This window comes from Pararge aegeria, chromosome 8, assembly GCF_905163445.1.
Source record: "Pararge aegeria chromosome 8, ilParAegt1.1, whole genome shotgun sequence".
In the NCBI taxonomy this organism is placed as follows: Eukaryota; Metazoa; Arthropoda; class Insecta; order Lepidoptera; family Nymphalidae; genus Pararge; species Pararge aegeria.
In genome coordinates, this window is record NC_053187.1 from 18563269 (window position 1) to 18823804 (window position 260536).

The 260536-nt window shown below is 36.5% G+C and overlaps 16 protein-coding genes across 33 annotated transcripts; 11 read left to right on the forward strand and 5 right to left on the reverse strand.

The window, feature by feature from the left end:
* Positions 1-6082: 6082 nt before the first annotated feature.
* On the forward strand, positions 6083-29518 carry LOC120625864. 3 transcript variants are annotated; one of them, XM_039893111.1, is made up of 8 exons: positions 6083-6152; positions 19786-19871; positions 20563-20728; positions 21122-21201; positions 24801-24874; positions 26176-26341; positions 27636-27748; positions 28855-29518. In XM_039893111.1, exons 1-8 carry the CDS (start codon positions 6138-6140, stop codon positions 28974-28976), a joined length of 822 nt encoding a protein of 273 aa, XP_039749045.1. In that variant the 5' UTR covers positions 6083-6137; the 3' UTR covers positions 28977-29518. The 3 variants fall into 3 exon arrangements, with proteins under 3 accessions (XP_039749045.1, XP_039749046.1, XP_039749047.1); XM_039893112.1 differs by having other exon boundaries at positions 28858-29518; XM_039893113.1 differs by having other exon boundaries at positions 26206-26341.
* Positions 29519-36703: 7185 nt separating this feature from the next.
* On the forward strand, positions 36704-37111 carry LOC120626042. The gene has a single exon (XM_039893323.1). It carries the CDS (start codon positions 36704-36706, stop codon positions 37109-37111), a length of 408 nt encoding a protein of 135 aa, XP_039749257.1.
* A 6858-nt stretch (positions 37112-43969) lies between these two features.
* Positions 43970-45536, forward strand: LOC120626043. The gene is made up of 2 exons (XM_039893324.1): positions 43970-44169; positions 45023-45536. The coding sequence occupies exons 1-2, from the start codon at positions 43970-43972 to the stop codon at positions 45534-45536; spliced, it is 714 nt and encodes a 237-aa protein (XP_039749258.1).
* A 258-nt stretch (positions 45537-45794) lies between these two features.
* On the reverse strand, positions 45795-64636 carry LOC120625914. Its single transcript, XM_039893182.1, has 7 exons — positions 64535-64636; positions 52797-52940; positions 51449-51556; positions 49851-50006; positions 49027-49190; positions 47382-47553; positions 45795-46721 (listed from the first exon to the last, which is right to left on the reverse strand). Exons 1-7 carry the CDS (start codon positions 64565-64567, stop codon positions 46617-46619), a joined length of 882 nt encoding a protein of 293 aa, XP_039749116.1. The 5' UTR covers positions 64568-64636; the 3' UTR covers positions 45795-46616.
* LOC120625915 lies at positions 61276-82913 on the forward strand. Its single transcript, XM_039893183.1, has 5 exons — positions 61276-61410; positions 72281-72402; positions 74132-74268; positions 79788-79951; positions 82473-82913. The coding sequence occupies exons 2-5, from the start codon at positions 72289-72291 to the stop codon at positions 82607-82609; spliced, it is 552 nt and encodes a 183-aa protein (XP_039749117.1). The 5' UTR covers positions 61276-61410; positions 72281-72288; the 3' UTR covers positions 82610-82913.
* Positions 82914-83343: 430 nt separating this feature from the next.
* On the reverse strand, positions 83344-88268 carry LOC120625942 (protein Spindly). Its single transcript, XM_039893215.1, has 6 exons — positions 87617-88268; positions 87338-87506; positions 87144-87235; positions 86474-86588; positions 85866-85998; positions 83344-84253 (listed from the first exon to the last, which is right to left on the reverse strand). The coding sequence occupies exons 1-6, from the start codon at positions 88133-88135 to the stop codon at positions 84019-84021; spliced, it is 1263 nt and encodes a 420-aa protein (XP_039749149.1). The 5' UTR covers positions 88136-88268; the 3' UTR covers positions 83344-84018.
* A 173-nt stretch (positions 88269-88441) lies between these two features.
* LOC120625834 (exocyst complex component 4) lies at positions 88442-109663 on the forward strand. Of its 2 annotated transcripts, none has more exons than XM_039893071.1 (17): positions 88442-88629; positions 88962-89123; positions 89833-90002; positions 90621-90774; positions 91301-91424; positions 92726-92883; positions 93488-93702; positions 94492-94588; positions 96217-96382; positions 97768-97897; positions 99845-99994; positions 102091-102379; positions 103636-103767; positions 104238-104402; positions 105461-105622; positions 107553-107744; positions 108859-109663. In XM_039893071.1, exons 1-17 carry the CDS (start codon positions 88573-88575, stop codon positions 109021-109023), a joined length of 2688 nt encoding a protein of 895 aa, XP_039749005.1. In that variant the 5' UTR covers positions 88442-88572; the 3' UTR covers positions 109024-109663. The 2 variants fall into 2 exon arrangements, with proteins under 2 accessions (XP_039749005.1, XP_039749004.1); XM_039893070.1 differs by having other exon boundaries at positions 88443-88629; positions 97765-97897.
* Positions 109664-110215: 552 nt separating this feature from the next.
* LOC120625720 (E3 SUMO-protein ligase NSE2-like) lies at positions 110216-113826 on the forward strand. Its single transcript, XM_039892884.1, has 5 exons — positions 110216-110627; positions 110839-110992; positions 112185-112234; positions 112915-113035; positions 113224-113826. The coding sequence occupies exons 1-5, from the start codon at positions 110442-110444 to the stop codon at positions 113328-113330; spliced, it is 618 nt and encodes a 205-aa protein (XP_039748818.1). The 5' UTR covers positions 110216-110441; the 3' UTR covers positions 113331-113826.
* A 10752-nt stretch (positions 113827-124578) lies between these two features.
* LOC120626086 (rap1 GTPase-GDP dissociation stimulator 1-B) lies at positions 124579-132627 on the reverse strand. Its single transcript, XM_039893375.1, has 7 exons — positions 132442-132627; positions 131614-132372; positions 130070-130237; positions 129170-129352; positions 128210-128461; positions 126102-126268; positions 124579-125215 (listed from the first exon to the last, which is right to left on the reverse strand). The coding sequence occupies exons 1-7, from the start codon at positions 132458-132460 to the stop codon at positions 124799-124801; spliced, it is 1965 nt and encodes a 654-aa protein (XP_039749309.1). The 5' UTR covers positions 132461-132627; the 3' UTR covers positions 124579-124798.
* Positions 132628-133690: 1063 nt separating this feature from the next.
* LOC120625616 lies at positions 133691-136849 on the forward strand. 3 transcript variants are annotated; one of them, XM_039892698.1, is made up of 3 exons: positions 133691-134070; positions 135009-135204; positions 136610-136849. In XM_039892698.1, the coding sequence occupies exons 1-3, from the start codon at positions 134039-134041 to the stop codon at positions 136805-136807; spliced, it is 426 nt and encodes a 141-aa protein (XP_039748632.1). In that variant the 5' UTR covers positions 133691-134038; the 3' UTR covers positions 136808-136849. The 3 variants fall into 3 exon arrangements, 2 of the variants coding, with proteins under 2 accessions (XP_039748632.1, XP_039748631.1); XM_039892697.1 differs by having other exon boundaries at positions 133954-134066; XR_005658821.1 differs by lacking the exon at positions 133691-134070 and having other exon boundaries at positions 135124-135235; positions 136610-136671.
* A 5708-nt stretch (positions 136850-142557) lies between these two features.
* Positions 142558-218657, forward strand: LOC120625613 (uncharacterized protein ZK1073.1). Of its 10 annotated transcripts, none has more exons than XM_039892689.1 (9): positions 142558-142708; positions 142956-143243; positions 196943-196993; positions 199745-199808; positions 201386-201503; positions 202409-202730; positions 205261-205382; positions 206397-206559; positions 215721-218657. In XM_039892689.1, the coding sequence occupies exons 2-9, from the start codon at positions 143187-143189 to the stop codon at positions 215907-215909; spliced, it is 1086 nt and encodes a 361-aa protein (XP_039748623.1). In that variant the 5' UTR covers positions 142558-142708; positions 142956-143186; the 3' UTR covers positions 215910-218657. The 10 variants fall into 10 exon arrangements, with proteins under 10 accessions (XP_039748623.1, XP_039748625.1, XP_039748624.1 ...); XM_039892691.1 differs by having other exon boundaries at positions 143019-143243; XM_039892690.1 differs by having other exon boundaries at positions 143033-143243.
* LOC120625615 (retinol dehydrogenase 11-like) lies at positions 211668-213290 on the forward strand. Its single transcript, XM_039892695.1, has one exon. It carries the CDS (start codon positions 211857-211859, stop codon positions 212841-212843), a length of 987 nt encoding a protein of 328 aa, XP_039748629.1. The 5' UTR covers positions 211668-211856; the 3' UTR covers positions 212844-213290.
* Positions 218658-226194: 7537 nt separating the features above from the next.
* Positions 226195-227169, forward strand: LOC120625552 (retinol dehydrogenase 11-like). Its single transcript, XM_039892605.1, has one exon. It carries the CDS (start codon positions 226195-226197, stop codon positions 227167-227169), a length of 975 nt encoding a protein of 324 aa, XP_039748539.1.
* Positions 227170-229432: 2263 nt separating this feature from the next.
* LOC120626044 (retinol dehydrogenase 11-like) lies at positions 229433-230431 on the forward strand. The gene has a single exon (XM_039893325.1). It carries the CDS (start codon positions 229433-229435, stop codon positions 230429-230431), a length of 999 nt encoding a protein of 332 aa, XP_039749259.1.
* A 1808-nt stretch (positions 230432-232239) lies between these two features.
* LOC120625686 (tubulin alpha-8 chain-like) lies at positions 232240-248374 on the reverse strand. 4 transcript variants are annotated; one of them, XM_039892812.1, is made up of 9 exons: positions 248244-248374; positions 247455-247680; positions 247060-247232; positions 240410-240538; positions 239227-239397; positions 238544-238684; positions 237514-237729; positions 235471-235634; positions 232240-234026 (listed from the first exon to the last, which is right to left on the reverse strand). In XM_039892812.1, the coding sequence occupies exons 1-9, from the start codon at positions 248244-248246 to the stop codon at positions 233894-233896; spliced, it is 1356 nt and encodes a 451-aa protein (XP_039748746.1). In that variant the 5' UTR covers positions 248247-248374; the 3' UTR covers positions 232240-233893. The 4 variants fall into 4 exon arrangements, with proteins under 4 accessions (XP_039748746.1, XP_039748745.1, XP_039748748.1 ...); XM_039892811.1 differs by having other exon boundaries at positions 238532-238684; XM_039892814.1 differs by having other exon boundaries at positions 238532-238684; positions 247455-247724.
* Positions 244861-246161, reverse strand: LOC120625687. The gene has a single exon (XM_039892815.1). It carries the CDS (start codon positions 245989-245991, stop codon positions 244951-244953), a length of 1041 nt encoding a protein of 346 aa, XP_039748749.1. The 5' UTR covers positions 245992-246161; the 3' UTR covers positions 244861-244950.
* Positions 248375-260536: the final 12162 nt, after the last annotated feature.

The following is a 260536-nucleotide window of genomic DNA, read 5'->3' on the forward strand; positions in this document are numbered from 1 at the left end:
AGCCACGGCCGAAGTCTTCCACCAGACCAGAGCAGAAAAAGTCAGAAATAATAAATTCCCAAATTGTCCCTGCCGGGAATCGAACCCAGGACCTCCTATTTAAATTCGCTCTCACCCTTGCGCCACAGAGGTCGTCAAAAAGTGTATTATTGTGTGTTTGTGTGTGTGTGTGTGTGTGTGTGTACGTGCGTGTGTACGTGTTTGTATGTGGCATCGTATTTCCCGAATGGAGGAAACGATTTTGATTTTTTTTTGTTTTAATGGTGACAGGCGTTTTCTTAGCTCTGTTTCATAAAAATTAATCCAACATGGCCGCGGCCACAAATTTGCGGATTACATATATGTTCACAAATCCCTCGTTAGCGATTACAAATGAAAGGGCTTGACTAGTTTAATACTACACACTCTGACAAATTTCCAATCCAAAATGGCCGCCACCGCAAAATTTCGAATCACTTTTTTTCCACAAGTCCCTCAATGTGAGTATCAAATCAAAAAGGTTGACTATCAGAATAATGTACACTATATTACAAATAGAAATTCCGTTACTATGACTAACACACATACTTAAATCTCGTTGTTTATAAAATGCGTAGGAGGTTTATGTACTCTAGAAAATGGGAATATTAATTGTTATGATACCACGTGTATGTCTGTACCCACACCTTAAATTAACATTATTGTAAATACATCTTTTGCGTCTTTTTCTTAACTACATTGTATGGGTAATCCACATTAATTATTAATAATTGATCATAAAAATTGCAAAAATAAAAAGTAACGCATTACATACATCACTACCGGTACCCCGCAACTTCGTCCATGTGTTGCACGTATGATAAGTTTTTCCATACAAACTTTACATAAGAAACCTATCCTTAACTAATAATAATTGTTTAGGATAGGTGTGTTATTTAAAGTTACAATTATTGATTTTTCTCCCGGTCTCGTCTAGTTCAATTTCTGAAAAGAAAATCCCAAACCTGACTCGGCTCGACTAGTAGAATACTGTACATTATGATAAATTGAAATCCGAGATGCCCGCCACCACAAAATGGCGGATTAAATATTTTTTTACAATTCCCTGTACACTATGATAAAGTTACAATCAAAGATGGCCGCTGCCACAAATGGTGATTCACATTTTCATACAACATTCTTAACATGGGTATCAAATGAAAGGGCTTGACTAGTAGAGTAATAGATAGGTACTATATTATTATTCAGTATCGGAGGTTTTAATTTTTTAAATTTATGTAGTAATTATTTGCGCCATTAGTTGCCTTATAGGGATCGCTCAGTAGCGATGAGGCTACCTAATTTTTTATTCCTTATTACTTTGTTTTTCTACTATTAGTCTACTACTATTCTCTACTCTTTTACTAATCTCAAAAAAAATGCACTCGTGTTAAACGTCACATATACCTAATTCAGATAATGTCAAATAACCCAGTTATTTATAGGGAATATTATGTTTGACGTCATTAGATTAACCAGCTGTATGAGTTGATGTTCAAGGAAGACATCAAATGTTATAGGCGAGGAGTCGTCGGCAGATTTATCTGTATGATTAGTTGGGGGTAGACACTGCAAGAGATTTATCATTTATGCCTCAGATTAAAGCAAGTATTAAAACAAATTAAAATTAATCGTTGTTACTACACAATTGATGAATTTCTTAGTGACAAAGTGGCTTGGAAGCAGTCTTTCATGACAAATTATCACTGAAAAATTATGTTAAAAAAAAGAAACACATTACAGATTTCATAAATAAGCTTGGAGGCGATGAGTATTTTTTTATATATTTCCAGATTTAAAAACAGTTCCAAACCATTTAATATTAATTATATGACATAGAAGTCTAACGAGAATATTTATTTGAGAGACGTAAAAGAAAAGGTAATGGGATAAAGTAAAAAGGGAATTAGCTTACTCAAGACATTTCGAGAAAATCATCTTCTTCTACTTCTGTTCCTGGGCCGTTTTCGCACTTGGTTGGTTGTAACTTTCCGTTGTACGTATGCGGCACTCCAGCCAGCCGAGCTCATTCCAGAAGCTTAACGAGAAAATCATAAAACGCACCTTATTTTTATTTTACTACAGCAATAATTTATAGAAACTTACTCCACTAGTTTTTATTTGTTCACTATTTTCTTCGTCTTAGAATTAAAGATTAAATAAATAAATATTTTTAATAATTATTTAATTTATTAATTAATAAATATTTTCTTCCACTAGCTCCTGTGCTACTAAGCCATACCGGGAAAAGATAAGCGCTGTGCGGTGAAAACTTACCAAGTACACATTATTTTAGTGTTCCAACTTTGTACCTAAGGTATTTTATCCTTTAATTTTAGGTTACTAATCTGTCTCTTTGTCACAGCATATTTTTAACCGCTGACGTAAAAAGACGGGGTGTTTATAAGTTTGACGTGTATGCGTGTGTGTGTGTTTGTGTGTGTGTGTGCGTGTGTGTGTGTGTGTGTGTGTGTGTGTGTGCGGACGTGTGCGTGTGCACTGTGAAATTATGTACACTATATTTTGGGGGTTTTTTTTAAATGCTAATTTGTAGTTACTATTATTGTTATAAAAATTATAATTTGGTACTCTTTATACTACATCATTAGTATATACAAATAAAAACAGAAACATTGAGAAAGAAATACACACAACGGAAAGAATACAAAATGCGGCCTTATCGATTATCTCTGCCAGGAAACCTTTTTTTTTAATCCACTACAAGTTCGCCCTTGACTGCAATCTCACCTGATGGTAAGTGATGATGCAGTCTAAGATGGTAGCGTGCTAACTTGTTAGAGAGTATGGTAGTCGTACCCCTAATCGATTTCTACGCAACAGCGCACTGGAACACTTAATGGCACGTCTTTGTCGGTAGGATGGTTACTAGCCACGGCCAAAGCCTTCCACAAGACCAGACCAAAGAAAAATTAAGAAACGATAAAATCCCAATTGCCCCTGTTGGGAATCGAACCCGGGAGCTCCTACTTAAATTCACAGAGCTTACCGTTACGCCAGGGAGGTGGGTACTTATTTACAACCAATTTGTTATTCCAAATGTAAAAAATTAAATCGGTTTATATGCAAGCGGATGAAAATTTTAGTGTATCTTCTCATTCTTCTTCTGTTCCTGCGCCTGTATTAGTACTTAGTTGATCGGAACCGTCTTTTGTTCAAGTCACTGGTACGGCTCCCCGCTGGGTCCCTCAAACGAGCCCGAAGAAGCTTAGCTGGCCGCTTAGGTCGCCGAGTGCTTCAGAGAGTGATGCTGAGGAGCCAAGGTGTACTGCGCGTTAAACTTTACTCACGCCCTTGCAATCTCTCATACTTAATTAATTTGGATAAATAAATAAATAAATAAATAAATATACTACGACATTACACACATCGCCACCTAGCCCCAAAGTAAGCGTAGTTTGTGCTATGGGTACTAAGATAACTGATTAATATTTTTTATGAATATAATGCACATAATTACTTATAATATACAGATATACACCCAGACACTGACAAACATTCATGTTCATCACACAAACATTTTCCAGTTGTGGGAATCGAAACGGCCACGACTCAGAAAGCAGGTTCGCTGCCCACTGCGCTAGTCGGCCGGCATTTATATTGATGATATTGTCGTCTTAAGACGGTAGCGGGCTAGCTGGTTGGAGGTCATCATCATCATATCAACTCATTACAGGCTCAAAACAGAGCACGAGTCTTCTCCCAAAAAAAGAAGGGTTTGGGCCATAGTTCACCACGCTGGTCCAGTGTGAATTGTTGAATTTAACACGCCTTTGAGAACATTGCGGAGTACTCTCAGGCATGCAGGTTTCCTCACGATGTGTTATCTTGACTGTTTGAAACGCACATAACTTAGAAAAGTTAGAGGTGCGTTAGGATTCAAACTCGCCCCCCCAAAAGTGAAGGAGAAGTCCTACCCACTGCGCTATCCCCGCTTCTAATTAACATATTAAACTACATATTTCAGGATATATAAAATCCATTCTAAGGAATAGATTTAATATGTTGTTATCGTACCTAAACTAACTGTTACAATGGGCTATTTACGAAATGAAAGTTTATTTGTTAGGAAATCTCAGTCCGTTTGTAAAACTAATTTTGCTTTTCGTAGCTCAATAATTGTAGAGGAAGGGACGCACGAGGGGACGCGATGGGTCAGGCCCTCAGTACAGTGTACAGGGTGTATTGTGTAAAATGTAGTGTATACACTACATTTTACACAATACACCCTGTACACCATAATGTATGGTGTATTTATATAACTATTTATTTCTACACCACATCAAGAATATATACTAGAAACCAAAAAAAAAGAAACATGAAGAAAGAAGTAGAATACAAACGACGGCCTTATCGCTCAATAGCGATCTCTGCCGAGTAACCATAGAATTAGGAAAAAAGACTTATCAGAAGTTGTACACGGACGAAATCGCGGGGGCCAGCTAGTTTCTAATAAAATCCTTACTTCCGATTGATTCTTTTGTTTAGTTTAATCACCTGGACTTGAGCCAAATATTGTAATCACATTGTATCTTCCGTCAGATGATGTATCGATCTTCTTTGTATGGTACGGACAAGGTTTTATAGGAATTTCTTCTTTTATTTTATTGCATTTCGTACAAACTACGAGCCATTGTAAGAATGGTAACAAAACTACGGTGTGATTGATAGTGGGAATCAGCCTTCCTTTTGGAAGTCAGAGTTCGATTCCCTGCACTTTTAATATAAATCAAATAAAACGTTACTTGCTATAACAGCGAAGGAAAACACGGTGGGGAAATTTGCATGCCAGAGAGTTCTCGATAACGTTCTCGCAGGTTTGTGAGGTCCACTAATAACTTGGCTAGCGTGGTGGACTGCAGTGACTCTTTCTGAGAGGAGACCCGTGCCTTAGGACGGTAATGTAACGGGACGGTAAGTAACGATGACGATGATGATAAGTACATTGTGGGTTTCTTCTCAATCCTAAGAACATTGCAGCTTCGGCTTTAATAAATGTATTTAAATGAAAATTATTTCGGTAGTTTTGCTTTCCGAGTCCATGGCCGTTGGTTCGATTCCCACTACATTGTGTTTATAAGTATATTCTATTCTAGTATATAAGTATTTATGTATATTATTCATAAAAATATTCATCAGTAATCTTAGTAAACATAACACAACTTACTTTGGGGCTAGATGGCGATGTGTGTATTGTCGTAGTATATTTATCGTAGTATATTTATTTATGGCATAATATAATAGGAAGTGTTATTATCAATAAAAAAACACCGCGTACCTATTCCGACTTTATTCCACGTTTACTTGTAAAGCCCTAAATGTCTTAGGAGTCTGTACGGAAATCTGGGATGGATCCTTTTTGTTCTACTCATCAACAATCTAACTTATGTATTTAACCAATATTTTTGACACATTTAGGGACTGGCTAGAGAAAGACAGCGAATTGATGCGTCCGAAATGTGGTGCTGGAGGCAATGCTTACGCATACCGTGGACTGCCAAGTGCACAAATGTATCAATTCTTTCAAAGCTTAAAATTAAAACACGTCTTTCTACCAGTGGCCTTCAGCGCATCCTTAGCTATTTTTGACATATCACACGACGCGGAAACGAGAGCATTGAAAAGTTGATAGTGGTTGGAAATGTAGAAGGCAAAAGTCCCCATGGCAGACCTCCAACCCGGTGGTCAAATCAACTAAGAGAAACTAGTGCCCGTACCTTCTATAAGACCATACAAAAGGTCCAAAGACAGGACCTGATGGAGAGAGATCATATATAACAAGATTACTCGCCAGAGCAGCGATCACGATCCTCAGTCATGAGGGACCGAATAAAGAGAGAGAGGGATTTACAAATAAAATTGCCATAACGTCGCAATAGTTATCTAGTGTTTTGTCTCATTCCAACTGAGCCCCTTTAAAAATCAACTCATAAATAACACTAGTATTTTGGTTTCAATTTTATTAAAAAGGGGCGTATCAGGAAAAACCAGTGAGGCGTGCCAGCAACCCTAACGCGCCGCTTCATATAAAGCGGAGGCACGCACGGTTAAATGCATTTTCCGAGAGTTGCGCGCGAGAGTGCCTTACCAGTGTAGCAAACATGGCCGTCTTAATAGTGAGTTCAAAGTTTATATTATATTTTTATATTAAAATAGAAATTTATTCGGTAAGAAAAAATAATATTTAATAATAACATATAAATAAAACAATATTGAATGAAGTCGTTAAAATAAACTAAAATAATTAAATAGCCTTTAAAGCAATATTTTTTTAAATTAATTATTAGTTAACATAGCAGTTCTATAACCAGGTTACAAAATAACGCTACAACAAGCACATTTTTAATTCAAATGAATGAATAGATATATACTTTGGATGTACACCCTTGAAATAATTAACATAAAAATAGCGCGATGTTGTAGGAAGTACGGACGCTTTATCCTTATCGCTACATAGCGATCTCTTCCAGGTTTTGAGTTTATCTACTTATATTTTAATCATTAAAAAATAATCGATTACCAACCAATTGCATTGTTTTAATAAAATAATGAATTTATTTAAAAAATATTTTTTTATGTAATGTAATTAGTATAAAAGTAAAATAGAAAAGTAAATAATTCATTAAAATTAAATAAAAGAATTTGGCAAAATAAAATATTTACTTGTTTACCAAAAACATGTCTTTTTGAAAATAATTTAAAGTCTAATCTGCCTACTGATTAAAAAAGTAGATTTTTATGTTAATGCACAATTAAAGTTGAAGTATTTTTTTTATTCTTGGTATGCGATTACGGCGTGTTACGCTAAGTTTTAAAAGGTAGTTAAAAGCTCATAAACTAAAAATAAACAATAAAGACAATTATTTGAAGCCGGTGCTCCGTTGAGCATACTCATAAATGATTCTACAGCGTCGTTTTACAAAAAATACTTTATTAGTATTACGCTAGATGGCAGTAAAAAGTTCAAAAAACTAAAAATAAATTACAACTTTGCAACGAGGTAAGGAAGTGTACAAAAAGCTGGACTTTTGACGTGTATTTTATGACCCACTTTACTACGTACTATTTTTTATTTATTACCATAATATATAATACCAAATTTTAGATCCTGTAGGTACTTCGCACCACCATTAATATATTTGATTGTAATTATTCATAAGCGATTAATTAATTTTATTAGTACGAACGCCAACGATAGTGATTGTAGACGTGAGTTTCATAAGTGCCATCTATGGAACTTCTTGAATAAAGATATTTTTGACTTTGACTTTGATAATAAGTGGCGGCTGTTCCCTTGGATTAAGGCAAATTTTCTCCCAAGTATTTAATCAAACTAACAAGAGAATATATTCAAATCCTTTGAGCTATTTACGAATTTTTAAGACGCATAACGCAATTAAATCGATTTCGATTAGTCATCATCATCATCATACTCGTATCAACCAATTACCGGCCCGCTACAGGGCACGGGTCTCCTCCCACAATTTGAAGGGGTTAAGGCAGTAGTTCACCACGTTGGCCCAGTACGGATTGGTGGACTTCACACGCCTTTGAGAACATTATGGTTAACTGTCAGGCATGCAGGTTTCCTCACGACGTTTTTCTTCACCGTGCAAGTGATATTCTAATTACTTAAAACGCACATTACTTAGAAAAGTTAAAGGTGCGTGCTGGGATTCAAACTCGGCCCCCCGAAAGTGAAGTCGAGCTCCTACCCACTGGGCCATCACCTCGGCTTTAGATTAGTGTTCGCAATTGACACAGATTGACGTATTGTTTGTTTTTTTATATTCTTTAATACTCAAAAAAAAACTAAAAGAAAAAAATAAAAAATAGAGAAACTTAAAAGCTACTTTAGGTGTGCATAGGCGGTCTTATGTCTAAAGCGATCCCTCCCAGAGAAAATTTGCTGAAAGTAATGTCTGTAAAATTTGACAAGTAACCATTGTTCGATTGTTGTTATGTGTGTGTGGGTGTGTGCGTCGGTACTGAACGGATGTACCGATTTTCCCGAATTAGTCAGGAGCGTCCTTAGTTAGAAATCGGTCCAAGATGGCTGCCTTAATATAGAACAATTGTTATATGTAAAAATGAGTAGGTAATATTTAATTTCGTATTTGTCTTATAGATATAAATTACGTAACAACGTTTAAAAGTATCTGTAATTGTGTGAATATGATCTCCTTTATTGCAATAATGCGTAAGAAAGGTGTTTGTCAACTGTATAATTTTCACATACTAGGCTGCCTCCTGGCGTAACACATAATTGTAGAGATTGCTGCGGGAGACTCGCGTCGGTGCACTGCCAACGACCTCCTTAGAGTTTTTGAAATCCATAATGGCAGGCGACGTGTACTTAAGTATGGCTTGAGTATTACCAAAGTTGTATAGCGGAAAATTGGCAGGAAATATGGCTGTTTTTCAATGATATTATACGTGATTGCCAATCTTTTTCATATAAACTTTATTTGATTTGGTCTGGTAGGAGGCTTCGGCTATGGCTAGTTACCACCCTACCGACAAAGAGGTACCGCCGAGCGAGTTAAGCGGAGTGTGGGTTTAATATGGCCCGAGGTTGGCCCGTAAACATCTGAGACTGCATTACTTACTATCAGGTGGGATTGCAATTTAGGGTTAACTAGGATAGAAAAATTTATATAAATATATTTATTAATTTAATAAATAACTAAATAAATAAAATTTACTACGACAATACTCTGACGCCATCTAGCCCCAAAGTAAGCGTTGATTGTATTATGTAATAAGATGACTGATGAATATTTTTATGAATAATTCAAAGTCAAAGTCAAAAATATCTTTATTCAAGTAGGCTCATAGGTGGCACTTTTGATGCGTACATTACATGAGAATTACACGGTAGTGAGATAATAGCGGTAGCGATAATAATATTCGTAAACTTAAAACTAAAGCTACGAGGGTTAATATACATAAATACTTATAATATGCATATAAACACTCAGACACTGGAAAACAATCATGTTCATCACACAAACATTCGAACCCACGGCATTGGACTCAGAAAGCAGGATCGCTGGCCACGGCGCCAATCGGTTGTTTAAATTAAATTAATGTAAAAAAAATATTTGTGAAAAAAAAGTTTTGTAAGATCACGAATCCTTAAGACCAGTGGCGTGAAAAGAGTTTTTGCCGAGGCCTACCCAACCACTAACTAGAGCATGAACATAGAATAATCCTTTTTCTTAGTTATAAAAAAAATAGGATAGCCGTAGGCAGTACTTTGAAATACATAAAGTCCTTTTTAATAATAAATGAAGGGCGCTGCCCAAGAGCGTGTAGCCACGCATAAGAGCACGACTAATGCGAAGGATATTAAAATTCTTCGGTTTATTTTCATACGCGTTGAATCCATTGAATTAAGAACATGTAGCAGTGAAATTTGTCCAAAAACAGTAAAAACGTCCCGCGTACGTCTCACTTAATGTTGCTAGCTCACAAAAGTTTTCCCATTTTATGGTAAACATCTAAAACATTAGAGGATGAAATAAATACTGTCAAGTGCTAAAAAATATGAAGTGACTTACCGTTCGTTCGCGAAACCATTCTAAAGTGGTATTTGATGCTTCAATACACGATATAGTCGTGTACACGGTTTCTGTGTATCCTTAATATAGCGGTCTGCTGTATTTTTGGTGACCAACTAGGTGGTCGAACACCGTTGCCTAAAAACAGAGCAATTTCGCAACATATTGCCCTGTGTCCATCAGCCTGAGTCGTAAGTGTTATTTAGACCGGAGCAAGCCTACTTATTATTATAATAAATAATAAATAAATATACTACGAGAATACACACATCGCCACCTAGCCCCAAAGTAAGCGTAGCTTGTGTTATGGGTACTAAGATAGCTTTTAAATATTTTTATCAATATAATACATATAAATAAACAGATAAACACTCAGACACTGAAAAACAATCATGTTCATCACACAAACATTTTCCAGTTGTGGGATTTGAACCCACGGCCTAGGACTCAGAAATCAGGGTTGCAGTTTTCTGTGTCCTAACTGTGTTTATTATTTGGTAAAGTTGAATGCCCCTATATCATAAAGTTAGTGTTTCTCTCAAGAGACATTACCAGAGGTTAAAGTGTCCTAAAATAGCTTAAAGAACCCGTTATACAGTAATCTTGCACCTACTTAGTATTCCGCGTAAAAACTTTAAAACACTTAAGAAAACAAAGCTTAATCTCAAAATAACTTGAAACGTTCTTTAAAGTTTTCGTTTTTTTTCGAAACTTTTACTTAACCTGGCACAGTGATATTATAAGAATCCTGAGTTTGATTCCCGGCACAATTTGTATATTTTTTTAATTTTCTATGGTCTAGACAGGTTCGGCCGAGGCTATTTACCACCCTACCGACACAGAGGTGTATACGTTACTTTACGCTACGGCTAGCGTTCCGGTATGAACCGATATGAATAGGTTTAAAAATTTAATATAACTGTCATACCTCTAACAGGGTAGCCCGCAACCATCTTTCACTGTGTAATCATTTACCATCAGGAAGGGCTGACTTGTGGTCGTATAAAAAAAACCCATGACCGATCATGGGTTTTCCCACTAAAAGAAACGGGTCTCGTCTCAGAATTAAAAGGGTTAAGGCATTAGACCTAGCTGGCCAAGTGAGTAATGAAACACTTCACGTGCCTTTGAAATCATAACTTTCAGATTATTGTTACTCATGACGTTTTTCCATTCAAGCTAGTGATACTAAGTTGCTTAAAACGCACGCAAAAATCTACATAAAACTGTTCTGCAATATATATTTACATGGTCTTTCAACTGGTTGCCTGGAAGAGATCGCTATGTAACGTCAGGGCCGCAAAATTGTATGCATTATGTTAGCTTGTATATATTTTATTTTCTGTATTTAAAAAAAAAACATAATCTCACGGCACGGGCACGGGTCTCCTCCCACGTAGAGAAGGGTTTAGTAGTCCAACTATACTGGCCAAATGTTGATTGGTAGACTTCACACGCCTTTAAGAAACTTATGCCGAACTCTCAGGTAGGTTTCCTCACTATGTTTTCCTTTACAGTTAAAGCTAGTAATATTTAATTGCTTCGAAACTTCACATAACTTCGAATAGCTACAGGTCTGTGCCGGTGATCGGACTTGGTTTCCGTAGCAAGTATCAGCAACTTATTTTAGTCACGAAGGCGCTCCCATACACAATCTCAGTCAGCCGTTATGTCACTGCCCACGTTAACGAGCCAGTACAAGTGGGTTAAGGTCCCTACCAGCGGTACATGCTAATATCGAAGCATCCATTGCGCCTTCCTCGGCCATTGCCTTTAAACTGGCGCTATACGCGACTGTAGTACTATCAATGCGAATCTGGCGCTCGCCCGGGATTTTGTCTGCGTAGAATACGTGCGATTAAGAAGCTTTTTTAGAACTGTGTTCAGTATACGTTCAATACATACATTTAAAAAATGTGTAAAAACACATCTAATACAGCAAGGTTACTATACATTTGATGAATTCCTTAATGACAAGTTAGTTTGGAAGCAGACAGTCTGCAGTCAGCAGAAAAATTATTGTAAATGTTGATGTTGGAAAAGAGCAACTACTGAGTTTCTTGTCAGCTCTTCTCGGTAGAATTTGCTCTCCGAACCGGTGGTAGAGTCACTACAGACATATATACTTACTTGACGTTTTAGAAGTGCTTATAGGTAAAACTTATAAAGTGCTTGAATTTAGATTTTTTTTTTTAATTTTGTTGAAGGTAATCTTTTATATAGCTAATTGTTATCATTTAAGATAATCCATCATCATCTATCCGTTAGCAGCCTACTACAGAGTACAGATCTCGTTTAGGCCGTCGTCCACAACTCTGTCCAAGTGCGAATGGGTACACCATACGCGCTGTTGAGAACATTATGGAGAACTTTCAGGCATACAGGTTTCCTCACGATGTTTTCCGTCACCGTTTTAAGCAAGTGATATTTAAATTGCTTAAATTAAAACGCACATAACTCCTTAAAAGTCAGTACTGTCTGCCGGGGTGAACTCGATATCCGCGAAAGGAAAGCCGATGCCATACCCACTAGGGAGATTACTATTAATATAATTTATTATTAAAATTTTGCATGTTGATGCTTCAGCAGAATATGTTGGAACTTTGTAACCTCAACACCTATAAATTTAGCAAATATATTTCATTTCATTACATATCATTTCATTTCAATCTTATATCTTTGCCTGACTGCAACTGTTTTTGTAGCTTTTTTTTCCAAGTTACTTGACACGTTGCGTTATATTGTTATTCAGATGTATTTAAGCTACGATTATATAACTGTTCGGTTTTAATAAAATCCATTTATAAGTGTTAAATTGAAAGAGCAACCAAAATTCATATATACATACTGATTGACCTGTTTTGCTTAAAGATGCTATCTACGCTATCTATAACTATGGGATAGCATTCAGTCACTACCTTGTTATCCTTAAATAGCTTAAAGAATTTTGGTGCGATTTAATACTATACTATACTGATAAGTTAGATTTGTTTGTTGTTACTGTTACTAGTGGTAGTACCTACAGCTGGTAGTACCACGAATAACAAATAAACCTAACTTATCAAGTTAACAAAGCTAAATTAGAAGTAAAGTGTCTAAGTTTTTAATTGCTAGGTCGTAAGGGAAGGACCTAGTAAACCACCCTTATTACTCGTATGTTAATTCACTCTGGAATAGCACACGGTAGGAAGTATCAGCAACTTATTTTGGTCACGAAGGCGCTCCCATACACAATCTCAGTCAGCCGTTGTGCCCACGTTAATTACTTCTGGTGCCAACCAATAGTAGCCTACGTTACTCTTCGATCAAACTGACTGTAACTGACTTAGTTTAAGCCAAAAATCAAGGCGATTTGTTGCTAAGTTAGGTCGTAAAGGAAGGACAAACAAACAGACACACGTTCGCATTTATAATATCAGTAAGGATTATAAAAATTTTGACGTTTGTTCTTACATATAAATTACGGATTTACGCTAACGTTGCCAGATAACATGAAACTTAACTCTAAGTCTACGTATGGCTAAATGTCGTATACAGTATCTGCGTGAACTGCAGAAAATTCTTGGGGAACTAAAGTCATAATAATTAAAGCTAATTATAGAACAACAAACAAACCAAACTTATCAAGTTAACAAAGCTAAATTAGAATTAAAGTGTCTAAGTTTTTGATTGAAAAATACGAATGTTCCTGTAATTACACCCTTATTACTGGTGCTTGTACGTTAATCCAGGGTATATTGTGTTGGGGTTACTAACAGCTGTAGGTACTACGACTAGTAGTACGTACAGCTGTTAGTAACCCCGGACGGGGCTCTGAGCGCCTACCGTAAATTAAGGCATGTCTTCCGTAAAGGAAATCACTGTTGTTAGGCACATCCGACTCTGGTGATGCTTTATTATGTGTTGAAATAATAAGTGTAATTCCTCAGCATTTCCACTTCCGCGCTGTTGCGTTGTTTCTATTGTTGTGGTGATTGTAATAACTAATAATAATAGTAGTCTTTAGTTTCGTTGACCTAGAAGGCTGAATGTCCAAGAAAAGAATTGAAAGTCTTTGAACAGTGCGTGTTGCCAGTGATTATATGGTAATAGTTTATGGTAATATGGTAATCAGTAAGTGAAGGTATAAAAAAAAAGGCCCCGAGTCATTAAAGCAATGGAAAGAGAAGCTATTTAGATAGAGATAATGCTTGGAGTTGCTATCTCCGTAAAAGAACGGGAGATCCGTAGAAGAAACAGAGTTACTGACACCACACATATATTATAAACGCATTTTTTTTTGTTGGTTGCTGAATGAAAAATAGATAATCTTTAAGAAACAGACTGACGTGATCGTTACGTAAACTCAAATTCAAATTCAAAAATGTTTTCTTCAAGTAGACCTTATCACAGGCACTTATGAAGCGTTCATACATTTATTCAATGTCTTGCTAAACATTAACTCGTCTGTGAAGTGGTGATCTTAGTTTTTTGTGTGCTCTTATTAGACCAGTTTGCGTTTGGAACCCTCCTAGCTTTAGTTTTAAGTTAACGAATGCACTGGTCACCATCATCTAACATTAGTGTAGTTAAATGTATGAACGCTTAATAAGTGCCTGTGATAAGGTCTACATTTTTGAATTTTGAATTTGAATTTTTGCATTAACCGTTTAATTTAGCTTTATTACACCATAGCATTTCGGTTCGTTCAATCATTTCTACATCTTAGTACTCATAACACAAGCTACGCTTACATTAGGGCTAGATGGCGATGTACGTATTGTTGTATTGTATTTGTTTATTATTTTTATTATTTAACTGTGAAATGCAAAACATTAAAATAAACCGGTTATCCGTTTTTCCGGTAAATTTAAACCGGTTCTGAGCCCTGATTTGGACATAGTGCAACAAAACTAGCTGCATCTGTGCGAAAGACAATATTCAAAACAGCTTGACTTTTATGTAATCATTCCCTTAACATCGTTGATTCATTAGAACGAGACTTCAATGCAAATAAATATAATCTTATTGTAGTCTTTATGGTGTTACCTGTGCAAGAATGTAATGATTAATGAACATCTGTTTTTCCTTCCGCAAAGTTTAAATATGATTATTGCTAAGCGGAATAACCAAATTAACGAAACCCACAAAATATTATTTAATACGTACTAACGGAAAGCGTGCGTTCAAATTCAACGTCACAACTACGTCATAACTATTTCAGTTTTCATAATGATACATTTTCTAGTAATAAATATATCTTTAAACAGCAATTCTTGTATACTTATATATAGTAGTAGATCTAAATAGAAGTAATAACAAGTTTTGTTCCAAGCCAAAACCCAAAGTATGTGTACACAACTTGGAACTAAATTAAACAAAAAAGTAAAGATAAAATTGAAGTAGAAACAAAAAAGAAACACTTAAAAAATAATATATATATATTTAACTAGCGTACCCAGCCCGCTTCGCCGGGCTAGATTTTGCTTTATTTTATTTAAACAATAAACTTACATCATTAAATTTTTAATTTAAGTCTCATCTATATATATAAAAGAAAGTCGTGTTAGTTACTTCACTTATAACTCAAGAACGGCTGAACCGATTTAGCTGAAAATTGGCAGGGAGGTAGTTTAGAGCCAGGAGAAGGACATAGGATACTTTTTATCCCGTTCGACATCATTCCCGTGTGACTTGACATGTAACGTCAGTCACTATAAAACGTGGTATAACAAAAAAGAATCAGACTTGGAATAACAAAATTGACGTATAATGACAGCTATGTAATGACGTATGGATGACTATTTGATATTTGTAAGAAATCAATAATATAACTATTTCTATTAAATAAATAATTAACATTATTGCCCAATTGCCCATTCGTATAAACAGTGAAGTGAACTATAAAACTCGGTATGGTTAAAAATTTAAGTTTTTAGGTGAAGTGAAGTTTAATTAATAATGCCGCGACCAAGACGATCGAATCTTTCCCGACAAAGCCGTGATGCAAGAAGAATACGAAATACTGCAAATGAAAGGACTGAAGAAGAACAAGAAATTGCACGTGAACAGCGCCGCGATAGTATGGCTCGACTTCGTGCTTCTCAATCACGAGAGCAAAGTGAAGCAGCCCGTGAAACAGCTCGGTTGGCAATGCAGAATCGTCGAGCGAACAACAGAGGTCAACAAATAGATAATTTGCGACGCAGAACAAGATATTTATCAAGTGCTGATTTGAATCGAGCAGCGTTTCAATACGATTGCAGCAATGATTACAGCTTGCATCCTAGCGTTTGCATTGGGCAAATGGACGTAGTTTGCGAGTATTGTGGTGCATTAAAGTTTTCCGGAGAAACGCCTGGATTATGCTGCCTTAATGGTAAAGTGAAATTGCCATTGTTGACTCCGCCACCTGAGCCATTGTATTCATTGCTTTGTGGCGAAACACAAGAATCACGCCACTTTCTTGCAAATACTCAAAAATACAATGGTTGTTTCCAGATGACGTCATTTGGGGCAGATATTATCGAAGAACGGGGATTTAATCCGACATTTAAGGTATTTATTTTTGTACTTATATAGAATGTAGTTAAAGAATAACTTACTTTATCTATTGGTACCTATGTAGTATATTTGCTAATTCTGAACTCTACTCTCCCACCGAAAAAAGTGTTTATAACCCAGTTAATACTGTCTGGTTTTTATTTTGTAGATACAAGGACAGATTCATCATCGAATTGGATCATTACTACCTTTCGAAGATACACAGAATAAATTTTTACAAATATATTTCATGGGCAACATGGAAGAACAACTTGATCGACGCCTAGAGATCAATGCAGGAATGAAGCGAGCAATTCTTCAAGACTTGCAGTGTCTGCTTCATGAACATCATGCGTTGGTCAGGTTGTTTAAGAGTGCTTTAGAGCGCATGCCAAGTGATGACTATAAAGTTGTTATCAAAGCAGATAAACGACCATCTGGAACACACGAAAGGACATTTAATGCTCCAACAGTAGACGAAGTTGCCATCCTGATTGTTGGTGAACAATTGGAAAAACGCGATATTGTGCTTACACGTCGCGATACTGGGCAACTGCAACAAATATCTGAAACTCATCGATCATATGACACATTGCAATACCCGCTGATGTTTTGGCAAGGAGAAGATGGATATTATTTTAATATTAAAATGAAAAATCCATTGAATGGTGAGTATCAGTATCATAATTTATTTCATTTATTTGTGAAAGACACTGATTTAAAATAATGCTTATTAAAAAAATGGTTAATGTCTGTATTGTTTGCCTTTAAAATTTGCCTTTGAAATGGTTAATTATCAAATTTTTAATTTCAGGTGAAGAAACTACAAAGAAAGTTAGCTCAATGAATTATTACGCATATCGTTTGATGATTCGTCAAAATGCTGACAACTATTTGCTGCGGTTTCGTCGATTGTTTCAGCAGTATTGCGTTGACATGTATGTAAAAATAGAAACGGAACGTTTAACATTCATTAGGTTGAACCAAGCCAAACTGCGTTCTGAGGAGTACATCCATTTACGTGATGCAGTTAATACTGAAGGAAATGCAGCTAATATTGGTCGATTAACTATTCTGCCGGCGACATACATTGGTAGTCCACGTCATATGCATGAATATGCACAAGATGCAATGACATATGTTCGTCATTACGGTCGGCCCGATCTCTTTATTACTTTTACCTGTAATCCAAAATGGATAGAAATTACTCAATTGCTGCTTCCCGGACAAACATCAAGTGATAGACACGACATCACAGCACGTATATTCAGGCAAAAAATTCGGTCCCTGATGAACTTTATTGTTAAACAACGCGTCTTTGGAGATATTTTCCGATATACGGCCTCCCCGGACCACAGCGAAGGATGTTACTAATGTCTCTAGAATTACAAGCAGGGCAACTCTGCTGGGATGGCACCACGGCCGACTTATTGTTGTTATGTAACTTCAAATAACGTACAGCTACTACAATATTAGTCTTAATATGGATTCATTTATGTATTTTTTATCCAAAATACGTAATGACAGTCAGGCCTGATACAAACCAATAATGACACTTCGTTGTACTTTAGTAGAACTATCTGATGGGTGTTTATATACCCTTATTTTTATTTATTTATTTATACTCTTTATTTGTACACCACTCAAACAAAGAAACAAGACAAAAAAAGAACAAACACATGAAGAATGAAGCAGGATACAAAAGGCGGCCTTATCGCTAAGTAGCGATCTCTGCCAGGCAACCTTAGGATTAGGAAAACTAAAAAGAAAACAAATAGGTGGGGTACACTATTTAGTACATACATACAAATATCTACATACTAATACATAAACCAGACTACACAAATAAAAAAAAATAAAAAATACTATTGATAAATATAAAAAAATAAATATACTAATACATATCTTAATATACCATAAATACTTAAATATGAGTTTGAACCCTTGAAGGTTTTCAGGGAAAAGTCTCGCTGATCCTTGTTGTACCCACTGTTAGAGAGGAACAAGATTGTAAAATTACAGTACATATATCATCTGTGTATGTGGATGCAATTGAAAAGTATATCTTTAGTGGGTAAGGCTTCGGCTATCCGTTCATGGAGACCGAGTTCGAGCCCCGTCACGCACCGCTGACTTTTCGGAGTTATGTGCGTTTTTAATGTAAGCAATTTAACTATCGCTTGCTTTTAACGGTGAAGAGAACATCATGAGGAAACCTTCATGCCTAAGAGTTCTCCATAACGTTCACGAGAGCGTGTGAAGTCTAAGTACCAATTCGCACTTGGCCAGCGTGGTAGACTACGACCGAAACCCTTCTCATTCTGAGAGAAGACCCGTGCCCTGTAGTGGGCCGGTAATGCGTTCATGACGATGACGATGATGATGATTTAAATGAAAGAAGTTATTGTTTATTTATTGTCATTAGGTACACAAAACAGGTAATAACTAAAAGTAGATCTAAATAGAAGTAATAACAAGTTTTGTTCCAAGCCAAAACCCAAAGTATGTGTACACAACTTGGAACTAAATTAAACAAAAAAGTAAAGATAAAATTGAAGTAGAAACAAAAAAGAAACGCTCAAAAAATAATATATATATATTTAACTAGCGTACCCAGCCCGCTTCTGCTTTATTTTTTTTAAACAATAAACTTACATTATTAAATTTTTAATTTAAGTCTCATAATATATTAAATCATTTATTATAGTAAATAACTATGATGATATTCTATTGTTGGGTGTACATGGGTGTAGATAATGATCTTCACCCGCTCGAGAAGAGAATAGAAGATAATGAATACGGAGAGAAATAAATGATTTAATATATTATGAGCTGTATTGGCAATTCAAAAATAGGAGTGCACCGATCGTCACTAAACTTTACAGGATTACTCGCCAGGTCAATCTGAAGATTCCCTGAAAATTTCATTAAAATCGGTCCAGTCGTTTCGGAGCCTATACGGAACATATCCACACACTTTCTCTTTTTTTATATATATAGATAGATTTCCCTAAAGATAACTTGCAATAGTGCCTAATAATTTGATTTAGTTGAGTTATTGACATCACAGATATTTAAATATGTATATGATATGTGATAGCCAGTTGGTTCGCATGTTGGCCTCCCTTTTGGGGGAACCAAGATCTCCAGCTCGTACCTCTTACATTTCGGAGTAGCGTTTTTAATTAAGACAATTATAAATCACTTGCTTAAACGGTGAAGCAAAACATCGTGAGGAATCCTGCATGCCTGAGAGTTCTCCATAATGTTTTGCAAGGTTTTTGGAGTATACCAATCAGTACTTAGCCAGCCTCAACCCTTTCCAATCTGAGAGGAAACCCTGCCTTGTAGTAAGCCAATATTGGTATGATGATAATAAAATCTGAATGAACAAAGGAGTAGAGAAAAACAAGAGAAGTAGGAGAATTGTAAAAGTTTGTGAAATTGAACAGTAAAAACTATGTTTCCTCCAAAATACAATCTAGGGTTATTAAAGGGGTGGATAAACAAATTCTTGAAAGCTGGTTGCCCGCTATTAATTAAAAAAAATTACAATAAATTGCAATAAAATTAATTGCTTTCTCTGCTTCGATCGATTAGCATTTAATTGCTTTTCGGCGATCTTTTGATTAAATTTTGAAGATTCGTTTTTGTTTATTTTCAGTACTTAATAGCGGCTTTATGTGCTGTAAGTGCGGCACCACCTCATCGTCTCTACCAACACCCCACACAGCTTCGACAACTGAACCCGTAAGTTATCAAACTATGAACGTCCACTGCCTGGCAAGACCTGTGACTAATAGTTTCTAAAGGACTTCCACATATCTTGTGCCGCTAGTGACTGTAGTAACGCTGGGTACTCCGAACAGTGGCGTACACTTCATACATGCACAAAAGCACTGCCTACCCAAATTATTTTATAGGAGGGCAATTTTTCCATTTTATGCCAGTTTCCTTCTTTACGCTTACCCTGGTCGAAAACTCTGTACACGCCACTGCCTCGGAACCCCAGCTATCGAGCTGTGCTTTGCCAACTGCCATTATATATATTTCACTTATATTTTCATATAAGGTACCACGTCAGTAGGTAGGTACCTACCTACTGCCATGGTACTGCAGCACAGAGCTCTGAGGAGGCTGAAAAAAACCGGCTGTTTATATTTTGTATTTATTTTTTGGTTCAAAATGTTCGTGTGTATTTACTTAAAGCTAAGTGTGAATTATTTCTGGCATACCATTGGTGAATTTGATCTTGCATGCCATAGTCAAAGTCCGTCAGTCTAGTAAATCAAATATGCACAATTAGGTTAAATACACCCTAATGTGCATTGAACCTCATTTTGAAAGCCCGTAAATAAGCACTTAATAATTGCTGGCATATTATGCCTAGATACTTGAAAACTTTAGATTTTTTTATTATAGTATGTGTTAACTTTTTCAGCTTGGACTATTACTTGGATAATCCAGAAGAGGCGTATTACCAGCATGAACAAAAACGAGCCAATGCATCGCCAAACAACGCCCCAGCCAGGCTAGAGACCTTAGAGCCAGACAGTGAAGTCGAGCTCATTCCCGGAGCTCAACCGCCTCAGCAGCCACCTCAACAGGTAATCACGATCAATCCATAATTGTTATTTATTAAGTAATTGAGTACATACATGAAACGCATGTTAATTTTTATAGCAATTGTTTAGTTTGTAAGTGTTGCTCATAATTCAGAGCAGGCGTCTATTTAAAAACTACAATGCAACACAGCGAACTCGCATTATACTTCGTTAATGTAACAACATTGCAGAGCAATGCAATGCTATGTTTCAGTGTCAATATAACTTGAAGATGCCCTGGTTTCTGACTGAAGCGTGGATAGTGGAGTTTGGGGATCTTCGTAAAGTTGCAATTCCTAAGTAAAAGAAATTATTAAAAATAGAAGTCAGATTTTTTATAAGTACATTTTTCTTATAAATTAAATTACTAACTTAACGATATGCTCTTCTTTTCAGACACCAGTTGCTCCAAATATACCGGGTTTGATTCCCGGTCAACGTGTGTTCATAGTGCATATGCCAATACCTGGAATTAGGTAAGCCCTTTTTTAACTAAATCGTACATTTACAAGTATATTAGTTGTTTCACTATGCACTCCCGCGCGTACACGGTTAAAATTAACATCTTAATTCATCCTAATTAAAAAAAGAACTAATAGTTTATATTAGCTGTAATTCTTGTCAGCAATGTCACAACGCTGTGTAACGCGTTTAAACGCTTATTCAAATAACTACCTCAATAGTATTAAAGTTAATTTGCTACTAAATCACAAAATAAATATGAACAGCGTTTTGATTCCAGAACAACAGTCCATTTTTCTTATTGGATTTCTTAGTATTTGGCATAATCATAAAGGTTATACATATAATTCCACGCGTAGTCAAACAATTCCAATGATGCGCGAAAAAATACCAAACACGAAATTTCATAGCTTTACGATTGTCATTTTTAGATTTGATTTCTATCGTGTTTTTATCCAATTAAGAACTGAATTTCCGAAAAATCCTGTCTTCATACTAACCTACGAGTAGGTTATATGAGAACCTTTGTGCATTATTTCAAGCTTTAACCGAGTTACTTATTCGTAAGCTTCCCTCGGGATGCAGCAGGTATCTATTGGGATAGTTGTTGTTACCCGTCCCCTCATTACCTTTAGTTGGCAGGCTGTCCCGATCCCCTTCTCTTTAGCGCGGGACTCGGGTGTGATGGCTGGTAGACATCTGGGAAATGTACAACGGCGAGGTGATTACGTATTTCGCAACAGGTTTACGATAGGCGAAACTTTTGTTTGTTTATTGTATTGACTTTACTGTATGGGCAGCAGTGATTGCAAGATGTAGGCCTGTCGCAAGCCTGTCGTGAGATATGTTATCACCCTGCGCGGGTGTCTAGCAAAGCTTGCAAACGGGATATGCCAGGGTGGGTCACAGTTCGAGTATACCCTTCAAAACGGTTAACACAGGCAGGTGACAACAATTATATCCAGCGACAAGGAATAAATTTACAATACATATATATGACAAATAATTAAATGGCAAAAATGTAAAATAAAATAATAAAATGCCAATGGGCCGGGCACATAGTTCGGAGAAAGGATGGACGTTGGGGTCCCAAGGTGCTGCAATTGCAACACCGAACTGGTAAGCACAGCGTTGGTCGACCCCCAACGAGGGGGCAGACGACATTAAGCGCGTCGCATTTAGCCGCTGGATCCAAGCGGCACAGAACCGTGGAATTTGGTACTCCCTACAAAATACCTATGTCCATCAATGGACATCATATCGGTTGATATGATGATGATATAATTAAAGCGACTCGATGCCGATAACTATGGGCCTCATAAGAAGGCTCAGGCTCACTCAGCGAGCGATGGAAATAGCTATGTTAGGACTATATCTACATGATCAAATCAGAAATGAGGAGATCCGTAGAAGAACTAGAGTTACCGACATAGCTCAACGACTCGCGAAGCTGAAGTGTCAATGGGCGGGGCACATAGCTCGGAGAACCGATTGAATTGATTGAAGACGGAGGGGTTCCAAGGTGTTGGTGGTCGGCCCCCAACGACAACGAGATCATTCAACTAGTCGCGGGGAGCCGCTGGTGCTTATGCTACCAACGCAGGTAGAGTCCCACAAAACCTCCGTACTGTTCAACGGATAGGGATAGCCAGAAAAATAAATAAGTTAGTACTGCTTTAAGTAGCGCAATGTTGGCGGGTATTAAACATTAAGATTCATGGGAATTTACTAAGTACAGCTTTCCTAAGACGCGTAGCGAAAACTGCAAGCACTAATATTTTCGCCTTCGCTGTAAGAACACAAGTAATTGAACGTAACGGTAATAACAACTACCCATTCGCGGCGAGTTCTTCGCAAAGCAGTAATAAGTAATAGCGTTCCTAATGGTTCCGCAGCGGTTTAATGCCTAACGACAACCTGTCATTACGCTCCATTTTTGTTATAACGCTACTTTGCAATTTATTTATTTACTAGTGTACCCAGGCAGCTTCGCCGGGCTAGATTTTGCTTTATTTTATTTAAACAATAAACTTACATCATTAAATTTTTAATTTAAGTCTCCTAATATATTAAATCATTTATTTCTCTCCGTATTCATTCTCTTCTATTCTCTTCTCGAGCGGGTGAAGATCATTATCTACACCCATGTACACCCAACAATAGAATATCATCATAGTATATAAAAGGTGTCTTTGACAGTTCAAAAATAGGAGTGCTCCGATCGTCACCAAACTTTACAGGATTACTCGCCAGGTCAATCCGGAGATTCTCTGAAAGTTTCATTGAAATCGGTCCGGCCGTTTCGGAGCCTATACGGAACATACCCTTTCACTTTCTCTTTTATATATATAGATTCATTTATAGCCTTTTCAACAATCTTATCTTACTGATTATTTACTTATCAAAACACCGGTTTCGCTTGATTTACTTGCTTTAGTATAGGCCTCCCCCAGGTTTTCCTTGTCCACAGAGGTCCTGCTGTCGCTCTTAAGACACGGTGCTCTGTCGCTCGGAACGGTCTTCCTCTTGTTCTCTTACTGTCTCTAGGAAACTTTTCCCTCTCATGAAATGACTTTGTGCTTTACTTTGCAATGCCTACGTTTATTAACGAGAGATGACTTATGAATTCCTAGTAGTTATGTCAATAGCCTTCATCAGTGAGCACTTCAATGCTGGATTAAAGGCTTCTCCGAACGGTAGGGTTATCACCCTTCATCAGCACGCTGGGCAGAATGGTTGGTGATTGCAGTATATGGCACAGAACGATGGATGATGACCTGCGCTGTCAATTTATTTAGGTCCTGGGGCAGGGTCAGTACCAGGGGCAATTTGGGAATTTATAATTTCTGAATTTTCTCTGGTCTGGTCTGGTGGGAGGCTCTGGCCGTGGCTAGTTACCACCCTACCGACAAGGACGTGCCGCTAAGCGATTTAGCGTTCCGGTGCGATGTCGCGTAGAAACTAATTAGATACTCCATAACAGGTTAACCCGCTACCATCTTAGACTGCATCATCAATTACCACTGAGAGATTGCAGTAAAGGGCTAACTTGTAATGGAATAAAAAAAAGACCTAACTCCCTGTGATGGAGTATGGTTGAATGTAAAATTATCAATAGTTTTATTTAAAGAAAAATTAACCTTAAGCTATGTGTATGTATAAACATAGTACCTACCTATAAATACCTAATAAATATAGTATTTTTTTAAAGATAATTTAAGATGGCCGTCACAGTAATCCCGCCAGGAGGAAATATAAATATATATAAAGAGTTTCGCTGCATTATAAAATGAATACAAATTTAATATTATAAGCACTTTTAAAAGATTTCATGTTTCAAAACGGCTTACAATAGGCCAATTGAGTGGTCCCCGGGTGTCTGAAAAAAGAGGGACATGCCGTGGCGGTTTTCAGTTTGGGTCTACCACCTTTAGAGGGGGAGTCCCACATAAGAGGCAGCAATTAAGCTTTATCAGCAAGCTAATAAAAAAGGCCTATTGAGGATTCAGGATCTTAAGATCCATATTCAAACATGATAACTATAAACTATACTACCTTGATTACAAGCGGATTTTTTTTTTTTTTAATAATATGAACCTACTACCCTTTTCAGGCCTGGAACTGTTGGGGGTTATCAGCCAGTTTACATCGTAGCAGCCGCACCTCAAGCAAATGCCCCATATCCAGGTAATTAACCATTCATTTCCCACCATCACAGTAGGTAGTACACTTACTTGAACATACATTTTGCTGTGAGAAGAAAGAAGGTGGTAATTTTTTTTTTATTTATACACTTTATTCGTACACCACAAAAATAAAAAAATTACAATGGACACAATAAGAGGAAACTTAGAAAGTAGGATACAAAAGGCGGCCTTATCGCTTAGTAACGATCTCTTCCTGGCAACCTTAGGATTAGGAAAACCAAGAGAAACCGATTGCTGGGGTGTATTATTATTAAATACATACATACGAATAATTTCATACTAATACTTATCCAGATAACACACATAAAATAATAATAATAATATTAATAAATATAAAAAATAATAAACTAATATATACTATAACATACGATATATACTTAAATACGCGTAAGAATAAATCACCAAATGTCTTTATTGCTCAAGATCAAGGCAACAGCATGTTTGAATATGTCTAGTGACCTTGACTGTCGTATGCTTATGTCAAAACTAAACACACTAAACACACACAGATCAAGAACATTCAGAAGCAAAACATCTCTTTTCACATTTATTTCTTTATTTTTTTGCATTATTAAATTTGTGTGTAATACGGTCATCAATTTTTGGAACCGAAAGGACTCTCTGGAATCCGTAGCCTGATATTCTTACGTATATGATATAACCTTCAATAGTTAGGTATCTGACTAGTAGTTAAAGAGATTAGCTTGACTAAAAAAAAAGACAATTTTTTCAGCTTAGAAATATATATGTACTTTTTATTTTTGCAATTGATGAATGATGTATGGAATCTCATGACTCCGCTTCAGTGGTTTGAAATGCTCTGAGGGAGGGAGAGTATTCAAGGAAACAAACATTATTTAAGCGGAAGAATTAGTTTTGCAATATTTTCGCTAGTTCTTGTACTTGTTACTTAGCAATTTGGAGTACAGTAAAGTTTTGAGTATAAAATATTACTTGTACGGTGATAGCCGCTTCATCAAAGTTGTTGGGAGTTCGACTTCACTTTCGGGAGGCCGAGTTCGAATCCCAGCACGCACTCTTACAGTATTACGTGCTTCAACAGTGAAGGAAAACATCGTAAAGAACCCTGAGAGTTTTCAACAATGTTCTCAAACGCGTAGCGGAGTCCACCAATCTACACTAGGCCAGCATTGTGGACTACGACCATAATCGCTCCTCATTGTGGGAGGATATTCCTTTATTGGGTCGGTAATGGATTGATTCATGATGATCAGTATACGTATGTAGCAATTATTTCATAACCTTCTTGTACCTAACCAGGTTACCAAAACACAGTTCTCGTGAACCCAGGTTACGGAGCTCAGTCCGTAGCACCGGCTGGTTACCCCATGCAGGGAGTCCAAGGCAACCCAAACCTGGTCTTCAGCGCCAGAGCGTACAACAGACCTTTCGGGCTACACCTTCAAGAACCAGTAGTGAACTACCAGTGAGTAGTAATTATGTTTTCCATCCAACTCCAGACTGGTATAAATTGACAGACAGATAATAAATATCTGTTAATTTTAAACCCAGTCTGGAAATAGAATCCCGAATCTGGAGGATGTATTTAGACGTAAGCTTATATAAAAGTCCTATCATAGTATAAAGGACTACGTAAATATAAGTAGTGGTAGCCCAGTGTGTAGGACTTCGACTTCACTTTCGAGGGGCCGAGTTCGAATCCCAGCACGCCCCTCTATCTGTGCGTTTTAATCAAAAAAATATCACTTTCTTCAACGGTGAAGGAAAACATCGTGAAGAAAACTGCATGTCTGAGAGTTCTCCATAATGTTTTCAAAGGTGTGTGAAGTCCACCAATCCGCAAAGGGCCAGCGTGGTGGACTAGGGCCTCAACCCCTTCTCCGTGGTAATGGGTTGATATGATGATGCTGATGATACGTATCATAAATGCCTTCTATGGGCCTACTTGAATAAAGATATTTTTGACTTTGTTTTTTTGGTTTCCTTTCATAAAGGTACATTGTGAAGCAAATTCGAAACGTAGGTATGTCGTTTCAAGCGAGGAAATTCATTTGCAGAGAAGTTACAAGATGTCAAATGTTAACGGTCATCCATAAAATATTATGACCGTTGGCTCAAAGAGTATTCAGATAAATTCAAAATAATATTTATGAGCATGCATGATGGAAGCGAAATAGCCTGTTTCTGGGAACTCGCCGTATAAGTTATTCTTCTTATTGGTATAAGTTAGGATTTCTGGGGTTCACGAGAAAAGCAAAGCACGAAAACTTTGTTCTTGGCATTTTTTTTTTACATTTAAACCCACGTACTTCTGTCCTTTATTCATTTTTATTATTTTCATGCTGTATAAAACCTTATAATTGCATGCAATGGCATGATAGTCTCGAATAAAATATGTTGTCTACAATACAAATCTTATATCTTTAAACTAGCAATTCTTGTATATATACATAATTGGAATTTCGGAATCGGCTCCAACGTGTTTCATGAAATTTAGTATAAAGGGGGCATTTCGGGCAAAAACCTAAAAAAATATCCTTTTTGAGAGATTCTGATGCGTGCGATGCGTGAACGGTAAACGTTACGCCAAACGACGGAAGTGCTTATGTAGTTAGTATTTCGGAATTGTCGAAATTGTTTTCTCTTTAAAGTTCTATAAAACAGTCCGCGACAACATACCGACCGTCGGCTCATTCGCGGACGAAGTCTCGCGGGTCGGTTAGTATGTATATAATACAAATATTTATTTTGTCATCCAGGCAAATACCAGCTCAACAGTTCTTTCAAGTGCCACCTGGCGCTGTAAACTTCGCACAGCTGGTGTCTTTGCAAGCGCAGCAAGCTCAACCAGCCCAAGAAGCTAGACCTAGTGGTAAGTTGGTAACACATACCTCTCAAATCTTTGAAACCCTAGATGGTAAGGCATATATTATATATATGCCTTACCAACTAGGTTCAACTAATTCCCTTCGATTTTACCGAGTTTGATTCCCGGCATGCATTAAATATCACTGGCTTTAACGGTGAAGGAAAACATCGTGAGGAAACCCGAACGCTTGAGAGTTCTCCACAGTGATCTTAAACTTGGCCAGCTTAAACTCTTCTCATTCTTAGAACCTTGCTCTGTAGTGAGCGGGTAATGGCTTAATTATGGTTAAGCTGATCGACACACAAACTTCCTAAAGCAAACAGAACTCGTCACAGTCAAAAACATTGACACTTGCTTAAGGATAGGTCTTCACATAAGTTGCTTCGAGGCTTCAGCTCCTTAAACCCAGCCTAAGGTTGATAATTTACGTAAAGTAACGCACCTCCAACTTTCTAAGTTATGTGCGTTTTAACAATTTAAATATCAATTGTTTCAACGGTGAAGGAAAAACATCGTGAGGAAACCGGCATTACTCAGAGTTCCCTATATGTTCTCAATGGCATCTGAACTCTATCAATCCGCACTGGGCCAGCGTGGTGGACTAGGGTCTAATTCCTTCTCATTATGTAAGGAACCCGTGCCCCGTAGTGGTGAAGCTGAATCTCTACACATCTCTTCTTCGTCGTTTACTTCATTACTGAAGGTCGTGTCCGGATTCTAGTTCCTTCGTAGCGATTTTTACTACAGCCTTCCATCCTGTTCTATCCTCGGCCTTTTTGATAGCTTCTGTGATAGGGAGGCCTGTAAGCGACTTTACCTGGTCAGACCAGCGACGAGATGATCGGCCCCGTGGTCTTTTACCCTCCACCTTACCTACAAGTATTAACACATATAGATGATCGACTTGCAAACTTCCTAAAGCAAACAATGCTCAACTATGTTGACTCAAGCTTATGGATAGAGCCTAGTCTTCACAGAGGTTGCTTTAAGGCTTAACTGTCTTAAACCCAGCCCCTTTAAAGGTGTTTGGATATTTGTATACATTTTTTTGGCTCTACTTTTACTTTAAATTACTTTATACTATATGAGGAATATTTGTTCTTTCACAGCAGAATCTCGAAACGCCGAGCAGAAAAGTGCACGCCTAGTGACCGTTGACTCAAAGGAAACGGCTGCGGAGACGAACAGAGATGAACAATCTTCAAAAGGACTGACTAGAAACAAGCCTTAAATTTAATTATTAATATTATATTTATCTAGTTAACTAGCCAGATGTGTTATTATTATTTCGTGGTAATCCCGAAAAAAATTAACATCAATAACGCATCTATGTACTACCGAAGAATAGTATGACTTTAGACAATATCTTTAATTAAAGCAAATATTTTATGTTCATATTCTTTTTCTTCTTTCTTTTCTTAGCGCACGTTGGCGACATTTAGGTTCGGAAAATAAGCAAGCGTTTTGGGTAAACACAATATGGATGAGTTTTAATAATTAATCTTTGAAATTAGAAAAAGTGCTGTATCTTTGTGCTTCGCTTCCATTCCAAGTTACCTGAAAGACGTATAGCTTTGGTATATATCACCAAATTGTATACGCCGTATTGTAATTGTTTTTTGTCCTTGCCTTCTCTTGTTGTGGTGTACAATAAAGTAATTTATTCATTCATTCAAGCCCTAAAACCTCACTGTTTTTCTGAACAACGTCTATAGTACATAGAATGTAATCCTCGTACCTGATCGTATCTAAATAAATGTAAATAAAACTTTATCGTTAGTTTTATTTATGAAATATTCCTACTATTAATAAACTTTGTGTCGAACTCCCAGTGGCGTCCACTGTGTCCAGACGGCGTAGCTATCTCCACATTACCTAGATAGCTGGCGCACCAAAATCCTACATCGCGCTATCGAAGTTTTCACAAACGAAAGCCATACCTATATCAACTTCTAAAGTTTTGTTGGTTAGAGCTCGAGGATGTGCTCGGGGCACAAAAATAGCTTATTTTTTGCGCTTGTCCTCAATCTTACCTAATGGAAAGTGCAGATGCCTAGAACATGCCTATTCACTCTTGTTTTAAGAGTTTTTTAAGAGTAGGTTGTAAGAGTTAGGAAACACAGAACTCGGAAGGGTTCCAAATGCCAGCCATGCGTAGAAGGAAGGAAGACGCAAATCGCTTTGTGCGAGTTTTTGCTAGAACGTACGGATGGTAACCCGCCCGGAGTCTAGTTTCCTTTTCACCATTCTACCATCGGAGGTGCGATGGAAGAATGGTGAAAAGGAAACAAGATCGAACAATTTCTGAGCACACTCTTCGAAGTATATCCTATAAAACACCGACAAACTGGCTACCTAACGACGAAGTTGAGACTTAAGAGTTTAGCCAAAAGTGGTGAATCCTCACCTATAAGAAAAAGATTAGTCGCGTTTACAATGTCTATAAATTTTTATGGGTCGTATCACGAAAATATATTTGTTACGACATCGCATTAGAAATCCTTGAATTTCTATGCTTTTCTCTTCTGTATGTTAACTATTTATAAACCTTCCTCTTGAATAACTTGATCTATAGGTTAAACATAAAAATCCGTTGCGTATTTTAAAAGATCCGAGCGTACATACAGCTGGAGCGACTTGTTTTATAGCATGTGAAGAAAAAAGGTATAGGTGTTTAGTACTGCATCGCGGATTTGAGCATACTTAGGATGATAAGCAGTTAAACACGCCGCGGCGTAATGTAGTCTTGCCCGGACTCTATAGCGGGAACGCCTTGCTAGATATAGAGCGATAGCGAGCCCCGCCGGGACCGGAAGGGTCGCTTTCTAGACTAGCCACGATCTAGGTCACGAGCATAACGGGCTAGCTTCCATTTTACCTAAACAGAAGAGTTCTCCCCGAGAGCACAAATATTACCAACTAACGATGAATACCGGTGTACGGATAAACCCGACTGGGTTTTTGTTACGCCGTAACAGATATTGTTATGTTAACATAAACAATGTATATTTTTCATTAAATAAATAAATAATAATAACTCGAATATTGAGTTCTGCTTTATTATTTTTAGTCATGTCTGTCTGCCCTCTGCTTAGCTCAGAAACTGATAGTACTAACACGTTGCACTATGAAATGGCTAACTCACCTGGGTTTGTTTATTTATCCCTCCGTAACGCCTTAACTAAGCAACCAATCGACTTGGTTTTTGGATAGAGGGTAACTTAAACTAATTTTGCGCCTGGATAAACATCAAAGTCTCAGAGGTGGTTTACAGGAACATTCGTACTTTTACCACATATCGCGCTAAAAATAATAATAATATAATAATTTTTATGAATAATATAAACTTATAATATACAGATAAACACCCAGACACTGAAAAACATTCATGTTGTTCACACAAAAAAAAAATCCAGTTGTGGGAATCGAACAAACGGCCTTGCACTCTGAAAGCAAGCCAACCGGCTGTCAAAATTAAAATATAAGTTACGATGCAGTCTTAGATGGAATCCCGCTAATATGAAAGGAATACGGCAGTTTATTTTCCTCCGACATTTCTATATAGAAATTCCCTGTCAAGATAAAGTAGTAATGCCAGTAATAACTTGTTTGAAGCATAAAGTGCTCAGTCAGGAAGAAGTCCCGCGTGTACCCATTTACGAAGAATCCGTATAGCTGTCGCAGAACAACAGGAATATATAAGCTAAGAATAAAACGGTTATTTTTTATTACAAGCTTTTTATTAGCTTCACCTGAATGTTTGGATCCGACTCCTTTGGACTTTATTTTGAGCCTACCAAACGGTCTAATTTCGCTGAAACTTTATAGATATATCGAGGACTGATGACAATAAACTAATTTATCAACGATTAACCTGGTTAAGTTTGTTGTGGGCTTTTCTTAGACCAGGGCGTGTTTGGAACCCTCCTAGCTTTAGTTAACGAATGCAGTTAACACGATCACTTAAAATAAGTGTTAACATGTTAAATTTATAAACGCTTCATAAGTGCCTGTGATAAGGTCTACATGAATAAAAAAAAATTGAATTTGAATTATCCCATTTTTCAAACAGGATATTTGTTAATTAACATAATTCTCATCTAAAATCGATAAGGAAGGAATGATGCTGTGGTACAGAACTCCATAAATTAGAAATATTTTATTTTATAACAAAAATAAAATTATTACAATAAAAAACAAATCAAAAACTCTCGAACGTTCACAAACCTGAAATAATTACCACTTTCTCTCCCCTCTCGGCAATTAAGTAACAATTTGGTAAATTATTGGCAACAATAAAATGTTAACGATTCGCGAGCCATTCACCGATTAGCTGAAAACATACCATTGATGAATAATGTAATGCGCACTAGAGTAGTAGGGTTTAAATATAATAATATATTTAATAGTAATAATATCATTGTGTTTATTAAGTAATTGTTAGACCTGAAGTACACTGCCCTCCAATGCCTTTATCTAGCACCTAGTGACTTCATCCGCGTACAACTTCTGATAAATTTCACAAACTTTCTTTCGCTATCCCACATTATACCATGACCTATCATGTCGCCTCCTGCCTTCCTCAAGTATTGAGCTAACAAATGCTTGAAGTTTGAGCTATTAATTTATTCAATCGGAATGATACTTCCCGAACGAAGCACGTTCTAACAAAAACTTTCATTCCGCAATAAAACCCTTTGGGATAAAATTTTTGTAGATCCTGATACATGTATTTTACTATTTTAATGACCATCGATAGCACTTAATATTGACAAACTTTGATTCCCTAAACCCCATAGGGTTGAAAAATAGTTGATGCATTATGTGAATAAGAAAATGCAACTGAAAGATTGAATAATTAGTAGACGGTCGCAAGTAGATATTAAAAAAAAAGGTTAAGAAGAAAATTTGTAGCCCACTGGACCACAACTTGTACAGCAAAAACTTGCTTTACAGGTACGTAATTTATTATATCTCAATGCTTCAAACAATGTGAAGCCCAGTAACCGCATTTTGTTCCATTTGAATCTGCCATTGACCTTGATACTGCATTATTAAGACGCTTGCACACGAGACTCTCAGAATTCAATTCGATAAATAAAATATAACTTCTTTAACTTAAAAGCTGAGATTTTATCAGTGTAGCCCTCAGCAATCTTCTCTATCTTTTATGGCCCATTCACCTCTATTTTGTCTTACAAATCCAGTCTCATAGTCCTCTTCTTATCCCTCAATTATATTCGTCAAAAATTCATAGTCTTAGTAGGAGACCAATCATTTTCCCTCTTCTGATTCCTATCGTTTTAATAATATTTCTCTTTTCACCAACTGTGGTTAATGCTTTTTTTTCCAATTTTCTTTCTATATTCTTTATAATGAACTCTTGAATAGAACAGAATATGATAGAATAGAGTAGAACAAAACGGAACAGAACAGAATAGAATAGAACAGAACAGAATAGAACAGAATAGAGCAGAGCAGCGCAGAAAGAAACAGACCAGATGAGGAGAGAAGAGAGGAGAAGAGAAGTTAGCGTAAAAAACAGATTTTGGTTAACGACGTTATAGCTTGATTACAATGCTATGCTCAAGATGTATGATTCGATGATACAAACGGTGTAAATAATGCAGGGCTAATAAAGGCATTATTAAAACGCGAAGGTTCTTTTTTCAACTCTCAGTTTTCGATATAAATATTTAAGGAGAGATTGCATCGTAAGGAAGAACATAGGACACTTTTTCTCCTACAAAATTAAAAGTGTCCCCTTTTTTTAAACTCCGGTATTCACGCCTACGGAGATGTACTCGTACCATCGCTTCTGTAGCCTTACGTGCAGCCCACGGGAGAAATCGCGTCCACGAATTTGAATAAATATATGGGTAGTCGCGTCGCGACCTCAATGCCATCTTATTGCTGTATTTATAAATTGAGGAAGATTTCAAGTACAAGTTATTTAAGTTTTTTTTTTGATTTAGGGTAATATTCAACTTTTAAACCATATCAATAATTTTATTAAAATCATAAAAAGTTGTTAATTTCTAATTAAACATTTTTGACATTAATTTTTTTCTTGACGAATCTTTGACAGATTTGTAAATTTGACAGTTTACCTAACGTTATCTTGATAAGTTATACTAGAAGCTTTGAAGGCGAATTATACTGAGCTTATTATTATGAGGGCTTAAATCAGCTTAAAACTAAGCAATTGCAAGAGCTCAAATTTTTTTTACATATAAGGTTTATACTGTCCAATTAAAACTTTATGATGATATACTAAAAAAATAAAAATAAAGTCTTTGGAGGTAGGGAAATTAAAGTAAATATTTTCGTTCTGAAAATGTCCATAGGCAACAAAGACTTTTATAAAATCCAGTGGGAACTCTACCTAGGCTTTTTTGTGACAAAACTATCCAGGATAAATCCAAAAATCGAGATTGGTGAAGTGAGTCAGGTTTTTTTACCTCACTACAGCTCGAAAAAACTTTAGCATTTAAAATTTCAGCATGATTAAGGCGGCGTAATTGTTTGCCTTGAGTGCGAGTGAAAAAGCAGCTTTACGGCTCCATCAATCATCACTAAAGTGGCATCAATGATAGCTGTAAATAATTATTATGTTTATTACGCCAAAGAAAAAAAACGGTCGTAACCGACAAACCGAACGAAAATGAACTGAGTGAGAACGCAATAAGAAATTGTGGAAACAGGCATTGACAAGACGAAAAGAAAGAAACTATTTAATTTATCCACTTCATAAAAATGATTGTTCCTAACACAAACCAGTCGAAGATGATCTCTTGAATGCTTCGCAAAATGGTTTAGGAGCGGTGGTAGCTCAGTGGTTACAACTTCGACTTCACTCTCGGAGGGAAGATTTCGAATCCCAGGGCACACCTATAACTTTTATAAGTTAAGTGTGTTTTAAGCAATTAAAAAATCACTTGCTTCAACGGTGAGGGAAAACATCTTGAAGAAACCTACATGCTTATATATATTTATCATTCTTTTGAAGTCATACTTCTTTTGGCGCGTTAGGGAAAAATTGTGAGGGTAAATTTTTACGATGCGCGCGCACACCGTCACAAAAAACCGACACCGTGAAGTTTGCTAAAGTCAACATTTTAGTTTCTCTAAAAAAGGTTTGACAGTTGACCGCCTAAGGGGGAGGAACTACCGCAGGAGACAGGGCTTAACACGAATGCAATGTATTCAATCAGAAAAACGTATATTATCATTAAATTTTCAACAGTGAAATTATAAAAGAAATATAAAAAACACTATTAAATATTTATAAAAAAAAAAAAACACTCCTCCCCATGCGGGGACCCAAGCAACCGGCGGCGGTCATAATAATAATAATTATTATTATTAGTTATATATTTTATTTTTATATTAGTGCAATGTATATACATATTTCCTATTTATTGTTTATACATATTTACCTACCTCTTTTCAATATTTTTTCCTTTTACTCTTTTGGTAGCCTGGACGAAATCGCTATGTACCGATACGGCCACCAAATCGTACTCTCTCACTCTATGTTTATATCTCAGTAACTACTTTTTTCTTTGGCGTACAATAAAAGTGTATTTATTCACTTATGCCTGAGAGTTCTCCATAGTGTTCTCAAAGGTGTGTGGAGTCCACCAGACCACACTGGGCCAGCGTGGTGGAGGAGACCCGGGTCATGTAGTGGGTCGGTAATGAGTTGATGATGATGGTACGTATTCATAATAATATAATATAATATTTATTAAACAAAACATAAGTAATTATAAACAAAAAGTCGATATAGACAATCGACTTACTGGAAACGGACATAATTAGTGATATCTGCAAATCGTCTGAGAAAAGGACAGAAATCCTTTGTGTATATGCTTTTTTAACATGATACCGAAGGTATTATTAAATCTACCCTTAACTTAGTTTAAACAATATATTAGTCCACATTTAACCAATCGTGGTTACTACACGATTGATGAATTTCTTAACAGAAATTTAGTAACAGTAAGAAATTTTTTAAAGATTGTTAACCTAAAAAATTATTTTGGAAAACAGCAATTTGCTGAGTTTCTTGCCGCCTCTTCTCATTGGAATCTGCCTTCCAAACCGGTGGTAGAGTCACTACAAACAGACTGACTTGACGTTAAAAAAATGCGTACTTGAAATCCGTACATGTGTTAATACTCTTAGCGAAATAGTAGTAAAACCCAAAGTAGAGAAATTCCACCTTAGCTTACAAATCGAAGCAGCTAGATTTATCTACGACAAATGAGTTTTGTTTGAAATAAATTAATAAATAGAAAGTCTTTCAATCAGTTTATCAATTAATTTGTTTTTTTTTGTTTATTTAAAAAAAAAATTTAGATTTTTTTTCTATGTATGTTGTATGTTGTACTGATTGTGTTCGTTTTTGTTTGTTCTTTTTCACATCTTATTTCAATATTTTATTAAAATTTCTAAGTCTCAGTTATAATAATAACGCAACGTGCGGCGCGGTTGTTTGCTTCGCTTGATACTGGAGCAGACTGAAAATCAGCGCTGAGCATTGTTGCCAATGCACAGCATAATGCTGTTGATAATAAATAATTTAGTTCAAGAGCTTGTATTAACAATAGAGTATGGAAATAAAGGGTTATTATTATTAAATAAATGAATTTTGAATTTATGAATTTTTGATGATGATTCTAAGCTGGAAGAAAAAAAGGCGAGACACTTAGGACTGCAGTGGATCACAATAGATTGGGAAACGATAACGATGACTCACGCAAATTGAAGAAGCGCTTTCCAAACGAAAGGTGGCGAGAGATCGCTGCAATTACAGCGGCCGCTCTACCACGGGGCGGTTATGGTCTTTTTGCCGAAGACCCGTTATCTGGGTTTAGATGCGCGGCAAAAACGCAGCGAGCGCAGTGCGGACGCTTATCCCGCGAAGGTCGGACGCTGCCGTCAAACCGGAATATGTCTTCCCAGTGCGTGGTACTCCTGGCCGTTGTAGCCTGCTTGGTACACCATCAGGTAGCGGCCAGGCCCGTTCGCAAAACATTGAATTTCAACATGTTCGTATTAAACCCGCAGCATCAGGGTTCCGCTGATCGAACCATCCTAGCTACCGACGGGGTGTCGAGGTTCGGACCTATTTTGGAGTACTTGGTGCAACGCGTTCAAGGCATGATGTCAGTTCGATTACCAGTGGAGGCAAGTTACCACACGGATGAAAAAGTTCCTGACGTATCAGAAAATGAAGTGGACGGTGTACAAGCGAAGATGCCTGGTGTGGTCGTTCGACCTTCTCGCGCGAAGCCTGGGACATACGATGTGGAAATCGATGTCGTAGTCGATGACGGACAGCCCAACAAAATCGACTGAGCTGTCGATGACTTGCGTATAATTGGCGTTCGATCAGACAATATGCATTTATGAGTGTATTTGGTATCGTACCTACGTGTATTTGTTTATTTAGTCTTGCCATATTGTTGAGTTAAATAAATTATTTTTTTTGTGATAATATAGTTGGTGTAAAATTTTTGTATTATAACTTACCCAACCGATTTGGTGCAGAGTTATGGGATATCATCCCTCTTGTGTAAGAATGAATTAAAATTATTTAAAACATAATTATATAAAAAAACTGACTTAATGTCAAAATGGGGTCAGGTTCTTAGGGATTTTCTTCCGAATAGATCATCTTTGTTATCTTTATCATTATCACCATACTTGTTTCTAAAGTTTATCTTACCTTAAAACAAAATTACAGATATAAATCTTCAAGTTTAATAACTCAACCTGATCACATTGTCAGTTACGATGAGGTGAGAATGCAGCCAAATTATAACCATAAAAAAATGTTTAGACGTTTAAATGTGTTGAGTCTATGTTAGTTATATAAAGGAGTGTAAAACTGGACAATACAATATGCATTTCAGTCCAAGAACTTAATACTACCGTTCAAATAGTGTGTATCGATGTCTCCCACAAATTGCGATTTTCAATAAATATAAGACAGCAATATTTTTTTTGTATTTTAAGGCTTATTTCGAAAGGTAATTGAGTGAGGTAAGGTAGTATTGAGTCCGACCACTGAAAAATAAATATCAATGATTGCTTATACATATAACCTAGTAAATTTGAGGTCAAAACCTACATTTTTCTTTGGGGATAATTTTGGCAACTTAAATATTAGATAGGGATAATAACTCATAATAAATAAATATACTACGACAATACACACATGACCATCTAGCCCCAAAGTAAGCGTAGCTTGTATTATGGGTACTAAGATGACTGATAAATATTTCTGTGAATAATATACATAAATACTTATAATATACAGATAAACAACCAGACACTGAAAAAAATATATGTTCAAAACATGTTCCAGTTGTGGGAATCGAACCCACGGCCATAGACTCAGAAAGCAGGGTCGCTGCCCACTGGGCCAGTCGGCCGTCATAATATATCCCTTAGTGAGTTTTACTTAAGTACTTTTTAAGTGGTTGAGTAGTTGATGTCTTCGTTAGGCAAAAAAACGTCCGTATTTGACGTTAAACTAAGACAGTGAAACGACGCAGAAAAAAAACTTGTTTGACTAAGAAGTTTTTTTTTTTATAGTAATAACTGGTGGTCCAAGCTGTTGGCCCAGCTGATGATAAGTGGAAAACCATAGCCTACCAAAGCAACACTTCACAGGGCATGCAAGGAGCACGTCCTGCTACATGCTTCCCTGTGTCCATCAATTTGAGGCGTAGGTGTTAAGAAGGAGAAAGAAGAAAAAAAAGTCTTTATTGCACATACAAATATAAAGCCAGGTTAACAAAAAAACCGGTAATATACATATGCACAAAGGCGGCCTTATCGCTTGCAGTCTCATGTGCCTGTAATTACTTGTAAGTGGTGCAAAGGTCGTTAGACTAACATCGTTATCAACCCATTACTGACCCACTACAGGTCACGGAACTCCTCTCAGAATGAGGCTAAGCTGGCGAAGGGAGGATTAAAAAAAGAAAGAAAGATTTATTCATGTTAAGTCTTACAAACAGTACATCTTATAATAATACTAGCTGTTGCCCGCGACTTCGTCTGCGGTTGATTTTGTTTTTAAATTATTCAGTATCGCTAAGCCTTAAATGAGTATAGTAGTTATATATATGTATAACATGTGACTGTCAATTAATTATAGACAAATAATTTGCAATAAAATAAAATTGCGACTATAATTAAAGATCTAAGCTATCCTATCTCTTAAGTTGGAGCAGACTGCTCACGGTGTGCCAATTAAATTTAAAATCGGTTAAGTAGTTTAGGAGTCCATCGCGGACAAACATCGTGACAGGAGATTTATATATATTAAGATAGTAACAACATAGTATACAACATACAATGTCTGTGTGTAACACCAGACAGAAAGGGTGTACAGCTCAGCATTTGCCATGCATTGTACCTAAGTACATGCATGCCGCTGATTGTCAGCTGAGACCCGAGTGACGATACGGCAAACTAAATAGATAAATGAGTGAAGAAAAAGAAAAGTGAAGCACAGGTTATTCACATGAAAGTGGGTAATAAAAGTGATAAAAGCAGCAAAATTATGATTATACTAAAAAAATAATAAAAAATCAGAAATACTGTTAATTACATAATAAATAAATAAAATGTTGCAATTATATTTAGACGGCCAAGTGGCGCAGTGGGCAGCGACCCTGCTTTCTGAGTCCAAGGCCGTGGGTTCGATTCCCACAACTGGAGAGTGTTTGTGTGATGAACATGAATGTTTTTCAGTGTCTGGGTGTTTATCTGTATATTTTAAGTATTTATGTGTATTATATTCATAAAAAAAATATTCATCAGCTATCTCAGTATCCATAACACAAGCTACGCTTACTTTGGGGCTAGATGGCGATGTGTGTATTGTCGTAGCATTTTTATTTATTTGATTTATAGACTGCACACGCCTTTGAGAATATTATGGAAGACTCCGAAGCGTGCAGGTTACCTTCACAATTACAGCGAGTGATATTCAATTGCTTAAATTACAAACGCTCATAACTCCCAAATGTTAGAGCTGCTTACTAAAAATGAATGTACTTAATGTACTGAAACTCATAGGGGATATGACTACCATACTCCCGAACAGGTTAGCCCGCAACCATCTTAGACTGTATCATCACTTACCACCAGGTGAAATTGCAGTCAGGGGCTAACTTGTAATTAATTAAAAAATATATAAACACCGGTTTGTATGTTTTTTGAAATGACAATATGTTGAGTACCTCAAATCGGTATTTGACATTATTTATGTATATATTCGAAGCACCACCAACAGAATCACATGTAATACATGACATGGTAACAGTTATTAGAAACACATATGATTTAACTTATAGGTAGCTAAAACATGCTTGATAACCGTTCAAGTCGACTCTAAATGAAAATGGACAATTTAACACGAAGAGAAAATGTAAAAACAGAAAAAAAGTGAAAAGAATAATATATTAAAAAAAAAAATTATTTAATTGTATCTACATATTTTTTTTTGATTCAAAACAATTAGCTCCACTATATTTTCTACATAGTAAGACCACGGAATAGCCATGCAAGCTCGATTACACGTACAGAATACCTACTTTCCAGGGTGGTTACTAACTGCTATCCCGTTACGCACGACTTGGTAAGACTTCATAATGACACCTGTAAAGCCTTGCCCCAACAGTAGGTACGTGCTTACAACGTTCCTATACCATTTCATATAACTTGTATATTCCCAGCTTTGTAAAATGTATGGCACACATTTTAATGTGTTAAAACATCCATAGCACTTATTGAATTATTATGAAGCGAAAATATTATTTTGTTTGTCTGTCTGTTTGTTCCCAAAAGGCCCTGAAAAGGCCTTTATTTTTTACTTTTAAAAGCTATATCATTAATTTCATTTTTTTTAATTTCGATAACGTTGCTTATGGTAGCAAAAAAGAGTATCGGCTTCTTTGTGGCATCGTACCAGAACACTAAAATTACTTGGCGGCACATCTTTGTCGGTAGGAAACTAACTACGGCCGAAGCATCCCACAAGACCAGACCAAAGAAAATACAGTTTCGAATACAGTTCTGTATTCAAAATTTCATTTTTTTATATTATTCATAAAAATATTCATCAGTCATCTAAGTACCCATAACACAAGGTAAGCTTACTTTGGAGCCGGATGGCGAAGTGTCGTAGTATATAATTTATTTATTTATGTTTTCATACTTTTTTACAATTCAATTATAAAGAGGTCAATTGCGGTTGTAGACTACCATCAATCTCGTATATACTGAACCAATTGTTAATACTGTTTTACCAATACACACATTTGTGAGTTTCATAGTTATATATTAACTCGAAAAATGATAAGACTTTTTCGTTAAGGATTTTTAAATTAAGTCGGAAAAAAAACGGGCGAGCAACAACCTTTCTTACGAACGCTGTCTTAATATTGAGATATAACATAACTGTGTTCTGAAAAAAAGTTTTAGAGATTTATAGTGCCTGGAAAAAGGTCAGAAATAGCATATTATTCTGGACAGTCCTGTTCCAGGCAAATGTTATAGGTCTAACTTTAATATAAATGAAGTCTTATATAAAAGTAGTCGATGGGATCGACTGCTTTGGTTTATTTTTTTTATAAATATAAAAAAAACAAATTTATATCGATCCGTGAGAAGCCAGGGCAGGTCGCTAGTGATACAATAAATGACAATGAATTGCTAGATTACTTGTTTACGAAAACACATTACAAGTAATGCACGTCCCAGATACAAAGTTTAGAAAACCTTCATTTCAGTTAACTACGCTCTTAAGCCCACAGCTCATTAACACACAAACACACATTCTGATTGTTAACTTTATCGTTGTCACCTTGTGATTATATTGAGCTGTTTGCTTATGATTTTTTTTAACCAATTTCAATGAGAGGAAGCCGATTATTGCCACCGTAATGTAGACCGCATTTTTTAATCGATTACTGCAAATTTTTGAATTTAAAATCATGAATATTGTGAATATTATATTGCCCAGCAATCCGCACTGGGCCAGCGTGGTTGACAACGGCCTTTTCCCCATCTCGTTGTGGGGGGAGACCCGTGCCCGGTAATCCGGTAATGGGTTGATATGATAATGATAATATATTTATACTCGTTCTTAGTTTTTAGTGTACTGCATACCTGAGAGTTCTCCATAATAAATATAAATATACTACGACAATACACACATCGCCACCTAGCCCCAAAGTAAGCGTAGCTTGTGTTACTAAGATGACTGATGAATATCTTAATGAATAATATACATATATAATTAGAATATACATATAAACACTCAGACACTGGCAAACATTCATGCTCATCACACAAACATTTTCCAGTTGTGGGAATCGAACCCACGGCCTTCGGCTCAGAAAGCAAGGTCGCTGCAAACTGCGCCAATCGGCCGTCAGCCGTCATAATGTTCTCAAAGGTGTGTGAAGTTCATCAATCTGCACTGGGCCAACGTGGTGGCCTACGGCCTTAACCCCTTCACGTAGTGGGAGGAGACCCGTGCCCTGTAGTTGGCCGGTAATGGGTTGGTATAATGATGATGACTTAGTTCAGGCTTCACCTACTTAAAATGTTGTAATATTTATGCAGCAACAAATTATTTTTATATATTTATTATTAATACCAATCCATTAGCAGCCCACTTCAGGGCACGGCACGGTCATTACGTATCTCGCGACAGGCTTGCGACAGGCGAAAAACTTGCAATCACTGCTGTCAAACGGCACTTTTCCATACAATAAATGGACAAAAGTGATGGTTGATCGCAAGATTTATGCCTGTCACAAGCCTGTCGCGAGATGCTTAATCACCCTGCCGGTCTCCTTTATGAATGAGAAGGTTTACGCCGTACGCTGGCCAAGTGCGGATCGGTTGGCTTCACACACCTTTGAGAATTTTATGGAGAACTCCAAGGCATAGGTCTGGGTCCTCATGGGTGCCATGCTTATTTCTGTAGCCAAGTAGCACTTTCACTAAATAACTGTGTTTAGGTATCTACAGAAAAGTGACATAGACCTACTTATTAATGTTTAAAATGTAGTGATAATTGTGTACAGATTGTAAATAAACGAGATAAAGTTTAATTATAAAATCCACATTTGGAACGGTGGAAATTATAGTAACTGACATTTTTTCGAAAAAGCACAGCTCCGAAAAAATGTCAGTGCTACAAGGCTCATACATATTTACGTAACTGTTAAAACAAACATGTACCTAGTACATGAAATATAAATAATAACTAAGATTTTTTTTAATTCGTTGACACGTTTATAATTCCACTTTAATCGTGGGCAGGAATAATATAATTTAAGGAAATAAATTGTACACATAGGACGTCCCTCGCGCAGTATTAAGTTGGATGAGCCGGGTTCTATATCCGGCAGAGGCAATTTAGGATTTTAGTAGCTCTGAGTTTTCTCTAACATTCTTTGTGGGTGGCAGCAGCTAGAACCAAGCCACGAAAACACCGACTTACGAATGTATGTTTCTAATTAAAATAACATACCCTTGAAAGGTTAGCCCGGTAACCTCTCGGGTGAGATTGCAGACAAGGGCTAATATAAAGTGGAATATAAATAATTTTACAATTGAACCCTAAAAAAGAAAGCACAGCTGATGACAAGGTCACACGTCCTGTCAGTGGGCCAGCCGATAGTATCCGACCGTGCATAATAAACACTTTACCCACTCATTCGCTTCCATACTCTCTCACGAACTGTTTCTGCATAGACGAGGTTAACTAAGGTAACCTTTTAAAAATAACGTTTAACTAACAGAGTTAACTAAAAGAAGCAAGGTGAAAACTAAATATTTTTGTAATAAGACGAAATCATACAAATAAAAAGTGCAAAAAAAACAACGGCCTAAAGGATCAACTAAAATAGCGAATAACTAAATGAATAAACCACTAACTTAAACTTTGACATAATAAAAATAAAAAGTTAAACAAAGTTTCAAATAAGTTTAATTTGGCTTAGTGCGGTTTTAAATTGCTGGTCATCAGCAAAAATTAAGGTTTTGACAAAAAAATTATATTTCGGAGTAAAATTTTATAAGTCTGTGCAAAACTCGATGCTAAATCGGTATAAAAACAGGTGCTAATAAACCTGAATGAAATTTTATTAGTGAGTCAAAGCATAAGAAACATTGTCTGTGACCATGAGTGGAAAGCGGAATGTGTTGTGTATATTAATAACAATGATGTGCCTTAATATAACAATGGTGATATCTGCGCCACTACTTCAATTACTGCAACCATACCAGAGAATAGCAATGCAACATTCGCAACAGAATCTACAACAACAGTTAATGGAATTGCAGACAATGCAGCAATTCAATCCAATGCAACAATTCGGACTGTAAGTAATAAAATTAAGGTTCAAACCATTATCTATAACAATCTCTTGAAACCTAGCGATAGTCAACTTTAAAGTTTATTTATAGCACAGTTTGACTGTGTGAGCATCAAAGTAATTTGAATTAAATAACCCAAACTCCAATTAAAAGCCTTTCAACTCGACGAAGCGCCCCCTAAATAAAAAAAATACATCATTATGCCTCGTCACATAAACCCTGTGTAGTTTTGAGAAGACTTGGGTAACGTAGCTGTATTGAAATTGTCGGTCCTAGAACAGTAAAAAATATTTAACAACACCTTAAAACGAGAACAAAATTATATATGAAAGGATAAACTGTATCCAATGTAAAATGTAAATTTTTGATGTTGGAAAAGAGCAACTGCTGAGTTTCTTGCCGGCTTCTTCTCGGTAGAATCTGCCTTCCGAACCGGTTGTAGAGTCACTACACACAGACAGACTTGACGTTTCAAAAGTGCTTATATTAGGCCTACTTGAAATAAATGAATTTTGAATTTTGAACATTGTGTCATTAAAAAAGCAATTTTAACTTATTATAAAGTCAGAAAGTCGTGGTCGTACGGCTATCTCTTTCATAAACACTTATAATTCATCCTCATCGTCACCAATTACCGGCCCACTACGGGGCACGGGTTGTCCTGGAATGAAGGGAAGAAGGGAAGTCGCAGTCTATCATGTTGACCAAGTGCGAATTGGTAGACTTCACACACCTTTGGGAACATTATGGAGAACTCTCAGGTTTCCTCACGATGTTTTATTCAGCGTAAAAGCAAACGATATTTTTATTGCTTAAATCAAATATTTTATTTACTAATCTTAAACCATATCTTTTCAGAAATCAACTTCAACCATTTATTGTTTTACTACCAGACCAGCCAATAAACACAAACTTCAAAATGATACCAAAAATAAGCGATCGTATCGAAAACGAAATTAATTTTAACAACGATAAAACGAAAACAAAAGAAGAAGACGACTCAGTAGTTATTGATGCAGAACCAATGCCTATACTTGAAGAACAAAAAGGGTTTTTAGTAATACCAAATGGGAGGCTTTCAATTGGAGAATTTATATCAGCTATCCCTTTTCTGCCAATAGAAATCAACGTTCCTGACACAATATCTTGGGCCTACAATGGCATATCTAGTGGAATTTCAGGTATAATTTCTATAATAGGCTCAAGGTTTCCTTCTCAAAGGCCGGTAGAAGATGTTTCAACGAAGAATGTGAATTTGAAGTCTATGATTAACGAATTGCAAATGAACAATAGGAATAATATTAGACCCCTTGTAATTATGCCCTTGGGAGGTTTAAGTAGACCGATTTTGCCTTTCCAGCTGATAAGATAAACCTTTGTAACTATTATTTTTTTTTTTTTTTTTTTTTTTTTACTACTTTTTTTTTTTTTTAATACTTTAAAAAAAAAAAAAAAAATATTAACTTACATATTTTTTGTCTTCTAGTTGAGAAAAACCATATTTTAAAATTATTTTTTGAAATACTCAGAGCAACATTATTTTTAAACATGTACAAACTATGTTAAAAAAATGATCTGCGATGGTCTAAGTGATCTAACTTAACTTATAAAAGGAAATAAAATATCGTAATTATTTAAAAATTTCATACTTTATTGTTTCTGTTTATACAAATTTTATTACTGGCTTCGAAGTCTTATGTTATCCTACCAATGATAAAATATTAGGTTTCTAATTCACCAAGACTGGGTTCAAGAGTTTAACTTTTGCAATTTTTTCAAATCTTGAAAGAAAAGTGTTTTAATAAATGTTTAGTAGGTAAATAGAAAGAAATATCTAAAAAAAATATTTAAAATATTATTTCAAAGTTACACTTTTAAACTCCAGTCTGGTTAGAGATGTTAAAAACTAATTACAATTTTTTATCAAAATTTTTTATCACGTGATTTTACAGAATTGTAATTTATTTTCTTAGCTTCTATAAAATAAGAGAAATTTCATAGACTTATTGTTATTAACTTTCATTACGGTACGACAAGCAAAAGTACTCATTAAATAGATTACAAATTGCTAACTTATCCTACTTAACTAAAATGGCAACGGATATTACTACCTTTTATAACATCATTAGAAATCGATAACAATTCCAAATACAGATTCAAACAGCACTTAATTTTATTTCCTTTTATGAACATCAATATAAATATTGCAGAAATAAATAAAAGTTTTCTTTTAACTGTTATTCTATACAACTGAATTTGTCTTGAGTTCACTGTTGAGACATATTTAACATAATATCGACTTAAGGTATGAAATATGTTTCAACTGATCGCTATGCAAATTTTTTAATACTCGAAACCATTGAATCTGTATTTTGTTTGAATACCTTTACTATTTCAAAAATACTTTCTAAATCCAGTTTAACAAAGATGTCGTATAATTTAAATCTAACCTCTAGTAAGGTTTACCATAGTTGCTGGGCTCTTTTTCTTCAGGGTTCTTAGGTACTATAATGGAGACTGGGTAGTCGAACTTGTAGAAGAATCCACGTGGAGGACCCTGCAATTAAGTATGATAATTAAGTTATGTGTAATACGAAAATAAACTCATCTTTTTTTACTTATGCTCTTGCGATAACTAGAAAGTGGTTTATGCATAGATCATGTAGCAATACAAAGTTATATTTTTATTTATTATTATTATACCAACAACTTTTGTGAACCATTCAAACAATAGACTTCCAGTGTTCGAATGATTAATCAATATATACCTACTTTATTTTCCATACCGTTTTTCACTGTAGTTTTATTAAAAACTGGAAAAATACCGTTTAAATTTATAAAAGGTTTGCAATTTTAATTTCTAAAATATTTTTTAATTACTCTATTTGCTTATAGAACGTTTCAAGATAAACAATTAGAACCAGTGGATGTATTGTCGACAGCTTTTCCACAGTGTTACGCATGTAGTCTTAAAAGTAGAGATCAAGGATACGATCTCAGCTAGATAATTTGGTAAATTATAATTTGTGATTTGTCTTGTCGGCTTTGCCAACAAAGAAGTGCTGAAGTGATATAGCGTTCCGTTTATGGATACAGGTTTGTAGGCTATATATACCTCACAGTCCAGCTCTCTATTATTAAGTGAGATTACAGTCAAAGCTTAAGCTATGGTGGAAAAAAAATTGTTCAATGAACTGGTAGCAAATGTTTAACTTACAGTAGGCTCGGGCTCTTCGTATTTCTCAGGTTTGGGTGAGGGTGGGTATGAGGGCAACTGAGCGTTCGGGTTGTACGCCTTGGCCTCACGAGCCTGACCGGGGGCGGCAACGACGGCACCACTCAACTCGGACGCGGCGGGCTGGTAGTCGAATCTGTTGTAGTAATCTCCCCTAAAAATATAAGAATATTTGATTACTATGAATCTGCAAAAAGTGTTTATTATTTAATTATTAAAAATATTTCATTATTTTGACGGCCGATTGGCACATTTTGCAGCGACCCTGCTTCCTGAGTCCTAGGCCGTGAGTTCGATTCCCACAACTGGAAAATGTTTGTGTTATGAGCATGAATGTTTTTCAGCGTCTGGGTGTTAATATGTATATTATAAGTATTTATGTATATTATTCATAAAAATATTCATCAGTCATCTCAGTAACCATAACACAAGCTACTCTTACTTTGTGGCTAGATGGCGATGTGTGCGTTGTCGTAGTATACAAAAAGTATAAAAAAAAAAATAACTTTGAATCTGTAATCAACTATAGACTGACATGCTGGATTAAAGCACTAAAAAGGTTTGCCCATTATCACCACCTTGTGCAGACGGTTTGATGATCGCAGTAGATGATAGTAGTAGCACAGCCACTGCTGTCCGTTCTCTGTTATACTCCCTTAGTCGCCTCGTACAATACCCACGAGAGGTGGTAGTGAAAAATGTTTCCTAATCTGCCATCGTCACACGGCAATTTTAATGTGAATGGTCGTAAAAGATTTAATTAAGGCAACATTGACCGCAATAAGAATTCAACAGCACAAAAATACAGTTAAAATCCAAAAATACAAGACGAATTATCACAGGAACTAGGAATGCGGTAAACCCTAAACTTTACATTAAGTTAAGCTAAACATTATATTAAGAATGCCGATAGTTCTTTTATAACCTATTCATTAGAAAAAAAAATAGTTTTGAATTAATTTGTTAATAAGGATTTCATAAATTGTACAGTAAACCACGATTTGAATAACATAGATATAAATCATGTAGATTTCACGTAGATTTCCAAGTCCACATATTTTTTTAAGCGATATCGTTTCATGTCTCCTTCAAATCTAAACTGTTTACGATGGTGATTTTTTCGTACCGACCAATTATATGACGATCTTGTGAAACAGAGGATATAACTGCTCACAGAACAACAGCAAATATACCTCTTAATAAGTGCTAATTAGTTGCAAGAATAAACTACACCTTCAGCTATTCTAATTTAGTATCTGAACACGCGGAAGTCGAGTTGTACTATGTGATCTTTGATCTTGTTTATAGTAGCTTCGTTTACATGCTTTTATTTTATAATTTTAAGAATTCTGACATTATGATAAAATTATTAAATCAATAAATATAAATATACTACGACAATACACACATCGCCATCTAGCCGCAAAGTAAGCGTAGCTTGTGTTATGGGTACTAAAATAGCTGACATAATAATATACAGATAAACACCCAGACACTGAAACCATTCGTGTTCATCAAGGAAATATTTTCCAGTTGTGGGAATCGAACTCACGGCTTTGGACTCAGAAAACACTGCGCTAATCGGCTGTCAAAACATTTAAATTTTTATAAATCAGCTGTCACTTACTGTGGGTCAGGGTTCTGGCGAGCAGCAGCTGCTGCTTCAGCCCAGGCCTTCTCATGAGCGAGACGAGCTTGTCTGACATCCTCTGCTTCCTCAACTGGCTTCAGAACAACCTTGGGGATGTTGTCTTCTTGGTGGAAACCTTCGCTGTCTGACCAGTAACGTACCTGGGAATATCAAATAATTTAAGCATCCTCAAGCTGTAGTCATTAAGAATGATGAAGATTACGCTATCATGCCACAATATCATGCCACATATGATGTGTGAAATCAAATAGCAGCACCCATTTTTTTCAAATAAGCAAATAAACAGGTTGTTGAAGTCATATTTATTTATAATGTTGCGCTCAATGCAATGACCTTGACTGATTTAAAATCTCTGAATGTACTTTGTTTTAGCTTGTATGCATATGTTAATGGTTTAGTGGTCGTGACATGCGAATTATTGTTATCAGAGTGTGTCCTAAACGACAGATTATTTTACACCTGCAGATGAATCTATAAGCCTATCATATTAACAGATTATCTAGAAATAATAGCAGCCTTATCACTACGTTTGTATCCTAATACATAAACTTTCTGCATTTCCTTTCGGTTGTGGTGCATAAATAATCAAATGGTTGAAAGATATTTTCGAATGACAGTTAATAAAAAAAAAATGTTTTATTTTCCTGTTGTAATGTTCAAATAAAGTGTATAAATAAATTAAATATTAATCAATTGCATAGTACCCCATGTACTACTCAAGCCTACATATAATTTCTGTACTATAATATAGAAAGTGAGTTACACGAAAATAAAACAGATATTTGAAAGAAGAAGTATACCTTGATAAGTTCGTTGTTATCGCCCTTGAAGGTGTAGGAGCCAGTGACGTCACCAGACCGGGCTCTGTTCTCGACCTTGGCAGACTCAGGGGTTTCGTAGCCGTACGCATAAGCGCCTAGGCCATCTTGACCATGGTACTGGTACGCGTTATATACCTTAAATGTAAAACATTAAGTTAAATAACAACTTTTACTAACGTTTTATTCCAAATCATGCTCAAATGAACATTCGGAAGGCTTTTTTTTCTATTGAGGTACCATAAATGGTGCTAATCTAGTTATTCAAAAATCTGGAAATTCAATGATTACGTCAACAAATAGTTGAGAGCCGAGTAATGGGCGGGACAAGTTCAACGCATGGACGGTACGAGAGCCCCAAATAGGTTGATGGAGTGCAAATTGTAAGGACATGTAGGCCGAGGACAACAAAAGATCAACGGAGTGATAGATTTGAAAAGGACTTGAGGGTTGTGGAAGTTCAGGGTTTTAAGGAAGCTGCTTCTGGCCGCCTTCAGTAAAGAAAGATGGTTGACGAAGCGAAGGCTCACCCTCCGCTTTGGTGATAATGACAAATAGTTTTATCTTTTTCCCTTTAAAACATTGCGAAAAGAGTGGTTGCACTCCTCCCAATTCAATTATTACCAGAAATTATTCTTCGTAAATTTATATACAGCCTAATTAGTACCATTTATAGCTACTGATCAACGACTCATCAAAATCATTACATATATCTGAGTATAATGATCATATATGATTCATTAATGATTAATTTAAAAAATGCAAATCTTATTTATTTTATATCTAGTTATGCACGTTAGTAAAACTGAAATATCTTGACTCTAAGAGCATTTCTAAATAAGGATTTTTATTTTAAGAATGGCTCGTCTTCCGACTAATCAAATAGGCCTCGTAATTATCCTCTACCATCTATAGAATGTAATTAATCGCTAAATGCACAATGTTATTGCCATCTACTGGTTCAACAAGTTCATTTTTGTATTATTAGAATAGGCAACAGGTATATTAGAATATTATTAGAATAGGAATATAAACAACTGACGTATGTTCTGTCTTTATTTTTATTTGTTTCTAGTGCAGTTTAGCCACCTCCTCCTCCTCGTTTGTGTAGATACAGAGAGCACATTATGTGGGTACGACTTGTAAAATATACTTGACATTGTATAATATATTACGATTTTCTTCTTATCTTAGCTTGTTCATTAACCAAATGTGTTACAAAAGTAAATGCAGAAGTTTTTGCCGTCATGTTTTACATCAGATACGAATAAAAACGAATCGTTTATTTTAGGCTATTACAGATACATCCATCCTTTTGTGTCATGCTACCAAATTGAAACTTGAAAGTACCGAACTACCGACTAAAATCACTTCCTGGATCAGTTTTTAGTAAGGAATTTAAGAGATCATTAATTATTTATTTACCTTCGCATATGATAATATGACAAAAGCAGATGCAACTTTATGACCATTTGAAACAAATTGTTATCTTAATCATCATTAGCTTCATATTTTAAGTATGCATCAAATTATTCATATCATTGTCCTAAAGTGAATTCAAGTTTTATGTTTTGTCTTACCTCTTCTACGTAGGCGTCTGGGTTTTCGATTTCATGACCATTCCTCCAGTAATGGCCGAGAGTGGGACCTGCATCAGCTGAGCGAAAGCTGGGGTCATCGTACCTAACCTGTAAAAATATTTATCAATCTTCTTTAGCGGTCTTTAACGTTGCTGGATCAAGCGATCTCAATAAGTCAATAGAGGCACTCAAATTTGATATTTTCAAGTCCTCAAACAACCCAATTCGATTCACATTCCAAGTTCATTAACAAGTGTAAAAACACTTGTTAATGAACTTGGAATGTGTTTTTAAAACGAGAAACAAATTACGTCGGTAATTATTAAACCCCAGAAGTTTTCTTTCAAATGACTGGACCATTGTTTGTATATTTGAAAGCATATTTCTTCATTCAACTGCCTGGGAGTATCGGGATTACGGTTCGCCAGCGTTAACATTACACAGATAAGCAATTTTAAAAATGCGAGTCATGCAAGTAAATGATAAAGTTTAGACGAGATTCTTACACACTCATTAGTAACTCATATATATTTAAAAGACCTTTTTTTGTGTGTTCTAAGTACGTTAGTTTAAATCTATATATTATATATATATTTTTATATGTTATATTTTTTATATGTATTTTCTAAGTATTTATGTATATAATTCATAAAAATATTCATCAGGCATCTTAGTACCCATAACACAATCTACGCTTACTTTGGGGCTAGATGGCGCTGTGTGTATTGTCGTAGTAAATTTATTTATTTATTATATATACTCGTATGTAAAGTCAAAGTCATAGTCCAAAATATCTTTATTCAAGTAGGTCCATAGATGATAAGCAAATACAGTGGAAGTTTTAATTAATTAGAATCGAACGAATATCCTAAAACTAGTCCCCCAATCCACCCTGGGCTAGGGTGGTTGACTACGGCCTTAACCCCTTCTCGTTGTGGGAGTAATGGTTTTTATGATGATGATGAATATCCAAACCAAAATTAAATGTGCAGATTACCTATTCGTAATTTTTTTTTAGAACGTTATCTGTTTTAATATTTGCACGGTAAGCATTGACAGAAGATAAAAATAATATCCCCTTTCATGGGATAAAATTAACGTGTCCGCTTGCCAAAGCACGGGAATCACGGGGAATGGGAGAAATTTACCCCCGTCTATTATTACTCTTATATTGTTTGGACATTATTTTTACTGAACGCCAAAACTCTATAAAGCTTTAGGAGACGGTATAATAATATCCTTTCCCCGGTAAGAAAATTGTCTCCTGCCCATGTTAGCTGTGCTGGATATATGCCCAGTGAAAGTACCCAGGCTGGGATATTGATGATGAAGATGGCGAGGTACTTACCAAGTTCTTAGTTGCAACGAGACCGGACAACTTGGGGTCCGAAAAGGGTGGGTTGCTCAGGTACTTCTGTGCCTCTTCGGGAGAGAGGTCCAGCTCCAGAACATTGTCGGAGATACCCTGGGGTGCTGCGGCAGATAGCGCAATCTGTGAAAAGACAACATAAAATGAACGTTACTTTTGTAAAAATTTAAGTGTCACTTCTTCACTTCACACTGTCACAAAAAACATCTAATTGCTTGGAACGCACGAAACTGTGAAAAACACCAAAAAGTGAAAAGTGCCGGGAATCAAAATCTCTCTCCCTCCGAACCACTGAACTGACGCTACTAAAACTAGTATACCTAGTCGAAACACATGAAAGCCCAGTATACAATTTGCGAACCTAATGGTAGTCACTACAAACAGACTGACTTGACGTTTCAAAAGTGCTTATTAATTAGGCCTACTTGAAATAAATGAATTGAAATTTGAATGCTAAACATTATAGTCAAATTTCTACAACATTTTTACGTCTTGACATAAAATAGGATGATTTAATGATAAAAAAAAGTATAAAGTATTGACGACCGGTTGTTCAATTTGCATAAACATTTCTCAGACCTTGGTTTTAAAACAATTCGATGATTTTAATTGGCCACAATTTGCACAAATTAAACGTAGACAGGTATTTACCTACTTCTTTGACGGTTGAAACTACTTTTCTTAGAGTCTCGTATCCTTGTTTAATAACGAAATAACAAAATGTGGCGGTTATATTCTATAAAATTTGAAAACAAAAAGAAAAATAATGGGGAAAATGAAAATGGGCCAAAAATGAATTGTGCCTTTTTATTTATTCTATGAATACTTTATATTTTTTCACACAAAAAGTAGTTTGTAATCAGGTAAACAAATTTAAATGAAACAATAACATTTCAAAAATAAATTAGCTATCTTTTTAAAGTATTTTAAAGGTAGTGGCTTTTTGTATCGTTCAACGTTGTCTTATACTCTTAGTCTAAGCCTCGAACAATAAAATCAGTAAAGACGTAAATATATCTGGTTATAAGAGTGATGTAATACACAGTAGTTATTTATTAATATTAATAATTATTTATATAATAGCATGTAATAATTTTTTATTATATTTATTGTTCGTCTTCACAACGCCACGTGTACGTTACCGGTAATAGTACCGGTTTGTAAATTAACTGCAATAATACACATTCTAACAATAACATAAAATATCGATCGATCAGTGCGCCTTGCAATAATTGTTGACAACATTACTATTCCACATGACGATAATCTGGTGAAAGCTGAAAAGGAAAAAGTATCTAAATACTTGGACCTTGCTCACGAGATTACCGCCATGTGGAATGTTGTGTCGACCGTTATTGTTCCGATCGTCGTGTCAGTCAATGGTCTTCTCGCGAAAAGCATCGACCAACATCTTAAGAAGATTTCGCTTGATTGTTGTATCAAGGGCCGGATACAGAAGGCAGTAGTCCTTGAAACGGCGCGTATTGTGAGGAGGTTCCTCACTCTGGAGCCCTGACCGCCGGTTGCTTGGGCATTCAATAGCCCCGCCAGCAGAGGGTGGATGTTTTTTTTTATAAATTTTTAGTAGTGTTTTTTATTTTATTTTGCATTGTAAACAATTAAAAAAAAATGAAAAATAATAAATGATAGTATAAAAACATAAAATAGCAAATAATTTAGAGGACATATCAAAGTAACATATAATTCCTTAAAGATTTAAGGTTAAAGTTTTATATTTAAGTACAACTGTATAGCATTCAAGAAAATTTGTAGTAGGTTGGGAATTTTCAGATGTAAAAAACAACCGTTTTTAATGTGAGCGCTGATTTTTTTCGTAAAAAAAAAAGATTTCCCTGTGCAAAGTCCTATAGGCATCCTATGCAAGTTTCTTCAGAGTCAATAAAGAACTGCTGAACATTAATCAACATTAACAGACATGAAGACTTCCATTTAATCCCCAGTGACGTAACTCTCAAGCTGAAATGCTAGGCACCAACGAAAGAATTAAAAACATACAGATTCACTTCACTCTAGTAGCGTTTCTCGATTCTGTAGGTTCTTAATTCTGTGGCACCAACTATGATATTTTTATTCGAACGTGGATATTTTAAAAATTATATCAATTTAATAAAATTCCAATATCCCTACTAATATTATAAATGTGAATGTAAGTTGGTTTGTTACGCTTTCACGCGAAAACTACTGAACCGATCTTCATGAAACTTGTTATACACATTCTTGGAGGTGTTATAATATAGTGTACTTGTCATTGAAAAAAAAATTTCGTAACATTATTTTTTTTGTGAAAAAATCTAAAAATCTCATATATGACTATAGGTGTAGACTATGCAGTAGACTATATAGCAGTACGCTGCCTCCAAAAATTACGCGGGCGAAGCCGCAGGGCACATCTAGTTATTTATAACTTTGTTTTAAGTATCTTTTTTGTGTGAGACGAAATCGGTCTCCTAATAAATTACTTTCTTTATTACATTTAAAAATATACCCAGACCTGTTTAAAATTTATGCTCGAAGCTCACGCTTTGCGTGCTTATAAATAATTAACATTTCATAAAAGGCAACGCATTTCTAAAGAACTCGCAAAACAAAGCGTTAAAAAATTAATTCAAAGTTTCTTTAATACATAATATTATTACGCTTTTAAATAGCTTTAAATTGATTAGCGTAAATTAAAAATAGTCATACCTATATTTTTAAATCTATTTTCTTTTCAACTAGTTTTTTTTGTTTGCGACTACTATCTCTGGAACTACCAGTTGGATTAAGAAAAATCTTTTTGCATTTTTAAATCTTATTATTGAAGAAGGCGATAGACTATTTAACATCACGCGACCCCGGCCAGGAAAACGAAGTAACGAAGTACAGGTCTCAACGAAGGAATGGGTCTGAGAAGGTTTTAAGACCGTATCCACCACGCTGGCCTAGTGCGGATTGGTAGACTCCATCACTCCACATACCTTTGAGATCATTATGTAGAACTCTCAAGCATGCAGGTTTCCTCACGATGTTTTCCCTTACCGTCGAAGCAAGTGATATTTTTAATTACCTAAAATCGCACATAACTTAGAAAAGTTAGAGTTGCGTGAGTCGAGCACCTACCCACTGCTGTATTATCAAAATATCAAAATAAGCCCGCCCGCTAGACAAATGCCTTTGATCTCATAGATTGCAATTTCATTGTTTTGGCACCGAACTCAGGACCTTGTGATCCGTCGTGAAAACTAAGCCTGGTGGTGTGTCAGACTAATAAAATACTACCACCCACTGAGAGTCGTCTAACCAAAAATTCGAATATTTGAAAGTCTAATTTTATCTTTTTTGCCAATAAAAGGTTGCCGATAATTTATATGCACGAAGGTAGGATGTAATGTGACACCTTCAAAGGCGGTAATAAACCATCACGCAAGTTTTATTTTATTCGAAATACGTATACTTATTATTTTTTTTCTTACAACTTGGGATTTCCGTCTAAACCTGTGATATATGGATGTTATATAATATTAATGTACCTTTATTGCGAAATTAAAATTTCTAATTCCCGAGGAAGCTTTTAGAAGGCGGTCGTTGTATACGTTTTCAATTCAGGAAAATACATTTTGTTCCAATAACTAAATGATGATAATATAATTCGTACGAAATCATAAGCTATTCATTATTAACGTCTTATATATATCTTATTACTATATTATGTCTACTCACTACTGATCCAGGAAAGACGTCAAGAATCTGTTTTCAATGGTATTTCATTAGGCGCTAATAACTTTAAAAAACATCCTTTCGTTTCCTGCGTCTATGTCGTAAATATCAATGAATGAATCACGTAGGTAGGTATCAAAATTTATCGTATTTGAATTTACACATGATTTCCATAATCGTGTGGAGCGCGGTACGCGAGATTATGTTAAGATCCGCATACAAAAATATCGGTGACAGCGATGAGTCGATTTACATCGTGACCGCGTAATACTAATCCTTTATTAAGTAAACGAAAAAGGTCAAGCAAATACTTAACTACTTTGAATGGGTTCTGTACATAAAGTCAGATATACAACGTTTAACCGAATTACGAAATACTGTTGCATAAATATATTATTACATAAGGAATCACCCCGTAAAAATATTAAATCAAAAGAAGTATATTCATTTTTCCATACAAACTAATCTAAAACATTCTAAGTGACACGTGCATAGTACCTACGCTACGCGACGCGTACCTATAGTGACAGGAGTCACTTGATTTTACTTATGCATGTGATGTTTGGGCTGCATCTGATTTATTTCATTAAGATCTATGGCAGTGGTTTACTCAAAAACTATTAGCTTTTTGGTTACAAAGATAAGTCTCGGTGACCGTAAATAATGTACCTCTAAAGCCACTATAGTAATATTTCGGTTTTAATTTACACGTTGTATAGAGTTGGAGTACAGATACGCAACTCTTCATCATCATCATCATCACCAATAGCTTATAGTCCACTGCTGGAATAAATGTCTTTTCCTAGGGGAGGGTTTGCCCATAATCACCACGCCGCTGGGCAGACCCTAAGTCGCCTCGTATGACATCCACGGGAAGGGGAGGAATGGAGACAACAGTATTCCGATCTTATTCACTACACGGCAAGAGTTACTCTGAAAGTAACTCTAATGATGCTAAATCTGTTGCACGCACAAGGTTCTCGCGACTATTTTGTTGCATCTTATGACAAGCTGAGCCAGATTTCCTCCCTTACAGAATCGAATAAGCCGCTCCAATTCAGGTAATCTGGCTTTAACGTAAAATTGTCAGTGAGTACGTTACTAAATGTATGTGTTATCATCGCTATTAATAAAAAGTTATACCAATCTCTACATGAAGATTTATTTTATAAGATATTCAAATCTCTAAACGAACCTAAATCATAATATGTCATGTCTAAAAAATTATACTTTTTTTCATGGCGTAGTGTGAAAAAAGCACTCCTTTTTGACCCGTCAATTTGGCAGAATTGTCACCAACATTTATATCATCAACGTAAGCATAGTGTGTCATTTTGTGTCTACAAAAAATATGAAAAAATATGCTACCCATTTCCCGGGAATACATTGTGAAAAGTAGCACTACTTGTCAAGTTTTTATAAATTGGTCTTCAATTTAGTATTATAGGAATGAATTTCGTAATCGTGTTCGTTTTGTGGTAATTTTACGGAACTCTACTTCTAAAGCTATGAAAAACAAGAAGGTTGTATTGTAAATTAATTATGGTTTCGCTAACCTTTATAAAAAGCTTCTTACTCTTTGACCCATTGCGGAAATTCCCAACAACTTTGTGTACGTAATTATATAGTAGTTATTCGTGCAGCGCATGTTTTTATTTTTAAAAAAAATCGGCCAAGTGATGGAGAGGGTTTTAATGTAAACCTTAGTGAGCCTAAATTATTACCTATTTAAATTTTAGATAGAAAAATACGTTACTTAATGTACCTAAAAAACAAAGTCTTTTTACTTTAAATATCAGAAGCGATAAACGTACTTATTGGATAATAATTAACAACTTAAGAATTATTTATTTCTTATTAGGTACTATCAAATGGGTATTGTATGTAGAGAATCCAATCTAAATGTACTCGTATGTATTGCTCATTATTTTGGCTATGTCTTCCACAATGAAGATGGATATATGCTATCGCAACTTACATTATTTTGATCTAACGATTTATGCAGCGCACGCCACGATACATCTCAGGTGACAGATTTTTCTCGGACTTACTCGAAACTTATTAAAATGTTTGTGTAAATTTAAACAATATTTTTACATATTTTAAACTATATTATTTTGATGTACAGCCTATATTACTGTAAAGTTTTATCAAAATATTTTTAGTAGTTTTTAGTAACAAACATCCATCCATACGAACTTTATATATTTTTAATAGTAATCATTTATAGTTGTTCATCAATTTGAGGCGTAGGAGTGGCGTGCATAGAGGGTATGCACAGGGTATGAAGATGAAGTGAAATGAAAAAAATCTCCAGTACGTGTTATATAAGGGTAGACTTCTAATAACTCATTCAATGTCTATCCCTAAGTTTTTAACAACTCGCACTGGTGATTTTCTTCATTTTATATCATCTTCATACCCTGTGCATACCCTCTTTGCACGCCACTGAGGCGTAGGTGTAAAGCCTGCCTGTAAACACACCGGCAACCACACCCTTCAGACCGGAACACAGCATTGCAACAATACTGCTGAGCGGCAGAAATAAGCATGTGATAAGCGACTAAGGCACTGGAAGGTATCTTTGCATCGTTCGAGTCCATGTTGGACTGTAGTGCATATAATGCAGTCGTATTTATATTTAAAAAAAAACCCATCAATTCCATGTCATGAAAATTGGTTATTCATCATCATCATCTCAACCACCTTCTTATGGGGCCCATAGTTAGCTAACATTGGTTATTAATCAAATACTATTTTAAATGTTTCATGAAAACTAACTATGAACTAATATTAATAAAAAATCTGCAAAACATGAATTTATAGTTATCAAATGTTTAATTATGTACTCCCTTTATCAAATTACTGTAACACATGATATCAGAATGTTTAGGCTCAATGTTCATTGCTTATTACCTATTTAGCTTTGTATCTGTTTGTAGCTTATATTAGCCTAAACTACCTGCATATAATTGTGAATCCCATCACGCGTGATCCGCGAATGACCGCACCCACATTCGCAAAGTCTTATTCATCCATCTTCACTTATCACCTTGACTCCGATCAGATTCGCACGTCGCGGGTGTCACAGTCGCAAAAAAAAATGTATATTTTATCATTAACAATGAAATATTGATGCCGTAGTCAAGATTTCTGATATGTCCACATTAAAACCAACCGTCACATCGCCTTTTGATTTGTGAGCTAAGCTTTGACGCAATGCCGCGGTGTGTGAGGTCAGATGTTCGTAATAAAACCAATACTTGGCAGAATCAGTACTATTTTCCGATTGGAGGTTTGAGAAGCGGGCTATAAAGAGTTCTTATTTCGCTTAGAACCAAATTGGGGTTATTGCCAAACATTTCCAGATTACCACGCTTCCATTCTCACCTGCAATCTCATCTGGTAAGTGATGATGCAGTCTAAGATGCTAGCGGGCTAGCCTGTGACAGGTACGGCAGGTATATTAAGGCCACACCCTTAATTGTTTTGTACCTAACATCGTGCAGGAACGCTAAATCGCTTCGTGGCTTTGTCGATAGGGTGGTAAATAGCCACACACATAGTCTCAAAAGTGAAAAGTAAGAAATTATACATTCCGAAGTCGTTCTGCCGGGGATTAAATCCGAGACCTACCTTTCACAAGACTGCAGCGCTCACAACTCCACCAGTCGATGAGTACCCTTAGTATACGACTCCCACATTTGCGTTCTTCGGTTCCACGCCTAAGCACGTTAAGCCGTCGTCAACATCTCCTCACAGAATGAGAAGGGTTTAGGTTTTAGTCCACCGCGCATTTGAGCAGAGTAGAGGTTAGACAGATTATAGCCGTTTAAACTACCGAATCTTACCGAGAGAAAACGATCTCCGTTCTGTCTATTTTGTAATAGATAGTCTATCCGGGATGTGCGTTTAACGATCATGGATAAGTGCTATCTATGTGCATCATGGTCAATTCATTACCGGCCCACCACAGAGCACGGTTCTCCTCCTACAATGAGAAGTTGTTAAGGCCGTAGCCCACCACGCTGGCCCACCGTGTGCGCGCGCATCGTAAAAATTTACTCTCATAACGCGCCAAAAGAAGTATAACTGCAAAAAATACTGTGCATAATTCTGAATCGCACTATCTTTCATTTAGAGGAAAATAATACAACTCAATTTGAAATCAACACCAATCTAATAATAATTATAAAGTGTTATTTTGATTGATGTAAAATATTTGGATGTTATTTTTTTACCTCAGCAGACCAAATAGACGTCTTCGGTTAAAATAAACCAACTTTTTTGTTTCTAATACAATTAAAACTATTATTACGGACTGACAGTAGGTATCAATGTGAAGTTTTATTTTATCCTTTAACCTTGATATAACCCGGATAAAGCGTAAATTGGTAATTAATCCTTACTAATATTATTAATTCAAAAGCATGTTTGCCCTTCCTTCTAAGCCCATCCGACTAATACCTAATATAAATAAAAATCATTTATTTGCAAGAACTAAGAACCCAATAATCTTGTTTTTTTTTTCAACTACTAACATGGTACGAACCAGGCTATTCTAGTTTAAAGGATGAAGATTAAATCATCACACATTATGAAACAAAATTCAATCGATGCCAAATGATCAGGTATCGGTTTTTAAACATTTTTTATTTTCCTCAAAGAGGATGTTCAACCTTCCACAAATAATTCTTTACTTTCATAATGACGTTTCCTTGTTTATTCACTTACTGACATTGGGCCAAGTGTTGCAAAAATGTCACAAAACCGGTCAAAATTATTGTGTTGATTTAAATCATCATTTTTCTCAAGAACTTACTCATTGTTCTCCGCAAGGTGGAGGTCAGAACATCGGTATTGTATCCGTGAAAACGTGAGTACAACATTTCACAATGTTTAGCTAACAGTAAATAATTATGAAACATGGTCGCTTACTATGGGCCTCATAAGAAAGCTTTGAGTCACTCAGCCAGCGATGGCGAGTTAGCTACGTTAGGAGTATCTCTACGTGTTCAAATCCAGAAATGAGGAGGTCCGTGGAAGATCTAGAGTTACCGATATATCTCAAAGAGTCGCATTTTTGAATTGGCAATGGAATCGGAACCGATGGACGTTGGGATTCCAAGGTGCCTGAATCGTGACTCTGCAATCGTAAACGCAGCGTTGTCGGCCCCCAACGAGGTGGACGGATGACATCAAGCAAGACGCTGGGAGCCACTTGAAGACCTCTGTCCAGCAATGGTTGAAGTGATGAAAGAATTATATTCAACATAGCCTGTAACAGTTCACTGTCAGATCTCGCTGCTGTTTTGAACTGGCTGTGCTGGACGAAAGCATTTTTTTTCATTTTTGTTTGGCTTATGTGCATTATCTTCTTCTTCTGAAGAAGAAGAAGATGTACATTATTTAAGAGAGCACATACATTTGAACAATCGACTTGTTCCCAGTCCGAGCTCGGGTAGGAGTCAACCGTTGCGATGCGTGTGTTGGGGCTCGCAACTACCATTACTTCAATAAGAGATATTGGTACCATAAAGACTTCTTCCTATACTAAGAGGAAGGAGTGATATATAGTGAATCCACTATGCCGTTTAACGGAGATATGAATGCCTGGAGTAGGGAGATGAAGTTGAATATGCTATGAAGTATTGAATGATGAGGAGATGGAGACATTAAGTTGATAATGGGATCTAGTGGTTATCTAGATTTTATGCCATTTAAGGAAATCTAGTCTTTTGAACTCGTTGCTTCTGACGCTCTAAAAGTCTTGAGTTATTATGGGACAACAAGGTTGGAGTCTTAGCCTCTGGATGATCATGTGCCAGTATTATTTAACAAATTATGAAACCTTACGGAGAGGTCTTTGTTAGGAACCAGTTGGTTTAGTTACAATATACCAAAAATAAAAACCACCACGGCATGTCCCTCTTGTTGGCTTTGTTAGACGCCCGGGGAACCCGTTGAATACCTCCCGGACGTCTACCACCCCAACCGATTACTGGGGCTCCCGCGCTAACGAAGAGGGGATCAGGACAAAAGCTTCCCCCCTCTTATAATTTAATATAAATCTTGAAATACGTCTTCAGACCTGAAAACAGCTGGCCGAAATGAGCCTGGCGGTATTACTGCGGACGAGTTCGGTCACAAAAAACTCTACTCCTAATAAAAGTAGAAACAGCTAAAAATACTTCAAAACAACATCCACATTTTCTTTAATTAGGTCGGACAGGTAAATTGCGTATGTCTAACAGTTTCCGAGGTTCTGCGAAGTTATCGTGACTTCCGATGTTATTATGTTGCAATTGCATAACATATGTTATGTAAATAAGTTAATAGCCTTTTATATTATTGACTTTTTGGCGCAGTGGTTAGTTCTGGATCTTATAGAAGTGGGTTCCATTTCCGGTGAAGGTCGCAGCAGGTTAATTTCGCCAAGTAGATTTAAATAAATTATCATCATCGTCATCATCAACCCTTTACCGGCCCACAGGGCACCAGAATAACAAGGGTGTAGGCCGTAGTCCACCACGCTGGCTAAACGCGGATTGGTAGACTTCACACGCCTATGAGAACATGATGGAGAACTCTCAGGCTTGCAGGTTTCCTCACGATTTCTTCCTTCACAGTGGAAGCAAGTTGTTGTCAATACTGGGATTCAAACTAGGCCCCAGAAAGGGAAGGCGATGCGTATACACACTAGGCTATAACCGCTCTTCAATAAAAAAAACAATTTATGTTATAAGTTAGATACAAGATGATAATAACATAAAAAATCCTCTTCTAACATAAGAACAGTATTGCGCAGTGAACAATATGCTTAATCAAATAATAAAGAGGTATCTAATAATTATATAAACAAATTTTCCTCGTAAAAACGAGTTTTCTTATGTACCTATCAATAACTTCTATTTTATTCTATTTATTAATAAGTTGTTTTCATGTTTGTTTATTTGGTTTTTTTTTTAAACTTTATTGTATATACCTTTATATACCTATATAATTTATACAAAGTAAATATATATAATACAGAAGAAATACAATAGAAAATGGGGCTTCCAAAGGCGGACTTATTGCTAAAGCAATCTCTTCTTGGCAACCTTTGTTAGGAATGACGAAGAAAGGCTTGGTGCAGCAATTTATTTTAAAATATATATAACTTTTAATATATATGTATAGAAATATATATATAATAATAAACTACTTACTCATAATATTTACAAAAGTATATAGATATTTATGCAGTATACTACGTAATATAATATTACATAGATACCTATCAGCCCACTCACTGCACCGATATTGATGAAATTTATCTGAGATAGCATCCGTGAACTTAGCATACGATAGATGTTATGCCGAAAAAGAACCAGGCGAACATTCACGTGATATTACTTTTCACAATCAACAAAAAAAACAGTGCCCGGGCCTATAAAAAAAAACTAAAAAATAAGCGAACGAAGTCACTGACAAAAAATAGTTAAAACCGAGCCGAATAAAACGGGCTCTAGGGCACGAAGGAAAGGTTAAAGAACATAGCAAACCTAAATATGATAAATATATCCAAAAAATAAACAAAAGAAAATCTCCAATCACTGACATCCCTAATAAAAATTTACCACGTTACTGAATCAAAAATATTAGGAGTGTTTTTCATCAATTATAATTAATCTTAACTCCTCGTTTCCAAATAAGCTAAATATTATTTTCTTTATTGTCATTAATCTAACACTTATCGAGTTATTTTACAGTGCAATGAGTAACGCTTCGAATTATGATATTAAAAATATTAATTCAAATATAAAAAAAAACAATTAAACAAAACACTCATGGAAAACTATTATGAAATCATTACCCAAAATTATTTACTCAATTATTTGTTCACTTAATTTTACGAAAATAAAATAAAACTATAAAATATTCCGGGTGTGTAAAACGACAGCTTTTCTCCAAATATTCCAGAAGCCTGTTATCTTATATTAATAAAGAAAATTACTTACAGCTACCGCCAAAAAAGTTCCGAAACGTAGCATCTTCTGAAAACTTCGTATATTTGTCACACAAGTAAGACCTCACAATTCAAAATACAGCGGAAAGATGCGCAGACTCATCTCCTATATACCGGCACAGCCTCCCATGACGTCACGTCCCCCGCGCCCCGCTCGACTCCCTGCCAAACCCGTTCGAAGTCGCATCTTCACTAACATCGAATCCTGTATTACTAAACTTGATTATAACATGACGACCGTTATTATTAGCTGATTGTTTTTTTTTTTCATTCGAATCCGCCTAACATTTATGCTTTTCATTCGGAACTTTTAGACACAACAAATTACTTTTCAACTTTAAGATATTTGTTATATTAACGACTGATTCGGAATCATTCAAAAACTCTTTAAACTAAAAAAAATAATCAGCAGCAGCAATTGATTTAAAAAAATAAAATGTTTCCACGCCAAGCTAAGATTTAATAACAAAGTCATACGTTTAGTATGGTTAGACGTATCGGTTACGCTCACACGCTCTTGAATAGGCAAAAAATCCGACGCATAAATTTAAACGTGTTTAAATACATTTATTTAGTCGAGGTTACTCTACGTTTGATGAATTTCTTAACAACAAAGACACTTGGCTCCACTTTTTTGCACATAAGGTAGAACAATTCATTTAAAATTTAATATAAAGTAGGTCTACTTTATAAGCACTTTTGAAATGTTATATCTATCTGTTTGTAGTGACTCTACTAATGGTACGGAAGGCAGATTTCACCGAGAAGAAGCGTGGAAGAAACTCAGCAGTTGATCTTTTCAAATATTTATCTATTTCAAACTGATCGGAATAGTGATAAAAATTGTTAATGTTGATTTTGAAAGACAGATTGAGAATCAGCCTGTTAAACTTACACAATGGTAGAGTCACTATAAACAGACAGAGTTGACTTTTAAGAAGGGCATATAAAGTAGTCCAATTTCAATAAATAAATTAGTATAAATTGTACCAGAACTATCGGGATTCTTCAACTGGGAATTTCATCCAAAAGGTAAAGCAATATTCTATCTCAACTTGTCTCGTATTGCGATTGCTATGATTGCATCCACAGGTACGTAATACAACGTCTGACCTTTGGATGTTTTACAATGCAGATTTTCAAGCAAGAACTAGAATGGTCCTTTATTTCGAAACGGCAATGGATTATAAATAGTGATGTGTGGTTTAGGTATATTTGTGTTTCCTATTGTCGACGTCGCGTCGTGTCGTCGTTGAGTCGATATTAATACGTCATTGTCCATAAATTGTATCGCATTATTTGTTAAATTTTATAGTAATTTATTAAATCTATCTAATCAAATACTGGGCGATGTCTCGAATTACTCATCAAATACAAAATATTATCTACGCCGATATTATCTCAATGATAAATTATCAAACAAGTTAAAAAAGGTGCTATGTTATTTTTATAAGTAAATCTTAATACGTAATTATTATGAACGATTCGTTGCTCTAAAATAAATCAATGAAGTCAAAATATCTCCATTTTAACTTGTACTATAATTTGACAACAATTATATACATACTGTAAGGCGGAATTTGGCTGTACTTATCAGCGTTTCTTCTTTAATCATCTGTATTCCAACCACCCAAAGTCAAAAATAAGAATTTATAATTTTAATTTGAATTCACATCATTATCATTAATATTTCACCCGCCTAGGACATCCTTTATCGTAATACGCGTATTTTAGAGCAGATTTGAGGCTAGGAATTATTTAAGCCAGTTTTCCATTGACTCAGTTAGTCAGTCAGTCAGATTACAAACATAAAATTATTAAGTAAGACTTCACAATGTCAACATCTCCTGAGGATGCTCCGGAGCGAAAAGTGCATAGACGGTACATTGCCGACGATCTGGTTGGTGTGGAGTATAAGGATTGAAAAAATTATAAATTACACCATACAGATTCTATTGCTTTTCGCGAAGAATAGCAAATTTAGCAAAGTAACGCCTGCTTCTATAAAATACAAACATAAATACAATTGTTTTACCGAATAATTCATTGCTCTCTGAGATTCGCAGTGATAGTTTTTCTGATAAAAACCGAAAAGAAATAAAGTTTTTATCCATCAAGATACGTCCGTATGTTTTTTTTCGATTTTACATTACTTACCATTTTAATGACACGCTAATATATCGAATCTGATGCTGTATTTTTTTTCTTTACATACCATATTTTACCGTAGAGCAGGTCCTTACATAGGACTTAGCTTTACATTATGCAAACAAATTTGAATCTAAGTAGATCATTACATAATATACTATTACCGTTGCATAGTATCTCACTATTTATTTGACGGCCGATTGGCGCAGTGGGTAGCGACCCTGCTTTCTGAGTCCAAGGCCGTGGATTCGAATACCGCAACTTTAAAATGTTTGTGTGATGAACATGAATGTTTTTCAGTGTCTGGATATTTATATTATAAGTATTTATTAATATCATTCATAAAAAAATAATCATCAGTCATTTCAGTATCCATAACACAAGCTACGCTAACTTTGGGGCTAGATGGCGATGTGTCTGTGTGTATTGTCGTAGTATATTTATTTATTTAAGTATTCAGTTATTTTTTTGCATTATATACAAAAGCTCAGGTTTCAAGCATGTAGGTATATTGGCATTGGAAATAAGAGGCTTAATATGGCTTATTATTATAAAACAAGAACATCTCGACACGGGATAAGTAGCGGAAACCAATCGAATTTTTGAGCAGTCGATCCATTATCTCTAATGTGCTACAAAAACCTCGGGGCTTAAACTTGCAAATACAGGTAGACAGGCACGCCAAATATGTTTTTCTACCTATACAAGCGAGGTTACTATACAATTGATGAATTTCTTAATGACAAGGTTGCTTGGAAGCATCCGGCTCCGCTTTCATCTCTCACGAGATAGAAAAATGAATGTTAAAATGTAAAATGTAAATTGTTGATGTTGGAAAGGAGCAACTGCTGAGTTTCTTGCCGGCTTCTTCTCGGTAGAATCTGCCTTCCGAACCGGTGGTAGAGTCACTACAAACAGACAGACTTGACTATTGGTTCGCCCTAAATTTAGATAGTAAGCGGTTATAGACCAATGGGCAGGACATCGACTTCACTTTCGGAAGCACTAACTTTTCTAAGTTACGTGCGTTTTTAAGCAATTAAAATATCACTTGCTTCAACGGTGAAGGAAAATATCGTGAGGTAACCTGCATGCCTGAGAGTTCTCCATAATTTTCCCCGTGTTTGTGGACTCCACCAATCACTGGGCCAGTGTGGTTGACTACGGCCTTAACCCCTTCTCATCGTTTGAGGAGACCAGTTTAACGTATTGCTGTGGCGTGCATAGAGGGTATGCACAGGATATGCAGATGATATAAAATGAAGAAAATCTCCAGTACGAGTTATAACAAATTTAAGGATAGGCATTGTAAGAGTTATAAAAAGCCAACCCTTAAATATTTACGTACTGTGCGTACCCTCTATGCACGCCACTGACGTATTGTTATCTCATAAAAATTTGGTTTGCTAGACTAGCAAGGTAAAATCCCGAACTTTATTTAACTGAGTTTTGTGTAAATAATATGACTGTTTTTTAGATACAAGCCGACGTGCTTTATTGCATAAATTATGTGGCATTTCCAACTACCTCAGTTTAATTACAATTTTTAAGACATTGAATTAAAACTGTAAAATTATTGGTCGGTAAAATGTTTACGAGCACGAACTTATGATTTAGAGTATTGATCGCGTGAATCATTTATGCGTAATGATATTTCACACATTTTATTAAGCAATACCTACCGGTCAAGTGGCAGTAGAATCCTCAAACAAGAGTTCCTTGCATTTAACGAAATGATAAAACACCGTTTTTTCCGCAGCTTCTTCGATTTACGTAGTTTATTTTTTATTTGGCATGCTTTCGAATAGGTCACTTTAATATGTCGTTAACTTTGATTAAGTGTTTCTATAGCTAGGCGTCAATAAAATCAATTAAATTCTAGTATGTTGTATATACATAATTTTAAAGGAAACCGCAGACGTAAATTAACAAAATGACTTTTACTTTGTAGATACCGTAGTAGACACCTCACCCCAAATCGCTAAGAATGGACTGTCCTGTGTTTTTTTATTACGTATCTCATTTGCTTGGCGTCGACTTTCAATACAATCTAATGAGTAGCTACCTTCTTTTCAAATAAATAATTTAATATGAATAAACGAGCCATGGTTTTAATAATAGCTATAATAAACTAAAATGTTAAAAAAAATTACTCATTTTTTACTTAAATGAAAAATCTAATACACTTTAAATATTTTAATTCACTACAGAACTCGATTGCTGCTGATTAAGTTTCTGTTTGACAACTTCGAAGGAGAGGAATTCAACGATCGAGGCAAATCCTCGATCTTTACCTCACCGAATACCAAACATCACCGCCTAATGTCAAATTTATTTATCTCTCCGCCGCATCCGGCAGTGCGGCGCCACGTTTACTATCGAGTTATAGAGAATACGAATTTGCAAACTCATCGCGGATTTAGCTGTCGAGCTACAAAAACGTCCTTCCAAAATAGCCCTGCAGGTTTGAAATATGATTATGTAAAGCGACGAAACATTCTCTGATATATCTCTGATATCTGATAGGTTTAGGTATAATAAAAATTAACTTAATCGCTTTTCAATTATTATTCCATCTGCCACAAGGTAATGGTCAAGTCCAGTCGGCATTTGACATTTCATCAAAGATCTCTGTTGAATTCGGAATCGCATACTAAACTTTTTAATTCACACCAGGACAACAGGAAATCGATGAGTCTTTAACATTTTAATGCGTTTAGTCATCCTGAAACTTTATTTAATGAGACCACAAAATAAATAACGCCACGGAAGATGTCCAAGGCCCCAGCCCTGCGATTTGATATGTTGCTCATATTTCATTGCGACGGCCTTAGCGGCTGTATTTGTAATATTTACCAACCGACTCAGGAGAAGGAAGCTGTGTTTTGAATCAATCTATTGATAATTGCCTATAACAGTCCACCCCTAGTCTAAATGCCTCACCCCTAGATGTTGCCGATAATCATCACGCTGGGCAGACGAATAAGTAATCGCAGTAGACGGTAAAAGTAGCACACAAGACGGTGTTATCCGTTCTCCGTTATATTCCATTAGTTGCCTCGTACGCAGTGGCGTGCATAGAGGGTATGCACAGGGAATGCAGATGATATAAAATGAAGATAATCTCCAGTACGAGATATATAAAACTTAAGGGTAGGTATTGTAAAAAAAGGCCACCCTTATGTATTTAAAACTCGTACTGGACATACCCTCTATGCACTCCACTGCCCGTACGACACCGATGGGAGGAGCAGGGGAGGTGACAACTATACTATAAACTTTTAACAAGACTAAATTCACTTTAGTTCATTCATTCACATTTTTATTTTTATTTTTATTTTTATTATATTGGTCTCCTCTCAGAATGGCAAGGAGCAGGCCGTTAGTTCAGGCCGTTCACCACACTAACCAATTGCGGATAGGTAGACTTCACACGCCTTTGAGAACATTATGGAGAATATAATAACATATAAATAATGAACAGTTTTCTTTCAACCATTTAATTCCTTAAATTAAAACGCTCATAATTAAAAATTTTGTTGTGCCCCGACGTTTCACACGTGTCCTTTAGTAAAAAACATGGATTTTCAGCAGTAAAAAACACATGTGTTAATCCAGGTTATAGTATATCCATTTAAAATTTCAGTCACGCAAAAAAACGAAGGCATGCATATCCTATTGCGTTAATGGTCACATCTCAATCAGTGATGGGCGAACAGTGCCCAGCGGGCTGCCCCGACCACGTCCGGCTGAGGTCAAAGTAAATGCTTCGATAGCATACTATAGTAGTATCAGCGGATATGTTACACGCGAAGAGGCTGCTAGGGCATAGTTAGAGTTGCCTGGGCATTTTTTTTTAACATATCACACATAACATAGATATATAGACACCTGACATTGGCTAATCTGTGTTAAGAAGAAGAACCATAAGGAAAAAAAAACACAGTTCTTCATTTAAATTTGTAAGCATTTAGTAATAACAGCGAATTAAAAGAAAGTAAACAAGAAGGATAACATAGTTTAACAGTGTTTGTAGATATGTCTATGTATGTAGTGATAACCTCTTTGCTCTAGTAGTTAGCATGCTCAACTACGGATCACGAAGTCCTGGGCTCGATTCCCGTGTCGGGCCAAGTGTATAGTTTTTCTAGCAAAAATTCTTAATACTAGTCCGAACTTAAGCCCGCGACGCCTGCGGTAGTCTTTGTATACTCATTGGAGGTCGGCAATGCTTGCGCGCCGGTACCTCCAATGAGTATACAAAGACTTCGATTCACTATATTGTACTCTTACACATAAGGCTTTATCGACTTTGCACTCACTACCGCCTTGGCCTGTAGCAAACGCCGTGATTATTATCAACTTCGCGTAAAGTTCAAGGTGAGCATTGGGAGCCCACGTGGCGCAACTGGCCCCAACGGTCAGAGGCGTGTTAGCTTTACGAACTCGCGCGTAATAGAAAGTTACGGGGACTTGTTTGTAAAGAATAGCGAGTCGTATGCCTTTATGTTATTGTAGACAAGCGGTTCGCGGTCTCAGCCGTGTAAAATTTATTACGAAATACGAACGACATTTTGAATATCCGTATCAATCCTTACTAATATTATAAATGCGAGAGTGTGTTTGTTTATTTATTTGTTTGTTTGTCTCTTCTTTACACCCTAACTAAGCAACCAATTAACTTGATTTTAGGCAAAGAGTTAGTTGAAAGGACGGAGAGTAACACTGACTACATTTTATCCCAGGAAAACAAACGGGATTTGTAAAAACCTTATTAAACACGGACGAAGATCACGGGTAACAGCTTGTACACATAATACAAAATCAGTATCAGCATCTGTATGTTTACCCACTAACTTCTACTACATCACAAAACAACAAATATAATTTGATACAATTAACACCGTCGTAACAAGAAATAAAAACAGTAACTTTGTTCGCGCTTAGGTCGCTAGGCCGACGTATTTTAATCCACACGTTCAACTTCTGATAAGTTTCCCATACAAACTTTCTTCCACTATTCTACATAACCAACATGACCCACCGCATTGACTCTGCCTCCTGCCTCAGCCTGAGTAGGGCTATCAAATGCAAAAGAAACATTAACCGTTATTGTTGTGCATCAGAAATGTGGCTCACAGTGATGACTTTTTTGCCATCAGACGAAATCGAATAGCATCCTTGATGAAAAGAACGTGGGTAAGCAGCAACGGCATTCTGAAAGCACTAATAAATTGATACGACTCTCCAATTTATAAGTTGTATCTTAAACTCCACGTAGGGCTGCCTGGACGCAGATATTTTAATTTGTAATTTTTTTTTTATTATATTGCATATTAATATTTAATGTAAGTTTATTTAGTTTGGTTTTTGATTATTCTATTTATGTTATAGTGTTGTGCGTAGTGATGGGTCATAGATACCAAATAAATAAAATAAATAATTAAATTAAATCGAACAGAAGTAGAATTTAGCGCATCCTGCTTTTAACACTTTTGTGGTGTCATAATCCAACCCTCAACCACTGCACCATTGGATATTTAATCGTATATCAGGCTTTTCGTGATGGTGATGATGGTATTTATTACAGATTAAAAAATGGGCAATAGCGAGTCTGTCAGAGCTACCCATTTTCAGCGCCCTGATGTACCGGCGGACCCCGTGGAAGACGACCTACCTGATGAGCACCACATCAGCATTTCAAACAAAATGGTGATTGATATCCCACAACCCACAGCTAGGCTTACCCTCCTCTCATATCATAGGAGAGAGGGCTTTCGAGCATAGAACCATTACACTGCTCCAATGCGAATTGGTTGGCTTTAAATAAATAGATATACTACGACAATACACACACCGCCATCTAGTCCCAAAGTAAGCGTAGATTGTGTTATGGGTACTAAGATGAATATTTTTATGAATAATATACATAAATACTTATAATATACATATAAACACTCAGACACTGAACAACATTCATGTTCTTCACACAAACATTTTCCAGTTGTGGGAATCGAACCCACGGCCTTGGACTCAGAAAGCAGGGTCGCTGCCCACTGCGCCAATCGGTCGTCTTTAGGGCTTATATTTAAAGCCCATCAACTCTCTCTAGTCATAACTCATGAGTCGTGATCAAATGGTGTCTGGTTCTATAAATTAAATTATACTTTTACTCTAAAGACGTTGTTAATATCAAGACTTATACCGTAGGTGTATTGGTTGTTCTATGCTTAGATAGATTAAGGCTGTAGCTCTGAGGAGGAGTCCACGATAAGCTTGGAGTATAATCTACCTATTTATTAATGCCACACAAGACTAATTAGCATCCATGCTTTTTTATCATTTCATCGTCATTATCATATCAACTAAAGGACGACGGTTCGATATAGTTCTTTTCCAGGGAGCTCCAAGTACCACGGTCTCGTACACCTTGGGCCCAGTGACTCCCTGCGTGCTGTGACGCGCTTGTTGTCATCCGTTCTATAATTTAATCATCAATTATCTTATTTTTAGGTTCCATTGTTCGAATTTTAAAACCAGTTCGAATAACTTTAACTTCGCAATTAAATTAAAAAATAATTCACAGGGCAATAACTTATATTTTCTGTGGCAAAATGATTACCTCACAATAATGGAAACATTTATTGTAAAATGTTTTTAAAGGAAATAAAAATAAATCTAATTCACTAATAATATTTTACTCTATGAATTCGGCCAACATTTGGTCCCTGTGGTTCCGTTGCCCATACCCAAATTGCCCCACTCTCAACTCTCTACCAGTTCACTCTCCAACATTCGCGTTCAAATCCCCCATCACAATACTGTACTAGGTGTTCGAGCCATGTTTGGCTATTAAAATGTCCTTAAAATGTCCTCATTCAAACCACTACATCCTCGTCTGGGTGTGCCAAGGTGGGCGCGTATACCTGTATGACCTTCGACGAATACCGTTTGGTAATTCTGAGTATGAGGTCCGCTACCCCGGACATAGGTCTTAAGTAGGGAGTTCCACAATCCACGGTCCCGGGCCGCTTGTTTCCAGCGGGTCCCAGCGACCCGCCTGATGTTGTCTGTCCACCGGTAAGGTGCTGCGTTTACCGGTGCAGTGTCGCCATTCCAGCCCATAGTTGAAAATTTAGAGAAGCGTGCCGAGAATCGAACTCGGTGCCACCAAAAGGGAAACCGATATCTTACCCACTAAGCTATCACCGCATTCTTATAATCATAAAGGTAGATAAGTGAAGCAAGCGGGAGTAATCTATTCACAGACAAAAAATTATTTCATAGCCTTTTATGGTATAGAATATTCAGATTATAAATCCATCGAGACTTGGCTACTTTTTTACAGAATGTTTTTGGTGGGATACAGATTATAAAACTACTTCTTCTTCTTTTGATTTATGGCTTTTCGTAGTGATAAAACTACTTACTATAATATCAGGTTGAACGTCTCGTCGAAGACGCTACGCTGACAGGTGCAATAGATACAAGCGCTTCCAATCCGAGAGGGGATTTCAAGGAGAAGATGTTCATGGAACAGCTCAAGTCTTTGGACGAAAAACATACCGACAGATTCGGGTAAGTAATTTTTGGCGCAAGATACATTCACATACTTAATCGTAGGGGCTTCTATACAAAGATTATAAATGCTAAAATGTTTCTGTTTGTTAGCTCAACTGTTGCCCCGAATTTACGAATAGAAATTTAGCAGCAATTGCACCTGCGTCCTGGATATGGGCATAGGATACTTTTTATCCCGGGAATACCTGGGAATTGTCTCTAGGGGATTCTATAAAAAGTTTGTTACCTGTATTCGCCTCATCAACATCGATCTTAACACCTTTTTACATAATAGTTAGCTGGAATAGCGTCCTGGAGACGCATTGTATATTATTAGTGCTTTTAAAAACCAAGATTTAATTCGGCCGAAAGTGTATGACAGTGCCTATGTAGCCTTTATAATGGGGAAATATGAAATGTGGGTTAACCTTATTTAAAATAACGTAAACGTTTCTGTGTTATCTCTGTAAATCGTCTACGATTTCGCTGGGTTTTAGTGGGTTACAACTCCACGACTTTAGACCCCAGGCGCCTCTTGTCTGTGAGTCCCAAATACCCTACCGGAAACGGCTAAGAATTTCTTGCCTGTTTCTGGGAGGGATGCGTAAGGGCATTTCCCAGCGTTAAAAAAGATACATTACGGATGTCCACCAACTCGTAGGAGATTTTTTCACTTTACTAGCTTTATCCCAATCGGGTCACTCAAAAACTCTGTGCACAAAACGGTTCGTTGGATTTCAATGTTCAACAAAATTACTTATGTTTAGGAGATATAATGTAGATGCCTATTTAAATTGGAAAAGGATGGCCGAAACAATCCGAAGATTTAAACTCTGCTTTTAAGCTTTAAATAAACTAATTTGCATCGTCGCCTTATCGAGAGCCTAATGTTTTTGAAAACGATTGATTGCCTCGATAACTTGCTCTTTGAAAATAATGGTCCATATTTTTTCTGCGTAGTTTTATCGAAATAAAGTAATTGGTATAAGTCAATTTCTTCTTCCCTATCTCATAATATAAACAATCTTTTTGTTGCGTAACTTTTGTTGTAAAGTTTATTTTCAATTTTTTAAGAAAATAATAAAACACGCCTCTATAAATTAAAACTCGTTTTATTGTTTGGGTTTATTTAATTTATCCCATTTTTTTTATTAAAAAATATACTTTAGGTACACGAAAGAGTAATTAATTTCTCGACTTCACTTTCGGGGGGCCGAGTTCGAATCCCAGCACGCACCTCTAACTTTTCGAAGTTATGTGCGCTTTAAGTAATTAAAATAGCACTTTCTACAACGGTGAAGAAAAACATCGTGAGGAAATCTAGGTACATGCCTGACTTCTACACAATATTGGTGTGTCAAAGGTGTGTGGAGTCCACCAATCCGCACTGGACCAGCGTGGTGGACTACGACCTTAATCCCTTCTCATTGTGGGAGGACACCCGTGCTCTGTAGTGGGCCTGTAATGGGTTGATGTGGTGATGATGATGATGATACCACTACGCGGACGAAGCCGTGGTAAGATTTAATAATTAATAACGAAAGCTTCTTCCATATTCACAAAATGTCGTTTTCCTATCAAGTTATTTCTTTTTTCCAATGAATTTTAATCAAGGTTTTAAACGACGTTGCCTGTGCGACCAATTAGGTAGGCTTATAATATATTGTTGAATTTTTTAAAGGAGATAAATGGCCGATGTCCACGAGTTCAATTGCATGGAATTTCTGTTCTTCACTTCGTGCTAAAACGTAGCCTGCCAGTAGTTTTCTCAAAAAAAAAGTTAAATCAACGCCATGGCCACCTAAAAATTTTCTCCTAAAACTTAATAAAAAAAGATTTTAATCCACGGGGCACGGTGGTTTCCTCCCACAATGAGAAGGGGCTAAGTCCACAACGGTGGCTCAGTGAGGATGGTGCACTCCCCAGGTTTCCTCACGATGTTTTCCTTCTCCGTGATACACAAGTGATATTTTAACTCCTTAAAACGCACATAACTTAAAATAGTTGGAAAATCCAAAAGTGCACGCCTCATAATCTCATGCATTACAATAAAATTGAGATTATTTTTTAAATAACAATTAAACTACATCTAATTATACCGTGAAAAGTAATAGGCTTCTATTAAGGCGACAAGATACGGGATCCGCACATACAGACACACGGACGTCCAAGACAGAACTTTTTTGTCAATTACTCGTAGTTTTAATAATAAAAAGAGATTTAAAAATATCATGACTGTTAAAAATAGTGTTATTTCTCAACATTCGTTTATTTATATTCACTTATAAAAGCAATAAAGAAAAAAAAAGTGACATTTTAAGTTGAAGAATAACTCGGTGTGCGTAAACTGACAGTAATGCCCACTTATGAGGCGTGAAAAAGTTAGAGGTGTGTGCTGGGACCACTGGGCTATCACCGCTACCTAATTTTTATTTATAGGACTAATTTAATCATAACTAGTATAGATATTACTTTAAATTATATACCGTAAGTAGGGAGACTGGTCGTAGCCTGGTGTAGGTACCTACGTCCGAATGCCCATTATTTTTACACCATCCGGGTTCATTGCCGGCGGACGATCTACGCATTATTTGCAGCTATAACAATACCTACCCGCAAATATCTCTCGGGGATTATTATTTTATGGAAATTGAAACAATTGCTTCGAATATAAACACCAGGAACTCCATTATGAATATACCTACCTACTTACTTAAGGAGGCGTTCTCACAAGAGTCATGGTATTTTAGTAGTAGTAGTAGAGATTTTTGTGACAGAGCTCGACCGTGGAAGTTCCGCCATTCTTGTTACCTGCTGCCGCAAAGCAACTTTGCTGTGTTCCGGTACGAAATGTGTGGTTACTAGTGGCTTGTTACCCTATCCACAAACGTGCCACTTAGCGATTTGGCGTTCCGGTACTATAATAAATAAATAAATATACTTCGAAAATATATTATAGCCATCCATCTAGCCCCAAAGTAAGCGTAGCTCTTGTTATGGTTCTAAGTGTGACTGATGATATATTTTTATGAATAATATATTTTTTGGTGAGATTGCAGTCCACTAGTCTTCAGGACTAATTTGTAGGGTAAAAAAATATAAAAAATAACAATCATTATTCTGTCTTGTACTCATAAGATAAAAACGGCTCCGCTTTTATCTTGCCTGCTGCCTGCTTCCAAGCAACCTTGTCATTGATCAATTTTACAGTAGGCACCACTCCTTAATAAACGTTTTAAAACTTATGCATTGGTAGGTTCAAAATTTCCTTATTACTTATTATATTTAATCAGTCGATTATTAAAATCCATTTTTTTATACAACGTAAGAAAATTACGAAATAATATTGAAGGACACATAAGTATATTTTATTAGGAATCACCCTGTAAACATATTAAAAGAAAAAAGTATATATATTTTCATACAAACGAATTCAAAACATTCTAAGTGTTTACTTATGACAACACTATTGAAGATAAAAGACCGACACGCGCATAGAACCTACGCTATGCGACGCGTACCTAATGAAGTGACAGGACAGGAGTCACATGGTTTAAATGTGTGATGAGTTTAAAGGATGTGATATTAGGGCTGTATAAAATTTCTTTCAGTAAAAACTTTGACAGTGGTTTACTCAAAAACTCTTGGTTAGATAAGTTTCAGAGACAGTACCTCTAAGCCTGTGAAGTATTATTTCGGTTTTTATTTACGTTGTAGACTTATGTTACTTATGTACCTACATTAAACGCGGGAACTGAAAAACCGAAATTTGCAGCAGCCGAAGTCGTTCGAAACTGCGAGTATTAAAAAAATAATTATGTACCTACTAATAGGCATCGTTTTGTTTTTAAATAATTACTTTTTTTACTAGTAAAACTTGTATCACTAAGCGTTGACTCACATCTGGTTTTTACTTTTTAAAAGAAATAAAAAGGAGTTTACCTACCTGTCTACTTAAGTACCAACTCAAGTGTTCGTTATAATATAGCCGGCTATTAATAATAAAGACAGGCATCTATAATAGGAGAAGCATACTATAAACAAGCGACGCGACTCTTTAAGTTGAGTTAAATCATGTATCCACTTACTTAGTAATAATTTCCATTGCAAGTATTTTACTACATTTCGGATGCTTTGTCCGCGGGTTACTCTTTTGTAGGTAAAATATCTACTTCAGAGTAGAAAGGTTACCATAGGTCATCATCATATCGACCCATTACCGACCCATTACAGGGCACGGGTCTCCTCCCACAATGAGAAGGGGTTAAGGCCATATGTTAAGACAGTAAGGTTTTTTTCAAATTACACATAGGTTCTTGCATGTTTTTGCATTTAATGTTAAATATCTACTTTTGATAATATGTGTTGTACAATGCGTAAATAAAATTTAATTTATATAAGTAGTAGTTTGAACTCTGGAATAGTTGTACGACAGCTAATCTAAGAACAATGAATAATAAAAGCTAATAGAAGAATGCTTTCAAAAACTTTATGAATAAGCGACAAAATTAAACTGTTTTCCACGTTCTTGATTTGAAGTATCTTAATACGCGTCGCGTGTTTATAGTATATCGAAGCCTTTACTGTGTTCGATCGCTTATTAAATATTCAATCTGCGGCGGCCGACTGGCGCAGTGGGCAGCGAACCTGCTTTCTGAGCCGTGGCCGTGGGTTCGATTCCCACAACTGGAAAATGTTTGTGTGATGAACATGAATGTTTTTCAGTGTCTGGGTGTTTATCTGTATATTATAAGTAATTATGTGTATTATATTTATAGAAATATTCATCAGTCATCTTAGTACCCATAACACAAGCTACGCTTACTTTGGGGCTATGTGGCGATGTGTGTAATGTCGTAGTATATTTATTTATTTATTTATTCAATCTTCTCATAAAAATTCAATGTTTTTAAGCATTTAAGTAGGTGCTAATACCAAAAGACGGGTCGGGACAAAAATTATTAGATAGGATATTAGAAAGTCTCAACACATTAGTCAGGAGTTCGGGAATTATCCTTAGATCTTAAGAGTAAAACCTAATGTGTGTATATAAATGTGTGTGTTTTGCGTGTCTGTGCGTATGCGTGTTTGGCCGCCACGACAAAAAGGCGTACCTATTACATTTTTTTTTCCCAACTCTCATTTACTGTGTATCTTAATTATTTATAGATATATTATGTTTGACGGTCGATTGGCATAGTATTATTGGTAGCGACCCTGCTTTCTGAGTCCAAGGCAGTGGGTTAGATTCCCACAACTGGAAAATGTTTGTGTGGACTCAGAAAGCAGGGTCGCTGCCCACTGCGCCAGTCGGCTGTCAAGTATATTATTTTTCTTTCTTTCATACTGCATCAGCATTTTTTACAAAGTTTAATTTGAATTCTGTCTTATTTACTTATTGCAAGCCCACCAATCTGCACTGGGCCAGCGTGGTGGACCTTAGCCCCTTCTCATTGTGGGAGATGATCCGTGCCCTGTAGCGAGCGAGGTAATGGGTTGATATGGTGATGATGATGATGACTTTTTGCTCTTCACAGCCTGACGGTTAGAGAGCTGAACGCAGTTTTAAAACGCGTGGAATTGCGTACGACCAACATGGTGAATGTGGACCCCGTGTGTGCGGACATCAAGCGCAAGATCATCGACTGCTACGACAGCACCAGCACGCCCGCCCAAGTTGCCCACTGCTGGGATACTATCGGTTAATGTTATTATTTTATGCTAGGCGGCCGAGTGGCGCAGTGGGCAGCGACCCTGCTTTCTGAGTCCAAGGTCGTGGGTTCGATTCCCACAACTGGAAAATGTTTGTGTGATGAACATGATGGTTTTTCAGTGTCTGGGTGTTTATCTGTATATTATAAGCATTTATGTGTATTATATTAATAAAAAAAATATTCATCAGCTATCTCAGTACCCATAACACAAGTTACGCTTACTTTGGGGCTAGATGGCGATGTGTGTATTGTCGTAGTATTTTTATTATTAATTTATTTATTATTATTATTTTATAGTAACACTACGCAGGGCAAGCAAAGAACACGTCTTAAAAATTGCCACTCTGTGTCCGAACACCTGAGGCGTAGATATGAAGCCTCTTGTTCTTAATTAATTGGACGGCCGATTGGCGCAGTGGGTCGCGACCCTGCTTTCTGAGTCCAAGGCCGTGGGTTCGATTCCCACAACTGGAAAATGTGTCTGTGATGCACATTCATATATTTCAGTATCCGGATTTATCTCTATATAACAAGTATTTTATGTATGTTATTCATAAAACTATTCATCAGTTATCTCAGTACCCATAACATTCGAAAATCGGGGGTTTATTTTCCTTTTGAAAGCTTCCGCTGCCTAAACAGTTAAAGTTCCGATAAAATCATGTATGACAAAATTGTTTCCCTTTAAAAGTTCTTAAAAAAAGTCCGCGACTGCATATAAGTATGTCTATATTTTAAGATTGACTTATAAGTCGTGAGGGACTGCTAGAGTACTTATGTATACCATACGTTGAACCGTGTAACTAAGATATACTTAAATGTATTAATTAGGTATACCTAAGTAATATAAATATCTAATCTACATTAATAGGTAATTTATTACCAGCAACTGAAATACCTAATGGCGCGTTTATGATATTTTCGAGTATTTTATAGCCCAAAAAGAAGCAAGCAAATCTTTACAATCATAGGTTAACCAATGTCACACTAATTGATACGGAATGTATCTTTATTGTTGACAAGCTGTTTGCTGCGGTATCACTGATGCTGACTTATTACCGTTATTAAGTTAAATTATAGAGAGTCCGAATCAAACTTTGTCGTTGCGGAAGTTAGCTGCGAACGTAGATTCGCGCAGGTAGGTAATCAACCGTTCCGTCCCCTGATTCGCCGAAACCGAATATTGGCTATTAGTTGTGCCAAATCATATCTAATACTGCGTTATATACAAAAAAAAATAGATATCGACAATTAAACCATTATCTCAAACAAAAACATATAGATGAATCGATATATCGGTAATAATTTGCCCTTTTTTAAATTGAATTCTGCGCATCGAAACGCACAAAAATTTCAATTTCAGTAAGCAACATTGTAATTTTTTTTTTGTAATAAATAAATTGTAATTTTTTTTTTTGTAATAAATAAATTGTAATATTTTTATGCATTCTTAAAAGCTGAAGACTCTCAAAAATGCAAAAAAAATCTTCATTATTAACAAATTTGAAATTTTTATTTGTCTTTTGTCGTGGAAATATCAGTAATATAAGTTTGTTATTTTAAAAAACTAACACATTCATTTCCAGGAGTCTCCGAATATATTAATTAAATATCATAGATTTGAGAACATACAGAAACCGTGTACACGGCTAATATTGAAGCATCAAAACCAAATCCACTTCAGTAGTGTTTCTCGAACAGGCTAGGCGGTGAATAACTTCTTGCCATGTAGCAGTCGACAGTAATTTTTTTACCTATAATGTTCACCATAGAATGGGAAAATTGGAAATAGTGTGCGAGCTAGTAGCATTCCGCTGAAGTGAGACGTGGGCACGACATTTTCATGTTTTGGACACAATGCACTGCAAGCAATAATGGCTGTGTTAAGTAGTAGATATTTTTTATTTTTACCAAAATTCTAATAGAGAAACTTATACAGGTTCTTCACTTTTTTTTTTCTATGGATACGGTAAAAAATAAAAAAAAACTCGACCAACTATGTAAATATTTTTTTTATTGTAGCAAAGTTCATTAAAAACATTCATTCCGAAACCACAGACAAACACTTTTTATTTATTTGTAGGTATGTGTTAATAGATTACCATAAAATAAAGGATAATTATAACATTTTATTATTATATGCTTGTTGATTAATGTGCGCTTTGGATTAGTTTCGTCGTTGTCGTTTAACATTTTATTGGGTCATTTTAATTTTAATGATTGTTTTTAACTTGCACTGCAAGAATGTTTATTATTTATTATTTATTTCTTGAAGAAATCTTATTAAGAGATAAGTTGTCGTAGTGCACGTCTTATTCTTTTTTATGTTAATTTTAATATTTAGTACAAAATAAATAAAACAATAAATACATGTGTTGTAATTATTACTTTTATTAGCTTTTTCTGTATTTATTTAATGAAAGTAACTTCTTCACTCTCTGCAAAGTCGGGGCGGGTTTTAGGTATGCAGTTAACTGCTTACTTGCCAATAAAACTTGTGCGTTTCAGGTGCGTTCACAGAGTGCGTTCAAGAAGCGGGCGCGAAGAGACTGCAAGCGCGCAGCAAACTCGACGCTCTCGAACTTGAACGACGAACACGGCACGTCGCGCATGCTCGCGAACATGCTCTCAAGGACCTTAGCTGACCATCATCTTCTTTATGAATTTATTTAGGACTTAACTTTTTAACGAGTCCAGAACTTTGGAGCAGTAAAGTTCTTATGATACCCCTCCCCAGTAAAAAAACCATGCTAGTCAGAAAAGTGGTTTTATTTTTAGTTTATCATTAATTATTTATAAATATCTATACATATAACATGATAACTTAAACATTATGCCGATTATTCTTACTAATGTAATAGATGTGAAAGTTTGTTTGTATGTTTGATTATCCTTCCTTTACACTCTAACTACTAACTAAGCATAAATCATCTTAATTTTTGGCGTAGAGTTAGTTGAAAGGACTTTAGTTGAAGGAGAACATACGCTACTATTTGTCTGGGGAAAACCAACGGTTCCCAAGGGATTTGTTAAACACAGAACTAGAATTTTAAATTCCGGCAAAAATGGGGCCTGCGTCTTTCATATTTCTTAACTCTAGCATTTATTGAAATATGAATGATTAGAAGAATAGAGAATGAACAAGATCCGCTGCGAATTTAAGTAGGAGGTCCCGACAGGGGCGGTTTTTGGGAATTTCTAATATCTGAATTATCTCTGGTCTGGTCTGGTGGGAGGCTTTGGCCGTGGCTAGTTACCACCCTACCGACAATACGTGCCGCTAAACGATTTAGTGTTCCGGTGCGATGTCGCGTAGAAACATCTACGCGACGCATTTAGGGGTATGACTACTATGCTCCCTAACAGGTTAGCCCATTACCATCTTAGACTGCTTTGTCACTTACCACCTGGTGAGATTGCAGTCAAGGGCTAACTTGTAGTGGAATAAAAAAAAATGTGCCAAGTGTGACATTTTCTACCTACGCTTACTTGAAAGTTAACAACGATTTATATGGTATCGAAGAAGTGCCATGTGGTAATAATATTGCAAAACACTAGAGACACGCCCACACTTGTCGCACTTGTCGCACTTTCGATACCATATAAATCGTAAAGATATGTAGAATATCTCACACTTGCACTCGGACCCTTAGTTTCAAAGACAATTACATTACTTCAACTTTTGTTTTTCTAAAAAGAGAATTCTAGCATCTCAGTCATATACTCATATCATCAGTCCACAAAAAAAATGAGTTTTCTTGAGACGTGAGCTAGGTCGAATAAGTTATATGCTTATACACATAACTGGTTGCGCCACCAGCTTATCACCGGTCGCCACCACCAAATTAGTAGCGCAACCAAGCATACCCTAGGTGAAGTGCCGTCTATATAGATGCGACTGGTTATATGGTTTGCCAAATAGCATACTGACATAGCTTATAGGTATTTTTAAAGTAATGCAATTTTATATAATTTTTTAGAAATAGATGTAATGTCTGTAAATAAAGATATAAAAGATTATTATTATATAGTTCAGTTTGCTATAAATCACACATTAATTAAAAGACACTTTTTTCTTGACATCATCAACTGCAGGTTTCTTGATTGGCACAGTAATTTTTTGCACGCTAATATCTACTTTATCAATTTGACTTTGTATGGGTGATTGCTTAGTGTTGTTGGCGGTCAGATGGGCTATTTTCCTTCGCAGCTCCCTTACTTGAGCCGCGCTTGCTAACTGCGCCGCACCTCTAGATAACACTTCTAACCGTAGCTGTTCACATTCTGTTCTGAAAATATAGTAAAATGGACCTTACAGCTCATAATTTTAGAGTTGTGAGTTGCACCGGTCCCAAGGTGCTGGAATGGTAGCCTCGAACTGGTAAGCGTTGGTCGACCCCCAACGAGGTGGACAGACGACATTAAGCGCGCGCAGGTAGCCGCTGGATCCAAGCGGCTCAGAACCGTGGTACTTGGAACTCCCTACAAAAGACCTATGTCCAGCAGTGGACGTCTATCGGTTGATGTGATGATGATGATGATGATGAGTTGCACCGCTTTTTGTTTTATTAACGTTTTATGCTGCAGAATTAGTAGACGAATTTGAGCTTTAAATATATATCTATAAGTTTATGTTCACTCTGTTGTTTTAGTGATTATAGACCTACAATACGAACGGAATCGATACGAGAGGCACATCTTACATTTTCTTTTGAATTTTAGATCAAAAATAGATAAAGTAGATAAAATATCATATTTAATGTTTCGCTGCTTTTTTGCCAGCTCTGCTAGTAAGGTATAAGGTTTATTCCTATGGATAATCATTTTCTAATCTAGACAAAACTCCATTCTTTAATAGTTAAATCTTTTAAAGAACAAATTCCTTATAGTCGGAAAAATGTAATAGGCCCGTTTTGACATTTGTGCAAGACCATAGAATGTAACTTGGAACGAAACTGAAAGAAACAAAAAAATAAAAATTACATACAGTGTTTTAAAAAATACGTAAATTTTTTTTGGACGTTAAAAAATATGAAAGAATATATCGCGAGTATTCTTTTTGCGTTTACTTCATAGTAGCATGCAATTTATAATTGTTGCAAAACGTTCCGAAAACAGTTACGTTCTCAGTCTTTTTTTTTTTTATACTAGAGTTGTAACCATTTTTTTACTGAATATCGAAATTAAATATTGTGTAGTTATCTTTACTGCAAAGAATGAGCTTGGTTCTCAAAATGGGTTCATAATAATGAGTCTGAGTTGATGTATCTGACCAAGCGGCACATGACTGAAGCGTCCCCGCGCGCACTGCGCTGTTTTTCGTTCCTCATCTTGTAAAGTTGACTGTGCGCTCGTTTAAGTTTGATATATATTGTTTACTATTACGTTAACTATGGCTCTTCTATTTTGGACATTAATTAAAACATAGTGATTGGACTCGATTTTTGTGTTTGTTGTTATATAGTACTAACTCTGTTTCAACATGTTGAAAAGTGGACGTATAATCAGCAGCCAGTCACGCGTATTGGTTGTGAAGTTAAAGGAATACTTTGAACGAACGAACACTTTACAATACATAATAATATCAATCAAGTACTGATACAAACTTGAATTGATTTATCGTGAGTATCGAGTACAGAGTCTTATGGTTCCATAACTAGTTACGTCGCGATGACAAATGTCAAAACGGGCCTATTACATTTTTACGACTATAACAGGATTTTGTAGTCTTAAATTTAGCAGCATATTGCGGGCTAGATGTTACCCCTGTGTTGATGTTGATTTTTCGAAATTAATAAATTACAGATGACACATATAGACATAGGTCTTTTTTTGGGAGTTCCAAATTCCACCGTACTGTCCTGCTTGCATGCATTTGAGTCTTTGTTATTGAGTACTTACTTCAAATGATCCAGGACTCCAGGCAGCCAGCCCTGCGCAGTTGGCTCACACAGCTTGCCAAACCAACGGGACAGCTCACGTCTCTGCCTCTCACAAAGACCCTCCAGTTGCGTTATGCGCTCCTCGTAGTTCTCTGCAATATACATATTCGTCATCATCCTTTTCATGTCCTAGTACTGGGCAAAATGTTCAAGTGGTTTACATGTTTCAGAAGTGGTATATTTTAGTATACCCCATGAAACATGGAACAGCCTAGTAGGTAAGACGTTGGTATTCCTTTTCGTGGGTACAGAGTTTGATTCCTAAGTTCCCTAAATAGTTAAGAGCTGCGTAGCTCTAACTTTTTAGGGTTTTTACTTACTTTAACTGTGAAGGAAAGGTGAGTAAAACTGCATGCCTTAGAGCTCTCCATAATGTTCTGAACTGGTGGTGACTTTGGCCTAAACTCATCTCATACAGATAGGAGACCCCTTAGTAAGCCAGTAATGAATTAATAGTGATTTTGATGAGTTGAATATTATTAAGATGATAACTCTACTACCAAATACTCATTGGATCTCCGGAATGGATTTATGCAATGCATGCACAATGCACCAAAGTTCACCCACCTATAAGTTCTCTGTCATAGTGGGCGGCTGCACCAGCCTGCTGCTCCCATATGGTCTGCTTCTCATGCAGCAGCGCTTCCAGTTCTGCCTGCTTGTTGGCCAGCTCTCTACGTAGCTGCAATACATAAACAAATGGGTGAATCCTAGAAAACTAGTAAGTGAAACATTGAAGACTAGTGGGCAACTCCTTGAAAACTAGTAGGTGAAATGTTGTATTTGTGCAAGGCACAGAAGTCATTTGTGGGATTGGAGATGTGCATTTAAAGTATGAGTCATACCAATGCATAGGTTTAAAGAATATGTTAAACCACGTTATTATTAAAGCATATTTATCTCTCACAAGATTGAAAAATTAATGCTAAAATGTAAAATGCAAATTGTTGATGTTGGAATGAGCAACTGATAAGTTTCTGACCAGCTCCTTCTCAGTAGAATCTGCTATTCATACTAGAGTCACTACAATCATACCAGACTTGACAATTCTAGTGCTTACTAAATTCATTTATTCAAGTTGGCTTTACTTGAAATAAATGAATTTTGATTTTATACACTCTCTTGGATACTTCATCATATAAACCTTCTCCATGGTCTAAATCCATATCCACCTACTACCCAGAGCAAATGTACAACTGTATTGTCATCATTAATTTTCTATAATCGCTTTACTTACCCTAGAATTAGTTTGTTTCATTTGTATCAGGTTTTTGGCCATTTCTTGACGCTTGTCATCTACCTCAGCAAACAAAGAATTTCCTTTTGCAGCTGAAAGTTTCAATTTTCATTTTAATATGATTATGCAGATAAGGCATGATTAGGCAATAATCTTCTGTAAAGACAAAGAACTCCAAGACAAAGAATTCCTACCATGTGGCTGCAGATCTTGTGAGTCAACCTGGTGAAGTAAAGCCCTAGCTTCAGCCAGGTCGGCCAGGGCTGCCGCCTCCCGTTCACCTGCAGCACTCAACTCTTCCCTCCTTATGTCTGCTGCTGCACGAAGCTCCGCCACTTCTGTGACTAGCTCTTCTACTTTCATCTGTTACAGTAATTACTTTGTAAAAACACAGCATTATTCATCGTATGAATCAAATGCATAGAAAACATTTAAAGAAGAAATTTTTATAGTTTGTTAAAAACAATTTATACCTGCCAGGGCACAAGTTCCGCGCGTGCCTCCTCAAGAGCTACTTTGACGACTGCTGCCTCTGATGTCATAGAAGACAAAGCTATCCGGAGTTCGTCAAACTCCGAAGTATCACGAACTGGTGATTCCCTAGCTACCACAAGTTGTTCATCTCTTAAACGCTTATTTTCTATTTGTAACTGCTTAATTTCATTCGAATGATGCTCTAACAAGTCCGTTCGATCCTGCCGTAGAGCTGAAATGTCTTCTTGTAGAGCTGTTATGCGGGAATTCAGCTCAGTCCTTCGTCTTTGTTCATCGGCCTGACAACTTTCTAGCTCGGCATTTAGGTGACTCTGGACGTCTAAAGCGGTTTGGTAACTCCGTCTCGTATCGTGGAGCTCCTGTTTTATTGAATCATAGTTGCTAGATAAGTTCTCATACTGTTTACGAAGCAAATAATACTTTTCAGTGATTTCACCACCTGTTAGATCTTCCGCCTCGGTTATGTTGGTTTTGTTGCTAATTGTTGAGTAATCCATGATTATAAAGTACAAGTTATCACAATAAATCCAGTTAATAATATTGATCAATGTAAAAAAGCATAATAATAAAATAAAACAGGACTTAATCCCAAATCATAAATTCAAAACATTTCAAAATTCAAAAACCGTTCATACCACAGACTCTACACAGACTACACTACAGCTATTAAACATAGCTATACAAGCATTTACACATCTACAGTCTACAGATAGGTAAGCGAACATTAGAGTTTAGACGTTTCACGTTTAGTGATTCCATTCCATTCATAAACAGCTGAAAGTAATTTTCCTATCTGTGACCGCTTGACGTTTTAATTGTGACATTGACAGTTTGAATATTTATTATTTTTATGTTTTTGTAGGTGGAGATGTATTTTAAAAGTTCACTGAAAAGCAAATTTTTAAATAAGTAATCACTACCAAAACATACGATAATGTCTTCTCCACCACCTACCAAACCTCCACGAGGTGTTAAACAGGGTAAAGAAACGGTAAGGTAACAATAATTGAGATAACATCATAATTCGACCCGATAAATTAGTTTCCTTGAATGTGATCAATAAAACTAATTGCTGGATTGAGTATTTGATTACACTCAAAAACATCAGTGACATTATGATATCCTACAGTTTAACGTGACATATTTATATTTTTCACAAACAAAACATCTTTACTCATAATTCATGCGATAAGTGTATAAGGAAAAATTCCTCACTATCCATCATGGGTAAAACAAATCTTATCCAAAAAAAAAAAGGTATAAAATTCACACAAATAGCCAAAAAAACAGAATGCATTCATTTACAAAAAATATTTATTTTAGAGTGGGTTGCTCATGTCAGTGATCCGTACTTTATCGGCGAGTGAGACAAATGAGCAGAGGGAGAAAGAGAGAGCTAAATTGGAGAAGGAGTATAAGAAGAGTGATGCAAGACTTGATGAGCTTGTAGCTGCTCATGCTCAAGAGATGACTGATGTTATGCAAGTAAGTCATATTAAAGGATAGCTCATCTCACAACCAACTAAAACATCACAGTGTGCCACCAGTTGCCTAGTGGCAGGGCCATGGGAACTTGCGGGGTCTCTTGTTTCTTAAGATATTTTTTGACCATGGCTAACCTGGTTTCACTTGTAGTTGACTCCCCACTTCTTCTAAGTAATATGGATTTTGCATGTCGTAGGTTAAATGTAAGGTCTAAACCTCCCTTTGCGTGGGCTAGATGGAAGACAAGGTATTCGGCAAATAACTTTTTATCTTGTGCGTGCAATGCTTTCAACAGCAAATATTGTGAGACAGACATTTTTTATGTCAAAATTGGCACTTTTAGGAAATTTATTATGGCAAAATAAGTATTATAAGCTTTAATTTTTGCTTGTACTTATTCCTAAGCAATTGTGGTTAATGTTATCGTATTATTTGTATAACTAAGTTTTGGAAACTTCATTGGTTTATGTAATATAAAAATACAGCATTACTTTTATGTGTAATAGTACTGTTTGTTTCGCTTGAAAAGCTAATAAATAAAAAATAAAAAAATGTTACATTGTTGGTAAGTCTAGGGCAATCTTTACCATATAGTTGGATTTTGAATAGTTGGATTGGATGGGTCTCTTTAAACGTGCAACCTTTTCTTAAATTGGGGCAAAAGGTATTCCTGCCATAGATAAATAAATCAGTGGGCGGCTTTTTATAGAAGTTTAGTGCAGTAAGCACAGCGCTGGGCGCTTGGGGCCAGCACTGCGCCGCAGCGGAAGCCCGCCTGGGCGCGTGCCGTGCACTTCTGCGCGTGCGCCGGGACGACCTGCGCCGGCTGTGGGCGGACGCCCGGACACACCACCACGCGTTGAGGATGCTTACTGACATGTAATGTGAACATTCTAATTGTCTCTTATATTTCACTACAAGTAAGCCTCTGTCTGTAATCTCACCAGCAAGCCAAGCGAAACAATGTTTCGACGTAACTTGAACATGACGCGATAGGGCCGCTTCTTGGTTAGCAGTAACACATCTGTAATAAACATGGTTATTATCTCAATATTTAAAAATCGTGGTTACTGTACGATTGATGAATTTCTTAACAACAAGCCTTAGTTAAGAAATTAGATACTCACAAGATAGAAAATTTTAAAAATTGTATACTGTAAAATGATTTTGAAAAAGAGCAATCTGCTGAGTTTCTTGCCGGCTTGTCTTGGTGGAATCTGTTACCTTTGTAGATTCAACAAACAACAAACAGACTTGACGTTTCAAAAGTGCATATAAAATGGACCTACTCAAAATAAATGAACCTAAATTTCGAATTTAAATAATTGCTATAATAATTTTACAAAAGGCGTGTGTAGTCTTCCGCACTTGGCCAGCGTGGTGGACTACGGCTTTAACACTTCTCATTCTGAGAGGAGACCCGTCCCCTGTAGTGGGCCTGCGATGGGTTCCCGTTCATGATATACTCTGAGCAAGCAAACGCACGTTGCTTCCCAGTGAGCGTGTGGTGGTGTCGGAGCGGGAGGCGCGCGAGCTGGCCGCGGCGGGGCGGGTGTTGGCCGCTGCGCACGCGCTGCAAGCCGCACTGCTGACGGCGCGCACGGAGCTGCCACACGTCCACGCGCTGTCGGCCACCACTGCCCATCTGGAGGTACGCGACCACTGCGGAAGCAGCGAGGGCTTAGCATAACGGCCACGATGCTGGTAACAAAAAATCGCTAAAACATTGTATTTATACTTAAATCACTAGCTGACTGACTCGTGTAACTTCGTTGCACCAAATCGGTTATAACCGGAAAACACGAATAAAATGACATTGTCTAAAAATGAATCCTAGCTAGATCGATTTATCGCCCCCGAAACCCCCCCGTATACTAAATTTTGCTCGTTTAAAGATATAAGATTATGTAATGATGATTCAAGTTTTTAGAAAAAATATTTCTTTTCAATAAATAGAACTGCTAATAAAATAATAGAATAAAAGTGTATTCATTCATACATACATTCATTCATTCATTCATTCATTCAAACTGCATAATCTAACGATCCGCCATGACAGGTTGAATGCTCAGTTCAAAATTACGTCTATATAAACAGTTTTGTACCGCTTGAACTATTGTACTGCTTTTGTATATGGTTTAATACTAGTTGTTAAAATTTATATAATTGCCCACCAGGCCAAGAAGAAAGAGTTGGTGGACATCATAGTCCGTCGTATCAGCGAGGCGGTTTATCGGGATGAACGTGCTCCGCTTAGCCGCAGAGTGTCAGCCAGGCGACGCACAGCCTTATTGCTGGCCGGTAAGATTATTTGTTAATAATATTAAATCCAGTAAAAAAAACATTTATGTCGACCATAAGATCATAGATTTTGTTAGTAAGAAACACACAAATAACGTTATGTTAGTTGGTAATCCTTAAACACACTAATGCCCGTTTTCACTGACTTTGAATAAGGCAATCCGTTGTAAGTTCAAATTCAAAATTCATTTATTTCAAGTAGGCCTAATATAAGCACTTTTGAAACGTCAAGTCTGTCTGTTTGTAGTGATTCTACCACCGGTTCGGAAGGCAGATTCTACCGAGAAGAAGCCGGCAAGAAACTCAGCAGTTGCTCTTTTCCAACATCAACAATTTACATTTTGCATTTTAACATTCATTTTTCTATCTTGTGAGAGCTGAAAGCGGAGCCGGATGCTTCCAAGCAACCTTGTCATTAAAAAATTCATCAATTGTAGGAAGGAATCAATCATCAATTGTAAGGAAAGTCAAGTCTAAGAAGATTCCTGAGCATAAAGTTACGTTACAGCAATCAATTTTCACTAGGCAACACTTTAGCTAAGTTGCCTGTCATGTAGGCAACTTCGTCCGTGGTAAGTTACCACCTTACCGACAAAGACACGCGATTTAGCATTCAATATAATATAAATAATTATACTACGACAATACACACATCGCCATCTAGCCCCGAAGTGAGCGTAGCTTGTGTTATGGATACTAAGATGACTGATGAATATTTTTTATTGAATAATATACATAAATACTTATAATATACATATAAGCACCCAGACACTGAAAATATGCAAGTACCATGTCGCGTATAAACCTATTACTCCCAAACAGGTTAGTCGGCTATCATTTTAGACCGCATCATAATCAGTGGCGTGCATAGGGAGTATGAACAGGAAATGCAGATGATATAAAATTAGGGTAGTCTACCCAAAGAGATTTTTGGCGAGAAGATCTTTCAAATCATTTAAAAACAAGCTAAAAAAGCACTGTTTAAACTTTTTATAAACGGGCCACCTTTTGTATCTTTGTGTTTGTTTTGTTTTTGTATCACACTAACTAGATAATATATTACCACCACTTCTTTATGTTAATTTTAATTTCTCATTAAATGAAACTGTTTCTTTTGAGAATAAATGTCTTTAAACCTAAGGGTAGGCTTTTTATAACTCTTGCAACGCCTATCCTTTTTTTAAAACTTTTAAAACTCGTACTGGAGATTATCTACATTTTATATTATCTGCATACCCTGTGCATACCCTCTATGCACCACCACCAGGTGAGTTAGGTTAAGCAGTTATTCAAATCTACAGAACTAACAAAGAGCGAAGAAGTAACAGATGCATACCTCCAAGACATAACTCCGGAATTCGAGGCATCGCTGACTGAGGAGGATAAAACCTTCGAGACCACTGTCATGATATCCCTGGAGGCTCTCGGAGTTCTGGAACAGCTGAAAGAGGCTACTGAGGCAAGTATTGAAACCTCATCCTAAAAAACTGTCATTTTATATGGACCAAACGATCAGTAGCCTTAGTACAAGATTTGCTGGATCGCAATCGAGAAGTTGTTTCCGAGTATTAAACTCTGTATCGTCGAAGTAAAATAGACTTAATGCTACTTGTTCTCTTAAGCTTTCTTTGAGGACAATAGTTTGTGACCGTCTTTTCCTAGACTTTGAACATGTCTTATGTTCCAAGTCTAGGCACTGAGGGATTTTGGACAAGGATCTATATTGAAGTTACCCGAACGCTGCTCATACGAATTGGATACACTTAACATTGATGTGATATTCAAATTCAAATATTCTTTATTCATAGGCCTATCACGAGAAAAAAAAGGAAAAAAAACATCTTGTGTGGGAATAGTGTATCTTATGAAAATTAAGCTTAACTTGCTACACTCTGCGGAAATCAAGAGAAACTGTATGGTGCAATTTATAATTTCTTAAATCCATATACTCCACACCAACAGCTCTTCGGCAATGTACCCTCTATGTACGTTTCGCTCAGAAACCGGAGCATCCTCAGGAGATGTTGACTGTACAATGAATAATTGGCTCCAAACCTTTGCAGAAATTCAAGGTCCAAATACAGAACGAGCTTTTAGAAGTTATCGACTCGGTGTCCCGTCGTATAATCGAAGACGTAGAAATCGAAGTGGACATCGAGGGGGAAGAAGACGGTGAGATGTTCGAGGCTGAAGGAGTGACAGAGATGGGTAGGCCGCTGGCGAGGCTCGTGAGCTGTTTAGCCGAGGAGTTCAAAGCTTGTGGCACTAGGAACAAACGGTAAGTCTTTCTAGAAATTTCGAAAGTTCTCAAGGTGTAATGCGAGCTTTTGATGTAATTTATTCAAAACATTAGATAAGTATCTTCTTCTTCTTCTACATAATCTTCTAAAATAAGCATCTTATACCAATATATTAAGCTGAAGAGTTAGATTGTTTGTCTACTTGAACGCGATGATCTCAGGAACTACTAGTCTAATTTGAAAAAAAAATCAGTGTTGGATAGCCTATTTATCGGGGAAGGCTATAGGCTATATATCATTACGTAAAGACCAATAAGAGCCTGTTTCACCAATGAAGAATGTTTGAAAATCGGGGTTTATATCCTTTTGAGAGCTTCCGCTGCGTAAACGGTTAAAGTTTCGATAAAATCATGTATTACAAAGTTGTTCGTCTTTAAAAGTTCCAAAAAATGTCCGCGATAGCTTAGTGAGTAGGAGCTCGACTTAACGTTCGGGGGGCCGAGTTCGAATCGCACGACCTCTAACTTTTGCAAGTTATGTGCTAATGAAAATTAATCTAAATTTGCTATAGTCCGCGAAAAGCAAGAGAATCTGCATGGTGAGATTTATAATTTCTTCAAACTCTGTACTCTACACTAAACAGATCTGCGGCAATGTACCCTCTTCGCACGTTTCGCTCCGAAACCGGAACATTCTCAGGAAATGTTGACTTGACAATGAATAATTGTTTAACAATTTTTATGAATAATTGTTTGACTTTACAATGAACAGTTGTTTAATTTTTGCTTTACTTTTTGCTTGACTCGTGCTTGGTCGTTTGTGTGCAGGCTTCTGCAACTGTGGCGCGCCGCGTTGCAGAAGCACCGCATATCAGAGCAGTGCCTTCACACCGAGCAGAACTACTGGAGCGCAGTGCAGCAAGTCGTGAGTTAACCTCTTCTTATACATATTTTGATAACTATAAATTAAAAAAACCCTGAGAGAAATAAACAATTTTAATTCACCATTTTTTGGTAGCGCACATCATGCATTTGAAGTTTGTCATATGTACTCTTCTAGCGAAGCCCTTTGATTTAATAACCATATTGAGGAAGATGAGAAAAATATATAATCCGCCACTTTGTGGCGGCGGCCGTCTTGGACCTATTTTCATTCAACATCAAACAACATTCTCGACTAGTTCACTTTTCAAACAAAATCGGTTAAACCGTTCGGCCCCTTCGATGCCACAGACAGACGGACCCACACCCACACAAACGCATGTACACACGCACGCATGCACGCACATACGCACCCATATACAACCTACGTGTGCGCACGAAGGTTTCAGCACTGATGCCACCAAACTGTATACGCTATGTTTTGCTTTTTTCTGTACTTTTAATTGGGTGCAATAAAAATATATTCATTGATTTATACTGTCAAGTATTGTAAAACTGATTTTGTACTCTGGAATGTTTACAGACTCGTAATTCTTATCCCTGTAATAGAAATTTACAAGTATCTCATTCCTATTACATGAATGTCTATTTTTTTTTTTTTTTTTTATTAACGATAGGCCAGCGTTTGACGACAATCATGCCCGTTAGAAAGCAATGATGAGGTCTAGGTTGGAGCACGCTTGCCTAGAAAAAGCCTATTCACTCTAGCCTTGAAGGTACTTAAATTATACGTGGCAGGAAACACAGTTACTGGGAGGGCGTTCCACATCTTAGCGGCACGTATTAGAAACGTGGATAAAAAACGTTTCGTGCGTGTTGATGGGATATCAACCACATAAGGATGCCACCGCTCTCGGTGTCTCGCTGTTCTGTGGTAAAACGGGGAAGGGGGAACAAGATTGTGAAGTTCCTGAGCACACTCACCGAAGTATATCCGGTAAAAAACCGATAAACAGGCAACATTACGTCGGTGCTGGAGACTATGTAGTTTCGCCTGCGTTAACGAATTGTCGCCTATAATTCTCCTGGCGCGACGATCCACCGAATCCAAAGCTTCAAGTTGGTACTTGGCAGAGCCACCCCACAGGTGACTACAGTACTCCATGCAGGTTCGCACTTGAGCCTGGTACAGTGCGAGGCGTTGACCTGGCGTGAAGTACCGCCTAACCTTATTGAGGATACCAAGTTTTTTATCTGCCACTTTGGCTTTGGACTCGATGCATTTGCCAAAATTGAGATTGGATGAGATGTTGACACCCAAGAGCTTTATCGATTAAATATTAAAAAAAACTTCTTTAAGAAAGCCTTTGGTTGCCTGGAAGAGATCGCTATATATCGATAAGGACGCCAATTCATACTACCTTATTATATCTGTATCTCTGTGAATTTTCTCTGTGGTGTACAATAAATGTAAAAGTGTGGTGTATTCATTCATTCACTTAAATTTTTTTCATATTGCATTCGCAATATCTATATATAGAGTCGCTGCAAGCCGCTCAGGACCGGAGACTTTGGAACTCCCTACAAAAGACCTATGTCCCAGCATTGGATGACAATCAAATCATGTCAAAAACATGGTTGAAATGACGATGATGATATCCTCTATTCCAGATGCAACTACTTCTAACGGAGTACTTAGAGATAGAGAGCGTGAATTTAGCTGCACAGCGATCTAGCGGCAACGCGTCAGATAGTGGCGCGACTGAACTAAGATTGTCCGATTACTTCGCGAAGAAACGACCGCAGAGACGTAGGGATAAGCTGTTTAAACTCGCTGGTAAGATCACTATTTTTGAAGCTTTTTGTGACGAGCTCCATTTTACTACCGCCATTCTTATTTGTACCGCTAAGCAGCATCGCTGAGTTCCGGTCTGAAGAGCGTGGTTTCCGGTGTTATAAGGATAAGACGGTAAGACGGTCACAGGGCGGTCCGAAGTGTTCTATGCGTGCTTTGTTATATTGCTCCGTTAATTGGCGATGATTTTTCACTTACCATAATTCCGTGGTTACCATAGATAAAAGCTTTATATCGTGCTTTAGGGATTGTGGCCTCACAAAAAGTGAAACGAGCGAACGATAGTATGAAATACCAAAAAATTTAACTATCCGACTTATTTGCAATGCGACTGAGTTATGATTTCCAGATTCATAGAGCGCAAAAACATGCGGGTAAGCGGCTTAAACTCTTACTAAAAGTTTTAGAACTATCTTTGTAGTCTTTATTTACGGTAAATGAAAAAATCACGTGCTATAAACCGAGCACAACCTACCCTAACCTTCGCAAGGCCTGCAAGGAACACGTGGCGTTGTGTCCATCAACCCGAGCCTTAGGTGCTAAGCCTCATGTGCTTGTAATTACACCGACAGTGGCGTGCATACAGGGTGTGCACAGAGTATGCACAGAGTATGCTCTAAGCGGGCAGATGAAAAAAAATGTAGTAAGAGTCATAAAAACCTTGGCATTGTAAGAGTTATAAAAAGCTTACCATAGTTCATATCGGACTACGTGCGGTGGGGCGAGAGCGAGCGATTATTGCGTCACACTCGCGCACTCATCGACGCGGCGGTTAAGGCGCCTTCCGCTTGGCGGGAGCGGTCTATGCCGCCGGAGAACACGTGAGTAACACCATAGCACTTATGCTACGGTCAGAATGTCATCATTATTTCAACTCGTGACGATGCTACTGCCGTAATGCCATCATTAATTTAACCAGTTGACGATGGTACTGCCGTTATGCCATTATTATTTATATCAACAGGTTAACGATGCTACTGCTTAATGTCTACATTATTTGAAGCGGTTGCCGTCCAAGGCTGGGCATAATTATTTTGAAGGGGGTTCCTGGGCCGCTTATTTCCAACGGCTCCCAGTGAGTCGCTTGATATTCTCTGTTCACCTTATTAGGGATCCACCAACGCAGCGTTTACTCGTGCGGGTTCGCCATTCCAGCATCCTGGGATTTTAAAAATCGTACTGGAGATTTCCTTGGTTTTTAATCATTAGCATACCATGTATACCCTCTATGTAAGCCACGGTACACCGGCAACCGCACCCCTCAGACTGGAACACAGCAATGTTGCTTGGAGGCAGGAATAAGCATGGTGGTTTTTACGGACGTGCTCTAGCACTAAAAGCTCCACTACTACTTGTTATTTTAGCAGCGACCCCCCCTGCGGACGCCGTGCTGTCGCGCAGGCAGCGCTACCCGCTCGTGTGCCGCCCGCAGCCCGCACTGCTGCACGCGGTGCTGCCAGCCCTGCACGCCCTGTGCGCGCATCTGGAACGCCCCGGGTGAGCTTCTTTTCATTTCAATTCAAAAAAATATATCTAATATTATTAATGCCTGCAGTAAAGTAACTGCACAATCTTCTTGCTGCCTATGCAGTGAAGAAGATACGCCACCTGACAGACATAGAAACTGCTAGGCTAGTCTATTTTAGTTACTTTCACAGCATTATGTCATATGGAATTTTACTATGGGGTAATGCTGCTGATATTGGCACTATTTTCGTGCTGCAGAAGGCTGTTCGTGCGATCTATAAAATGGGTCCGAGAGAGTCATTGAAAGAAAAATTTAAAGATGTTAAAATAATGACACTCTTTAGCCAATACATATTTGAAAATTTAATATATGTTCACAAAAATATATCAAAATTTAAAAGAAAATGTGACTGCAATAATTTGAACGTTAGAAGCAAAAATAAACTTGCAGTGCAGTACACTAGACTACACAAAATAAGCAATTCATTTAAAGGAACTGGTATACAATTTTACAATAAATTACCGGTTGATATCTTGGGGATGTCACTAAAGAAGTTCAAAGTTTGTGTTAAGCGAAAGCTTATAGAAAAGTCCTATTATAGTATAAAGGATTACGTAAACGATAAAAAAGCTTGGGTGTAAACAATTGCTCTAACCAGGTTGCTTCTTAAATATTTTCTAATGACAATGTGGGATGGTGATAACAAAAAGAACACCCGGCTAAGTTTGTTGTGGGCTTCTTCTTAGACCAGGGCGCGATTGGAACCCTCGTAGCTTTAGTTTTAAGTTTACGATTGTAGTTATCGCCATCACTACTCACTGCTATGTACACATTTTGTATATAATAACGCATCAAAAGTGCCATCTATGTGCCTATTTGAATATAGAAATATTTGACTTTGAAAACTTTGAGTCTTAGAAGTCGAAGTTTATTTTTGAATAAGGGGATAATTAATTTTACGCCTTCCTTGAGATTATTATGGTTTTTAATATTATCTTCTATTTATATATATATTATAGTTATATTAATATATATATATATTTTATATAATTTTTAAATCTTTTGTATTGCACCACCTACCTCTTTTCTATGTTTTTTCCTTTTACGCCATTGGTTGCCTGGAAGAAATCGCTATGTAGCGATAAGGGCACCAAATTGTACTCTCTTGCTATGTATTTATATCTCTGTAACTACTTTTTTTCTTTGGTGTACAATAAAAGTGTACTCATTCATTCATTCATTCATCTTCTAAAAAGCTGTGCATCATTAAATTTTGTAGGTGAAATTAGCTTAGTTAATTGTATCATCATAAAAAAATAGCTTGCCTTTCCAATTTACTTTAGTTTATGAGCAAAAAAGTTGGCCTTTTCGGTTTAAAGTGGTTACATCATAAAAAAAAAAGTTGGTAATAACGGAACGCCCGGCAGATGTGAGATATAAAGTTAATATTAGAATCTTTAATTGCTAACAAAAACACTGCATATGTAGTTCCAGAGACACTCGCGTAGCGCTCCGAATGGGAGACCAAAGAACAATGGCGAATTTCCAAACAAATATTTGTTGCACAAAAATATGTAATTGTATTGAGTATGGATTCCTGAACATTTTCTGTTTATCGTTTACTTTTTAATAAAGTCAGGCAATGAAGATACTGCGGTTTCTAGTTAGTTAACGTAGTGTTTGTATCCTCTTTGTTTTCGAACGTTTGTAACTTTTGACATCCAGATAGTATATTAAAACGACGTTATTTTCAAAATGAACTGTAAAGTTAGGTACTATTATAAACGGATTAAAAAAAATTGGGGGGGATATATAGTCGGCAGATTTCTAAACTCAAAAAGTTTAAAAATCTGCCGTCTTCTAAAACATTATAATTAATGTAGGAGACAAAAGCAAGAAAATTATTTTCATGTAACGTCTCACTGTCAACCGGAATGAATCCGGATATGGTTAGGATTGATTGAATTTTGTCCCAGCGGCGGAGAATGTTCGCTTCGCGCGTTCATATCGGACTACGTGCGGTGGGGCGAGAGCGAGCGATTATTGCGTCACACTCGCGCACTCATCGACGCGGCGGTTAAGGCGCCTTCCGCTTGGCGGGAGCGGTCTATGCCGCCGGAGAACACGTGAGTAACACCATAGCACTTATGCTGCGGTCATAATGTCATCATTATTTCAACTCGTGACGATGACTACTGCCGTAATGCCATAATTAATTTAACCAGTTGACGATGGTACTGCCATAATGCCATTATTAATTATATCAACAGGTTAACGATGCTACTGCTTAATGTCTACATTATTTGAAGCGGTTGCCGTCCAAGGCTGGACATAAGTATTTTGAAGGGGGTTCCTGGGCCGCTTATTTCCAACGGCTCCCAGTGAGTCGCTTGATATTCTCTGTTCACCTTATTAGGGATCCACAATCGCAGCGTTTACTCTTGCGGGTTCGCCATTCCAGCATCCTGGGACCCAAAAAAATGTATAATGAGCATATAGTCAGTTAGCTTGATTGGATACTCATCAAGAGTACCGGCGCGCAAGCAAATCCGAGCAGTTGTGCTCCTGCCACATTAATATGTGAAATGAGTATATAAACTGAGCTAGTCTGAAAATTTAAAATGAAACAAATATGCTGAGTCTTCGAATTAGCCGATGCTGACTCTTAGCATGAATCCGCTTATGCTAACGAACCAAATATCTATCAGTTATCTATTTGAGAAGTGGTGATAGTACTGTGGGTAGACTTTGTGACTTTGGCGGTGAAGGAAAACATTGTGGGGAAACTTGAATGCCTGAGAGTTCTCCATAATGGTCTCAAAGGTGCGTGGAGTCACCGCACTTGGCTAGCATGGATGGATGGTAGAAGGAAAGAAGAAAGGACTACAGCGTTAACCTTCACATTATGGGAGAAGACCCGTGTCCTGTAGTGGGTCGGTAATGATAACACTCCACGAGTGTCATTTCAAGTTCATTATTCCATGTAGTTTAAATTTTAACAATGTCCAGCACACGCACAATCACTCCTTACGATGTCCTGTCCGCTACTGCGTAAAATTGCGAGTATAGATGAGTTCATGTTCGCGCGCCGCAAACCCTTTGTCGCGGACCAAAAAACCGATACTGATCGCGGAAAGGCGCGACTTACATCTACACTCGTGATTGACAGATGGTGCGGGTTTTCGGGAGTTTAGAGCCCACCTAACACCACACCGTCTATGAGAAAGTGGTGTCGGCATGGCGGACGGTGTTTTTTTTCAGATTTTTCTTTAATTTTATTGTGAACTCTTTTTGGGGAGGATTGCTGTTGTTTGTATTGTGCAGTTCTTATAGCGGTTGGCTGTTTGTATGGTCTTTTAATATATAATAAAAGTAAAAAAATTGCAATATAATACTTTGAAGAACTTGCATATATAGGCGGTTAGCTGTTGTGGGAATGGCGCTGGTACTGCGGTATGTGCAGTCCTTTTCGGATCGAGTTTGCGGTAGATTTGGGGAAATGTTTGGGGGGGCCGCGTCCGCCATGTACCAAGTTTCCCGCCCTTTTTTTAAGTCAATTTCTCCTGATATATATAATTATGAAAATTAAACTTAATTCACTGTAGTCAACATCTCCTGAGGATGCTCCGGTTTCAGAGCGAAACGTGCGTAGAGGTTACATTGTCGAAGATCTGTTTGGTGTGGATTATAAGGATTTAAGAAATTATAAATTTCACCATACAGATTTTCCTGCTTTTCGCGGAGTTTAGCAAATTACAGATAGAACATCTGTAAATAATGACGGTGCATAGTCAGTACATATTTGAAAATTTAATTTTTACAATAAAAATATAACAAAATTTAAAAAGAAAATGGACTGTAACAATATTAATATTAGGAGCAAAAATAAACTCGTTGTGCAGTTTACTAGGCTACACCGGCTAAGTTTGTTGTGGGCTCTTCTTAGACCCTGGTCTAAGTTTAAGTCCGCGTTTGGAACTCTCGTAGCTTAAGTTATCACTATCCCGTTACAATTATGTTAAAATATATGTATGAACGCTTCATAAGTGATAGGCCTACATGAATAAAGACATTTTGAATTTGAATATCTAATTCTCTCGCCGGCTGACTCCTACACATTTTTGTATTTGAGTCGCTTACCTGTCGTTTTTCCGTTGCATCCGGTTTGAAATCCCAACGATTCTAAAGAAGTTGCACTTAAAAATAAAAGTGGTGTCGGCAGCGGGCGCGGGCGCGCCGTGTTCGCGTGCTGCGCGGAGGCGTGGGGCGCGCTGCGCGCGGCGGCGCTGGCGGCGCGGCGCTGCGGCGGCTGCGGCGGCGGCGCGGCGCTGCGCGTGCTGAGCGCGGCGCTGGACGCGCTGGCGCAGCACGCGCGCGCCGCGCACGCCAAGCTGGCGCCCGCCGGGCCCGCGCGCGCCGCCCGCTGGCTGGCCGACGACGACATCGTGCGCTTCCTGCAGGCGCTGCCCAACTACCGCGCCGCCGTCGACCACTCGCACTACACCGACAAGGTGCGCGCCGCACCGTTGTTGCATTCTCTAACGTCCATTTCCAGTACTCGATCTATCCGTAATCTGTAGATTTATTGCACAGAATTAAGAAAATACAAAACCTTCAGCCATTATTGCATGCGCTGCATTGTCTCCAAAAACAGTAAAAACGTCTCAACTTCTCACTTCACACCTGCGGAATGTTGCTAGCTCACAATCTTTTTCCCACTTTATGGTAATCGTTTAAAACATTAGAGGGAAAATAATTACTGTGAACTACTAATAGAATGGAACGCGTCCAAAGAATACTCTTGTATCACTTGTCATATACATGGATTTAAATTGTAAGAAATTATACACATACGACTCGCGACTTGAGTTCTATAAAATGTTTTCACTGAAGGCGCGTAGAAAGATTACAGATGTAATTTTTCTTGCAAAATTAATGAAAGGCCTAATTGATGCGCCTGAGTTGCTTGAGCGTTTAAAATTCGTAGTTCCACGTGAAAGTAGCCGCCTCCAAAACCGTAAGACTTTTTACTTGCCAGAAACCAGAACTAATCTTGGCCAACATAGTCCTATGTATCGAATGCAGTTTCTTGCAAATTGCTTTCCTGATAGTGTAGATATCTTCAGCGATAACATACCTAGTGTCAAGCTTAAGTTAAGAGGAGGGTTGTTGCTCAAGTAATTTTATTTCCACAATGTTTTGTTTTTTTTATGATTTTCTTTTCTTAGTAATTTATATATTTTTTTGAATTTGTTTTTTTAGCTGTTTGCAGCAGCCTTATGTACCTAACGTTTTTCATGCTGTGTTCGCATCGAGAAGGCACAATTGTATACACATAACAAATAGTCCTATAGTTTATATTAGAGTAAGCAGTTGATTGTCAGTTTGGCGAACTAAATAAAAAAAAAATGGAATGAAGTGAACAACCGCCTGTTCGGGAAACACTACTAAAGTAGAGTGGTTTTTGATGCTTCACTATTAATCGTGTACACGGTTTATGTATGTTGTTAATTCTGTATCTGTCGTGTTATTCAAAAATGGAACGTGGTTTTACTTGTATAAATAGCAGGCAAGGAGGTAAAATTATCAAAGGTTTTATTTAAATTTCGAACTGCCTTGTAAATAGGAAGCTTTTCCGACAAAATTACTTCCAGTGAAAATATGTTCGAGAAAAGTTAAAACAAGCCTTGGCCACAACTAAGCATTTATGGACTTACGTGTGTCTTAACGGTAACACGTACGTCAACCAATGCATCTTATTTTACAGGAGCTCAAACAAGCTTACGAACGTGAAGCGGAGATCCTCGGAACTAGTTTAGGTGATGGGGAGGTTTCAAAACGGGAAATAGTTGCAGATATCAACACGCTTGTGGACTTGGCGTTACTCTGCGAGAGCATGGTGAGTCAGCTTAACAACATTAGATATATCGTAGAAAGGGGTTTTACTGTTTAGGTAATAAATTAATTTTACAGTTATTGAAGCTAATATTTTTTTTTAATATCTTTTATTCTTCTTGATTCTTTGAAACTGACGTTATTAAAAATGACTCGAATTCGTTTGCACTTCTGCTGCAAACTATTCCTGACAAAATAAAAAAAAAAGTTTGCGACTTACGAGTTTGCGACTAAACTTATTTCTTAATGATAAGGTTGGATGGAAACATTCGGCTCCGTTTTATCGGTTGTCACTCATAGAAAAATGATGATTTCGACACTTCCGACTGCAAATTATTTAATTTTATATGTCTTTGTTCGAGTCTCAGATCAAAATAATATGTTAATCTTTAACATTATTCGTTTTATGTTATCTTGTAAGTGAACGGTATATTCTTTGGATAATAAAGTCTCCAAACCTAACCTAACTTTCAGGATTGGCTAAGCACGAACATAAAAACGATTCCGGCTATAGTAAGCGCCCCTTCCGGATTCGGCGCGGGCTTGAAGCTGAACGAGAAGTTCCACGCGTACATAGCCTCGGCTGCGAGGAACTTCGAGAGCATCGCGCACAAGTGTCTTTTGTTCCTGCATCTAGAGGTAACTAACTAGCTAGGACTGTTTGATACATCCCCACTTATCTATAAAGAAAAAAAAACGTGTGTGTACTTATGTACACGCGTTAGAAGTTATACTTCTTTGGCGTAACAAGATAGCAAGCCTTATTCTACGTTTGTAGAAAAAACTACACTAACAATAGAAAAAAAGGTATTGTTTGAATTATTGAAAGTCAACTGCCAAACTTTATTTAGAAAAACAAATGTTTACTATAGCTCACTTCATGGTGTCGGTTTTTTGTGACGGTGAGCGCGCATAGCAAAATTTAACCTCACCATTTTTCCCTAAAATGAAAAAGTATAACTTCAAAAGCTAAAGTTTTACTGGCAGAATAAATGAAATATTTTTTACTTAAAGATGAAGTGATGTGTGCGAGTTTGCGATTGTTCTTTTAGCTTTAATAATTTTGTAGTAAGTGAAACGTCACTTAATTGAAATGTAAATTGACAAAAAGAAATAACATACTACCCCACTACAGGAGGGTTATCTATTTAACAGTCTTTGTACCTGTGTATGTAATAATTTACCACGTTTGGCCTGATTAGGCTTATTTTAATAATTTAAGAGTCGTTTTCTTTTCCTTCAAGTGTTCGTCGCTATTTAACGTCACAATAAATCCAATATGGCGGACAGACCTAAATACGCAAAGAAAAATATATATTTGAGAGAAATATTCCGAGTTTGGTATATGTTGGTTATTTGAAACGACTCAATTGAAAACTCAATCGGCAGGTCCTCGACAGTTATAGGTACTAGCAGGAAGAATAAACGACCAAATCTTGCAGCGGAGTAAACGAATTTAATATAAATTTTGGTATTTAAAGCTTTGACCATGAACAATCTAGAATAATGAAATAAGGCACTTTCAAACTATCAAGTTCATAAAATACTCTACTGCTATCATTGGCATTGACAGTATCAAATTATAGATCTCATTGTATAAAGACATAAAATGTATATAAACTGGTCCCCTTAAAATGCTGTTCTGGTCGGATAGCTATTTTTACTCTGTCTCGTTAACACAATCAATTTCCTAAAAGATGCGGATCGAATGCTTCCACTACCTGGGGCAGGAGGAGAAGGTGGAAGGTTCAGAGAGCTCCGAACAGTCGGGTGGAGCGGGTGGTGCCTCGCGCCTCGCTCACCGCCTGCTGGCTTTCCACGAACATGCCTCGGCTTTACTGGCAGACTCGGCTTTGGCGGTGAGTATACTCATAATCCCGTATTAATAAATAAACCAAAATCGAGTTTAGAACCCCTATCAGTTAATCTATGCTATTTAGATCAAACTTGAGAACCTGTTGAGAGGAGATATGAGATTATATGAGAGATGTCGGTATATTAATACTGGTCCCCTTGGCATACACTACTGACCAATGGGCAGCAACTAAGTTTCAGAGCTAGAGATACAGAGGGTAGGTCCTTCCTGGTGTAACAAAGGGTGCTTGTTTATTTTGAACCTATGTTTCATAAAATCATCATCTACATAAAACAATTTAAAAGGTAAAAAATAAAATATAAAAAAGTTTTTTTTGTATAGAATAAATTGTGTGTGTGTGTGTGCGTGTGTTATAGGTAAATTACCATAAATGAAACTATGAATATCCAAGAACCAAGGAATGTACTTCTTACAATAATTGATGACAAATAATCAAAAAAAATGTGTTTTTAAATTTATATATATAATTATTTACTATTTATTTCTTTTTGACAATATATATATATTTCATTAGTACACTGCCCCGCTCTCTTGTCGCGGATTCTCTCATTCAAAGGTTGCCTGTAAGAGATTGCTTGCAGCAATCAGGCCGCCTTTGCATATAATCAATTTTGTTATTTTGTGTTATCTGTATTATTTTATGTTTTATGTGCAATAAAGTGTTTGTTCTTCTTAGAAATTAATTTATCCGATAATGTGTGCGTGCGCACGTATGTGTGTTAGATTGCTAGCGAACGCACATGTGCGTAAGATTGCGTATTTGCGTGCGTGCCCATATATATGTCTGCGCATTTTCAGATATTCACTTCAATACCCACAATGTTCAGGATGGCACTTAGATCTTTCATTAATTAACAGTAATTGTAATTAAAGTAAAATAGTGAAGCTAAATACCTAGTTACTTAGCAGTAATCATTTATTCTCATGACTATTATTCTTCCATCCTATTAAAGTATTCATTTTATAAAAGACAAAATGTCTTTTATAAGCCCACCAACCTGCTTTAGAGCAGTGTTGTGGGTCTGTACTCTATAAACCTGACTTCCCAAGGAGTGAAATAAAACAACTGGACTGACTCTAATACTGTATATTATGCTTCTCTATAATTCATATGACTTTTTACCTTCAAACGACTCTACTACCAGTTCGGAATGCTGTCTTCGGCAGAGAAGACCACTGGCAAGAAACTCTACCGTTGCTCTTTTATTCAATCAATTAAAACAAAACTTATAAACACAATTGCAACATTGTCATATGTTATAAGGCTAGGCCCTTTTATACAAGACATGTAAGACAGGTAAAACATAACTACTGTGATCACTTATAACATCAGGACTTTTGGAACAAGTTGTTTGTATAGAGTAACCTCTGCTACATAAACTGTGTGTGTATAATAATGCTAGGGCTCCATATATTATACCAATAAATAACCCAAAGGATGAGATATACTTATCTGATGCAACATCAGGTACAACCATAGTACCAACAACTTTTAACAACTTATCTCAACTCCATCACCAGTATATACGACTCTTGTTCCGCCACAACAATATTTCGTTACGTTCACAATACTTTACTTAATCTTCTTTTCTCAATTAATTCATTTTAAATCCGTGCTAACTTTCCTTTCCCGCCAATCTATCTTGTCAAACTCGCGTCTCCCGCCATAGATCCTATACTATTCTTTGACAGTCTACTAAAGTCCATTATTCTATTTTCAATACATTATCAATGAGTATACAAACTATGATTTGTTGATACATTTAATATAATCATCGGGTTATCATAGATAAAGTGCTGTAATTCCCTATTTCCTAACACGTGCGTACGAGTGCGTGGGTGCGTGTATCAGTGTGTGTTTCACGAAAAGAAAGCGTGAGACCATCAGTTGGTGTGATGGTGGCGGTCCGCAGTACATCATGAGCGGCGTGGGCGAGATGATGTCGGCGGCGGTGGTGTGGCGCTGGCAGAGCGCGGCGGGCGCGGGCGCGGGCGCGGAGGCGCGGCTGGCGGCGCTGCGCCACTGCCTGGCCGCGCTGGCGCTGCCGCACGACGGCCTGCACGCCGCGCACGCCTACCTGCACCTGCTGGCCTGCTCGCCCGAGGTGAGCCCGCCCCCGGCCCACTACAGGGCGCGGGGCTCCTTCCACAAAGAGAAGGAATTGAGGCCTTAGTCACTTAGATTGCTGAACTCCACACACCTTTGAGAACATTATGGAGAACTCTCGGGCATGCAGGTTTCCCCACAATGTCTCCCTTCAACGTAAGTGATATTTGACAACGAAAGTGAACTTAGAAAAGTGAGGTGCGGTCTGAAATTTGAAGTCTGCCCCCCAAAACTGAAGTCGAAGTCTAGAATATCTATCTAGATATTACTATACACCAGCCTTAGTACAAGATTTCACCCGCTCTCAATCGGCGATTCACTTTCGCATATCAAACTCTATACCTTCAAAGTAATTTGGACCCCTATGTAACTCGTTTTAGAGGTCGCAAATCCTGTACATCTCATTTTTATTATACAAGCGTTTTGACTAAAGTCCTAGCTGAAGGATTGTAGGGAAATCTGAACTTTATATAATATGCAAAGAATACATTTTGTTTTAATATTCAAGTAATTCGATACTGTCGGAGTCGTTTTTGACTATACAAATAAATCCTTTCGAGAAGTAACTAGCATTGCTGTTTTCCGGTCTGAAGCGTGTAGCCGCCAGTGCAATCGAAGGCACACGAGTCTTACCACCTACTCCTCAGATTACCCTGAACATGCTGGCCCTCACAACCGAAATGAACGCGACTTTATATGGAACAAAATAACAGTAGTAAAGCTTTTTTGTGACAGAGCTCGTTCAAATAGGATGGCTGTGTTGCGGCCAATTCCGGAATTTTTAAGACCATCCTAACCTGAATATAACAAACCTAGATATTCCCAAAACTTGATAAAATCAATATAACAAACCTAGACATGACCAAAACTTGATAAAATCAATATAACAAACCTAGATATGCTCAAAACTTGATAAAATCAATATAACAAACCTAGATATGTCCAAAACTTGATAAAATCAATATAACAAACCTAGATATGTCCAAAACTTGATAAAATCAATATAACAAACCTAGATATGCCCAAAACTTGATATAATCAATATTTACTTGTTCCCTTCCGATTCGTTAGATCGAGGTTTAACTGGTATTGATACTAATATCCACTTGCAGGAGATCATAACATCGGTGCGCGAGAAGGGCCCGCAGTTCTCGGAGCTGGAGTACCTCAACGCCTTCAAGGTGATCGGCGCGCGGCGAGGCCTGGCGCCCGCCGACATGCGCGCGCAACTCAAGCAGCTGTCCGCGGCGCTGGGCCACGTGGGGGTCACTGTTTAAACCTCCCCCTATAGTGAAAAGGGGTTTAGGCCGCCATCCACCACGCCGTCAAAAGTACCATCTATGTGCCTATTTGACATGACTTGACTTTACTTAACTTGAGTAATCACACTTAGCACTATACAAAATAGATGGTGTCCCAGTTTCAAATGAGCTTGTAGCGTATGTCTGCTATATAAACCAAATTTTTATTAGTTCTTCATAGTTTATAACATTCAGTAGCCTTAGTATGAGATTTGCTCATTGCAATCAAGGAATCGTTTTCGATTGTGTAAATACTTGAACATCGGAGTAAAATGGACCAAGTTTGTATTAGATTAAAGCTCAAACTTACCTACAATTCTTTAAGTCCGGTTTTGATGAAACGATTGAAAAAACGAATTTCCTGAAATACAGGATTAGCGACTCTAAAACGAGGGACATTAGGAAAATTTTACTTTGACCATATAGAGTTTCATACTCGAAAACAACTTTTTCATTGTGTGCTTGCAAATCTTGTACTAAGGCTTCAAGTCGCCGGGAATTTCGTTCTTATCTAACAATATGTTTATATATATATATACAAGTTTTAACATTAAAAAGCTGTATTATAAAGTCGTAATTTGTTGCATAGGTAATCTTAGTACTATGTATTATTTAAATAATAATAAACAATATTATATTATTTTTTAATAAATATTTTATTCCAATGAATTTGTCTTCATTTATTACTACTCGATCTACGAAACAACTCGAGTTATTTTCACACTACATACAAGTAACTCCTATTATAACATCTGAGCCAGCATTGCTGTTACCATGAGCATACTATCGCTCCTTTGGGAAGTCAAACTTATAGCCTACTACTCTGAGGCCTAAGCTACTAATAATACCGCACTGCCCGCCCCAACTTGCGTGTGTTGTTGGGTAACTATTGACTTTTATTGACTGGTAAGATTGCTATTTGAACGAGTTTCTTCTGTATTCTTAGGAGCGAAACGACGATGAAGCTATATCTTTGAACATTTATACCTACAGTAGCACGCCAAAAGTCTAGAAACTAATTTATTTTCAGTTTTTGTAATTAACTATTCTAGCTCACTAGTCTATGCTCAAGTATTGGTATTTTATGTAGTACCTACTGAACTAAAAAAATGTTTCATTTCTAGACGATAAAGCATTTTTAGCGCAGATACTTTAAGCAAGGTCTATCGTATAATAGTATCTTGTACTCATTAGTTATGAATCTGTTGTAGTATAATCTGTGCAGTAAATATATATTCTATGGCGTTTGTTTTTCTTGAAAATATTGTTTTAACTCTACATTTCTTGTTTTCAAGTATTGCACCACGAAGGATATTAACAAAATTTACATTCGTTTTAAGTAATTCACTCTATTACACGCTACTCTTGGTTTGTTCAAAAATTTAATCCAGATAATGGAGGACCTCGCAAAGCTAAGGAAGCAATGCATGGACAGTCTCTATTTGTGTACGGACGATGCACTAAAATATGTGGCCGATGGCAAGGACGAGGAATTAACTAAATTAAAAAATTGCGTGCGTGATTATTGTTTAATGGAAGCCAGGCAAAATTTTGAAGCCCAAGCACTGGAAATGATTAAAGTAAGAGAACAAACAAAAGTTATCTTCTGTATGTGCTAAGTGAATTGTTGTTTTATATTTTTCTGTTGTGTTTAATTAATCTACTATTAAAAGCATGGAGCGATCTCAATCATACTTCGCTCATTAGACAGAGGAGGGCTTACTTTAGCAGTGAAACATGACTATAAACATGGTTTGTGCAGAGAGAAATTGATAAACATGTTTTGTGTAGAGAGAAACTGATGCTTCAAATTTGAACTCGCTGGAAGAAAAATTCAATGCTCACCTTAGCCTTATGCTGGCGCAGCAAAGGCTAAATGTAGACAATCATACCTTTATGCAGCAGTTTGAGAGAAGAGTTAGAAATGGTCTACAAACTGTTTCACGTAAGCATATCACAATTATTTTCTCTTTTACCTATAATAATCTGCATACTTTAATTATTAACATCATAATTCTTGGACTAGGTGTTATTTGCAGAATTCCATGATATATTATGAAAATTAGGCTTAATTTGATATACTCGACAGAAGCCAGAATCTGTATGGTGTTATTTAATATTGTTTAAAAGTTATTCATTGTAAAGTCTCCTGAGGATGCTCCGGTTTCATAGCGAAACATGCGTATAGTACACTACCAAAGATCAGTTTGTTGTGCAGCATAAATATTGAAGAAAATATCACACCATACAGATTCTCCTGCTTTTTGCTGAGTATAGCAAATTAAGCTTAATTTTCATAATACATAATTATATCATAATACTTTACTACTTTGTTAGTGTTTTGAATTCAGTGTTGTATCAAAATGTTTTAAGTACTTATTGGGTTATTTGGTGTAAAAAATTGTCAGTAACAGTTTAAATTAGGAAAATTGGACTATGCTTGGAGTCAGGTTAAGCTGTTGGCCCCGATTATTATCACAAACATGTTAGAAACATAGTGAAAGCCCACCAAGCTGCATTGGTGCAGTAAGGTAGGCCTAGCTTCTCTCATATGAAATACTAGGTCAGTTGTATAGATATTTGCCTAATTCACTTATATTATGTATTTATGTGCATCAGGCGTAAGAAAATTATATATTAACAACATTTGCTTGAATTGAACATAAATTAGGGACATCTGCATATTGTTTGCAAAAGGTGCAGAAGTCATTTCTGGGATTGAGAATATGCTTTTATAATACGATTCCTAAGGTGATTCTAGACCTACCAAAGCATAAGTTTAAACAATGTGTTAAAACTCATTTATTAAATTGTGGTACTTTAAACACTATAAGATTGATGAATTTCTTACCAATTAGGCTGCTTGGAAGCAGGCTTCACTCACATCTCTCACTAGATAGAAAATTAGAAAGATACTGTAAAATGATGTTGATTGTTGATGTTGAAAAAAGCAATCAACTGAGTTTCTTGCTGGAATCTGCCGGTGGTAGAGTCACTACAAACAGACTGACTTGACATTTCAAAAGTGCTTTAAAACTGGGCCTACAAAACAAATAAATTTTTAATTTTTTGAACATTTAAAACAAAGAAAATTTTTTAAAACATGTTAATATGTTGAACATCTGTTTTTTTTTCAGAGAACTTGGATGAATCAGATATAGCAATAACAGAAACCCAAGAACCATGTGTAAGTTTCACAATTTACTCTCTTTAAAAAAGAACTATTATTTGACAGGTTTGATAGATGTGGTTTGATAGAAGACCTTGAAACCTTTAATATTGACCTGTCTGACTCAGCAGTGAATTAATCAAGAACATTTGTCATTGGTCAACAGGATCTGAGAGATTAAGCTGAATTTACCATAAACTACAAATAAATATACTAAATAAAATAAATATACGACAATACACACGTCGCCATTTAGCCCCAGCTTGTGTTATGGGTACTTAGACCACTGATTAATATTTTTATGAATAATATACATAAATACTTACATTTTATACATTTAAACACCCAGATACTGAAAAACATTCATGCTCATCACACAAACAGTTTCCAGTAGTGGGAATTGAACCCACAGCCTTGGGCTCAGAAAGCAGGGTTGCTACAAACTGAGCACGGGAGTGAACTCGTCCTATTCTCTGTTGCCATGCTTTTTCAAGTGGACACAAATTTAGTGGAATATATAACTGCAATCTCGCCTACCACGTGCGTAACGTGCCGGAACGTTTAGTCGCTTAGTGGCACATATTTAATATGGTCGTAACTGGTCTCGTCTGAAGCCGCCTACCAGACCAGACCAGAGAAAACTCATATAAATTCCAAATTGTCCCAGCAGCGTGGCCTAGTAACAATGATATTTCCAGCTGGATCCGATAACAAAGAAGCCCATCGAGGAGCCGGTGCGCAACATGCTGTGCGGCCACGTGTACGAGCAGGCGGCCATCCAGCGGCACATCAGCAACAGAAGCAGAGCCAAGTGCCCGGGTAATCATTCTTTTGTATCAAATATGAAAATGTTTTCAGAACGAATCAGCAGACCCTTTTTAATTTAAGGTGAATTAGTCGGGGTTTTATTAGCTATGTTTGTTGAAAATCGGTTTAAGATGCCCGCCGCCACAACAAAGCGGATTATACATTTTTTTCAGGAGTTAATTTTCTTTTTACACCTACAGTGGTTGGGTGCGGAAACTCAGAGCCGATACAGATGAGCCACCTCGTGAACGATGATGAGATGAGGATGCGTTTATCAGCACAGCAGTCAGCCTCTCGCAGATACTAGATTTAAATCATAATATATGTACTTAATATATGTACTTATCTAATGCAGGGCGCATTTTTATTACCACCGCCGCCATGTAATGTAACGACCGACCAACCACACTGTACTTTTTCCAACTTGTCTTTTAATGAAAAAAGCTTTCCATTACAATTTAGTCTTAATTATGCTTTAATATTTATTTATGCAACTGTTTATTACCCCCTTTTTAAACAAAAATGTGGGATTATAGTTGTATGATAGTATCACTTGAGTGTTTTAATACCTAATTAAACATACAGTTGCATACAATACTTTATCTACACCAATAATATGAATCCTCTATAAAAGAATCTGTAACAATAATCTTACTGTTGTTAAAAGTGGGGTTAAATGTAGATAAAAGTACCAAAAAGATAGCTTAAATTATAAGACAAATAGGAAAAACTAGTTATTGACTAATTTAAATTATTCTACCTGGCAAATAACAATAAAAATACGCCCTTATTATGCTTCAGGATTAAAAATATAAGTTACGTTGATAACAGTGTTGTTTTACTCACAAGCACACCCGTTGCACATAATTTGTATCGGTCTTAGACCAGTAGGTACCATTATTTTAAGTAAGCAAATGGCATTGTCATTTTGACGAGCTGAGGGGGAAGCTAAATTTTCATCTTTTCCCCGGGGATAAAGCTGTCTGCTCCCCGTGCTTGACGGGCAGGTTGATGGACACAGGGCCATTCTGTAGGATGTGTTCCTTGCGTGCCCTGCCAACTGTTTCTGATGGTTTATGGTTTGGTCTGAGGTTTTCCGCTTACCATGGTGGAGAATCTTTGGTTCGGCAATTATTGATATACAAAAAATCTCTCTTTGTTTTCTACATGGAAAAGGATATCGCCATGTTTTATCTTGTCAAAATAGTGTAGTTTAGTGATGTGTAAACCTATTACGGAATTGGCATTGTAAATTAAGCTGAGCTAAGATGTTTCGGAGCGTAACGTGCGTAGAGGGTACATTGCCGAAGATCTGTTTGGTGTGGAGTATAAAGATAGAAGAAATTATTTTTTTTTTTTTTTTTTTTTAAATATACTACGACAATACACACATCGCCACCTAGCCCCAAAGTAAGCGTAGCTTGTGTTATGGGTACTAAGATGACTGATGAATATTTTTATGAATTATATATACATAAATACTTAGAAAATACATATAAACACCCAGACACTGAAAAACACTTATTGCTCATCACACAAACATTTTCCAGTTGTGGGAATCGAACCCACGGCCTTGGACTCAGAAAGCAGGGTCGCTGCCCACTGCGCCAGTCGGCCGTCAAATTACACCTTACAGATTCTCCTGCTTTTCGCGGAGTATAGCAAATTAAGCTGAATTTTCAATATATCATGCGATTTCCGCAAAGTAACGCCTGCTTCTATCCAGGAATTGGCATTATTTGAAAAAACTCCAAAGGGCTTTAATATTTTGGTTCACTACTCATCATCATCATCATGTCAACCAAAAGACGTCCACTGCTGGACATAGGTCTTAGGTAGGGAGTTCCGAATGCCACGGTCTTGTGCTGTGGATCCAGCGGTTTGCGCTAGTCTACATGTTTTAACAAAATAAATAAAACCACAATACTCAATTATTAGCATTTCATTTAAATATAGCCGGAATCTATAACTATAGCATTGCATATTTTTAATACAGTCAAAGTTTACAAATATTATAAATAACAAGTAAAATATAATTATTGTACATTTAAAAAAAAACTTCTAAAAAGTAATTTGCTCACTAAAATTGGAATTACGTAAAAAAAATATAAATCTCAGATTAAAGAAAACCGACAGATGGAGCACTTGCGAAGATACTTTTAAAGTGTAATATGATTCTGACATTAGTGTATAAGCTGGGCACTGATTCTCTAAATTACTAGTGTTATGAATGAAAGTGTTTTGTTTGTTCTTTCTTCACGCTTTTACTAAGCAACCAATCGACTTTATTTTTGGCATTGAGTTAGTTGAAAGGATCAAGAGTAATAAACGCTAATTTTACCCAAGGTAAAAACATTTCCCAAGGGATTTATAATATTAACTGCGCATAAAATACATTTTTAAGACAAACTGACAACTATTTATAGAAGGTATTAATGCTGATGTTGTAAAAGAGCAAACTGCTGAGTTTATTGACAGCTTCTCGGTAGAATCAGCCGGTCACTACAGACAGACTTGTCAAGGTACTGCTTAAGTTAGGCCTACTTGATATAAATGAATTTAAATATCAATTAAAATTTAAGGATTAACGCCTCAAATTGCACATTTCCCACTCACAGAATTAAAAATAAACAGAAGCCTCATTCAGCCATTATTATTTGCAGTGCATTGTGTCCAAAAATAGTGAAAACGCCCCGCGCACATCTCACTTTCCGCGGAATATTGCTGGCTTACAAATTTCACCCATTTTCCGCATTTTATGGTAAACCTTCAGAACATTCGGGTATAAATGATTACTTTCAACTGAATAAATTGACAAACCGCTAGAAACACTACTATAGTGGAGTGGTTTTGATGCTTCAATATTAGTCAGTAGGTAGATAATGAAATTTGGTGCAGTGCCGTAAGCATTACATTTGCAAGATCACAATAACATAACAATATTGTAGGGCATCGAAATACTTATGCCACAAGAATAAAAATAACCTTATTAGCGTTGTTTTAACTTCTATAGTATGGCTAAACATTCCTTTAAAAAAAGTCTACTAAACAGTTGTCTTTATTTCCTGGTGCCCCGTTTAAATTGGTTTCCTTTAGTCTAAGAAAAATAAGAAGTAGATTCCAACGAAAAACATTTTTTTAAATTGCAGTCCCTCCCCTCCACTAAACAAGTTAACGAACGAGTCTTTCAAAAATTTCTTGGTCCATAGCTACAGGTGCAATAACAGGAATAAAAATATTCGTAATTTTATAATATTAAACATCGGTCGCACACAAACCTCTGAACCATACTAAATTGACCGGTGTATAACGGGACATTTCCACACAAGTCCCACAGTTGGCCAAATTGACAAGTCTAAAATGAGTGCCATTTAATTTACCACCATTTACCTTGCGGAATAGGATGGCACTATTTCATACCTGTCAATGAAGTTTGGAGATAAGTGAGCAGAAACCGTTTTTTATCCATTTTAATTGAATTTAGAGATTTATGTTTTTATTATTACCGAATTAACATAATTCAATAAATACTTTAAATTTATACAACTAAGGTAATAAATTGTGCAATTTTATTTAAATGACGTAAGTAACTATAAAAAATGGCGATGGCTTGTTATACTATAATTAAAGAAGAACGATTGAAAATTTCAGACCCAAGCGATTAATCGATATTAAACTCAGTTTACACCCCACATCAAGATAGCTTATCCAATGCCACTTTATTTGAGAACAATTAAATCGCGTGTGTCATTTGTAACGTCTATAGACAATGTATAGACAATTTGATTTGACAATATCTAGCGCCACGCCACTGTTTATAAATTTCGCCAAGATGATCGTGGCGTGAGATGTTATTCCACGGTAAACGTGGCATGTCCATACACACATATTGCTTGTGATTATGTATCTTAAAAGAATTATATTCATGATTACATTACATTATTTTCTTAATAATTCCATCGTTACAGTCATTATTGATTATACTTAATAATTAGTAAAATAGTTCACGGTATGTGCACATTAAAGCGTACAAATCTAAAATACGTATTCTATACAAGAACAATCTAGAACTATGTTCTATGGGGCCACGCTTTCATCTATTTTATAAGTGCACTATCGGAATCTTAAAGTTACAATACCTTTTTTTGTTCATTTACTAAATTACAGAAAAACAGGACCGCGAATTCAACTGTTCATAAATCATAAACTAAATAGGAAAGAGTTATCGTTTTTTACAAAAGGATAGCACTGCGATGCCTGTCAATTTAGTTTAGTATTTATTTACAGCTGAAATGGCACCGTAGTTTCGATCGATCCATAACAACTAAGTCAACAGTTAAATAGACGGTATAAACCTTTTCTAGGGATTTGGGGTTTAAATCGTATATTGATTAGAATTAAATGTTTATTGAAGAAAATAATTACAAGCCAATTATTCTAAGGATTAGAATGACTGTCATATAGATTTATCTCTAAAAATGTTGTACTTATTAGTCAAGTTAAAAGAAAAAATATACGCAGTCATATTATTATGGATACATTTTTAATTTCATAGATGCGGTATAAATAAGAAAGTGACAGTGAATTTGAAGTTTAACTTTAAGTTATAAGAGAAAATAGATTTGTACCATTATTATATTATAATATAATCATCGTGTCATATGCCACAAACTATCTAAATATAACGCGGTTTAGTTTAATGTTCCCCTGGAGTAGATGACGGCACTTCATAAATAATAGTTTCCACTCTTTTGGGTGCTTAACATGCCTTCAAGGTGTTTTAATATTCGAGATTTGTGTATTTTTTTTTTTACGAAACTGACTTGTGTGTTAAATGGTGCGAAAGTGGCGTCATATTTAAGTACAGTCAACTCGACCGTATTTTAACTTAATTAAGTCGCGTATAATACCTAAGTTAAGGCGGTTAATTGGTAAGGTTTCAATAGTCAAATAAACGTTACAAATAATGTTTATAAATAAATAAATAATTCGTTAATGATTTATTTATTACTTATTACTTATTCTCAGAATATACAAAAAAGTATGTCCAAAAACACATTATTAACATCACACAACACGTGCTTATAATTTTATGCAAGTATATGGGTATTCAAAACAAAAAAGTATATATTTAACCAAATAGCGTTGCGTGGCGTGGCGTGTTGGCTGTGTTCCCAGCTTAAACAAAACTTCTAAAATTTACTCACAAATATGTTTAGACTATAAATAAAATAGACGTTAATAAAATATGATGCAAAATTAAAAATTAGGTACATTTTTTTAATAGGTCCGTTTGGTTTATTTAATTTTAAATTGTCATTAAAAATAGTTTATTTCGATATTATATACTTAGATTACGCTATTCACTGGGTAGGCGGCCTTTAAGCTATTATTCGTGGGAAATGCTTGTCAAAATAAAATTCATATTTATGACAATTTATTTCGACAGGGTTCCTCAGCATTTTTGATATACAACATCCGTAAACAAGACTAAATTGATAATGCTAATAATTATGTATTTTTTTAACAATATTCCCTTTGGAGAGGAAGTGAACTATTTATAGGTTTTTCAATTTAGTTCTTTGTAGAGATTTGTAGTATTGTTAACTTACTTAAATGCAGATATACAAAGATATTACAAGGAAAGCAAAAGCGATATGGAATTTATAATAAACTTTACAATTTATATTGAAGATTTTAAAAGGTAAGGTTATAAAAACAGGGTAACCTTTCAAACCTTGGCATTTTTTCCAGAGATATATTATATATTCCATCCATGAAATATAAAAAAAAATGTTTAATTTTAAAATTTTTGATATCTTTTTCACATTTAAATAATTCAAAGCTTTGTAGGTATTTCACGAACTTATTTATCGAATGTTTGCATTTTCATAGTATATTTTTTGAGGATGTTTCTAATAAATGTCAAAACTACCATATGGTAATAATATTAATGACATTAAATATGGAAAATGCTACTGTTCTTTGCGGCAACCAATACTGGTTGATCTAGAAAGCAGCGTCACAGTAAACGGTCCAAATGACGTCACAGGTGACGTAACCTGAGCAAGCAGTAGCAGAAGAAAAAACTTAATTTTTGGGATAGAGTTAGTTGGAAGGCCGGTGAGTAACATCGGCTACGGTCAGTGGCGTGCATAGAGGATATATGTGTATGCAGATTATATAAAATGAAGAAAATCTCCAGTACGAGTTATAAATACTTAAGGGTAGGCTTTATACATAACTTGTACTGGAGATTTTCTTCATTTTATATCATCCGCATACCCTGTGCATACCCTCTATGCACGCCATTGGCTACGGTTTATCCCAGGAAAACTAACGGTTCGTAAGTTCTGTTTTCTAATTTTAAAATGTTCCCAAGATAAGAAAAATTACCCTCCATAAATACATTATAAAAAATTATGAGTGTTTTTTTAGAAAGTATACTATTCTCACACACAAGCAAAAGATTTTCTTTGCGTTCAGGCTTGATAACGGGTGTCCTTACCTCAACCTCACGGTATTGCCACAGTAATTATCTTTAGCTTATATTTATCGCATAACGCATTCCAAACATTGCGTTACCGCCTTAATTAGTAGTTATAAAAATAAGCGTATTCATTCAAATAGGTACGCAGAATTTGTGCAGAATCTTTAAATTGTGCAGGAATTCTCATGAACACAAGTACATAATATTATTATATTATCTAGGTATTATAATTTAATCTTATAAGATAAAATATCGACAGGAGAAAAAAGCTAATAAAGTTACAAATATTACACACAAATATGGTGATTTTTATCGTCTTATATCAGCGGTCCTTCTAGGAATGACAGGAACAAATAACTGTCGCCACCGCACCGAAAACTATGCATCCGATATAGGGTGTGCACCGAATTAAGCACCCATACTTACTTTAATTATGTCCTTTCATTTAGTTTCCTTAGCGGTTTATGGCTTGCTTATCAGTCAGTCACGATACCTACTGCATTATAAAAGAAGATAAAAAAGGAACATTTTCTTCGTTTATAATCAGTAGATGTACCGACAAAACTGTATCGCCGTTTTAAAACGGAAAAAAATCATTATTCGTTATTATAGATAGAGCTAAGAACGTAGAAATTACTTAAAAGTTAAAGTTAGTCTCAATTTGGACAATTTCAGACAATCAATAAAATATCAGGCATATAACAAAGAACGGGCAGCAGCGTTCTCTGTACTACTACTATCATGTACTGCGATCACTTACGGGTCTGCCTAGCGTGGACTCAACGGCGGATCCAGGGGGACCCAGGGATGAGCTGGTTCCAGGACTTAGGTGGACCATTGAACATAATGACTTTATTTATATATTTTGCACCATACAGATTGTGTGTAACTACAAACCTTCGACATTTTATTAATTTCATATAAATTACTTTGTATGGTGGCGAACGTTTGGGCACGAACGCAACGAAAATTTGAATTCTCTCGACTACGTAACGTCTAGCTAGACCTAACCTCAATCGGAATCGATTTTTTGTAGTAAAACTTTAAAATGTATCGAATTTCTTCATTAGATTCACTCATCTTCATAGACGAAGACTACAATACAAATAAAATAAAAACATACATGAAATTACCCATAATTAATGTAAACTACTAACAATCATATACAACATATATAAATATATGTTAATGAAGACAGTGAAATTGAAAAACAACTAGCTACCGATTATTTATTACTAGATAGCACTACTGTTTCTGTCATTGGAAATGAATATCGGCTGTGGATGGTGAAGTGGCAGGCGTGGCAGTGGAGCCAGGACATACCAAAGTCGATTTCTGATCTTATTTTAAATTGTGACATCGATATGTATCCTTATATAAGAACATTTTTATGTATTATGGCTACACTACCTGTCAGTGTAGCGACAGCAGAAAGGTCTTTCTGCTGTCGCGTTGCGCAGACTACGTTGCGCAGAATTAAATCGTGGCTAAGATCTTTAATGGTTGAAGATTGCCTATCCGGACTGGCACTTCTCCACGTTCATAAAAACGTAGGTACCCATTGACATAAATAACGTAATAACGCGGTTCGGGAGAAGACGTAAAAGAAAATTTGATTTTGTTATTTAAATATATGTATTTTGTCTGTTTCTATTTTGTTTGTTGGAAACCCTTGTCGAAACCGAAACTCTTCTTGAACCCACCTCTTCACTATTGCGGAGTTTTGCGTTACATTTCAAAACAAGTGTGGAAAGTCATTTTTCCCCGGTGTATTTTTATAAAAAAAACGAAAGGAAATTCAAAAATTTAAAAGAACTAATATTGTTTCTCATAAAAAATGCAGTAATTGTAATTTCGCGTGAGTCATGTTTTTTTAGATAACATTACAGGGCAACGGTTTCCATGCATGCAGCCAATTCAAGAATAAATAAATATCTTAATTAAAAATCATTTTCATTACGCTATTAATTTTTTGACATTACACCTAACATTAAAAAATAATTAACTCACGTATTAATAGAAGTTACATTGTTTAAAATTTTGTACATAATTTTATTTAATTGGTTACCTACTTCATGCATTTGGATGTTATTAATTTCCGAACCACGAACCTGTTTTTGTTGTTGGCGAATGGCGAAAACTATTGTTAGCGTTATTTGATTTGTCCCACAAGTTTCATTCAGGTCTGTAATACACAAAGTGCTAATCCTCGCATCTAAATGTCTCATTATACATATCGTTAATTCATAAAATAATAACACTGTATCCTGATATTTATTGATCGTCTGAACCTTCCCGTTAATACAAAACAAATTGCGATTATTTCAATATTTAGACCGCAGTAATACTTACGAATAAAACATTAAAACTATTTTTCATTTAAAATTATTTCATAAATTGGTCTTTATAACATTTAATTAAACTATTAACACACATAAATATACTATGTCACAGACCAATTGATACTTGGAGAAAAGCTAGTGACTGTTTAGATTTAATCTGGCTAACTGTTAAGGTATATAAATATACCAAATCGACTTGAATCGAGATTGCTAAGCGTTCCGGTACGATGCAGTGTACATAATATGATTAGGGCTTTAACATTACTGCTATACCATTAATGGGTTAGCCCGCTACTATCTTAAACAACACTTACTACCAGGTCAGATTGTTGTTGTTGTAAAAGAAAGGAAAAAAAATCAAGCCTTGACATTTTTGCCATTTATAATACTCGGGTAAATATCTCTTTAAAAAAAATTCGCTCGCTCGTTTTACTTTTTGTAAATTAGGTCCCAATTGATTAGATCAAAAGAGCTAGGTAATATATAAATTGGGCTGCGACATAATGTAAAGTATCATTATGACTAGATAAAAACGCTTTTTATTAATAAAGAAGCTAGTAATTATCAAATATTTTGGGTCTTTCATGTTCTTATAAATAATGGTGACAAATTTGTTGTACACAAATCTCTAAACTAAAGTTTTTTCTTTCACAATTTGGTCTAGGTGCCCTCCATTTTATATTATAATGTCTATAATGTAAACCACCTTATCATTACTTTTTACGTTAATTATTTTTTTTTTATTTGGTTTAAAAATATAAATAACGACAGCTTTAAAGAAAAAAAAAAAGAGATTTTCTTTATATAAGTGGGTATTATTTTCTTAACAATTTGAAAATAAACTTTACACTAAAAAGTAACGAATATATTGTTTACATTCGAAGACAGGTAAGAAAAAATTTACTTTAGATTAGATTTGTGTAAAAAAGAGTTAACACCAATGTAAGAGAAAATAAGTGGTAATGAGTTGGCAATATATCAAAGTCTACAGACTTGACTCTGACATTATTTGACATGATTTTGAGACAGACTTGTTCTTTTTTCTGTCAGTCCCGGCGGGGCTCACATTGTAATGGCACGTAATTGCATCAAATTATATTTTAGTATATAATTTCATTCATTTCAGCGCGTTAGAAGCGTAACTTTGTTTTATATTCATAATCTCGTCAGGTAACACGGCACAATTCGCCTAAAGAGGATTAACTTGTGACGAAAGCACATTGTAACTGTATGTTTTAAACTAAATATTTATAAATGTTAAGCAATTATTTCTTGATTGTAATATTTTATAAACAGATATAAGTTAAATAAAAATAGAAAAATAAATGTTTATGATTTGTGCATTATTTTTTATTATATCATACACGTTAAATGCGTCTTTGACGAAATATCATTTTGGGATTAATAAAAAAAATAATGATCAATAATTACTGATAGCTTAAGGTGTCAAAAGCCAAAGGATGTTAGATACACCGATAAAAAAAAATAAAAAAATCAGACTTCGACACTAAATATTTTCTACAACATTTTTAAGTCAGTGCCAAGTAAAATGTTTATTAGTTAGACATCTTTCTTTATGTAATTTTTATGTTTTACTTAGCACTGACTTAAAAATGTCGTATACATGTGTGCTTTGACGGAAGCTCAGAATACAGTAGCCACCACCCGCGGGTGTCATATGAGGCGACTAAAGGAATGCTACTGAGAATGGGCAGCAACATTCTCTGTGCTACTACTACCGTTTACTGCGATCCCCAGCCCATCTCCTCAATGCGGTGATTACAGGGAAACCCTGCCGTTTGTAGAGGCCTTTAGTCCAGCAGTGAAATGTAAGGCTATTTATGGTGTTGTACACAAACCTCTAACGAAACCTCTGAAGTTATTCTTCAGAGTGTGAAAAGGATTGCACTACTTTTAGAACTGTCAATTTAGTTTCGCTTAGAGATTCGTGTACAATATTATCGACACACAATTTTTTCTAACTTGTCTTATAATGTAAACAAACTTTTCATTACTTTTTAGTGTGAAGTATGTTTTAAAAATATAAAAACAAATTTGCTAAAATAAAAACAAACAAACATTAAAAAGAGATTTACTTTTTGTAAGTGTGTTTCTATAATTTTATTAACAATTTGAAAATAGACTAAAAAGTTACAACAATGTTTACATTATGTAAGTATAAGACACGAAGAAAAGTAAGACTTTATTTTGTTAAATATATTATTTAAATAATTATGCTTGACATAATTGATGTCGATGACATGTCTATTTTGCCCTAGTTTAAAAACTGACATCGAACTAAGAACAGGTTCTCACGTATCGGCAAATCTCTTGTAAAGACCCAACTGGCGAACGTGTTTTTAGCTCGATGTTAGCTTATTAATACAGGCCATAAATACAGCTAAAGGTTTGCAATAAAATAAAGTACGCATATCCCCTACTCACATCCTTCGATCAATAATATAATAGATTTGCTATCAGTTGTCAATTTGCCTGGTTGGAGGGAGGCTTTGGCCGTGGCTAGTCAATACGTGCCGCTAAGCGATTTAGATTTAGTGTTCCGGTGCGATGTCGTGTAGAAACATCTATAAGTGAATAGTATGACTATCGTACTCCCTAACAGATTAGCCCGCTACCATCTTAGACTGCATCATCACTTAACACCAGGTGAGATTACAGTGAAAAGCTAACTTGTAGTGGAATAAAAAAATAAATCTTAAAATTCAATATTTTAAAAGCACACAACAGATAATATTAAAAAAAACCTTGAAATAGTCAATCAGTGCTTTATCGCGCTTTGTCATTTTAAAAGGTAGGCTTTTATTTGTAAAAACCTTTAAAGTATGAAAACCAAACTGTTTCTCTTAAAGTATGGGACTGTAGATCTAGTACATTATTGATCGAAGCCCAAATATTTGTTCATTGAACGATTAACAACTACCTTCACTCCTTAGTATTATCCGATACAATCTTAATAACTTTGCCAATACACGCTTTCAAATCATCGCTGAGATCGTTTCTCGCTTCGACGAACTTCTGTAGAGCTTCGTGCACTTTGGAATCCTTGTAGTCGGAAACTATTGTGTTATCCTTTGACGTTATGTCGAGAAACGCGATCAAGTTTTCGGCGACCTGTATTGGCATTTTAGCGCAATTCGTCTCGATTAATACAGATATGTGCTTACCGATTTCGGACTTTATTAACTGGGTGTTAAAGTCCATTTCTGATTGGTTGCTGCTTGCACTTTGGTCGTTTAAAGGTGCGACCGCTAACAGAGTGAGAGCGAGGATAGCTTCGTTCTGCATGACGGAGTGAGATGCCACTAGCATGTTCACGAGGCAACATATACAGCCTTCCGCCTGGAAACGAAATCTCATATTACTGCTTAGTTTTAGTTAGAATAAGAACATCTGATGACTTTTGTACCACACTTCCAATCGTGGTCCAGAATGGTAGCCCTAACGCCCTTGAGCGAAGTTCACATTGCACACTTGTTCGCTCTCAGAGCAAACTGAATCGGTCATTATTCATTTTCGGATTGACACTTGCCGATGACCACCTCTAACGATACCTCTCAAGTTGTTCTTCATAGTGTTAAAGGACGGAACTACTTTTAGAGCTGTCAATTTAGTTTCGTTTAGAGATTTATGTAGAATATTATTGACACTTCATTTTTTCTAACTTGTCTTATAACTTTAACAAACTTTTCATTACTTTTTAGTGTGAAGTATTTAAAAAAAAAATGAAAACAAATTTGATAAAATAAAATTTTAGTGATTAAAAACAGATTTTCTTTTTGTAAGTGTGTTTCTACAATTTTCTTAACAATTTGAAAATAAACTTTACACTAAAAAGTTACAACAATATTTACATCTTTATATATATATTTCTTCTGTGCTCCTCCTAAACGGCTGGACTGATTTGAATGAATTTTTTGGTATGCATTTGGGTGGCACCCTGGATGGTTTAGATTCACAAATCAGCCCGACAGATGGCGCTAGGGTCCGCTAGTTATATATAAGACACGAAGAAAAAAAAGACTTTATATTGTTAAAAAATTATTTAAATAATTATGCTTGACATAATTGATATCGATCTCTCTTTTGCCCGTGTTTAAAAACTGCCGATGACAACCTGAGGGGTTGCTACGGCGTCACCGGGGGAGCGGGCGCCATGAGAAGAGCCCCAGGGCTCGACGACATCGGGGACGAAGTGGGAGACGTAGTACCCCCCGGGGCCGGCTACCTGCAGGAGGTTGTGCAGCACGGCGCAGCGCGGCAGCAGGCGCACGGCCCACGCCAGCAGGCGCGGGGCCTCGGCCGCCGCGCCCCCGCCCCCGCCGCCCGCGCCGCCCCAGCGCGCCACGCCCCGCAGCGCCGCCGCGTCGCCCGCCAGCTGCCGCGCCACGTCCGCTGACACAACAAAACGTGGGTGCACTCATGTACGCGCGTGAGAAGTTATACTTCTTTGCCGTGGCGAGATCAAAATCCTTCCAAAAGTTTTATATTTTGCCTTAATTTCAGCCTACGTTTGTAGAAAAAACGACACAATAGAAAAAAGGTATTTAGTACTTACAATTAAATATCGCATTATCTAGTTTTAAATACAGTTTATTTAAATAATTGTACATAATTTAAAAAAATGGAAATAAATATAATTAAATTTGGAATATTAATTGACTCAAAAACGCTCACAATCGTTCAGCATTGACATTTGAGATTTTTGGACAATTGAATCAATCAAATTACCGGAGTGAGCCCGTAGACTTTGGCAATTGAAAGTGTACACTGTCAAACCTTATAGCTAACTTCAGGGTGTCAACTTTTTGTGACGGTGTTCCCGCACATCGTAAAAATATACTCTCATAATTTTTCCATAACGCGCCCATGGACGTATAACTTCAAAAACTGCCCTATAATGTTCGGAAGTATCTACCATATCTATAAAACGGCATTTTCAAAAAGAAAAGTACCTATACCCCATTTTAAAACTAAGATCTAAAAAATACCTGCAGAAGTACACTTTAATTGAATGCCACACATCTCACAAATCAACGGTCCCTACGAAAGCTTTAAAAACGAAGGCAAACGCGAACGAATATCAATAGCTAGTTCATTGTATAAAATGAGTTTATTTATTAGCTTTTTAAGGGAATCAAACAGTACTATTACAAATAAGAGTAATGCCGTATTTTTATATCACATAAACCAACGAAGTTTCCAAAACTTAGTTATACATAAACGATAACATTAACCACAATTGCTTAGGTTTTAGGTAGTTAAGTACCAAGCGAAAATTATACAACAAAATTAAATTCAAACAAAAACTTTAAAAACCTAATAATACCTATTTTGCCATAATTGTTTTCCTAAAAGTGCCAATTTTGACGTGAAAAATTTAAGTCTCACAATATTTGCTGTTGAAAGCATTACACTCACAAGATAAAAAGTTATTCGCCGAATACCTTGTCTTCCATCTGGCCCAAGCTAAGAGAGGTTTACGTCGAGCATTTATTTATTTATTTTGCATCCATGCCTTTACATAGTCATGAGGCCCTGTCAGGGCATACAAACATGGTTACAAATACACGCTTCCAGGATTCTAATTAATGTTAGTAGAAATATATATCAGATGTCAGAATAAATAGTTACTATTAAAGATCGTCTAACGTGACGATCTTTAATAGTAACTAATTATTTTAAATGTATTTTTATTTAAATCTATTTTAATATTAAATAGTTGCTCAGTATTACTTAGAAGAAGTGGGAAGTCCACAAAACTATGTGTTATTTTATATAACACCATTTCTTCACTAAAATCACGTCTTTTTTCCAAAGCAATTTTAGAAGCAGATTATATACTATGATCAAATACTAAATTACGACAAAAAAAAGTTCAAAATTCATTTATTTCAAGTAGGCCCACTTTATAAGCACTTTTGAAACATCAAGTATGTCTGTTTGTAGTGACTCTACGACTGGTTCGGAAAGCAGTTTCTATCGAGAAGAGCCAACGTTTAATATATCGCACAAATTTATTAAATTCAAATTCAAATTCTTTATTTGGAAAAAATATGGTAGGTACTAAAACATTTATATAAAGATTTTATCATTTTGTGTTTCACGCATATTTTGTCGTTCACATCGACGTCCAAATATTGAGGTAAATTCTATTAGGTACTGTAATTCCTTTATATTGCATCAATGTACACATTGTATTTCGGATTCCAGCATGCTAAACAGTACTCAAGATGAGGTCGTATTAAGGCATTAAATAAAAAAAACTTAGTAGTAGAAGTCTTAACATCTTCAGTAACACGTATGAAATTGATTGAGTAAAAGAAAATCACTAACCTTGTCCATCAACTAGCATTCTTATGGCCGCCAAGAGTTTATAGGCCACGTGATGATCTTCAACATTAGGCAGTGCGTTAATCAAAATCGGTGCAGCCCTGCCTTGGATGGCGGCTAACTTCTTATTCGCCACGGGCACGGTGAGGTTTCTCAAAGCCGACAATGCAGCATGTTGGATTTTGGTTATAGTCGATTTGTCTATGGGGTTTTTCTCGTTTTGGGACACACTGTCATTGTACTGTTCGAAAATGTCTGTAATGATAAAAAGCACATAGTTATGAACATACAGAACCCTAATTCAGTTTGTTGTTCAAAATAAGTCGAATCCTCCCGCGCACGTCTAATTTCACATTTTCCCCATTTTATGGTAAGCGTTTTGAACATTAGAGGTAAAATAATTACTGTCAACTGCTAAATGGAATGAAGTGACCACTACTAAAGTGGAATGGTCATCAAATGCAAAATTAAAATCAAGTGAATTAAAATCACCTTATGAGGTACGCGTCGCGTAGCGAAGGTACTATGCGCGTGTCGGTCTTTTATCTTCAATAGGGTTGTCATAAGTAAACACTTAGAATGTTTTGAATTTGTTTGTATGGAAAAATAAATATTCTTTTGATTTAATATTTTATAATTCCTTATGCACCATTCAACAGTATTTCGTAATTCGGTTTCATGTTGTATAGACTCGTTGGTCATTTTTATTTACGTTGAAATTCGAAAGTCGAAATTCGGGTCGGGCAAAAATTGTTAGGCAATGTCGGGCAAAAATCCTAGTGTGAAAATCACAGACTTTATCTGTATTCTATGGCTTACTTTTAATGTGTTTGTTTGAAATAAATACATTTAAAAAAACAGTTTGTCATCTTAATAACCAACGTAATAGCCAAGTGCAATAATAATGAAAAACCGTTTCAAAAAGACCTTACATGTGTTTCGCTTAAGCTACCATTTACTTACCGAGTAGTTTGTCGAAGATGCCGTCGCTCATCATGCGGATGCAGTGCTCGTCCCGGCGCGCGAAGTTCCCCACGGCCAGCACCGCCGTCGCCAGCAGCTGATGGCTGCCGGCCCGCAGCCAGCGCACGGCGCTCCGGTACACCTCGCCCTCCCCGTCCGCGTACAGACTGTCCATGGCTTCATCTGGGACGTCACATGGAATGGATTGTGTTTATTTACCAGAGCAAGACATAAAAATATATACAAAGTGTAAACGAATAACGAAATACTGTTGAAGGGTACATAAGTACATTTCATAAGGAATCGCCCTGTAAATATATTAAATGAACAGAACTATATTTATTTTTCCATACAAACTAATTCAAAACATTTAAACGCTTACTTCTTGACAACCCTAATCAAAATAATATATGACATGTACCTGCTCATAGTACCTACGCTAAACGAGGCGTACCTAATATAAAGTGGCAGGAGTCACTTGATTTTAATTTTGTATGTGATGTTAGAGCTGTATCTGATTTCTTACAGTAAAAAGTTTGGCAGTGGTTTTCTCAAATACTATTAGCGTTTCGGTTGCAGAGATAAGTCTCAGCAGTTTCACAGTAAGTACTCATAATAATGTGTATGCTAATATTCTGCACACTGCTCACATCATTAAAGAGGATTATTTTCTGAAAACGACTAAGACACCAAGGGTAATCCATGCATTGTCGGGAGTCTCTCACACGGCTGAAAGTTATAAAAAATATCCACTGGCACAATATAGGCTGTAACATACACTGTGAATCAAATATAATTATAACCAGTTTAATAAAATATCAGGCACATAGTTATAGTTATCAAAAGTTTAATTATTCACTTACTCTACAAAATTACTTGAACATTTCTTTAGGATCTCACCTCCAGTCAATACCATGATGATCAAATCACATGCATGCTTCATGACAGTATCAATCTCATTGTCTTCCATGTTCAAGTTGCCCGCATGATGCTTTTGCAGCAACTGCTCCAGACGCAAGCATACCAGGTTCACTCCACCTGCTTTAGCTAATAGAGTTTTCACTGAATCTGAAATCAATATTTTCAGATATTTTACTTAAGTTTACAGTCTTCTAATATAAGACAATGCCGCTGAACCCAAACTGCATAAGTCTGTGGTATTTGGAACTCTCTAAGAATGCCTTATGTCGCAGTGGACGTCCATAGGTTGGAATGATGATGATGATAATGAATATACGACATAACCCATTGAAGTTCAGTTCTCTAAATGTTAAGGATAATCAAGTTTTATAAAAGTGTGTTCTGCTTTAAATATTTCAATTGGAAGTATAAAAAAACTTCTGTAAAAGTTTAATGTTAACTATTTTTTATAATAGCAATGTTGATCAATAATTTGAACGTTAGAAGCAAAAATAAACTTGCAGTGCAGTACACTAGACTACACAAAATAAGCAATTCATTTAAAGGAAATTGTATACAATTTTACAATAAATTACCGGTTGATATCTTGGGGATGTCACTAAATAAGTTCAAAGTTTGTATTAAGCGAAAGCTTATAGAAAAGTCCTATTATAGTATAAAGGATTACGTAAACGATAAAAAAGCTTGGATGTAAACAATTGCTCTAACCAGGTTGCTTCTTAAATATTTTCTAATGACAATGTGAGATGATGATAACAAAAAGAACACCCGGCTAATTTTGTTGTGGGCTTCTTCTTAGACCAGGTCGCGATTGGAACCCTCGTAGCTTTAGTTTTAAGTTTACGATTGTAGTTATCGCCATCACTACTCACTGCTATGTACACATTTTGTATATAACGCATCAAAAGTGCCATCTATGTGCCTATTTGAATAAAGAAATATTTGACTTAGACTTTGACTTTGATCTTACATCCAAGCTTTAATTTGCAATTAAGACAACATATTTTCCAGGGTACGGAAAAGTTGAGACTAATATAATTGTCTCACTGCTGGGACAAGATCACTTGTCTCATAGCAGAGTGGTATTTCAAACTTAGACCCTCCACTGTTCCATTATAGACTGGCAGGCCTTAATTTAGTTAGTGATGACATATGTAACATGACTATGAATTTTTTTCATCATATCAAGACCTCTGCTGGCTTTAACAGAGTTTAATAGTCGCATTTGCAACAAAGCTCAGTTAAAGCAAGATTAAGGAAAAAATACATCTGCTGAATTATGTTAAGAAAAGCTCACTTGTCCATAGTAAAATAAGAGAGTCCATAGAAAATAAAGACAAAAATTACACTATTTATTTTACTAACTTTTGTTTTATTTTTCTGTTCTGTAGACAGACAGCCCAAAAGCACGATGAATAGTAATTTTATATATCTGAGACCAACTTAACATGCTTTTACAATAACAATATTGGACTATGCCCATTCCTAGTATGTAAGTGTATAATATCTAATTAAAATCTTACCATGCTCAGCCTGAGTATGTAAATGCTCAAAACACAGCTCGGACACCTCAACATTAGAAGTTTCCTTCAAAACATGGAACACTGTGAGATTGACTTCCTCCTCGTACAATAGCTCTGAATCATTATCATTCACCACACTTAATATTAACAAGATAGTGGACACCAAATCATCGTCCATCACCTCTTTCTCAGCTTCAATAGACAATAATTTTGTTATATTATCTATTATACCTCCTTTGACCAAGGAGTCAGAGAACTCAAACCCTCCAATGGCATAATTCAATAAGGTTTTACATGCAAACAGTTTGATCTCTTGTAAAGGTAACTTTATTTCTCTTGTAGAGATTCTTAATATATTATTTAGGGTTGCAACCCCATTGTATTCAAGTAATATCTTTCTTGATTTATCACTATCACAGCACAGATTACCCAAAGCTCTACAGCACTGCTTATGGAGCTCTATATTTTCCGAAGTAAGGTCTTTGTTCAACAAGGACAAAATAGGTTCAATAACATCCCTTTGGGCGTATGATTCACGTTTTATTTCGCATTTCGCGAGTTCCGATATCGCTTGTACGGTAAGCAGCACTATAACTTGATCGCTACTCTTCAGCAGAGCCTTGAGACAGGAGGAAACATCGTAGTCGTAGTTTTTGCTTGAACAAATTATTTCATTCAGTTTTGCCTTGAGATCGCAAACATTTCCTATGTTTTGTATGACCAAAGTCTCGAATGAAGTTGATTTTTTCGCTGAAGGACCTGAATTAAACAACTGAACTTAATATGCTGAATGATTAATAAAAGAAAGGCCAATTAAAATGCATTTACCGTCCATGTTGATTAGCATCAAGAAATTGTCGCACAAGTATAATAACAAAACATAAAATCAGAAAGGTTTCCTAGACTAATTCACTACAATAACGATCTACACATTACGCATAATTTTGAAACGATTTTAAACTTAAATTCAATGAAAATTCATGGGAAATTCAAGCTCCAAAATCCTGAAAATTAATTGACATTTGACAGGTAGACAAATCGATGTCAAATTGTCAAATCTTATCAGCGTCACGGTCAATGTCAGCTAGCGTTTTGTTTATCCATGTGAAGGATTTAAAAAACATTTTGAGATGCAATCAAAAAAATCGAAAACAAAAGGTAATACAGGTACGATAAGCTCTTCAGCATACAATAATTTCATTAGTAGTTTGTTATTCTCAATTTATTAGGTACTAAGGTAACGACATTATAGAATTATATAACAATGTTTAGTTTGTATTTCTTTATGTATAGTAAATTGTAATTTTTTATATAATTTTTTTTTTAACGATCTAACAAAATAGCGAAAAGTTTACATTTTACCCACGGCTCAACGTTCGATTTTCCGCCGTATGGACAAGAATATTTGTGTATTGTGTAATATGTGTTCCTGTAGTTGACGTGTATTAATTTTGTACTAAACGATCATTGCATGGTGGAGCGGTATGTGCTGCGGTTTTAACCCGGGTGGGGTTCGATTTCTAGCAGGGGCAATTTGGGAATTTATTAATTCCAAAATTTTCTCTTGTCTGGTCTGGTAGGAGGTTTCGGCTAGGCTAGTAACCACCCTACGACAAGAACATGGCACTAAGCGGCTTAGCGTTCCAGTACGTTGTTGCGCAGAAACTGATCAAAGATGTAGGTGTCAAGCCTCGTGTGGCTACATCGGAAACCAATCCCTTTAGAGCAGAACAGAACAACAATGCTGCTTGGTGACAACAATAAGCATAGTAGGTGCCGATAGTAGGCACTTTACTGGACGAGCTCTATCACAACTTCTACTACCTATTAAACATAACGTTTATAGATATCGTTTATGTCTGTGGTTACATCGCACTTTTACAATAGATACGCTCCGCTACGATACAAAATTACTCGGACGCTAGCCCTAAAAATAAATTGCACGTGAGGTCACAGTCCCACAAGTAGGTATTCTAATCGATAAAAACGTCATAACAATAACCGCAGAGCAATAAACCGTTTTACAGGTGCCACATTGTTTGCTTAGCTACGCACGCCACATAAATTTTACACAAGATTTAATTTTTAATTAAAATATGCCCGTGCCATTGATATTGGTTTTAGAAACTAAGATACACAGTGATTAAACACAGGCCGATGAACAACAACTGATTTGAATTTGCACCTTGAGAAGCCTTCATGCCATTTGAATCGAATTAATGTGTGACAGTTGGTGGAAGGAGAAATATTATCTTCTATAGCTTTATGATTCCATTCTTTGGCTTTGTAAAGATCTTGGCCATAACTTCGATTTAAATGCTGGATGCTTCGATTTTAATTATGTTGGTGGTGGCGTATATTATCTTTACACTGGATTATTTAGTGAGCGCTGATCAAAGTTTTAATTATGAAATAGTGAATCGCTATGGTTTGGGAAAGCCCATTATTTACAAGTAAGTAGGTATCAGCTGACATAAATTACTTATTTAGATACACTAAAACGTCTTATAGTTCGCGTGCGAGTTTCCAATTATCCGCCTTCCAATGATTTTATGTTTAAATATCACAGATTTAATAACATACATACTTTATTGGATAAAAGCAGGCGTTACTTTGCGGAATTCCATGATATGTTATGGAAATTCTCTGGAATGGAATACTCCGCGAATCACAAGAATCTGTGTGGTGTAATTTATAATTTCTTCAATCCTTATACTCCACACCTACCAGATCTTCGGCAATGTACCCTATACCCTAATGTAAATCATTGTTAAGATTATAGTAAAGTCAACATCTCCTGAGGATGCTTCGATTTCGGGGCGAAATGTACCCTACATTGCCGAAGATTGTAGAAATTATAAATTTCACCATACAGATTCTTCTGATTTTCGCGGAGTATAGAAAATTAAGCTTTATTTTCATAATATAAGGAACCCTCATTCAACAATTATTGCATGCAGTTCGAGAAACACTTCTAAAGTGGAGTGGTTTTTGATGCTTCAATATAAGTCGTGTACACGGTGTCTGTGTGTTCTTAATTCTAAGTTGAATAATATGTAAAATTGTTTAGTGAAACAGGAAAATAATTTATAGGTAATTTAAGCGGGATAAAAAGGACCTATGTATATCTACTATGTATAGTCCAATATCTTAATACCAAACTTTCGATAAAAGTCCGTTGCCGCCCCGCTCTTTTTCCGCAAAAAAAAGCTTGCCTATTTCATTTTCCAGCCAATAAACCATTAGGTACCTATTTGTCAAAAACTACGTCGATCCTTTACCTTGTTGCTGCGAGATCCAAGGTCAAACCAAAAACCAACTTTCGCATTCATACAATGTTTTTCTTAATCCCATTTTATATTTTTTTAAGAATTTTAATCGCTCGCGTTCTGCAGAATTAAAAATGGCGGTTACCCGTACCCCGAAAAGCTTCCTTCAGAAAAGCCAGCGATATACGTGCGACCACCGTACAGGAGCGTGTACCAGGGTACCAGAAACAAGGAAGACAGAAGGGTTTACAACAAGAAATTTCACTACCCGTCCAAAACTAGTGGACACCATTTGTATTGCGAAGGAGTTTTTGATTGCACTGTGAGATTCTCTTTGAAACAGTCTTTTTAGAGTAAGTTTTTTTTCATGCCACCTAATAAGCCATTGCCTATGAGCAGAGCAATACTTTGCAGAATACATACAAAATGAGAGAATGAGTAGTGATGGCGCTTACTACATTCGTAAACTTAAAACTTAAGGCTAAACTAAACGCGCTCTGGTCTGAGAAGAAGCCCACAACAAACTTAACCGGGTGTTCTTTTTGTTATCACCATCTCGAATTGTCATTTGAAAATATTTAGGAAGCAACCTGGTTAGAGCAATAGTTCACACCCAAGCTTTTTTATCGTTTACATTATCCTTTATACTACAATAGGACTTTTCTATAAGCTTTCGCTTAATACAAACGCTGAACTTTTTTAGGGACATCCCCAATATATCAACCGGTAATTTATTGTAAAATTGTATACAATTTGCAACAATGCTGCTAAGCGGCAATAATAATTATCGTGGTAGTACTTCCCAGAGGAGCTCTGACACAAAAAGCTCTACTACTACTGCTACAGTTAAGAGTTTACAAGTAAACAAACAACACATTGTGATTGGTGGTATAAGCAAGCGTATCTCTCATATCATTTGGACGAAGCATACAATGATTGTTGTTGAGCGAATTCATCACCGCAGACGCGTTGGTCTTTGCCTTGTCTCAAAGCATTATGTTCCACTGACGGTATGATTTAGATTAGGTTAAGTACACAAATATCTAAACTAAATTGCCAGAGCCAAAATATTAAATAATCTCTTCTAAACGGCACTATGTTTAGACGTGTCAATTTGAGGTTTATGTACATAAAAATTGATACATCTGCGCCTTAAATTTAATAAAAGTTTATAAAATATTTAGTCAATGATTTTTGAGATTATTTTTTAATTATTCAAACGACTTCGTGCAGAAATCTCTTTTATATTGATTATTATCTTAAATTGGTGCTTCCTTAAAATACACGGCAAATGAAGGCGGCACGGCTGGCATAGAAAGCGCCAGCCGTGCTTTCTATGCAGGTTAGGCAGGTTACAAATATTATATCCCTTGAAAAGTAATACAATTAGTGATATTGGTTATTTTTTTCACTGTGCGCAATGCTCGGAGAGATGATAAAGCTGTGGGAGACGATAAAATGGTAATGGTATCTTTTCCAAATCGAGTAAAATGTTAGTATGGATAGCATGGGCAGGAGACATTTTTCTCCTCGGGGAAACGACACCATTTTATCGTCTCGCACAGTTCTCCGAGTAGATTAGCGGACAAGTGGAGTTATATCCCAATAATATACTTGTAATAATAAACGGGGGTATACGGCAACAGAGAAAAAGAGAAATTTACCCCGTAAAACCTTAAGGCACTCTGCCTTAAGGTTTTTTAAGTCAAGTGGAATTAAACTTCCAGCTGTCCCACATAGCGGTGGAAACGAATGGGAGCATACCAATCATATTCCGCGGAGGCGCCGGCCACAAGTACTTCACCGTGATCATTAGGGCCGAACCCTTCGAGGAATTGGCGGGCAGCGTCAGGGCGTACTGCCGGCGACCTCCGAAAGGCGAAGAACACGTCGCCATGTTCAGAAGGTTCAGGAGATATTTGTAGCAAAACAAACAGCTACAAATGATTATTTTACATAAATTTTTGACAATAAAGACGATTTCCTTTTCTTGCTTCAAAAGCAATTATGTCATCATAATATCAACCCATTACCGGCCCACTACAGGGCATGGGTCTCCCCCCACAATAAGAATGGGAATAAGGCCGTCCACCCCGCTGCGCCAGTGCGGATTGGCGGACTCCACACACGTTAGAGAACATTATGGAGATCTCTTAGGCATACAGGTTTCCACACGAGGTTTTTTCTTCACCGTTGAAGCAAGTGATGTTTTAATTACTTAAAACGAACATAGAAAAGAGGTGCGTGCTGGGATTCGAACTCGGCCCCCCGAAAGAAAAGTCGAGCTCCTACCCACTGTGCTATCACTACATGAAACTGTAACGTGACTTTTTACTATGAACCTCATAAGATCTGAGTCACTTAGCAGTAGCGATTGTTGGACAGAGCTATGTTCGGAGTATCTCTTCCCTACCGAAACAGAAATGAGTAGAGTTGTAGAAGAACAAGAGTTACCGGCATAGCTCATTGAGTTGGGAACCTAAAGTGGCAATGTCGTGAAGCCTGGTAGGTACTTGAATATGAATCAACTCTCTCCTGTGGCTCGGATAGATAGAAGATGGGTAAGAAAAATACTTGTTTATGCACACTAAAACTATTAAACAAAGAAAGTTAGAGTATTTTGGTCATATTATGAGAAAAAATATGACCTCCTTCAGCTCTTATTCAGGTAAAAATTGCCGGCAAAAGACCACTCAAGAAGATTTTTGCTTAAAAAATTTAAGCCAATGGTTCGAGAAAAGTAGCGATCCTTGGTCCATGCAGCTGCGTCCAAAGTCCAGTTAGCTTTAATGGTTGCCAACCTCCGATAGGAGTCGGCAAGAAGAAGATGCACATGCATAATCTACTTTTTATATTCTTGCTTTATTTGTTTACGTGATAAATGACACACGAGTGAGTGCAAAAATTAATAATTACAGATTAAGCAAGGTTAATAAATAAGCATCGCAGTCATCATTTAATAATCACATTTTGATGGACAATTTATCATACCTACATACCTAGTCGATAACCGTGGGTTATCCATGAATGCACTTAGTTCATATATAGGTATGCATTGATAAGACGGGGAGTTGCAGACAGCCTATGAGCTCCTAGTTAAAACATTAAGGCACTTACCCACTTGTTTAGATTATTTGCTGATAAAATGTAAAGTTAATGTTTATTAGGTTACAATAGGGCTGACATGCATCCTACTTAATTTAAAAAATAGCATTACAGGTATCCCGCCGAAACGCAGCTTAGACTAAGATCTAAATCCCACTATCAAACTTCTTAAAAAAAAACCCTTATGAAGAACCTCTTCTTTTTTATTCCACTACAAGTTAGCCCTTGATTGCAATCTCGCCTGGTGGTAAATGATGATGCAGTCTCAGATGGTAGCGGGCTAACACTAAATCTACGCGGCACGTCTTTGTCGGTATGGTGGTAACTAGCCACGGCCAAATCTGCCAACCAGGCCAGACCAGAGAAAATTCAAAAATTATAAATTCCCATATTGCCCCTACCGGGAATCGAACCGGGACCTCCTACTTAAATTCACAGCGCTCACTGTTTCGCCAAGGAGGTCGTCAATTTTTTTTCTCGTGGGAAAATCCTCATGGATACCACCGCGTCAAGGAAGGGCACAGTGATTGTCGGACTCGTACCGACTGAAACCCCACGGTGTTCTAACCAGTCGCCTGGGGGCTGGGCCACGGGAACGCTTTCGCACACATCCGCGAGCCCTAATGAAAAACCTAACCTAACCGAATTAACTAGACACCCATGCTGGCATCACCATCATCATCACTTTAACTGATTGACGTCCACTGTTCATCATAGTTCCAAAATCCACGGTTCTGGGTAGCTTGTTTACAGCGGCTCTCTGCGACTCGTTTGCTGTCCTCCTTGTCTGGGGCCAACAAACGCTGCTTTTACCGGTGTGCGCAGTGGGGTCGCTATTCCAGCACCTTAGGACCGAAGTCCAACGGTTCTCTGAGCTATATGCCCCGCTTATTGCTACTTCAGCTTCGCGACTGAGCTGAGCTATGTCAGTAACTCAAGATCTTCTAAGGGTCTCCACATTTCTGATTCAATCACGTCGAGATACTCTCCGTACGGTCTAGGTTATGAGCCCAAGGCTACTACTAGGTACCTAATTGGTCGATTAGCACCTAGATAACGGAAAAAAATTCAGGAAGGCTGGTGAGTCGATGCCTCAGTTCGTTTCTTTATTCGTTTCGTTTCGTTTATTCTGTTGGTCAAGAAAGTTTGCATTTGGAACTTACCAGGGACGCTAGTTCATGAATAAGTTTCAGATTTTATGAATCTATATTTAAAAGATAATTATGAAAATGAAGCTCAATTTGCTATACTCCACGAAAAGCAGGAGAATCTGTGTGGTGTCATTTATAATTTCTCCAATCCTTATACTTCATACCAAACAGATCTTCGGCGAAATTATAAATTAAATCATACAGATTCTCCTGCTTTTCGCGGAGTATAGCATTTTCATAATATATCATGGAATTCCGCAAAGTAACGCCTGCTTCTATCCAATATTTAAATTAAAAGACATTTGAAAAATTTACATTTCGCTAAATGTCTAAAGATATCAAATATAGCAGCAACTATGCCTGTCTATAAACACGACAATAACGTCTATTCCTTGTAATGGTCGTCTTACGTAAGTCGTCATTTATCAAGGGCCAGCATCCACTTCATTCGCTCGCTCAAAAACAACTTGAATTAACTGTTGAAGAAACAGATAACAAAAAGTTAGTAAAATTCACACACACACACGCACACGTGCTCATACACAACACACTGCCACAAATCGTAATCTTCTATAAATATAATAAAAAGTTCAAAATATGAAACCTAGTATATGATTGCCAATTAAGATTACCAGCGTTACCTGCATATTCAGGTCTTTCATTTTTTCACAAACGAGCAATATTTATAAGGAGAGCCCTGTCGCCTGTAACACAGGTTTAAACCTAGCTTAGGGACAGTTCATTGCTCATTGTTCATTTATCCAAGTAAATTATAAGAATAATATAAGTTATACCTATTGTGCAGATTTAATGAAACTTGTTTTATTGAACAATATTTTTTTTTAATTATATTATTATTAAATGACTTTAATAATCACTAGCTTCTGCCCGCGACTTCGTCTGCGTGGAATTCAGAATTGTTAACAATTTTTAATCTTACCGCGGGAACTATTTGAGAGATTGGAATACAAAGTACATGTCCTTTACCATAGGTGACATGCATACCAAATTTCAAAGCTGTCTGCCCGCGGCTTAGCTCGTAAAGAATTTTACCCTACTCCTCTCAGAATGACCGTAGTCCACCACGCTGGCCAGGTAAACAGGCCTGGTAACCTTAATACGCTTTTGAGAACGATAAGAACTCTCAGGCATTCATGTATCCTCAGAATGTTTTTCTATTGATACTTACTATTAAACAACGAAAATTTAGAGTTGCGTGCCGGGGATCGTTAAAAAGGGAGGACCATAATGCTATCACCGCTTTATTAATAAATGAAAAAAAAACCATTACCAATAGTATCACAACATAACTCGTAGATAATCGCTATTTAATTTTTTAAAACATTTGCACACTGTCTGTGACAGTCGATTGTGAAGGGACTGTTTAATTAAATGTTTACTTGTTATGTACCCACAATTTGGCAAATAAATAAATATTATTATTATTATCAGGTGAGATTGCAGTTAAGGGCTAACCATTACCTACCTAGTGAAATAAGCAATAAAATAAAGAAAATAAAAAAACATACATTGACAATACACACATCGCGATCTAGCCCCAAAGTAAGCGTAGCTTGTGTTATGGGTAATAAGATAGCTGATGAATATTATTATGAATATAATAAAAAAAATACTTATAATATACAGATAAACACCCAGACACGGAAAAACATTCATGTTCATCACTCATTTTTTTTTAAAGTTTCGGGAATCCACGGCCTTTAACGCAGGAAGCATGGTCTCTGTCCCCTGCGCCAAGCGGCTGCCAACTGAAAAGAAAAAACTGTTTGAAAAATACAAGCTGTCAGATGTTTTTGTTACACAATAATTGCCCCCTGCTATCTTTTACGCTTCGGTGGAGGTCGGCACGACGCCGACTGTCGCAGTGTAGGGAATTACCAACAATTAAATGTTTCGGTTCCCGCGAGTACGAGGCGGTTTAAACTAATTCTAGCTGGGTACAGGCTGATTTCTATTTGGACTTCCTTATATATTTTGTTTATTTTTATCAAAAAAGTCCAAATTAATTTGGACTTTTTTGATAAAAATAGAATTTTAAGGCTGAGACACCGGGAGGTATCTTTGCATCGTTCCAATCGGTTCAGGACTGAAATGTATCGATTTTCAGATGGACACTTGAACCACCTGAAGGATTGCTATGGCGTCACCGGGGGCGAGCGTGAGAACTCGCGATGAGAAGAGCTCCAGGGCTCCACGACTTCGGGGAGGAAGAGGGGGACGTCGACTTGAAGTCCTCCCTGGAGGACTCTGACCTCGGCTCGGTTCGACGTTAATCTGACTGTTGGACTGAAATGTATTGAAAATAAACTCGTCTTTATATCAAAATGACCACCAGCACAATGTCATGAACTTTGGCTGTGAATGAAATATAATTATAATTATTTCTTGTAAACAATTTTAATTAAATTAGAATTATTAGCGCATTTGTCAAAATGCTTATGAATTTACTAAAATATCTGAAATAAATAGAATTATAGTTATCCAAAGTTTAATTATTTAATTAAAACCCACTATATAAAATTACTGTTCGTCTAAAAATGTATTTTTACTTAAGCTGCCGCTAAGTTGATAGCCGCAGCTGGAACGATTTTAACATTCTTCAATTTTAAATAATAACCATATCGAAATAGCCCAGTAGTACCTAAAAAAATGTTAAACCTAAGAATCTGCCAAGCAGTGATTCGTTAGCATAATTATTATTATGATAACGAATATAATTCGCATTTTGATTAATCTGTCTTTTAAAGCGTTATCATTACGGAGACAAAAAAAAAGCTATTAAACTTACTACCTTTTGCCTTAAAAGTAAAAAATATTAAGAAGCCAATAAAAATCAAAGAGCAATGCTTGTATTGAATATTTTTTTTTTTTTTATATATTGAGCATCTTCAATAGAATCGGTTTCCCAACTATACGATGTTATGATTACATGTGTGTTGTGTTGTGGTTTGGAAATTCTTCATCATCATCATATCAACCCATTACCAACCCACAGGATACGGGTCTCCTCCCACAATGAGAAGGGTGTAAGGCCGTAGTCCACCACGCTGGCCCAGTTCGGATTGGTGGACTAGAAACACCTCTGGGAACATGTTGAACTCTCAGGCATGTAGATGTTTTCCATCACCGTTGAAGTAAGTTATTAGTTTAGAAATGTTAGAGGTGCTGTGCTGTGCGTGCTGAGATTCGAACTCGGCACAATTATATAATTTGATTTATCTTAAATATTATATTATAAATTTAACATTATGTATTGTGCTAAATAATATTAAAATTAAATTAATCATTGAAATTTAAAATGTAAAAACCGAATGCAGATAACTAGTTTTACATGTTTATAATAAAGTTTGAGTATCAGCCTGTATCAACGTCACTCTAATGATTACCTTCAACACTAATATGGCGAGATGCTACCGACTGCGCCCGTCTTTAACGCAATGTCAAGACGAATCGTCGACCTTATTTCTTTGGTCAAATAAATGTTATTTAGATTGTTTACCTTATTTGTGGTGTTCGTGCTATTTTAAACACACGTAGCAGAACTGTTTGGTAAGTTTGCTTTTCACTGTAATTTCTACGGTCATCGCGAAATAGCTTTTATTGTTATTTAAATACAAAATGTGTTTAATTTTATCGCAGTAGTTTATTTTTCGATTTTTTTATGTGTTAAAAAGGTTTGGTTGTTTCATGTTTGTTTATATCTAGATATAAATAGACAACGATTTTTATTTAACAACACTAAAATAAATATTATAATTTATGCTTTAACCGTTTACATTTTTTGATGTTATAAAAGCCAAAGAAAAATAAGCTTTGTGGGCAGTAAGTGTGATTTTAAAGTAAGTAACTAAGGTATAAGCATTTTTAACAAAGGCTATTTTTCCTGACCAAAAAAATTACACGGAATTAAGCAAAATTACCCAACTTACGAGTACTTGACTGTGTTAACTTTTGTGTTTTACGAATAGTTATTAAGTGTTAAAAGTTAAATTGAACGTGACTGTGTCAAATTCAATTGTGTCAAAATATGTATTCGTGTGGGATAAGTGAATTTTTTCGTCGTCGCCGGCCTTCTATTGAAAGGGTGAGTTTTTTATGCGATCTTATGACGCCTTGGTCCTTATGGTAATTCAATATTGACCAAAAACTAATAGTGTGATGCTTTTGCCTGTCGATCTATTCGATCTAAAGATACAGTGGTTGATATGATAGCTAACAGATTTTTTATAATTGCTTTTAAGAATTGTCTAGCCTTCATCAGGCTAGTACGAAAACAATTGGGTACGATCATCATCATGAAGAGTCTATAATAGTCCAATGGTGGAGTTAAGGCATTTCCCGATGGAAGGGTTTGGCGGCGTGGTGTTAATCACCACCACGCTGCTGTGGAGTCGTGTTGGTACGTGATAGTAACATATGGTCGAAATAGCAGAAAGAAACGCTATATATAAAAAGAAAACCTTAAATTAAACATAGTTTTGTTTCTCAGACTTACTGTGACCTCCATTAGTAATAATTTTATAGTTCAGTTTATCTAATTTGTACTTACAGTAAAGCTTAATTTTCCGTGAAAAGTTACGTGCACTAAAAAATTATATTTTTTCCATTTTTATTGGCTTAAATGAAACAAGCAATAGGTATGATCGGTTTTGGGTTCCTTAATTGGTTTGGTACCATGTTTTCAAATATTAAAAAGAGTTTTACAAACTGAAACGGGACCTAAAATGCTACGTAGCAACTCCGTGAACTTATCCATTTTTATTGTTTAGTGAAATTTCCCAAGAGTTTTGTCATAAAAAAAACTACTTTATCATGTACCGATATAATAGATAATAAACATATATTTTTTTCTATGTTATATATATTTGTCATTACAGCACAAAGATGTCCTAATGCGACAATGTGGCACGTTTTGTACATCTTATATTGATATATTCATAAAAACTATATAATATAAACGATTTACTGAAAAAAATCTTGCCTATGCCTTGCGCAGTGGGTAGAAAGGAGCTAGACTGCATTTTCGGGTGCCGAGTTCGAATCACACACCTCTAACTTTTCTAAGTTATGTAATTAAAAATATCACTTGCTGTGACGGTGAAGGAAAACATCGTGAGGAAACCTGCATACCTGAGAGTTCTTTATAATGTTCTCAAAGGTGTGTGAAGTCCACCAATCCGCACTTCCGGCCAGTGGTGGACTACGGCCTTAACCCCTTCTCATTATGGAAGGAGACCCGTGCCCTTTAATGGACCGTTTATGGGTCAATATGATGATGGTGAACCATTCATTCAGGAATAAAGTAGATACACATACATTTCATTCATTTTGTTTCGCTGTGAACAACCTCACAGAATCTTATTTTGGCATTCTCAGCATCTTAAGTAGCGAAATAATTTCCTTTCATCCAAATCATGCTGAAACTTTGTGATCTGTTATTAATGAGATATCACAGAGATTTAGGTATCTATTCAGTAAACTTGATTAGGCACAAACTTGGGCACATCCCTGTATTATTTCGTTGACCTCTCTGGCGCAGTGGCGAGAGCTGTGATCTTATATTATGCGAAAGGTCCCAGGTTCGATCCACTTACCATACCGTCACGTAATAATTAGTCGTTAAAGCCTAACAACCTGCATTCAGGTTGATAATGATTGTCTCATCTGTATAATCACTATTAGATTTATTTAATTAAACTTGTAAAAAAATAAACATAGTCACATGCGGCCCATTATTTTATATTAAGACGTAATCTATTAAAAGCTACTTCTACTACGAAAACGTGTGAAAACGTCACGCCAGTACAAAAACTTTCACCTTCACAATATTCTAATCTGATCCAATTTTAAATGTCAGATAATTGTGCAACGCTCTGGCGACGGCTCAACACTCACTAGACTATAGACACCCAGTTTCACTACGTACAGTATAGAAACAATGTGGGATGGATTTACCAGTCTCTAAACTAATTAGGGATGGTTTCACTTTAAAATGTCGTTATATTAAATAGTTCGTGGTTTCAATCTTACGGTAATATTATTCGTTACCTAATATAAAGTAATAAGCCACAAGGAAAAAGTTTTAATCCATTTTGGTTTATTTATTATCTCACATCCAAAAACAAGACTTTTTTATTGGTAACTCTGTGGCCTGAATTACAGAAGTTGCCAAGGCAATGACGGCTAGAATCACTGACAAGTCATTGTACACCGCTAGTATAGGTTTTTTATCTTTTTCTAGCGGCAACTGGTTTCATTGACTATATTTTATGGCACATACCATGTGCCATAAAATATAGTCAATTTATTTTTTGAAAGATGACAATTATTTTCTCAACTTTAAAACTATAACGAGGGACTTCCTTTCTAAGAAAAGGCCCCAACAAATGCAGTCGAGTTTTGGTAGGTACTTTTTGTATGACCCGGCATATTTACGGCCACTCCCCATCGGGTTATATCGCACACAACCGTTAACTTATCCTAGCCTAAAAAATAATATTTTATAGTCTAGTTACACATAACAATACCGAAACTACAAAATTGTATTCGTATTTTTATTTTCGAACTATACTATTATACTTTGTGGTCGTCAAGTTAAAGTCAAAGGCATGTCTACGATTACCAACTGTATGCTCGCTAAACCATAACGAAGTCTCCGGGCTTCTGAAACGTTCAAAACGTTTCAGTTCGTTCCTCTTACCGGGACAATCGCATCCCGTAGAACTTTTTGCCGCGAAAACGCCGCGTACTTTGACGTTCTTTATTTTGAATCGTTCGAATTTTAGATCGATTAAAAATAGAAGATAATTAATATTGTTCGAAGTTGTGCTGATTAAATAAAAACTTTGTAGTTCCTGATTTCGTTATTCTTTTGACAGTTTTAAGTTAATTTGAAATTAATATTGAGTGATAGTGATGTATTAGTATATTAGTTCGATGTGATTTAGTGCGTAGTTTAAAACGAATAAAGAATAATGGAAAGAAAAAGGTGATTCAAAAACCTTCAAAGGGGACCTGTCATAATAAATATTATTGTGCTTATTATTGCAATCATTGTTGTAAAAACAATTATCGTAGGTCATAATAACAAGATCATTTAATTTGGATCACAATTTAAACTATTCGCCATTATAGCTATTTGACTTCTCGTTTTATCTAACCGATCGTAGGCGGTTTACACTACTGTCATTTGGTGCCTACCATAACCTTAGTTAAGGAAATACGGGATTTTAAATTAAAACAAAACTAACTTCCGCATACAGTGAGTGAGTAGTGATAGTAAGTTGACGTACATGTAGTCTTTACTATTTGCTTTCAATGATTCTAGACTAATTAGGCGGTATAAAAGATATTTCAGTTGAAATGAAATACTCAATTAAATTTGTAAACAAGATAGCTAATTAGATTTAAGTGACACTGTGTGATTGTGATAACAAAAAGATTACCCGGCTCAATATAACTTTACTATGCTAGTTCTGGGCTTCTTAGACCAGGGCGTGTTGAAAAGTTTTATTGCTAAAGTCTTTTTGCTAAAGTCTTATTGCTAAAGTCTTATTGCTAAAGTCTTATTGCTAAAGTCTTAGGTTCATCATTATCATTATTAATCCATTACCGGCCACTACAAGGCACGTGTCTCCTCTCAGAGTAAGAAGGGGTTAGATTGTAGTCCAAGCCAAGTGCGGATTGATGGACTTCACACCCCATTGAGAACGTTAAGGAGATCTCTGAGGCATGCAGGTTTCGTCACAATTCCTTCTATATAATTGTTTAAAATAAAAAGAACTTTAGGTTAACTTATGTATGTCTGTCATCACTTCATATAAATAAAAAAAAATATAGTTGTGACCGATTCAGAGTCAGTGATATTAAGTCTACTACTTATCTGAAAAAATCACTACGTTTTAGATAAAGACTTATGTTTTACTAACTTGAACAAACTCGTTTTTTTATTCTAATCTAAAACACAACGCACCGCTACAAAATAATGAAAACATTGTTTTGTAATCAAAGTCAAAATCAAAGTCAAATATTTCTTTCAAACAGGCACATAGATGGCACTTTTGATGCGTATATTACATGTAAAACATGACATTGAAGTGAGTTGATGGCGATAACTTAATTCGTCAACTTAAAACTAAAGCTACGAGGGTTCCAAACGCGCGCTGGTCTAAGAAGAAGCCCACAACAAATAATAGCGGTGCGTTTTATAATAGGACTAGGCTGTTATTGTTAAGATAAAGTTACTATTATATAAGTATTCATTTCGTAAATGAAAACAAACCAACATTTCAGTCATCGAATGATTTCTCCCTTTGCGCCGTGATAAATGACAGCCAACAGTGCCAACGAATAGTAGCGTCTAATTTAGCGAGTGTTTTTTTTTTTATATTTTAAGAATAATTTCCGCGCCAAGGTCGTTGCCCTCTATCTAGGCTGGACTATTGTTTATTCTAGAACGTAAGCTATTGTTCGCAGCTGGGTATATGCGTTTTTTATTTAAGTAAGAACATATAATGTAATGTTTCAAGGGACAATGGCATAAACACACAGAATTAGGAATATACAGAAACCGTGTGTACGACTAATCTTCTTCTTTCTTCTCTGGCCTTGTCTCCGTACTTGATCAGCCGTCACCTTCCGTTGTACGTAGTGCCACTAGTACGACTCCCCGCTGGGTCACTCCAGCCAGTCGAGCTCACTCCAGAAGCTTAGCAGGCCGCCCATGTGGTAAAGTGGTATACGACTAATATTGAAGCCTCAAAAAACACTCCACTTTAGTAGCGTTTCTCGAACAGGCGGTTAGTCACCTCATTCTATTAAGCAGTTGACAGTAATTGTTTTACCTCTAATGTTCTAGATGTTTACCATAAAATGGTAAAAGTTTGTGAGCTAGCAACGTTCTGCGGATGTGATGTGTGACGCGCGCGGGGCTTTTTCACTGTTTTTGGTCACCATGCACTGCATTTTATAATGGCTTAATGAGGATTCTGTATGTTCTTAATTCTGAGGCATAACATTTAGAAACTGATTATAAGGGTAGGTTAGCAGGTGAGCCGGGTATAGGTATCAAATAAGTATACACTTTCGCATTTATACTGACCACCTGCCCGGCGCAGTGGTGAAGCTCTGTGGTGTAAGTTGGAGGTCCCAGGTTCGTCCGCTGGCAAATTTGGGAAATTATAATTTCTGATTTTTTCTGGTCTGATCTTGTAGGAAAGCTTCGGCCGCTGCTAGTTACCACCCAATTGAAAAAGATAACCATAGAGCGATTTAGCGTTTCGGTGTGATGCCACGTAGAAACCGTTTAGGGTTTAATTTAACAGCTATATCCCTAATAGGCTAGCCCCGTACCATCTTAGACTACATCATAACTTTCCACAGGCGAGGTTGGTTAACTTGTAGTGGTTCACAAAAAATTTAAAAAAAATATATTTACATTTTAATTATTTAATGATTAAAATGTATTTGCGTTTAATAAGGTTAGTCATAAAATACTGAATAAATAATAATCTATACATACTGATAATAACATTGGATTGTCTGTTTTATATTGAAATAACCATTTTTAATACGTATAAGAATATATGCGGTACATACGAGTACACCAAAATATGTATTAATATATAAAGCTGAAGAGTTTGTTTGTTTACTTGAACTCGGGTACTACTGGTCCGATTTCAGTGTTTGATTGCCCATCTATCGAAGAAGGCTGTAGGCTATATAGCATCACGCTAAGACTAATAAGAGCATCCCATCAATGAAGAATGTTTTAAAATCCGGTGTTTTTTTTTCGTGTCTAAAAAAAGTCTGAAAAGGTTGGCTTATACGCGGATCAAGTCGCGAGTTACCGCTAGCAAAGATTAACACAGGCTTTTGTTGTTGACAGGCTTGGCGTTTGTTCCCAATCATCAAGTACAGAAAAAACAAAAAACATAATTAATACGAAAATTTAAATAAGAATTTAAGTTTATTTATTTTTATTTATTTTTATTTTTTGGGATAACAAACAGCTATGCATTTTACATAGTTACAAAATTAAATAAGATAATGCCAATAAGCCGGTTAAGTTTCCACAAATTTGTGGGTACATATTTACTAGGCACATTTCCCCATCAAGTACTCGTACTCGTATATGTGCTTATTTTAGCTCGCGTTCAACAGTTGTGTAAGGTTTGCTGCCGAAAGCCGGCCACAACTTAGACACATTTCCTGATTTTTCCTGTATTTTGCGCTCTTTCAAGCCAGTTTTCACCAGTTACAGTTTCATTTGCCAACCGTTCTTAAACGATTAAAACTACTATACTAGATTAATAATAATTCGCTTATGTTTATGAAAATTCTGCAACAATTTCTTTATTAATAGCCGAAGCGTTAGTCTATTTGTTAACCTGCGGGTTTTGTTTACGATGTCATAAAATACTCATTAATGTCTTTCAACGGTGTAGACTCGTTTTTACTTTTACCTTCAAATATTACAGCACTTTCAAGAATTAAAAAGAAACGATTTGCCGTGTTAATGGTTACTATACTATATCTACTGCTAATTATTTATTATTATTGAATCATGGAGATATACTGTTAACATATTATAGTAAATTACTACATTCCAAGCATTATTTTTCTCAAACATGCTTGGAATTTGACGGCCGATTGGCGCAGTGGGCAGCGACCCTGCTTTCTTAGACCAAGGCCGTGGGTTCGATTCCCACAACTGGAAAATTTTAGTGTGATGAACATGAACGTTTTTCAGTGTCTGGGTGTTTATATTTATAAGTATTTATTGTATATTAATTATAAAAATATTCATCAGTCATCTTAGTACCCATAACACAAGCTACGCTTACTTTGAGGCTAGTTGAAAAGGTGCGTATTTTCGTAGTATATTTATTTATTTATTATTTTATTTATTTATATTTAAGCATTATTTTGACAACCCAATTTCAATTTTTTTTTTTTATTTGCATATTTAGTTACATAGATGGTGGGTACAATAGTATAATAGTTCTACAATCGCCATCGATTGGCATGCAAAATTGATTTCTTAAAATCATGTAACTCCTGTTACTTGTTTAATATAAATATAAACATACTACGACAATACACACATCGCCATCTAGCCCCAAAGTAAGCGTACCTTGTGTTATGGAGATGGAGGAGATGTCTCTTAAAAAGTTCAAAGTTTGTATTAAACGTAAGCTTATAGAAAAGTCCTATTATAGTATAAAGGACTGCGTAAACGATAAAAAAGCTTGGGTGTAAATTATTGCTCTAACCAGGTTGCTCTTCTAATAATTTAAAATGACATTGTGAGATGGTGATAACAAAAAAAAACCCGGCTATGTTTGTTGTGGGCTTCTTTTTAGACCAGGACGCGTTTGGAACCCTCGTAGCTTTAGTTTTAAGTTTACGAATGTGGTTATCGGCATCATCTCACTACCGTGTAATTCTTATGTACGCATCAAAAGTGCCACTTATGGGCCTACTTGAATAAAGATATTTTTGACTTTGACTTTGACTTTGACTTTATGGGTACTAAGATGACTGATGAATATTTTAATGAATTATATACATAGATACTTAGACTATACATATAAACACCCAGACACTGTAAAACATACATGCTCATCACACAAAAAATTCCAGTAGTGGGAATCGAGCCTTGGGCTCAGAAACCAGGGTCGCTGCAAACTGCGCCAATCGGCCGTCTTAGTATTTTATCTATTATAAAGGTACGCGTCGCGTAGCGTAGGTACTATGCGCGTGTCAGTCTTTCAACTTCAAAAGGATTGTCTTAAGTAAACACTTAATTGTTTTGAATTAGTATGTATATAATAAGGTTTTTTTATTTAATATTTTACCAGGGTGCATAAGTATATTATGAAATATACTTGTACACCCTTCAACAGTATTTCGTAATTCGGTTACACGTTGTTTAACCTTCCTCAAGAATACAGCTGTCAAAATATGCAAAAAACGCAAATGCAAATATGTAAATTTTTCAAATCTGTCTAGTGCGTTGAGACTAACGAAAAGAAAACAAAACTTTCGCTTTATTATTAGTATAGAATCGTTAGACATATTATGTAATCCTTGGGAAACCAGGTAACGAGGGAGACCATTTTTTATTTAAAAGCTCATTTCACCTTAGTAAAGAGTTAATTTTATTTCATTTCATCAGAGTAGTTAAACAAACTTTGAGATTGCATACAGATTGCTTTCGCAATTTGTTCGTTCTAATTGGATTTTTGCAGTAGAAGTAAAATTTATATGATTGAATGAAATTTTGATGAAGAATTTATATATTAATATAACTTGTTTTAATTAGCAATAATAACTCAGCTTTCTTATAAAATATAAGCTTAATTTGCTTTACTCCGGTGTATTCTATACATCAATTGTTCAAAAAGCAGAGGAATCTGACCTTAACAATTATTCATTGTAAAGTCAACATCACCTGAGGATGCTCCGGTTTGGAGAGAAACGTGCGGTACATTGCCGAAGATCTGTTTGGTGTGGAGTATAAAGATTGAAGAAATTATAAATTACATCATACAGACTGCTTCTCGCGAGTATAGCAAATTAAGCTTAATTTTCATAATATATCATGGAATTCCGCAAAGTTACGCCTGCTTCTATCCAATATTTAGATTAATTAATCAGTCAAATCATACGTTATGATAATGTGATGGTAAAGACTACAAATTACTCCGTCGAAATACCCCGGTCTCTTTCACTCGTAATAGATATGAACTGTAGTCAGTATAGAGTACAATGACAATTCTTGATTTCAAGGTTTTAATCATGATGGTCTATTGGCGTAGTGGACACCAACCCTGCTTTCTGAGTCCAAGGCGGTGGGTTCGATTCCCAAATGTTTGTATGATGAACATTAATGTTTTTCAGTGTCTATTTATCTATATCTATCTATTTATGTGTATATTATTCATAAAAATATTCACAAGTCATCTTGGTAACCATAACACAATCTAGAAACGCTTACTTTGGCACTAGATGGCAATGTGTGTATTTTCTTAGTATATTTATATCCTATTCGTTTTGGGAGGTTTATTCGATACGGTTAAGTTTAATATAAACTTTAAGCTTATTGAGATTATAATAATTTAAAACAAAGACTTAAAGCGTTTTTAACTAAATATTAAAATTAATGTCAATTTAGAATTTTACCTACAGAGCTTAAATAATATCACCGGGCGTTTGGAAAGCATCTCGTTTGCCCTCTTTTGATAGTTGGTTACCTTTTAGAATAATCAGCTAATAAAGCAGTCTCCCAATCTCTCGAGTATTCCTAATAATTCGAAGGTAGGCACTTGTGGCAGTATGCATTTTAAGGCTATCGTCTCTTAAATCGGTTATAGTGTAGGAAATCTAACAATGACAAGTAGCGTTTAAGTTAGATGCATGGTCAATTCAGTGTTAATATATTCTAACCAGTTCACAACTAAAACCTAAATGAGACAAATATAATCATTTTGAATTGCATTCGTACACACGTCACTCAACTACAATTAAATTTGGAATTGGAATTGTAATATTATTTAAATAAAAAAAAAGGAAAATGTTACGTCCAACTCTGTTTCGCGGACTGAGTCAAGACTCAGGGTCTGACTCGGCGGCCTACGAACTCGACAGGAGCCGGCGCGCGTCGCTCAGCGCTGAGCAGCGACGACGGCTGAGCATGCTCAGGACGTCAAGCATCCCGGCGGCGCTGAGTCCGGTGAGCCACATTTACCATTTGGTTCCCTGCCCGAGAAACTGTTGCAATCAGGTACTAGATATTTAGTTTAGTTGTCCTCGTGTGCTGTGCTGTTGTTTGTGCTAACACTTTATGTTATTTTGATGTTTTATGTTGTTGTTGTTTTTTGTAACTTACACTATCGACTTCGACCGCGTACTGATAAATAAATTGTTTTATATATAAACTTTTATCAGCTACTCTACACAATGTACGAGTATATCGACCCACAGCGAAGCATCGCCTATATACCTACCTACTCATTACTTTGTCTGCTTGACTTGGTCTGTTTTTCGTATTAATTGAGATATCAAATAAAAAATAGGTTTCTCAAATCATGATGCATTATATTTATATTCGCGCGTTTAAATAAAAATAAAACTAACATAAGCTACCTATATATTTATATAAAAGAAAGTTGTGTTAGTTACACCATTTATAACTGAAGAACGGCTGGACTAATTTTTATGATATTTGATTTTTTGGATTCCCCTTAGACCGGAATAGTATACTAAGAATTTATTTTATATTTTATAACATTCATTAAAAAAAAATGTGACGCGGTACGAAGTTCGCCGGGACACCTAGTTATTTATAAAAATACAATTAAATTCAGTTGCCTTAATGATTGCATTAGGTATTTAAAGTTGACAGTGTTCCCGAATTTTCCGGGTAACCTAACTCGTGATTGAAACTAACATATCTGCTGGGAGGCTTTGGCCGCGGCTAGTAACCACCATAACGACAAAGACGTGCCGCTAAGCGATTTAGCGTTCCGGTACGATGTCGCGTAGAAACCGACTAGGGTTTACTATAACTGCCATAGTCCTAACATATTAGCCAGTTACCATCTTAGACTGCATCGTCACTTACCAACACGTGAGATTGCTAACTTCTAGTGAAATTTAAAAAAAAGTTTAGCAGGCAATGTTAATACAATCATTGCATTTTTATGTTCACTGAATTTATCAACTAGGTGTAGGAACAAGGTTTACTTATATATTATACCATATGGAAGAATAATTAGAAGTATCTATAAACAAGACGAGTTCGATCCCCGGCACCTAAGACTTTTCGGAGTTATGCGCGTTTTAAGCAACTAAATATCACACGGTAAAGTAAAACATCGTTACCTAAGATTTCAATGTTCCCAAAGGCTCATGAAGCCTAGCAATCCGCACTGGGCCAGCTTGGTGGACTAAACCCTAAACCCTATTCTGACAGGAGACCTGCGCCCAGTTGTGGGTTGACATTTATGATGTTGAAAACATATTAACAAAAACTAGATTTGTGTCAGACTGTAGTTATATCTAGTACCTATTACCTACGTGCATTAGTGATAGAATTTCTTCATACATAATTCATATCACGCATTGAATTATAACAGAAATTATAACAGAAGTATGTTTAAATATTCGTGACATTATCTTCCGGTAAGATGTCGCGTAGAAACCGATGAGGGTATATAACTGCCATACCTCTAGCAAGAATCAAGAATGCGAAAAGAACTGCCTTGCAATCTTTCAGCGACATGTTAAACTCCATTCTGAGAGGGCTCAAGCGAGTATCGGAAGAACATCCCGGCCGATGTATCAAATCACAGAAGCAGAGCTGTTCTTTTCCAAAAAAATGTATCTTACGAAATTAACAATCATAAGCATATATAATGTATGATAATGTAAGAAAACTATATTTAAAAATAAACCCCCTAACAGGTTGTCTAACCTTTACCAGACTGCACCACTTAAATGGTTGTCACGCCATAAATGTAACCCGAGGTCCTGCTCTTAACTAAACGATTATTACGACCCTAGTGAGCAGGGGTGTAATTGGGAGGCTAGTACCAGTCAGCTTACCAAAATTCCAACCTCACCTGCCCGTGGTGCACACACGAGGCTCTGGCAGTATAACCACTTCGAATTGGCTATGTCTAGCTATGTCTATGACAGAATACATGGCACAGACCGGTGTCGGACAGCAGCGACGCCGGTGCGATCAGTCTGGCCTTGCGATGACCAACCCGCCTGCCCAGCGTGGTCATTACCGGGTAAATCTTTGTATGGATGGAGAAAAGAAAGCCACAGCCCCTAGTCCCTGGCAGCCCCACTATTCCTGGCTCTGGCAGCGGTTATGGTAACGACCCGACGACTGGAACCGGCAACGTATAGCGCACGCACGTTGAGGACCGATGAGAAGTTAGTCGAGCTGGAAGAAGCAGTGAGCGAATTGCGCTGTATTATCATGGTTTATCTGAAGTCCGTTGAGAGTCGAAGGACACGATAATCCTTAAATCACTGCACGGCCCCCAACGAGGTGGACAGATTACATCAGGCTTGTCGTTGGGAGGTGGAGGCAAGCGGCCCAGGACCGTGGATTGTGGAACTCCCTACAAAAGACCTATGTCCAGCAGTATTTAATATTGACAATAATGAGTCCGCTTCTCAATCTGGTTACAGTGCCCTCACAGGGTTCCATTTCATAAGATTGACATTCTTTTTTGAAAATATAATAATGAATATATATATAATAATACATATATATGTCATTGTAATGGAATTGTAATTGAATAAATAAATAAATAAATGATGATGGTGATGACAGTGTGCAAGCGATTGATCGATATCAAAAGCCTCGTTTCCCAGTCCCGCCGAGTGTCCAAATCGGATTAGGTCAGTGTTTAACAGAGGTAGGTACGCGCCTAAGTCACGTAATACCTTAATGCTGAATCCGTACAAACTTGCTGCGGTCATATCCGTCAATAAAGCCGATTCAGCGATACGGCTTCAATATTATTATGGTGATTAATTATAATTATAAATTACGCCGCGCAGACTGGAATATAAAGTGGTTTTAGTTTGTGTGTGTCTGCATTTTTCTTGAGTTAAACGGTACCCCAGCGGGGCTAGCATAGGCAGGAGACAATAATTATATCCCCTGACAGTGGATATAATTATTGTCCACCTGCTAAAGCACGGGAACATGGAATAGGAGAAGTTTACCCCTGTTTTTTTTATTTCAAATTCAAATCTTTATTGGAATAGTTCAAATATAGTCACAGATCCGACTTTAAAGTCATAAGTAATAATAGTTACAAACGAAAATTAATATTTACAATAAATATAAGCCGTCTAACTGTTAATTGTTCACCTGTTTATTATTATAGGTACACATATATTATTTGGATATTATTTCCACTCACGCGCCAGTAATATGAGAGTTGATAAAGCGACGATTATTTTCTCCTGCCCATGCTAGCCGTGCTGTGCTATTCTGTCTAAAATTTCGTCTAGATCTGTTTATTTATATTATCTCACCTGATGGTAAGTTTTATAAAGCGGGTAAGTACGTAAGGAAATTACAAAAGAAAGTTATAAAAACAACGGAACCAAATAACGCATGACTTTCAATACGTGATAACTAGTGTCAAACAAATAAACAATAATAATAATTAATTATTCAAATTATTGTTTCTGGGCTAAGTACACAAACACTAAACCGAAATAACCAAAACAATGTAACACACGAACGTAAATCCCAGTTATAGACGCGCATAAACGCTCATAAAATGTTTAGTCTTAAGGTTCGATATTTGGGTTAAACAACCCGTCATACTGATGGCATAAGGCTCAACGCAGACATGTTACTGCAGGACATGACTGCAAGACCATTTTTTTTTATAAATTAGGTAGTATCCAAAGTAATCCAAATTCAATATATTATTACAGTATTTATTTGTGTGGTGGTGTGGTAGGATTGGACAAGGATATTACATTTATTTCATCACTATTTTTGCCCGCGTTTTGTGTAACGTGGTTTTACAAATACCATCGGAGCCATTCGTTTCCTTGGGATAATAAATCACCCATTTCAACTAACTTTATGTCAAAAATCAAGTTCGTTCGGTCGCTAAGCGATTTAGCGTTTCGGTATGATGTCGCGTAGAAACCGATTAGGGGTATGGATTAAATATAAGTGCAATACTCCCTAACAGGTTAGCCCACTACCATCTTAAACTGCATCATTACTTACCACCAGGTGAGATTGCAGTCAAGGGCTATCTTGTAGTGCAATAAAAAAAAAGTTTATTGGTTGCTTAGTTAGAGCGTAAAAGAAGGATAATCAAACAAACAGACTTTCGTATCTATAATTTAAAAATGAATCGCTCACTGTGTTGCTAAGAGCAAATCCAAAGAGCAGCTGAACCGATTTCGCTAATTCTTTTTTAGAATATCCCTTGAAGTACCAAGATGTTTCTTACGTAAAGAAAAATTTTAAAAGAATGCCTGAAAAAGTCTAGAAACACTTTTCTATACTCCAATACAAACGAATCGTAATAATACTTAAAATTCAATTTGAACTTTAATACCATAGCATAAAGTTTAATTATTAGTGGAGAGGTTCCGGATAGGCAAAAAGTTACGACGGGTAAATATAACATAGTTTGGAAATAAAACTGTACCCGGTAGGTGGCGCTGAAATTAGATTCTAGGTTATTTAAGATATTAAAACCGGTAGTAACCGCTTTAATGCAGACGAAGTTGCGCAGGTTATTAATAAGGACTATCAACCCATTTCCGGGGCACCTGGTCTCCTGTCAGAAAGAGGGAGGTTTAGAATTTAGTCCACCGAGCTGGCCAAGTTTGGTGCACATCACATGCCTTTGAGAACATTATGGAGAACTCTCAGGCATGCAGGTTTCTGATGATGTTTTTGTTCACTGTTTACCCAAGTAATATTTATGCATTTTCGCATTTTTCGAGTCGGTAGACCAGGGCCTAAACTAATCTCATTCTGAGGAGCCCCGTACCAAGTAGTGGGCCGTTTATGGGTTAATATTGATGACGATGATGATGATATTTATTTATCCTGGGGGAATCACTCGAGCATTCTAACAGCTTATCGCTCGGACTGCGCTGATCCTAATGCTATTAACAATTGGACCGCAAACCTTTGTCTGTTTGTTTGATCGACGTTTGTTTTTGTTAAACAACAGCGTTTTAATAGTCCAAGATAAACGAAGTAGGTAACACTTTTTCTACTGAGAAGTGAAATTTTTTTTTTGGTTGACGGCGAATTTCGCTTTTTTATTCCACTACGAGTTAGACCCTTACTGCAGTCTTGCTATCGGGCTAACTATCGGACATCGTAGCGGAAAAATATATTTGTCGGAAATTATAAATTCCCCAGTTGCCTCCAGGAATCAAATCCTAATCTCCAACTTCTAAGACACAGTGTATATTTTATTTTGCGGAGTATAGCAAATTAAGCTTATGCCATAATATGTCATGGAATTCCGCAAAGTAACGCCTGCTTCTTTGTAATATCAGTGTACCCAATCCTAAGGTTGCCTGGAAGAGATCGCTACTAGGCGATAAGGCCGCCTTTTGTATTTGTATGTAGTGTTTTTTTGTTCTTCTTCTGTATTTTTTTGTGTGCAAATAAAGAGTAAGTATAAATAAATGAATAAACCTATAAAAAGCGCAACTATTCGCATTGCATACGAGGGGCACGTCCTCCAGAGGGCCACCCTGTATCCATCAACCCACTTTTTTTGGCATGGTGGAAAAGCGACCCCCGACTACTCCCGACCCTTGGGCAATACGGAGGTTATGTTGGACTCCCCCCTCTAGAAGATGTATACCCGAACTAAAAACCACCACGGTATGCCCCTCTTGTTGGCTTTGTTAGAGACCAAGGGAACCCGTTGTATATCTAGACTTGTATCCATCAACTTAAGGCGTAGGTGTTCAGCCTCATATGCCTTTAATAACACCGACAACAACAGTCTTTAAACCGTTACAAGCCAATGCTGCTTACCAACAGGAATAAGCATGGCGATAATTGTTCCCCGGACGAGCTCGGTCACAAAAATCTTTACTATTACAAATGAAACAGTAATAACAAACACTGTACAGTTGTGATCTGCTATAAATCTGTCCACCGCTATTTTACGGTCGTTACAGCGTAGCGTTGTTGCCGAGTGACATACGCCAAGTCAGTAGTAGATTGTTGCCACAGAGCTGTGCACTTCATAAAAGTACAAAAGCACTGCCTAAAACTTTTGTACGTCCCATAAAGGGAGACGAATTTTTCAATTTCATACCATCTTCCTTCTTTATGCATACCCTGCTAAAAAAACCCTGTGCACGCCATTGGCCGTTGCCATAATTCTTTGTATAGGGAAACGATTTTAAAATGTAAACCAGGTTTAAACTAGTGTGATTTGAACCCGTATCTCTATGGTACGGTCCCTGAATGTTTTGCCAATTATACTTAGTCCTACTTATACATAGTATATATAGGACCCTACGGCACTCAAATTATATTGAAATCAGCATCAGTATTGTATATATTCAATATTTTATATTACCTCCAAGTGTAGGTGATAGAATTAATAAAAAAGAACCTCTGACTCATAAAGCAACATAAAAATAATTTAAATCCTAGGCAGGTACCAGTCATCACTCTACTTTCCTCAATGGTATTGGCTCTAGATTGATCAGAAAAAAAAAGATATTACCAAGTTTTCAGTTTTCATTTCGTTAGTGTACATTATTCTACTAGTCCAAACCCTTTCATTTCATATCATTAAATGAGGGAGTTGTGAAAAAATAATGTAATACACCATTTTGTGGTGGCCGCTAATTGAGGCCACACATTCACACAGACATGCACATATACACACAAACACATACGCGTCAATCTAATATATATCTTGATGATTGACCAAAAATAAATGTTTTCAGCAATAGATAGGTAACTAAAAAATAAAATCCGTCGTTTTTGCGCAAGGGGTTAGTGTTAAAAGAAATACTGTGATGAATTAATGAATGAATGAATACACTTTTATTGTATACACCAAAGAAAAAACTAGATACAGAGATAATATAGCCTTATCGATATTTTAATTGAGTACTTCAAGTACTTTTTTTAGGCAAGTTCAATTTCAATATAACTAACTTGTGGCTTCAATTTGCACAAACTCATGATTGCCCCGTCTCCCGACCGATAAGAATAAGAACAGTTGTGATCGGTTACAATTAAATAAATAAATTGCTTGCGGCCGATCAAAGATTTTAAAAGTGGCCGACATGTGGCCGACATTTGGCCGACACTATGATAAATAGACCGACAGTAGTGAACACCCGGCAGACATTTTTAAATGCGTAAACAACGAGTCGCGAATTTAAATGTGTACTCACAATGGGGCATTTAACATTTTCTGGTTTTTTTAAGTTCATCACACAGTGCCGCAAGACTTTTAATAGTCACAGGCTAGAAACTTTAGTTTGGAGTACTATATTTTCTGCGCCTACTCACGAACATTATAAACTAACTTTTGCCCGCGACCTAATCCGCTTTTTTCCGTTATGTAAATCCATCAGGACCGTCTCCAGCTTTGTATATTTGTAACCTTTGTTGGCTCAACCACTTGTCTTAATGAAATTTGACACATATAAATATAGCCGCTGGAACGGTTGAGAAACAGGTTAGAGAGTGAAATTAGCTGTTATCCAAAAAAATACTTTATTACACTGTCCCCAGTTTATTACTAGTTCATGCAAAAATGACTGAGTACTTTTAGATGAGTAGGTATACATATATGGAATATAACGCAGGGTACTTTTTATCGAGATTTAGTAATAAGATTTATGCGAATGAGTAGGAAGTATTGCCCTTCTTCGAACATTAGGGAAAAAGAGATACTGCAAAAGTAAAATGCGTTTTTTTGCGTTGAGTACCCGCACCTTTTGCGGCTCCTTCGCTCGTGCGTCTTGCGGCAGTCAGAGATCAACTTAACGTCGCGTCGATTGTTTACAAAAATCACCATCGTCAGTTTAAGTGTTCCGAATAATTTGGCAACAAGCGAGACACGAAAGCGTATGTCTGAACGCGCTTATCTAGAACTTGCATCATCATCATGTAACAGGTATTTAAATATTTTGACGACTTCCCTGGCGCAGCGATGTGCGCTTTGGTTACTAGAAAGTAGGAGTCCTCGGGAATTATTAGTTTTTTATTTATAATTCCCAAATTTTCTAAATTTTCTTAATTTAAAAAAATAAATCACCCGTTTTTTTTTGCGCAGAGGGTTAGTTAAAATAAATACTGTATTGAATGAATGAATGAATGAATGAATACACTTTTATTGTACACCTAAGAAAAAGTAGTTACAGAGACAATATAAACATACGAAACATAGAGCAAGAAGGTACAATTTGGTGGCCTTATCGCTATATAGCGATTTCTTTCAGGCAACCGGAGGTGTAAAACATAAGATAATAGGTTAACACATTTCCTCTGGTCTGACGCACTCTGCTCTGGTGGGCAGTGGCGTGCATAGAGGGTATGCACAGGGTATGAAGATTATATCAAATGAAAAAAACCTCCATTACGAGAGATAGGCATTGTAAGTGTTATAAAAAGCTTACCTTAAGTATCTTTAGCTCTAACTCAAGATTTTCTTCATTTTATATAATCTGCATACCCTGTGCATACCCTCTATGCACGCCACTGCTGGTGGGAGACATCGGCAGTGATAGGTTAATGTGAAGAATAAACGTCAAATCCCAGCAACCCATTTTTCAGGACCATGTTTGGTCTGTGCTCTAAAGCCTCTCCTGTGAGAGAGGAGGCCCGTTTCCAGCGGCGGGACGATTATAGGATATGATGATGAAGTGCCGCTCTTATCTCCCGCAAGATAAAAACATGATTGTAAAATATTGATGACAAAAAAGAGAAATCGCAGAGTTTCTTGCCACCTGTTCTCAAAGGAATCTGCCTTCCGAACTGGTGTTGAAGACACTACAAAAATGCAGACTTTATCCACAGGAGATTTCGACTTGAAAATTGTTAATCGCAAAGTCAACATTTCCTGTGGATGCTACGGTGTCGAAGCGAAACAGGCGTAGAGAGTAAACCGCAGAAGACCTGTTTGGTACAGAGTATAAAGATTGAGGAATTTACTTATTTATTTATTTATTTATTTAGCAACGCACCCCGTGAAGACATTACAGTAGCCCAATTCGTCTCACCGGCTTTTCAAAGAATTTAACAACAACAAATAATAATTACAAAAATAAAACATAAAAAATAAGCTATATAAAATTCAGAATTAAAAAAATATAGTAATACAACAATAACTACAAATTCAAAAATAATAAAAACAAAACATTCAAATATATAATTATTATCTTAGATATTAATACCTACCTACTCTGTAATAATATTTTAATTTGTTTTTGGAGCTGAAGCGGCGTTATAAATTGCACCGCACAGATTTCCCAGCTTATCGCGAAGTAAAGCAAAAGTAACGCCTGCTTCTGTCCAGAATTAACGTTTAAAAAGTGCTTATAGAGGGGGGCCGAAGGATTTGAGAACCACAATGCTGAATAGATGAGGCAGTCGATAAAAAACAATACATTTTAGGTAGTTTGTTTACAACCGCGTCACCTGCCAGTTGCGAGTGTTAGGAATAATTTGGCACCCAGCGAGCGTGCGTGCGTGCGTCACTCTCTATCGACTCCTCGATTTCGCATAACAAACTCTGTATCGTAAAAGTAAAATGAACCTAATGCTACTCGGTTTAGAGTCCCCAATTATGTACTTCAGATTTCGTTTTACAAATGTCCTGTCAAATGCCCGAGCTAAAGAATAGTAGTCGGCTAAATAAGATGTATTTTACTGCAATGTTCGCGAAAGGGTTTTTAAAAATCCCGCGGGAATCTTCAGTTTTTCCAAAGAGTTTTTTGTAGGTGATAATAAGTACTTTAAATAATATCCACCACGTTGGGCAGACAGGTTGGTTGATCACAGTTGATTGTAGTAGCAGTACCAAGGACGCTGCTGCCGTTTCTCCGTTAAATTCCCTAAGTCGCCTCGTACGACACTCGCGGCAAGAGAAGGGGGGAATTGGAATGGGAAGGATGTTAAATTGTAAACGTTAAGTTTCTAATATACTAGATACATTATTCTTTTTTTTGTCATTAATTAGTTCTAGTAATTATTTTGGTTGTGCATTAAAATGAATAAATATATATTTTTTTTAAATATATATTTATTTATTTTAATGCACAACCAAAATAATACCGTTTACAAAATTCGGATTTAATGCTAAAGCATTTTCTACGAGCTAACCTTCAACATGCGAGAAAAACGAGTTCGATGTGGCCTTAAACTTTAGAAAGTATACCTACGTATAATATATATCTATTTATATATACAATTTATAGATGACGTAAACGTAACGTGAAAATGAATATAAACGAGTATTCGCAATTTAAAAAAAGGGTTTAAAGAAGAAATGCTTTCTTCTTTAACAAGAGACAAGATTGCCAACGCCGCGGAGAAGGGTAAACAGGGTAAAAATATGGATAATATAAAAAAAAATTGATGTTATTTTTGTAGGTAACAATTACTCTTCTTTTGTTTCGTCGTAATCGGGTAAAAAGTAAACAAAACAAGCCAGGCTGGGCTATTTTGAAGTCCACTTATTTTATAGAGATGTTAAAAATAGACAAATTGTCGTCCCGCGAGCCGTACTGCGCAATTGCTAAGGATGGTCGAGTTAACTTAGGTTAGGGTTACAATATCGCCCTCGAGTTGAAAGGCATACCCCGTGTTCCTGGTTTGCCTTCGGTGGTGTTCAGTGGTAACCGAAGTTGTTACAGAGAAGTGCCTGCCTCAGTAGGCACCGCTGGCTGGGTTGCGGTTGTGTGCGAAAGCGTTCCCATGACCCAGTCACCAGGCGATGAGTTGGAACCGTGTCCGGCATAACCACTGCTCCTCCCCGTGGTGTAGTGGTATCCATGAGGATTTCCCCACGAGAAAAAAAAAGGGTTACAATATGGCTGGTCGGTTGTGTGCGAAAGCGTTCCCGTGGCCCAGTACGAGACGACTGGTTGGAACACCGTGGGGTTTTAGCCGGTACAAGTCCGACATAACGACCGTGACTCCCCGTGATGCACTAATGCGTATTATATATCATGCTAAAATTTTAGAATCGATCGGTGCAGAACTTTATGAGTTTTTGAAGCGTACACAAACCAACATAACATTTTTATATATATAGATATACATTAAAACTTATGAAATACAGATACACACCCAGTCACAGAAAAACATTCATGTTCATCACACAAACATTTTCCAGATGTTCGAATCCACGGCCTTGGACTATGAAATCAGGGTCGCTGCTCACTGCGCCAATCGGTCATCGAAATACAATACAATAGACCAATGTAATCCCTCCTTAATCGGAATCAAGCTAAAAATAACGCCAATTTGTATCAATAAAATCCTTGCGGAGTTCTTTAAATAGACCCACCGATGTGGGCGTGTCTTTGATGTACGCGTTATGTGTTCACATCTTTGATACGGAATACCAAAGATATACAGTTCCTCAAAAATTACCTCTATAGATTTAGTATTATATAATTTAATTTTAGAGAACGAATATTATATACCTAATATGTGAAGCATTAACGTCCGTTTTTTTTCTTGATTGTTAGTTCTGGCATGGATATCACGGGCTTTATAGCTTAATACATTTTTATCACATTTCTGTTATACATATTAAATTTTTAATTGTTATGAGGTTTTTAAGACATAACTAATCAACAAATATATCATCTGTCTATCACAAAAAACAACAATTTTAAATATATCTCTAAAGTACTCAAAAGTAATTTAATATACCTTTTAATATAAGTATAGCTTCAATAAAATCGTCTAGCTGATCAATAAATACTAATATGATGCTATATGATGCTATATGATAAAAAATAATATTTTAGGGACAGCAAAATAAATATGGTTTTTCCAACCGTTATTTTTTTCATTCCTCGGAAAAAGTACATAAATTTTTTATCTGTATGAAATATTTCTGATTAGTTTAGGCTTCGGGACAAGCAATATTTTGTAGAAGGTTATGAGCGTTTGCCGTTTAATTATTATAACTAAGATTTGATTGCAAAAATGCAAACCTATCTACTAAAGAGCATGAAATAATTTTTTTCACAAAAAATAACCAATAACGAGACTGAAAAGCAAGAAAGAAATATTTTCTACAACATTTTGAAGTCAGTGGTGAAAATGTTGAATATTATTAAATACCTTCTACTATATAAAGGGCATTACAATTTACTTGACACCGACTTAAAAGTTTTGTAGTAAATATTTATTTCTTGCTTTTCAGTCACGTCATAGTAATTTTAGTTTAAACATTTAATAACTTTCGATACTTTTTTATGAGTTTCATATTTTGGCACTTTCAGTCGTTGTTTCTTGGATTATGTATATCATTGGATTCTACGCAAATATCACTAATGATGCAATTCAAGAGCATGTAAAACTTAAATTAACTGGAGAATATGACGTGATTTTGGATCTGTACTGAACCGTAAATTTGGCTTCTATCTCTTATTTACATTTGACGTTATTTTCGCTTTGTTGATAAGAAAAATTGCTAAATAAAACGCTGTGCTCATATTGTTTAAATTTATCCGTTGCCCGGAAATGTAGACGTGAGAGAAGTAATAATATAATTGGTAAATAATTCTAACATCATGCCACACTTCAACCAATTAACGACGTCAAAGGACGTAGACGTCTTTTATAGGGGGTTCTAAATCCACGCTCGTCTAGAGCTAGCATTCGTGGCACGAGATAATTATTTCTACCGCAAGACGAGATAATCCATCAATTTGAAAAACATAGAGTAGGCAGTGCTTTTGTGCATATATAAAGTTCAGGCTACTGGCTATTGGCTCGCCCTTTGCCTCGCGAATCGCTGAGCTATGTAGATAACTCTAGTTGTGCTACGGATTTCCTCATTTCTCATCATTCACCATTTCAGTTGACACTTAATTGAGTTGACGGCGCTGTGAAGATTTGCCACCATTTATCCATATTTTGCATTCTGTATTCTAAGTTTCCAACTGAGTCCATTTCATCTCGGTTGGCCGGTACGCATTCACATCATAAATGCACACAAGCACTGCCTACCTTAAAAAGTTATATCACTCGTAAAGTCGGAGGACTTTTCCATTTTCTGCCAAGATTTTGTATTATGCCTACCCTAGTCTGAAACCTTGTGCACGCCACTGTTCACATTGTAATGGTTTGGGCATTATTTTATGGTAACTATCCACAATGACTAGATAAATTTGGTGTCAGCTGGGATAGTGAACAAGCTTTAAGATCTGCATTTGCAGTCCGTCCGGACATTTGTGGCAGTTTTGGCGGCGCGTATCGTAAATCCCGTAACTTTACGAGTATAGGCCATAATATATTACGGCGGACTGATTCTTTTACGCTGCGGCCGTAAAATAACGGTAAGTCAATAAACATACGCGTAATTTGATCATATTGGAGATGCCCCTTAAATCATTGTGTCGCGATGAAAATCGGTTATTTTGCCAAAGCGTCAACTTAACGGTGTAGAAAAAAAAACTATTTTCAAAAAAAAATATATTAGAATATAAAACTCCCGGGATAAAAATGTCCCTTGGCGCGTTCGACATTTTCTACATGGGGATAGTACAAAATGTTTATCCCTATCACAATTTTATCCACTCTAACGTATGGGCTTATCTGGACAATGGCTCAAGGATGGATATATTACGGCTAAAATATATAGTAAACCTAGTATCACACGGTTTTACTTAGTATTACCTAAACGTTGTGGGAGGAGACCCGCGCCGTTTAGTGGGCCGGTAACGGGTGTATATGATGAATAAACTGGAACCGTGTTCAACAGTTCCCGGTGAACAATTTTCTTACTCATAGCAGGTACAAAGAATTTCTTAACAACTTACCTACTTAACATTTATGGAATCAAATCCGGGACTTCACAAATTCAATTCAAAAATTCAAAATTCAAAATTCAAATTCAAAATATAGTTATACATAAGATGTATTAATTACATTATTGACTTTTGATCGATTTGCGTACACTAGTTTATGTATTAGTATGTACCTAGTTATTCGCATGTATGTGTTTTAAAATATAGTACCACCAGCAGTCTATTCTCCTCTTCTATTTTTTACCAATTCAAAGGTTGCTTGGCAGAGAGCGCTATTAAGCGATAAGCCTCTTGTATTTTACTTTTTCCTATAGGTTTTTATTATATTTTGCATACGTTAATGTTGTGGTATCAATCGCAGTTAGGTCGGCCCCCAACGAGGTGGACAGATGTCATCAGGCGAGTAGCTGGGAGCCGCTGGAGGCAAGCGGCCCAGGACCGTGTATTGTGGAACGCCCTTCAAAAGACCTATGTCCAACAGTGTACGTCAATTGATTGACGTGATGAATGTTGTGGTATACAAATAAAGAGTTTAATAAATACTTAACCTAATGAACAATAAATATAACGAAAATACAATACCACTTCTTTAAATAATTACAAGCTTTTGTATATTTGAGTTGTTAAAGTGGCGCCATGCGGGTAAACGCAGAATTAATAACATCAGTATTTTTTCTGATCCATCGCAGAGGAGCTTACCTAATTGGAGTGAGCTTATGCTGTCGTAAACTAGATGGCGTTGTATTATATTTTTGTAATATCATTAGCATTTTCAAGTAAAATTTTGTTTGATGTTTAACATTTGTTTTTAAATGTGCTCATTAGTAGTTATTGCTTCAAAGAATTTAATTTGTACAAGCTGCCTCAGTGTGCATCCGCGGCTTCACTGCTGAGTACGCGGTTTCACTCTGCGTGGAGGGTTTATGCTCTTAAACCATCTTGGTTTAAGAGCATAAACCCTCCACGCTGCTCCAATGCGGGTTTGTGGGCTTTAACGACTATTATCAGAAAGTCAGTGATAATAGCCGGGACCGAACTACCGTGCTCTCCGAGGCACGGGGGTTGACACCGCTAATTGCTTATTCCATGCTGGCACTGAAAATACTTTAACCGAAAATACACAATAAATATATAGACTACGACATTCCACATACCGCAAACCTCAAAGTAAGCGTAGCTTTTGTTTTATTTTATGAGCACTAAGATACCTAATGAATATTTTAACGAATAATATACTTAAAAACTTAGAATATACAGATAAACACCCAGACACTGAAAAAGATTCATGCTCATCACACAAACATTTTATTGTAGTGGAAATCGAACCTAAGGCCCTCTTTACACAGAAACCAGGGTCACTGCAAACTGCGTCAATCGTCAAATACCTAATAATTATTTACATGACCTTGTGATCCGTGGTTGAACATGGCAACACTAGACCAACGCAGCTGTTGTTCTAGGTAGATGTTATATTATATTAATTTATTTATTAAATTTCTGGTGGCGGCCATCTTGGTTTTGAAATTTGTCATAGTGCATAATAGATGGGTCTTTTAAGTTATACCTACAATGTGGGAGTTCTGCTAATCAAAATTGGTTCATCCGTTCGGGAAATATGATGCCAAAGACAGACAGACACACACACGCACACCCACACAGATACGTCAAACTTATAACACACTGTCGTTTTTGCGTCGGGGGTGAAAGTATTATAAAAGCTGTTAGTGATATAGAGTACTAGATTTTATTACCCAGCACTCCCTTTAAAGTACCTCAGTATTGGCGAATTTACTTTACCTTTACATTCAGGATACTTTTATTCAATCTACAACGTGTAAATGAAAACCAAAATAATACTTCAGAGGCTTTTGAGATACATTATTTACAGTTTCTAAGACTTAAACCGAAAGCTAATAGTTTTTAAGTAAACTAGTTTTAAGTAAACTAGTTTTTTTCGCATTCATTCGCCCAGATATAGCCCTAATATCACATGCAAAAGTAAAATCAAGTGATTTCTGCCACTTTATTAGGTAGGTGAGGTAGCATAGGTACTATGCACGTGTCGGTAATTTATCGACACATAGGGTTGTCATAAGTAAATACTCAGAATATTTTGAATTATTTTGAATGGAAAAATAAATTATTTGATTTAATATTTGTAAAGGGTGATTTCTTATGAAATATGATTATGCACCCTTCAACAGTATTCGATAATTTCGTTACACGTTGTATAATGTTATCAGAACCTGCCTTGCCAGCAGAGATGACGTCTTTTTCTTAAGATCATCATTTCTACTGATTGATTTCTACTATTGGAAATAGGTCTTATGTAGGCAGTTCCAAAATCCACGGTCCTGGGCCGCTTGTTTCCAGCTGCTCCGGTTCTTCCAATAAGTGTAATGAAAGTAGCCCGTTCGCTCAAACATCCCTGACACTGCACAAGACCGTGACATACTTAACAGTGTTCTGAACCCTTCGTTTTACTGTACCCTTAGGGTATCTATCACCCTCCATGTAGAGGCTGAGGTTTTAACTAGAGACTGAGGTTTTAAATAAATAAATAAATAAATAAATAAATAAATAAATATACTATGACAATACACACATCGCCACCTAGCTCCAAAGTAAGCGTAGCTTGTGTTATGGGTACTAAGATGACTAATGAATAGTTTTATAAATTATATATAGGTACATAAATACTTAGAAAATACATATAAACACCCAGACACTGAAAAACACTTATGCTCATCACACAAACATTTTCCAGTCGTGGGAATCGAACCTACGGCCTTGAACTCAGAAAGCAGGGTCGCTGCCCACTGCGCCAGTCGGCCGTCAACGTCGGCAGGTTTTGAAGCGGTGATAGCCCAGTGGAGCTTCGACTTTATTTTCGGAGCGCCGAGTTTGTATCCCAGAACGCACCTCTATTTTTTTTAAGTTATGTGTGTTTTAACCAATTGCTTTAACAGTGAAGGAAAACATAGTGAGGAAACCTGCATGCCTGAGAGTTTTCTATAATTTCCTCAAAGGCGTGTGGAGTCACCCATCCAAATTGGGCCAGCTCCTCCCGAACTCAAAACTCCCGAATGTAGGTCACCTCTTTTTGCTCACGAGCAAAGCTCTAAGATGAAGGGATGTATTTATCGAGATATTATCCGCCTCACCGACCAGAGTATTGGCGGCGAACAATCTAATTAATGCCGAACATCGTATCTCCACATATTGCCTCTTTCCTGTAGTTAGCTTCCTTATGTAGGTCGCCACTAATTATCCTACTTCCACAAGTTAGCCGATGTTCTGAGGTAAAGGAATTTGTATCGCGTCAGAGAACAGTAAAGAAATCCTTCGTACCCATCGTCTATACTTTTAAATCCTTTTTCAATGCAATTCTTTTTTTTTGCATAAATCATAGATTCTGTAGGTAAGTAATACATGTTCATCACAATTTATAATTTACAAAATAACTAGCCAATTTAATAAATAACCCAATCTTGAATAATTAAAAAAAAATGTCATTAATTTTACTCTATGGAATTATTAAATCATGGAAAGTCAATCAAAAAGAGCATATAAATTAAATTAGTACCTTAAAAAATATATTTGGTTATCTAAGAACTCTCTTGACTTATAACATTTATCAACCAATCAGTCACTCAATTTTGCCTTGAATTAAAAAAAAAGGTAAAACTGGCATTTTTTGTAAATCATGATCATATTATGATAGCCACTTTCAGAATTGAGCGCTGCTTATATCATTAAAAAAGATACCGAAGTAAAATGAAAACACCTTATCCAATACCAGATAATAATATATATTTTAGTTCAGTTTACAGACAAGCTAAATTAATATACAACTCTTTAACACTACCTCTCGGTTCCGAAGTTCCAATCAAAGTGTTTTAAAAAAATAAGGAAGCCGCTTCGAACATCGCGTTCTCCGCTCGGTCTCTCAAATCCCCTCCCCAGCACTGACCCGAATGAATACCGAACAGACCACGCGAACTCAGACGAAATCCTTTTGTTTTTAAAAGTCAATATACCAATATTTTTAATTAAACTACTTACTTAATTATTTTAAAATTACAATAACATCTTAATATATTTGAAACCAGACCAACTTAATAATATATTTAAAATCATGACAGAAGGTAATATTAGATCTATCTTAACCTAAGTTTGAAAAATGTATAAAAACACATTTAATTAATTAGGTTGCTTGGAACCAGGCCGCCCCGCTCTCATCTCTCACAAGAAAAACATAACTGTAAAATGATACTGAAAAAAAGCAATCTACCGAGTTTCTTGCCGGCTCTTCTTGGTAGAATCTGCGTTCTGAACCGGTTCTACAGTCACTACAAACAGATAAACTTGATGTTTTGAATGAATTTAAATTTTTGAGTTGTTGACTTCCATAGGAGGGTACTACTAATTAGTTGACTCCCACAATCTGGGTGAAGCTCTAAGATAAATACATGTCTATTAAGAGAAGTTATCCGTCTCACCGCACCATGTTATCTGCCTCAGCGCTTCGAGTATCGGAGGCTGCCGCACGTTATTAATTCAGAACTGAAAGACTCGTATACTCTTATTTTGTATTGAATGAATGAATGAATGAATGCACTTTTATTATTACTTATCTATGTAATTGAGTAATACGTAAGTTTATAATACCATGAATAAATCATAAATATCGATTATACTTAGTAATATATAAATTTATATTTTTTTATTTATTTATTAAACTCTTTATTTGTATACCACAACATTTAAAATGTAACAAAAACAGAAACATCGAAAGAAGTAGTAATACAAAAGGCGGCCTTATCGCTTAATAGCGATCTCTGCCAGGCAACCTTAGAATTAGGAAAAAAAAAAGAAGAGGAGAATAGACTGCTGGTGGTACAAATATTAAAATACATACATGCAAATAACTACATGCCAATACATAAACTAGTGTGCACAAATAGATAAAAAGTAAATAATATAATAAATAAATAAATATAAAAATAAACTAATATATATAATAACAACACTTACATAATTAAATACTTTAACATACAATAAATGAGTAAGTACATATATACATACTATTAAAAGTCGTTAACAATATAATGGGCCTTAACTGCTCTTTTAAATATCGCCAGTGATTTGGATCGTCGTATGCTCAATGGAAGCGCATTCCACAATTCCACAGCTCGTACGCTAAACGAACGCTTATAAAATTTTGTCTTATGATAAGGCATACACAGCGTCAGCGCACGGCACGATCTTACACCAGATTGCTCACCAAGAAAAGTGAACTTCTCTTTTAAATACGAGGGAGTATTTAGATGAAATAACACACAGTACAGAAGAGAAAGTACATGCATATCCCGGCGACGACGAATAGGAAGCCACTTGAGTTTTTGTCGAAATACGGAAACATGGTCATATTTGCGAAGGCCAAATATGAACCGAATAGCCAGATTTTGAAGACGCTCAAGTTTATTAAGCTGATCCTCGGTCAGATTAAGAAAGCTTGCATCCGCATAATCGAGAATAGATAGAAAAAGAGAATGTGCTAGCATAACTTTGGTCGGAATTGGAAGAAATGATTGCAGCCTTCGCAACGAGCTCATCGCCACAAACACTTTCTGACTCAGCTCTTTGACATGCACTGTCCATGACAATTCCCGGTCGAGGAATACACCAAGATCTTTCACAGAGTCACAAAAAGGAATAGCGATGCCATTATAAATAACAGAAGGAATGCTCAGCCAATCAACCCTCGCGATCATTCCTGAGCTACCAATAACGATAGCTTTTGATTTTGCAGGATTGACCTTTAGCCCATATTGCCTGCTCCACTCAGAAATTGCAGCCATATCATTATTTATAGCTGCAATAGCAGAACCAAGATTTTGAAGGGTAGATGAGCGATATATTTGGATATCATCTGCATACATGTGATAGAGAGAAGAGATGTTTTGAGTAATAGAGTTAATGAAAATAGAAAAAAGTAAAGGAGATAACACGCCACCCTGAGGTACCCCAGCCGCTACATCACACCAAGACGAAAAGGACTCGTCAATCTGAATTTATTTTTGTAGTTATTATGTTATTATTATTATTATTATGTAGTATGAATGAATGAATATTGAATTTAGTTGTTAATCTAAAAAAAATATTCAGTATCGCTAAGCCTTAAATGAGGGGTTTGCTACTGTCCGCTGAGGAGTTCTGTCCTCTATCTCTAACCAAAGTTTGGGCAAAATAAACACATATTATGACATCTATAGTACAAAAATAATTATTTAAATCGGTTATAATTTGTCGGAGTTATGGTGTAATATCGTCAAACACTCATCCTCTCTCCCAAAGGTGTATAATGTCGAGATAAAAAGTATCCTATATTACTTCTTACACTTCGAAGAATATGTGTACAAAGTTTCATGAGGATCTGTTCAGTTATTTTTTGCGTGAAAGCGTAACAAACAGCAGGTACTATTCATGTTTTCCTTGTGCTTTTCCTATTGTGTGTTGAAATAAAGTTTTTCTATTCTATTGCACGCCTCATAAGCGAAGCGTTGAGGTTGTGCTCTACTCTCGACATTTCAAAAAAAGCAGTTATCTCGAAACTGAAATTGATTTTTTGTTATTTATATTGCATTTACAGGTTAATTTAAGTACACTAATATCAAGTCAAATAATTTGTCAGGCACATAAAATACATTTCAATTTTTTGTTTAACATAGTAAATAATAACATTAAACATAATCTTTTCTGGACGTCCGTGTATGGACGGGTGTATGTGGCAACAAAATTGGTCGAAAAAATGATCGTATCGGAATTTTTTTTTTTTAATTATCTAAAGTAACACACGACATAATTTCTTAGTTAATATGAGCGTTCAATTCACTGTCGTTAAATTTCCATGTAATTATTGTAGCTAATATTAATTGTAACTTTCAATGTGCAATCATTATGATATTACCGTGTCTTGTTTACAAATGAATAATAATTAATATGAAAAAAAAAAATTGTAATGAGCATTGAAAGTTTCAGTTAAAAAAAAATCAATTTTGTTGTGAAAAAAATGAGATTATGAGGCGTGCACTTTTGGATTTTCCAATTTTTTTCTTTTATTTTACACCAAACACAGGAAATAAAAAAGAGCGTTAAGGTAGAAGGTATAATTTGGTTAAGTTATGTTTAAGTTCATTCAAAGATAATTGTTTCTAGAGGCCACCCTTGAGTTTTTTTTTTTATTGTAACAATTGTCGGACCGAGATAACCTGACCATCTTCATCATTACATCAACCGTTTGACATCCACTGCTTGACAGTTCAAAAGGCAGTTCAGGCAGTTTCAAAAGCCACGGTTCTGGACCGCTTCTTTCACCAGTTTTTTTTTATTTCTTTCCACTACGAGTTAACCCTTGGCTGCAGACTTACCTGGTGGTAAGTGATAATGCAGTCTAAGATGGTAGCGGGATAACCTGTTAGGGAGTACACATGGTATTTAATTAATTAAAACTAACATAACTCAGAAAAGCTCTAGGTGCGTGCCGGAGCTCGGCTATACCGAAAGAGAAGTCGAAGTTCTAACCACTAGGTTATCACCGTTAAATATTCAAAAAACTGTACCTTGACTCAATTTGATCTATACGTCCGCTGAGTGTGAATGCTCCTTTATAAGCGAAAGTATCAATCTGCTGAAGGAAACCTTGTATAATGTACATTTACCGTGCAATTGCATTACGTCGGTAAAATTGGGTTTGACAGTAAATTCGTTATTTTCTGCTACCTTTCTCATGAATTTTCTTCAATTACAATGTTTACCTATCTTATTTATGCGGTATGCTTTTAACTTAATACCTAATTTCAGTAGGACTATTGATTAAAAGTGATTTCTCATCGATTTAACTCTATTTCACTACTAACGCCTACTTCTATCCAATAACAACCAAATAGCTAACCATGTCTGGCTTGCCCGGAGATTCCAGCCTATGGCCTTGTAATCCTTAGTCGGGCATGTTTAGAAGGTTACGCGATCAACGAATATTTCATTAACAGCTCAATTCGAGCTATGACCTCATAGTCCTCAGCCGAACTATTAGGCCCACCTAAACCAACTAAACCAGTAAATTACAGGGAATTTTCTTATCAAGATCCATCATATATCATGTCACAGAAGATGCCCATCCACATTTTGACGACCTCCCTGGTGAACGGTGAGCGCTGTGAATTTAAGTAGGAGCTCCCGGGTTTATTATATTATTGTGCGATTTTATGTATGTAAACATATGTATGGTTTTTTTTTGGAATCTTTTTTTAAGGGCTTTTAAAGAATATGTATGTTATTGTAGTAAATTTATATTTGTGTGTATGTCCATATATATGTGTTATCCACATTATTTTTCTTTTCGATTGATATAACATTTATTAATTATAGTTTTTTTTTTTGTCAAAATAAGTAAGTTTATTTACATCAAACATCGTCCTTCCTTCACGTCCTAACAAAGCAACGAACTTCTTAAACGCGGGTAACACCGCGGGGCGCAGCTAGTTATACATATGGTAATGTAGTTCACTTAATTGCAAAGGGTAGGTAGGTTAGTTGCAGTTAGGTTATGGGAACAAGATGAAGTTTTTAATGAAAACCACTCGGCGCTGTCGGCTGGCAACCGTCGGTCTTAATTCAGTTTGCGCGTAGTACATTGTATCGACACTTAGTAATGAGTTTCACTTCCTAATTAAAAAGAAAATTCAATAAAAACTACCCGTTCCCATATGAAAAAATATATTCTACGATATATTTATTAAAATCAAGAATTTATTAGCTTTATAAAATAGTAGAATATACAACAAGTGGTAACATTGAATCTTGCATTCGGCGTCTTTACAACGAGCGTGCGCGAAAAATTAACAATGTTTTTAAGTATGGAACAATAGCGCTGTAGTCTATGCACTTACAAAAGTACACGGGTACTTATGGAAGTGGCCAGTAATAGACCGTAGTCTACCTGGCGATAATAATATAGGGTTTGGTAGTATTGTGTACAGAAGTGTTAACAAGATTCTTTAAAAAGGCAGTGAAGAGAGCTAAGGTATTTTATTCAGATGAAGCTATTCCAGGATAACCATCGCCGAAACAAAACGTAGCAGGCATCCTCATCAACGTCATCATCAGAAACTTTTTTAGAGGTTAGACTCACCACGCTGCTCCAATGTGGGTTTGTGGGTTTTAACGACTAATATCACAATTAAGTGATAATAACCGCGATCGAAGTGTAACATGCTTTTCCATTCCTTGCTGGTGCTGAAAATTGATTACATAAAATACACAGTAGCTAACAATTCTTAGCCTGAACTTTTAGTCGAATCCAGGACCACGCGATTCACAGTTGAACATGCTAACCACTAAGCCAACGAGGCAGCTACGTTAGTATAACGCCTTAAACCTACCTTAAGTAAAAGTGTGATTGGGATCATCATCATGAACCCAATTTCGGCCTGACATGGCACAGGTCTCTTCTCAGAATGAGAAGGGTTTATTGGGATTATATGGGATTGGTAGATTTATTTTCGCTTAAATCCAAAACGCACATACATTCGAAAAGTAAGAGATGCGTGCGGGGGTTGAAACACGGTCCCCCTGAAAGAAAAACCGAAGCCTTACCCACAAGGCTATCATCGTTACTTTGTAGTAGGCAGTGTCGTGCACTTCATACATACACAAACGCACTGTCCTTAATTATTGTATAACTTATAGAGGGGATTTTTTATTACACGCTTTTTATTAGCTTCACGCTTTGTATGTTTGTTTGTAACCGACTTCTTTGGGCGCGATTTTGACCCACTTTAAACGGTCAGATTTCTTTCAAACTTTGTAGACATATCGAGGACCGATGACAATACACTAATCTGAAAAGATTATTCCAATTTTCACTATAAAAAATAAGATTTTTTACTAATTGCTGCAGCGCCATCTAGACCCGAATGTAAAAAACCTATGGCGTTCGCGTAACTAACAAATTCCACAGAAAACATTAAGCTACTAGATGGTAGAGGGCGTTAACTGTTACTTTTTAATGGCCTGTTTTGAATAATAATTAGAACTTGCATTTCGAGAGACGGGCACACTGAATAAAAAAAAAATATTTTATCTATATTTTATCTCTTTAATGGTGGATGGGTTACCGATTAATTTTGCTCTAATAACAATAATAGATCAAGAAAAACTAAAACGCTATTATGAATAAACTAAAAGAAAGAAATTAGTTTAGTTTTTTATACCAAGCGTGTTTTTTTAGTTTGTTTGAACTATTTAATTATTTTATGCTATCTTCCTTCTGGTCCCCATAACCTGGTCAAAAACCCTGTGTACGCCTCTGGTAGTAGGCAAGATTATTGTTTTCAAGTTCTTACAAATATTTGGAGCCTGTAAATCAAAAAGTTCGCACCCGTAAAACCTAGTAACTTTCGCTCTTGATGATACAAAACATAGCACGTATACACACCATCTTCGCTTCCCATTGCACTCCAGGCTCGCACGCCGATCGCTCGCGCCGTGAATTTCATTTCGTGACATCGTAGTATCCCATATTCCTCGTAATATTGTGAAACGCATTGGTATTGCGTGCTGTAAAGTGACAATATGACTGAAAACGACGATAAGGGACTTCAGGTGAGTGTTTTTTTAAAATCGAAATAGGGATGCTAACCGTTATATTACTTTTTAGCTCGTAAGACTAAAGGAAGGAGTTGTTAGATACGTGTATATGTACACAGTTTATGCAAAAAAATAATTATGAATTATTTAATTTAATATATAATAACATCGTCGTCAACATATAAACCCATTACCAGTCAATGAGAAGGGTTTACTAAACCACGCTGACCCAGTGTGGAATGGTGGACTCCACACACATTTGAGAATATTATGGAGAATTCTCAGGCATGCAGGTTTTGCGATGTTGGCCTACGTCGAAGCAAGTGATATTTTAAATCTTAAACTACACATTACTTAGAAAAGTTAGAGGTGCGTGCTGGGATTGAAACTCAGCCCCCTGAAAGTGTAACCGAAGTTCTATCCACTAGTTACGTGCGTTTTTAATTTATACAATTAAATATAACTTGCTTTCACGGTGAAGGACAACATTTTGAGGAAACCAGCATGTCTGAGAGTTCTCGATAATGTTCTCAAAGGTGTGTGAAGTTTACCAACCCGCAATTGGCCAGCGCGAAACCCATAGAGATAAAATAAATAAAGAAGAATGGACCGGCTTTTATTAATTTTTGTTTTCTTTTTATAAATCGTTGTTGATTGGCTTGGGTAGGTACCATGTCACTATTTTCCGATATCGATTCCAATTTTGATCCTATTTTGTGCAACACCTTGGTATATCTTACCTCAAATCTGATTCTTTGAAATATTTCTAATATATTATATACCTAAAGACTATACGAGACTATATTAGGCACTTTTGAAACGTCAAGTCTATAATGCTATCTGAAAACAGTGTCTGTTGACAATGTTAAATGGATTTTTATTAACCTGTTTAAATATGTTTAGCTTAATTTATGATCTTAGTTATTACGCTGTTATTGACAAAAATATACATAAACTAGCTGCGCGCCACGGTTTACCCGCGGCGAATAGATCGAATCGTTGCTATATTAGGACACGAAGGAAAAATTATATTTTTTGTGCAAATATGAATGTTACTTTAAACCCTTAAGAGTTTGATGTTTTCCTAGGCCAAAAGTAGCCTATGTTACCCGCCTTGTCAACTAACTCTTTCAAAGAAGTCCAAACTCGAAGTCCACTGCTGGACATATGTCTTTTGCAGGGAGTTCCAAAATCCACTGTTACAGGTTAGTCCGCTACCATCTTAGCCTGCATCATCATGGTTATATAGTTAGATATTATAAGTCAGTTCAAATACAAGTCTCCGCCCACAGTCACTTTCGTGTGGATTTTTTGGCTTCCTGCGAAACTACTTAAGCACGCAATAATCTATGTACGTGTCGAGTATCATACCAATCCGTTTATCCGTTTTAGTTCTGAAGTAATTGAGTTACCAATAATAAACATCCATTTGAATAATATAAGTCTGATAAAAATGAAAAATGTACGTCTTAATGTAAATTTTAAACCCTGATTAACTAATACTCGACGCTCCATTAAAACGAATGTTTAGTTTTATTTTTGTAACGGGGTTAGACTAGTTCGGTTATATTTAACTGGTCGGTAGAACAGTTTTGACGTTGTCGGCGGCAAAACAAAACCAGAGTTATGGCTAGTGCACGGACTGGGACGGAAGAGCAGAGTGTTTGATCAAATTCAAATTCCAATTCAAATTCTAAATTTCTTTATTCACAGGCACTTATGAAGCGTTCATACGTATATGTTTACATAATTGTAAGGGGATGGTGATAACTTCGTTCGCCAACTTAAACCTAAAGCTACAAGGGTTCCAAACGCGCCCTGGTCTAAGAAGAGTCCACAACAAACTTAGCCGGGTAATTTTTTTTTTTGTTATCACCATCAGTTAATTTATATTAAGCTATGAAGCTAGAGCAATTCTCACCCAACTTTTTTATCGTTTAAATAATCCTTAATATTATAATAGGATTTTTCCGTAAGATCTTTCATCAAACTCATCAATATCCTTTCAAAATTCATTTATTTCATATATTGTAGGCCTAATTTATAAGCACTTTTGAAACGTTTCGCAGTCCACTGCTGGAGTAAAGGCCTCTCCCAACGATAATGTTTATACGCACGCAGACGTTTATGTACGCCTGGTAGGCGGGTTGGTCATCACAGAAGATGGTTATAGTAACAGAAGACTTTTTTTTTAATCATCTGATAGGAGACCCGTAGCCTACAAACAGCAAATAAGTTATTTCTGTTCATTCTTCAACCGTTGCACTCTCGGGTCTGGTTTCTGGCTTTATAACCGTTACTTTATTAAGAATCTGTACAGCAGTCATACTTCAATAAAATTGACCTAGGTGCTTTTCAGATTTATAGTAGCACACACACATATACTTACACGTATAGCCCACCCACCTGTATTGCCGCAGCGTGGTGGGTCTACGCTCTAATACAGTATTTCCTACGGAGACGAGGCTTGTGGCCAGCAGTGGGATGTGCAGGCGATGACATACTGTGTGTATGTCATCGCCTGCACATCCCACTGCTGGCACTCGCACACATGCACATAAAAAATATTTACGGTCACTATCGTGGTTCTATCGTGGTTAAAAAAGGAATGCAATTTGTGGTTATGGCAGACCCACTTAAAGAAATGCGATTCATAACTTATACACGATTCTTTCTGTCCCATCTGTAAAAGCCATTTGTAAAGAGAGAGACAATTTAATAAAGTGCGCCTTCAAATCGTGATGCCTTTCGGGGTAAATTGCTACTGACATCCATTTCAGGGGAAAGTGGAAACTACGGAAAAAGTTCAGTGCGAATGTCCTTTGTATTTTATTCCCATACCATCCCAAACTACGAGATTGCATGAGCCTAATAAAATCTTACCCTTTTTTATTGAACTTCTTCTTTGTATCTACTTTTTCTTCAAGAATATATTTCTTGGCTTTAATAAACTAGCTTATATCTGATTTTGCAAAGAAGGAACATAACACTGGCTAGAATGTGACATACACGCGTACATATAAAATGTCAACCCCGATTCTACAACATAACGGTAAATTTTACAAAAAATATGAAAGTTTTATTTAATTGATAATTTATTATTATTTTTCAATGTAATAATAGACCGACAAAGCAGAGGGCTCACCTGATGGTATGTGGATGTAGCCTATAAACAGGGGAACACTTCATGGATCATGCTACAGGGCACGGGTCACCTCACACAATGAGAATGGGTTAATAGGCCATAGTCCACCACGCTGGCCCAGTGCGGATTAGTGTTAAAAAAAAACTAGTTAGCATCAAATAACCTACAACCAATATCAATTTTTGGAAGTGAGGTTTGTATGTGTCATACAAACCTCACTTCCAAAAATTAAAAATATTGACTAGTGCATGCCTAGAAAGTCGTCATAATGGAAAAAAGTTATAAAGTAAAGAAGTGGCCATGCGATCCGCTTAGCAACCGGCGCCATACTGTGTCCCGGACAGATGGTGAGAAATTGGCTACGGGCCATGTGGGTGCAGGAAACCAGGCACCCCACGGAAATCATACTACTGGAATATCCGTAAAGATGCAGCAGATCCAGAAGATAGGAACATGGAATGTCCGCGGATTACTACAACCAGGGAAACTTAAAGTTCTTGAAGATGAGATTTCTCGATGTGGTATAAATATATGTGGCATAAGTGAAACACACTGGAAGGGCAATGGTCATTTTCTCACTGAAACAAATGTTGTTTACTACTCTAGCAACGACGAAAACAGCAGAAACGGAGTAGCTTTTATCATACCAAAAAGTATAAAGACATCTGTGCTGGGATATGAACCTGTTAGCGACAGATTGGTGAGTATCAAACTGAAGGCAAAACCAGTAAACTTTAACATCATACAGGTTTATGCACCAACTAGCGCCGCATGTAATGAGGATATTGAGAGCTTCTATTCAGACTTGGAGTCCAGCATCTTAAAGGTTCCAAAACGGGAATTGCTCGTGATTATCGGGGACTTTAATGCAAAGATAGGTTCCGATTCACACCTTCTTAGCTCTTGTGTGGGAAAATATGGACTGGGGCAGCGTAATGAAAGGGGTGAGCGCCTCATGCAATTTGCAGCTGATAATAACCTGATGATTTCCAACAGTTTCTTTCAAAACCATCCACGAAGACTCTACACCTGGATATCACCCGACGGCAACTACCGAAATCAGATTGACTACATTATGATTAGGTCACGGTGGAAGACATCTATTAGGAACACTCACACACTACCAGGAGCTGACTGTGGATCGGATCATCAACTCCTGATTTCCAAAATCCAGCTTAAGCTAAGAGCGTCCAGAAAACCCGACCTACGAAGAAGGCTCGAAGTAAAAGACAGTTCAAGCTTTAAAGCAGTATTAAAACAAAGCATGGATCAGTGGGCGTCCATGAAGGATACTGAGTGTCCTGATAGAATGTGGGACCGGGTTAAAAATGTTATTACTAGCGCTGTTCAACTTACAACACCACCTATAATAGCACGTAAACGGCAACACTGGATGAGTGATAATACTCTGGCCCTTGTGGAAGAGAGACGAGATTTGAAGGCTAGAGGAGCTAATGTGAGGACATTGAACCAGAAGTCAGCGCAGATACAGATAGCATCCAGGCGAGATCATAATGCCTGGCTTCAAAACTTATGTGCTGAAGTTGAAGCCCATGCAGATAGACATGAGTGTAGAGACCTCCATCAGAAAATTCGATTTATAACTAAATCTCTCACTTCAAAAACTTGGGTCATTGAGAACTCTCACGGTCAAACAGTGACGGAGATAGAAGCAATCTCGGAAACCTGGAGAAAATATTGTCAGTCACTGTTTGAGGACCCACAATCACGGTGTTTTGCTTCAACTGAGCCCGGTCGTGAAGAAATAGAGCCAGACATTCTTAAAGATGAAGTCAGAGCTGCAATAAAACACCTAAAGAATGGAAAATCTTTAGGCAGGGATGCAATCCCAATAGAGATAATCAAAGCATCCGGAGAATATGGCGTACAGATGTTCCACGTTCTTTGTAATAAGGTGTGGCAAACTGGATAAGGCCTCAAGACTGGGCTCATACTGTCTTTGTTCCACTTCATAAAAAGGGTTCAACAAAGTTGTGCAGTAATTATCGTCTAATTGCTCTTATACCACATGCAAGCAAAATTTTACTGCACATCCTCAACGAACGCCTAAAGTCCTACTTGTCCAAGGAAGTAGCTCCGGAACAAGCAGGATTTGTAAAAGGAAAAGGCACGAGGGAGCAAATCTTAATAGTTCGCCAAATAATTGAGAAGTCTCGCGAATTTAACAAAGCAACTTACATCTGCTTTGTAGATTTCTCAAAGGCATTTGATTCTGTCAAATGGCCTGTGCTCTGGAAGACTCTACTGGAAATGGGAACGCCGAAACACCTCGTACATCTACTTAGGCGTCTCTACGAAGATGGTACTGCATCTGTAAAGACAGATGACCAATTTTCGAACCACTTTCAACCTAAGGCTGGGGTTCGTCAAGGATGCATAATCTCGCCACTTCTGTTTAATATATACACAGAGCTTATTACGAGACGCACTCTAGAAAACTGGACAGATGGAGTTGTAATTGGTGGCCTAAAAATTTCCAACTTGCGCTACGCGGATGACACCACTCTATTCGCATCTAGTGCCCGCTACATAGAAAATCTCTTGCAAAAGATGGAAAGCATCAGTCTAGAATTTGGCCTGAAGATCAACCGCGCTAAAACCAAAATGATGATTGTCGACCGTATCAACAACAACACGCCGGAAGTAACACAAATTGCGAACTGTGATGTAGTTCAATCGTACATCTATTTAGGTGCGCAGATCTCCAATAATGGTGGCTGCATTGACGAGATCAAGAGACGAATGGCAATGTCTAGATCGGCTATGGACAAGTTGCAAAGGATATGGAGGAATCGTAATATAACGAAAGCCACAAAGATCCGGCTAGTTAAAGCACTGATATTCCCCATATTTTTCTACGCTTCGGAGACGTGGACCCTGAGGGAGACTGAGAAGAAAAGAATAGATGCTCTTGAGATGTGGTGCTGGAGGAGAATGTTGGGAGTGACCTGGAACATGTTCCGTACTAATGAATCAATTCTTGACGAACTCAGCATCAAACAGCGCCTTTCTTCTGCAGTTCAAGTGCGAATTCTTAGTTTCTTCGGTCACGTGTCCAGGCGTAATGACGTGTCCATTGAGCGACTTGTGGTTCAAGGTAAAGTAGAAGGTACCAGAGCACGCGGAAGATCACCGATGAGATGGACGGACCAAGTGAAGGCTACAATCGAGGCTCCTCTACATGAATGCGCAAGAAAGGCAACCGTTAGAGAAGAGTGGCGAAGTATTGTCAAGCGAGCCACAACACCGAGATGACGACCACGACCAGTCTGTCAAGACTGAAACGACTAAGAAGAAGAAGTGCATGCCTGTACATTTATAAATTTGTTGTATTCATCAAATTAAATGGAAATCTGTTTAGGTTCTCTGAGAGTGCAAGGAGGCGAAATAAAATTTGTTTTTCAAAACATTCATCTGCGCAGTTTGGCAAAAGTATTTTTAATATGGCACATAAGATTTACAATAAATTACCGGAGGAGCTGACTGATAAAAATCTTAGTACATAAAAGCTGAAACGTAAGTTGAAACAATATCTTACTGAAAAATGTTATTATTCCGTAGATGAGTACTTTGCTGGTACTTAAGGCCTAAATTAAATTCATTGTCATTATATAGCATCGGACATAAAATTGACATTGTAATTAATTAATTTATATTATAATTGACGTAATCTAATTATGAATGTTTTTAATTATTTTTAAGTTAAGATTTGCATGCCTCTAAATGGGCATTGTTCCGTATATTTTTATTAAACATCTATAATTTCACATGTTTTTTGCAAATAAATGATTATGATTATGACACAGGTATTTTGATGCTTTCTAGGAGTTCTTCACAACATGTATCATTTACAATGTAAGAAACGAAATAAACGATTTTTTTAGTGTTAGGACATAAGGTATGCCTGCAATGCAACCACTGGCAAACACGCCCTTCCAGTTGTGGGAATCGAACCAACAGCCTCACAAATTACAACCACCACGTCCTTCAGACCGGAACATAGCATTGCAACAATGCTGCTTTGCGTCAGAATAAGCATGGCAAAAGTTATTGCCCGGTCAAGCTCTGTCACTAAAAGCTATAATAAGCGGCCGAGTGGCGCAGTGGGCAGCTACCCTGATTTCTGAGTCGATTCCCAACAGTTTTCAGTATCTGGGTGTTTATCTGTATATTATTAGTATTTATGAGTATTTTATTCATAAAAAAATAGTACACATAATACAAGCTACGCTTACTTTGGGGCTGGATGGCGATGTGTGTCGTAATATATTTACTTAAAAAAAAAAAACTGCATTGGAATTGTGTGTTTTTACTTAGAAAGTCAGTCTTGCTACAGTTTTATAGGTTCAGATTATCCCTAATAGATATAGAGAAGGCGCGAAGTAAACAATAAAATTAGGGCCAATTACTATAAAATCAGCGTCAGTATTCATTATAGATCTGCGGCTTCGTTAGGCTATGTTGAAGATATATATATCGTACTAGCTCTTGCCCGCGACTTCGTCTGCGGTTCATTTTTTTTTTAAATTATTCAGTATCGCTAAGCCTTAAATGAGTACAGTAGTTATATATATGTATAACATGTGTCTGTCAATTAATTATAGACAAATACTTTGCAATAAAATAAAATTGCGACTATAATTAAAAATCTAAGCTATCCTATCTCTTAAGTTGGAGCAGACTGCTCACGGTGTGCCAATTAAATTTAAAATCGGTTAAGTAGTTTAGGAGTCCATCGCGGACAAACATCGTGACAGGAGATTTATATATATTAAGATTATTTCTAAGTATATACTTCTGCGTTGGTCTGTTGTTACCAGTTAGCATGTTTGGTAAGGTCACAAGGTCCTGCCATCGTGGATTCGATTCATCAGCTTAAAAGTACTTTACTAGTAATTCTTGGTAAAAACATGAAGTTAAGAGATGACTGTCTGCGAGAAAAGGGGATTGACAACGCAATTTTCTAACTTCGAGCTACGTATTTCTTCGCAGAAAAATTCTACACCTCATGTTTGTGGGCGCGACGTGGATAGACTTATTTTTTTCTATAAAGATAGACTAGATAATTAAAACATATAGTTAGTTATCTCGTGTCGCGCATTCATAAACTAAGTACATCGCAATCCGTACTCAAAAATGAAAACCGCTAGTTATGCCAAAGTAAATAGAGACTTCATGATTTAATGAGTTTATTGAAAGTCAAATGATATGATCATTTTGGTTTTTAAAAAGTATAACACCATTTCTGTTTCTTTTACACGACTGCAGAGTTATATTTTCAGGGTTCATGTATTTATTTGTAACTAAGCAACTACAAGTTAGCCCTTGAGTGCAATCTCACCTGGTGGTAAGTGATGATGCAGTCTAAGATGGTAGCGGGCTAACCGGTTAGGGAGTATGGTAGTCATACCCCTAATAGGTTTCTACGCGACATCGCACCGGAACACTAAATCGCTTAGCGGAACGTCTTTGTCAGTAAGGTGGTAACTAGCCACAGCCAAAGCAAACCAGCCGACCAGACCAGAGAAAATTAAGACATTATAAATTCCCAAATCGCCCCTGCCGGAAATCGAACCCGGGTCCTCATACCGAACTATTGGTCCTATTAACTTATGGGTCTCAGTTTCTTAATTCCATCATAACTTCTAAATGCGCGAACATATTTCGGTTTATGAGCTACTTTTAGAATCCTTATAATCCAATCCACATCAACAATCAATTTAAAAAACAAAAAAATTATATATACCAACTTTTTTCAAACCTTAAAATTCTAATAGTGTTGGACAGTGGTAATTTTTTAAAATTACATTCTTGTTTTTAATTGCTTTTTCTCATGGCCACACAGCCCGAAATACTTCGTCAACAAGTCTATACTCAGCTCAGGGGTAGAGTTGTTCTTGACAGAGCTTGTTCGGAGAAGTAATATCGCCATGCTTAATTTTGCCGCAATTTTGGCACATGAATTCAAATTCAAAATTCATTTATTTCAAGTAGGCCTAATATAAGCACTTTTGAAACGCCATGTCTGTCTGTGTGTAGTGACTCTACCACCGGTGTGGCTAAACACCTTCGCCTCAGGTGAATGGACACAGGGCGGCATGTTCAAGGACGTGGTGTTGTATGTCCTGCGAAGTGTTGCTTCGTTTGTAGGCGATAGTTTTGCACTTACAATGAGGGGGACCATCTGTTCTTCGTCAATAATTACTATTAAAAATTCTCTATACTGATGGATAAATCCATTTATAAAGAATTTTCACAAAACGGTAGGAGAATAGAATAGAATAGAAGTCTTTTTTTTTTTTTTCTTTTCAAAAATTTTATCTTTAGCCTCATTCTACGTTTGTAGAGAGAACAACACTAACAAGAGGTATTTAGTACATTGAAAATAACTACGATTTACTAGGGAAATAATAATAACAAACTAAAATTAATAGTTACAATAAATATAAGAAGTCTTTTTTGCACATGCAAATAGAAAGCTAGGTTAATAAAACAAACGACAATACAAAATAAATGTGCAAAGGCTAGCAGTGATCTCCTCCAGACAACCTTTGCTTGTAGAACTGTTGGTTTGGTAGTATATTAGGTACATAAAACGGGATAGTGCAATAACCAAAATTATTAATTATATACAGTACATATACTATACATACGAATACTGCATATATATAGTTAAAATATTTACATATCTATACAAACTTGAATACATACATTTAAACGTCACAGAAACACAAAGATAAATCAAACTCTGCAATTTTCTTTTGCACAACTTTTATTGACTTCTACGATAACAATATGAAGTTCGGTTTCAAAGTCCTTTCTGTAAGCAATACGTAAACAATTCAACTTGTATTGCAATGAAAATTCGGAATTTTTATTACGCTCCTTTCCTCCTTTTTATTGGAAACTAGCTGAAGCGTGATAGCCCAGTGGGCAGGCACTTCGACTTCACTTTCGAACGGCCGAGTGTGAATCCCAGCACGCACCTCTAGCTTTTCAAAGATTTGTGCGTTTTAACCAATTAAAGTATCACTAGCTTCAACGGTGAAGGAAAACTAAAGAATTGTCCATAACATTCTCAAAAGGTGCTTGGAGTCCACCAATCCGCACTGGTTCAGCGTGGTGGACTATGGGCTTAACCCCTTCTTATTGTGGGAGGAGAACTGCGCCCTGAAGTGCAATGGGTTGATAATGCATTAAAATGGCATAAAATGTGAAAATCCACCTCTGTTGCCAGTTATATGAAATTGTTAGGGTAGGGGCGTCTAACAAAGCCAACAAGAGGGACATGCCGTGATGGTTTCCAGTTTGGGTATTTCCAAACCATAACCTTCATCAAAGCTTTTCCCACGCAAAAAAAAAGGGTAGGCAACGCTTTTATGCATGTATGAAGTGCACACCACTGGTAACTAGCCCCGGCCGAAGCCTTCCACCAGACCAAAACAATTTTATTAAGTACCGTTTTGTGAAAACGCTACTCTATTGCGAGTCTACATCGTCAAAGTCAAATACTTCTTTATTCAAATAGGCACATAGATGGCACTTTTGATGCGTACATTATATTATGTAAAATATGACATAGGAGTGAGTTGATGGCGATAAATAAATTCGTCAACTTAAAACTAAAGCTACGAGGGTCCCAAACGCGCCCTGGTCTAAGACGTCATTTCGAGGGCCCAATAATTTTAGGCCGGCAACTTCCGATGTCACGTCGCAAGTTACGTCGTAGAAATACCTAGCTAGCTATAATTTGTTGTTTTGCGATGAACTCGACCCATCAACCTACCAACCCACTCAATTGGCCTCTAGGACAATAGCTGTTCCTGTAAACAGGACATACGCAGTGTTATTATAGAGATGTTCTAAATCTAGATCTGTACTAATAATAAAGCTGATGAGTTATTTTTTGTTTTTTGTTTGCTCAATGAAGATAAATTACTCGTATCATACGTGTAAATGGGTATATAGTGAGTCAAGTAGCCCGCCAACGAGTGGGTGGTGCGTAAAGGAGTACCCCCTCCCTCGCGTCATCTGCAATAGCTTTGCTTGCACGCCGGTACTTTCAATGAGTATACAAAGAAGTAGATTCACTAGATAATGAAACTAGCTTTTGCCCGCCGTTTCGCTCCCGTTAAGTTCAATTTTTGATTTGGTAAATTTCAAATACAAAGGTTTAATAAAAGTTTTGCTGCTCATAGAAAAATATGAACGTAAATTACTTAAAAAATAAGAAACTTTCAATTACATGATGATGGTGAGTTTCATCCCCTATTCGAATTGGAATTTTGGAATTGGAATTTTAAAATTTGTGAAAAACGTATTCTTTATTTTTAATCGAAAACCTAAAATCAAAGTTTCATGGATGTAACTTGAAAAATAAATTGGTAAATGAAGGATTTTATACAAACTCTCATCCCCCATTTAACCCTCTTAGGGTTGGAATTTTCAAATATCCTTTCGTAACGGATGCCTACGTTGTAATAACTATCTGTGTGCAAAATTTCAGCCCGATCCGTCAAGTGGTTAGAGCTGTGCGTTGATAGATCAGTCAGTCAGTCAGTCAGTCATCTTTGCCTTTTATATATTGATGAAATGAAATCAAAATTCATTTATTTTAAGTAGGCCTAGTTTATAAGTACATTTGAAACGTCAAGTCAGTCCGTTTGTAGTGACTCTACCACCGGAGAAACTCAGCAGATTGCTCTTATTTACTTATGACATATATGCTACGGTTGTGCCTACTCGAAGACATACATTTTGAGTTTATTATTTATATCGTAAGATGGTATCATATAGTATTATCGTAAGATGGTGCTGCATTCAGTTCCACTAGTAACTATGTGTGTACATTGCAATCGTTGTTTTGTCTGCTACCAATGATTTAATATGTTACTACGTTGTTGTTATGGTCTTTGGAACCAGTACAGTCGTTTTATTACCATCTTGTCAGTTTGTAAACAAATACGCTCTGCTCCGGGTACTTGTGCCAATAATAAATGAGAACTCAATAAAAAAGTTAAATGACTTTACCTAAGCTTCAATACAAAATTAAAAGTAGATATGCTGTCAGGCGTCAAAAGATGTAGTATCTGACCTAGGATTTAGGAAACTATTTTTGTAAGTTTGCCAGTGAGTAAGCCAATGGGTGCTTAGCGTTCGAAAAACCACAGAGTCAATCATTATAAACATCATATTATTGCAATGAGCTCGAACTCGGCCCCCGAAAGTGAATTCGATGTGTTAACCACTGTTCTATTACCGCTCAGAGTTCATACTAATAGTTTGAATGCGAAAGTGTGTTTATATGTATTTTCGTCGTTACTTTTCACCCTAATTACAACGCAAGCAACCAATCAACTTGAATGATCGAATGAATGTATGAATGAATGAATGAATGAATGAATGAATAAATACACTTTATTGTAGACCAAAGATAAAAGTAGTTACAAAGATATAAAGAAATTGGAGCAAGAGGATACAATTTGGTGTCCGAATCACTACATAGCGATCTCTTCCAGGCAGTCAAAGGCGTAAAACATAGGTATGAGTCAATTAAGATGTAACAATTACTCCAATATATAAATATATATTGATTTATTTGTCGCGTTAGTTTGAAGGGCGGGGGTTTTTATTCGAGGAAAACAAACGGTTCCTACGGCATTTGTAAAAAAATAATCCTGTAATAAATGCGGAAGTAGAACGTGTAACGTAACACATCTCATCAATCTTATTTTAGGTAACAAAACTATATGTTATAAGTTAAATAACAAAAAATTTAAATAGCTCTAGATACTAAGCTTCTTTCTTCATTCATGTGTTTGTTCTTTTTTTTGTCTCGTTTTTCTGAGTGGTGTACAAATAAAGAGTATAAATAAATAAATAAATAATAAGCTTATAGTTAAGTCGGACTCATTATATTTAGACCATGAAATGAATGAATGAATGAATATACTTTTATTGCACACCACAAAAAGCACATAAAAAATATATGTATGGTAATGGTTTATGCTAAGAATATGTATGGTATCGCATACCTATTATATCTTTGATCGAAGCTATTTAGTTATGTTAGGTGCATGGAAAACATTATTATTCATATACTATAATTAACTTATACTCGTAATAATTATTGTAAACTGATATCTTCCACACACAAGAGTGTTAAACTCAGCAGTTTACAAAGTACATTATGATATGATAATTAATAGTGAAAACTTTATTGACTTGTGTAAGATCTATAATTAAGTTTATCCATTGTAGAAATTTATTTATAGCTGTTTGTTTTCCAAAAAAAAAAAAAAAGGACTTGGTAGCCTTGCTCGATTATTGCGCTGATATTATTGCCAAACATTAGTATAAATATAGAGCTATTAGTCACAGATTATAGACTTATTGGTCACAGACGCGATAGTAACATAATCAATGTCAAAGACCCACAATTTTTTAGCACTACGATGTCTAGTATACTTTAGTTATCATCTTTATATTAACACGTGAAGCAAAAACTTTGTACTCTTTTGTACGAAAATTGGGCGAACGGACGAATATGGAATTTCCCATACTTATAGTTTATGTAGAGAATAAGATCAGAATACTAATATTTATTTTAAAATTATGCGTAATAAAGACTTTAAATCAAAAACTAAACTTTTCACACACTAAATTTAACAATGATAAACTTATTGAACTTTCGACGGCCGATTGGCGCAGAGGGCAGCGACCCTGCTTTCCGAGTCCAAGGTCGCGGTTTCGATTTCCACTACTGGAAAATGTTTCTGTGCACATGGATGTTTTACAGTGTCTGGGTGTTTTTTCTATATTTTATAAGTATTTATGGATATTGTTCATAAAAAAAATTCATCAGTTATCTTAGTACCCATAACACAAGCTACGCTTACTTTGGGGAAAGATGGCGATGTGTGTATTGTCGTAGTGTGTTTATATTATTTAAATTAATTGTGGTCGAACCTGTGGGCGACCATTGCCGTCTTTATCTAGTAATACTTAGGCATTTGTCAAAGTCAAAGTCAAAGTCAAAGTCAAAAATATCTTTATTCAAGTAGGCCCACAGGTGGCACTTTTGATGCGTACATAAGAACCACACGGTAGTGAGATGATGGCGATAACCACATTCGTAAACTTAAAACTAAAGCTACGAGGGTTCCAAACGCGTCCTGGTCTAAGAAGAAGCCCACAAAAAACTTAGCCGGGTGTTTTTTTTTTTTTTTTGTTATCACCATCTCACAATGTCATTTTAAATTATTAGAAGAGCAACCTGGTTAGAGCAATAATTTACACAATTTGTCGCTTGACATAAAGCAAGAAAGTGTCAAAACTTACGTTTAAGCTTTCTTCCACTTGTATGAAGGTGGTGGTACTCTAGTTTGTATCATATGAACCTACTACTGCAATGATTAGTTCTGCCGTTAAGCAGTATTACTATGCTCCAGTCTGAACCGGCGATAGAGTCACTACACACAGATAGACTTGACGTTTCAAAAGTACTTATATAACTATCTAGTATATATTACTACTTACCTACCTCCTATTTTATATAGTTATTTCAAAAAAAAAATAATTTGATTTTGATTTCTGTTTGAATTTTGAATGGAATGAATGCCGGTGTCTTAACAGTGCGGCAATTTATAGGATGTATTCCTTGCTTGCCCTGGGAAGTGTTGCTGTAAGACGATGGTTTTTCACTTACCATCAGGTGAGCCATCTGATCCGTCTGATTAATATTAAAAATAATCCACCCTAACGTCAATCTGTTTGTTTGTTCCTTTGCACGGGTAATTGGTTGCCTAAAGCGCGTATAATTCGTTGACATTTAGTTTCTGACATTTTTCATGCCATTGGGTTTTATATGCGTGAAATTGCGTAGGTACCTAGTTGGAATATCCAAATCTGCCAATAGGTAGGTGCAAGTTTTATTGCCCAACACTAGTTACTACCCGAGACTCCGTCCCAAAATCTCAGTATCATATCAACCAGAGGCGTGCACTGGGTTTCTTATCAGGGTATGCATACAGCGGGAAAATTGCGTAAAACAGCAAAATTCCTCCTCCTGTACAAGTTATATACCAATTTTAGGGTAGGCAGTGCTTTTGTGCATGTATGAAGTGCACGCCACTGATATCAACACATGACCAGCCCGTTACAGGGCACGGTCTCCTCCCACAATGAGAAGAGTTTGGGTTGTAGTTCACCACGCTAGCCCAGAGCGGATTGGTGGACTCCACTCGCCCTTAAAAACATTACGGAGAACTATGCAATCCTTCTTTGTATTTCCTTCTTTGGTTGATTTTCAAAGAATACGTGCTGGCTCAGATACCATATTCGTTGGCTAACTCAATTTTTCTGCTTTCTAAGATGACATCTTGGCTTTTGCCATTCAGTAGTAGACGACCTCCCTGGTGCAACGGTGAGCGCTGTGAATTAAAATATGAGGTCTCGGGTTTGATTCCCCGCAAGGGCAATTTGAGAATTTACAATTTCTGTATTTTCTCTGGTCTGGCCTGGCGGGAAGATTTGGCCGCGGCCAGTTACCACCCGAACGACAAAGCGTTTTAGTGCTTCTGCGATATTGCCTAGAAACCGATTAGGGGTATGGCTACCATACTCTTTAACAGGTTAGCCCGCTACCATCTTAGACTGCATAATAACTTACCACAAATTGTACCTTAGTTTTTTGGGGTTTATACTCATTTTACTAATGAAGAACTAGGCAATGCTTTAATAAGTACACGACATACATCCATTGCTCTCCAATAGTTATCACCTAAGTGTTGGTGAAACGTTTTTGTTCTAAGGACTAAATCATTAGGCATTCGATTTAGGCGATTCCTAGGTTTAGTGAAAACAGTCATTAGTGTTAACACTACGTTGCTCCCCTAAGTTCTGCCTGTGATAGATTAGAATACTCCCTTAGCGCAGTGGAGAGCGCTGTCGTCTATTAAGTGGGAGGTCCCGGGCTCATAGCCAGCAAGGAAATTTAGAAATGGATAATTTCTTAATTTTCTCTTGTCGAGAACATAATGGGAGGCTAATTACAAAAAAGTGCCGCAAATGGATTTAGCGTTCACGATGCTGCGTAGAGCCCTAAAAGGGTTTAACATAACTGTCATACCCTTAACAACCAACATAGATTGCATCATCACTTATCACCGGGTGACATTGCAGCCAAGAGCTAGCTGGTAGTGTATACCTATATCTATATATATGGCCCATCTGATAGTACCTAAGTAGGAAAACATCGATCGCCTAAAAACAGAGTAATATTTCGCAGAGCATGCAAGGTACAAATCCTACAAACTGTCGTCCTAAGTCTATCAACCTTAGGCGTGAAGATAAAGTCAAATATATCTCTATCTTTATATTACCTATATCCCTATCCCTATCCCTACCCCTACTCATATTATAAATGTGAATGTAAGTTTGTTTGTTACGCTTTCACGCAGATACTCCTTAACCGATCCTCATGAAACTTTGTAAACATATTCTTGGAAGTGTTAGAAGTAATATAGGATACTAAATTTTTATCCCGACATTAAGCTCAGTTCCTTTGGGAGAGGGGAAGAAAGTGTTTGACGATTTTACACCATAACTCAGACAAATTATAACTGATATGAAATAATTATTTTTGTACTATAGAGGTTATAATATGTGTTTAATTTTGCCCAAACTTTGTGAAGATCTGATGAATGTGATTGGAGATAGAGGACAGCGGACTCCTCAGCGGCCAGCAGCAAACCCCTTATTTAAGGCTTAGCGATACTGAATACTTTAATTTTTTTTAGAACTACAACTAAATTGAATGCCACATCAAAAAACAAAATCAAACACAGACGAAGTCGCAGGCAACAGCTAGTTTCTTTATAATTCAGATAGGCACAAAGATGGCACTTTTGATGCGTACGTTACATGTAAAATACAAAAGAGAATTGAGTTGATGGCGATAACTAAATTCGTCAACTTAAAACTAAAGCTACGTTCCAAACGCGGTCTGGTCTAAGAAGAAGCCCACCTCACATTGCTATTTAAAACTATATAAGAAGCAACCTGTTTAGAGCAATAATTTACACCCAAGCTTTTTCATCGTTGACGCAGTCCTTTATACTATAATAGAACTTTTCTATAAGCTTACTTTTTTATTAGAATACTTTATTGTACAAATTAAGAAACAATACAAAAAACACACGAGAAAAGAAAAAATTAAACTATAAGCAATTTAAAAAAAAAAGAAAAAAAATAGTTAAATACAGTTGTGTGCAAAGGCGGTCTTATTGCAAAATCAATTTCTTCCAGACAACCCTTGAATACAAACTTTGAACTTTTTAAGAGTAGTTTAAATACCCTTCAGACCTGAACACAACTTGGCGGCAGAAATAAGAATGGCGGTAGTACTTTCCCCGAGAAGCTGTGTAACAAAAGCTTTACTAATAAAAACTGTTACTAACTCGCTACAATATACTTTAAGAAAGAATTAGGTACCTACTTAAATGGCACACTGTGTGTGTGTGTGTCTGAAGCCTAATTTTTCATTGACAGACCAAAGTGATACTTGCATTGTGTATCTTATGACACTAGCCCGAAGGTACATAATCGAGTGATGTCGAGCGACACAATTGTGGCTCGTTATAAAACTAAATTCGTACCACTATTGGCGATATGTCAAAACGTTTTAATTTGTCTGAGTCGTAACCTAAACACTAGTCGTAACTGGCCAACGCAAATTGGGTTATGATGTGAGCAAATAACACAGCAGAAGTACATGAAGGTATTGTAAAACTCTCTGGTCCAGTGTTGAACTCTGATGTTTTATCGATAGAAAGAAAGATATTTTATATTTGCCCACATAATTGCTAACAATTGTATACAAAATTATAACTAACAAAAATACGAACATTTATATGTGGACAAATAGGGTTCCGCCGCAGCACGAAGCCGCCGCTGCGACGCTGGTTTCCAGGGGGAACCAGCCCTGTGTGCTCACAGACGTGCTAGCGACTGCATCATCCATGCCGAAACCTTAAACATAATAAAAATAATAATAAAATACGGTACGAAGTATAAAATTTACGAAGCTAAACTTAGAAGCTAACGACCAAGTCAGCCAGTGTCCATGGTAACGTTAGATTCGCTCTGTACAATCCATCAGAATATGGGTAATTGGGAAGTCCAGGATTCGTTGGGAATTTATATTTTCTGCAGTTTCATTGATTTGGTGTGGGTGGTGTCTAGTTACCGACAAACACTGATTTAGCGTAACGATACGATGACGCGCAAAAATTGATTGAAATATATATATGGACTAGTAAAATACTATAAACTATGACAATTTTCAAATCCACGATGGCCGCCACCACGAAATGGCGAATTACATTTTATTTACGACAATATGGGTATCAAATGAAAGTGCTTGACTAGTAGAATAATGAATAGTGTAACGAAAGTCGGGGTTATTTTTTTAATTTTTAAGTTATATATTGTTACCAATAGAACATAAATACTAAATAGTCATTTATTTTCGTAACCTGAGTACGTATAGTCTATCTTTCTTACTTACTTATAATGTAAACAATATTTGTGTTACATATTAGTGTAAAATATTTTCTAATTGTTAAGAATAACTTTTTATTGTTTGTTTTTTTAATTGCACTTTTTTTACATTTTTAAACATGCGGTCACACTCTCAAGTTACAATGTCAAGTGGACTGATTACTTAATAACTAGGGTTATCACATGGAGAAATTGCCCCAAGCAATAACATATAAATTAAAATTGAAAAAAACCCACGCCTTTCAATATACAAAACAGCGAGCAATTAGCGACTGAGTGATCTTAACTAGGTATACCTACTAATAATATAAGGAAATATTGTTTTGTTGTTTGTACCCAGTAGGCTCCGCAATGACTCCGAGCCATTTCTTTGCTAAAAAAGCTAAACTATCACGAAGTAAAATTGATTTTTATTATTTGTGAAAAATAATTGAAGATTCGTAAGAAAATTTCAATAATGTTTTTGAGTATAAAATTCATTCAAATTCAAAATTCATTTATCTCAAGTAGCCCAATATAAGCACTTTTGAAACTTCAAATCTGTCTGTTTGTAGTGACTCTACCACTGGTTCGGATTAGGAATTAGGCAGATTCTACTGAAAAGAAGCCGGCAAGAAACTCAACAGTTACTCTTTTCTAAAATCAACAATTAACATTATACAAAGTCTAATTTTTGATGCGACTTCGTCCGAGGTTTTTTAGGTTTTTTTCAATAATATTATCATAGTTCCATATGAGGTACGAAGTTTAAAAAGCAAACTAATGGAGGGTACCAATAAATTTTGGAGTTATGTACACAATAGTTATTTAATCTTACCTACTGAACGTGTTTTCTTTTGTTTCAGAAATACGTGGTCAGCACCGACCGTAGCGGCGATATACACGTTCATGTTCAGGTGAGTGAAAAGTTACAAAGTAACTCGACATAACTAAAAAATAAATCCTTTTTTATCAGAAAACATGAGCTGGTTGTTTTTTTTCTGAACGAATTTACTATGTTATCAGCTCTACATTTTTCGAAAATGGGTTTTCACTCTGTTAGCCGGCGGCCCAAGACATGGGAATCCTTTGAACCCAATTATACTTTTAAATCAGTCAAATCAGCATCGAAAAGAAGGGAAATTACCATTTTGAATTTCCATTTGTTAGCTAAAATGTTACCTCAAAGATGCCCCATAAAAATTGGTTCGAGCAGCCTCCAAGTGTTATTACACACAAAAAGTACAGAGTATCTAGTGGGTTATTCTCGGCCTCCCTTTTGGGGGTATCCTCTTTACGCAACTCTCACATTTCGGAGTTACGTGCGTTTTAAGCAATTAAAAATTACTCGTTTTAACGGTGAATGAAAACATCGTGAGGAAACCTGAATATCCGAGAGCTCCCCATGTTCCTAAAGGCGTGTGAAGTACGGTGTAAACTCATGTCTTTCAGGTCTTCTACCTGTGCCCTTTAGTGATGATGAAGAGATTTGTAACAGTTATTTAACGATTTTAAACAAAAAAAAATCACACAAATGCGCGGTCCGCACTAGAAACATATAAAAGGGATTCGTTAGCATATGCGGTGTAGCTTGCCCCCTCGTGCGTGACTCTTTATATACCAAAATGATAGGAAAAAGGTGCTCTAATGTAGCAGGAAAATTGGCAATATAAGCGCCAAAAGTGCCTTCTCGCGGCGTTACTGAAGTATTTCCTGGCCATTATCCCATCATATCCACATCCCTTTATAAAGATTATTTTCTGTCTTATGTACCATCCTACGTAATGAAGCGTTTCTTAAACTGCCTCAACGTTTTGAACGTAATAGCACTTCATTTAATTCAAACCAACCAATACAAAAAAGGGAAGGTCATTCTGGCGCTTCCTTTGTTAACAATTCTGGTTTTTTTATTATTGCATCATTACCAAAGTAGTGTGCTTAATTTCAGATAAATTGAACGCCATCATCAAATTTTTGAACTAGTAGTAACGTTTTCAGTTAATTTGTAAACTAAGGTACACCTATTGAAGGAACTGAAGGCTTGTGAAACGAACCTAACTACTAATTACCTATGGTAATTCCAAATAAAGACTGACCAGCTTCGATCGATCCGTGTACGATCGACGTATCTATCTAGTGATAAAGAATTGAATTAAAATAATTATTAAATAAAGTATTAAATTTTTGACTAATTTTTCACGCTGCATATACCAGGGAATTGTTCCAAGGCATACGCAGGTATTTATTAGTTACTTGGAGATTATTATGAATTAATTTTTACATCATTATGTATAAACTGTTTTTTTACAGTGCTGCAGTATTTTTACTAATAAACTTGCTCAGAGTTGATCACACACTATTGTGAAATACGTTAAAGACGTTTGACATCTGCAACTGCCCCAATTACTAACTCACTACCAACCAGTTGCCAACTCGTCTTTATATAAAACGTGTAATTTATAAGCGACCGGGATAGTAGGGAAAACGGGTGATCCTTCTCTCCCCGGATACGGCTCCGCTCTCATCTCCAGCAAGATAGAAATATAATTGTAAAAGTTTATATTGGAAAAGAGCAACTACTGAGTTTCTCGCTGGCTCTTCTCGGTTGAATTTGCTTTTCGAACCTCTGGTAGAGCCACTTAAACTAATTCACTACATATTTGACTTGTTTCAGAAGTTCTTATAAAAAAGACTTAAATATATGAATTTTGCAAATGTTGGAAATGTTAGTGAATCGGGCAGCTGGAAGTACAGTTAGGGAATTTAAGCGAGGTTCACACTGCCGCGTTTAACCCGCGTCTTTATCGGCGTGTAAAGTTTAAGTTAGTGTCATGCGTGTTCAAACGCTTCTTGTTATTGGGTCATACGCTGGACGCAAATTTCAACGCTGCTAAGGACGCATGTTAATATAATTTGCATCTATTTTGGCTGTGTGCGATCAATATCATCATCAACTCTTCTTTATACTATTCTTGCTTTAGTTATTAAATACGATTATTTAGTTCTACTTCTAATTTTACAAACATATTCATATTTTTAACTTATTTTTTTTAATTTTTTTTCGTTTCTTCACTTTATTTTAGCTCTCTTCTTTTCAGGTCTTTCCTATTTCATTAATCATACTTCAACTAGATCCATTATCTTCAATTCTGAAATGGTAAAACAAAACTTCCTCCAGATTTTTCACAGATTTAAACTGTTTTAAAAGTAATTCACATAAAGTGACGGATTATATGGTATTGCCTCAGAACAGTGACTTAAGTCATAAAATATTAAGTTGTAAAGACTAGCCTAGCTGCTACTTTGTCCAGGCATTATTTCCATTTTCCCGGTTCCCGTGGTAAAAAGAAGTCTAGAGCGATCTTTATGAAGTTCTTTACCTACTGAAACTTTGCATTCATATCAGTAAAGTTTTTCCCGCACTTAAAATATCTTTACACTATTATTTTTCTTTATAAAGTTTTCTTACCACCTGTGATTGTCCCAACCAACTGTTCCGATATAAAATCTAACAGACTTGTTTTTGGAGACACTATTGTTTAAATAATAAAAATACAAATCATCTAATTTGAATCTCACTAAAAAAAAGAACCTAAAACCTATATTGGTTATATAAAAAAAATTGTATCTGAGGTAATTGAATAAGGAGAGATGTTTCTAATTTCCAGGGTGATCTGAGCCAGCAGGACAAAAGATGCGTTTTTATAACCGTCCACGACCTTGGAACTAACCGTAAGTAGATTTTCTTTTACCTCACATCCCGACGACATTTGGAATATTATCACACTTTACAATTACATTATAAATGAGAGTGTTTGTGGAGATATTTAGATTTTTCTGATTCAATTGGGCGAAATAAAAGCTGTTCAGTAGCTTTTACATTCGTTGCATAGGTTCTCCAGCTCGTACTATTATAACTAAACACTATATTTCCTACGAAGTTTGTATCTAGTAATTGGACGGTAAAAAACCCGATGATGACGATAATGAAAAACATTTACTTATAACTACAATGAGGCTGGTAGTGTTGCCTATTTAAATGACCAGGCTTGTATAAGATTCTTTCCTGGCCTTGTTTAAGATTCTTTTTAAAATTTTTTATTGATCAATTTAGATTAAAAAAATTAACGATAACTCACTCTGTCTCAAACCAAACAGGGTTTATCTGACAAGGTATAGTGATATATTTTTTTTTTTTTTAGTTCTTTTATTTAAGTTGTAATCACAACCTTACCAGTAGTCCGTGCACAACATAGCAAGTTTATGATTACAACTTGTACATAGATGACAGATATATATAGGTAACTGACAATTGTGTGAAGATGTACTCAATTGAATTATGTTATGTGTTTTATATTAAGTCTCAAGAAGTCAATAGTCACAGACGGCTCATGACCTTGGTATTGGGAAATAACTATAATACACTAATCACTGCTGGACAGTAGATGTTGATCGATTTATGTAGTGATAGTTCTAAATTTACATGGATGTGTTCAATATTAAAGTCATCTATGTATGGGAAATTTCATGAAGAACTCAATCAAGCCTAAAGCTTGATTGGCAGAGCACTCAAAGCGTGATATCCACAAGTCCGTGAACCAATTAATTTTCAATTCAAACCCGCTTCGATATACTCTTCGATATATATTATGTTTGGCAGCAGGTTGTGGTACATATAGTTAGTTATTTCGTATATATGGTTAGATTCACTTTGGTCAAAGAAAAGAAGAGGGCTATTCGTGCAATATATAAAATGATCATTCAACGGTAATAAATTGGTGAACGGAAAACACAGTTTTGACAAATATTTTAATTTAAATAACTTGAGGGTATGAAAACGGATATAATCGTGACAAAATAAACATAATTAAAAAACAAAAGGCGACCTTATTACTAATAGTGATCTCTTCCAGGCTACCTTTTCAAACGAAGCCAGTGAGACACTAGAGCGGCGAGAGATATTAATAATACAGACATATACAAAGTAATAACTACATGCTAGATAATAAATAAAATAATGAAGATAAACATAATAATACATCTAAACGTCCATATAAATACAAACAAAATTGTAACATTCGGCAAAAAAAAAAAAAGAAATATAAGTAGTCAGAACTCTTACTTAGCAGTAAGAATGCATCAATCAAGTAACTGCTGCTAGACACAGGTGGCATAAGAATGTGGAATTTCATCCAGTAGATCCAGTAGTGGATGTCCATTGTTGATGTGATGATCACTATGATAATGTTGAGAGTTAAGCACCATGATTGGTTGACCACTGGTAGGCAATAAATAGCATTATGTTTTAGACACCTCCATGGTGGACTTTGTCAACTGCCCTGCGATGGCTGAGATCAAGGAGCGCTCGTGCTTCATACACGTCGACGTGCCTGGACACGAGGAGAACTCCCCGGATCTGCCTGAATCGTAAGTGAAATATTGTCTTACTTGAACCAATACGTACTAATTGACCTACTAAAACTAAATCATCCACCCTGATCTTATGGATGCCTAGTATTCTACTTTTATTCGAAACACCAGATCATTTCTACCGCGCACTTGCAAATTGTGGAACAATCTCCCATCTGATGTGTTTCGTCCAAAATACAATCATGGGGATCCGCCCCATGATTGTATTTTGTATTTTAACCCAATTCCTTGAAAGCCGGCAATGCATCGGTGGCTCTCCTGGTGCTGCAGTGGTTTATGGACGATGTTCACTTAACATCAGGTGACCCACTTAACATCAGGTGACCCACTTGCTCATTCGCCCGATGAATAAAATATGAGTTCACTGGTGCAAATTTAGATTTTTTTACTAGTCTGTTATTTCCTTTGAAACCTTTAATTTCTTCATTCATACCTGTTATAAGCAACATAATAAACGTGAGGTTTATGTTTTATGTTAGTTATTATAATATTATTTAAAGAGCATGTTTGGAACCCGCTTATCTTTAGTTTTAAGTAAACAAATGTAATTATTACCACCACCTGACAATAATGGTAACTTATAGTCAGGTGCCTGTGATAAGCCTACATGAACAAAAAGTTTTAGAAGTAGAATTTTGAATAAATTATCTGTAAGACCATTGAATACAAGATTTATTATTTCAAATTAATAAAAAAATACGCATGAAGTTGTTCAGTAAAATATATAATCTAATCTAACATCTACAGATATACAGACAAATAAAAAAAGTAAGTTAAGCCACCTTATCAATAATTAGATTAATTTTATTAATTTTAGGCGTAAATATTAAACAGATTATCTTGATCTTCTAATGTTATAACGCTTTAAGCCACTTGTTCACCTGAAATTATCTCTTCCACAGGTACCCATTCCCCTCACTTCAAACCTTAGGCGAGGATCTAATCACAGTCCTGGATTTCCTCCACGTTCGGTATGCAGTTGGTCTTGGCGAAGGTGCTGGAGCCAACGTCCTCGCTCGATGTGGCATCGCCCACCCTCGTCGTCTCTTGGGCCTTATCCTGGTGAACTGCACTGGATCCACGTCATCAGTAGCAGACGCCTTTCGTACAAGGTTCTCCAGGTGGAGAGGAACAGACATATCGCAGTCTGAAGAAGACTTCCTCATCTACCACAAGTTTGGACACGTGAGTTTTGTGACCGAGCTGCTTGACTCTAGCTATCAGGTATTGCTTTTATTTTTGTGTCTAACAATTACTAATGGGCGTGATGTTTGGACAACATTATCCACGTTTTACTTATTCCTCAATATTTACAACCATGCTTATTTCTGCCGCTAAGCAGCATTGTTGCAATGCTGTGTTGCGGTCCGAAGTGAGTGGTGGCTGGTGTGATTACAGGCATATTAGGTTTAACGACTGCACCTCAGGTTGATAGACACAGCGCGGTACGTTGCAGAACGGGTTCGTTCCATGTCCTGCAAAGTGTTCCTCTATATGTAGGCGATTTATTTCCACTTCCATAAGGTGTCATCTACTTGGTCCGTGAATTATAACTATAAAAAAGAAAATAATAAATAATAAAGTTATTTTTTGTTTTGATTTTGCCATTAAATAACGCAAATTTTATTTATTTAAACTCTTTATTGCACACCAAAAAAATTGCTTACAAAAGGCGGACAGCCAACCTTGAGACGTGCAAGAAAAAAAGCAGTGTGAGTTTTGTATAAACAAAACTTATGATATTATAAAGTATTACACGATATGTATAGATATATTGTTGTAAGAAACATAATACAAATGGACATATATATGTATTAAAGATATAAAAACATATATTTATTTAAGTAAATATAATATAACTAAAGTACATAAATATAATAAATTATATACTTACATAAATCAGTCGACTGAGGGTATGGTTTACGTTTACGCAGGGATTTCACTGGATTAGAAGATGCTCTGGACCTGTCTTTTAAACGAGATTCTATAAGGAAAAAAGAATTAGAAATTGTCAACGCCGACGTTATAAATTATACATTTCTCAATGTTTTAAAAGAAAAATATATTCAAAATGATTCATGATAATTGTGTACAGATGCGTGCCATGATTTATAACAAAAAACGATAATTCAAACAAGGATACGAAACTATGAACAACATTCAAAAAGGCTACATTAAAAGTTTTATTAAAATTAAAAAGTTGAATTAGCAAAAGAATATATTATAGAGTATAAATTATTAAAATAATAATTTAAATTTAATAATTTATACTCTATAATATATTCTTTTATTAATAGATCTTATCATTAAATCACGTAGACCTCAGTTTAACTCAATCTCAGTAAAAAGAATTTTATATTCATCAAACTGAAAAAATATATATATATACGTAAAACATGAATATAACAGATAACCTTATATAGAACATAGTGTTGTCTTTACATCACTGATAATAAAGGTAAGGAAATTGTTTTAACTAATAATTGGCTATGCATATGTGAAGATAGTGAGCTTATGTGAAATAGTTACCTGTATTTATATAAAATAATGCCTGAAAATTGTCTATTGTTTTAAAGCATTTTCCTTACCCGCTTCCTATTTTCTTAGAATGTGCATTGATGTTCTAATTTCATCTGTAAGTATTTTATTACGACAATTTATTTTGCATCATTGTTAAATGTTTGTGTCGTATCATTAAGTTGTTTCATTATTGTGTGGGCATTCTCTTTTCTTCTAAGAAAATAGTCTTACTAACACATTTCCTGTTTTTCATTTTCTATTTTATGTTATTTATATATTTGTGTTTGCATTTTCTAGTTTTCTAGATATCAAGTTATTTATAAATGCATGACTTTACTAAATCTCAATATGTAAGGAAAATAAATAAGCCAAATTGATGGTATATAATCAAAATAGAAATAATATATTCATCATACGGCAATAGCCTTGTGGTTAGGAATCCGGCGTCTCTTTGGGAGGACCGCTGTCGATCTCTGAATCACACCTCTCAATTTTCTAAGTTATGTGCGTTTTAAGCAATAAATATATCACTTGCTTCGAAAATAACGTGAAGAAACCTGCATGAGTTATCTATAATGTTCTCAAAGGTGTTTGGAGTCCACAAATCCGAACGGGGCCAGCGTGTTAGACTACGGCCTTACACCCTTCTCATTGTGGGAGGAGACCCGTACCCACTGCCCTGTGGGCCAGTAATGATGTTGATATGACGATGATGATGATGATGATGATGATGATGATGATGATGATGATGATGATGAATTTCCAAAACACAACACAACACAGAGTCCAACAATCCGCGCTTGGCCTGCGTTGTGGACTACAGCCTTAACCCCTTCTCATTGTGAGGACCTGTGCCCATTAGTGGGACGGTAATGGGTTAATATTGACGGCCGATTGGCGCAGTTTGCAGCGACCCTGCTTTCTGAGTCAAAGGCCGTGGGTTTGATTCCCACTACTGGAAAATGTTTGTGTGATGAGCATGAATGTTTTTCAGTATCTAGGTGATTGTAAGTATACTCTAAGTATTAATGTATATTATTTATAAAAGATATTCATCAGTCATCTTAGTACCCATAACACAAGCTACGGTTAAATTGGGACTAGATGGAAATGTGTGTATTGTCGCAGTGTATTTATTTATATTTATTTATTAATAAAAAAAAATATGATGATGGTGATGTAATATACCGTAAGTATATTAATAATTATTATGAGTTTTTTGTTATATTTGCAGCAAATCTCCAGCGATCCATGCGAGGCAGGTGAGCGCGAGCGTATGTTATCAGAGTATCGCTCACGGCTTCGCGGCAATCTTAATACGCACAACATCAAGCAGTATGTGAGGGCCTTCATACAGTGAGTTCATTTACCTATTAAAACCTTTTTTTTAAATGTATTTATTGTTAACTTATGTATACAAAAAGGGCAATAACTATATATATATATATATAAAAATACTACGACAATAACACACATCGCCATCTAGCCCCAAAGTAAGCGTAGCTTGTGGAATGGGTACAAAGATGACTGATGAATATTTTAATTAATAATATACATATTTACTTATAATATACAGATCACACAGACACACCCACACGCTGAAAAACATTCATGATCATCACACAAACATTTTCCAGTTGTGGGAATCAAACCCACGGCCTTGGACTCGGAAAGCAGGGTCGCTGCCCACTGCGCCAATCGGCGGTCAATTAGTTGAATCTTAATATAAATAAAAACAAATATTATTCTTAAGCGTTTGTAGACAAATTAGAATTTCAAATGAATGATAAAAACCTGAAATAATAGTTAACAAAATTGTAAACGCAATTAAATTAATGAATTTAATGAGTTAGGTGTCAAGATTAACAACCTAGCCAGCAAAATAAATAAATATAAAACACAACTGAAAGAAAGTAAATGTACAATAGGCAGCCTTATCGCTTAAAAGCTCTACCAAGTGGGTGATCTGCGATAATAATTATAGGTTTAAATGTTTTGTTTTTATTATTTTTGAATTTTTGGTTATTGTTATTATTATTGCTTTTTTAAATTTTTAATTTGTTATAACTAACTTATATATGTTTAACTTTTTATTTTTTTGTAATTATTTCTTTTTGTTGTTAAATTCTTCTACTGTAATGTCTTCACTGGGTGTGTTGCTTAATAAATAAATAAAGAAGAATCCCAATATACTAAGAATCCTGTATTTTATAATTATCAATGCGTACGTGTGTAATTTTATTAGTTTGTTTGTCCTTCCTTCATGCCGTTACTTAACAATCGACCGAGAGTTCATGCGCTACTGTTATTCTACAAAACAAACGGTTCCCACGGGACTTGTAAAAAGTGTTTTTTTTTCAAATATCTCAGCCGCAAGGACCTGGTGTTGCGAGGATGCCAGCCCGACATTCTCCTCATCACGGGCTTGCTGAGCCCGTACGCCGGTGTGGTGGAGAAGATGTACAAAGAGCTTGATAAGGAACGCGTCACCATTCTCAAAGTTGATCGTGCGGGAGACGTTCTATCCGAGGCCGTGAGTGACTTCTTTAATATATCATCATTACGATTTTTTAAACCATAATATATACGGCCCGGCCATAATATAAGCGGTGTTAGCCCAGTGGGTACTACCTCGACTTCAATTTCTGGTGAAATCGAATCCCAGCACGAGCATAACCTCTAACTTTTCTAAGTTTTAAGTAATCAAAAATATCACTTGCTACGACCGTGAAGGAAAACATCGTGAGGAAACCTGCATGCCTGACAGTTGCCTAAATAATGTTCTCAAAGGTATGATGACCAACCCGCATTGGGCCAGCGTGGCGGACTACGGCCTTAACCCGTTCTCATTGTGGGAGGAGACCCGTGCCCTGTAGTGGGCCGGTAATGGGTCATCGGAAAAAGATCTCACGGAAAAAGATGGCAAGTCAACTCTTTTTAGGTCGGATCAAATTGTTAAACGAATGAACGCCCTTGGTACGTTTGTGCGTACAAAAATCTTGGTCGAAAAGGGGAAGAGTTCTCGAGTTAAACATAATACTTTTCATATCGATCGTAAAAAAAGTAGAAAAACATGAAAAGACGAGAAAAAAGTTTTCATTTTTTTTTTCATTTCATATAATATTTGTGGTGCCTCCTTCCGAGATCTTTACAGCTGTTGTTTGTACAACGTGTAAATGAAAACTTAAATAATACTTCAAGGCCTTAGAGGTAGTAGATAGATAGATAGATAGATAGATAGATAGACAGATAGATAGATAGATAGTTAGATAGATATATAGATAGATAGGGTTTGACCAACGCTGCGTTTACCGGTGCTGGAATGACGACCACGCACTGGTCAACGCAACGTTGGTCGATCCCCAACGACTCATGACAAAGAAGATTGGTTAAGAGGAAAAAGGCGCGAGGTCGGAGAAGCGAGTTAATTATCATTACGTAACTGCGTCATTAAGTAACATAACAAGTTGTTATGTATCTAAACAGATTTTACAACCGTTAGATAAATTGCCTAACTGCGTCTTTGTAGGTGTTTGATTTCGGACGACGGGATTCTAGGTTCGATTTCTGGGTCAGACTGATAAACGGAATTTTTAATATTACACACTCTATCGGCGGTCACTATTATTCGTTCACCAATTGATTGGTATAAAGCTGTCGATTCGCTCCGTGTCCTTTCCGGCCCTTGTGAGTTTTTGTTAACATTATCTTTCTATAGATGTCCGTTTTTTGTCAGTAAGTAAAAGTAAGTCTACTTGCCCTTTTCCATACCGCGGTGGACTACGGCCTGTTATTATTAGAAGGAGACCCGTGCCCTGTAGAGGGCCAAACGTGGGTTTATAGGATGATAATAAGGTTACGTACTGGAACGCTAAATTCCTTAGTGATCGTGTAGCAAGCAATATTATACCCATCGCGGATCGCCCGATACCTCCCACTTATAAGAAGCGGTGAGCCTGTAGTAAAGTTTTGACGTGACAACGTCTCATAATTCGATGGAGCCGGCTGCACGCACGAAAAAACATGACGTATGCGGCGTTACCTCGTTCTGAGGCGTTCCATTCAAGGCTTGAAGTGCAAGCGAGAGTGCGGAACGAGCGACAAAGAGGCACAGTCGGCCTTTACTTTCGACATCTGTCTCTCTCCTACTTGAGTGAGCGATGCGTCCGCGTGGACAGCTTCTATACAATAATACATTTTCATGTTTTCGGCAAGGATGAACTGCAGTGAAAAGTGAATGTGGTGTCAATTGTTTATAGCAACGATAATATCTATCAAACAAATAAAATTCTTTTGAAAAATGCAACCATTCCATCAGTATTTTCTTACGACGTTGTCACGTTCAACTATCGTCAGTAAGCCGACTTTACAGACAACCAATTTTTTTTTAACTTCAGTTTCGCCCCATTATTAGTTAGCATCATCATCATCATCATCATCATCATCTTCATCATCAAATCAAATGATTTGCGCCCACAACTAGACATAGGTCTTTTATAGGGAGTTCTAAAATCCATGGTCAAGGGCCGCTTGTTTCCAGCGGCTCCCAGCAACTTTCTTGATATCGTCTGTCCACCTCGTTAGGGGTTTACAGATTCTTCTCTGGTGCTGCAGATGTTTATGGGCGGCGGTGATCACTTAACATCAGGTGACCCACTTGCTCGTTTTCCCGCTATTAATATAAACAAAAAAAAATATGTTTGTCAGTTTGACGGGGCTATAAAAAAAACGGGGCGCTTGGGTAACTGCTTGTGTTAAAATAAATAGTGGAACAGTTAAAAGTAGGTGTGTCAGGTTGGATCAAGCGTGAACTCGTGTGCGTGTAATATAGATACAGTACGCACTCACCTAAATGCGCATTTGCTTTCTAGTGCTCAAGGTCAATGCCTAATTGCCTATGGATGTAATTGCAATTATAGTTCGACAGCAGGTTGGCGCAGTGGGCAGTGACCCTGCTTTCCGCGTCCCAGGCCGTGGGTTCGATTCCCACAACTGGAAAAATGTTTGTGTGATGAACGTGAACGATGAACGTTCAGTGTGTTTATCTGTGTATTATAAGTATTTAAGTGTATTATATTCATAAAAGTATTCATCAGCTATCCTAGGACGCAAAACACAAGCTACGCTTACTTTGGGGCTAGATGGCGATGTGTGTACTGTCGTAGTATAAATAGATATATATTTTTTTTTAATTAGTTTGGATTGGGTTCCAAAGGGTAAAAGGGATGCTATTACTAAGCTGTCTCTCTATCGATAGGCTGTGTCTCAAGAACCGTGTTAGTGCATCATATTAACCCATTACCGACCCACTACAGAGCACGGGTCTCCCCCCACGATGAGAAGGGGTTAAGGCCGTAGTCCACCACGCTGGCCCAGAGTTTGTGGACTATGCAGGTTTCCTCAGAATGTTTTCCTTCACAGTTGAAGCAAGTGATATTTTAATTGCTTAAAACGTACTAAAAAGTACTTAGGGGTAATGTATATAAACCTTACCCCTAAGTACTTTTTAGGACTTTTGTATGGTGGGAGGCTTCGGTCGTGGTTAGTTTCCACCCTACCGACAAAGACGTGCCGCTAAGCGATTTGGCGTTCTGGTACGATGTCGCGTATAAACCGATTAGGGTTCAATGTAACTGCCATAACCCCAACAGGCTAGCCCGTTATCTTACAAAAGTTTGATTTGAACTCGACCTCCCGAAAGTGAAGTATACTGGGCTATTACGGTTTGCAGTGTTAGTTAGACAGTTGCCGCTATAACAACCGTTACTTTTTTTTTTGTGGAAGGCCTTCGCTTAATTTTTCATAATAATACCAAGATAATTATAAAAAAAAATTAATATATATCTGCGTGTGAATTAATTTAATTTATATTTTTATAATTATTAAAATTATTTCACACGCAGGCACTTCCCATATAAATGCGAAAACTTAACATTGGAAATATTTAAAAGTTGTAAATTTATTTATAGATACTTTTATATGGAATCTGAAAAATATGCATTCATAATAATCTTAACCCATTACCAACGGCAATTATAGAAGGCACGGGGCAGTTTTTGATACTTATAGCAGTCATCATAAATTTAATAAAAAAAAATGTATATTTTTATAAAGTCTTATTATAACCTACACTTCGTGTCAATATCAGCATAATATATTAATTTTAAAAATTTTTGTCTACTTAATGTAGACTTTATCTCAAAATTGTAATAAATAAGTAAGAAAAACGAACTTTACATTTTCGTTTGAGGAAAATTAATGAATCGTAAAGCAATCGAAATTTAGCTACAAATATAGTAAAAATAACAATATATTTTTTTCGCTGTGAAGAACTACACAGACTATCAATAGTTGAAGTTATTTCAATCTCATTTAGCAGTACCTTAATGTATTGTGGGTATAGTCAGAAATATGGTAAAAATAACAATATTTTTTTCGCTGAGACGAACTACACAGACTATGAATATATAAAAAAATAAATAAATTTACTAAGACAATTCACACATCGCCACTTACCCCAAAAGTAAGCGTAGCTTGTGTTATACATAAATACTTAGAATATACGTATAAACACCCAGACACTGTTCAATCAATAGTTTTAGTTCTTTCAGTCTCATTTAGCAGTCCCATAATGTATCGTGGGTATAGTCAGAAATAAGGTAAAAATAACAATATAGTTTTATTGTTGTGACTAACTACACAGACTATCAATAGTTTTAGTTCTTCAATATCATTCAGTAGTACCTTTATGTATCTTAAGCAGCGACTTTTTGAATTCACAGAGGTGACCTTAGTCATTTTTCAAACATGGCTAGCTAACTACTGGCTATGCAAAAAATCCTACAACCTAGGTATCTACAACTCACTTATGCATCTATGTATCACTTACAAACTCATGTTTTTATTTCTCTACAAGTTAGCCCTTGACAGCAATCTTACCTGGTGGTTAGTGATGATGCATTCTAAGATGGGAGCGGGCTAACCTGTTAGGGAGTATGGTATTCATACCCCTAATAGGTTTCTACGTGACATTGCACCGGAACACTAAATCGTAAGTTTTGTTGGTAGGGTAACTAGCCACAGCCCAAGCCTCCCACCAGAACAGATCAGAGAAAATTCAGAAATCATTAATTCCTAAATTCCCTGCCGGGAATGGAACCCGGGACCCCTGCTTAAATTCAAAGCGCTCACCGTTGCGCCAGGAAAGTCGAATATATATCACTAACCTAGGTATCTACAACCTTTTCGAGATGATAGAATTACCTTTAGTGTAGTACACGGTTTTGTAATCTGACAATCGGCCATTCCTTCGTTTCTTATGCACCTTCGTCTTAAACATTATGCCCTTCGCTACTTGTACCTAAAAATTCACGTAAATAAACGTATCATTTGAAGTAAGGTTTTCTAATAGGTTTATCACTAGTTGGGTACCTGATTGCTGTGCAATCTTGAAGTTTTCATAATGAGGTAGGTGCATTTTGTGTCCAAGCAACCTTGGCATCTAAAACTGTTATTAACTGCACGTATGAAATTTCCAATAAACCGTATGATTACGATAATAATGAAGTACTACTGAAATTTACATCATTGATTTACAATTTTAAACACAACATCGTATTGAATTCAGTGTGTTCGCAATTATCACCGCTGGTACACCGTGTACATTGTTTACGACGCTCGCGTTCGATGCAACGTTTCCGATGTTGCGTTGAGCAAAAGTAAAAGTTAATAACTCGCCAGTCGCTGCGGTGACCCAGTCGCCGCATATCTACAAAACTAGCCTGGTAAACGCATCAGTTTTAGATTATTTTGAGTGCGGGTTACGTCAGGATGCTAGTAATATTCTACGTACTTCTAGCAATAGTCATCGTGGCTATGGTAGTAGGTCTCTACCAAAAGAACACGAACATAATTTGCAAGTCAAAGAAAAGGCTCGATGGCAAAACCGCCATCGTCACCGGAGGAACATCTGGTATGGGATTAAGAATCGCCATGGATTTCGCTGATAGAGGTGCAAGAGTTATCGTTGCCTGTCCTTTCGTGGATGAAGGCGCTGCGGGCAGGAAATTGATTGTGAAAAAAACTGGTAACGAAGAGGTCATCTTTAAACTACTTGACCTCTCATCCAATGCATCCATACGCAAGTTTGCAGAGGACATACTAGCAACTGAGAAGAGACTCGATATTCTAATTAATAATGCGGGAGTTGGGACTGTGGACGAATTTATTACCAAAGATGGCTTGAATTTTATAATGCAAGTGAATTATTTTGGTGCATTTCTTTTAACGTTACTACTGCTTCCGATGTTAAAGAAAACGGGTTCTGCTTCGGAGCCGGCTAGAATAGTGAATACTACATCTGTTCTTCACAATATCGGAACTGTTAACTTCGAAAATATGAACAAAGTTAATCATTGGTACTTAATACAATTATATGGCAACAGTAAGCTGTGTTTAGTCTTATTTACTCGTGAATTGACGAAAAGGCTGAAAGGTGCAAATGTTGTTTGTAATAGTGTCGACCCAGGCGCTGTTGGTACAACAATTTTCAACTGCAGTGGAAAATATTACGGTGCCTTAATTATGTTTTTGTTTTCTGTTCTTTTTAAAACGCCATGGGAGGGTGCACAAACCGCTATCCACACAGCATTAGATAAGAAAGCCGGCCTTGTGAGTGGCGAGTACTTCAAGAACTGCAGAATAGGTCAAGCGAAGCAGTGTGCGTATGACGAAAATTTGGCACAGGAACTCTGGGAAGAATCTGTTAAACTTGTGAAGCTTTGTGAATATGATCTTGAAGAATGTTTTAAGAATTAAAATATAGCCTTGGGCGAAACTGCGTTTAACAAAACATGAAAATTAGTATTGTGTCTATGTTAATTAATTCTTTTTTTTCAATTGTTTGTTGTCATTTGACCCTTTTAATTTATATCTGTCGTGTTTAATGTTCATGTTTCCGCGTTCCAATGTTCTAAGTTTTTGCATTATAATTATTTTGCAATACTAAGTTGTGTTTGTTGCAGACAAAATGTGACATGGTTTTTAGTGACAAAGTTATGCCCAGATAAGGCATATGTTAAAAACAAAGACTAAAAAGTAATATTTATTACTTACATTTTGACACTTTTACATACAAATTAATGTTGAAATTTACGTTTCAGAGTGTGTTACGATTAAAATGTAAATATAATCTTCGAAAACTTTTATTTACTTTTACTGTAGGTAAGTTAATGAGTTGTTAATAACAATCGTATAATAAAGATAGGGGTGATATTTTATGTGTGATTTAATCTTAATATCGATATTAATTTATTCATATTATTTAGTGAATAAATGTGAATGTCTACGAACTTTGTTTTTATTGGGGATAACCATCTCTTGCTGCGGTTAAATCCACTTTACTCAAATATACATATATATTGTATATTTGAGTTTATTTGTCATGTAGGCCAAGTTTGAATCAGAGCACGCACCTCTAATTTTTCTATGTTACGTGCGCTTTTAGTAATTTAAACATCACTTGCTTCGACGGGGAAGGAAAACGTTGATACCTGCATGCTATTGTTTTTAAAGCTGTGTGGAGTCCACCAATCTACATTGAGCCTGCTTGATTGTCTACGGCTTAAACCCTTCTCAATGTGGGAGTAGACTTATGCCATGTAATGGGTTGATATAATAAGACATATATATATTTATTATGACATAGACATATTTGATTAAATATATATATATATATTATATCTATATATATATATAAAAGAGAAAGTGTGTGGGTATGTTCCGTATAGGCTCCGAAACGGCTGGACCGATTTTAATGAAACTTTCAGGGAATCTCCCGATTGACCTGGCGAGTAATCCTGTAAAGTTTGGTGACGATCGGAGCACTCCTATTTTTGAACTGTCAAACTGTCAAATAGAGCTTTTATTTACTATGATGAAATTCTATTGTTGGGTGTACATGGGTGTAGATAATGATCTTCACCCGCTCGAGAAGAGAATAGAAGAGAATTAATACGGAGATAAATAAATGATTTAATATATTATGAGACTTAAGTTAAAAATTTGTAAGTTTATTGTTTAAATAAAATAAAGCAAAATCTAGCCTCGCGAAGCGGGTTGGGTACGCTAGTATATATATATATATATATATATATATATATATGTATAAGGTTTCAATCAAATAAATTTACATATTGTAAACAAACAAGCGCAAACCGAAACGATTAAATCAGCTCAAGGTAAGAGTTATCTAAGCGTCGGGTTGAATGCACCCATCTAGCAGCATTTGCTCGTATCTATTCGAAAACCTAACTAGTGACTATTCGGCTACCCGAGAGGCGATAAGGTAAGAAATAACTATCGACATCTATACTCATATATATGCAGAAGACTGTCTGTTTGTTTATTTGATTGTTACCTATATATTAGGTTAAGTTAGCTAGGCTGCACAAAGTTAGCTGTAGTATTCCAGGGAAAGGGACAGATAATACTTTTTTCCCGGAAAAGCACCTAGAAACTGTGACGCACATGAGGTTAAAAAAATAAATTTTACCAATACCCGGCTTAGCAGGTATCTTACGAAGTTTTGCTAAGTTACGAAGCTATTCTACCTGTAGGTATAACATGCATCAAATTATGAAATTCCTCAGGTTGAGGTTAAAAAGATTTTCAGATATATGAAATATATTTAGCTTTTAGTATTATATTAAATATATTAAATTACGACAGTACATACATCGCTATCTAGCCCCAAATTACCTAAGCGAAGTAAATAACCAATATAGGTTATGGATACTATATAATTGAAGAATATTTATGAATAGTATATACATAAATACACATAAATACTTATAATATAGATACATATAAACCCCCATGCCGCTTAAAACTATTAATGTTCATCATACAAATATTTTTCAGTTGAGGGAAACGAACCCACGGCCTTGGCTCTTAAAGCAGGGTCTCTGCCCACTGGAAAGTAGGTTCACTGCTCACTGCGTCAAACGGTCGTCAAAATAATAAAAGATTATATTATGAAAATCCTCAGGAGATCTTGATTTTACAATGAATAATTTTTAAGAATAAATTGTCATTGTAAAGTCAACATCTCCTGAGGATACTCCGGTTTCGGAGCGAAACGTGCGTAGAGGGTACATTGCCGAAGATCTGTTTGGTGTGGAGTATAAGGATTGAAGAATTCTCCTGCTTTTCGCGGAGCAAATTAAGCTTAATTTAAAAAAAAAACATGGATTTCCGCAATGTAACGCCTGCTTCTACCCATTAACTAAATTTTTTCTTTTATTAATATTATTAATGCAAAAGTGTGTTTGCTTTTTTCTTAACATCCTAACTAAGCAACCAACAAAATTGACGGCCGAGTGGCGCAGTGGGCAGCGACCCTGCTTTCTGAGTTCAAGTCGTGGGTTCGATTCCCACAACTGGAAAATGTATGTGTGATGAACATGAATGTTTTTGTTGCTATCTTAGTACCCATAACACAATCTACGCTTAATTTGGGGTTAGATGGCGATGTGTGTATTGTCGTAGTAGGTATATATTTATATTTAAATTGATTTTTGGCATAGAGTTAGTTTAGAGGACTGGAGTAACATAGGCTACTTTTATTCCCAGGTAAACCAAAAGGTTCCCGTAGGATTTGTAATGTAATTTTAATATGGCATTATTTTGTTCCAGCCTGCCAAAGTGGCGCAATCTCTACTCCTGTTCTGCCAGGGCCAGAGCCAGCTGACGTCACTGCCGCCGCCCGGGGTGGAGCGGCGTATGTCCCGCGCCATGTCTATGGAGGAGTACGACAAGCCAAACATCCGCCGTCTGTCCCTAACGCCGCACGTCTCCGAGACACCCCTGCCCAGGAAACTGTAGGGTCGAGCCATTGCCCCGGGAGGGAAACCCATAGAAAATGTAAGAACTTGCTGAGGCTTGGATAGCAGCAGGCGTTACTTGTGGTATCCCATGATAATCTGTATAAAAAAAATACTAAGCGCGTCTCAATTTGTTTGTAAAAAAGGACCGATTTCTCTATTTATTTTTTATTTCGTTTGCCTCAATACTGAGGTGGTAAAAATAAGAAGAAAATAACATATCTAAAAACTATTTGATATGAAAACTTCCACTACGGATTACATAAAGGTATCTAATACCTTTATGTAATCGTTCTTTAGGTAACGTTCATCCGGTCATTACATTATATACATTACATTATATTACATTATATACAATTAAAATTAAACTTTGATTGATATAGTTTAAACTTGTATGATTCAAAATATATCTTTAATGTATATAAACCATGACATCACACAGATTGTCCAAAAACCTTAATTAAAAGTTATACAATGGCAAATTCAGTAATTCTTCTTCTTTGACTTAACGGTATGCCCACTAGGGGCATATTCTAACTGACTTAAAAAAATACGATGCTCAAGACCGGGCAAAGGGGCCGGGTCTTGAGTATCCATTTTTTTAAGTCTTTTAATGGCTCTCAGATTGGCATTCACAGTGCCAACTCTGTTGTACAAAAATCAGGTCTAAATTGACAGGTCTAAAGGTATTCTGCACTCTTTACAATTTTTTCTGTAAAAAAGAAATTATAGTAGTAGTAATCATAGTAGTAGTTTTACAGCTGTCAATTTCATTTCGTGTAGAGATTTTTGTACAGGAGATTTGACACTTCTATCTTTATATATAGCTTGATATGAATTATAATATGTTATTCAAGTCACAAATTGTGACTGATATTGCAGTGCTCTTGTGGCCCAAAGCTGTAAAACATATTTAAGAATCTTCCCAGAATCATTCAATCTGTTATAATCGGTCCATTCTTTGGTAAGTGGAGATAACTATGCCTCACAAGATACGCAGAAAAACAAATGGGTCACACAATTTAAAATCTGTATGTCTGTTTGCCTAAGAACTAAGTTATTAACCTGTATTAGAGAACCTATAAGGCCGGCCGCACTACACTATTGTTTGGATTGAAACAGTATAAGAAAATGAACTGTCTTGTTGGTTTAGTAGTTGGCATGTTTGACTGCGGATTACAAGATCCAAGGTCGATTTCTGCGAGACAAATAATGTCCTGTATTGAGTTTTTGGGATTCTATCAAAGTACTCTCAGTACGGGAGTTCAGAAATTGGCGATTTCCACCTTCGTGCCTCGAAGAGCCATTTGTTCTTTAAAGTCCGCCAATACGTGGATCAGCTTGGAGAACAAAGCTTTGAATCCCTTTTTCCTATGAGGGAGAAAACCCAACTACCCTAGGAAATGCCTACCCCAGCTGTGGGATATTCATAGCCTGAGGATAATTTAAAAATTAACCAGTATCCCGAATACTTTGGTGATTGGTTATTAGGACAGAGACAAATTAACTTTATTTTATATTGTAAATATTGGAAACTAAACTCTCATTTTCTATGGCATTAAAATATTAAATGTGTACAAATGTATGAATTAGTATTAATATTTTATTGCACACCAAACCAAAGTAAATTCTTAAATAGAAAAACAACACAACACAGCGCATACAATGACACACAAAATGTGGTTAGTAAAATTATTTTTTTTGAAGTAAATTATGATGTAATTACTTAATAATTAAGCCTCGATTCTCTTGCACAATCAAATTTTATTGCACTTTTAACAAAAGTTTTTGACGTACAATTCATACGCCGTTATATTTCTAATTTCACGTCAAAAATTGAGGTTATGACAATGTAATAGAAAATCGAGGATACACTCATAATGGTTTCGAGTTCTGAAATCGAAATTGTTCTACTGTGAATCACAAAAAATCAAGGTAAAACGGTACTATAACTACTTACGAAGTATAAAGAATTAGTCCTGTATGTAACTCAAGTTAGTATCCAAATGCGACCGGCCTAATAGCACGACTCATTCTAAAGTAAAAAAGTGTAGGTTAAGGTAATTTTGCGCGTTTTCAGAAAAACAGAGATTTCTGCGGCAACGATTACAATTTTTACACTCCTACACCATTTAATATATTTTTATGAAATATTAAAGATTTAAGATGTTATCTTATTTGTTAATATACTATGGTGACAATTCTGTTTTAGTTAAATGAATAAGTTAAATTTTCATGAAATCATTGTCGTCATGCAAGTCAATTTAGCGTAGTTTTTAGGAGATGCAAAATGGCCTCTTATCATTTAATACGAAAATCGCTAGATAAACTATATTAAAATTAAAGATTTCTTACTAATATGAATGAGTTTAGTGCCTATTTGATTTTTCGTATAGGTAAGAGAGTGTTTTGCGTGTCTTCAGAACTTTGGTAATTAACTTGTGCGGCTCTTTAAGCTAATCAACGATATATAAAATAGTGCTATCCTGCGAAAATGACAGCACTAGCTAAACATGTACAGGTCCAAAGTAGTGCTGTCATTTTTTAGTTTAAAGATCTGTGGACAACAGAACGGGCACCACTATATAGGTACCTGCCCTAAATAATATAATCTACTAAATGTTACACATTATTTAAAAGATATTATAATCTAGATATTTAATATTAGATAAATACCTGGACTTTATTATTATTTCATTAAACCTATTGTTTACCTGTTTAAGATAAAGTTGAAAAACAATATAAATAATATCAAAAAAAAAGTTTTTATTATGAAATAAAAATATTTAAATTTTTGTTCACAATATGTTTATCTTTGTATTATAAGTATAGTTATGTCAGATGAAAATGAGAATTCCCCTATTTGCTTCCTCTTTCATATTAATGGAAGCCCTAATGGATTTAGGAAAAAGGAACTTTCCACCACGCAGTTTCAATGCAGGTTGCAAAATAATAATAATATTAAAAACCAGCGATGTTTGACTTGTTCTTCGAGGTACCGGGGTAGCCAATGCCGATTTCCTAACTTCAAGATGGCCCTGCAATTCAAAATAAGTTATTATTTGGCTGCAATCTCATATGGTAGTGGATGATGCAGTCTCAAATAATAGCGGGCTAACTTTGTTTGAAGGAACGGCCGACGCCTCCCACCAGATTAGACTAGAAAAATTACCCTTGTTGGAAATCGAACCTCGGTAACCTTTACGGTAATAACATGCTAACCGCTAACTACACCAGAAAGGTAAAAAGATTTTAAGCAAATGATGAGTTTTGAGCTAGAGATCAAAACGATCATATCGATTTTGAATAGATATGTGAAATGACCCCTTACTTAATTTGCAGAGCACATTCGACGATACTATACAGCGCTCATATAAAAAAAAATTGGAAAATCCAAAAGTGCACGACTCATTAATAAAATAGCTATCCAATTATTTGTCAATAAATAACGAAAAAAAACACATGAGTCGTGATATATATAGATATACAGTTTTGCAGTTTTCGTTTTTTATTAATTGCAATTAAACTACACTGAATTAATTAATCATTCGCATTCAGTGACCTACAATCGTCGATTAGAATTTAAAAAAAAAAAAATTTACTCAAATAATGGATTTTTATAATGTGTTTTCGGGTTTCACACATGACGGACAGGAAAATTTTTTGACCTATTTTGGTGTATTTTTTCTATTGCAGTAAATCAATTTTTTAAAAGTATCGAATTAATCTCCATTAAATTATCTCGACAATAGTATGCAAAATATCTTGATTCCGTGATCTAACAAGGCTATAATAATAAAAATAGCCGCCGAAATGAGCCGAAAAAAATTTTTAAGCAAAGTAAAGCACTCTCATGAGTCGTGCAAAAAAAGAAATATGGCTGGCTGCGTTTGTTAAACGTTTATTCCAAGATAGGCTAAGATGCCCATGAGATAAGAAGAGATAATTCTCTTCTTGCCTCATAGAAATAGGACGAGAAAACGGTAGATATAATCATCTGGAGGCGCGCATAAAGTTGCAGGTCGTCGTCTCCTCACTTCACTGACCGATGATGATATGATCTCTGATATTTTGAAGATGATTTGTTCATAATTTTATTATATTACCGTGGTAATAAAAACATTTATTCCCACGGTAAAATTATAAAATTATGAAATAATTTACGAGCTAAGCCGCGGGCAGACAACTTTGAAATTGGGTATGTATGTCACCTTTGCTGTGGAAAAGGATATGTTCTGTACTTAACTGTTTTATCAGAGGCTTTACAGCCAAACCGATCTTGGCTCTCTGACTTCTTTAGTCTATCTGCACTTGGCCAGAGTGTTAGAATACAGCCTAAGCCTTTCTCTTTCAGAGGGGAGACCCTTGACTTGACCCTTGCATATAGCATATAATATGCAAGTGGTCGTGTGGTGACAGATCGGAATACAGATGTCAGCATACGAGGCGAATAAGGGTATCTATCGTAGAAACGGCAGCAGTGTCCACTGTGCTACTACTACTCATCATATCAACCCATTACCGGTCCACTACAGCGCATGTACGGCCTTAAGGCCGTAGTCCACCACACTGGCCCAGTACGGATTGGTAGACTCCACTCCTCACACCGTTAAGAACATTATGGATAAGTCTCAGGCATCCAGGTTTACTGTGAATGTTTTCTTTCACCGTTGAAGCAAGTGATAATTTAATTGCTTAAAATGCTCATAACTTAAAAAAGTTAGTGATGCGTGCTGGGATTTGAACTCGGCTTCCCGAAAGTGACGCCAAAGAACACTAGGCTATCGGAGCAAAATTCTTTTATACAATACAGCTTGTGTAGAATGAGACATCATGACAGTTTCATTGGAACTGGACCCTAAAAACCCAAGGCTCCAATGCCTTACGTAACGTACAGTCCATTCACCTTAACTTGTCCGTCTTGTATATTATAATGTTATAAGTAGTGAATGGACTGCAATTAGAGGCCGACTCAAACTCACCTCAAACTCTAAAGATCTTGTACTACTTGAGAGACTTATAAGAGCTAAGAATAAAGCATATTATAAGTATACAGTACCTATGTATATTGTTTCTTATTATAAAAAAATGTACCGCAAAAATACATAAAATGTAAAGGTAATTAAAGGTTTGATTATAAGCATATTTGCACGGTCATTTTGTCAAAGTCAAAGTCAGAAATACTTTTATTCGAAAAGACCCATAGAATGCCACTTATGATGCGTAGGTACATTACATGAAAAATTTGTACATGTGAGCCAGCTTAAATTGTATGCCTGTGAGAACTAAATACAAATTAATCTATCTTATAAACGTTAGCTTTTGTAAAAAGTAGGTGTACTTTAATAATATTTTATGTATTTTTTGTACCATTTTTTACTTTTCATAATCATGAAATAAGATCATATCAAGAACGTTACATCCTTACAATGATGTTTCTCACTTTATAAATATTTTTAATTACTGTAAACATAGCTGTTTGTACTTATTATGGATCCCTATAATGAGTAAGGAAATCGCAATTACCCACCTCTGTGCCTCAGAGGTGCAGGTGAAACCGTTGGTCTTTAAAATTATCCTCATACTCGTAAGTAATAATTATTTATAAACCTATAATAATAGGTTTAATAATATGAATTAATCTTAAATCACAGAATTAGTAACATACAGAAACCGTGTACACGACTATACGTACTAATATTTAAGCATTTTCATAGCTCAACATTATCTAAACTGTGAGATGGTGATAGCAAATATAACTGGCTAATACTTGGTGGATAACGGCCTAGACCCTTCTCCTTTTGGGAGGATACTCGTGCCCTGTAGAGGGCCGGAATTGGGTTGGTATGATGAATAATCAACATTGATTGTGATTAATCTTAGTACACTAAAAACGGCGTAGTTACTTATGTATCGCTGCTGAATCCGGATACATCGAAGGATGATTTAAACCGTAAAAACTTGGAAACAATATAAACGTCTGGGTAGAGCTGCAGCAGGTTTAGGGGAGACTGAGCACAGTTGAAACATTTAAGCGTTTATCAACCATAGCATTGGTATTAGTTAAGCAAGTGATGTCGGTAGTATATAAAATAAATTACTATATATCGGTCTACTAAATACCAATGTTATATGAGTTCAGTGTATTGTATTTCATGAGCAAGATGATTTATTTTAACCTTCACGACACCAGGGTCGGTTGAAACAGTGCCTGGGATCAATTGCAAATAACACAAAGTATAATAAATGAGCTTGCTTGAAGGATGTTTTATTAAATACTCTTATCGTTTTACGACTCGTATTGTCTTGACTACTACTATTGACTTTTATTGTCATTCAAGTCTTTTATGATATTTATTCTATCATTATTTTGAAACAACCCCAAAAGGGTTATATTTAGTACAACTTAAACGATATAACAATCAGATGTTAGTGACAATACTATTTTGTAATATAATGTTTGTGACGATATTTTTTTATACTTCTTACTTTTATATTCCTAAGATTATTAATAAACTAGGTTTTTGCTCTCCGGCTAGGCTTATTTATTATTCTTAACTTCTAACACTTAATTTGTTTATCCGTCGGCCCCATCTGTTGTAGTCTTCCTTTATCGTACCCTTGGCATCTAAGAAACAAGAAAATTTTATAAAAGCACTGTTTCAACCGTAACCACAAACATTGTTTCAACTGTCCCCAATACCTCTTCTATGTACACAGCAAGAATGATAATAAATTTATAAATTATAATATAATAATAGGGCCTCCTATACTCTAGCATAGCACGGTAAGAGCAACGAAACATTAAAATAAGTGATTCGACTTGTCGTCCACTTCGTTCTTTCCTTATACCCTTAACCTAATCACGTACGGTACGCGAGATATTTGCTTTGTTGCAACCGTCCTCTGTTTCAACCGTACCCAGTCTCCCCTACAGGAAAATATACTTTTGCTCTCACTTGCTTATGCCGGTACGATGCAAGGACGTGTTCTGTTCCTACTTTCCGTCTGTTATAGTATATACTTGGTCGCTATAGGGAAGTCAGACAAAAAGTAAGGGTTATTTGTTAAATTATGTATACAAAGGTTGATTAAGTATTTAAAAGATAAATACCAGATTATTATTTTTTTGCGGGCCAAATTGCCGAAGGCATACATCTAAATAAGTAAATAGCTAAATAAATACTAAGTAACTGGGTAATCCTTTTTTATAATATATCTGTTTGGTTCCTTCACTAAAGTTATAACTTAGGGATCAAGCAGATGGTACAACCGACGGTAAATGTCTGTCAAAGCTACTGAATTGTGGAATGGACTCCCATTGAACATAAAACAGTCGAAGTCATTGGGCATATTTAAACATGCTGTTAAGGCTCATTATCTCGCTCAGTAAAGAAGACTATTATTATTTATTTATCTACTCAAACTCATATTTAAGTATTTATGGTATGTTAAGATACGTATTAGTATATTTATTTTTTATATTTATCAATAGTATTTTTGTATTTGTGTAGTCTGGTATTAGTATGTAGATATTCGTATGTATGTATTAAATAGTGTACCCCATCTATTCGTTTTCTTTTTAGTTTTCCTAATCCTAAGGTTGCCTGGCAGAGATCGCTACTTAGCGATAAGACCGCCTTTTGTATCCTGCTTCATTCTTCATGTGTTTGTTCTTTTTTTGTTCTTGTTTTTCTGAGTGGGGTACAAATAAAGAGTATAAAAAAATTAAAATAAATAAGTTGAGGGCAGCTAGCAACAATTCGCGGGATACTTCCTACAAAGTGCCTCTGTGCTCATCACCCTGGTCTCATCATCATCATAGTTATCAACCCATTACCAGCCCACTACTGGGTCTCCCTTCCCTTCAGAATCAGAAGGGATTAGGCCGTAGTCCACCACGCTGGCCAAATGCAGATTAGTGGACTTAACAAATTCACTGTCTAAATAGTCAGTCATACATAAATACTTCTTAAAAAAATACCGGCCTTTACCGTAGTACCTTTCCAGTATAAATAAGCGACCATAACGCATTTTATGTCGAATAAAAAATTTATTACTAAAAATAATTCAGATTTTATTATTTATGTAGATAAACGTTGGCCTTCTTTGTATATTATTTGGTCGCAAAGTTTAGGAGATAAGTAAGTGAAACATTAATTATTACGGAACGTACGGTTAGAGTTTACGTCTCTGAGTACATTGTATCCGCGTGGCCAATAGCCTATATTATAGCCTTCGTATAAGATTTCTACGTTCCGAATCAAAGGTCGATTTCGGCTATCGACACTATGAAACGTCAGAGTGAAATGAAATGTATTTACCTTGATTTAACGCTCAAATTCATCCACACTTCTACCGCAAGCCAAAATAACAAACCGGATTACAGAATTTGCAACTCTAAAACGGGTAGCATTAGGTCAATTTTACTTTAACGGTAGGGTTTTTCGATACTCAAAAACGACTCCTTGAATGCTTGCGGGTAAATCTTGTAATAAGGTTTCACGCGGTTGAAACCTCGAAAACAGCTAGTTTATAATATAGCTAGTATGGCGTAAAAGTACCTTTTAAGTATTAAATAAAATAACATAAAAAAGTTGTTACACCACACACGTACACCCTTGTTTATTACTGTTAGGTAAGATACCGCTTCATCACCATACTGTCTTTTTTTGGCCCACTAGTGGGCAAAGCTTCTTCCAAAAGGGTTTAACTACTACTTAAAAAAAAAAACACCCGGCTAAGTTTGTTGTGGGCTTCTTCTTAGACCAGGACGCGTTTGGATCCCTCGTAGCTTTAGTTTTAAGTTTACGAATGTGGTTATCGCCATCATCTCACTACCGTGTGGTTCTTATGTACGCATCAAAAGTGCCACCTGTGGACCTACTTGAATAAAGATATTTTTGACTTTGACTTTGACCTATCGATCTCCTTGTTGTTTTTGTCGATCGGGCGCTGTGAACCCTAACAATTATATTTGTTAGGTTTTGATCCCCGGTAAAGGCAATGTGGTAATTTATATTTCTGCATTTTCTTTGGTGTGGTCTAGTGAGGGTTATTTGGCTATGGCTAATTGCCACACTTCCTGAGTTCCGGTAGTCTCCGGTTCGTTCCGGTACTCGTGTTTCCAGTTAAAGAATTGGCACAGATAATTAAAGTATTTTTCACATAGTTCCTAAAATAGCTTGTGGCTTGTGTGCTTGTGGACAGCTACCTATTTGAACAGTAGAACTATTCTTTTTATGCCGATATAAAGCCAGAGTCACGTTCCTGGGTCTTAAAAATACCTCTGTTACCTATGCACAGCTGCACATATAATCTGATCATGGCAAAGTATAATGCTAACTATGGGCCTTATAGGAAAGCTCAGAGTCACTCAGCGGGCGACGGAGCGAGCTATGCTAGGAGTATTTCTACGTGATCAAATTAGAACCGACATAGCTCAGCGAGTTGCGAAGCTGAAGTGGCAAAAACCCCGCACCGATAAATGCAGCGTAGGTTGGCCCCCAACGAGGAGGACAGATGACATCAGGCGAGACGCTGGGAGCCACTGGAGGCAAGCGGCCCAGGACCGTGTATTGTGGAACCTACAAAAGACCTAGGTCCAGCAGTAGACGTCGATTGGTTGAGATGATGATGATGATGATGATGAATATAATAATGATAATAATAATTTAATATGTAGCAGCCGACCCTTGTGGTACAGGTTGAAAAGTGTTGGCGAACTTAATCCCCCCTGCCTCACCACGCACTCCAACCACGTACGGGATCGATAAGATCTTAGAGATGAACATATTACTCTACTTACTTTCTATCCCGGAAAATGTAGCTTTATAATTTTTATATAAAACTGAAAACAAAAACGCGTGTGAAATTGCGGACAACAGCTAGTAAAGGTTATGCTTAATTCTGGAAAAAGATCGTTATCATTTTTAAACAAATACTGATTTAAACCATGGCAGAAGAGGCAGGTTATTACAAGCTGTTTGGTATAAATAAGATCAATTTATTGTTTCGAGGTGTAAAAAGTAATACTTAAGTTTAAAAATAATACATAAATAGTCCTGTGTTATCTCACGTAATTCTAGTTACATTTTTGCCGCGCTGCAGTAGGCAATCATTTATGCCTTACTTGTAAATGAATAGTTCTCGAAATAATTAAACACATATTAAATTTTTTATTTGACATGTTGGCATTTCTAATTTCTTTCTAGTGAAAAAAAATGAGATAATAACATGCATATACTCATTTATACTCGTGTTGTGCGTCTGTGAATTAGGCAAAAATGTTGTTTATTATTTACGTAATTCTTTTAGCGTTAATTTTGTTAGTAGTTTACGTGAAGTCCACGTACACGATATGTCAATCGAGAAGACGACTCGATGGAAAGACTGCGATAGTAACTGGAGGTACAGCTGGTATGGGATTACAAATTGCTAAAGATTTCGCAAGCCGTGGTGCTCGAGTAATAATCGCGTGCCCATTCCAAAAAGAAGGTGAACAAGCACGCAAATATATTATCAAGAAGACAGGAAATAAAGAAGTTGTATTCAAACTTCTTGATTTATCATCCATAGCATCAGTGAGAAAGTTTACAAATGAAATACTCAAAGAAGAGGAAAGATTAAACATATTGATAAACAACGCTGGAGTTTGTATGGCTAAAGAGTATATTACAGAGGATGGCTTAAGCTCTACAATGCAAATCAATTATTTCGGGCATTTTCTTCTAACTTTATTGCTGCTTCCTCTTTTAAAGACATCAAGTAAACTTTCGGACGCATCCCGTATAGTAAACGTGACGTCCCAAGCGCACTTTCTTGGCAAAATAGACTTTGAAAAGACAAATGATATAAAGCATTGGACACCATTTGAAATCTATGCAAACAGTAAACTTTATGTAACACTTTTTACTAGAGAGTTTGCAAAAAAGTTGAATGGATTTAACGTCGTGGTCAATAACGCTGACCCAGGATACGTGGCAACATATATAACGCTGCCTAATAACTTAACACTAAGAAAGATTTTATATCCAATAATGTTTGCATCGCGTGCTATATTGAAAACCCCATGGCAAGGGGCTCAAACTGCTATTCACGTAGCGTTAGATTCTAATGCAGAAGTGGTGAGCGGAGAGCTTTTTTTTAATTGTAAACTCTCAAAAGCCACCAAAAGGGCTTATGATGAAGATTTGGCGAGTAAAGTTTGGGATGAATCAGTGAAATTTGTTAGATTAAATCCTAACGAGATAGTTGCTTAAAATTAAGCCTTGAATAGATCGTTGTAGAAGCGCGGTGTTGAAAATCAAAAATAATTATTTCACTAGCATTTTACTTAGCACTAGATTTTTTGGTAAAAAAAAAATTAAAATTATGTACATATTTAAATTAGTATAACTAATTTTAAGTAGTGAAATTCATACATTAATATAAGTTATTTATATTGAAAAAGTTAATAAAGTGTCTTTAAAATAAAACTACATTTACACAATTGAGAACATTATGGAGAAATCTCTGGCACGCAGGCTTCCTCACGATTTTTTCTTTCACCGTTGAAGCAAGTGATATTTTAATAAAGTGCCGAGATATAATCATAAAATAAGATATCAAGGTAAACAATTGAAAAGTGACATCACAACCAGTTTACGAGAACAAAAAAACACGCCTTTGTTAATTATTGGATAGAAGCAGGCGTTACCTTGCGGAAATCCATGATTAATTATGAAAATTAAACTTCATTTGTTTGCGGGGAGACCCTTAGGCATATAGTTTCCGGGTGTTCTTGCTAACGGCGAATATTTGCACAGACATAATCAAGTAGCCAGGATAATTCACCAACAACTTGCTCTTCGGTATGGCCACTATATATATTTATTTGTACACGGGCGTGGGAGTAAATAATATTTGTTTGATTCAGATCAGATCTAAAAAATAAGAAATGAAAACAATTAAAAAAAATAAAATTAAAATATAATAGATTATCCGATAAGAGAGTTCGTACACATATAACCTACTGTTTACGGTTTCCGACGTGATGCACGGCAAGCCAGCTCTGTACGGTAGGATTCTCCGGCTACTCGGAGCATACATCAAGGATTCCGTTCTTAGAATTGCGTATACTGAACCAGAAGGCTGCAACTCCACATCTAATAAATGCGAAATAGTCTGGTATTCTGGCATCGGCAAACATGTTTGACACACTGCAGTATTGTACTACCATACACTGCGATTACCGATCCGTGTGCCCGGTGGTGCTTATGGTGGCCCTAAGCACCCTACCGTTGGGATAGTCCTATAGTCCAACAGTGGACAATTCTTCTAATAACATTTTGTTTGATTTTTCTAATTTTTGTATTTATTATAATTAATACGAAAGTGAGATGATGGCGATAACCATAAACTTAAACTTAAAACTAAAGCTATGAGGGTTCCAAACGCATCCTGGTCCAAGAAGAAGCCCACAACACACTTAGCCGGTTGTTTTTTTAGTTATCACTATCTCATTGTCATTTGAAATTATAAGAACCTGGTTAGAGGAATAATTCACACCAAAGCTTTTTTTATCGATTACGTAGTCATTTATACTATATTAGGACCTTTCTACAAGCTTACGATCCTCAAGCTCAAGCATCTATCTGTATACTTCTCATTCTATATGAAGACACGTGCCTAGTAGGGCGATAATAGGTTCATAAATAACGATAAAAGTTAGTTATTCTTTAAGTACCTGTCATTTCTTGAAAAAAACCAAACAAGTTTAATTATTTATTCATAAATTAAAAAATATACTACGACAATACACACATCGCCATCTAAGCCCCAATGTAAGCGTAGCTTGTGTTATGGGTGCTAAGGATAGCTGATGAATATTTTTATGAATATATCATACACACTTATAACTATTTTACTTATAATATACAGATAAACACCCAGACACTGAAAAAACATTCATGCTCATCACACAAACATTTTTCTGTTGTGGGAATCGAACTCTCGGCCTTGGACTCAGAAAGCAGGGTCTCTGCACACTGTGTCAACCGGCAGTCAAAGTTTAATTGACTAGCCAGTTCGCATGAAATGAGCACAAATGGCGCCTCTAAATCAGGTTTTTTTTACTCACCAGGAAAATCATTATAAAGGAGTCCATGCGTATCACATCACTTGGGCAATCCGTAACGAGCGATGAATTCAAGTGTGTAACTACGATCTTTAAAGTAACTACGAAACATTTAAAGACGAATGTGTTCTTAATTTATTCTTAGTTTAATAACTGACGTGTTGGGCATCACAAATCCAATTGTTAAAATATTGAAGTTAAACAGCTTGACTTTGGCTTAGAATAACTTGTTGCGCTATAAAGAGTGAGTTTGTGATACCGTGCGATAGTTACCCGAAATATATAGTAAACAGGAAGAATTGTCCGTAGGAATCCATCTTAAATTTCGAACACAATACGGTAACTGTGATATAATAATTGGTCATTATCGTTAACGCTCATGTTAAGCATTTGTTAAAGGCGCACAAATGTTGTGGATTGTTTACGTAATATTATTAGCATTTATAATGTTAGTAGTTTGTGTGAACTCAACTTATACGATATGTAAATCGAAAAGACGACTCGATGGAAAGACTGCGATAGTAACTGGAGGTACAGCTGGTATGGGATTACAGATTGCCAAAGATTTCGCAAGCCGTGGTGCCCGAATAATAATCGCATGCCCATTCCATAAAGAAGGTGAACAAGCACGCAAATATATTATCAAGAAGACAGGAAATAAAGAAGTTGTATTCAAACTTCTTGATTTATCATCCATAGCATCAGTGAGAAAGTTTACAAATGAAATACTCAAAGAAGAGGAAAGATTAAACATATTGATAAACAACGCTGGAGTTTGTATGGCTAAAGAGTATATTACTGAGGATGGTTTAAGTTCTACAATGCAAATCAATTATTTCGGGCATTTTCTACTTACCTTATTGCTGCTTCCTCTTTTAAAAAGATCAGCTCATTGCTCGGAACCATCTGGGATAGTAAACGTGACTTCTCTAACACATTTCGTAGCGAAAGTAGATTTTGAAAAGACGAATGATATTAAACATTGGACATCTTTTCAAATTTATGCAAACAGTAAACTTTACATGGTACTTTTCACTCGAGAGTTGGCAGAAAAGTTAAAAGGATCGAACGTAGTGATTAATAATGCTGACCCAGGAATCGTAGCAACGTATATATACATGCCTGATAGTAGTTTTCTTAAGATAATTTGGCCCAAAGTAGTAGTATTTTTGAAATTTTTATTCAAAACACCATGGCAAGGGGCTCAAACAGCTATTCATGTAGCGTTAGATGTAGAAGGAGTAAGTGGCGAGATGTTCTCAAATTGTAAAATCTCAAAAGCTGCCACGAAGGCATATGATAAAGATTTGGCGAGTAAGGTGTGGGATGAATCAGTAAAATTTGTTAGATTAAGCTTTCAAGAGGTCTTAATAATTGATGAATTGATAAAACATAGCTTAAGTTAAATTGTGATAAAGAAAAAAAGTCACATAATTGCTATTTCTTAACCCTGTACGTTATTAGATTGTTAATTGATTATTTCATTTTTGAGCAGAGTTCGAAGAGTTTTTTGTTTAATTAAAACAATTTTCAACTAAAGGATGCAAAAGTGTATCGCCATTTTAGTATCGACTTCATACATAAGGTTGGCTAGCTTATTTCTTACTTATATCAAGTACTTTCCTATTTTCCATAGTTATTTTTTTTTAACTATAGAAAGTAGGAATAGAAATCACTTGTACTTTTTTATTCCTTTACAAGTTAGCCCTTGACTGCAATCTCACCTGGTGGTAAGATGATGATTTAGTATAAGTGGGAGCGGGCTAACCTGTTAGGGAGTGTGGTAGATATATTAAACCAGGATTAGTATCTACGCGACACAGTACGAGCAACGCTATATCGCTTAGCGGAGCGTCTTTATCGGTAGGGTGGTAACTAGCCAAGGCCGAAGCCAAGCCAGACAAAATCATTTTATATATAAGCATTTCTAATCCGACGTTATGATAAAATAATATTTAAATATACTATACTATACTACGACAATACACAAATCGCCTTCTAGCTCAAAAGTAAGCGTAGCTTGTATTATGGGTACTAAGATGACTGATAATTTTTTTATGAATAATATAGATGAATACTTCCACACACTGAAATCACTTATGATCATCACACAAACATTTTCCAGTTGTGGGAATCGAACTCACGGCCTTGAACTCAGAAAGCAGGGTCACCGCCCACTGTGCCAGTCGGCCGTCAAAATATTCATAAGTTAGGTAAAACCCATGTTATACTTACTGTGAGACGAGTGGTGACGATATTAAAGACATTAAAAATTATAAACTTTTTCATTTATCACTTATCTTAATATATTCTTAATATATATAAATCTCCTGTCACGATGTTTGTCCGCGATGGACTCCTAAACTACCGAACCGATTTTAAATTTCACCGCTGCATCTGAAGACTTACAATAAAGGAGGAGGAATGATGATCGGTATTTTAATGCTTGTTATGTCAGAATGTCATTTATAAACCGATTTGAAAAAATATTTTTTGTTTGAGACGGTAGTAGTAGTAGTACTTCCCATGTAGTCCCATTTTCAAAAGATATGTTGAAGGCGAGAAATTGAGGGAACTCTTCAAATATTATTTGGACACCTATAGTGATTCGAGTATTACATAAAGAAAAGCACCATTTGGTCACGGATGGCCACCTGAATAATAGTATAACACTGGTTGCGTTTTGATATATTATGGTAAGCAATTTATGCTCGTCACAATAAAGGAGCTTATGTTTGAAGTGCCGGTAGAACTCCTCTAGCATAACGCCCTGACTAATGGGTCTTTCCTTAGTACATTGTAACTTTCTACATTTTACTTGGCACCAACTTATTTCTTGCTTTTTAGTTAAGGTATTTTGAACTTAATACAAAATACCTTTTTTAAATTTATTTTAAATAACTACGACAATACACGCATCGCCATCTAGCCCCAAAGTAAGCGTAGCTTGTGTTATGGGTACTAAAATGCCTGATAAATATTTTTATGAATTATATACATAAATACTTAGAATAATAAGATACTTAGAATATAATAGAATACTTTGTCCAATAGTGGAAGTTCATTATTGGTTGACGCGATTATTATGGCTCTTAGTATGGTCTTCCTAGATTGTAAAATTATGCTGCATACACTCAAGAGCTTTGCACTCCCAGGCTGCTTACTTTCTATCCCGGGGCAAGAATTATGTTATTGGGAAATAGATAACCAAGCATAAGATTCTGTAAATGTTTATTTAACATAACAAAGGAACACTGCAAAACTTTTAAAACGTTTCTAAAACACAGACGCGGACAAACAATTACACTTACAATAATTCATCGCCATACGCAATACATCGCAAACTGGTAAAATATATCGTGGAGGGAACTTGCACCTCAGTGGCGTATTCTGTAACACTCAAAACGTCACCATGCGGTAACGTGCTTTCAATAAGATTCTCACCGTGCGTGTTTTCACGAGCTAGTGAGATATCTCCAGAAAATCATCATCAGCATATATGAGTATTTAGTGATTAAAAGATTATCAAACCATTCTCGAGCTATGCAACTTTAATGTGGTTTAAATTAGTTTTATGCAACCCGTCGATAAATTTATCCAGGATGCACTGTATATAATACTTTACTCTACTCTTTATAATACCTTCATCTATTGAAGGTATTATAAAGAGTAATACCTTCAGTAAGATAGCATTGCAGAATAGTAAAACTTTCATAAAGTCCCAAAACAGTATTTAGGAAGAAAAGAATTTAAGTAACCAAAGATTCAAGACGACACGAGACATTATCGAAATTCAATGAATATAACGCGTGCTTACGTTTTGCAAGTGTAGCATATGATGGCACACTCGTCGATAAAACCGAAAAACCTTATGTCCCTGAAGTATTGTATCTACTTCCTAAGATGTGCTTTGTTCTAAATATTTGTGTCGCGTTGGGGTGTCAACAATAAGTTTCCCACTTATGGAAGCGTTTTAACTGAAACAGAGACTTGCAGAATTGAATCCCGAATTAATTCTGCCACGTCAGCTCAGCTCAGCTCTACTACTATTCGTCTCTGTTCTATGGAAATGCATCCACAGGATTGGGCACTTCGATGGCAAGTCGAGCGTCGTACGACCTTAGCGGACATTTTCGAACCTTTAAAATTTTTCGCAAATCTGCCATAATCAATATTATAAACATGCGGCCGCGGTTTTGGGGCGTCCGCTTTGGCCGCAACGCTCCCCAGCAGCTTCAAGGCAAGGCCAAGCCGTGGCGATCATTGTTACGTGAGCGTTCAACCAATCACAACCAGCGAACGTTAGAGCAAGAGTTGTGATTGGACGCTCGCGGGACACAAACTTGAAAGCCGTTTCACACCACTGCGAGACTGGCAACGATTACACTTTTCGGAGATATTGTACTTTCAGTGGATGGTATGCATGTACTGTTTAAACAGTTTCTTCATCCATGACACTAATATTCAAAAGTTAGGTTGAGGATATCCGAAGCCCTGACAAAAGAACTGAAGATTTTGGGTACTATCATTAATTTCGGGTGATAGTCTTAATGTTTCTTCTACATCAACAAGTCACTTAAATGTTTTCTTGCTGCTATTGATTCTTGTGTTCAAGTAGAAACTGCAGCCTCATTGAGGAGTTATGTCCAACGATTTTAGATAAATCTTTGGTCCATCATCACTTAAGGAAGAAGTTTAATTTTTTTTTCGCTACCAGGCTTGTATACTGGACGTTACCCGAATGCTAGGTGGCGATGGATGAATAGTTTAACTTAAGAGACTCACGCCAAATGACAAGTGACAAAGACCTTGATCAGTTATTGCCTTGCGATGTGTCCCAATATGGCGGATAGATGTGTTAAATAATATCATAGTTCATCGTCACAGCCGGGTGGAATGTCTGACGTATCTATGGCCACTTCTTCGTAGTCTCTCTCCAGGGCGGCTAGGTCTTCCCGCGCCTCCGTAAACTCACCTTCCTCCATGCCCTCACCTACGTACCTGCAGAGTTTTAAGAGTAATTATTTTCACAGACGAAATGATTAACCTTGTCGATTTGAAGGAAAAGCAGGAAAAGCAGTGGGCGACCCTGATTTCTGAATACAGGGCCGTGGGTTCGATTCCCACAACCTTGGACTCAGAAATCAACATTACTGCCTGAATAAAAATAAAATTGAATTTCCCATATTTTGGTGACCGCTGTGGTCTTATATTTGGGAGGTACGGGGTTCAGACCAACACTTTGCAGGACATGCAAGGAACACATCCTGCTACGTGCCACTGTGTGTCCGTCAACCTGGGGCGTTGCTCTTCACCGTTGAAGCAAGTGTTTATTAATAATATCTAATTACTTAAAACGCACATAACTTAGTAACATAAGAAAAGTTAGTGGTGCGTGCTGGGATTCAAACTCGGACCCCCGAAAGTTAAGTCGAACTCCTACCCACTGGGCTATCACCGCTGTCCGCCCGTGCCCTGGAGTAAGTCTTGATATAGTCTAAGATGGTACGCGGCCGGGATGATCGCATCGGAATGCTAAATCCTTAAATTATAAGGGTGAAACTATTTCTTACTGCTACGCCCTGACAGTGCCTCATGATTATGTTAAAGCATGGTAAATAACTAATTAAATAAATAAATAGCGTTCCGGTACGATGTCACTGGCTTAACTGTGGAATGCACTCCCAATAAGCATTCGGCCAGTCAAGGTCACTAGAAATATTCAAACATGCAGCTAAAGCCTTATCTTGAGCAATAAAGACGACAGTGATTAACTCTTACTCATATTTAAGTATATATCGTATTTTTTGGTATAAATTAGTTTTTTTTTTAATTTATTATTATTAGTATTTTATGTGTGTAATCTGGATAAGTATTAGTGTGTAATTGTTCGTAAGTATGTATATAATAATAATACACCCCACCAATCGGTTTCCCTTGGTTTTCCTAATCCTAAGTTTGCCTGGAAGAGATCGCTACTAAGCGATAAGACCCGCCCTTTGTATCCAATTTTTTAAGTTTCTTCTTGTTATGTCCATTGTTTTTTTATCTATTTGTGGTGTATAAAAAAATAAATAATTAAGATGTCACGTAGAAACCGATTAGGGGAGTGGGTTTATTATAACTGCCATACCTTTAACAGGCTAAATCAGTTTCGTTTAAGCGTAAATTGAAGGAATTCTTAATCAATAAAAGTTACTATGCAATTAATGACTATCTCATAGATAAGCTGCGTTATTATTTTGACATGATTTTTACTATTATAGGCTACATGATTTGCATTCTGTTTAGCGGAATTTGGTTAAGATCAACCATGATATTTAAGAACTGTATACTAACCCAAATTCGCTAACAAATAAATAAAAAAAACATTCAGTCGTCACACGTACGTAAGTGGAACAAAAAAATTAGCTATAGGTTAAAGTAAGGTTTCAACCCGACTGACCAGTGAACGAAGGCCCGCTTGGCGTACATGAGGTCGAACTTGTGGTCCAGCTTGCCCCACGCCTCCGCGATGGCCGTGGTGTTGCTCAGCATGGACGCGGCGCGCTTCACCTGCGCCAGGTCGCCGCCCGCCACCACCGACGGCGGCTGGTAGTTGATGCCCACCTGTGGGCAAACATCCACTACCTGAACTGTCTTACTGCCTGGCACTGGCCCCCTTTCTCATAGTAAAGATGGTTCTTTACTATGAGATGGTTACTTTTATTACTATAAACTGTACAATGATGTTGAAAAAGATAGATATACTACGACAACACACATATCGCCACATAGTCCCCAAAATAAGCGTTGTGTTATGGGTACGAAGATAACTGATGAATAATATACATAAATACTTATAACATACATATAAACACCCAGACACTGGAAAACATTAATGTTCATCACACAAACATTTTCCAGTTGTGGGAATCGAACCAAACTGGGTGGCTGCCCACTGCGCCAATCGGCAGTCATGTCGAAAAAGAGCAATCTGCTGAGTTTCTTGCCGGCTCTTCTCGGTGGAATCTGCTTTGCGAACCAGTGGTAAGGTCACAACCAAAACACTGACTTGACGTTTTAAAAGTGCTTATAAACTGAGCCTACTTGAAATATAATTGAATGAATTTAGATTTTTTTTAATTGCACTACAGCTCAGCCCTCGATTGCAATCTCTCATTTGGGTGAAATCCATTAGTAGTAGATTTAATACCCCTTGTAAATATTCATTATTGGAAATTGCATTTTATAAATCATCTGTGAAATTGTCCTTTTTTTATTCCACTACAAGTAAGCCTTCGACTGCAATCTCACCCGGCGGTAAGTACCGATGCAGTCTAAGATGGTAGCGGTCTTCGTCAATAGAGTATTGACTTACCACGGTCATGGCCTCCCCACCAGATCAGACCAGAGAAAATAAAGAATTAATAAATTTCCAAATTGCCCCTGCCGGGAATCGAACCCGGGTCCTCCTATTTAAATTCACAGTCGCAACCGTCGTCGGTATTAGAGCATTGTTCCGCATCGCTGCTCCAATGTGAGCTGGTGGGCTTATTATTATCAAGTGTTAGAGACCATTTCTGAATTGAAAAACCTAATACATACAACCCCCTACCTCCTACCATATCCCACTATTTATGAGGCACTCATGATAAAAAGTTTAACTTGCCAAGCACATAGACGAAAACAAAAAAAAATACTGATTTACAAAATGAAATTACATTAATTTCAAATAAATGTGTACATAATATTTTAAATAAGTTACATACAGTAAGAAATTGGCTTAACCTATTAATGACTAAGTATGTTTGCAACCTTACAAAATCCCCCCAAAATTGAAATTAATATGACAATTCCACTTAAATCTAAGTAACACCTCTTTTTTTTCACTACAAGTTAGCCAGCCAGTTAGATTAAAGCGGGCTATATTGAATTAACCCAAAAAGCTCATGTCAGTGATAAAACCCTGGACCTACTAAAGACTCCTAGCGCTTACAACTCCGTCTGAACAGCGTCAGTAAGTTGGAAACGACAAACCCTCGAGGTATATACATTTGACGGCCGATTGGCGCAGTTTGCGACCCTGCTTTCTGAGCCCAAGGCCATGGGTTCGATTCCCACTACTGCAAAATGTTTGTGTGATGAGCATTAATGTTTTTCAGTGTCTGGGTGTTTATATGTATTTTATAAGTATTTATGTATATAATTCATAAAAATATTCATCATGCATCTTAGAACCCATAACACAAGCTACGCTTACTTTGGGACTAGATGGCAATGTGTGTATTGTCGTAGTATATTTATTTATTTATTTTATTTTGACCAGAGGCTTTATAATAATAATAAATAAATATACTACGACAATACACACATCGCCACCTAGCCCCAAAGTAAGCGTAGCTTGTGTTATGGGTACTAAGATAGCTGTTAAATATTTTTATGAATATAATACATAAATACTAATAATATACATATTGCTTTGAAACGGCAGAAGCTCGAGGTATACCTTGAAACCCGTGGGGCACCAGTCCACGAAGCGAATGCCGGCGCGACCCTTCATGGCGGCGATGGCAGCGTTGACGTCCTTGGGCACCACGTCGCCACGGTACAGCAGGCAGCACGCCATGTACTTGCCGTCGCGCGGGTCGCACTTCACCATCTGGTTCTGCGGCTCGAACAGCTCAGCCGTGATCTCGGACACCGACATACCCTCGTGGTACGCCTGTGAATGAAAATGGGTATTGAAGTCAGCAGTAATATAATAGAAGAAGATGTCTTTATTGGACATACAAATAGAAAGCCAGGTTAACAAAATAAACGATAATACAAAACGCATACACAAAGGCGGCCTTATCGATTGAAGCGATCTCCTCCAGACAACCTTTTGTTTAAGAAATGTATTACACATAATACGGGTATAAATATCCTATATATATATATATGATATATTATATCAATATATAAACTTAAATACAAATTACAATTTAAACATTCACAAAATTACATAGATATTTTACGTAATAATTTGGTTGCACAGCATACTGTATTCATGTAGACCTACCAAAGGCATTTATAAAACGTTCATATATAGTCTTTACACAATAATGAGGTGACGGTGATAACAACGTTCGCCTAAAACAACGAGGGTTCCAAACGCACCCTGGTCTAAGAAAAGCCCACAAAAAACTTGGCCGGGTATTATTTTCGTTATCACCATCTCACAGTCAATCAGGAATAGTAATAGCTAGTAGTGATAGACACAAAAGACGAGATCTGACAAAGGCGCAAGATGAGCAAGCTGAACTAGAGGTGCAAGAATCATGAGGAAAAAGGTAATAGAGGAAAAAAATGATAGACGCACAAAGATAAGATAAGACAAACTTCTACCAGATGGAATACGTCAGAAATGCAAATAATATTTAATGAAGTACTTCTGATAACAATGTGTATAGAACACATAATTCCCACGGCGCTGTGCTAGAGGTCATCAATCTTTAGCGAAAATGTTAATCACAACTATTTACCAAGTCAAGTACCTTGTCAGCGGACACAACGGGCGCGTAGGCCGCCAGCGGGAAGTGTATCCTGGGATAGGGCACCAGGTTCGTCTGGAACTCCGTTAGGTCCACATTCAGGGCACCGTCGAACCGCAGAGACGCCGTTATCGATGATACCACCTGCAATTGTTATTTTATCATCACGATCATGCTCAGCCTATGAATGATTCACTGTTGGGCATTATATTATTTGATTCCACCACCCACCCTCTACTCTTGTCCAATGTGGGTTGAAGAGCTATACCAATTATTATCATATGCAAGTGATACTAATCAGGACTAACCGTGCTCTCCATTGGATTAGAGTGGTCACCACCAATTTTGCTGTTGCATTTTACAATAAGTTTACAAAACAATAAAATACTTACTGGTACTGCAAAAGAAACTTAACTAATGCCAACCCTTAAGCGAAGTAAAGTTTCTTTGAGCAAAAGGAAAGAAGATTTGAATTTTTGCTCCAAGATTTTTTTTGCTTCCAAGATTGCTTACTCAAAAAGGTCAAGCCCGGATTAGTCAAGAGACCAACGTTTTTCTAAGATGCAAAAGTTTTGACAATATTAGGGGGTTGCTCAAAATTTAAGAAAAACGACATATGGAAAATTCTGGAATGCTGCCTACCCAACTTACTTTGATGTTGTAAATTGATAAAAATTTGGGCTCACTTGTGATATCAATCTGTTGAGATTGGCATACGAGGGCCGCTCGATGGACAGCCGCCGCCGGCAGATGTCGTAGATGGCCTCATTGTCCACCATGAACGCGCAGTCGGAGTGGCCGATGGTGGCGTGGGTGGTGAGCACAGCGTTGTACGGCTCCACCACTGCTGTGGACACCTAGGGGGAAATGCATTACATACATTATTATAGTCACCTCATTCTTCCTCCGGCATCTTTTCCCAATTACTTGGTCGGAGTCGGTTTTGTATATTATAATACAAAGAGTATTATAATATACGAAGAGATGGCCTTCGTTTTTCTGACTACCTATGCCAGTTTTGGAGGAATGGAGAAGGAAAGAGAATGAGTTAATGAATGAATAAATACACTTTTATTGCACACCAAACAAACATATTTGGTGGCCTTATCTCTCCATACTACTTCTTTATGGCCGTATACAACGTGTTACCGAATTACGAAATACTGTTGAAGGATGCATAAGTTTATTTCAAAAGGAACCACCCTATAAAAATATAAAGTCATATTATTAAGAAGCTTATTTATTTTTACCGACACGCGCATAGTACATACCTATGCAACGCACGCGTACCTAATAAAATGACAAGAGGCACATGACACATTTTGTATGTGGTGCTAGGGGTTGTACCTTATTTATTTTAGTAAAAACTATGGCAGTGGTTTACTCAAAGTATTAGGTTCCGATTTCACAGGAAAGTCTCAGAGACAGTACATAATGTGACTAAAGCCTGAAATATTATGTCAGTTTTCTTTTCACATTGTATTTACATTTATAAATAAATGTACATCCAAAAACATACTGATAAACACAGTTAAATAATCTTAGCTTAAACACTCGGAGATATTCCAACTAATTCTTAATTATTTAAATTATTACTTTTCCACTATTTTGAATTTTTTCGATACAAGCTGCGCCCCCCCGTGAATTTGGATGCATTGATATAAAACATCAACCTTTGGGAATTTGATTAAGTTCCTAACTTTGTTACTCTTGGGACTCCGCGCTTTTAACCAAGCCTATGCCAAAAATAAAGCCGATACGATGCTTAGAAAGGGTGATTCGGAAGAAAAAACAATAAAACCGACATACAAATATTTTCATATTTATAACATCACAATTTAGATAATAATTAGGTAAAGATGATCCTACCTGAGGTGCAGGATAGATGGCAAATTCCAGTTTGCTCTTCTTGCCAAATTCGTCAGATAGTTTCTCCATCAGCAACGACGTGAAGCCGGAACCCGTTCCACCTCCAAACGAATGAAACACGAAGAATCCCTGAAATGCAAAATGATTCAGCCCATAATCGCCAAAAAATCATTTTGCCTTGTTAAGGTTTCATTATAAAATAGGCTTTCGATTTTTTTCTGCACCCTTGTTAACATAACATAAAAGGCTTCAACATCATCAACTCATTACCGTTCCACTATAGAGCTTGAGTCACATCGCCTCTCGAAATGAGGAGGGTTTAGACCGTAGTCCACCACGCTGGCAAATTCTGTTAATTCAGCAATAAATAAAAGAACTACATCACCCTTCATCATATATCATCATATCAACCGGATATACGTCCACTGCTGGACTGGACATATGTTTTTTGTAGGGAGTTCCAAATTCCACGGATTTGTGCCGCATGGATCTAGCTACCTGCGACTTAATGTCGTCTGTCCACCGCTATCCTTTCACCGAACTTTGTGCCCCGCCCATTGCCACTTTAGCTTCGCGACTCGTTGAACTATGTCGTTAACTCTGGTTCTTCTACGTATTTCTACATTTCTGTCACGTAGAGATACTCCGAGCATAGCTCTCTCCATTGCCTGTTGAGTGACTGAGCCTTCTAATGACGCTTTTCGATAGGCCTCACATCACCCCTAGCCTAATGAAAAGTCATGTTCTACAAAGAGATATTTTGACGATGCTATACGCTGCGATGATGGCTTTTTCTGCGTTCGAAGTAAGTCAATTAGATTTTTTTACATCTTAGAGAATGGTAAGTTTGCTGAAAAATAATTGAAAGAGTCTAGATAATTTAACAAAATACCTTTGTAAAAAGAAAGAAAGAAAAGAAAGAAACATTTATTTTTTACATTGCGCCACACATTACAATATTCACAACACCACATATGTTATGTGTGGCACAACCTAGAAAAAAGGTGCCAGCTCAGCATTGTGCTGCATGCGCCAGTGGGAGCATACAGCGCTGATTTTCAGTTGGCACCTTGTACCAGGTAACACCACGGAAATACGTAGCCATCTACTGACCACATTTTAAGCTTAGTTTAAAAAAAAAAAACTAACTAAATAAATCCACAACAATAATAATAATAAACTAAAGTAACATATATTTATATAAACTTGAAAATAAAAACGTACATATATCATAAACTTATTAAGATACACAGTGTAATATAATAGTGATAAAATTATTAAGTGGTAAAGTAAAGTATAGTAAAGTATACAGACTGTCTCTAGAGAAAAGATGACTCCGCCACATGTTCTTGGAATTCCACCTGTTTGGCCAATAAATATTGTTTAATTTGGTTCTTAAATCCAAACTTACTTTTAAAGTTCTTGATTGGCGGAGGAATATTATTCCAACACTTCGTGGCGGAGTACGTGAACGAGCCCCTAAACGCAGCAGTACGATGAAGTGGGATGCGAAGCTGGTTCCGACTGCTTCGAAGCTTCCTTTCATCGTCACTAACCCAATTCAGTTTATTTATTAAATACAAAGGCTTACCTTGCTTTATTACGCCATAGAGAAGACCTGCAAGATGCAACTTCCTTCTAGAACCCATTTTTAACAAGTGATGATTGTTTAAGAAAGGAGTTACATGGGTTCTAGGAGGTATGTCGAAACAAAACCTCGCACATGCATTCTGCACTCTCTGGATGAGACGCTTCGTACGGCACAGCAATCGAGGACCGAACACAACATCCGCGTAGTTTAGTTTAGACAGCACCAAAGCCTCTACTAGCTGTAAGCGCACTTCTACTGAAAGATACTGACGGACCTTGTAGAGTATCTTTAGTCTGTAGAAACAATTGCGAACTACTTCTGCTAAGTGTTCCTCGAACCTCAAATCTGCATCCATGAGCAATCCCAAATTTCGAGCTTTGCAGACTCTCTCTATGGCGCAGCCCTCAATATCTATACTAACACCGGAACGAAGCTTATATAGTTGCTTTGCAGAACCGAATAGTATATACTTCGACTTTGACGGATTAAGTACAAGAGAATTACGGTCTGCCCAAGCCCCTATTCGGCCCAAGTCTGCATTAACAAAACGAACAGCGTCATCGAGGTTTTCTGCCTTGAAATGGTAGTAGAGTTGCAAATCATCTGCATACATATGATATTTACAGTGTAAGATCTGCTTAGCAACATCAGCAGAATACAATATAAAAAGAAGAGGACCAAGGACTGAGCCCTGTGGCACGCCTCTATTGACTAGCACCGGCGCCGAACGATGCACCTTACCATCCTCGAGTACAATTTCCACAATTTGTGCTCTTTTGCTAAGATAACTCTCAAACCACTTGACAGTATCAACAGTAAAGCCATAATGCGATAACTTTGATAATAAAAGTGCTGTATTGATACTGTCAAATGCCCGAGAGAAGTCAAGAAGCACCAACAGTGTGCACATACCCAAATCCTGTGCTCTAAGAATGTTGTCAGTCACATCCAACAGTGCCGTAACAGTACCACGACCAGCCCTAAAACCTGATTGATAATCCGGCAAAATTTTTTGCTTCTCAATATAAGCCGACACCTGAGAACACACAACTTTTTCTAATACCTTCGATAAGCAAGGCAAAATACTTATAGGACGAAGATCCTTTGGCGTGAGAGGGTTAGAAATTTTCGGGAGTGGACGAATTAGTGCAACTTTCCAGTCATTCGGAAAAACAGAAGTAGTTATAGACGCGTTAACAATGGATCGAATGCTATCTAAACTTTGAGGAAGTGACATAAAAATCATATCTAATGTTATTTTATCTATACCCTCAGCATTAGAATGTAACCGCTTAAGTATTTCAAAGATTACGGTATCAGAGACTGTGTTAAGAGAAAAAGTGTCCTCATATAGTTTATTGAACTCATAAAAAGTCAATTGAGAGAAAGAGACGTGATTCGATCCTGGGACATTAAGAAAATGTGCATTAATAGCATCTGCATTAGTGAAATGTGCCGGCAATTGGTTCGGATTATTAGGCAAGACTGTCCTTTTTAAATTTTGCCATAGGACCTTTGGATATTTAAGCTTACTGTTAATGTTTTGTTTAAAAAAAGAACATTTCTCATTATGTATAGCCTCCACAGCCAAATGCTTGTATTGTTTATAAGATGTTTTATTAACGTCTGATTTATCATACCGCCACCGAATATGCGCATCATCTCGCAATTTCATCATAAGTTTTACGTTAGATGTAATCCAAGGACTGTATCTCTCTCTGAAAACTCTTGTTTTTTTTGGTGCATGTTTATCAAACAATTCATTTAAACAATTATTAAAAACCGATAGCATGTCATTGACGCAGTCCGCAGACGAAACGTCAACCCATGGTATAGCATCGAGATCCCTATTAAAAGTATCCATGCATACACTCTTAAGAGGCCTGTACACAACAGTTTTTGGGCGAACTTTTCTCTTCTTGATACACAAAACACAGTCTAGAAGGGCGTGACTACTCAAAGACGGGATAGATGTTACATTTACACTTCTAACAGGGAGATCCGTAACTATAATATCTATAAGTGTTTCACTAGAATCAGTAAAATGTGTCGGGGAAGTAATTAATTGTGTCAATTGCAAATAATTAAAAAAGTCTGTCAGCTTAATGCTTTTAGTTTCATTACTGTTCAATAAGTTAATATTAAAATCTCCTAGCAGTATAATATGCTCATAGCTAGACAATGCCTGAATAGTATCTGTAAGGACGTCCAAGAAAAGATCAACATTTAACCACGGGGGCCTGTAGGCTGTACCAATAGCAATATTAAGCGAGTTGACGGCGAGACCTAGCCACATTTGCTCAACAGTTTCGTGCCTGGGGAACGGACAGGGCCTCAACTTGAGTCCCTTTCTGATATAAAAACCAACGCCTCCACCACGGCCACTGCGCACTGTGACCGGACGAGGAATATGCAAAAGTCTATAGTCGGGGACAGAGGGCGCACGGCCTTCCTCGCCATCATGAAGCCAGGTTTCATTGATTGCCATGATGTCAACCTGAACACGACCCATAGCAACTAAGAATTCATCGTGCATAGTTCCTAAAGACCCCGCATTGAGGAAACCTATTTTTAAAAAAATATTATGGTATTTCAAAACATTTATAAGAATATATTACGTATACAAGCATTGTCATCCTATAAGCACACAAAAATAAAATAATGTAATATATTGTAAAATGTAGATTCATATAATAGAAAATAAAAAATAAAATACAATTATTATTACTTCCGATCATTTTACACCCACTCTCACACATAATATATACCGTTATAATATAAATAAAATCAGGCATTGCTGCTTTACTATATTCATAGGTTTTAAAATATTCATAATAATTAATAGATACTTTTGTAAAAAACAACAATTGTGGATTGTTATTATCTAAAAATGAAAAAACACGCCATAGTCTATTTATATACAATGATATAGCCTTATCGCATCCTAAAATCAAATAGATACGCTTCCAAAAAAACGCTCAATATCTGCTTCAGTGCGAACACGATGTACGGGCGCTGAACTCGTATGCCGAATATATATACGTCCCCCCTTGGTCCACACATATTTCCAGTTATTTTTGCGGGCTTCCTCGCGTGCTTTATAAAATAGTTGCCTGTTCATTCGGCTAAGATGCTCATTAACATAAAAACGTCGTGGAGCGGAGTCAGATATAATGCCCGAGGTATCAGCCCCTCTGCGCACGCGGGCCGCGTGCAACAAGTTGTCTCGCACCGCGCGCCGAGCGAGACGCACGACTACGGGCCGCGGCCGCTGGCGCAACTGCCCGTCCGCATCGCCGACGCCGGAGCCTACTGAGACGCGCCGCGGGCCCACGCGCTCCGCAGAGACCACATCACGATCATCCACGTCGACTCCTAATTTTTTTCCTACCAGGCTAATTAGGTTTATAAGGTTCTCACCGGCAATTTCTTGCAAACCCGATATTTCCACATTATTTGATAGTAAGTCTTGATCCCTTTCATTTAGTTGTTCTTGAAGATGTGAAATAACAGATTGCACATTATCCTGGTCACCTAATTCACGCGACGTAGATTGCGCCTCCAATTGTGAGAGCCTAGCCTCCATTTTCTCCACCCGACAGTTAAACTCGATTATACTAGCATTCAGTTGTGCCATCTCCCCTCTGAAGCAGGAGATTTCACTTCGCAAAAGTCTGAGCTCGGCCACTATGCTACTTGCAACATCATCGTGCATACTAGGGTTCCCAACGGCCTGGGCTACGGCAGCCGCAGCCTGCGATGGATTAGGGGAGCATGGCAATTGATGGTTCGGAGTGTCTGGAATTCTTGAGGTCGCCACTTTTCCCTTGCCTTTAATACAGGGACAACAAATCCATTTCCTGGGAATGGGGCCGCTAGGGCTTAATTTTGCGCATTCCCGATGGAACAAAGAAGAACACTTCGTACATTTTGCTACGACATCTGACGTTGGGGCTACAAAACGCCCGCACTGGACACAGTTCTTGCTCATATTAATAGCCAACTCCTTTAGTAGTACAGAGCTGAACTAATAGATGGCGCTATAACCAATTATTGATTATAATATTGACTTAATGCGTGAATAAATAACCCACACACTCCAAATTTGGCCTATTCCATTTTTAGAAACTATAATATGATAGCCAGCCACTAAACGCAACACTTTTTAATGGCACTGATGAGTTGAGGGTATGCAACTAATCACTTCTCACGTTACGTGAAATTTCGTCAAATTTTTCCAAAAAAACGCCACAAAAACCTCACTTAAGATCACTTCACGTCAAGACAGACTCAGACTATACTTTAAGAAAATTTCCTGAGCCTAAATCAGTGTAAAGCAATTTTATTTTAGTAAAAACCTCGCAATGCAAATCAGAAACTAGCTACGTCCGTGACGTCACCTTGACGTATTCCAACATGTACCTAGACCTCCAAAAGCAGTTAAATAAAAACGAGAAGTTCGGATTTATTGATAGAGTAAAAATGCCGCGCCTAACTGCTATCTCAGTTGACTGCTTTTGTTGTACAAGTCAGTACCTACGTTACCATCATCATCAATATCCGCAGCCTATTAATGTCTTACCGCTAGCAACAGGCCTCGCCTCTCATGGGAGAGTGTTTAAGAGCATAGCCCCACCTCAATGCGGGTTGGTAGGATTTAAGTGATGCCTAGTTGAACATGTCAACCGATGTATCCCAATGAGGTAGTCTTTTTTATTCCACTACAAGTTAGCCCTTGACTGCAGTCTCACCAGATCGGAAGCTAACCTGCTAGGCAGTATGGCAGATATATAAAATTTACCAATTTTTTATGATAATAATTTTTTATTTTTTTATAGTGTTATACGCGACATCGTACCGGAACGCTTAATCGCTTAGCGAAACGTCTTTGTCGGTAGAGTGGTAACTAGCCTTGGACGAAGCCTCCCACTAGACCAAACAAGAAGAAATTCTGAAATTGTAAACTTTAGAGTGCGTCTGCCGGGGAACTTCCTCCACTCAAAAACCATTGCAGCTCACCGCTGTGTCACGAAGGACGTCAATAAGCTAAAGCACTAACCTGTAATCCAGTGCACTGGTCAGCCAGTTTCCTGATCCTCTCCATCACCGGCCCCAGCACCTCCCGCCCAGTGGAGTAATGTCCCCGAGCGTAGTTGTTCGCCGCGTCTTCTTTTCCCGTGATCAGCTGTTCTGGGTGGTAGAGTTGCCGGTATTCACCATTGCGGACTTCATCTAGAAGAAGTTCGCTATTTAGTTAAGAAATGAATGAAATAATTTTCACTTAACCTTTCTTAATCGGAAGCTTAGGTGATTCCTAGAGAAAAAAGTTTCCCGAACTCCTATGTGATATGAAAGATAGAAGGCGAGGTGATAAATCAAAAAATTCCAAATTCATTTATTTCAAGTATATTTAAAAAAAAAAAACCTATTCTATAAAAGTTGTGAAGGATTTACCGATAACTGTAGGCTCAAGGTCCACCATAACTACGCGCGGCACCATCTTGCCCCGGTCCGCCTCAGAGAAGAACGTGTTGAAGCAGGAATCCGCCGCGCTGGGGTCGCTGTCGCACACGGGCAGCGTGCCGTCAGGCCTGATGCCGTGTTCCAGGCAGTACAGCTGCCAGCACGCCACACCCATCTGTACGCCCGCCTGCCCAATGTGCACCGAGATGCACTCCCTCTAGCGGTGCAAAGGTTCATCATCGTCCGCAGCCTATTAACGTCCTGCTGGGTACAGGCCAGTCTCATAGAGACTGTTTTAGAGCATAGATACACCACGCTGCTCCAATGCGGGTTGGTGGGTTTTACAATCATAATAATAATCTTTTTTTCCGGCATAGCCCAAAGTTATATTATATATATTATGTGTGATGACGGCAGATGAGAACAGTTCACCACCTTTACTCTTCTCCCGAACGCCCTTCGATACGTCAGGAACTCAACTGTCTAGAGAGAGCAGAGAGAGACGAGAGACTTGCGTATTACGAACTTGGACTTGTTCATAGCACGTTCGCACGACCTTGACGTCTTAGCATTTAAATAAGCTTGAAGGTTTGGCACACCGGTAAACTCTGTGGTTTAGGGGCAATTTGCGTCGAAATCACAGAATTTCTGTGTCTAGCTGTGGACGTCCTTCTATTAAAGTGATGACGACAATGATGATGAACGGCTACTAGGGACGGATGCATACATATTATATCGCAAAACTAACAGTACAAATCCAAATATTATTAAAAAACTTACCATTATGAAAACTAATAATTTTCGGTTGTATAAATAAATAGAAAAATCTTGTAAACTAAAACAGCTTTACAAAAATTTGGTTTAAACTGAAATTTTGAAAAAAAATTGCTATTCACCGCCCATCTGTTGGGCCGTACGGATCTATTGTTAGATTTTATTCCATTTTTGAAAGCTATATTATTGAATTTGAAATTTGTTGAAAACAAGTGGCCGGGCTTACCAGCCAGTTCTTTTAAAAGAGGTTCTTTAACTATGTTAAGTTTAAAAAGTATTTACTTAAAATTTTAAAACTTTCCTTTTTATTTATTTTTCTTAATTTTTATTCCACTACAAGGTAGCTCTTGACTGCAATATCAGTAAGGGATGAAGTCTAATATTTTAACGGAAAGCAAAATAGCTTGACGGCACGTCTTCGTCTGTAGGGTGGGAGTGGGTTCAATTCCCGGCAGGGGCTTTTGTGAACTTATAATTTCCGAATTTTCTGTGATACTCCCCAACAGGTTTGCCCGTTGAGATTGCAGTCCAGGGCTAGCTTGCAGTGGATAAAAAACCGGCGTAAATCCTTACGTTTTTCAGTTCGATGGGCTATTTTTCTTTAAATCTGTGAGATAAATATAACGACTTTTAGATACGCCAAAGATACGATCTACGAAAGATCTTCCATTCCATGGTACATCAAGGGTGGCGAGTACGTTACAAGTGGGGCACGCCATGGGGGAGGACCCCATAGTTAGAACTATTACGACACAATGGAGTTTGACGGGTCCCTATATGGGGTAAAAAGACCCCAAAGTTAGTAGTCGTAAGTTAATTTGCATTTTTCTGTTTATTCTTCTCTTAAGGGATGTCAGTATAATTTTCGGCGGGCAATGAATTTTGGTAGCTCTGTTTAAATATTGATATTATTGAATTTGGTTACGACATTTTGGTTTCGAATTGGAAAGATTTGGGGAAGTACGTATAATTTTATAATTTCTATAGGATCAGATTAAGCAATCGACGTCCACCGCTGGACACCGGTATCCCTGCACCTAAAGGGTCTACCAACGCTACGTTTACGCAATCAGCTGCGCCTATCAGTTATTGAAGCTATATGCCCTGCCCGTCGCCACTTCAGCTTCGCGATTCGTTAAGTTATGTCGCTAACTCTGGTTTTCTTATGGTTCTCCTTTTCATAGATTTGATCAAGGAGAAATTCTCCGAGCATAGCTCTCTCTATCGCTCGCTGAGTTGACTCTAAGCCTTCTGGCAAATCATTACAACACTGTGACTTCAATCATCGTATATTTTCTAAAACTCGCTATCACATCATTATCAGAGGATTGTTCCCATGCTTACTGTAGCGGTCTCCACATTACAGAACTCGATAGCGCCACAAAAATCCTGCATCGCGCTAGCGAAGTGTTCACGAAGAATGCCTATAGTGTGTAGTTGTGTGTGTAGTTAGGACCTCGGTCCCCGAGCACGATCGCCCGCTCGGAGGAAGATCTTTCTATTGTTACGGTCGAGGGTATCCCGTAGCTCCCGTACATTTACGAACGAAGTAATTGGGAGCCGTTAACAGTTCTAAATTCCTAAGCAGAGCCGTTTCCTTGTTTTACTTTTGTAGACTCCAATCTCGAATTTTCTTTTTTTCTCCATTTTATCTCATCCTCAAACTCCACCGTATTTAAAAGAGCGATTAAACTTTCTTGGTAGCAAAGTTAACGGTACGGCCTAAAGATGATAACAGGTTGTATGTTCATGCCAGTCGTTCGATGGATAACTTATTAAAGTGGTAAATCTGTGGAACGAATTGCGAGAGACATAAGAGTCACAGACAATAACCATTTTTAAAAATCGCTTAGATTAATTTTATTAATACGATATGGTATGATATAGTGTATGGTTGTTCTTTTGTATTTATATATATACATATATTGATAGGTATTTAATTTAATTTTATATACAATTAGTTTGTAAAGTGAGATAAACATAATGGTTTGTCTCAGAATTGCGACGACTTATGCCGTAGTCCAAGTTCTGGCCAAGTGCGTATTATGCGGAGAACACTATGTTGAACTCTCAACATAAAAACAGACACAAGTTTTTTTTTTAAATAAATTAACTATCTATCTACTAACCTAAAAGTACATCTAATGACACATTTTATTCCTAAACTCAAAAAATGGTTACAAAATAAGAACTTTTATACTGTTGATGATTTTTACAACAAAATGGTATATGTTCCATTTGACATATTATGTAATTTTTGACATTCATACTATTTAATTATTGTTATACATTCATACTATTTAATTATTTACATTCTTTACATGATGCTTATTAAAAATATATGTAACAGCTTTTAAACGTTTTGCAAATAAAAATATTCTATTCTATTCTATTCTCAGGCATGCAGATTTCCTCACGATGTTTTCACCGTTAAAGCCAGTGATATTCTATTTAAATTGAAAACGTACATTACTCCAGCTGCGTACCGGAGATCAAACTCCCGAGACCGAAGCTAACCACTTGCCTATCACCGGCAATGGGTTGCGTACTACAGAAAATTACAAGGTAAAAATTCAAATTCAAAAATGTTTTATCCATGTAGACCTTATCACAGGCACTTATGAAGCGTTCATACATTAAACATGTTAACACTAATGTTAGGTGATGGTGATAAATAACTGCATTCATTTACTTAAAAGTCGAGTTAATGTAAGGTATACAGTTAGAGCAATTTATATCCAAGCTAGTGTAAAAAGATTCCAGTCCAAATAAAAACAAATTTCAGAATCATACACTATCATATAATTTGTCAATTACGCAAACAATATACTTCCAATTTAGAGTCTTAAAATAATTACTCTTTTACTAATATATTCCTTTCCCATTTTCCTTTTTTCCTTTTTAAAATCTCGCCAAATCATTCCAAACGCCCGATGTCACTTTTTCACACAATCCTTTCTTCCTTCTCCTTTTTCTTTTTTCCCCGCGTCGCTTTAGTCGCCAGTCCTTTCAACTTTCCTAAGCGCCAGCACCTTCTTATCAAATATAAATACTCCAAATTCATTACTGTTTTTATCAAAAGGATTCATTTTATTGCTTTGCATATCATCTCGTATTGATAATCTAGCTTAGAATGTCATTTATCTGTGTCGAAAATTCAAGTAACCTTACACTAGCTTTTTTTATCAAACATGTAATCCTAAATATTATAATAGGACTTTTCTATAAGCTTACGTTTTATATAAACTTTGAACTCAAATACCCATCATTGATTTAATTATTCAATTCTAAATAGGTACTTTCATTAACACCTACTTTCGTCACGCACAACCGCTGTCGCTGTTAATCCTTGTAAACAACTATTGATATGCAAAAGTTGCATCACGCCCTTCGGAGTATGTACTTTGAATATTTAATTGCGTGACATTGTTGCGGGCAAAATAAACGACGAGCGTGACCAATTTATTTGTCACGCTTATTATTTGACTTGCGTTAACTTTGGATGGGTCATTGTTTGTGAACTTTAATGTACAAAATTTCATATAATTTTATGATAAGTTATCCTTTGATTTCGATATGCACTAGGGCAAAAGTGGCAAAGAGATAATGAAGCCCTACTAAAGGAGTTGGTTAAAAAAATATACACCTGAGATAGATTTTAACGCAGAAATGTTTAAGAATGCAATTTTTTTCACTCCGGTATATCTTTAGGTACAGTAAGGTGGTAACCACTGAACAAACCTTAATCACAGTAGAATATCCCATCGATATCAAAGACTGCAACCTCTTAAGTATAATAATAATAATAATTCTTTATTTGGTAACTATGACCCATCTTATCTATACAAAAACTATCAAAAACTAAATCTCAAAAATTGCATGAGATATTCTATCTATCTATATATATAAAAGAGAAAGTGTGTGTGTATGTTCCGTATAGGCTCCGAAACGGCTGGACCGATTTTAATGAAACTTTCAGGGAATCTCCGGATTGACCTGGCAAGTAATCCTGTAAAGTTGTTGACGATCGGATCACTCCTATTTTTGAACTGTCACACTGTCAAGTACAGCTTTTATTTACTATGATGATATTCTATTGTTGGGTGTACATGGGTGTAGATAATGACATTCACCCGCTCGAGAAGAGAATTGAAGAGAATGAATACGGAGAGAAGTAAATGATTTAATTTATTATGAGACTTAAATTTTATTTTGTATACTTAACATTATTAAATTAATGATGTAAGTTTATTGTTTAAATATAATAAAACAAAATCTAGCCCAGCGAATCGGGCTGGGTACGCTAGTATTTAACATAATTTTAGCTAAGTTCCTAAATTATATTCAGACAAATGAACTAATATTTTAGTAACGTACATCTGTAACTGACTTAGTATACGTTTTGGCTAGCTGTAAGTACACTAAGGATATACATAAATAAATAAATAAACAGTTATTCAATCTAAACAAACTAAACTGCACTTGGTTGCTTCCAAGTTTAATATAAACGATAAAAAGGTACTGGAGTAACGTATAAGCTTTTTCAGTAAACAGTATTAAGCATAATAGTAAGTATTGTGGCAGAGCTCTTTCGCGAGAGTGCTACCGTCATGCTTATTGTCTGCAGCTAAGCTAAATTGTTGCAATGCTACGTTCCGGTCTATACGCCGTGGTGGCTGGTATAATCACCGGCATATGAGGCTTAACACCTTCACCTTAGGTTGATTGACTCGTTGCCGGACGTGTTCCTTACGCACCCTGCGCTACTAGCTGTTGCCCGCCTTCGACTGCGACTGCTTGCGACTTCGTCTGCGTTTGATTCTGTTTTTTGTTGTGACATTAAATTTAGTTGTAGTTCTAAAAAAATTTAAAGTACTCAGCATCGCTGAGCCTTGATTTAGGGGTTTGCTGCCAACCACAGAATGGACAAAATTAAACACATAATATAACCTCCATAGTACAAAAATAATTATTTAAATCGGTTATAATTTGACATAGTTATGGTATAAATCGTTTACTTTCATCTCCTCTCCCAAAGGTACCGAGCTTAATGTCGGGATAAAAAGTATCCTATATTACTTCTAACACTTACTTAAGTAGTTTTGCGTGAAAGCGTAACAAACAAACTTACATTCACATTTATAATATTAGTAGGGATGGTTGTCCTGTTACCATCACGAGGGCCACCTGCTTGGTTCATCGATTATTAATATAAATAAAAGCTTTTATTATGTACATTAAGCTTAAGTTGCTATACTCCGCGAAAAGCAGGAGAATCTGTATGGTGTAATTTATAATTTCTTCAATCCTTATACTCCACACCAAACAGATCTTCGGCAATGTACATCATCATGTCAACCAACATCAGCATTTCATGCAGGGAATTATAAATTACACCATACAGATTCTCCTGCTTTTCGCGGAGTTTAGCAAATTAAGCTTTATGTTCATAATATATCATTTATTTCCCGCAAAGTAACGCCTGCTTCTATCCAAAGCATTTATTGTTTCAGTCTTAAGTAAAAAGAACATGTTTGCTAAGCCGTGCTTTTGACAAATAGCCTTTCACTGCATGTGAGGGTAGATCAAAGATACGCGTGATGTTATCTCAACAATTATCACTAATGCGCTGAGATATCATCTTACTGGGGGGATTTACCTTTGTCCTTGTACTAGCTTTCTTTTTCAGGGTTCCGTGGGTAAACAGGAAAACCGTATAGTTTCCAAACCGATATTTTAAACATAAATTTATTTTAATCTTGTAAATCATGAGAAAATGTGTATAAGTTTGTTACCAAAGATCAAGGCTCCGTGATTTTTCGGATTATTTTTTAATGGAGGCGTAAGCTAGTATTTCACTGCTTTTATCTATTCTTCAGAAAAAATATAAACTATTTAACTATAATTAAATAGTACATTAAAGACAAAGAGAGAGAGTTAGCGGAATGTACACTGCAGACGAAGAAGAAGATGTAGATGTGTTGTTTTAGTTTTGGCATATTTTGTTTTACCGTACTCATAAGAAACCTCAAGGTCACTCAGCGGGCGATGGAGAGTCTATGATTATTGATGGAGTCAACTCAGGAATGAGGAGCTCCGTAAAAGAACCAGAGTTACCAACTTAGCTCAAAGAGTCGCAATGCTAAAGTGTCAATAGGTAGACCACATAGCTCGGATAACCGATGGACGTTGGGGTCCCAAGGTGCTGGAATGGCGACTTTGACTCGGTAAACGCAGCGTTGGTAGACCCCGACGAGATTGATGGACAAAAACAAGCGACTCGCATGGAACCGTTGGACCCAAGCGGCACAAGACCGTGGTACTTGGAACACCCTACAAAAGACCAATATCCAGCAGTGGACATTCATTGGGTGACATGAAGATGATGATGATATTTACCGTAGGTATATGTTTAACGACTTACTGTAACATAGAGGTTACATAGCCGCTTCTGCAATAAGATAAATAATAAATAAAAAAATAAATATACTATGACAATACGCACATCGCCATCTAGCCCCAAAGTAAGCGTAGCTTGTGCTATGGGTACTAAGATAACTGATGAATATTTTTATGAATAATATACATAAATACTTAGATTATACATATAAACACCCAGGCACTGAAAAACATTCATGCTCATCACACAAACATTTTCCAGTAATGGGAATCGAACGGCCTTGGACTTGGAGCAGGGTCGCTGTCCACTGCGCCAGTCGGCCGTCAGAAGAAGATGAAGAATAGGATATAATCATTGCATTGAAGCGAACTCTCCAGCCGGACGAGCTCGACTCTACTTGACTCTAGCTCAACTGCTCTACTGTAATAGTTGAGCTTTTTGTGACAGAGCTCGTCCGTGTAAGTGCTACATTCATGCTTATTTCTGCCGCCAAGCTGCATTGCTGTGTTCCGGTCTAAAGGGTGCGGTTAGTAATAATAATAATAATCCTTTATTAATAACTATCCATACTTGATTGGCTGGTTGGCGCAGTGGGCAGCGACCCTGCTTTCTGAGTCCAAGGCCGTGGGTTCGATTCCCACAACTGGAAAATGCTTGTGTGATGAACATGAATGTTTTTCAGTGTCTGGGTGTTTATCTGTATATTATAAGTATTTATGTGTATTATATTCATAAAAATATTAATCAGCTATCCTAGTACCCATAACACAAGCTACGCTTACTTTGGGGCTAGATGGCGGTGTGTGTATTGTCGTAGTATATTTATTTATTTATTTATACTCTATTGTTAATACAAGATATAGAACTAAATTATTACCAATATGGCAAATGGCCGCAAACGCAAATGCTGTGTATTGGAAACAATGCTGAGCGCTGATTTTCAGTCTGCTCCAGTATCTAACTGAGCGAACAACCGTGCCGCCCTTTGCCTTATTATTATAACTGAGACTTATAAATTTTAATAAAAAATGCATGTGCGGTTGCCGCTGTGATTACTTGCTCCTTGCTAGCACTTGTAACCTCACGACCTACACCTCAAAATTCGAAATACCAGATCATTTCTACCGCGCACTTGCAAATTATGGAACAATCTTCCATCTGATGTGTTTCCTCAAAAATACAATCTAGGATTATTCAAGGGGCGGATAAACAAAACTCCTTAAAAGCCGGCAACGCATCGGTGGCTCCTCTGGTGCTGCAGATGTTTATGGGCGGCGGTGATCTCTTATCATCAGGTGACCCACTTACTCGTTTGCCCGCTATTAATATAAAAAAAAAAAAAAAACCTACGCCTTAGGTTCGTGGACTCAAGGTTTTGTACGACGTGAGCTTTATACGCCTTGCGAAGTATTGTTCTGTTTAAAGACGATGGTTTCCCACTTACCATACTTAGACCGTGAATTATTACAATAAAAATCATAAGACGAGAAGTAAGTCATGACATTGTATATAACATTTACTTTCTGTACCGTTAACATTATTATATATTTTATTTTATTTTATATATATGTACTGTTTTTGTAATTATGAATATGTATGTTTATTCTTAGAGCTTTGCGCACCGCTATAAGGATTCATATGTGAGCCAATTCCTCGTAATGGTTGCCTGGAAGAAATCGCTATAAGTGATAAGGCCGCCTTTGTTACACAAATTTAATTGACTTGTACCTTTGTTCTCTTTTATTGCACAGCAATGCTGCTTGCTTCTTAAATATTTTCTAATGACAATGTGAGATGGTGATAACAAAAAGAACACCCGGCTGAGTTTGTTGTGGGCTTCTTCTTGGACCAGGGCGCGATTGGAACCCTCGTAGCTTTGGTTTTAGGTTTGCGATTGTGGTTATCGCCATCACTACTCACTGCTATGTACACATTTTGTATATAATAACGCATCAAAAGTGCCATCTATGTGACTTTGACTTATTAATTTTTTCTTGTGTGCAATAAAGTATTTTTGATTTGATTTAATTTCACAATATTATGCGCAGTGAATGTTTTTTTTACTACATTTCTACAACGAAGTACCTACCCCTCGTGCCAGTGGAAGCTCACGGGTGGGATCATGAATATCAAACGGGCATCGCATTAGGGTTCGGCAGTTATCTGATCCGGATTAGAGCCGGTAAAGAGAGCTCATTATTCCGCATCGTGGGGCTAAAGGGATTTTTTATTTTGTCCACACCTCGACCATTGTCGTATGGTGTCACGTATGCGAGTTTTTCGTCCGGAAAATGAACTTTTTGTACTTTTTGTGCATTTTTATTATGGCCTTATCGGTCTAGTGGTTTGCATGTTCAGCAACGGATCACGTGGTGCTGGGTTCGAGCCCCGGGTTGGCCTATAAATTGTCAATTTCTATTTATTTTCCATGAAAACAATTTCAGTGTAGGAAAATAAACGGTGTCAATCCTTGGCCTTGGAGAGACCGCTAAGCCATCGATCCCGGTTATTATCACTTATTTGTGACAATAGTCTTTAAAGCCCACCAACCCGCATTGGAGCAGCATGGTGGGTCTCTGCTCTAAAACTGTCTCTCGGATTAGAGAAGAGGCCTAGTAGAGGTTTAGGCCCAGCAGTGGGACCTTTATAGGCTGCGGGTGATGATTTTCGGTTTGTTTTTAAATTTCAACTTTTTATTTTATCTTTAAACTTTGACCACTGTCGTATGAAGCCGAGTTAGTAATTTTTTGTCCTGAAAAATAACCTTCTTATAACACTGCTTTAAGAAATCTTAATACAAAATTCATACTTCGTTTTACCCCCTCTTTGTGTTCTTTATGGAATATTTCTAATGATGATATGGGTCTATAGCATTTATCAGATTTGTTTTTTTATCGGCATCGTGCTTATTTCTTATGTTTGAAAATGGACGTAAAGAAATAATAAAAATAAACAGTAGCCCGCTAACTATAAAGGACAGTAATTAAATCTTGAGGGGCTAAGAGAGAGGGGTGGCTAGGGTAAACAGTTGTTAAGTCAGTTAATTGGGACACGCGCTCTTTAAATTTTTTTTTTATACGTAACATAACCTAGCTTTGTGGTGACGAACGATCAGAATACAGTTGTGGGGGATCTGCGTGGAGGCCGACGCCAGCAGGCCCGCTACAGCATCACGTCGGGGTCACCAATGTGGGGGTCTCTCTGGTCTCTGTTTTATTTAAATCACCCACGAATCTTCGTACAGCGCGGTGTTCACTATCAAGGTTACCGGAGATTAAATAAGGCTACAAAAGTGACTTTGTATATTTAATAACTTTACAATTAAACCAACGTACAAGGTTAAATAAATATAAATAAAAAATACATTATTGTTTAAATCTCGATTACATTACGCTAATCTTCATTATGGAAGATTTTTGCGCTCGAGAGGCTAGCACTAGCTTATTAATTAATATTTAATGTAAGGAAATAAACAAAATAAATATTTCTATAGTTTTAATTAATGGAATTTGTAGGAATAAATAAATAAATAAATATACTGCGACAATACACACATCGCCACCTAGCCCCAAAGTAAGCGTAGCTTGTGTTATGGGTACTAAGATGACTGATGAATATTTTAATGAATAATATACATATAAACACCCAGACACTGAAAAACATTCATGCTCATCACACAAACATTTTCCAGTTGTGGGAATCGAACCCACGGCCTTGGACTCAGAAAGCAGAGTCGCTGCAAACTGTGCCAATCAGCCGTCATAGGAATGATCTGGATGAACGTCCGCCTTGTAGTTTTTGATCCTTAGCACCCTGAATGTAATAACGTTTCAACATGTTTTTGATTTGCTTCAGGTTTTTTTTTCAATTTCATCTAGTAAAGGTCAAGGCAATTTTTCTAAAACACTAGGCAGGAGGTACTCCCATACCCTCATTCCATAAACATTATTAAGTGTGTGTGTACTAAACATAGGTAGGTAGGTAAAATTACGTAAGTTAGGTCTAACATTTTTGTCTAATTTGTGAATGTAATTATGATACTGGGTTATTATTGCTAAACCCACTTTGTCATAAACAGACATTACATTACAATATTTAAAAAGCCTTTTGTTATTATTTTTATGTTGATATTTAATTTTCAATGGAACTATTGTTTTCAGTAATCTAAGTTGCAATTTATAAATGTTTAATGTGTTGTTGTTTCATTTTTTTTAATTTTTCGGAAGGACACTTGCCGATAACCACCTGAGGGGTTGCTACGGCGTCACCGGGGGAGTGGGGCGAGCGCGAAAGCTCGCCATGAGAAGAGCCCCAGGGCTCGACGACATCGGGGGGGAGTGTTGTTGTTTGTTCTGTTGTTGCAATTTATAGGTGTACTAGTGTGAGCGGCAGGCGAGGGACAACTGACTGACGCCGGTAACAAACGTTCCTACAAGCCTTTCGGCGAAACCGCCGACGCCAGCAGGCCCGCTACACGGTTGCGCTCAGCGTCACCACCCCTCCTCTTCCCGCGGGTGTCGTACGAGGCAACTAAGGGAGTATGACGGAGAGCGGGCAGCAGCTCTGCATCAACTACCATCTTCTGCTCCCGTTAGTTCAGCAGTTGACTGTTATAGGCTTTGATGATGATGATGAATAGAAGCTAGAAAAGCTTTATTATTATAATCATCATTTCAGTCTGCGGACATCTACTGCTGAACATTTCCCAAGAAGTCGACACCCGGTCCTTAGACTTCCTGATCCATCTATTCCCGGTCAATCTCTTTTCGTCATATGTTCTCTGGTCAAGAACATTAAAATAACTGTAGTAAACGATTCTTTGTGTAATGGAATTAGGGATATCAATCGATCTAAGCTAAGCTGCGCACAGGAGTATCCTGGATACTGACAAGACTTGGCCATCCTACTTTGGGCCCTGGGGGTCCAACAATGGGCCTCAATGGAGCCCGCCAGGTGCCCTCTGCGTACGCTCGCGCACAAAGCTGTCGACTTTCCTTTATTGCCGATTTTGACGCAGATTTAGTGGTTTTTGTGTCTGGATGCTAAAAGTAAACATGACAGTTTGTTTGACTGGTGTGTAAGAAACGCATGGTTTAGTAAATAAGAATATACTGGCATCGCCATCAGTATTCTCAATAAATTATGTCTAGATGCGGGCGTCAATCAACCACTGTTAGTTGATTTGATCTGCAATACACTTTGTTGGATGTAATTATCACAAATGCAAAAAAGAGGCTGCAGTTTTTTTTATTATTACACTACAAGTTAGACCTTGAGTGCAATCTCACCTGGTGGTAAGTGAAGATCCAGTCTAAGATGGTAGCGGGCAAACCGGTTAGGGTACTCCCTAACCGGTTTGCATCACGTCTCTTTTTTGTTGGTATATAGCCACGGCCGAAGCCTCCCACGGCCGAATTCGGAAATAATAATGTAATAATTTATTTTTATTTATTCACAAATCTCTCCTGCTGGTAATCCCGGGACCTCCAACTTCACGCTCACCGCTGCTCCAAGAAGGTCGACAAGAGTTATAAAAAAGTAAAAAGTAGGCGTCAAAAGTATTCTGTTCACAGATATATTGCACAGATCTAAGAGCTTCATCAACAACAATAAAAACAAATACCTATAAGTAAGTAAGGGTAAGATTATGCGATATTTTTAAAGGGTGTTAAAAAAATTAAGATATTGCATAGAAAGTATCTCCGTAATAAAAAAAAAATATTAATAACCTTATTCTATTTCTAAAATTAATTGAAAGTTATTATTTTTTACGCACATTACAACCCTAACTGTACACAGCTTAATCCCAACACCCCGAAAACCGTGTTTTTTGGTTGGAAATGCATTTTTTCGATAAAAAATCAGCGCATGAACGAATGCATTGTTCTGCGTGCAGCGC

Excerpts from the sequence above, each read along its gene's own strand:
- LOC120625864 (XM_039893111.1), top strand. Across the intron at positions 19,872-20,562 it reads CAGCTTCGACAACTGAACCC|CTTGGACTATTACTTGGATA; the intron begins GTAAGTTATCAA and ends TAACTTTTTCAG. Across the intron at positions 26,342-27,635 it reads GAACCAGTAGTGAACTACCA|GCAAATACCAGCTCAACAGT; the intron begins GTGAGTAGTAAT and ends TTTGTCATCCAG.
- LOC120626042 (XM_039893323.1), top strand. The coding sequence starts at position 36,704 with ATGTCTTCCCAGTGCGTGGTACTCCTGGCCGTTGTAGCCTGCTTGGTA.
- LOC120626043 (XM_039893324.1), top strand. The coding sequence starts at position 43,970 with ATGAGTGGAAAGCGGAATGTGTTGTGTATATTAATAACAATGATGTGC. Across the intron at positions 44,170-45,022 it reads CCAATGCAACAATTCGGACT|AAATCAACTTCAACCATTTA; the intron begins GTAAGTAATAAA and ends ATATCTTTTCAG.
- LOC120625914 (XM_039893182.1), bottom strand. The coding sequence starts at position 64,567 with ATGCTACGTTTCGGAACTTTTTTGGCGGTAGCT. Across the intron at positions 52,941-64,534 it reads GAACTTTTTTGGCGGTAGCT|ATTGCGCTATCTGCCGCAGC; the intron begins GTAAGTAATTTT and ends GTCTTTTCACAG. Across the intron at positions 51,557-52,796 it reads TCGTTGCAACTAAGAACTTG|GTTAGGTACGATGACCCCAG; the intron begins GTAAGTACCTCG and ends ATATTTTTACAG.
- LOC120625915 (XM_039893183.1), top strand. The coding sequence starts at position 72,289 with ATGGGCAATAGCGAGTCTGTCAGAGCTACCCATTTTCAGCGCCCTGAT. Across the intron at positions 72,403-74,131 it reads TCAGCATTTCAAACAAAATG|GTTGAACGTCTCGTCGAAGA; the intron begins GTGATTGATATC and ends CTATAATATCAG. Across the intron at positions 74,269-79,787 it reads AAACATACCGACAGATTCGG|CCTGACGGTTAGAGAGCTGA; the intron begins GTAAGTAATTTT and ends TGCTCTTCACAG.
- LOC120625942 (XM_039893215.1), bottom strand. The coding sequence starts at position 88,135 with ATGGATTACTCAACAATTAGCAACAAAACCAACATAACCGAGGCGGAA. Across the intron at positions 85,999-86,473 it reads CTATGACAGAGAACTTATAG|AGAACTACGAGGAGCGCATA; the intron begins GTGGGTGAACTT and ends TGTATATTGCAG. Across the intron at positions 84,254-85,865 it reads GGAGTCCTGGATCATTTGAA|AACAGAATGTGAACAGCTAC; the intron begins GTAAGTACTCAA and ends CTATATTTTCAG.
- LOC120625834 (XM_039893070.1), top strand. The coding sequence starts at position 88,573 with ATGTCTTCTCCACCACCTACCAAACCTCCACGAGGTGTTAAACAGGGT. Across the intron at positions 97,898-99,844 it reads GCGCATCTGGAACGCCCCGG|CGGCGGAGAATGTTCGCTTC; the intron begins GTGAGCTTCTTT and ends ATTTTGTCCCAG. Across the intron at positions 102,380-103,635 it reads ACTCGCACTACACCGACAAG|GAGCTCAAACAAGCTTACGA; the intron begins GTGCGCGCCGCA and ends CTTATTTTACAG.
- LOC120625720 (XM_039892884.1), top strand. The coding sequence starts at position 110,442 with ATGGAGGACCTCGCAAAGCTAAGGAAGCAATGCATGGACAGTCTCTAT. Across the intron at positions 112,235-112,914 it reads CAGAAACCCAAGAACCATGT|CTGGATCCGATAACAAAGAA; the intron begins GTAAGTTTCACA and ends TGATATTTCCAG. Across the intron at positions 113,036-113,223 it reads AAGCAGAGCCAAGTGCCCGG|TGGTTGGGTGCGGAAACTCA; the intron begins GTAATCATTCTT and ends TTACACCTACAG.
- LOC120626086 (XM_039893375.1), bottom strand. Across the intron at positions 129,353-130,069 it reads CATCATGGTATTGACTGGAG|ATGAAGCCATGGACAGTCTG; the intron begins GTGAGATCCTAA and ends GTGACGTCCCAG. Across the intron at positions 126,269-128,209 it reads AATGCTAGTTGATGGACAAG|CGGACGTGGCGCGGCAGCTG; the intron begins GTTAGTGATTTT and ends TTGTTGTGTCAG.
- LOC120625616 (XM_039892697.1), top strand. The coding sequence starts at position 133,954 with ATGTTGGTGGTGGCGTATATTATCTTTACACTGGATTATTTAGTGAGC. Across the intron at positions 134,067-135,008 it reads GGAAAGCCCATTATTTACAA|AATTAAAAATGGCGGTTACC; the intron begins GTAAGTAGGTAT and ends CGCGTTCTGCAG. Across the intron at positions 135,205-136,609 it reads AAGGAGTTTTTGATTGCACT|CTGTCCCACATAGCGGTGGA; the intron begins GTGAGATTCTCT and ends TTAAACTTCCAG.
- LOC120625613 (XM_039892685.1), top strand. Across the intron at positions 202,731-205,260 it reads TGCTTGACTCTAGCTATCAG|CAAATCTCCAGCGATCCATG; the intron begins GTATTGCTTTTA and ends TTATATTTGCAG. Across the intron at positions 206,560-215,720 it reads GAGACGTTCTATCCGAGGCC|CCTGCCAAAGTGGCGCAATC; the intron begins GTGAGTGACTTC and ends ATTTTGTTCCAG.
- LOC120625615 (XM_039892695.1), top strand. The coding sequence starts at position 211,857 with ATGCTAGTAATATTCTACGTACTTCTAGCAATAGTCATCGTGGCTATG.
- LOC120625552 (XM_039892605.1), top strand. The coding sequence starts at position 226,195 with ATGTTGTTTATTATTTACGTAATTCTTTTAGCGTTAATTTTGTTAGTA.
- LOC120626044 (XM_039893325.1), top strand. The coding sequence starts at position 229,433 with ATGTTGTGGATTGTTTACGTAATATTATTAGCATTTATAATGTTAGTA.
- LOC120625687 (XM_039892815.1), bottom strand. The coding sequence starts at position 245,991 with ATGAGCAAGAACTGTGTCCAGTGCGGGCGTTTTGTAGCCCCAACGTCA.
- LOC120625686 (XM_039892811.1), bottom strand. Across the intron at positions 239,398-240,409 it reads CCATCTATCCTGCACCTCAG|GTGTCCACAGCAGTGGTGGA; the intron begins GTAGGATCATCT and ends ATTTCCCCCTAG. Across the intron at positions 238,685-239,226 it reads TCAACAGATTGATATCACAA|GTGGTATCATCGATAACGGC; the intron begins GTGAGCCCAAAT and ends TAACAATTGCAG.